Here is a 288358-nt window from a genome sequence, read left to right on the forward strand (position 1 = left end):
TGAAGATGGACTCTCCTCTCTCAAAGGGGAGAAAGCCACAACCTCCGATAACTAATTGCCTGATGACTATAAAATATGATGATGGCTTCCAGGGCTCATTCCTTACTTTCCAGTAGATAGACTTGAACGCTTTCATGTTAAATCCCAGTCTATATTCCTTATAATCATGGATATACGGAAAATGCTGTATACCTTACTTGGGTCAAGTATCTAACAACGATTTACACTTAAAATGTTTTTAGGTTTAATTCAGATTAAAGTTTGATGCAGCTATTAATGTAAAAACAGATTGCATATCTATAATGACAAAGCAGTCCTCAGCAAATGTTATTTCTGTACTCCACACTAGTTTCTTCCTACAGAACAACGGGCAAATGAGCAACATAGTTGAAGGAAGAGCGGCAGAGGAATTTTAATTTATCCATGTTCTACAGAAAAATATTCACTGACCATTAAGTTTTGTTATCAATTTATATAATTGTTTTCTCTTTACCTAAGGAAGGATATATTTATCTTAGCGGGGATGAAGTGAAGATTCACAAGATTGATTCCTTGCTAATTGGAAAGAAAAGAGTTGGAGAGTGGAATGAATATTGGAGGTTTAGCCATAATGTTATTGAGCCATGGAACATGCTTATGTTCTTGAGCTCTAACCCTAATTGTGATGACACGTTCACATATATGTTTAGGATTAAGGCAGGAAGGTTACTTCAGCTGAGCTCACCCTGATGGAAATCTGAAATGGTAGAGTGGAGCTATGTCCCTCTGGTTCTCCTTCAAAGGCACCGCATGCCTAATCAAAGGAACAGCCATTAGGAAGGAGGAGGAGAACATTGAAAGCCTCAAGCCTGCTCTTTCTTCCAACCACCCCTTCTAATAATCCCTGACCTGCCCTCAGTCACTTGTGGTGTGGGTCTGTCAGTGATTTTCAGAGTTATCAAATTAAAAAAGAACAAAACGTTACCTTTTGCAACCAATCTATGTCTCATCAATAGGATTGCGTTATTTACGACTGTGAAAATAGGGAACTGAAGGGTGAGTTTGGGATATTACCATGTCACCATTCCAGCTTTGCCGTAGGTTCATCCTGACTCAAAATGTTGGCTCTATTCTGTATCCAACGATGCTGTCAGACCTGCTGAGATTTGCCAGCATTTCCTGTTTTGGTGTCATCGTCTTTGATAACTGGAAAGTTTCAAAGTGCTGCAGACAACATACTTCCTTCAAGATGCACTGAGTCCAGAAGCAGCATCTTTTAGGAATATTTCCCAATAAAAACACTTCCCAAAAAACAGATGAAAGACAGTTTGGATGTTTTGCTGCTTGTGAATAATTGTCACGACAGCCAAACTGACTACGAAACCTAAATGATGATGTAAGCCAAGTCTACAATGCTCTGTACAGTTGAACAATGGGGATCTATGGAGATATTTATACATTGAATTGGCTAAGAGGAAGATGTACTTTCCCTCAAGAAATGTCAGTGTCAGGAGCGGAAATCTATCAGTCATCTGCAGATCATTTACTAAATTTTACATTGCTAATAGGAATTCCCCTCGTAATCACAGAATCCCTACAGTGCAGAAGGAAGCCATTCAGTCCATCGGGCCTGCATCAACAATAGTGCCCTATCCCCCTAATCCCACATAGTTACCCCATTAATCCCCAAGACACTAAGGAGAAATTTAGCACAGCCAATCCACCTAACGGTTGAAGGTGACAAAAACAGTTGATGAAGGACGAGCCATGGATGTCGTCTATATGGATTTCAGTAAGGCATTTGACAATGTCCCTCATGGCAGGTTGGTGAAAAAGGTTAAGGCTCATGGGATACAAGGACAGGTGGCTAGATGGGTAGAGAACTGGCTTGGCAACAGGAGACAGAGGGGAGCAGTGGAAGGGTCTTTTTCTAGCTGGAGGTCTGTGACCAGTGGTGTTCCGCAAGGCTCCATACTGGGACCTCTGCTATTTGTAATATATATAAATGATTTGGAAGAGGGAGTAACTGGTGTGATCAACAAGTTTGCAGATGACATGAAGATGGCTGGACTTGCTGATAGTGATGAAGTATCGGACAGTACAGCAGGATATAGATAGGCTGGAAAATTGGGCAGTGAAATGGCAGATGGAATTTAATCCAGATAAATGCGAGGTGATGCATTTTGGAAGAGCTAATGTAGGGGGGAGCTATACAATAAATGGTAGGACCATTAAGAGTATAGAAACACAGAGGGACCTAGGTGTGCAAGTCCACAAGTCCTTGAAGGTGGCAGCACAGGTGGAGAAGGTGGTGAAGAAGGCATATGGTATGCCTGCCTTTATAGGAAGGGGTATAGAGTATAAAAGCTGGCGTCTAATGTTGCAGTTGTACAGAACGTTGGTTAGACCACATTTGGAGTATTGCATCCAGTTCTGGTCGCTGCACTACCGGAAGGATGTGGAGACCTTGTAGAGAGTGCAGAGGAGGTTTACCAGGATGCTGCCTGGTATGGAAGGTCTTAGCTATGAGGAGAGATTGGGCAAATTGGAGTTGTTCTCCCTGGAAAGACGGAGAATGAGGGGAGACCTATTAGAGGTGTATAAAATTATGAAGGGTATAGATAGAGTGAAAAGTGGGAAGCTTTTTCCCAGGTACATAGAACATAGAACATAGAACATTACAGCACAGAACAGGCCCTTCGGCCCACGATGTTGCGCCGACCAGTTAAAAAACAATGACCCTCTAACCTAAACTAATCCCTTTTCATCCATAAACCTATCCACGGATCTCTTAAACGCCCCCAAACTAGGCGCATTTACAACTGCAGCAGGCAGGGCATTCCAATCCCTCACCACCCTCTGGGTAAAGAACCTACCCCTGACATCCGTCCTATAACTACCTCCCCTTAATTTAAAGCCATGCCCCCTCGTGCTAGCTTTCTCCATCCGAGGAAAAAGGCTATCACTGTCCACCCTATCTAAACCTCTAATCATCTTATATGTTTCAATAAGATCCCCTCTTAGCCGCCTTCTTTCTAGCAAAAACAACCCCAAATCCATCAGTCTCTCCTCATAGGACCTCCCCTCCATACCAGGCAACATCCTGGTAAACCTCCTCTGCACCCTCTCCAAAGCCTCCACATCCTTCCTATAATGTGGGGACCAGAACTGCACACAATACTCCAAGTGCGGCCGCACCAGAGTTGTGCACAGTTGCAACATGACGCTGCAACTCCTAAATTCAATCCCCCTACCAATAAACGCCAAGACACCGTATGCCTTCTTAACAACCTTATCTACTTGATTCCCAACTTTCAGGGATCTATGTACACATACACCTAGATCCCTCTGTTCATCCACACTATTCAGAGTCCTCCCGTTAGCCCTATACTTGACACATCTGTTATTCCTACCAAAGTGAATTACCTCACACTTCTCCGCATTAAACTCCATCCGCCACCTCTCGGCCCAGCTCTGCAACCTGTCTAAGTCTCCCTGCAAACTATGACACCCTTCCTCACAATCTACCACACCTCCGACTTTGGTGTCATCAGCAAATTTACTAATCCACCCAACTATACCCTCATCCAGATCAGTAATAAAAATTACAAACAGCAGTGGCCCCAAAACAGATCCCTGAGGCACACCACTCGTAACTGAACTCCATGACGAATATTTACCATCAACCACCACCCTCTGTCTCCTATCTGCTAGCCAATTCCTGATCCAATTTCCTAGATTACCCTCAATCCCATACATCTGCATTTTCTGCAGAAGCCTACCATGGTGAACCTTATCAAACGCCTTACTAAAATCCATATATACCACGTCAACTGCCTTTCCCCCATCCACCTCTTTGGTCACTTTCTCAAAAAACTCAATAAGGTTAGTAAGGCATGACCTACCCGCTACAAAACCATGCTGACTATCTCCAAACAATTCATTACTCTCCAAATAACTATAAATCCTATCCCTAATAATTTTTTCTAAAACCTTGCCCACAACAGAAGTAAGACTCACCGGTCTATAATTCCCGGGGAAGTCTCTGTTCCCCTTCTTAAACAATGGGACAACATTCACCATCCTCCAATCCTCCGGCACTATACCTGTGACCAACGACGGCCTGAAGATCAGAGCCAGAGGCTCTGCAATCACCTCTCTTGCCTCCCAGAGAATCCTAGGGTAAATCCCATCCGGCCCAGGGGACTTACTATTTTCAAACCCTCAAGAATATCCAGCACATCCCCCTTATCAACTGCAATACTGTCTAGTTTACACCCCTGCAACCCAGTGTTCTCCTCAGCTACATTCATGTCCCCCTGCGTGAACACCGAAGAGAAATATTGGTTCAATGCCTCTCCAATCTCTTCCGGTTCCACACACAACTTCCCTCTGCTGTCTGTAACTGGCCCTAATCTTGCCCTAACCAACCTTCTGTTCTTAACATACCTATAGAACGCCTTAGGATTCTCCTTAATCCTATCAGCCAAAGTCTTCTCATGTCCTCTTTTAGCCCTTCTTAACTCACTCTTCAACTCCCTCCTAGCCAATCTAAAGCTTTCTAGTGCACTACCTGAGCCCTCAAGTCTCATCCGAACATAAGCCTCCTTTTTCTTTTTAACCAACGAATCAACTTTTTTAGTGCACCACGGTTCCCTAGCTCTACCAATTCCTCCTTGCCTGACAGGGACATACCTATCAAGGACTCGCAGTAGCTGCTCCTTGAAAAAACTCCACATTTCGGACGTTCCCAGTCCCTGTAGTCTCCTAGTCCAACCTATGCTTCCTAATTCTCTCCTAATAGCCTCATAATTACCCCTCCCCCAGCTAAAACTACTGACCCGAGGTTCATGCCTATCCCTTTCCATCACTAAGGTGAACGTAACCGAATTGTGGTCACTATCACCAAAATGCACACCAACTTCCAAGTCCAGCACCTGGTCTGGCTCATTTCCCAGCACCAAATCCAATATAGCCTCACCTCTAGTTGGCCTATCTACATACTGAGTCAAAAAACCTTCCTGCACGCTTTGTACAAAAACTGACCCCTCTAACGAGCTAGAGCTATAGCTATTCCAATCAATATTAGTAAAGTTAAAGTAACAATTACCCTATTACTTTCACTCCTAACCAGGATCGTCTCCGCAATCCTTTCCTCAACCTCTCTAGAACTTTTAGGAGGTCTATAAAAGACTCCCAACAGGGTGACCTCTCCTCTCCTATTTCTAATCTCCGCCCATACTACCTCAACAGACAAGTCCTCATCAAACTTCCTCTCTGACACCGTGATACAATCCTTGACTAATAATGCTACCCCTCCCCCCCTTCTACCTCTTTCTCTGCTCCGACTGAAACATTTGAACCCTGGAACCTGCAACAACCATTCCTGACCCTGCTCTATCCATGTCTCTGAAATGGCCACAACATCAAAGTACCAGGTACTGATCCACGCTGCAAGTTCATCCACTTTATTGCGAATACTCCTCGCATTAAAGTATACGCGTTTCAAACCCTGCTCCGCCCCACCCCCCCGATGCTGTGCATTGCAGTCCCCATCTATGCCCCCCTCACTTTCACCCCCTCTACTCAGGATCCCACCCCTCCTCCGAATCAGTTTAAACCTCCCTGCATAGCCTTTGCAAATTTACCCCCCAGGATATTGGTTCCCCTCTGATTCAGGTGTAGACCATCACTCCTGTAGAGGTCCCACCTTCCCCAGAATGAGCCCCAATTGCTCAAGAACCTGAACCCCTCCCTCCTGCACCATCCTCTCAGCCACGAGTTCAAACTTTCCCTCTCTCTATTCCGCTCTAAACTATCCTGTGGCACAGGCAAGAGTCCCGAGATAACCACTCTTTCTGACTTGGCCTTTAGTTTCCACCCCAACTCCATAAAGTTCTGCTTAATATCCCCTTCCCTTAACCTCCCTATGTCATGCGTCCCCACATGAACTATAACTTGGGGTTGATCTCCCTCTCCCCTAAGAGTCCTGAATACCCTTTCCGATACATCCCGGACCCCAGCCCCTGGGAGGCAACACACCAGCCCTGAGTCCCTACCATTACCTCTGACTCTCCTATCCGTCCCCCTAACTGTGGAGTCCCCAATCACTAGGCCCAATCTTTTACATCCCCTAACCACCTGAGCCTTCACAGCAAGCTCACCTCCAGAGACCTGCTCCCTTCGGTTATCCCCAGTTGATTCCTCCTCAACTGTAGCCTCCAGGACAGAAAACCTATTTTGGAGGGGAACAGCCCCAGGGGATTGTCCCCCCAATTGCTTCTTTCCCCTCTTCCTGGCAGTTACCCAAGACTCATTTCTAGGAGTGACTATCTCCTTGTAACTCCTATCGATGTCCGCCTCTGCCTCCCGAATTATGCGGAGTTCCTCTAATTCCAACTCCAGCTCCTTTACACACTCCTCCAGAAGCTGCAATCGAACACACTTCCTACAAGTATAATCACCTGAAACACCACTGGAGTCCCTCACCACATACATCCCACAGGAGATGCAGCTTACTGCCTGAACTGCCATCCCTGAAACAATTTCCAGCAGAAAAAAAATAAAAGAAGAAAAAAACTTCCCACACACTTATAATTAGGTTAGAGGAGGTGGGAGGGTGGGATTCTCTACCAGTGTAGAGGATCGGGTATCCCCTCTGCTCTAATTTATAGGGTCAGGGACCCGAGAAAAAAAAACTACAACTACCGGTAAGCATCCTAGTGACGACTTCCGGTTTCTAACTAATTTAAAAAAAACCGCCGATACTCGCGACTTTAAACTAGAAATAAAAAGTTAAAAAATATAAACAGAAAATGTACCTTTCTTGCGGCCTCCTCACACGCCCAAAAATCGCTGCCTCTCGATGCTGCTCCTCAGGAACAATGAACAGGTAGGATGTGAAAATCACTAGGGGTCATGGGCTTAAGGTGAGAGGGGCGAGGCATAATTCAGGTGTTAGAGGGAGGTTTTTCACACAGAGTTGTGGGGGTCTGGAATGCACAGCCAAGTAGGGTGGTGGAGGCAGACACGCTAGAGCTGTTTAAGGCTTACCTAGATAGGCACATGAGCAGACTAGAGATGGAGGGATACAAAAGAATGTTCTAGTTAAGGATCAAGAGCCTTAGGACATTCCTGGGAATCAATAGATTCCTATGGGCCGTCCAACATATTTTATGGCTCACCTGTCTCTTACGTTGGAGCTACTGGGGATCTTCCGTGAATGTCTGTAAAGGCTGTTGTATGTTTATTAATGTCTCTTTTTACATCCACAGGCGATTCGGTCCACCTTGTTGGCCAACAAGGGGCATACACAAAGAACAAAAACAGCCCGGGAAACAGGCCCTTTGGCCCCACGAGCCCGCGCCACCATCTTAACACCACCAGTCCCCCCTCCACCCATGACCCATGTCTAATGTTTTATGGCCATCCACATTGAGGGAAACTAATTTAGGGGCAATTTATTACTGCCAATCAGCCTAACAGCACATCTTTGGGGTGTGGGAGGAAACCGGAGCACCCGGAGAAAACCCACGCAAGCACGGGGAGAATGCGCAAACTCCCACAGACACCAGCCCAAATCCATGTGTCTGCACAGCAAACAGTGATAGTCACTGAGCTGTCGTCTTGCCCAGTATCTGGTCCAGTTTAAGCAGACACTAATGACATGAAGCACTAGGCCAATCTCGAACAACCAAGAGCAGCCCAAGTACGACCCATCGCGCGTATAGCCCTTGTTGGACACAAGGCGGACTGACTTAAAACCTGTGAATGAAAAGAGAAAAAAAATTATTATTGTACCATATCCATTTGCCTTACCAGGGACGCCCCAGTGCTAATGACCCTTATTTAAAACAATCTCCTATATCCACCCATCTCCAACCCATTCATGTGCCTGTCTGAGTTACTCTGAAATGACTCTAGCGTGTTTGCCTCCACCACCTTACTTGGCAGAGCATTCCATACCCCCACTACCCTCTGTGTGAAAAACCTCCCTCTAATATCTGTGTTATACCTCTCCCCCCTCACCTTAAGCCCATGGCCCCTCGCCCTATGTGTCTCTATCATAGGAAATAGCTTACCTCTGTTTACTCTATCTATACCCTTCATAATCTTATATACACGCAGTTGTTCGTGCGAGGGCTGCTCTTGGATGTTGCTTCGAGAGTTGCCTAGTGCTTCAAGTCGTTAGTGTACACTTAAACTGGATCAAGAGAGAGGCGTGTGTTAGGTCTAAGCAACTGGGAACGGAGAGAGCACTGGAGGAATATAGAGAGAGCAGGAGGGAGCTCAAAAGGGGAGTTAGAAGGGTGAAAAGGGGGCATGAAATGGCTTTGGCTGATAGGATTAAGGAAAATCCAAAGACATTTTACTCTTATATTAGGAACAAGAGGGTGGTTAGAGGGAAAATCAATCCTCTTAGGGACAAAGGAGGGGAACTATGCATTGAGTCTGAGGGAATGGGGGAGATCCTGAATGAATACTTTGTGTCAGTATTCACGAAGGAGAGGGGCTTCGTGTCTTGTAATGTCTTCAAGGGAGCTGTAGGCCAGTTGAAGGAAATATCCATTACGAGGGAGGAAGTGTTAGGGTTTTTAGGTAGCATAAAAACTGATAACGCTCCGGGGCCTGATGGCATTTATCCCAGGCTGCTTAGGGAGGTGAGAGATGAAATTGCTGGGCCTCTGACGCAAATCTTTGTCTCTTCTTTGGACACATGTGAGGTCCCAGAGGACTGGAGGATAGCTAATGTGGTACCGCTGTTTAAAAAGGGCAGTAGGGATAACCCTGGTAATTATAGGCCGGTGAGTTTGACATTGGTGCTGGAAAATTGTTGGAAAAAATTCTTTGGGATAGGATGTATAAGCATTTGGAGCGCTGCGATCTGATTAGGGATACGCAGCATGGCTTTGTTCAGGGGAGGTCTTGCGTTACAAATCTGGTTAGAGTTTTTTTGAGGAGGTGACAAAAACGGTTGACGATGGATGAGCCGTTGATGTCGTCTATATGGATTTCAGTAAGGCGTTTGACAAAGTCCCTCAAGGTAGGCTGGTAGAAAAGGTTAAGGCACATGGGATACAGGGACAGGTATCTAGATGGATTGAAAACTGGCTAGGCAACAGGAGAAAGAGAGTAGTAGTGGAAGGGTTCTTTTCTAGTTGGAGGTCTGTCACCAGTGGTGTGCCGCAGGGCTCAGTACTGGGACCTCTTCTCTTCATAATATATATAAATGACTTGGAAGAGGGCGTACGTGGTGTGATCAGCAAGTTTGCAGATGACACCAAGATGGCAGGATTGGCGGATAGCGAGGAGGATTGTCAGGTGACGCAGCAGGATATAGATAGGCTGGTATATTGGGCAGATAGATGGCAGATGGAATTTAATCCTGACAAATGTGAGGTGATGCATTTTGGAAGGAATAATGCAGGGAGGAGTTACATGATAAAAGGTATAGAACATAGAACATAGAACACTACAGCACAAACAGGCCCTTCGGCCCACGAGTTGCGCCGATCACATCAACACCTATCTATAACCCCCAATCCCATAAAACCCCATATACTCATCCAGAAGTCTTTTAAAAGACCCCAGCGAGTTCGCCTCCACCACCACTGACAGCAGCCAATTCCATTCACTCACCACCCTCTGAGTGAAAAACTTACCCCTAACATCACTTCTGTACTTTCCTCCCCGCACCTTAAACCTGTATATCAATTAAGAGTATAGAAATGCAGAGGGACCTGGGAGTGCAAGTGCACAAGTCTCTGAAAGTGGCAACCCAGGTGGAGAAGTTTGCGAAGAAAGCTTATGGAACGCTAGCCTTTATAGGAAGAGGTACAGAGTATAAGAGTTGGCGTCTAATGCTTCAGTTGTACAGAACGTTGGTTAGACTGCATCTGGAGTACTGCGTCCAGTTCTGGTCACCTTACTACCGGAAGGACGTGGAGACCCTGGACAGAGTGCAGAGGAGGTTTACCAGGATGCTGCCTGGTATGGAAGGACTGGGTTATGAGGAAAGATTGGGTAAACTGGGGCTTTTCTCCTTAGAAAGACGGAGATTAAGGGGGGATCTGATAGAGGTGTATAAAATAATGAAGGGTATAGATAGACTCAACAGTGACAGGCTTTTTCCTAGATTGGAGACAAATATCACGAGGGGTCATGAGGTAAGGGTGAGGGGGGGGAAGTATAATTTGGATACTAGAGGAAGGTTTTTCACACAGAGGGTCGTGGGGGTATGGAATGCGCTACCAAGTAAGGCGGTGGAGGCAGGCACGCTGGACTTGTTTAAGGTTTACTTAGATAGGCACATGAGTGAAACAGGGATGGAGGGTTATAGGAGACAGTTTTAAAAAGGGTCAGAGCCTCGGGACGATACTGGAAATCTAATTCTGCATGTTAATGTTTTGTCTCTTTTAATCCACAGGTGTGTCAGTCCACCTTGTTGTCTAACAAGCGGCATGCACACGGTGGGTCGTGCGTGGGCTGCTCTTGGATGTTTCGAGAGTGGCCTAGTACTTTACGTCATTGTGTGTGTTTAAAACTGGACCAGCAGATGGGCACCACAACAGCTCAGTGACTATCACTGCTAGCTGTGCAGATACATGGATTTGGGCCAGTGTCTGTCGGAGTTTGCGCATTCTCCCTGTGGTTGCGTGGGTTTCCTCCGGTGCTCTGGTTTCCTCCCACACCCCAAAGATGTGCTCTTAGGCTGATTGGTGTAACAAATTGTCCCTAAACTATTCTCCCCTGAATCTGGTTACAGTAGGGGTAAAATACGCATACACATGTGTCAAGGTAGGTGTAGGAAAATGCTTTGTTAAGTTGGGCCGAAGGGCCTGTTTCCCGTGCTGGGTTGTTCTTTGTTCTTTAATTGATGGGCAACATGACAGCTCAGTGACTATCACTGTCTGCTGTGCAGTTACAGGGACCCGGGTCAGATCTCCGACTTGGGTCAGTGTCTGTGGGAGTTTGCACATTCTCCCCGTGCTTGCGTGGGATTTCTCCGGGTGCTCCGGTTTCCTCCCACAGCCCAAAAACGTTCTTTTAGGCTGATTGGTGTTAATAAATTGTCCCTAAATTGGATCTCCCTTAATCTGGTGCACATATAATTCTCTAAATTTGCACCCCTTTATTGTGGAGTCCATGAGATGTAGACAAAAGTTGTAGGTAGAAGGAGGATTGGAATGAGGCACTCACTGAGTGTTAAAATGGGAGGTGTGGGCTTGTAGGGCCGATGGGCCTGTTTCCTGTGCTGTGTTGTTCTTTGTCCTTTTAACATGCACATCTTTGAAGTGTGGGAGGAAACCTGAGCACCCGGAGGAAACCCATACAGACACAGGGAGAACGTGCAGATTCCGCACAGACATTCACCCAAGGCCGGAATCGAATCCAGGTCCCTGGTGCTGTGAGGCTAACCACTGTGCTGTCCACAATCCCCAACCGCACCAAAAAGAAATAAGTCCCTGTATCTTAAGTGGTTAAACAATGTACCTGACTTTTGTTCCACTTAACATGAAAAAAACTGTTTATTTTGTAAGATGGTTAATTGATCATATTAAAACATCAATAGGATGGAAATATTTCCTCAAGCTAAAAAACATTTCTTTAACTTCCTCATTCTATTCAAATTGGACTTAACTTGAAGAATATAAATGGCTGTAATAAGGAAACTCTGTTAACGGGACCAAGTCATTAGAATGGTCATTTCACTCTCAGTCTTCAAATCGTGCAATGGAATACTCTTTACTACTGGTTATCGTGATTCTCAGCCCAATCAAAGGTAAGAAATATTTTCCGTGATTATTCTACAAAATTAATTTTTGGATTACATCCGCTGCAAGGTGGATGTTTGCCGGTGTTGTCAGTGTAGTTGTGTGATCATATGTGTGGTATTATAAGTAGTTTTAACATTACACATTTAATGTATGCATTATTTTGTGAAAGCAGCAATTAACGTAAGGAACTTTAATCTTGAATAGCATTTTAGAAGTTACTGAGTTTAAACCAAGCACTTAACTGTTTTGCTGGGAACTTGCTTTGGTTTATTTATTTGCTTAAGCTTCTGTGTTTCCCCTCTGGAATAATGAGGGATATACATAACACTGTCGCAGAGGTTGATTCCATATAGTCTGAGGTTCCCCAATACCTGTAGTAAAATTGGAATATATTTAAAAAGTTACAAATTAAATACTGATATTACTTAGTGAGCCTTACACAATAATATTGCAAAATAATCACATATTTTAATTCAATCTACGCTTATATTTTACACATTATTTTAAAGATTTAAATTGTAAAGCAGGGCATGCACTAATCCCGCCCACTGTTTCTTATACATCCCCAGCCATTTTCCCTCCAGTTGAAAACAATAGAAACAAAGGATGGACAGGGTAGATCGCCAAAGTTTATTTATTCATGTCTCAGTTAGGCTTACACTAACACTGCAATGAAGTTACTGTGAAAATCTCCTAGTCACCACACTCCGAGGCCTGTTTGGGTACATTGAGGGAGAGTTTAGCGTGGTCAATGCATCTAACCAGCACATCTTTTGGACTGTGGGAGGAAACTGGAGCACCCAGAAGAAACACAGACACAGGGAGAATGTGCAGAGTCCGCACAGACAGTGACCCAAGCCAGGAATTGAACCTGAGTCCCTGGCGCTGAGAGGCAGCAGTGCTAATATATAAAGCATTTCTCATTTATGGAACATTAATCAAGCTTTGAGTTATGCTGTTACTCACATCCTTTATTATATTGAAAGTTCCCAGTTTTTCCATTTCTATTTTTATAACAATTCGGATGCACTTCAGATTTTCTTGGCTCTAGCGTAACTGAGTGTTTCAATGCTGTGTTTGATGTGCCAAAACTTGTGATAAATCTTTACCAAATGAGGCTTTGATGTTCTGCAGTTTTGGTGTCAACATTTGTAAAAGTTAATGAAGGAAGAGAGTGAAATTTTAAATTGAAGATAATCTCAGCTTCATCTATCAAATGAATTATTATTTTATTTGGTCAGGGAGGGCACAAGGCTTGATATTTAAGATTTCTCCTTACATGCATTAAAGCGGAAAATGAAATAATTAAATTGGTAAATTCAAGTTAGTATTAAAATTTGAGAATAGCAAAACCTACTTTTCAATTATCAATTTGAACAAATTAAACTAGGAGTAAAGCATGCGTTCTTTAACAGTTACGTATGTTTAAGAATCTATTTTAGCTGGGATTTGGCATGGCTTTTCATTGTATGGATCTCAGTCCAGTGTAACACAAGCAGGTGGCAAAGTGGCACAATGGTTAACACTGCCGCTTCGTAGCTCCAGGGACCTGAGTTCAATTCCCGGCTTGGGTCAATCAATGTCTGTGTGGAGTTTGCACATTCTCTCCATGTCTGAGTGGGTTTCCTCTGGGTGCTCCGGTTTCCTCCTACAACAAAGGTGCATGGGTTAGGTGCATTGGTCATACTAAATTTCCCCTTTACGTCAGGAGTATTAGCAGGGTCAATACATGGGATTGTGGGGATAGGGCCTGGGTGGGATTGTTGTCGGTGCTGATTCGGTGGATCAAATGGCCTCCTTCTGCACTAGAGGGATTCGATGATTCTATGCTAGCAATTGTAACCTCAGTTGGAGCCTGTCAGAACAAAAAAACAAGACAGGATAAAATTAGGTGCCGTCTCTGCACCCCCTGCTGAAAATTCAACAAAGGGCTTGAAATGAGCAGCATCAGTCTGCCCCTTTCAAATTCCAAACCATAAGAGAAGATAGGCAGGGATTCCAATTATCAGACTTATGCCTCAAACCTTCTCCTGGACTTCCCATACATTTGACATCAGTATTTCAGCAGGCCAGCTGCCAACATGGGCGTTTTAAGCTCTGGGTGTCCTGGATCCCCATTCTGGGCTGAACACTGTCTGGGACTCTGGGCAGTGATGTGGGTATGCCGGCGTTGGACTGGCGTAAACACAGTAAAAAGTCTGACAAACTCTCCATTCACCTGACGAAGGGGCTAACCCGAAAGCTTGCGAGTATATTATCAAATAAATAGGTTGGACTAAAACCTGGTGTTGTCAGACTTTTTACTCTGGGCAGTGTCAGGCCTAGTAAGAAAAGTAGAGAAAAGTATTAATGATGGGGAAAGCTTTGTCCAGTCTCTGGTCAAGGTGTAGTTTGAAGTTATTTTGTTCAGCTGATGTGTGCAAACATTGCATTATTTTGCATTATTAAGCAAAGGCATATACTTGTGATTAAACTAAAGCAACTTGAATACAAAAGCTATTCTGTATGTTAAGTCAGTGTGAAATAAAGCAATGTAATAATGCATGACGGACCCAGTCTCACAAGGTATTTTCTCAGTTTGCCTTCAAGGTATTTAAGAAGTGTATGTAAGAAAGTTATAAATGTCCTTTTTGAGATCACAGCGATGTATTGTTGCTACACTCTGAGGTGATGCTATCACATAGTTAGATAACTAGCAGTGCAGGCTGTGAGTGCCAGATACTTAGATTGTCTCAGTGAGATTCTCTCTAAAAGTCAAGGAGTGGGCCTATTCCCGTCTCAGAGGCCAGCAGGATAGTGCTGAGCGGGCCACTGCGCATGCAAGAGCGAAAAATCTCATGCAAGGTCCTTTTCTGTTTTTGGTGTGTTGGCAGGAATTCTAATCACAATTGACCCCAATCCCGGCCAGTGACGTTACGGGAATCCTGACGTGCCGTGTCAAGAACTCCATAATAATAAATTTGAATGTACTTATCAGGCCTCCACGCCTGATCACCCCCTCTCCCCCGCCCCACTGTTAGATTATCCATTCATGAAGGCGTACTGATGTGAAGTACGCCTGGTCTCCACTGGCAAGAACCTGGTGGGCCAACTGCCAGAGGACCTTAGCTGAACACGTTGCTCAGTGGTGAGGGTCATGCCTGGGTAGTGCCCAGTCATTGCTCAGACATTGCCCTCTATCACTGACTGCACCCTGGCACTATGCAGGTGCATGGACAGTATCGGAGGTAGCGCCGAGTTGGGGGTGGGGGAGGAATGTTCCTTTTCACTTTTGTGTACTGGGATAGCCTTTAAAAATGATGCCGTGGTCTTTAAAAACACAAAGTTGCTAGTGGGGCGGGCCACCAGCATGACAGCAAGGGACTCGCCTCATCAACTTCCTTCCACTAATGTCCGAGCAATATAATGGAGAAAGTGTGCTTCCAGGGACAGTGTGACTCTTGATTCCAGGCAGTGGTTGGATTAGCTGAACTGAAGGTCTTTGAGGAACAAGTGCTTCAGCTGACCAACGTGGAAGTGGACTGGGAAAATCTGCCATCAGGACCAACACTTACACTGCTGCTCTACTTTGCAAAAGGAGGTGACGGATATCATCTACACAGTTTTGTACATTTCAACCAGGATCAGATATGACAGGATGCAGGAGCAATGAGATTTGTGCAGATCTCTGGTTTTTCATTGGTGCACAGTGCCATTGACTGCCCTCATGTAGCACTCAGAGCTCCATGGCATCAAGCTTGTCAACCATGTGAACCACAAGGGATTCCACTCACTGAATATTTAGCTGGTCTGCGGGCACACCAAATGCATCCTGTAGGTGTGTGCTCAACTCCTAGGAAGTGTGCATGCCTCTGACATTCACAGCTGCTCTCAGATCCCTGACATCTTTCAGGGTCCATAGACGCTGCAGGAGTGGCTCCTCAGAGACAAGGGATATCCATGAGGACATGGCTGACGGTGCCTCTCCGGAGGCCATAGAGTGCAGCAGAGATGAGATACAATTAGGCTCATAGAGCCATAGAGTCCCTACACTGCAGTGCAGGGGCGGCACAATGGCACAGTGGTTAGCACTGCTGCCTCCCAACACCAGGGATCCATGTTCAATTCCAGCTTCGGGTGACTGTGAGGAGTTGGCACATTTTCCCAGCGTCTGCGTGGATTTCCTCTGGGTGCTCCAGTTTCCTCCCACAATCTGAAGATGTATAAATTAGGTGGATTGGCCATGCTTAATTACCCCTTTATGTCCCAAGGTATGTGAGTAAAGGTGTTATGGGGATAGGTGAGCCTGAGTAAAATGCTCTTTCAGAAACTTGTGAACTTGATGGGCTGAATGGCCTCCTTCATAGATCATACAATCCCAACAGTGCAGAAAGAGGCCATTCAGCCCATCAACTCTGCACTGAATCTCCAAACAGCATCCTACCCAAACATTCTGTTCTGGACGTTGAATTGCACTGGAGCTGGTAGTGATGTTTGTGGGTGTGAGATCTTTGTTTTTGCTATTGGATGCAGTATTGTGAAAGGGTTGCACATTAACAATATGTGAAGCATGGTGATTATTGTTTTGTGTGGCTCCAATCTTCCTGCAACTATTTCCATGCAGGGACAAGCCATTCAGTCCATCATATCAGTGCCTGTGTTTATGTTGCACACATACCTCTTCCTCCAATCTTCACCCAACCTTAAATTCACTAACGTTATTCATCCCAATTACTTCCTGTGGTCAGGAATTCCACATTCTAACTACTCTTCAGTAAAGTAGTTTTTCCCAAATTTGTGTTGCCATTTTATATTTTTTGGTCCCTAGCTCTGGCCTTGCTCCCAAATGATGGAACATTATTGCTTTCCAATCACATCACTTAGTACTGCACTGAAGCATGAGCCGCCATTATAGGCCCTTCAGTGAAATTTGAACTCTGATGGTTGACAGTGATATTAATTGAGCTAAGGTAAAGAAGTGTGTGGTTTGCATTCTGCACTTTCTGGTTGACTTACTCGCTGACGTTTGTTTCACTGCCACCCACCCCCCCCCCCCCCCTCCCCTCCACCATTCCCGCACATAACTTGACCTCGTTGTGTCCTGCTCATATTAAATGTGTCTATCTCTCGGGAAGGGTTGGGTGTTCCAATTCCGGTGTTCTGCGCTTGCACGCGCACACACACACACATACACACACACACACACACACACACACACACACACACACACATGTGTTTTGTGCCATATTCCACGGCGGGGTGAGCCTGCTGGCGTGAAGTCCACCATCTGATCCAGGTGCCATAGTGAAAAGATGTCCAACTTCACTGACCCACTATTGAAGAAAGAAGGTGGCCCTCCTGATAATGAAGAAGATGAAGGGATGGATAGGATAGAGGTGGAAAGACTCTTCCCGCTCAAAAAAGACAATAGGACTAGGAGGCACAGCCTCAAGATAAAAGGGGGGCGTTTTAGAACGGAGTTGAGGAGGAACTTCTTCACTCAAAGGGTGGTGAATCTCTGGAATTCTCTGCCCTTTGAAGTGGTGGAGGCTACCTCGCTAAATATTTTTAAGACGCGGGTTGATGGGTTTTTGATAGGAGAGGGGATTAAGGGTTATGGGGAGAGGGCGGGAAAGTGGAACTGAGCAGCGACAGATCAGCCATGATCTTATTGAATGGCGGGGCAGGCTCGAAGGGCTGGATGGCCTACTCCTGCTCCAATTTCCTATTTCTTATGTTCTTATGTCTAGGAGCAGCTCTGAGGGGGCGGTGTGGTGGCACAGTGGATGGCACTGCTGCTTCACAGTGCCAGGGTCCTGGGTTCAATTCCTGCCTCAGGTCACTGCCTGTGTGGAGTTTGCACATTCTCCCCATGTCTGCGTGAGTTTCCTCCGGGTGCTCCAGTTTCCTCCCACAGTCCAATAATATTCAGGTTAGGTTGATTGGCCATGCTAAATTGACCCTCATGTCAGAGGGCTTAGCAGATAAATATATGGGGTTACAGGAATAAAGCCTGGATAGAATTATGGTCAGTGCAGACTTGTTGGGCCAAATGGCCTCCTTCTGCACTGAAGGAATCCTATGATCTATGACAGAAGATGGACTTCCTGAGAAAGAGGATGAATTTCCAGGAACATTTTGAAGGTTGAAGATGGACTCCAGACGTCATGTCTGGAAGATCCACCTGCAGATGTATTGCCCTACCCACTGCTGTGATGTTGAGTCCAGGGTAACCATCGGCCTCCATCCCGAACTCCAGAGATTGTCCCAGGTATTGTTCAGGTGAGTCCCGACATTTGCACACCACCTTGTTCCAAATGTATTTACGCAATGTGTTTCCTCACTGGCACCATGGAGAATTGGACACACCTGGTTTGACTTTCATCTGCATCCCAATAGCAGGATGCAAATGAATTTCATGCCAGCCTCCAGCAAGTTTCCCGATTTGCCATGGTGGGCACCAGGAGAAGATCCCGTGGGAAACGCATGCCGGCATAAAACCATTTTTAGGCCTTCAGCGAATTCTCCACCCTGCCAGCCATTGAACATGCCAATGGAGCCTGGGAGAATTCCTCCATACAGTCTGGACGTGTGTTTGGGTAAATCCCCTAACAATAAGAAGTATAAATCCCACTGACAGTATTCGTCTCAGTATGTTCATTCCAGGAGGAGGCCCCCACCCAAGGTGATTCAATAAGAACTTTCCGGCAGCTGCAGATAGCCTGTCTTGAAGTTGAAAAAGTCACCTGGTCTTTGGCAGCCATTTTAGCTACTTCATGAGAGTCTATCTTTTAAAAAAAAGGATCGTTCCAGAAGCTTCCTTAGAAACACAGTCTGTGTTAGGAGATATGAATAGAACAATCAATTCACCGGATACAAATACGGCAGAAATTCATACTGTCTGAGCAATGTGACACCTGATGGACTGCAGAGGTTCAAGAAGTCAGCTCATCGCTGCCTTGTTAAGGAAAATGAGAGATGGACAACAAACGCTGGTCTTGCCAGTGACATCCACATTGGGGCAACACAGTGGCACTGTGGTTAGCACTGCTGCCTCACAGCACCAGGGACCTGGGTTCAATTCCCGGCTTGGGTCACTGTGCAGAGTCTTCACGCTTTCCCTGCGTCTGCATGAGTTTCCCCCGGGTGCTCCAGTTTCCTCCCACAGTCCGAAAGACGTGCTGGTTAGGTGCATTGGCCATGTTAAATTCCCCCTCAGTGTACCTGAACTGGTGCTGGAGTGTGGCGACTAGAGGATTTTCACAGTAATTTCAATGCAGTGTTAATGTAAGCCTACGAGTGACAAATAAACATAAAAACTTCTAAAAGTTTAAACATGCCATTAAAGATTTTATATTTAAAATTCTGCATCTTCATGCACTAAGCTATTGCATAGTCAAACCTTTCTTATTTAATTGAGTCATTTTTAATTCCTATGTTATTATTGCAAGCACTTTATCAGATGTTGTATGGGGCATACCAATTTAGACATCTTTAAATCTGAATTTGGATCAACACTCCAAAATACAAATTAGAACCAGTTAGTTCTCAAAGTCATGATATTGATATACTGGAGTATATTTCCACTGTGTTAGTGTGGTAACCACTATGAGTTCCATGGGAATCACTCATTGATCTCCCCTTGGGATTTGTTGAATATGAGTTCCCTTGGTAACAGGCAATGGCCTGCCCAGATGGAACTTGTTACCCAAGCCTTTTATAAGGCAGATACTGGGAAGGATCTGGAGAACTATTGGACTGCTATGTGTATGCTACAGAGTAATAGCTTTATTTTGTGCTTAATGATAAATACTGTTCCTTTCCATTGGGCTTCTTGAGTCATTACAGTTTGCCGGCAATGAAGAAAGTTAAGTGCACTGATCTGGATCTATCAACCTCAGGCAGGGTCATGTTTATAATACAATGTGGATAAAACAGTCTCAATAGGTGCTGGAGCACTGTTACGTTATTCTGTGCGTTGCCTTCTGAACTGCTGCTAGCTTCAGCTTTTCATTCTGGGGTCAACTCGGTATAACCCTCAGTCTCGCCGAAGCCAGTTCCCCTCTACCGTACTGGGAACGAGCCACTTAACTGGCAATTCCGATTCAAGCAAATATAACAACAAGCTTCTGGGAGGGGCCACCATTGCCTAGGGTGGCATCCTGTCCAACATCTAGGCTGCCCAAGAAAACCAGGCACCCCAGCAAGATTTGCACCTGAAGGAGAGTGAGGGGAGAGGTGAAATGAGAAAAACAAAATAGAAATACAAAAGAGATTTAACCCTTCGACAGCCAGCATGTTCAAGGGAATGACAATCTTGCAGTGTTAAAGTTCTTCATATTATTAAGAGGGGAATGAAGATTCATGATGCATTGATTCAATTCTTTTCATAGAATCCCTACAGTGCAGAAGGAGGCCAATCAGCCTAGACAGTTGACACCGACTCACTGACAGAATATCTTTCCCAGGCCCCCCCACACATTTAGCATGGCTAATCCATCTAACCTACACATCTTTGGACTGTGGGAGGAAACCCGAGCACGTGGTGGAACATGCAAACTCCACACAGACATTGATCCAAGGCTGGAATTGAACCTGGATCCCTGTGCCACTGTGCCGCCCTTTTGAATCTGGAAATGAAATTGCCAATGAAGGATTGATATTATGAGCCATCTAATGTACTAATAAGCAAATAATTCTCTGTCTTTCTAACAGGTTATTGTTAACTATTTTCACAAAAGTTTAACTTATAGAATTATCTATTAGATTTTTGTTTTCATTAGGTAAATGCACTCCCCTGTGATATTTGGTTTTATAATCTAATAGAATTAAGGTATAAAACCATAAATGCTGATGAAAAGATTTATAATTTAAAACAAAGCATTGTCCTGGTACTGTGTGCAAACACATTCACTCCCAATCTGAGCTGACCTCAGTCAGGCAAGCCTTAGGAGACTTGTAACCGACCTTTGGTTTATGAACTCTATAATCAGCGATGAGGGAAAAATATAAAGTGGAAAGTTCGTGCATGAAATGATAGTCGGACAATGAAAACAGTAAGTAACTAATCTGACAGGAGAGAAGAATAGAAACAGGCATTGGTATCAACGGATGCAAAAAGCATTATAAAAAGGCATAGAACTGGAGAGAACAATTAAGATTGCCTCCTTTGTCTAATTTAATTCTGAAGACCTCCCATACATCCTTGTTTGGTTAAGGGGAAGCAGTGGCGTAGTCACTGGACTAGTGATCCAGAGACCAAGGGTAATGCTGTGGGGACCCCGGTTCAAATCTCACCATGGCAGATGGTGAGATTTGAATGCAATTAAAATCTGGAATTGAGCATCTACTGATGACCATGAAACTATTGTCAATTGTCATAAAAGCCGATCTGGTTCACTGATGTCACTTTGGGAAGGGAAATCTGCCATCCTTACCCAGTCTGGCCTACACGTGACTCCAGAGCAACAGCAATGTGGTTGACTCTCAACTGCCTCAGGCAGTTTAATTTATAGAATGACCTATTAGATTTTTGTTTTCATTAGGTATATGCACTCCCCTGTGATATTTGGGTTTACAATCTAATAGAATTAAGGTATAAAACCGTAAATGCTGAAAAAAAAATTAAAAAAAAACGAGAGACTGGACCTGAAATGGAACATGAAGATTGTGATGAGAGACTTAACTGAGAAAAAGGCAGAACCTCTCCCTTAGCTACTTACTGTAGATGTTCACATTTCTAATGGGCTGATTTCAACAGAAGTCACTCATTCCATTGGTTCCAATCTCCCATTGGATCGAATGTGGAAGGAGCAACTATGTCAGGCATGTGGCTCTATAAATCAGACACTCTGCAGCATGAAATAAAAACAGAGAATGCTGGATAAACTAAATAGGCACGCCGGAATCCTACCATCCTGCCCTCCACGGGAATGGGAGCGGGCGAGGGGTGGACAATAGAAATATCCATTTACCTGGGGCAGGATTTTCCGGTCTCAGGTCAAGCGAGGTCATAAAATCCCGCCTGCAGAATCTATGGAAAGAGAAGTAGGGTTAACATTCCGAGTCCATATGTTTGATTCTAATAAGGGCATAGTGATAAAGGAACAATGAGATTAACACTCAGATCACTTCAGACAGATGATATTAATTTTTAAAATAAAATATATTTTTTACTTCACATTTACAAGTGTTTCTTTTAAATTAGGTTTGGATGCCACTGTGCCCAGGTCTGTAGAAGAGACACCACCGTATGGCAGTGTTGGTTAGTATTCATTATTATTTGGGTTGACATACTTGCGTATCTCACTGAACCTCATTGAAGGAGAAATTCGTGCCCCTTTTGTATCAGAGCTAATGATTTCTTCTCTGCTTTTAGGGAGCTGTTACACATGGGGGAGAGGAGCATTCAGAACTTTGCAGGATGATTTTTTTTATTTCAACTCCGAGTGCAACTTCATACTGAGCCGTCAATGCAAGGGCCCTGCAGAGGATTTCAATATACAGATCCAGAGAGGGTCGAATGGCAATCTGGAACACATCCACATGCTGATTGAAGGCGTCTCTGTCATTACAGAGAATCAAATAGTTAGAGTTAAAGATGTGATGTAAGCTAACCTCAGATGATCTATCGTGGGTTCAATTTTCAGGAATCACTGGAGGCAGGGGGGGTCCCAGAGGACTGGAAAGTAGCGAATATAACACCGCTGTTTAAGAAGGGAGGGAGGCAACAGACAGGAAATTATAGGCCGCTTAGCCTGACTTTGGTCATTGGCAAGATGTTAGAGTCCATTATTATAGATGAGACCGCGGAGTACTTGGAAGTGCATAATAAAATAGGACTCAATCAGCATGGCTTCATCAAGGTGAGGTCATGTCTGACACACCTGTTAGATTTCTTTGAGGATTTAACAAGGAAGTTAGATAAAGGAGAAGTGGTGGACGTGATTTATTTAGATTTCCAGAAAGCCTTTGACAAGGTGCCACATAGAAGACTGTTAAATAAGTTAAGAGCCCATGGTGTTAAGGGTAAGATCCTGGCATGGATAAGGACTGGCTGACTGGCAGAGACTGGGGATAAAGGGATCTTTTTCAGGATGGCAGCCGATGACTAGCGTTGTGTCACAGGAGTCAGTGCTGGGACCACAACTTTCCACAATAAATATTAATGATTTGGAGGAAGGAACTGAAGGCACTGCTGCTAAGTTTGCAGATGACACAAAGATATGTGGAGGGACAGGTAGTATTAAGAAAGCAGGAGGACTGCAGAAGGACATGGACAGGCTAGGAGAGTGGACAAAGAAGTGGCAGATGAAATACACTGTGGAAAAGTGTGAGGTTATGCACTTTGGAAGGAGGAATGGAGGCGTAGATTATTTTCTAAATGGGAAAATGCTTAGGAAATCAGAAAGGGACTTGGGAATCATTGTTCAAGATTCTCTTAAGGTTTATGTGCAGGTTCAGTCAGCAATTAGGAAGACAAATGCAATGTTAGCATTCATGTCGAGAGGGTTAGAATACAAGAGCAGGGATGTACTTCTGAGCTGTAGAAGACCCTGTTCAGACCCCATTTGGAGTATTGTGAGCTGTTTTGGACTCTGTACCTAAGGAAGGATGTGCTGGCCTTGGAAAGGGTCCAGAGGAGGTTCACAAGAATGAACCCTGGAATAAAGAGCTTGTCATATGAGAAACGGTTGAGGCTCTGTGTCTGCACTCGTTGGAGTTTAAAAGGATGATGGGTGAACTTATTGAAACTTACAGAATACTGCGAGGCCTGTAAAGAGTAGATGTGGAGAGGATGTTTCCGCTAGTGGGAAAAACTAGAACCAGAGAACACAACCTCAGGCTAAAGGGACAATCCTTTAAAACAGAGATGTGGAGGAATTTCTTCAGCCAGAGAGTGGTAAATCTGTGGAGCTCTTTGCCGCAGAAGGCTGTGGAGGCCAGGTCATTGAGTTTCTTTAAGACGGAGATAGATAGGTTCTTGATTAATAAGGGATCGGGGTCATGGGAAAAGGCAAGAAATTGGGGATGAGAAAAATATCAGCCATGATTGAACAGCAGAGCAGGCTCCATGGGCCAAGTGGCCTAATTCTGCTCCTGTGTCTTATGGTCTTATGGTCTAATTACAGAACTTCCCCTTCAATTTTCCTATTCTCCAATTGGCAGGGGAATCTAAAATTAGGGGATATAGGTTTAAGGTGGGAGGGAAGAGATACAAAAGGGTCCAAGGGGGAATTTTTTTCTCATAAAGAGTCTAGAATGAGCTGCCAGAGATTGTGGTAGAGGCATGTAAAGTTTTGTCTTTTAAAAAGCATTTAGACAGTTACATGGGTAATATGCTAGGGGGTTGGGAACCTATGTAAGGAGTCAGAGGAGGAGGGAGCAAAGACAAAATCAAAAAGTAGAAAAGGGAATAAGAAAAGTGATAAGCAGAGAAACCAAGGGCAAAATTCAAACAGGGATATAAAAATACTGGAATCAAGACAAACAATGTTAAAAAGACAAGCTTAAAGACTCTGTACCTTAATGCATGGATCATTTGCAGTAAAATGAATAAACTAATCACGCAGATAGATATAAACGGGTACAATGTAATTGGGGTTCAGGAGACATGGCTGCAGGGTGACCAGGGATGGGAATTGAATGTCTCAGGGTATTCAATATTTAGGAAGGGCAGGCATAAAGGAAAAAGTGGTGGAGTGACACTGCTGGTTAAAGAGGAAACTAACACATTGGTGAGAAAGGATATTGGCTCTGACATTGTGGAGTCTGTATGGGTAGAGTTGAGAAATACCAAGGGGCAAAAAATATTCGTGGGTATCATATATAGACACCCAAACTGCAGTGGTGATGTTGGGAGTGACACTAAACATGGAATTAGTGATGCATGTGATAAAGCAATATTGGTGATTTTAATCTGCATGTAGATTAGGCAAATCAAATTAGCCACAATGCTGTAGGGGAGGAATTCCTGGAGTGTATACGGGATAGTTTCCTTGACCAATATGTGGACTAGACAACAGGGTACTGTGTAATGAGAAGGGAATCATTACCAACCCAGTTGTACGAGACTCCTTGCGGATGAGCGATGATAACATGATAGAATTTTTTATCAAGATGGAGAGTGAAGTAGTTGATTCGGAGACTAGGGTGCTGAATCTTAATAAAGGAAACTATGAGGATATGAGGCATGAGTTGGTCTTGATAGATTGGGGAGACTTACTTAAAGAGATGACAGTGGATAGACAATGGCAAACATTCAAGGAATGCATGGGGGAACTGCAGCAACTGTTTATTCCTGTCTGGCGCAAAAGCAAAATGGGTAAGAGGGTCAATCCATGGCTTACAAAGGAAATTGGAGAGTATCCGATCTAAGGAAGAAGCATATAAATTGGTCAAGAAAAGATAATAGATCTGAGGATTGGGAGCAGTTTAGAATTCAACAAAGAAGGACAAAAGCATTGATTAAGAAGAGGAAAATACTTCTTTAGTACTTTCTTAAGTAAGTAAGAAAGTACTTAAAAGTAAGCTTATAGGGAACTTAAAGAGTAACACGAAGGGTTTCCATAGAGACGTGAAGAGAAAGAAGTTGGTGAAGACAAATGTAGGTCCCCTACAGACAGAAATGGGGGAATGTATAATAGGGGACAAAGAAATGGCCGAGTAACTGAATACATTCATTGGTTCTGTCCTCACAAAAGACACAAATCAGTTGCTAGAAATATTGGAGAATGGAAGATTTAGTGAGAAGGAAGAACTGAGGGAGATCAATATTAGTAGAGAAATGGTACTGGAAAAGTTGATGGAATTGAAGGTGGCTAAATCCCCAGGGCCTGATAGTCTACATCTCAGAGTACTTAAGGAAATGGCTCTAGAAATAATGGATGCATTGGTGATCATCTTCCAGGGTTCTATAGACTCTGAACAGATCGTGTGGATTGGAGGGTAGCTAATGTTACTCCAATATTCAAAAAGTGAGGTAGAGAGAAACATGAAATTATAGAACAGTAAGTTTAACATTGGTAGTGGGGAAAATCCTCAAATCCGTTATCAAAGACTTTATAGCAGGGCATTTAGAAAGCAGTGGCAGGATCAGACAGAGTCAGCATGGATTTATGAAAGGGAAATCATGCCTGACAAATCTGTTAGAATTCTTTGAAGATATAATTAGTAGAGTTGACGAGGGGGAACCAGTCAATGTGGTATATTTGGACTTTCAGAAAGCATTTGACCAAGTCCTGCACAAGAGATTATCATGCAAAATTAAAGCCCATGGAATTGGAGGAAGTGTATTGAGATGGTAGAGAGGAAACAAAGACTAGGAATTAATGGGCACTTTTCAAATTGGCAGGCAGTAACTGTTAGGGTGCACAGGGATCGGTGCTGGGACACCAACTATTCACAATATATGTTAATGATATGGATGAGGGAACAAAATGTAACATCTCAAACTTTGCAGATGATACCAAGTTAGGTGGGAGGGTGAACTGTGACGAGGATGCAAAGATCATTCAGCGTGATCTGGACAGGTTGGATGAGTGGGCAAATCAATGGCAGATGCAGTACAATGTGGATAAGTATGATGTTGTTCACTTTGGAAGCAAAAACAAGAAAGCAGATTACCTGAATGGCTGTAAACTGGTAGAGGAGAATGTGCAGCAGGACTTGGGTATCTTTGTGCACCAGTCACTGAAGGTAAGCACGCAGGTGCAGCAGGGGGTATGGAAGGCAAATGGCATATTGGCCTTCATTGTGAGAGGTTTTGCATACAGGAGTAGAGATGTGTTGCAATTATACAGGGCTTTGGTGAGGTCACACCTAGAGTATTGTGTGCAGTTTTGGTCTCCTTTTCTGAGGAAAGATGTTATTGCTCTCAAGGGGTGCAGCGAAGGTTTACCAGGCTGATTCCTGGAATGGTGGGACAGATGTATGAGGAAAGATTGACAAGGTTAGGATTGTTTTCACTGGAGTTCAGATGAATTGGGGGGATCTTACAGAGACTTATAAAGTTCTAACAGGTCTAGACAGGGTAGATGCAGAAAGGATGTTTCCAATGGTGGGGAAGTTCAGAACCAGGGGTTACAGACTGAGGATTCAGAATAGACCATTCAGAATAGAGATGAGGAGACATTTCTTCACCCAAAGAGTGGTGAGCCTGTGGAATTCATTACTACAGGAAGTAGTTGATGCCAAAACATTGAATGTATTCAAGATATAGCACTTGGGCAGAATGCGATCAAAGGTTATGGGGAAAAAGCAGGATTAGGCTATTGAGTTGGATGATCAACCATGATCTTAATGAATGGGGGAGCAGGTTCAAAGGGCCAAATGGCCTCTCCTGCTCCTATCTTCTATGTTTCCATGGGTATAGAAGGATATGGGCCAAATGCAGGCAATTGGGACTAGTTTAGTAGCAAAATCTGTGGCATGGAGAAGTTGGACTGAAGGGCCTGTTTTTATACTGTAAATCTCTATGACTCTACATCTTTATGAAGCTTGAATATCAAAGTCAGCAAAATGATTATCTCTTGCAAGTGGATAACAGTGAGACAGAATTTCTCAACTATCTGGAGAACCTTTATAACAGAAAGCTATACTCAAAGAACAAATACCAAGCACATAAAACATAAAGCACATCAAACTGGTTTCATGTGTATCCCCGTTTATAGCTGAGAATCATTTATTTTTAAATTAGGACAGATTCTAACAATTGAGTGATTCCACTGACTTGTTTTGTAGAATAAAAGTGCCGTACGATGATAAAATCATTACTATCCAGAAGTATGGAGTTTACACACGCATTTCAAACAGGAAACATACAATATCTCTAATCTGGAACCACCGTGATTCATTGTCGGTAAGATCAAGCAAAGAGGCTGATATGCATTTTCATTGTGGTGTATATTGAGACTTTGGGAGCAATTGTCCCTCTCTGCCGGGTGCTACGTCCTCCACGCATCTCCGGCTCCAGGTTTTTCAGAGTCATAAGCTCCAAGCTGGAAGTCAGCGCGGAGCTGTTTTAAGTATTTAAAGTTGAATTTCCCTATCATTAGCCAGCCCAGCACTGAAATCTCCAGGCCTGCTAGTGTCTTCACCACCACCTCCCCCTATCCCCCCACCAGCAGGGTTTACTGCTGATCCCCACTGCAGCCCAACCTCACTGGAGTGAAGAGAGACCATTGAGGCCCCCCTCAGGAGGTCAGGGGTAAGGATTGTTGCTCCTGGGCAGTGCCAGCCTGGCCCTGTGGCACTGCCTTAGGGGCAAACTGATAATGCCCAAGGGGCACTTTGGCACTGCCCACCATGCATTGGGCAATGCCAAGGTGGGGGGGGGGGAGGGTGAGACCAGAGGGCATGGGGGCTATTGGGGGCCTCCCAGTGGAGATGTTGGGTCTGGCTTGCACTCTGCACAGGGATCGGTGGCAGAGGGAAGGATCAGGGCTGCCAGGGGTGGGTTCGAGGAGGGGTACTGCCAGAGGAGTGGGTGGGGGGTGGTCAGGGTGATCTGGGCGGGCCTCTCCAGTGGGAATAGCTCCCATCCCCAGATTGCCAAAGGGAATCTCGCTAGGGCTCTCCGCAGTGCTCAGAGTGTGGGAGATATGTTCTGAAAATTCCACTTTAAAAAAAAAATCAGTGGGAGTGACTCCAGTTTTCACGTGAATTTGGCACTTAGAATTTATTAGGAAGAATCAAGTAAAAATTTCTCACATGTCCAGCTTCCTGCATCTGAAGCACTGTGTTGTTTACAATTCCATGGGGTGCTCCCTCAAGTAGCTCAACCCAACATAAACTCCCAGGTTCAGCAGGCTTCTTGAGGGGAGAGAGAGAGAGACTAAGCTGAGCCTCTCAACCAAAAGGACACGTTTGACAAAATGGCAGAAGTTGTGCTGAGATAGAAGCGAGTGCCGCTGGTGTACATGGGGAAACTGAATATGTTTTCAGAGAATTCCACTGAGGGGCAGCACATTGATGTGAAATGGAAGCAGCAATGGAATGAATCTTGGGGGGGAAACGTCAGAAAAGGGCAGGAAGGATAATTGATGACCAGAGCTTTCTCAATGAAATCTATTCTCAAAGTTTTGAGTGTCACATGCAATGGAAAACGCCCTTTGTCTCAGTATTACTGTTGGGAAAGGCTGCAATCCCTGAGATGCAGGGTAAGTCTGCTCCTGAACTTGTTTGTGCCTTGAATTAACAGGAGGTTGATGTACGGACGAGGATATGGTGGGACTCACTAGTTAATTCAATGCATTGCAATAGGTTTTAATTTATGTTTAATTAAACTTAGATCTCTTTGATAAGGTAATGTTCTTTCTAGTATTGTTGTTATTCATTACAATGTCATTTGTTTTTAATAGAACAAACAAGCAGAATACTTAAAATTAACTTCTATCTGGACAATAAAGTAAAATTGAAGATCCCCTAAGTGCTACTTGACAGGAATTCATTTTGGGCTGTGATTAAACAAACAAGAATGGAACCAAGTGACAGTGTTGCCCCCAGCTGGAGAACACTGGGGAGTTGATGGAGGTGATGATGTGGCCACTATGTCAAAGGCTGCAAACCAGTCGAGAAAGACATGAAAGGTTTAGGAGGGAAAACAGAGAAAGATGCACGTTCAGGACAATAGCAGGGTGAGGGAGCTTTAGGAGAAGTTTGGCCACTTGGCGACATGGTGGCACAATGAGGCACTGCTATCTCACAGATCCAGGGACCTGGCTTGGATTCAATTCCAATGACCCAAGCTTCGATTCTTGGCTTGGGTCACTGTCTGTGTGGAGTTTACACGTTCTCCCCCGTGTCTGCATGTGTTTCGTCCGAATGGGAGCTGAATTCAATTCTTCTGACTCAGAGGCCAATTACTACCAAAGGAACAGCAAATGCAGACCTTTACAGTTTGCATAATGGCGATGTTAATTCATCGTTAACCCGACTACTGCACAATTCTTTCAATTGAAAACCAAACCATCGATGCACAAGATGCACAAGTTACAAATAGTCATTGGTAGAAATATTTCCGAAAGAAATTCAGTTACCAAAATGTGTGCACTTCTATTAGATGTTTGGAATTTCTTATCTTTTATCCACAGATAACTCTTGATACCATATACAAAAATCAAACGTGTGGTCTCTGTGGGAGCTTTCAAGAAGGAACTGGAATCAATACTGGTAACTAAAAGGAGATATTTTAGTACTGTACTTGCAGACTTCCCATGATGTTATTTAGGGGGAATAAGATTTTCTAAAGGACAAATTTCATTGTAGAATGTATTCGCTGTGTGACTAAAATATAATTGATCAGTATTATGGAAGGCAAAGGTGATGTAAAGCTAAAACTAAGGTGAAGAACTCAATGAAAGTCGCCAGAAGTAGTGGTAGAGGCAGGTGCAATTTTGTCTTTTAAAAAGCATTTAGACAGTTACATGGGTAAGATAGGTAAAGAGGGATAAGGGCCAAACGTGGACAACTGAGACCAACTTAGTGATTTTTAAAAAAAAGGGCAGCATGGACAAGTTGGGCCGGAGGGCCTGTTTACATGCTATAAATCCCTGACTCTATGAAAGAGATAGCAAGATGACAGAATGAGCACTTTCAGAAATGGAGTGTGAGCATGGAAAAAACTTCAATGACCATCCAGTGGACAGAATGGATGGGATTCTATGGCCTCACTCATCCTGAAGCCATTAGATCCCACCAAGTTCAACAGACCTTTCCATTGTCCGCCCCTCACCTGCTCCGATTCCTGAGGCCGGCGGGGCAGTAAAATTCCACCCAATGAGTAAGTACAGACACGTTTACGTAACAAAGTCCATAATGAACGTGGATACAAAATTCATCGTAATAATAGGAAGCGAAATGATGGGAAGTGTGTGCAGATACAATATTTATATCTGCAGGGTATTATGAGTAAATAGGTCGACATGATTATTTAATGTTTCCTAAGAAATATGAAATTTGTGTTAGCTTTTCACCGATTTTAACCCCCGTCTTCTCACAGTATATCTCCCTTTGTGCAGGTTCTGAGCAAGCCATATATAACATCATGGTTGCAAATCAGCTGGACGTTCTCGGTCATGTATGTGTTACTGATGAATCTACAGGTGCGAGAGGTTCTACATGCACAGCAGCTAACGTAAGTTACAATCAGATGACATTAAACATTGTCATCTGACAATGATGCACCACGTTTTTTTAAACAGAGTATTCTGTTATTAATGGATCAATCAACATCCCAAATTTCAGAGTAATTGTACTTCTAAGGGCTGATTTACATGGCTATTTAATTAATTTGGTGCAGTGAAACACCTTGTTTTAAGTTACAATTAAAGATGAGCCCAGGACTGTTGCGAAAATCCACAAGGCTTCATTCCTGCGGCTACTTTATTATTAAATGTCGGGACCAGAGAATGAAGGGAGGTGACACAAATTTCTGATTCTCCTTTGTGCTGTGCTACTTTCAGAGCTGCATCTCCCCCATATCCATGTACTTTTCCACATGTCTTGCAAGCCCTGTCTTCATGAGTCAATACTTGAAAATGTGCCAGAGGGATGTATGTGCCTGTGGAAATAAGGAGGAGTGCACATGTGCCACCTTTGAAGAACTATCACGGCAATGTACAAATCGGCCTGTAATAAGGTAAATACATTATTAGCTGGTGATATGAATAAACAGTTAGAGTAACAATTGCCGCAAACCAGGCAACAAGGAAAGCAAAGCTGTGGTATCCATGCTGGTGGGTTAGAATGGGCATCACAATGGGTTGAATTTAATGCCCATCTGCCAGTGGGTTGAAGGTGGTGTTGGTGAGGGGAGGGGGGATGTTAAATCCAGTGGGCAGCCTGCCCAGTGCCTCCTCCCCCACCAGAATTATATCAGCAGTGGGAGAGGGGGCATTGGGCAACCTGCCCACAAGTGAGTCAATTGTTTAGTGGGAAATTAATTCCAACTTAATGGTCCTATCCTGTCGCTGGAATTTAAACAGGAAAGACTCTTATCAAGGGATCAGCCCCGAGAGGTTTCTTGGTGCAGGACAATGGCCAGCATGGTGATGGATCCTGTGACCCTGTATTGCCCCCCTGGAAACCAAAGCACCTGGAGGAAACCTACGTAGATATGGGGAGAATGTGTGCAAACTCCACACAGACTGTTACCTGACACTGGAATTGAACCCAGGTCCCTGACACCATAAGGCAGCAGTGCTAACCACTGTACCACCCACATAACCCTATATGTGCCAGACCTGCTACTACACTTCCCTCCTAGCCTTTACAGCACTAACCACTGTGCCTATTTAATCTCTCTTTAACCATTTTAATCTTAAAAAGATACAAAATTCTGAGGTCACATTCCAGCTTCTTCCCTGCTACCAAAAGACTTTTGAATGGACCTACCTTGCACTAAGCTGATCCTTCTCTACATCCTAGCTATGACTGTAACACTCTGCACTCTCTCCTTTCCTTCTCTATGAAAGGTATGCTTTGTCTGTATAGCACACAAACAATAATTTTCACTGTATACTAATACGTGGCGATAATAAATCAAATCAAATTCAAATCATGGTCGATCTGTCCCCAGTCTTAAGTTCACCTCCATACCTGTTCCCACATCCCTTTAACCCATTTTCTTTATTAGAAATATATCTATCCCCTTCTTGAAACCATTTCATGATTCAGACTCCACTAAGTTCCACAAATCCACTACCCTTTGCAAGAAGTAGTTCCTCCTCATTTCAGCTTTAAATCTACCGCCTCTCAACCTATACCTGTGACCTTGTGTTCTAGATTGCCCCATAAGAGGAAACACTTGGCCTATATTTCCTTTATCAATCCCTTTTAAAATTTTATTTCCTTTTTTCAGATCCCCCCTCATCCTTCTAAACTCCAGCCAGGATAAGCCCAGTGTTTAATAGCTCCTCATATGTCAACCCTTTCAGCCCCAGAATCAATTTGGCAAACCTCCACTGAACTGCCTCCAATGGCATCACATTCTTCCTCAAATAAAGAGACCGGACAAAGGAAGGCACACAGACAGTAACTTGAAATCTTATAGCTGGAAATGGTGTGGATCAGTCCTGGTAGCTGTGCAATTAAGATCTGTCAAAAGAAACCAGTACAGATAGGTTGCTTTTTTCTCAACCCCTGAACCAACCCCATAATATTACCATAGAAATGTCATTTATTCTTAAATACAATTCACTTTTATCATGTGACTCAGTTAACTGAAGGTCTTTACTGTTTGCAGTGATGATTATGATGATGACTTTGGAGTAAGTTGGAAAGAATGGAGATCAAAAGTTAGTTGTGGTAAGACAAGTGATTGAATTACTGCAATTTCTTGTGTTCTGTTTTTGAATGAATCTGAGAATTACAGTGTCTAACCTGTCTTCCAGCCAGCCCCAATTGCCCTGAAAATCAGTCCTACAAGGAATGTGGTGCCATGTGCCTCCCAACCTGCTCTGACCCAGAAACACAGCAACAATGTGATCAGTGTGTGAATACCTGTGAATGTCCAAAAGGTAAGAGTATTCAGAAAGGAAGTTGGACATTTCTTCGATGTAGAGTGTGAGTCAGGAGCAGTACTGGGGGATGCACTGCCTTATTAAGAAAGTTGTCCTTTGATTAAACAATGGTCCATTTGTCCATTCCAGGGGTCATTGCAATTTGGCAGAAGAATATTACCCTACAATACAGTATAAACTGGTGTTGTTGTCAATGTGTCAGCAAGTGCTTTCTTTGGCAATCACATTGTTAACTTAATTGGCCTATTACTGACAGCAATACAGCTAGAACGTTTAGTGTGGGGGAAAGATAAGGAGTTTGTTTCTCTACTATGCTGGATTTAGAATAAACTGACTGAAAGTAATAGACATGCTAGCTGAATCATTTCTCCACCACCTACTATTATTGAATTTAACAATTATTACTGCCACATATGTGCAAAATATGCACCTAATTTGATTAACTAACAGTCTGGATCCACTGCAGATTGCCGCAACAGGTCCACAACAGATGCCATCTTCCTGGCCCTATACTCAACCCTGGAACACCTAGATAACAAGGACACCTAAGTCAGACTCATGTTCATAGATTATAGCTCAACCTCTGCAACTGGATCCTAGACTTCCTAATCCACAGACTGCAGTCAGTAAGGATAGGCAACAACACTTCCTCCACCATCATCCTCAACACTAGTGCTCTACAAGGCTTTGTCCTCAGCCCTTTACTATACTCCTTATTCACCCCTGACTGTACGGCTAAATTCCTTTCCAATTCGCTTTTCAAGCTTGCTGATGACACAACTGTCGTGGGTCAGATTTCTAACAATGATGAGACACAGTACAGGAAAGAGATAGTGAACCAGATGAACTTGTGCGACGACAATAATCTCTTCCTCAACGTCAACAATACAAAGGAGATAGTCATCAACTTCAGGAAGAGCAAAGGAGAATATGCCCTTGTCTACGTCAATGGGAACAAAGTATAAATGGTCAAGAGCTTTATGTTTTTAGGTGTCCAGATAAGTAACAACCTGCCCTGGCCCTTCCATGTCAACGTTATGGTTAAGAAAATCCACTAACACCTCTACTTCCTCAGGAGACTAAGGAAATGTGTTACGTCCGCTACAACTCCCACCAACTTCTACAGATGCGCCATGTAAATATCCTTTCTAGTTGTATCACAGCTTGGAATGGCTCCTGCTCTGTCCAAGATGGCAATAAACTACAAAGGGTAGTGAACGAAGCCCAGTCCATCACTCAAACCAGCCTCCCATCCATTGACTCTGTCTACACTTCCCACTGCCTCTGAAAAGCAGCCAGCATAATCAAAGACTCCCACGTACCTGGACATACTTTTTTCCACCTTTTTCCATCAGGAAAAAGATACAAAAGTCTGAAGACACGTACCAACCGACTCAAAAACAGTTTCTTCCCTGCCGCCATCAAACTTTTGAATGGATGTACCTGGCATTAAATTGATCTTTCTCTATATCCTAGCTATGACTATAACACTACGTTCCGCACTCTCTCCTTTCCTTCTCTATGAACAGTATGCTTTGTCTGTATAGCGTGCAAGAAACAATACTTTTCACTGTATACTAATACATGTGACAATAATAAATCAAATCAAAAATACTTCAAAGTACATCTTACAGAGAGGGCTTTGGTGTCAAATGCAACTCACACATTATGCACAGTCAAAGCTGTAGCCAAGGGAACCCACGGAAATGGATACTGTAGGTATGGAACAGTTCAAATACAAGTTTATTTTTAAGTGTTACATGTAGACTTTCATTAACACTGCAATTAAGTTAATGTGAAAATCCCCTTGTCACCACAGTTCAGCGCCTGCTTCGGATACACTGAAGGAGAATTTAGCATGGCCAATGTATCTAACCAGCACATCTTTCAGGCTGTGGGAGTAAACTAGAGCACCTGGAGAAAACCCACACAGACACAGGAAGAACGTGCAGACTCCACACAGATAGTGACCCAAGCTGGGAATCGAATCCGGGTCCCTGGCACTGTGAGGTGGCAGTGCTAACCACTGTGCCACCATATCTTGTGACTTCAAACTAAACCAGTTCAATGAATGTCCAACACCAGGGTTGGGGCCCTGAAACCAGGTTTTTATTTCACACAATATAGTTGAATTTCACCGCAAGGGCAGTATTGCTAACCAACTTGTGGGAAACTGTTTATTAATGCACTCTAAATTTTAAATTCCTACTTATAGGTTTAGTAATTGTAAACTCATTCAGTAATTGAAAACTCACTCTTGTTGTAACGACAGTAGGACAACAGCGTCAGAACAAGTTATCATTTAAATGGAGAGCCGTGTTCTTTGCCTTTGACATGAGGAGATTGAATCAGTTATTTATATTATGCTTCAGGCTCCGTCCTTGATGATAGAAGAGACACAGGCAGATGTGTCGACAAAACGGCTTGTCCCTGTGAATATGGTGGAATGATTTACGATCCCGAACAAACACGAAACACTTCCTGTCAGTCATGGTAACTATCCCCATTCAAATCACACACTCTTCAACCATTCAACTGTCAGACTTCTGACAGAAATAGTTAAGTCGCCTGCCTAATGACTGCATTTTCTTGCTAGTGTTTGTCGGAGCGGAATGTGGGAATGTTTGGATATCAGCTGCCCTGGAAGATGCAAAATTGAAGAAGGAACCCACTTTACAACATTTGATAATAAATATTACACCTTGAAAGGAGATTGCACCTACTTTGCTGTTGTTGTACGTGAGGCTTCATTTCTATTTTTGCTGCGAAGAGAATAAAAATATGTTGAGAGGTAAAAATGGATTTGTTTGCAAATGTTGGGCGTGATTTTCCCTGCCCACTGCCCTGCTCGAGTAGCCAGGAAATGTCAATGGGAGGCCTAAAACGGGATTTGCAACCATTGTCCAGCCGATGGTGACTTTCCCGGGCCATTTTTTTTTAATGGCGTAATCAGCCTCACGCTGGGAAACAGCACGAGGCTGAGTACAATATTGAAATTCAAATTTGAAAATCATTAGTGAGCCTGGGACAGTATTGTCCACAATGTCTGTGAAGCACAGTGTGCCTGAAATCCATCTGACTGTGTACATCCAAAAAAACAGGCAGAAAGATCTCCCATTTTCCTGTACTTTGGACTCTTAGCTTTCTTCGGAAAATCGTCTCCATTGTATTTTGTCAATTTTGGACATGTAGAATCCCTACAGTGCAGGAGGAGGCCATTTGGCCCATTGAGTCTGCACCCACCACAATCCCACCCAGGCCCCATTCCCATAACCCCATGTATTTACCCTGACACTAAGGGGCAATTTAGCATGCCTCCACCAACCTGATCTGCACATCTTTGGAATGTGGGAGGGAACCGGAGCACGCAAAGGAAACCCATGCAGACATGGGGAGAATTTGCAAACTCTAGTCAGACAATGGCTCAAGCCGGGAATTGAACCTGGGCCCTGGCACTATGAGGCAGCGGTGCAAACCATTGTGCCACCATGCCACCCGTTTTTTTTCCTTCAGCTTGGCACATATTTTAAATGACAAAATGACGGTAACAGTGGTACTTCAGCAATTATAGTTCATATTTGCTGCACTTACCACATCCTATCCATTCATTTTATTGATCAGAAAAGCATTAGAGTTACATGATTTTATGATAGATGTATAAAATTCCTAACGTGCTGGGGACACAAACAAAAAGTGAACTTTTTAGTGTGCACTAGCCTCTTTGGGAGCAGATGAAAATTCATGGCTAAATCTAAAACTTGGTCATAAGTATAAGATAGCGATTAATAAATCCAGTAAGAAATTCAGGGGGGAAGCCTTTTTATCCAGGGAATGAATAGAATGTAGATCTTGCCGCCGCATAGAATAGTTGAGGTGAATAGTAAATGCATTTAAGATGATGGTTTCCTCTAGGTGCTCAGGTTTCCTCCCATGGTCTGAAAGACGTACTGGTTAGGCTAAATTCTCCCTCAGTGTACCCAAACTGGCACCAGAGTGTGGCGACTAGGGGATTTTTCACAGTAACAATTAATGTAAGCCTCCTTGTGATACTAAGCTAGTTAAGTTCATGAGAGACTGGACATATGCTGATGGATGCAAGGACGTGGGTTAGGAACAGGCTCATTTAGAGCACAACCACTGATGTAGGTCTGTTGAGCCCAACAGCTAGTTTCTGTGCTGTAAATTCAATTTTAATAAAGATTTTGACTAAATCTAAAATGTACAATTGTTCTTACGCTAATTATTGTTACCATGTACCATTTTATAAATCTAGAGATGAGAACAAGTGGAGATTAGGGCAGCACAGTGGTTTGTGCCACGGACCTGGGTTCAATTCCAGCCTCGGGTGCCTGTCTGTGTGGAATTTGCACATTCTCCTTATGTCTGCGTGGGTTTTCTCCAGGTGTTCCAGTTTCATCCCGCAATCCAAAGATGTACAGGTTAGGTTGATAGGCCATACTAAATTGCAGCGTAGTGTCAGGGAGACTAGCAGGGTAAATATCTGGGGTTACGGGGATAGGTCCTGGGTGGGATTGTTATTGGTGCAGGCTTTTTGGGGCCAATGGCCTCCTTCTGAGTGTATGGATTCTCTGATTATTAAGAGATAGGTTTACAACAATTTCACAGAGCTGCTGGAATTCGGGTTAGTTGACACTTGGATTTGAATTAGATGTTAATTCCTGCATGTCTATTTGACAGAGTTCAGACTTCTGAATTTTGTAACATTTTTATCCGCAGACAAATTCATGGGTTGTAAACATTGAGCTGCGGCCGTGTCAAATCGCATTTAAACAGACATGCTTACAGCGTGTGATGTTAATCAACAATCAGGTGAGAATTTTTCTAATCAGTTGCTTGGTAGTACAGAACTTGAATATTGCAGAAAAGACAGACAAGTTGCTGAAGCTTTTTGCCTTATATGCATCAGGACAAAAGCAAGAATGCCAAATTTCAAAGGATCACAATAATTTATACAACAGGAGAAATTGGTCCTCATTGGTTGGCAATCATTTGTTGTCACAGAGAAAATCCAAAACAAAATTTCTGTGCCTAGAGGTGATTCAATGATTGGGCAGCACTTGCTGACAATCCTGGGTGTGTTAATAACTTTGCTAACAGCCCATGTAAGATAACCAGTCAAGATTGTAATGTGGCTTATCTACACTGGCATGAACTGACATACATTCATACGCAGGGATCTTTTTAAATTACCCGGGATGTTGGAAGTCTAAAGTTCCTGCTGTTTTCTCCATGGTAATGTCTCGGCCAATCAGTAAACTTACTAACCAGTCAGCACCCTTCTCCACTACAGCTGTGATCATTTGAAATTTGACATTCTTGTGTTTGTCCCAATGAGTGCAAGCTTCAGCAACATGTCTCTCTTTGCAGTAGAATTTGTAATGTTACGCATTCAGGCCTGTTTCTTCCAGCGGTGTTTTTGAGCCAGAAATTAAGCAAAGAAATGTTTGCTTTTATCTCCTGTGCAGACCTGGTATACATTCACTAATGATGGCAATGTTTACTCTGAAGGGAATAAAGTTGGACTTCCATTTTCAAGAGGTAAAATAAATAATCTCATTCGATTTACTGAAATAATGAATAACAATGAAGCTGATTAGTTTTCTTCCTACAGGTGATGTAATGATATTTCGACAGTCTTCAATGTTCCTTCAAGTAGCAATGAATTCTGGAATGAAGATGCAAGTACAGATATCTCCCGTCATGCAACTTTACATATCATTGCCAGAAGAAGCTCAGGGAAGCACCAAAGGTCATGTATTTAAAACTTGCAAAATATACTTAATTAATTGCTTATCCAATGCTTTACATTAATTCCTCTAAAACAATTAGAACAAGCATTTGGCTATGATCCAGATTATTCTAATCACATTTTCCTTGCATTTATGGTTTTGCATTAATGCAGCCTGATATACAGTAAACATGGTTCTCTCACTCCCTCTCTCTTGCTTTCTCTCACTTTATTCTTAATACTGTCAGGCATTCACCAGTTCTTTCACAATTTAAATTTGGATTAACTTGCACAATGCCTAAAGTACAAGAATTTATCATACATTTATTGCAGTGCACTTTATGAATCTTTGATTTTTCACATGGCTGTTTGGATGTTACTATGGTATATGTATTTTCTGAAAATTGACTTGCATTTTATATTTGACTTGATTTATTATTGTCACGTACCTTAGGATACAGTGAAAAGTATTGTGTCTTGCACGTTATACAGACAAAACATACCATTCATAGAGTACCTAGGGGAGAAGGAAATGAGAGCATGCAGAATATAGTATTACAGACATAGCTTGGATGAAGAGAAAGATTAGCTTAATATAAGGTAGGTCCATTCAAAAGTCTGATGGCAGCAGAGAAGAAGCTATTCTTGAGTCAGTTGGTACGTGATCTGAGTTCTGTCTCTTTTTCCCATTAAAAGACAGTGTCTGGGGTACGTAGGGTCCTTGATTCTGCTGGCTGCCTTTCAGAGGCAGTGGAAAATGTACATATAGCCAGTGGATGGGGGGCTGGTTTGCATGATGGACTGGGCTACCTTCATGACCCTGTGTAGTTCCTTGCAGCCTTGGACAGAGCAGGAGCCATACCAAGCTGTGAGACAACTAGAATGAATGCTTTCTATGGTGCATCTGTAAAAGTTGTTGAGAGTTGTAGCGGACATGCCAAATTTCCTTAGCCTCCAGAGAAAGTAGAGGCATCGGTGGGTTTTCTTAGCTCTTGTGTCATGAGTTTAGGACATCAAAGTTTTTTAAAATTATAATCACAGGTGTAATCTAAGCAACATAGCAACCAATTTACACGTTGCAATGCCTCACAAACAGCAATGCAGTACTGTCGTAATCATCTTTTAGTTGCAATAATGCTGCTCATGGTATAACTATTGGTCAAGACATCAGGGCAAACTCTCCTGTTTTTCTTCAAAATATTGCCATAGAGATTTTCGTTCCCACCCGTGAGGACAGGTGGAACCTTGGTGTAACTTCTTGATATCATGGCATCTTTGACTGTGCAGAGCTCTGTCAGTGCTGCCCTGATACGACTGTCTGGTTTATGGGTTTCAGTCTGTGGAGTACAATTTGAACCCACAGACTCCTGACTAAGAAGAGGGAATGCTACCAACGGAGATGTTACTGACACTTACTGTACAAATGGAGAGTGGCATGAATCAGGTGCAATCACATTGTAGCATGGAAGTAAATATCAGATCCATGCTTTCTTTTGACGATGTATATTTTCTGTTTCACAGGACTATGTGGCACCTTCAATGACAATGCAAATGACGACTTCTTATCTGCATATAACATTGTGGAAGAGGCACCTCTTGCTTTTGTTAATTCCTGGAAAGTTGAATCTGACTGCTCTGAAACAGAGAACCCAGTTCCATGTGTTAGTTTAGAAAATGGTAAATTAAAATGGGCACTCCTCTCACCTATCACAGAAATTGTTTTACTCTGCTGTGTTGTAAAAGAAAAGTTTTGGAATGGATAAAGTGAATTTCTGGTGCTCTTTAGTCTGACCAAATAGTGATAAGACTATCCAATCAATACGTCAATTTCCTGAAAACATATCACAAAACCTCCACACAGAGTATTTTTTTTAGCTTAAATCAGCATTTGCACATCTTTTCAGTCAATTTATTTTCTGCCAAATTAAGTTGACTCAGAGGACAACCAGTATTGGGCATGGATTTGGTTCTCTATATTTTAGCCCATTATTCTGGGCAAACAGTGTAAGATGGAAATTGAGTGGTCAAATAAAATGTTTCGAGGCAATGTTACAATTAGGTGAATTATTTCATTAAAGGAATCCCAAGACACCTTTGCCTGAAAGTGTACTAAATCATTTTGTCCCAAAACATACAAATATTCCTGGCAGAATTATTTAAAATGCCTGCAAAATAGTCCAATAAAATTTGCAAATTAAGTGTCAACTAATTCAATATGACAAAAAAAATTTTACATAACATTATTACATTTAACTTAGTAAGATAGAGGTTATAGATAAGCCTAGTAGGTAGGGACATGTTCACTGCAACTTGTGGGCCAAAGGGCCTGTTTGTGCTGTAGTTTTTCTATGTTGCTATTATTTTGCATTTTACAGGGGAACGCGATGGCCTAGTGTTGTGTTGTTATCACTAGACTATTAATCCAGAAACTCAGCTAATGTTTTGGGGACCTGGATTCAAATCCTGCCAAGGCAGATGGTGGAATTTGAATTCAATAAAAAGTATCTGGAATTAAGAATCTACTAATGACCATGAAATCATTGTCAATTATTGGAAAAACACATCTGGTTCACTAATATCCTTTAGGGAAGGAAATCTGCCATCCTTACCTGGCCTGGCCTACATGTGACTTCAGAGCCACAGCAATGTGGTTGACTCTTAACTGCCCTCCAAGGGCAACGAGGGATGGGCAATAAATGATGGCCAGACAGCGACCCCCATGTCCCACTAATGAATTTTTTTAAAAATCCTTGAGAAGGCCGATTGAAGTTGACTTTAAAATAACCCTTATGACTTCCATTCCCTTGGTTTACTGGTTGCAATGAATATACAAGAAATTGGGTGAGGGCAATACACTATAAACAGTGCTCTCGGTCAATTGTTTGCATGAACAACCATGAGGAAAGAAAAGTGGCCTCTACCCAACACTTCTTCACGGCAACATAACTGGAATGCAGCAGAGTGAGAGATTTTGTTCAGTCCCATAATTCAGCAATATTGCATATGGTGTCCACAAACACTGCACAGCTTATCTTCACTAACTGCATTATGCTGTTGCCAAAAGCAGAAAAAAGAAATTCATGAGAAAATAAAGAGGCCGCAATTTTAAGGTGACGAGTTTACATGGGTAGGTTGCATTATAAATGTGAGCCTAATTGTCTGCTTACCTCAAACCGAAATTTCAGGTCCCAAGTGTTTGTCTCTTACATTGTTTAAAATGGAATAAGCAAATAAAAGAAATGAAGAAGCCCTAGGTAGGCTGAAGTTGTGCAATAATGAAATTTGTGGGATCCTGAAACAGTGAAGAAGTGTTTCCTCGTCAGGAAGCAGGTATTGTGGAGTCGAGAAGAATTGGTGGAGCCTCTGTTTAACTGAACAAACCTGGGAAGGTTTGTGTTAGGTTTGTTGGGGAAGTGTTGCTGATTTTTGTAATATTGAGGGATAGCATCAGAGCTGGGAATCATTATGGAGCAGAAAGGAAGAATGGGAGTGGGAAAGAGAAAAGATAAAGGGGGATTAGTGCAGCAGAGAAGAGGAGTGATGATATACGGGTAGAGTGTTTGTGTCACCGTTTGTACTTGCGGTGGACTCAGACACAAAATCGTCCCTGAATTGCAGCAGAAGCGTGACAAGAATGATACAGAAAGAGAGTGCTTGTAGATCTAAGATTTTTTTTGAATGTACAACAGAGAATGTACAACAGAGTATTTTATTGCATTAATAACCTTTGAATTAGTATTTAAAATCATATACTGACAAAAAAATAACATATTCAAATTTGGTTTACAGAACATTATGCTAAACAACATTGCTCCTTCTTAAAAGATCCGGTGGGTGCCTTCGCTATGTGTCACTCAACAGTGGATTACATGAAACATTATCAGGTAAGAATTCTGAGACAGAATGAAAGGCTGCAGAGCAATGTAAAATCAGAAGTTGTTCATAGATGAATTAGCAAAACAATTTATAAAATGCCTGCAACTTCTAAACTAAGTGCGACCTACTGACTTCTAAATTAGTATAATACAGCAATACAGGAATGTCTCAATATTCACAAAAAGATTAAATAAAAACAATTAAATCATATAAACAGATGTCATGAGTTTAGCCATCTGTTCCCCTTTAAAAACAGATTCAATTCACAGTGATTAAAGGTAATCACATGACAAGCAACAGCATTCTGCTGCCCCGTCCACCCACCACAGAATCGGAGAGGGCGAGGGGCGGACAATGGAAATGTCCTCAAGTGGGATTTTCCAGTCTCAAGTCAAGCGAGGCTGTAAAATCCCACCCAAGATTAAGTTTTAAGACATCACTACCACAACAATAAATAATGGTGGCACAGTGGTTAGCACTGGTGTCTCCCAGTGCCAGGGACCTGGGTTCAATTCCCGGCTTGGGTGACTGTGTGGAGTTTGTACATTCTCCCCATGTCTGCACGGATTCCCTCCGGATGCTCCAGTTTCCTTGCACATTGGGAAAGACATGCTGGTTAGGTGCATTGACCTGAACAGGCACAGGACTGTAGCAACTAGGGGAATTTCACAGTAACTTCATTGTAGGGTTAATGTCAGCCTTACTTGTGACTAATAAATAAACTTTTTAACTTTAATAAATAAAACCAAGATTGACTAAATATTATTTAGCAGGCAAATAATACTCTGAAACACAGAAATACAACTCTTAACACAACCAATAAACACACACTGCTTACATATACTTTGCAGCATGCCCTTTCACATAATTAGTCTTTATCGGGAACAACTGTCAGTTTCCAACGTATTCACATCTTGCTGTTTTGCTTCATGATAACATTCAAAAACCATTGAAGGTACTCACCCTCAGTCTCTCTGAGAGTTCTAAAACCAACTTTCAACATTAAGGCCTGCTCTGGTGATTCCTTCTTCTGGCCTCACCAGGGCACATCTCCCAGAGTCTCTAGAATGCTGTGGGATGTTCCAACCGTTCCAGTCTGGGATGCTTGGAGCCAAGGCACTTCTGGACTTCAGAATTTTCTGGACTGTAGAACTGCAAAGTACTGTTCTGTGAACTGGAAAGTACCTCAAATATAAATATTACCCGTGATAAGATTTTATAAAGGGGGAATTGTACTAATTACCTATATATTGCATCTTCCATGCTTACACTCCCAAAGTACTGTCATAAAATGATGCCGTGAGCTGCCAAGGTTTGCTCTAAACACTTCTAGACAATTTGGCCAGAATTCTTCACGTCTTGCATGCCCCGCCATGGCTGCCAGCAAGAACGTGGCCAAATCTCTGTTCTCTGTAGCAGGACTAGAGTATCTCAGCCATGGATGAGGTCGGAGAATTCTGGCTCTGGTGTTTCTGAGCAATGGACTTCTTGACAGGAGAGGTGTACGAACAAGAGAAGTGGGCGAGCAAAACTCTGCTAAAGCCGTTAAGGGTATTTGGGGCAGCAAGCTAATTATTTAGGAATCTCAGAAAACGGAAGATAAATCAGAGTTGGGTTCTGTGTCAACGGATGCAATGAACATGACTCTTATTAGCATTTATGTCTGTCACTAAGTCTCACAACACCAGGTTAAAGTCCAACAGGTTTGTCAGGAATCACAAGCTTTGAGTACTGTTTCTTTATCAGGTGAGTGGACACAAGTTCACAAACATGGCAAATACACACACACACACACACACACACACAAATATATATCACAGAATCACCTAGCAGAAACTGATAGCCAAGTTCTGCACGCATGAGGACAGCTTCAACCAGGACTTTGTGTTCATGTTACACTACGTGTAAACCCCAACAGACTGCCTGGGTTTGCAAAATCCTACAAACTGTCCTGGCTTGAGACAATTCACACCTCTTTAACCTGTGATTATCCTTTCCTCTACGCACACTGTTTGTACCTGTAAAGACTTGATTACCTATAAAGACTCACATTCCAATCATTCTTCACATTGTAATCTGTAATTATCATGTGTCTTTGTCTATACTTCTTACTGTGCCCTCCCCAGTCCAACACTGGCATCTCCACCTCGTGATCAATAAAAGGCATGTCATACTCGTAACTTTAAACATGGACTGTGTGCCCTTATGGAAGTTTCTGGAATTGCCTTTATTTATTTAAGGAAGAACACTGGTGAGCTGTCAAGATAAATACCAAGGGAATCAGGTGATTTCTGAAACTTCAATCCAGACTGTCAAGATAGAATCATAGAACCCTATAGTGCAAAAAGAGGTCATTCGGCCTATCAAGTCTGCACCAACTAGAATCCCACCCAGGCCCTACCCCCATATCCCTACATATTTTTACCCACTAATCTACACAAATCAGGACACTAAGGGGCAATTTTAGCATGGCCAATCAACCTAATCTGCACATCTTTGGACTGTAGGAAGAAACCAAAGTACCCGAAAGAAACCCACACAAACACGAGGAGAATGTTCCACACAGACAGTGACCCAAGCCGGGGTTCGAACCCAGGTCCCTGGACCCACGAAGCAGCAGTGCTAACCACTGTGGTGCCGTGCCGCCCTAAGGTTTAAGGAAGCAAAAACTTCAGTTATACTATGTGAGGATGTCCCTCTTCGATGGATATGTTGAGACAGGGCTTCTTTATGGAATTCACACCTGCCATTGTTTGAAGCTTACTCCAAAACACAGTCCATGGGTTCCCTGGATGGGATTTTCCAGCCCCGCTCGCCCCAAAAACTGGAAAGTCCCACCTGAGGTCAACAGACCTTTGCATGGTCCATCTCTCATCTGCTACGATTCCCGTGGTGTGTGGGATGGGAAGATTTCACCACCCCCCCCACCCGGTTTATTGCAATATGACAAAGGACAACCAATGAAACCAGTTATTTACAAGTTGGGCATAAAAGCCCAACTACCTTTTAGCATATAAACAATGGCTGTGGACCATGCGACTGAAGTTGGTTCTCTGATACTGAAAGTCCACCTACTATCTACCCTCTGCTGTATATCAAAGCTGCCTCACTTCATGATCGCTGAACATTCTTCTCTTTGAAATGATTCTGACAGCCAACCCCCAGCCATCCGAAGTTACCTGAATTGCAATTCAAGTGTGGAAAAAGCATTCTTCTTCATGGCACTCACAAAGGCATGACCTGTTTTTATTTACACTTTGCACTGAAGTCTCTCTCCATGTAGAAGTGATGTAGAGATGCTGGCTTTGGACTGGGGTAAACACAGTAAGAAGTCTCACAACACCAGATTAAAGTCCAACCAGTTTATTTGATAGTAATCTATCTCATCAAATAAACTGGTTGGACTGTAACCTAATGTTGTGAGACTTCTTACTCCATGTAGAAGTGCATACCTTCTTTCATTGTGTTTTTTTTGAGTATGTGATGTGTGACTGATTTACACCTTCAGGATGACTATGTCAATAAATAATCCTCTTTGTATAAGTACATGAAAAGCCTGCTGCTCGTTTCAAATGACTACACTCCTGTGGATTGTCAGAAACACGTACCTTTTCAAAATAAATCCCACTGATTACAAGCAAAAGGGAAAGGTTTAGTGTTAGAGTTAAGAGGTTCCTGTTTATCTGTCCAACTCTGTCCATAAAATGAAACTGATGAATTGAAAGAATAATATTTGTCTATCTTTCAAATAGATAACTGGATCTCAGTAGACATGTAGATAAACAGTTACTAAATTGATTAGTAATTGCAGAGCATAGACTAACAGATGGATGCCATTACTTTGAGGATATCAGAAGGGAGAATATGTTACTTTAGTGTTATTTTAGTAGTGCAGGGGTCCCAGATAATAGAAATATGCTGAATAATTTTTTAAGCAAAAATCTTGCAATATTTGTAAATCACAAACACGTCTCCTGTGACAGTGTTTGCAGTTCATCAGAAAGTCTGCCCCATTATCAATATTAGTTTTATATCTGAGACTGCAACAACTGATTGTTCTGTTTACATATTGACTGTTGAGTAACTATTGCGGCAACAGCAAGCTGCGGTGATTTGTATGTTTAATGGCCTATTTGTTCATGGAAGTCTAGATTATCTATCATTGTGGGAAACAAAAATTGTGATATACTAGCCTAACTTCCTTCCGTCTATTTTTCCAGATGTGTGTTGCTGCTACCTGTGCTTGTGAGAACATCAATGACTGTCTGTGTGCTGGGTTGGGAGCGTACGTTCACGAGTGCGCTGCCCATGGTATCATTCTCAGAAACTGGAGAGAAAACATTTGCAGTACGTAATCACAACCTTTCCATTTTCCAGGAGTCTGAAGACTTAGGCTGGAGTTTTCCTACCCTTCACATGGGTGGGATCTTCCAGTCCCACCAATGTGAATGGAGATTTCAATAGCTAGTCAGCCCCCTCAGAGGTTGAAGTGGGAGGGCAGTGGTGGTGGTGGTGGGAGGGTGGAAATTCTAACTCACCACAGCAAAACATATTGACGAAGATACAAATATTGTCATGCCTCCCGTCAGGAATCACAATAACATTTGCCATGCACAAGACAAAATAGTTAGCAGTCACAGGATGGGACTTTCCAGCCCCCACTCCACCCCCCAATCCCGCCTTCCCAATCCCAACATGAGGAACATGTTCATTGAAAATATTGTCAAAGATTTGCATAAGTGGGGAAAAAGATCACAATGTAAAAGTCCTACTGTCTCTTCAGTGGGAAACCCTCAAGTGTAGGTTTAGTCTACCTGCCATTCACGCTACGCTCCCATTGCAGCAAATTTGGAGAATTTGGTGGCCAGCCAACTCTCCGCTCTCTGCGGAGGAATGGGAAAATCCACTGGCTGAGTGGTAGTAAGATTCCATCCTTAGAGTCTTGTAAAGTCAAACTTTATAGCATGGACAAGTTGGCCAGAAGGGCTTGTTTCCATGCTGTAAACCTCTACAAATCTATGACATGCAAAAGGTATGATTTTTATTCTGAAATCTTTGGTTACATGATTGGTTATGATGTGTTTCTAGATGTGTCGTGCAGTAAATCTCAGGTCTTTGAGGATGACATGAGAACGTGTAACCGTACCTGTCTTTCACTATCGGAGAGTGATTACACTTGCAGTGTTCAGGATGTTCCAGTGTATGGCTGTGGCTGCCCTGAGGGAAAGTACATGGATGGAAACAGAGTGTGTGTGGACAGTTCAGAGTGCCCATGTTATAACGAAGGTCGGCTTATCGAGAAAGGGCAGAGTATTAATATGCACGGCATGCCCTGGTAAGCATTTCCCAATCATTTTAAAACTTGGAAAATTTGATACATGCAAAACATATTCTAATAATTATTTTACGCTCAGCATTTGCCAAGATGGAAAACTCCATTGTATCAAAGCAACAGCAGACCCAGACCCTCCAGGTAACTAATGTTACAGACTCTCCCCATGCAAACAATGCATGATTTGAGATCCATACCTAATTAATGAAAGGCCATTTTCCAAGCCCTTTCTATGTGTTGTTTTCTATAGATTGTCCGCATGGGAAAGTATTTGTTGACTGCATGAATGAAACTGCCTCTTCATCTCAACACCTGTGTGAAAGAACATGTCGAGATCTAAACACCCCATGTGTGAGTGACTTACACAATTCCATCAATTTACAAACCTCATTATTATTTCAGTTTGCAGAAATGTAAACGGGACAATTACATAAAAGGAGTTAAATGTCCATAAATTACTTAAGGCTTAGAGAGTAGTCAAGGAGAAACTTTTCATCCAGAGGGTGGTGGAAGCCTGGAACTCATTCTCTGAAAGGCTGGAAGAGAAAGAAATGCTCAGAGCAATTAAATATACTTAGATGTGTACTTGAGGTGCCGTAAGAGCTACATGCCCAGAATTGCAATGTGGGATTAGGCTGGGTCACTCTTTCACTGTTAGTATTGGCACAATGGCCTGAATGGCCTCTCTTTTCCCTCAATTTTTACATGTTAAAAAATGTGGCTGTGATGCCATTTTGGCCTATGAATTCTAAATTAATTCCTGAAGCTTGAAGTTTAAATCTATAGCCAGAATTTTTCAATCATTCATGCCGGTGGGATTTTCCCATCGTGTTGCAGTCTTCGCTGCAGGGGTAGTATGGCGTGAACATGTGGTAAGATCACACCCGATAGGGATCAAGCATGGTATGTGGAAAAGATTTAAGTAGACGTTGAAAATTCCATTGGCTGAAATTTCACTGAAAACAGTTTGAAGTCAACAGTGTTATTTGAACCTCTTCCTAAATCAGAGTCCATGTGTCCCTGGCTGTGTCTGTCACGGTGGCCTTGTGGAGGACAACGATGGCAACTGCGTTGCTCGTGAACACTGCCCCTGTGAATTTAGTGGTGAAGTTTACAGTGATGGAACAATAATCCAAAGGGATTGCAACAAATGGTAAGATTAAGCAAATGTGATCTGACATACGGTTATATGCTGCAAACCGTGTCACGTGCTGCGTGACACTAATCAACATCATTGTGCCTTCTGTTTTGAAGCACCTGCCAAAGAGGATCATGGATCTGCACCAATAGAGAATGCCCAAAAACATGTGAAGTTTATGGCGATGGGCATTACATCACCTTCGATGGGAAAAGATATGTCTATGATGGAAACTGTGAATATATTTTTGTTGAGGTGCGTATGGGTTCAAAATTATCAATATCCTACTTAGCGGCAGTCATGATTTTATATACACGAAGGGCAGCATGATGGCACAGCAGCTAGCACTGCTGCCTCATAGTGCCAGGTATCCAGGTTCAATTCCTGGCTTGGGTCGCTGTCTGTGTGGAGTCTATATATTCTCTCCGTGTCAATGTGGGTTTCCTCTGGGAGCTCCTGTTTCCTCCCACAGTCCAAAGGTGTACAGGTTAGTAGATTGGCCACGCTAATTTGCCCCTTAGTGTTGGGGGACAAGTCAGGTAAATACAGGGATATGGCCTGAGTGGGATTGTTGTCGGTGCAGGCTATACGGGCCAAATGGCCTCCTCCTAGGAATTCTATGAAAATAACTGATGTAATTTGTGGTCTCTTTTAACGACACCACATGCCACAGGACACATGTCCTCCACATGTTTATATTGTTTGGCTATTCAAAAATATCATGCAAGTGAAATGATAAAAGCAGAAATACAAATATTTGATGAATCGATATTTACAATGTAATTATTTTATATGGAAACGTATCAACAGTGTTTAAAGCAGCACAAGTGGTGAGTCACCAGGGTGTGACAAAGCGAATGTCTGAATCAAGGGTGATTTGTTAGCAATATAAAACCTCAAACTATAGGTTAATGTTCAAAAGATGATTACTTTTGAATTACATTAGTAAATAAACGTGTGTGCCTCTGCATTTTCTGACTGTTGAGATGGTTAATGGTTATCCAGTTCGGTATTTGTGATGTGTGCTCATGGTTCTTGTAATATAACTGTATTGGAGTCTTATTTAAGACCAGATCAAAAGTCCAAGGTATTTTATAAAGATAACTTAGACTCTAACTCCTACATTTGATTTCGGCATTGGGGTGAGTATAAGGTGTTTTACTCCAGGTATATTCAAGCTTCCCACTAGGAAGCTTTTATCAAAACAAACTTTATTTAAGAACAAAGTTAGAATATAACAGGAAGAATTAGCATAACTTTTAGCAATTACCATACTTATAAATGACAATGACAATGTATAATTCTTACCAGCTTTTGTTGCAATTCAGCAGCAGTCCCCATAGACACATATCTCTTCTGTAGAACCAGTTAGCACAGAAACCAAAGATGCTTACGTGATGCTAGATTTCTAGCTTTTTAACACTTCTGGACAGAGATCCAGACAGCAGTTTCCAGAGTAGGATATATCCACAAAACAACAAAACTTCAGATAAGTAAATCTCATCTCTGGCAGCTCCCAGTCTTCAGGCTTCAGAAACAAAAGAGAGAGACACTGCTCTATCTTAATTTAAAAGAAGCATTTAAGCAGCGCTCTGTATAAATCTAGCTCCACCCATCACATGACCATACCTGCTAGTAATCCCCAATCAGCCCTACTCTGCAAAATCCAAGTGGAAAACACTCAAAACAGCAGAACAGCATTAGTTCAGACAAAAACAAATGCTCTACCAATTAGAAGCAATTATGCTGCTGCAGCAACAATACAGTATGCTGGTTGCAAACAGACTAGCTCAGAATACATAGAACTGCCATAGCAGAACATGCGCAAGAACATAACTCAAATACATTTCATTAAAGACACAGTATCATCACGGGCTTAACAAATGTAAATTTAATGCACCATGTCCCAGTCTAAATTAATTGTTTTATTTTCAGGACCAATGTAATCGTCGAGAAGGCACATTCCAAATACTCACCGAGAGTGTTCCTTGTTGTGAAAGGGGAATGACTTGTTCAAGAAATATCCGGATCTTACTCGAGGTGCTCTGCTACTTCTCATTATAATTGTATCTTTTTTTCTGTTCTTGAATCAGATTTTAAGTAGCTGCTAACAATATTTGAACTTCAAACGTAAGTTACCGTACATGTGTTCTTCCAGGGTAAGGAACTCATTCTAACTGATAGCCATGTGGAGACAGTTGAGAAGCTTACGAATCAAACCTACTGCGCAGATAATTTCTATTCACGCCACACTGTTGGGCTCTATTTAATCCTTACATTTTCCAATGGGATCACTGTGATATGGGACAAAAGCACAAGGCTTTCAATTACACTAGATTCAAGATGGAAGGTAAGAATGGTGTGAAAATCCACATATTCATATTTGTCCTTATTAATCATAGTAGAAAACAAACTGAGGATATGAATGAGTCATTTAGTCAATAAAGGACTTCTTCACAAATTTATTTCACATCAATGGCTTGAATTTTCCAACTGTTCATGCCAGCAGGGTTTTCCCATCCTACTACAGTGATGGAGATTTGGCTTGTTGCCAAATTCTCTGTCTTTGCTGCAGTGGGAACCTGGCATGAACGGAAGGTAAGATTGCACCCAATTTGTTTTTTTTTGTTACTTAGAACAATAATGCAGGAAATCCTAATACAAGTCATCAAGGAACACTGAATAATGTTCTTTAGGAAAGGAAGTCAGTCATCCTTGCCTAGTCTGGCCTACATGTGATTCCAGAGCCACAGCAATGTGGTTGACTCTCATCTGCCCTCCAAGGGTAACTGGGGACGGGCAATAAATGCTGGCTAGCCAGCAACGTCCACTTCCCACAAATGAATAAAAAAAAATAAAGAAACAAAAGTCATGAAAGAATGTTTCTGTTTGCAATAGAGTTAAAGAAAGAGAAAATTCAAATAATTCCGGATATAGATGTGACTTGATGAGCTCCTTCCACCCTCAAAACTGTTGACCTCAGGAAGTTTTATTTATTTACAAATCATTACTTATTACTAATGGTCTCTTGGCTAGATAAACCTGTAAAATCTTTACGAGCACAGCTCTTTTCACTAATTATTTCCAAAGTAACAACTGTATACCAAGGCTGTTTGTAAATCCTTAAATAAGTTTGTGTGCAATAGTGTACTTATAATCAAATCAGGTGCTGAGGAAAATGTGCATCTTTTTCTTGCAAACGTGATTTTTTTGGGCTTTACCCCCCCTGTAATCTTGTACTTTTATTGCAGAACCAAGTATGCGGCCTGTGTGGAAATTTCAATGATGATGTTTCAGATGATCTAACAACAAAAGGGAACTCCTTGGTGACCAGTGCAGTGGAATTTGGAAATAGCTGGAAATCGATGACCTGCTCAGATACAGTCAATCAAACATCGCCGTGTGATAGAAACCCTTACTGTTTAGCATGGGCACATAGGAAATGTGGCATAATTAAACATGCCATCTTTCAATCATGCCATAAAAAGGTAACTCGACTGAAAGGGCACATGTTATTTTAGATAGGGACCCAACACAATGACTTCAACCCGTGGCATCTCAAGTATTCATTCAAGCACTTAAGCAAAGCCCCTTTAAGATTGATTCTTGTTTTGTAAAGAAAAAAGAAATGTCCATTTCCATCACTCTTTTCACCTCCCCTGTATATCCTACAGAGTTTCACTGTCACCCAAGTACTTTTACAGATTAGTCACTGTTGTAAGGAAATGGAAACACAGCATCCAATTTACATTCAGGTCTACAATCAGATACAAGCTAAACTAGCAAATATTCTCTTTCCTTCCAATGGTATTTGTTCAGAGAGAGTTGTGCCCGAGACACAAAGGTAACTCACCTGTTGTTCTTCAAATATTGCCATGGGATCTTTTAGGTCTACCGGAAAGGGAATACAGGCTCTTAATTTGTCTCATCGAAAAAGGCAGCAGTCCCAGCAGTGTAGCACCCACCCTGTCTCTGCACTGGTGCTGCACCACAGTGCCTGCTTAACTTGTCTACTCAAGCAGCTAGAATTTGTTTTGAGTCCTTAACTTCCTCATGTGGAGGCTTGAGTACCGTCAATGAACCCAAGACCAGCCTCCCCTGCATTATATCCCTGTTTATTATAACATCCTTATCAGTTTATCTTTAAAACAAGACAGTATTCCTTTGGATTTTACCTCTCAATTCCTCTAAATATCTTGGGTTCATGTCACAGTACTTGTAACCTCCACCATACTGCCTGGGTTTGCAAAATCCTACTAACTGTCTTGGCTTGAGACAAGTCACATCTCTTTAACCTGTGATTATCCCTGTCTCCATACACACTGTTTGTATCTGAAAAGGCTCACATTCTAACCATTCTTCACATTCTAATCTGTAATTATCTTGCAATTCTTTGCTTATATATGCCGTGTTTGTGAACTAACCTCCACTCACCTGAGGGAGCAGTGCTCTGAAGCTCGTGTTTCCAGGAAAAAAAACCCTATTGGACTTTAACTTGGTGTTGTGAGACTTCTTACTGTGCTCACCCCAGTCCAACGCCAGCACCTCCACATCACCTCTAAATAGTGCAAATGTTTCTCTGTTTGTTCCTGTTTATATATAACTGACGCTATATTTATCAGGTTGATCCTACACCATTCTATGAGGCCTGTACCCAAGAAGCTTGTGCCTGTGATTTGGAAGGGAAATATCTGGGTTTCTGCACGGCTGTCGCCGTGTATGCAGAAGCTTGTAACAAAGCTGGCGTTTGTGTTGACTGGAGAACCCCAGAACAATGCCGTAAGTCTAAACTATCTCACATGTAATGACGGGGGTCTGTCACATCTCTTATTCAATAGCATTATGGGCAATGCTTTGCATTAAATGTGTTTTTTCAAAGGGGAGAATGTCTGAGCGAAAGTTCAGCAATAAATTTATAATTCAGTAATAATTTCCAAATACGATGTGAGAAAAACTTTTCCACACAGCAAGTGGTCGGATCTGGAATGTACTGCCTGGAAGTGTGGTGGAGGCAAATTCAATTGAGACATTCAGGAGGGTGCTAGATGGTTATTTGAATGGAAACAATATGCAGAGTAGGGGAAAAGGCAAGGGAATGGCACTGAGTCACAATGTACGTTTGGAGAGATGCTACAGAAATGATGGGCCAAATGGTCTCCTTCTGGAGCGTAACAATTCTGTGATTAAATGATGATTGGTTATCAATAGAAACTCTGCAGTGCAGAAGGAGGCCATTCAGCCCATCAAGTCTGCACTGATTCTCTAAAAGAGTATCTTGTGCAGGCCCACCTCCCTGTCCTATCCCTATAATCCAGTGCATTTACCATAACTAAGACAATTTTAGGTACCAAGAGGCAATTTAGCATGGCCATGGTCAATCCATCCAACCTACACCTCCTTGGAGTGTGGGAGGAAACTGGATCATCCGGAGGAAACCCATGCAGGCATGGGGAGAACGTGCAGTCTTTCAAAGCTGGAATCAAATCCGGATCCCTGGCACTGTGAGGCAGCAGTACTAAACACAGTGCTATCCCCTGCTTATGGTCTGTTTCAATGTAAAATTGTGATTGATGACTTTGTTGCGTGACTTGATCAGATGTTATGATTAGATGTATTACAATTATATATGAGACTGAACCAATATTTCTGATTGCATATTAACTATTTCCATTTGAAATTGCAGCTGTGTATTGTGATTATTATAACACACCTGGTGAATGGAGTTGGCATTATCAACCATGTGGAACATTAACAACAAAAACGTGCTCAGACCATTACATAGGAAAGAAGTATTCTGCAATTCTTGAAGGTTGTATTTGAAACCATTGTGTTTTTTTTATTGTTCAATGTCTGTATTAAGACATTCCCTGTGATATTTTCCTAAGATGGTATAAAACTGAGGTTAGGAACCCTTATTATTCATTAGCAATACACAATATAATTAAAAAGCCCAGAAAACCAATGGAGCCACAATCCCTGTGGTTAGGATTATAGAAACCCTACAGCGCAGGAACAGCCCTGTTACTTCTACACCTTGCCAAAATCTGCCTACATATCTGTTCCTCTATTTCCCGCTGGCTGTAGGTGGCCTATTGTAAATCCCAACATTGTGACTCCACCCTTTCTGTTGCTGAGTTCTATCCATATTCCCTCGCTCTGTGAGTCCTTCGAGGTGTCCTCCCACAGTACAGCTGTGATATTCTCCTTAACCAGTAGTGCAACTCCCCCATCCCTTTTGCATCCCCCTCTATCCTGCCTGAAACATTTGTATCCTGGAACATTAAGCTGCCAATCCTGTCCTTCCCTTAATCAAGTCTCTGTAATAGCAACAATATCGTAGTTCCAAGTACTGATCCAAGCTCTAAGTTCGTCTGCCTTACCTGTTACACTTCTCACATTGAAAGAAATGCACTTCAGTCCACCAGGCCATCTTTGATTAGCAACCACACCCTGTCTGCTCTTTCTGAGTTTTACTGGCCCTACTCTCTAATCCCCTTCAGTTAATTCACCTTTGCTTTGGTTCCTACCCCCCCCCCGCCAACCTAGTTTAAATCTTCCCATGTGACACTAGCAAGCCTCCCAGCCAGAATATATATGTCCTTCCTGCTTAGATGCAATCTGTCCATTTTGTGAACTGTGAAGAATTCTACTCACTTTTTAATCATTCATAATGACTGTCAGTAGCACATATTTCCAGCAGCCCAGTTTTCCCCCAAATAATGCAGGTTTACAAAAAGATAAATGGTCAAAAGAGCATTTTTGAAAGACTGAAATCTTTAGAATAGCTTAAGCAACTATCAGTGATCACAGGTATAATGCAAAACTGAAAGCAGAAGACGGTGAAAATGCGTGCAATGGTCTAGAGTTTGTTTCCTGATGAGATCTTGTTATCAGTTTTGTTTCTAATTTCCAACATTTGGGGTTTTTGTTTAACTTGCTGGTGCTATGGAGTGTTGTTACCTCACTCTGATCCTGTCACTTCCTATTAAACATAGGTTGTTATCCAAAGTGCCCAGAGAATGCTCCATACCTGGACGAAAACAGAATGAAATGCGTCAACTTATCCGAATGTACTTGCTATTACAATGGGGAAATATTGGCAGGTGGCGAACAAAGCAGCGACTGCAGAAATTGGTATGGTATCTCTACAGAAATTGAATAAATACAATAAATTGAATTTTCTTGTGGACCTTAATACAGTATTGGAACTTCAGCCAAGCTGATTGGCAGACAGATCATGGAATGATTCCATTTTAAATGATGCCAGGACATTATAAAATGAAAACTATTTTAAAACTTGCTTTCTAACACAATAATTAGAACCTAAATTAGTCTCAATTCATCCAAATGAGGTTACAAGAGACACCGTTAAACATAGGTGACCACACAGAGAAGTTAGGAATCTTAAATATTGTCACATCTTCACACAGAATTTCTGTCTGTGGGTACTTATCTATTAACACATTTTATTACTATGTATTTATCAAAAATGATACGGAGCAGCAGGATATTTTCATTATTTTCATTTCTTTAATGAGTTTATTTTCTTCTCAAATTAAAAAGTCAATGATGAGCTGTTATGAGCAGCATGGTGGTTAGCATTGCTGCCTCACAGTGCCAGGGACCCGGGTTCAATTCCGGCCTTGGGTCATTGTCTGTGAGGAGTTTTGCATGTTTTCCCCATGTCTGCGTGGGTTTCATCCAGGTGCACTAGATTCCCCCCACAGTCCCAAGATGTGAAGGTTAGATGGATTGGCCATGCTAAACTGCCCCTTAATGTCCCAAGGTGTGTAGATTAGAGGGATTAGTGGGGTACGTATGTGGGATTACAGGGGTAGGGCCTGGGTTGGATGCTCTGTTGGAGAGTCGGTACAGACTCGATGGACTGAATGGCCTCCTTCTGCACTGTAGAGATACAATGACTCTAAAGGCTTTGTGGTCAAGCAAACAAACAACGATTTAAAGAAATGCTGTAGCTAATTCTAAAACTATGATACTGTTTTTTGTTACAGTGCCTGCATTGATGGAAATGTGAACTGCAAAGGTAATTATATCTTTTGATAAGTCTGCAGCATAATAATATATAATGAATATATAATGAATAGCTACAGAATGGTATTATTACTGGCATTAGTACAACTCTTTAATGTATTACAGCCCATGAAAGGAACAGCAGTTACAACACTGTTGACATTAAACATGTTTCTTTCTTAGCAATACGGCAGGGTGTATTTGCTGCTGGTTCAGCAGGTTTAAATAATAAGTCACTGTGCCAGACAGATAGGAAAGCAGCCAGGACCCAAGCTGAATTAACTGAATGTAGTCCACATGGTGCACATATTGACTGTTATACTATAGGTTAGACAGGGAAAGGGTTCCTGGTCACTATCCTCCTCACATGTATTGCTGGGTATGCACATGTGCTGACATAAAGCAAGGACACTCAGTGAGCAGCTTCGGAGATCACAGTCACTGTGAGTGTTGTATGGAACTGCTTTCCAACAGAGAGACAAAGCCTCCAGCAGAGAACTGAGGGGATTTGGAGCAAAGGAGCAATTCTACTTTCTCTAAAGTTTAAAAACCTCCAAACGAGTGTCATAGACATGAACACATAAATGAACACAGCAACCTGACGCTCTATGTATAATGTGCCATGAACCTCTAAAACATTTATTTTCAAGTGGTATAGTGCCACAATAGTCACTTCCTCTGTCTTGTAATTGGCCAATTTCTTCCCTTCCTATCCCAGGACCCTGAGTGTGCCAAGTACCCAATGCTGTTAAAATAATCTTCAGGATTGGTAAATAAACATTAGGTTAATGTTCTTATTTAAAGTGATGCATGTGAGCAATCAAAACATTTCCATATAACAAGCAGCTTTTACATTGGCATATAATACTAGGGATGGGCAATAAATGCTGGGCAGCCAGCAACGCCCTTGTCCCATGAATTAATAAAAAAAAAATCTGATTTGTAAAATCCCGTGGTAAGTTGGCCTATTTAATACTTTCAAAGCAAAATAAAATCAAAAGGAAATTAGACTATTTCTAGCCTTCAGTGTCGTCTTTTTTTCTGTACTTGAATGAAAAGTGGGCATCACTGGCAAGGCCAGAATCTGTTGCCCATCTCTAATTGTCCTTGAATTGAGTGGCTTGCACACCAACAGCGTCACATGTGGGACAGACCAGCTAATGGCAACAGCTGTCCTTTCTTAAAGGAAAATGAAACCAGATGGATTTTTATGATAATCAGCAATGGTTTCATTACAGTTCTGTTTTTGATTACTTTATATGGTTCCATTGTCTTGTGTGCTTTAGCTTTAATCATTTTCTGGCCATCTCTTGTCTACTACCTATTTACAATATCAAAGCGTTGTATTTGTCAAACTGACTTCAATGGGATGTTAATTGTCACATCTCCTGGATATTTGATTAAGTTTTCAGAGGCACAATGGTTCCTCTGGACCTTTTGGGGCCTTGATAATTGATACCAATTCTCATATGGTTGTTGTGACCTTCGAGCGATTCCATCTGGGGTGTGATTGTTGTAGTGTCATCTGAGATGTAGTTATTTGTCTTTTGTCCTGCCTGCCTGCAGTGAGTGTGCTTGCTACAGTGTTGTCTGTTTAACCCTTTCCGTACATACCTCTCCTGCTGCAGCCCACTCTTTCTGGGTTTTGCCCTACTGCACTGGGATAGGCATTTTTTCAATTTCAAGTTGTTAGCGCGAGTGGGCGAAACGACCACTACGGACTCAGGGTGAAGTTCAATAACGGCACAGCTTTATTTTCTTTACGTCGACGGAGAAGCACAGTCAGGACGTACAATCGGACTGTCCCGAAAGCGCTCTAAAGACTGTCCCACAACGGGCTACAGTTATACCTGAACTTCGCATTTCAAATGCTAATCCTTTATTTACAGTATTTGACTTCAGCCATCCTGTTTTGATGTTTTTGGGTTTTGGAGCAATTGTTTTAAGTGTGTGTTAATCGTTCTTGTCTGATTGGTTATCAATGGTCTGGAGTCTCTGGGGTTTGAACCATAGGTGTGTTATTGATCTCAAAGAGGCTTGAGGGGCCAGGGACGCTTCCTTAACTATGTTAATTTTAGGTGTCTCCATGGGTTGTTTGACTGGTTTAGAAGTGCTGATGGGGTGAGGATGTGTTCTTTAATTTAGTTCCTGTAGGTGCCATCCTGTTCCCTTATTTCCCTTATGTGCTAGCTCTCATTTGCATTCTAAAAGCATGCTCTTGCCTATTGATTGGTGTCTGTTACTTTGTGATTTTAGTGGAGGGCTTTTAGTTTGCTTCCATTTTGTGTGCCCAATTTCATAAAATTTGTTGTCCAATAACAAAATCATTAATCAAGTTTAAATTCTTGCAGCTACTATGACAGGATTTGAACTCAAGTCCCTAGATCATTAGCTTGCCCCTGGAATTAATAATCTAGTGATACCACGATACCCCCACATAGCTTAATCAAATGTATTACTCATTAATCTATCAATTATGGATAGAATAATGGCCTACTTAACTGTGCTTAATAGTAGAAACAAGTCAGTCAATTTCAGCCCATCACTAATGAATTACAGAGGGTGAGATTCTCCAGTCTCCCCCCAGTGGGATGTGGAGTGTGCCATTCACTGTTAGCTGGGTCCTCTGGTCCTGCCACTGTCGATGGGAAATCTGATTGAGGCCACCACACGCCACCAGGAAACCCATCGCAGGAGATGAGCTGGCAGCGGGACCAGAGAATCCTGCCGACATAAATGGCCAGAGAATTCCAGCCGGGGAATTAGGAAGCATTGTTTGAGCGTCGAAAGGAGCAAAGATAAGTATTCTTTTTCTAAATGTACCATTGTGGAGCAAGGCAACGCTGCAATTAAATATGGTGAAGGACAAAAAGAAGCAGGTTATCAAAATGTTGAAAGATTGCAAAGCTGTGAAGTGCTGATTGTAGATCAGAACCAGTTGAATGAATTATAAATCTCAGAAGGCTTGTGTACAGATACTGAAAGTTATTAGGAAAGCTAATAGAATGTTATCATTGAGGGAGATATCTTAAAAAAGAGAAGTTATGCTACAGTCCTACAGGGCACTAGTTTCTCCATTTTTTGGAGAATTGTGAATAGTTTGGTCTCTTTATTTAAGGAAAGATGTAAATGTGTTAAAAGCTGTTCAGGGAAGGTTTACCAGACTAATACCTGAATGGGTGCGTTGTCTAATGAGGAACAGGCAAGGCTTATTTCCACTGGAATTTAGAACAGTAAGAGGCAATTTGATTGAAACATATAAGATCCTGACAGGTGTGAAGAGGTCATCAGTATTGGGACATCAGGACCCTCCTGATGTGCCCTCTGGTGGACCTTTGACATATCCCCTTCCTCCAACCCCATTACAACCCCCTCTGACGCCCATTCCTGCATAACCCACCCTGCCCTTGCAGAGCTTTTCACCCTGCATAATCCCCCACCATCATCGTGCATATCCCCCGTCATTGCCCGAACCCAACTCAGGTCCCACCCCCTCGGCACTGCCCCCCGCACACTTATGGTGCCCAGCTGCACACTACCAGGGTGCCAACCAGGCACTGCCAAGCTGGCACAGCCTGATGGGCCCTGTCCAGCCATGCCCTCGATCACCTGAGAGCTTCACTGGCCTCCGATACCCCCAACATGGCCATGGCGCCTGGTCATTTTCGCCAGTGTGACATTTCGTTGGCGAGTGGGACAGCGCCCAGGAGAGTGGAAGCAGCTGTTGCAGACAAGCTATGCCATTTAAATGAAGACACTCCTATGCCAATGGGCTTTTCCTCCTTTCTGGGCACCAAGCCATTCTTGCTGGCAAAACAGGACCGGGAAGATACAAAACCAATTCATGCCCAGTGCAAGTTGGATTTTTACCCTCATATACGATCTTCTCAGCTCGCCAGACTGACTGACCAGGGCACTGAGCTGGTAAGAGCAAGCCCATATGTTAATGCATCAACTACTTCAATAAAAGCAAATAACTGCGAGAGCTAAAATCTGAAACCAAAACAAAATGCTGGAAAATCTCGGCAGGTCTGACAGTATCTGTGGAGACAGAACAAGAGCTAACATTTTGAGAATGGATGACCCTTCATCAGAACTCTTTTTGTCTTAGGTTACATCCTGCATAGATGCTAAGTTTAAGCAATGCATCATTCTAGCTAAGTAAAAAATAATTGTTAATGCTCCTGAACTTAATTCTTACAATTATCAAAAGTTCAAATGGTGCATTTGTTCATAAAGATTTTGTTTTTCTCCTTTACAAGTATCTTCAACAACCAAGACACCAACAGTCACAAGTTCCTCGACTACTGGTAAATAGCTGAATTTTGTAATTAGATTCTTAACATAAAGATTCCTAATGTATATTCACAAAAACAGGGATACATCCTCTAACTTTTTATAGTAAGAAGTCTCACAACACCAGGTTAAAGTCCAACAGGTTTAATTGGTAGCATGAGCTTTTGGAGCATTGCCCCTTCATCAGATGACTCACCTGATGAAGGAGCAGTGCTCCAAAAGCTCATACCACCAATTAAACCTGTTGGACTTTAACCTGGTGTTGTGAGACTTCTTACTATAAAAAGTTGGAGGATGCATTTGTTGCATCAACAATGGAGGATGCAAAGTAGGTGCATTTGTTCATAAAGATTTTGTTTTGCTCCTTTAGAAGTATCTTCAACAACCAAGACACCAACAGTCACAAGTTCCTCGACTACTGGTAAATAGCTGAATTTTGTAATTAGATTCTTAACATAAAGATTCCTAATGTATATCCACAGAAACAGGGATACATCCTCTAACTTTTTATAGTAAGAAGTCTCACAACACCAGGTTAAAGTCCAACAGGTTTAATTGGTGGTATGAGCTTTTGGAGCACTGCTCCTTCATCAGGTGAGTCATCTGATGAAGGGGCAATGCTCCAAAAGCTCATGCTACCAATTAAACCTGTTGGACTTTAACCTGGTGTTGTGAGACTTCTTACTGTGCCCATTCCAGTCCAACACCGGGAGCTCCACATCACAACCTTTTATACATAGCTTTTTAACCCTATATCCAGGTACAGAGTATGACATTAAACTGCTTCCCTAAGGCCTATGGTATCTCATGTTTATCTTGACAAAAAGTTCCTGCATTCCAATTGGGATCCAGGTAATGTTATACTTAGGGATATTTCAACATAATTAACTGTTATATAAATGTCAATGTTATGAACAAATTCACAAAATGTCACGGTTGTAACCAAATCATGTCATCAAAATCAAATGCAATACGTTGCAGCAGAGGTTGATGAGAAAGAATCCTGCATTTATGTTGTTCCAGAGTATTTCTCAGCCATTGAATACTCTTAAAGTACTTGTCGCTGTTGAGTTTTAGCAACAACTTGCTATTTGCATACAACAAGGTCACATAGACAGCAGTGAGATACGTGGCCAGTTCAGAGGATTCTCTGATGTTGATTAAGGGATAAATATTGGTTTTAACTCCAGGAAGAATTGATTTTCTTCATGCAGTGGCATGGAATCACTCATCCATCTGAGGTGCCAGGCACTTAATTCACCAAACGGCATCTTTAACAGTGCAGCACTCCTGTTGTATTAGTCAAACATTAAGCCATGTACTTGTGTCTGATGGCGATTGCATACATAACCTTCTGATTTACCATCAAATGTGTTATCATAAGAGATGTAGAAGCATTGCAAGGCATCCAGATCCAACTGAACCTCTAAATGCAAAGATCTGAAGGGTGGAGATGGGATGACGAGAATGTAGATAAAGCTAATACAGTAGTGGCAATAATGTTGGAATATCATTCAAGTTGTCACAATAAGATAAATGCAAAAACCTACAAGAATGCAAGACCCTGCACTGTTACATGCTTTTGCATTTACCTAACTGAAGAAAGCTAAAGCAACTCGATATCTGTGAGACAGACTGAGGGGGAGGTGTAGCAGAAGGGTCTACTACAAGATTAATGTAGGATCGATAACGGTGCTACCCATACAATGATGTAGGTAGGCACATGACCTAGACCTAGGGTCAGTGTGGTGTTGGCGAGAGGTGGGTTAAGACTTAAGATGCAGATAGATCCTTGCCTGCACACTTTACTGTGTATTTGCATATAACTACAAGTGGCTACTAAAGACTTGCTGTTAACATACAGAAGCCTCTGAAGACTTTTTTTAATGGAAATATTCTGTAACCCACACCAACCCAACAGAATCCAGACCCCAGTTTATTCACAGCCCTGGGTAGAGCCACAGCTGAAATAATAAAGGTTGGTAGATATCTTATAATGGTGCTTTCATATTTATGAACCACAAGAACCACCAGGCAGGATTTACTTGGATATCTGCACTTGCAGGAACTCCACTCCCTTCAGTTAGCACAGCTTTACAGATTTGTGATTATAATACTGTCCTGTAACCACTTATAAATCTTTTTGATTATAAGTAACAGATTAAGAGTTCAATGTTAGTATTGAAATTGATGTATAATAATTGGCATTGTCTGACATTTACATTTACACATTCTGCAATCATTGTTACTTTTCTGGTTATGCTGTTTTCCTTTGTCATCCATATCTTACAGAATCGTATTGTGATGGTGAATGGTCCCCATGGTTTAATGAAAACACACCTACCCTTCAGAACAGAGCAGACACGGAATTGTTAAACCAAATGCACAGCCCACTCTGTCCATTCTCTCCTTATCAAATTACAGCCATCAACTGTGAGGCTCTCAAATATCCCAGGATTCCAATAAGTGAGATGAAAGATAATGTGACATGCGATAAAGAAATGGGACTTGTTTGTACTTTTAATCTGCAGAATTCTGAAGGTGATCTAATGTGTTTGGACTACAGAATAAAAGTTTGCTGTCAGCGTCTCGTCACAAGCATAAGTCCGACCACACAGACAACAGTTTTGACAACAAGTACCACAATGCAGACAACGCCCACAACTACAGTCACCACAGAACAGACAACGCCCACAACTACAGTCACCACAGAACAGACAACGCCCACAACTACAGTCACCACAGAACAGACAACGCCCACAACTACAGTCACCACAGAACAGACAACGCCCACAACTACAGTCACCACAGAACAGACAACGCCCACAACTACAGTCACCACAGAACAGACAACGCCCACAACTACAGTCACCACAGAACAGACAACGCCCACAACTACAGTCACCACAGAACAGACAACGCCCACAACTACAGTCACCACAGAACAGACAACGCCCACAACTACAGTCACCACAGAACAGACAACGCCCACAACTACAGTCACCACAGAACAGACAACGCCCACAACTACAGTCACCACAGAACAGACAACGCCCACAACTACAGTCACCACAGAACAGACAACGCCCACAACTACAGTCACCACAGAACAGACAACGCCCACAACTACAGTCACCACAGAACAGACAACGCCCACAACTACAGTCACCACAGAACAGACAACGCCCACAACTATACTTACCACAGAACAGACAACACCTACAACTACAGTTACCACAAAACATACAACACCTATAACTATACTTACCACAGGACAGACAACACCCACAACTACAGTTACCACAGAACAGACAACACCCACAACTACAGTTACCACAAAACATACAACACCTACAACTAAAATTACCACAGAACAGACAACACCCACAACTACAGTTACCACAGAACAGACAACACCCACAACTACAGTTACCACAAAACATACAACACCCACAACTACAGTTACCACAAAACATACAACACCCACAACTACAGTTACCACAAAACATACAACACCCATAACTACAGTTACCACAGAACAGACAACAGCTACAACTGAACTTACCACAAAGCAGACAACACCTACAACTGAACTTACCACAGAACAGACAACACCTACAACTACAGTTACCACAAAACATACACCTATAACTATACTTACCACAGGACAGACAACACCTACAACTACAGTTACCACAGAACAGACAACACCTACAACTGAGCTTACCACAGAACAGACAACACCTACAACTACAGTTACCACAGAACAGACAACACCTACAACTACAGTTACCACAGAACAGACAACACCTACAACTACAGTTATCACAGAACAGACAACACCTACAACTACAGTTATCACAGAACAGACAACACCTACAACTACAGTTATCACAGAACAGACAACACCTACAACTATAGTTACCACAGAACAGACAACACCTACAACTACAGTTACCACAGAACAGACAACACCTACAACTATAGTTACCACAGAACAGACAACACCTACAACTACAGTTATCACAGAACAGACAACACCTACAACTACAGTTACCACAGAACAGACAACACCTACAACTACAGTTACCACAGAACAGACAACACCTACAACTACAGTTACCACAGGACAGACAATATCTACAACTACAAGTGTCACAAAGACAACTGCTTGTTTACCAGATCCTACGCCCATGTGTCTGAAACCTTACAAGATTATAGATGAAAATGGTTGTGAGAAATGGGATTGTTACTGTAAGTATTATTAATCTTTAGAATTGATTATTCTTAGATGAAATACTTGTTGAATCATTAAGAGTCCACTTTTACTCTTGCAGGCCAATGCCAAGTATGGGGCGACCCACACTATCTCACGTTCGGTGGTACACAGTACGATTTCTTTGATAACTGCACATACACACTTGTGGAAGAGCGAGTCCCAAAGTACAATTTCTCAGTTCTAGTTGATAACTATTATTGTTTTTTGGATCTGCCCATGTCTTGTGCAAGAGGAATAACCATGTTTTACAATGAAAGTGTTGTAACTATTACAACCGGGTATCAGCAATCTGTAAGTATAACACAACTAAGTAACAAGCAACACCTATTGATTATTTGGACCTGATTTGAACTTGGTTTGAGTGGACAGGTTAAAATCAAGCCTCTTAATGTAAAACATAGTTCAAGGCATATAACAAATATGCTTTCAAGAAAAGATTTCAAACCAAGAATAGAACGATAGTATCCTAGGAAGAGGCCATTCTGCTCACCATGTCCTTGCTAGCTCCCTGAAATGGCAACACAATACATCCCACCATCTTGCTCGCTCCTTGTACAAACTTGTCCCTTCAAAATTATTAATTATACAATCCCCTTTTAAAAACCACCATTGAATCTGCTTCCACCAGACTCTTGGACTGTGCATTCCAGATCCAAACTAATTGCTGCATAAGAGAGTTTCTCCACCTATCGCATTGATTCTTCCGCCAATCATCTTAAATTGGTGTCGTTTTGTTCTGAACCCTTCCGCCAATGGGAAGAGTTTCTCCCTATCAATTGTGCCTTGACCCTTCATAATTACAGACATCTCTAAGCGATCTCATCTCACCTTGAGCACAGATACCGCAAATCTGACATTAAAACAGAAAATACTGGAAGTATTTGTGCACAGAGAAACAAAGTGAATGGGTGAGATTCTCCAGTCTCCCAGCCGTCTGTTTCCTGCTGACAGGAGGTGGCACATTGTTTGCCAGAGCCAGGATTCTCTGGTCAGAAATCATAGAGACCCTGCAGTGCAGAAAGAGGCCATTTGGCCCATCGAGTCTGCACCGACCACAATCCCACCCAGGCCCTACCCCCATATCCCTACATATTTACCCGCTAATCCCTCTAACCTACGCATCTCAGGACACTAAGGGACAATTTTAGCATGGCCAATCAACCTAACCTGCACATCTTTGGACTGTGGGAGGAAACCGGAGCACCCGGAGGAAACCTGCACAGACACAAGGAGAATGTGCAAACTCCACACAGACACTGACCCATGTCGGGAATTGAACCCAGGTCCCTGGAGCTGTGAAGCAGCAGTGCTAACCACTGTGCTACCGTGCCACCTGGCTGCTGTCAATGGGAACTCCCACTAATGGGGAAACCCACGGGTGGTGGTGCACTGCCGGTGGGAACGGCGAATCACACCAGCATGAACGGCTGGAGAATTCCAGCCAACATTTCAGGTCATTCACTGACAGAAGTAAAAAGGTTGCAGGAACAGAGATCAGTGGATGTAAGTGCACCCACATTGCAGGCTGGGAATGTGTTTAAACGGGACTATGGAATCCTGGGCTTTAGAAATAGGGACATGAAAGACAAGAAGAGCAAGGTAGTTCAGAAGGTCATCCCTGGAGACATTCTCCTAAAGCCTTCACATCCTTCCTAAAATGTGGTGCAGAACGTCGGGCACAATTATCAAGTTGAAACAAAACCTGTTTTTTTTCAAAGAGATTGCTAAAAACTGAGCTTAGAGAGAGGAGGAGGCTTTTAAAGCTGGGGATTGAGGTGAGGGAATTGGAGAGGCTTAGCGAGTAGGAGCTGGCCAGTGGAAGTCTATACTACTAATGGTGGGCAGCAACAGAAGGAGATGATGCACAAAAGGACATGGACAGAGGAACGGGCGTTGAGGAGTGATTGGGAGTTGTGCGGGGGGGGTGCGGTGAGTAGGGGGTTGGGAAATACAGAGATAGGATGGGTGGTGATGAATCAACCAATGTAAGTGAGCAAAGACAAGATGATGCAGGAGCAGAACATAATGAAATATGCAATAGTTGCAGCAATACACGTTTCAATTACCAAAGTAGCATGCAATGTGCACTGAAATATTATAGCTATTTAAAGATTTTAAAATATTGTTCGCTTTGCAGATAACTGTTGATGGAGATGTTGTGACTGTACCCTACAGTCTGAATGGAATTGACATACATTCCCAGCATCAAAAGATATATATTTCTGTTCCTGACATCCAAGCAAGAATCACTGCTTTTAGCGACACATTTCAAATTAAATTATCAGAAAAATACTTTCTGAACAATACCCAAGGACAGTGCGGTACGTGCCATTTAAAGCTTCACTCCTACTTACATCGTGAAAGATGAAATAAGAATCGTGCGGTTTAATTATTCATTTTGTTGGTAAGGATGTTGATTTCTCTCAGAAGTACCACAGATATATCTAACTGACAAAAGATTTTTTTCCCAAAGGTTCTTGCAGTAGCAGCATTAGTAATGATTGTGCGAAAAGGAATGGAGAAATTGTGCCACCAGACTGCTGCCAGATTGCTGCAAATGACTGGAAGGTTTTTGACCCAAAGAAGCCATACTGTCAATTAACTCCCACAAACCAGCCTTGCATTCTGAATCCAACTACTCCTGTCGGTCCAACATGCCAACCTGGAGACACATTGTGTGAACTACTTTTGGGAAAGTATGTGGCTGTCCTCTTTCATACTTTAATTCTCTCCAAATAAATGCAGAAAGTAAATTGTAAAGATGAACTATTAAAATGCAACTTAGAGATGAACCCCCGTTAATGCAGTTGCAGCAACAATGAGAAAGTCTAAATATTCATGAATGGATAAGTTACTGCATTGCAGCAAAGAAATAGTTCCAAATGCAATCATGAATCTATATGTTATATATATTTTGTGTATAATAGATATGGGATGAGACAAGTTGCTTTGTGCTCAGTTACCTTGGACTTCATAAGCTGCTGTCTCTCTTTTCCCTCAAGATTCACAACTGATAAAGAGTTAGACTCATATACTTGAAGAATTGGAATATTAACTAAAGGACTTATTGCTTCAGATTAAATCATATTTCAGCTGATCTGGTGCTGACATTTCTGAAATACCACCTCCAAGGACAGCGGCCATAGCCAACAGCACTCTGAACTGTACTTCCTCGTATAGGGTATAAATCCAGAGTGCCAGTAACCCTGACGTTCCACATTATAGTCATGATATGGTGTTAGACTGGGGTAAACACAGTAAGAAGTCTTACAGCACCAGGTTAAAGTCCAACAGGTTTATTTGGTAACAAATGCCATGAGCTTTCAGGGCACTGCTCCTTCTAAACTCCCCACTCACCCGATGAAGGAGCAGTGCTCCAAAAGCTAGTGGCGTTTGCTACCAAATAAACCTGTTGGATTTTAACCTGGTGTTGTGAGACTTCTTATTGTGTTTACTCCACATTATATACGTGGGCAGGACTCCCTGAATGGATAAGCCATTACTGCCTTAATCAGGGAGCTCATATTCTAAGAGGTCTATCTCGTGGGCCTTGTTAAGATCATTACAGTTTTAGTTTTATGTCAAAATCTCCTTTGGTGCTTCTAACTGCTGTAAAGGAGCTGAGCTGACTGCATATTGTACGCACATATATTTGTGCATATAAACGAACACAAGCGCTGCAGTCTTGCTGCTGTTCACATCAGTTGGTTCCCCAGTGGGAAGGGGTGCATTTATCTGGAAACCCTGTAAGATCGAAGCAAATGGCGCACCACCTCCTGCTGCCATGAAACATATCTGGAGAGGGAGAAAAATCTCCCCAACGGAGCTATCCATACTCGCCACAAAGACTATTTGTTTCCAAGGCACCATATTCACAATCCTTTTTCCCAAGAGCAGTCCCGCAATGGAACAAGCGGCCAAAAGAAATACTTAAAACCCTATCACTTGAAACTTTCATGACTCTTCCTTGGATTATTTCCATTTATGATTTTTCATTATAAGTTTTCATAGACCATCACAGCAGCTCGTCTTGTTGAGTTAGTGTTAACATATTAATGTTGGCGGAACATGGGTATTAGTTCGTGATGCTGGCACGACTGTAGTAGAAGCAGAAATTTACTGTTTAAGTTACAGTTCAGGTTCCGAATGTTTAATATGTCTGAATTCCAGATCATGTTAAGTTTCATCAGTTTGTTCACACAGGTTCCTTAATTTCAATTTCCTGCCCACTGTCAGGGTCAGGGTTAATTAAGAGTTTAAGATACTGGATAATGTTTTATTTTTGCTAACCAATTAGTACTCTCTTCTCATACGGCACATTTAATGATTCCCTGCCAATGTATTCCTACGAATGTCCTGATCAGTACCAGCTGAAAAACATTGACCCAAAAATGTCTCTTTTCTCAGCAATGTGTTATCAAATGACTGTTTAAATGGGTAGCTATTATAGTTGCAAATTATTATTTTGATGAAATCTGAATCCAATATAGATAGGAATTTTTTTTTTACTATGTTATAATTTTCATAAATGTTAGACAACCTATGTGGTATTTCCTGTGATGGCCAATTTCTCGATCCTATTTCCATCAGATGGCATTAATTATCAGTGGCTAAAATATCTGACAGCTGATAATAGTATTGTCCCTTTCTGCTGAAGGGACAGAAGACAGTTATTAGTCAAATTATTTTTTTATTTTGTAATGTCAGCATTGATTCAAATACTAAAATATCGGGAGTGGGTGGTATAGCGGCTTTGTCACTAGACTAGTAATCCAGGCTAGAACCTGGGTTCAAATTCCACCATGTCAAATGGTGAAATTTGAATTCAATTTTTTAAAAATCTGGAATTAAAAGACCATGAAACCATTGCCGTAAAAACCCATCTGGTTCACTAATGTCCTTTAGGGAAGGAAATCTGTCAAATTTACCTGGTCTGGCCTACCATGTGACTCCAGATCCAAGTAATGCCCTCTGAAATGGTCTAGCAAGCCATGAAGTTCAGGGACAATTATGGATGGGCAATAAATGCTAGTCTAGCCAGCAATACCTACATTCCTTCGCTGAATTAACTGCTAAAGTTACCAAGCCATATAAATCAGAAAGTCTTCAATTTACAATCTATGCTAATAGTTAGAATATAAGATCATAAGAACTAGGAGCAGGAGTAGGCCATCTGGCCCATCGAGCCTGCTCTACCATCCAGTAAGATCATGGCTGATCTTTTTATGGATTCAACTCCATTTACCTGCTCCCATAACCCTTAATTCCTTTACTGTTCAAAAATCTATCTATTTTTGCCTTAAAAACATCCAATGCAGTAGCATCAACTGCTTCACTGGGCAGGGAATCCCACAGATTCACAACCCTTTGCGTGAAGAAGTTCCTCCTCAATTCAGTCTTAAATTTGTTCCCCCGTATTTTGAGGCCATGACACCTAGTTCTAATTCCACCTGCCAGGGGAAACAACTTCCCTGCTTCTATCTTATCTAATCACTTCATAGTATTGTATGTTTCTATAAGATCTCCCCTCATTCTTCTGAATTTCAACAAACATAGTCTCAGTCTCTCCTCGTAAGCCAACGCTCTCAATTCCGGAATCAACTGAGTGAATCTCCTCTGCACTCCCTCCAGAGCTAGTATATCCTTTCTCAAGTAAGGAGAGCAAACCTGTACACAGTACTCCAGGTGTGGCCTCACCCATTGGACTGCAGGTGGACTGTTCGTTGGGGTCCTGTATTTGGACTCAAATTTCCTAGACAGGGCAAGGTCAACTCAGGCCTTTGCTTCCACTCAGATCCAGAGGTGACCCCCAACAAGTCAGTTTGTACATTAACATCACAGGAAGAGAGAACTGCATTTGGTTGTGAGTCTTCCAAGGTAAAATCTCCCTCACTGGCTAGGTTCCCATCGGAGCTTTCCAATTTGAATGCAGTGCTTGCCATGTGATTCGCAGCCAATAAATCATCCTTTAGCATCAACATCAGCACCAACAATGAACAACATGTTTTGGATTTTTAAGACCATAAGGTATAGAAGCAGAAGTAGGTCATTCAGCCCATCAAGCTCGCTCCGCCATTTCATGTGATGATCTGTTATGATAATCCACAACTCCACTTTCCTGCCTTATCCCCATAACCCTTGATTCCTTTACTATTAAAAATCTGTCTTTCTAAGCTTTGAACACACGTTATATTGCAGCCTCTACAACCTTACACAGTAAAGAACTCCACAACCAAGTGAATCTCCTCTGCGCCCCCTCCAGAACTAGAATATCCCTTCTCAAGTAAGGACACCAAAACTATACAGTGCTCCAGGGTACTGGAGATTCACTACCCTCAAAAAAGAAGTCCATCCTCATTTCTATCTCAAATTACACATTATCTTGTTGGGAGCAGATAACATCTTTGATTATTTTAAGCTGGGGAGGTTACCAGCAACCTTACAGCACCCAACAATTTGTAGCTATATTCACCAATGATCAACAGCCAAATTTAAGGTACAATGTTATGTAGTTTAGAGTTTATTAATGCTGTAACCAAATAAGTGTCCCTGTACTTTAATTGTCGCTTTAAATATTTTTTTCTGCCATGTAGTGTATTTGAAGATTGCAGGAAACAAAATCAAGAAGACATTGATCGCTTTTACAAATCTTGTATCTTTGATCATTGTCACACAAACTCGACAAAATTTGATTGTTCCAGCCTACAAGCTTCTGCCACTGCTTGTAACGATAAAGGCATATGTGTAGACTGGAGAAATTTCACCAATGGCCACTGCAGTAAGTATTATTAATCAATGTTATTAATCAAAAGGATTTTCCTGTTCAACCTGCCACAGGAATCATCATGGGCGGGACAGACAATTTGACAGACCATTGAAAAAGTCCATTGACAACAGGCGGGAATTTCTTGTCTTGGGGAAAACAGGAAAATCCCACCCTATGTTCTAGATGTGAGAGATTATATCTTGCTGGAAAGATTGAGAAAACTGACTCTTTCTTGGGAAAAATAACTGAAAGATGACCATGGGTGAGATCATAAATGAATAGTTGTCATCAGTATTTACTGTTAGGTGTTAGGGAACTTGGGGAAATGAACAGTGATGTCTTTAGGAGTGTACATATTACAGAGGAGGTGGTGCTGGAAGTCTTAAAGCACATCAAGGTAGATCAATCCCTAGGACCTCATGGAGTGTATCCCAGGACATTGTGGGAGGCTAGGGAGGAAATGTCAGGGCCCCAGACAGAAATACTTGAATCATCAACAGCCACAGGTGAGACACCTGAAGATTGGAGAGTTACAAATGTGCCTTTGTTTAAGAAGGGCTGCAAGGAAAAGCCTGGGAAATACAGACCAGTGAACCTTACATCTGTGATGGGTTAGTTGTTAGAAAGTATTCTGAGAGACAGGATCTACAGGCATTTAGCGAGGCAAGGTAGAGATAGTCAGCATGGCTTTGCGAGTGGAAAATCATTTCTCATGAATTTGATTGAGTTTTCTGAAAGGGTAACCAAGAAGGTAAATAAGGGCAGTGCAATCGATGTTGTCTAATGGACTTTAGCAAGGCCTTTGACAAGGTACCACATGGTAGATTGTTGCATAAGGTTAAATCTCACAAGATCCAGGTGAGGTAGCCAATTGGATATAAAATTGGCTTGATGATAGAAGACAGAGGGTGATTGTGGAGGGTTGTTTTTCAAACCGGAGGCCTGAGACCAGCGGATCGGTGCTGGATCCATTGTTATTTATTATTTATAATAATGATTTAGATGAGAATTTAGATTAGTTTAGTAAGTTTGCAGATGACACCAAGATTGGCATAGTGGTCAGTGAAGAAGCTTATCTAGGATTTCAATGGGATCCTGATCAATTGGGCCAGTGGGCTGACGAATGGCAGATGGAGTTTAATTTAGATAAATGGGAGGTGATGCATTTTGGTAGATCAAATCAGGGCAGAACCTACTCAGTTAATGATAGGGCTTTGGGGAGAGTTATAAATCAAACAGAAGCAGGAATATAGGTTCATAGCTCCTTGCAAGTGGAGTCATAAGTGGACAGGATAGCGAAGAAGGCATTGGGAATGCTTTATTTCATTGGTCGGAACATTGACTATAGCAGTTGGGATGTCTTGTTGAAATTGTAAAAGACATTAGTAAGGTCACACTTGGAATACTGAGTACATTTCTGGTCACCCTATTATAGAAAGGATATTATTAAACTAGGAAGAGTCCATTATGAAAAGAAGTTAGACTTTACACCAGGAAAGGAGATGACAGCAAAATGGCTGAAAGTGTGCTCAAAGCGGTAGGATTTAAAGAGCATCGTGAAAGGAGAATAGAGAGGTAAAGAAGTGGAGAGCTTTAGAAAGTGGGCTTCCTGAGAAAGTCAAGAAGCTGTTGTACTCTAGAGGAAGTTGCCCAGGAAGTCACGTAATCAAATATTTCATTATAAAATACTACATTCATGTAGTTGGCCATATTAGATTCACCCTAAATGTTAGGGAGATTAGCAGAGTAAATGTGTGGGGTTACGCGAATAAGGCCTGGGTGGGATTATGGTCAGTACAGACTCAATGGGTCGAATGGCCTCCTTCCATATTGTAGGGATTCTATGATAACACTGTAAATTCTTTGACGATTACCATTCACAAATTGCAGTTACAGTTTAGAAATACCTCTATGATATGACAGAATTTAATCATGATCGTTCGTTAATGACTGTAATTTGTTATTTTCTAGTGGATATTTATAGGGCTACTTAATAAGATCCATTCCTCCCACACACATTTTTTGTTTGTTTTTCAAGATTATACCTGCCCTGAAGGATTTGTTTATAAGCCTTGTGAATCTCAGGACAATGATCGTTGTGAGAATAAGTAAGTATGTTCACCTGACAGGGATATACTGAGGGGAGTGTCTGATGAGAGATCAACCGTTGATGATTTAATTTAAAGTAACTACTTTCCGTGATCGGACATTGTAATGGTTTTAATTTAAAACACGTGGATTGGAGAGTGTCTTCAAATGTGTTTTGAAGAATGCACATATATGACCGCAGTTTTGGAAACGCAGGAATTATTCATCCAAATTATTTCTCAGATAAGCATTTTATAAAGAAATTGGTGTCTTTTTCATTTAACTTGGAGAAGGAAATGCTCCAGGTTTGGTTACACTCTAAGCCACCATTCATGTTTAGCAAGCAAACGTATCAATGATGTATGCGACTTGCAAATGTGACTTTTACTGAAATATTTTAAGACAGTAAAATTAAGTAGGCTACAGATTGAATATACTGGGTGAAGAATTTTGCTTTGTATCGTAGAATTATAGAAAATAGAAGCAGGAGGAGGCCATTCAGCCCTTCATACCTGCTCCATCATTCATTATGACCATCTAACTCAAGAGCCTAATCCTGCTTTCCCCACGTACCTATGGATCACCTTCGCCTCAAGTGCAAAATCTAATTGCTTCTAGAAAACATTCAAGGTTTTGGTCTCTGTGGTAACAAAATCCACAGGCTGACCACTCTCTGGGTGAAGAAATTTCTCCTCATTTCTGTCCTAAATGCTCTACATTGTATCCTCAGATTGTGACCCCTGGCAGGTGAGTGGGATGCATATATTCCGACATCAGGCAAGAAAATCATTCTTTATATGTGGGTCCCGCCCGCCCCCCTCCCGCATGTTTCCCAATGGGTAAGGCAGCCTGTCATTGGTTGGTATTGGAATCTTCTAGACCTGTCAACGTCTACTGGGTTTTGTGCAACCCGCACTCTCCGCCGTTTGGGAATGTGCTTCAGGAGGTTGCTCTTAATGGGGCTGGAAGATTCTGCTGGAAAACTTCAACTCAATGACAAAAACCTGCGGAACCGTCTGAGCCTGTCACCACTCTTCCCCCTGCGATTCTTTCAGTGAGGCCGTGAGCCTGCCTCGAATATAATGCAGCATAGAATCATAGAATCCCTACAGTACAGAAGGGGACCATTCGGCCCATCAAGTGTACCGACCACAATCCAATCCAGGCCCTTTTCCTGTAGCCCCTCGCATTTACCCTGCTAATCCCCCAACACCAGGCTGGATTTAGGATGGCCGATCCACCTAACCTACACATCTTTAGAGTGTGGGAGGAAACCCACACAGACACGGGGAGAAAGTACAAACTCCAAACAGACAGTGACACCAGGCTGGAATCGAACCCAGGTCCCTGGCACTGTGAGGCGGCAGTGCTGACCAATGTGCTACCCTGCCGCATCAGAACACAAGTCCCCCACCACATGAACAACACTATCGAAGACCGGTTAACAGGATGTTGAGATGTTGCTTTCACTTTTAAAAAAATAAATTTCATTTTCAGCATTCTGATCTCAGGCCAGAAACTGTACCCTTTGTCAGAAGGTTGCTTTTGTCCAGAAGGAATGATGCTATCTGAAAACAAGACCACTTGTGTTAACACATGTAAGTTTCTTTATCTTAAATTAAATACCACTTGATAAATAGGAAGCCTTTAATCAAAGCAATAAAAAATTGATTAAAAATTAATTTAATTTGTTACTTGTGGACATATAATGTACGTGGAGTAAGCTGACATCCCTCATTTTTGCAGGTTGCAGAGACAGTTCAGGAACTCCTAAAAATGTAAGTGTTGATTAACTTATACATATACAACACTTTTATATCGTTAGACTGATGATACCAGAAGCTGAATTGTTTTTAGAATACTGCACAAAAATTTTGCACCTATTTTCTTGCATTGAAGCTACAATCTGCAGTCGTTTTGCCAAATGCAATGATGAGGATGTTATTCAGAGAATGTGTTGCATCCAAATGGCCCATCAGCTTAATGACTGAGAATGAATGTGTTATAATTTTTACATAAACCTGTCTTCTGTCAGCCTTGTAATCCATCAAGACCCACAACAGCACCTTGAACATTCGTTTATTCAGTTTATCACCCCCTTTTTTTTCTAATATAATTGCAGCCAACATCAATGCTCCAACTCCACCATCCTTTGGACACTGATATATAGAAAGCGGTCACCAAAACTCTTATACAAACTCTATATACAAAGATATAAATAGATAAACTCCATCAGACATAACAAGTTCAATCTGTATCCAAAGGATGCATGAAGGCACTTTAGTGGGCTTTTCTATGCATGTACATTTACTTAAAATACCAGGTCAGATCCACAATAACAGAAAAGACAATTTTAACTCAGCCTTAAAAAAATCCTAATCCTCATGAACCCTCAGCTCATGTTACCTTGCCATGCATGCTCCTCATACAATTCCTACAGTGCAGAAAGAGGCCATTTGGCCCATCGAGTCTACTCCAACTCTCTGACAAAATATCTTTACCCAGGCCCAACACCCCCACCCCCACACCCTAGCCTTGTAATCCCACACATTTACGTTACCAACTCTCCTGATTTACACACCTTGGAACATTAAGGGTTCACTTAGTACAGCCAATCCATCTAACCTGTACATCTTTGGACTGTGGGGGGAAACCACGCAGACACAGGGAGAACGTGCAAATTCCACACAGACTGTGACCCAAGACTAGAACAAAACACCGGTCCCAGGCCAGCGAGGCAGAAGTGCTAACCGCTGTGCCATCATACTATCCATATTCATCATAGATCTCAGTGATAGTGGAATCAATAAAACCTGGATGTCCCTCTATCATCAGTCACAGCATTCATACTTCCTTTTCCGGAAGCATTCTCCAAGCTGGGGATTTTCACAACATTTGGCACTCGGTTTTGTCTGAGGAAATGTAGTTCCTTATGTAGGAAAGCAAAAATGACATTGCATTTCTAAGGTAACGATACACATTTCCAAGGTGGTTTCTAATTTCACCGTGTGAAAGGTGGACAGTGTCTCAACAACAATGTCAGAGTTGAGATGTTAGGGTAAGCAAAATACTGGGGATGCCAGAACTCTGAACAGAAAGCAAAAATTGCTGGAAATATTCAGCAGGCCTGGCAGTATCTGGGAAAAGCAAAGTGGCATTAACATTTCGAGTGAAATATGACCCCTCTACAGGAAAAAATTGTATATCATATGTGGATCAGTGGTGAATATTTCAAAGCGGAAAAACTGTTTTGACAAAGGGTCATTCCGATTCAAAATGTCAGCTCTTTTCACTCCTTACGGATGCTGCCAGACCTGCTGAGATTTTCCAGTGTTTTCTCTTTTGGTGAATATTTCATGTGTTTCCCCCAGTTGAGCACAACAGAGTGGACCTGCTTTTATAATAGTTTAAAAAAGTTTTAAAGTTTATTTATTAGTGTCACAAGTAGGCTTACTTTAACACCGCGGTGTAAAAATCCCCTAGTCGCCACACTCCGGCGCCTGTTCGGATACACTGAGGGAGAAGTTAGCACAGCCAATGCACCGAATCAGCCCGTCTTTCAGACTGTGGGAGGAAACTGGAGGGCCCGGAGGAAATGTACACAGACGTGGGGAGAACATGCAGACTCCAGACGGACAGTGACCCAAACTGGGAATCAAGTCTGGATCCCTGGCATTGTGAAGCAGCAATAGTGCCACCATGCCACCCCTGAAAGCAGATAGGCTGCAGCAGATACTATGCACAAATACTTCTAAACCATTGAATAGGATCAGATAGCATACCTGTTTGAAAATTGTTCAGTAAATTGAACTCGAACAAAGTTGCTGTCATTACAACAAATTTAACTTTTTGCAAAATACCTCACAGTTCACCTTCAAAGTAACATTCTTCAACCAAATGGTCAAACATAAACCCAAACCTTTCAAGAATGTCACCTAAAGCTTCAAATTCTTCACAGGAGTCACAGGGTGATTCTTTTTGGCAGCTGAGGGGAGGTGATGGCCGAGCTACACAGTGGTTAGCACTGCTGCCTCACAGTGCTAGGGACCTGGGTTCGATTCCCAGTTTGGGTCACTGTCTATGTAGATTCTGTCTATTTTCCCTGTGTCTGTGTAGGCTCCCTCTGGGTGCTCGTTTCCTCCATACAATCTGAAATAGGTGCTGGTTACGTGTATTGGCCATGTTAAATGCTCCCTCGTGCACTCGAACAGGCACTGAAGTGTGAAGACTGGGGATTTTCACAGTAACTTCATTGCAGTGTTAATGTAAGCTGACTTGAGACACTGATCAATAAACTCTGAATCCAGAAACTCAGCTATTGTTCTGGGGACCCAGGTTCAAATCCTACCACAACAGATGGTGAAATTTGAATTCAATAATAAATAGATCTGCAATTAAGAATCAACTGATGACCATGAAACCATTGTCAATTGTTGGAAAAACCTATCTGGTTCACTAATGCCCTTTAGAAAAGAAAATCTACCGTCCTTACCTGGTCTGGCCTACATGTGACTCCAGAACCACAGCAATGTGGTTGACTGTCAACTGTCCTCTGAAAAGAGCAACTAGATATGGACAATAAATGTTGACAGTCAGCGACGTCCATGTCCCATAAATAAATATAAAAAGTTATTGTTATGAAAAAGGATTTTTGCCTTGGTTAAACCTGCTCACTTATTGAGCTTTTGGCTGAGAAAAACCAAGTACAAAATCTTTCCACATACACTAAAACTAATTGGAGTTGCTGCTGTTAAATTATTGGTCTTTGGAGAGTGCCCTTCAAGGTCTACAAGTGGTGACATTTGTCCAGCGTGCAAACAGCTTATTATTTTTCAGAATCTTTACTGAAATTAATGATTGTGTCAACTCACCAGAAGAATTTATCCTGGGGAGATTTTCCAGGAACTGCACCTGGCTCCTCCAGGATATTCTGAATATTGGACAACTGGGGGGATAAGCCTGGCCACCTGCTTAAGCCTTTCTCCACACTTGTGATCCCCAAGGATAGGCTGGGGAAATCTCCTTCTGATACAATGTAGAAATGTATGTTGTCATTTATTCCTTTGTATATTCTTTTTCTTAGGAGGGAGAAACATGGTTTCATCCCAACAACTCATGCATTTCCTACACATGCCATAATTCACAAGTGGACACTTCAGAATCTCTATGTTGTTCGGTTGGTATATTTTGTTTATATTCATCAGGGATGTTGACAGTCTGAGAGCAATTACTCAATATAAATATTAAAAATGAAATTATTGTGGGCATGATAGCCTGATGGATAACCTGATAGCTGGAAACATATAAAATGCATAAGGATCTGAAGTAAGGAAGATCTTCTAACTTACATGAACTAATTTTATTTTTCATGCTATTAAAAAAACTTTTGATTAGAATATACTTAATGTAAAGGTCGTCTGTAGGCTTGACCAAGGACCTGATTGAAGGGATGGGTTGAAAACATTTTAAAAGATGGAAAACAAAAGAGAGAGAGCTTAGAGAGAACCTCTGCTTAGGGCGACACAATGGCACAGTGGTTAGCACTGCTGCCTCACAGTGCCAGAGACCAGGTTCAATTCCAGCCTCGAGTCACTGTCTATGTAGAGTTTGCACATTCTACCCCCGTCTGCACGGGTTTTTGCCGGGTGCTCCAATTTCCTCCCACAGTTCAGAGATGTGAGGGTTAGGTGGATTGGCCATGCTAAATTGCCTCTTAGTGACCCAAGATGTATTGATTAGGGGAGGCTAGCGGGGTAAATACATGAGGTTTCAGGGATAAGGCGGGGGATGAGCCTGGGTGCAGACTCGATGGGCCAAATGGCCTCCTCCTGCGCTGTGGAGATTTTCTGATCTGGCAGGCTGAAGGTTGCAGAGTTGAGACGCCGGTGAAACAATAAGGATGAAGATCTCAAACTTAATTGCTGGTTGAGGAGCTGATACAGGTCAGGAAAGGGATGATGGTGCTTAGGGCAGAATGTGGGTGGCAACATCACACAACTTGGAGTTTGTGAAATGTGCCTAAGGAAGAATCTGAATGGGATGAAGCACACAATGGGTTCAGTGCTGAAAAGGAGTCTGTTTTGAATAAACAAAAAAAAATTTATCTGATGCCATTTCAATTTTGGCCCATGATTTGGTTGCTGCAAAATCTAATTGGATGTAATCTATTGAACACTAAACAGGAGCTATTTAAAGGATGTTTGCTAACTAGGCAAAATTGCCTGTATAAGTAAAAGTATGAACTAAGCAAAATCACCTGTATAGCATGGTTATTATTGTAGGGTTCAAAATAGAAATGTTTTTCCCAGTCAGGTTATAACAATACAGGAAAAATACTTATAATAAATTCTCCAGAAAATAGAGGCAAAACAGACCCACAATTTTCAGATTTTTTTTCCTGTTTCAGCATAAAAATCAAATAACTGCAAGGCATTTATGAATATTCCTGGGATTTTGTGAGTTTATTAAAATAACCATTGTGCTTTATCCTGGAGGTGAGGTGGAGATAGGTTCAATTAAACTATTCAAAAGGGTATTAAATGGTTATTTCAATAGAAATAATGTGTAGGGGTGCAAGGAAAAGGCTGGGGGAGTATCAATATGTCATAATGCTCACTTGGAGAGCTGGTACGAACATGGTGGGCTGAATGACCTGCTTCTGCACTATAAACAATCTTGTGATTCTGTGATATAACATTAATTTTGTTTGTCTAGATTATAAATCATGTGAAAATGGAACAGTGCAATCAATGGTGTCGTAAACATTCTGGTAATCATCCCAGTTTTTTATCAATAATTCTTTCCTCACATTGTGTTTAAATTGAAGTTTAATTAGCGACATTCAAAAAGATGTTGGGAGATGGAGTGTTGAATTTGCTCGGTGGCTAAGCGTATTATCCAGTAAGGCACAAATACAGGGTGGGATTTAATACCTCCCAGTGCCAGTTTGGGGGACATTTAATCAGATGGGCAAAATGCAAGGCGGATACATCCTGCCTCTGGCCGAACAAATCCAAGTTGGAAAGGCCTTCCCGCATGGATTCTAATTGAGATCCTTAAGCAAGAGGTTGTCACAGGGGAGCAATCAAGAAGCAAACTTGGAGGCTCTTAGAGGGTGGGCCCTCATTCAAAGGTACCCAGTGTACGCTTGAGGGGCTCATTATCAAGCAGGTGGGGTGGAGGGGGGGCGGGGGGGAGAGTTTGTTTCTTAAAGCAAACACCCTATCCTTCCTTCTGACCCCCCTGTCTGCCATCCATCCCCCTCCCCCACCCCAGCAGCTGTCACCCAGCAACCCCATCTCACCTACATACCTTTGGACTGGGAACCCTCACTGATTCTGGGTGGCTGCACCCACAACAGCTGCTAACGTTCCTGGAGGTGCTCATTTCTAATGATTGGGCAGCAGTTCTCAGGGGAGTAGGGGGAGAGGGAAAAGGGGTGGGATTTCCACCCTTCTCCCAGAGTCTTTCATACCAGTGAAGGCCTGGCCTCGTAGTGACTGAAGTGCCTGGTATCGGGTCTTCCCCCAACAGAGTCATCATAAGGCTCTCACCAGCGCTCCAGTCAGTGGGCAGGACAATCAACATCTGGATTAAAATTCACCCACAGAGTGGAGAAAATCTCACGTGCGACAGTTGAACTCTGCTCACAGGATGGTAGCGGAGTGTCATCAAGAGCCCTGTCATAACAGTGAGAACAATTAGCCAATTAAAAGTATACTCAGCACAGCAATGTTAGTTGTCAACGTTGAGGCTAATTGACTAAAATTCTGTCTCTAATTCCCTCTATCTTTAATACTTTCTGTAGTGTAAACTGTCTGGCCTTTAAGATCCTCATCCAAACCAACATAGCTAAGCAGTGAAATTTCTTCATGCTTATTAATATTATGATACCCCTAACCAGCTTGATAGTAAATCACAACTCATTTGAACCAAATGGGGATGGGTACATCATTCCCATCCCAAGCTGGCAGCCAGTGTGTTAGAATGGCACAGTTTCAAGTGTTGGTATAGCCAGCCCAAACTCTCTGAAGTTGAAGTACCCTCACATTCTGAAATTCCATTCTTCACTTTGTTACCGTCTTGTCACTTAGAGGCCTTCAACTGTGTTTGCAACAATTTCTGATGTTTCGGTCAGTTGTTCCTCAACAATCGCTCGTGGTCAAATCTACATGACTCTCTCCCTCTCACCCCAGACCGAAGGCATGAAGGTGGGATGGGGGGTCACTGAGTGACAGCTGCTGGGGATGGGGAAAGGGGGTGGTTGGCAGGCAGGGGGTATCAGAGGAAAGAATAGGGTGTTAGCTTTAAGGAACCAACTCTTTCCTCCTCCCCCAACCCTGCCCCCCACCTGGTTGGGGGGGCGGGGGGAAATGTCACATCGAGCTCAGCTACAACCAAATATTTTCTCATCGCATTGAGAGTCATATCAGACTCAAAACAACTTTGTTTTGCTCTCCCCAGATGCTGCCAGACCTGCTGAGTTTTTCCAACACTTTACGGTTTTATTCCAGATCTCCAGCACTCGCAATAGCTTGCTCGTCGTGATCCGTATGAGAATATTTTGTTGGAATTGCTGAATTCATAAAAAGCTTTTGAGATCTTTGTTTTTTTAAGCAGGATGCATTTGACCATGGGACATGCCTGACAGGGTTTACACCGTGTTCAATTCAATTCAATCAGGAGAGGTGAATGAGCCTGGGACATGATGCCCGAATCATTCGCCTCCTTATCAAAGCCAATTCAGAAAGATATTTTCAATGTTCAAACTAGTAGCTGCCTATTGCAAATAGAAGTATTTCACTCTGAGTGTTCATTGAAGTGCTATCATTCATTCTTTTCATAGGCCATTGTGAGATGTTGTCGATTTATAAGAATATCTCAACAGAAAACTCAAGCTGTTCAGCAGAAGTTGAGATGACAAAATGTGCAGGGAATTGTCCTGGGTCATCGGAGTAAGTACTCTCCTGTAATATTTTCACTGTAATTGAGAACCGTTAAACATTACCTGTGTCTAATAAGTAATATAGACCAATGAGCTAAATTTATTAGTGGCACAAGTAGGCTGACATTACATTGCAGTGAAGTTATTGTAAGAATCTCCTAGTCACCACAGTCTGGCACCTGTTCAGCTACACTGAGGGAGAATTTACCTTGGCCAATGCACCTAACCAGCAAGTCTTTCTCACTGTGGGAGAAAACCAGAGCACCCGGAGGAAACCCACGCAGACATGGGGAGTACATGTAAACTCTACACAGACAGTGACCCAAGCCGGGAATTGAACCCAGGTCTCTGGTGCTGTGAGGCAGCAGTGTTAACCATTGTGCCACTGTCAAGATTAAAATTGACTGAAACTCACAAAGTGAAGATTTTTATGAGCAGAGACGATCACTCCAGTCAACCTCGTCCTTCCAGCTTCACTGTTTTTTCAGTGTGGGTTGAACTGGTTATCCTCTGCCTTGAATGATATTCTGCAAAATGAACAATTATAGAGAACGAAAGAAAATTGGGATGAATATCATGTTATGATTCTAATGTCTGATCAATTTTTCTGCCGTCTGACTAAGGTTTTCAGCTGAATTGCTGAAATGGAGTCTGCACGCTTTTCTCGTGTCTGTGTGAGTTTCCTCCGGGTGCTCCGGTTTCCTCCCAGAGTCCAAAAGACTTGGCTGGCTGGTGCGTTGGCCATGCTGAATTCTCCCTCCGTGTACCCAAACAGGTGTGGCGACTAGGGGATTTTCACAGTAACTTCATTACAGTGTTAATGTAAGCTTACTTGTGACACTAATAAATAACTTAAATTTAGTTCATTGGCCTATATTATTAGACTTCCACAAAACAAGGTTCCGAAGTGCACCCTTTCCTTTCCTTCTCCCGTGTACTCTATGAATGGTATGCTTTGAGCAGCATGCAAGAAACAATACTTTTCACTGTACACCAATACAAGTGACAATAATAAATCAAATACCTAGTCTATAGCACACAACTTGGCAACAATTTTGATTTGCAGCTCTAAGTATGTCATCGTTCCCTTGATCATTTGCCCTTTTGATTGGTCATCTCAGTATGTCTAGAAGCACTGTTCCACGTTTACCCCTCTCAATCCAATAAAGTATCCTAATTTCTCTTCAAGTCTGCTCAAGGGTATTTAAAAACTTTAAAAAGGTTTTTTTTGTCCCTTACAGCAAGGATTTCCCTCGTGCTCTTTCCTAGCTGCACGGCCTCAATTATATTTTAACAACTAGAAATGGACACAGTATTGTTTTCAATGGCTGGGGCACTGTAAATTTTCAATGGCCTCCTGGTTTTTGAACTCAACTAATGCAGCAACTTAACCCTGTCTACTGTGTATTTTGTTCACTGCACCACATCAATGTTACGTCTGACGTTAAACTGAACTTTGTATTTCATAACCTCGCTATCATCAAAATCACTTGCTTTCACCTCTGTAGCAATGTCTGTCTCCTTCCCATTCCACACACCACCACACTGAAAATCTTATCTACTCCTTTGTTACTTGAAGGCACAATTACTCCAACATTACAAACATATGAACTTACAAATTAGGAGTAGGTCATCTGGCCCCTCGAGCCTGCTCTGCCATTCAATAAGATTACAGCTGATCTGATTGTACCTCAGCCTCACATTCCTGCCTACCCTTGATAACCTTCCATCTGCTTGTTAATCAAGAATCTATCTAACTCTACATTAAAAATATTCGAAAAGTCTTTTTCCACTGTCTTTTGAGGAAGGGAGTTCCAGAGGTTCATGACCCTCTGAAAAATTTCCCTCAATTGTGACTTAAATGAGCGACCCCGTATTTTTAAACAGTGACCCCCTAGTCCAAGATTCTCCATCAACAAGAAACATCCTCTGCGCATCCAGCCTGTCAATGCCCCTCAGTATTTTAAAGGTTTTGATCAAGTAGTCTCTTGCTCTTCAAAACTAGCAGATACCAACCTAACTGGTTCAACCTTTCCTCTTAAGACAACTGACCCATTTGTGGTATTTGTCTAATAAACCTTTTCTGAACTGCTAATGGATTTACATGTTTCCTTAAATATGGATTCCAGTACTGTGTACAGTACTCCAGATCTAGGGCCTGATTTTACCATTGCATTGCACCTCCTTTTGGGCGCGAAAACTTGGTGAAGTCAGCGCGAGGCGAATAGCGTGATCCGTACCTGTGTCCACCCCAATTCCCCCTTTACCAAGGCCCAGAAATGGACATGATAGGGACCACTCCCGAAACAGGTGCATGCATTCAAACTGAATTCATGGGCTGGACACCCAAACTTTCTTGCCTTTCCCCCTTTACCTAACATTGCGTTCCCCCGTCCAGATTCTTCACAAAACAGATCTGTTTCACAGGACACTCCAGTTTCTGGAGAGGTAAGTTCAGAGTTTCCAGTGGCTCTCTGACTCAGATCGGTGATGGGGGGGGTGGGGAGGCAGGTCAGATCGTTCTCTGGTCGGGGGGTGGTGTGCAGAGAAGGGAGGCCAGATTGTTCTCTGGCTGGGGGGGGAGGGAGGAGGGAGGAGGGAGGAGGAGGGAGGCCGATTGTATTTCTGGCCGTGGGGGATTGGGGGAGGGAGGGGGGTCAGCTCGTTCTCTGGTTGGGAGGCGGAGAAGGAAGGATGCCAGATCGATCTCTGGTTGGGGGAGGGGAGGAGGAAGGAGGCCAAATATATCTCTGGTGGAGGGAGGAGGAGAAAGGCCAGCTTGCCTGAGGTTAGATTCCTGCCACCTTCTATACAGAAAGTATAGAAAGGTACTCTAACCTCAGGCAAAGCAAAAAAGGTGACAAGTATGAGAAGGAAGGTGGTCAATGCAGGAGTGAGGGTGTTGTACTGAAATGTGTTCAGTATACGGAACAAGATAAACAAACTTCTAACGTATATTGAAATTGGCCGGTACAATGTTGTGGGTATCACAGAGATGTGGCTGCAAGGAGACCAGGGCTGGGATCTAAATATCTAAGCATGTGTGTCCTATCGAAAAGACAAATGGGACACTCAAGATAAGTAATACAGCTATATGTGGTCCCTAAAATAAAAGCGGTTGTTGCGAATCAGCGATAAAAGCAGAAAATGCTGGAAAAAGCTCATGTGCCTTCCAGACCTGAAACCTTAATTCAATTTCTCTCTCCACAGAGGCTGCCAGACCCGCTGAGGTTTTTTTATAGCGTTTTTCATTATATTATGTTATCATAGAGCCCCTACAGTGTAGAAAGAGGCCAATCGGACCATCTAACCTGCACCGACAACAATCCCATCCAGGCCCTATCTCAACCCCATATATTTACCCTGCTAATCCCCGACACTGAAGCCAGTCAGCCTAACCTACACATCTTTGGACTGTGGGAGGAAACTGGTGCACTGGAAGAAACCCGCACAGACACGGGGAGAATGTACAACTTCCACACAGTCACCCAAGGCTGGAATTCAACCCTGGCACTGTACGACAGCAGTGCTAACCACTGTGCCACCATGCACTCTCTGTTAATTTGAAGAATTTGGACTGATTTCACTGCTGATCTCTCATTTTCCAGATTCGACACTGTTACGAACACCATGATAAATGAATGCAGTTGCTGCCAACCTACTGATACTGAAAACAGGACGGTGAGCCTTGATTGCGGAAATGGAGTCAGCATGTCATACACCTATACTCACATTAAATCATGTGATTGCATTGCTAACACCTGTAACAACCAATACTACTACTAATTCTCTCTCCCGTGCGTAGTCTATTCATCGAGATCTATTGATCCTGCAACCAAAAAGTAAATCAAATTTCTAGTTATCTTTGCAATGATTGTCCATGTGTCATGTGTGGCTCAAAGCAAAATCTCAGTGGGAATAAATTATAAGACTGTGTTTTTATTAAGGAATAGTGGGATTTTACAATGCTTTTAATCACAAAGCTTGAGAGAAACTAAAATAAATGCATGCCATTAATTCTCCTGTGAAGTCATTTATTTTGAAAGGAGTTATCTTTAAAAAAAGGAGTATCAGCTAGCTCATTGGTTAATTTTAATTGTTAACCCTCTACTGCACACTGCTTACCCTCTCCATTGCCAAGAAACACAACATTGAAAACAAATAAAAAATATAACTTGGAGCTTTTTTTAAAAGAAGGAGGCAGAGGTGTAACACTCTTAGGAAAAGGGTGCAAGGCGGCTGAAATCTTTCCATTCACAGTGGACTATACAGCAGCCCGGAACTTGGACTGTGGCAACTGAGAATGGATCAGGAGGAAGCCCCTGGATGTAGAGTCAAGGAAAACAATAAAGGATGTTGGACAAGGATAAGGATTTAAAACTTGGAGGCAGGGTGTCAATGTGGGTCTGAGGCTGAGAATGATGGACAAGCAGAGGCAGTCTGGATCTCGGGTGAATATTGGTGTTGCAACTTAACTCCGTTGAACAATATATCAACACTGTACGTAGTTTTGATGAACCCAAGTGAGAGGACAAGAGAGGTCGCGTTTAAACGAACAAACTGTTTAGCTATTTGCTAGTGAATAGGTCTGTCTGGAACTATGACCTTGGAGAGGAAGCCAACTTTGAAGAACTACGTTTGGCCTCAGATGAATAAAAATGCTTTCCACAAAAGAAAGCAGAGGAATTAACATCTAATCTCAGTTTACAGAAATGAATTGTTGAAAATCATTAAGCTAGCTGGTCTGTACTAGCAAATGACAGGCTAAAGTAGATCATACAAGTTTATATGGTAGATAGTTAAAATTACAGAACCTTGTTAATCTGTCCAGACATTATCAATAATACTTGGACAAGTTAAATACTCACTAGGGATACAGCACTTCTGTTATTTAAATGATGAAACTTTGTAGTTTGCTTATCACTAATGTCACTTAGCCAAACAAGATTAACTATTGGCCAGAGAAGTTAAAAAGTTATAATGTATACAGTGCTCCAGTACATGTTATATTACTTATAAAGTTGAGGGTTAGCAACACAAGTGAAAAGCTGTCCCAGGACACATTTTGAATTATCAACATGTTGTTGCAGTAACAGCTGGCATAGAACCAGAGTCTGCTGTAGAAAGTCTAGATTTCACAATGTGCGCTTTGCTTCCTAAACAAATATTATCCATCAGAATCACTAAAATGGGATTAAAAATGTGTTAAACAATGAGCTCAATTTGTTGTCAGCAGCAGGGTGAAATAAAAGTGCACTTGTGACACATGAAGCAGGGTGGTGGCAATACTTCCTGGATATCTAATTGTAACATCATTGAAAAAGATAAATATTTGGTCGATACTGTAATTTATTTTATTTCATTTCCTATGATTAATTTCAAACAAAATGGGGTTCATTATCCACTATTTTTTAGGAGGGATTTCCAGGTGTTTGAAAATAGGTTTGGTTAAAGCAGCATCTTTCCTACAGAGAAACCAATCTACACGCTGTTTCATGTCCATGAAATTATTCTCTTATTAATTCTTCATGCAAGTTACCCATGACACACAACTGTACATTGGCTTGTTGTCACTATATCAATACAGCTTGTGATTGAGGTGAGTCTCTCTTGTGACACTGAAGCCATAAATAGGTAATCTCTATCATAGCCAGAGCTTTAAATTGAGGGGTGATAGATGTCAGAGGTAGGTTCTTTACTCAGAGTGGTAAGAGCCTGCCCTGCCTGCAACAGTAATGGACACGCCAACATCAAGCGCATTTAAATGGTCACTGAATAAACATATGGATGATTTTGGAATAGTGTAGGTTAGATAGGCTTTAGATTGGTTTCACAGGTTGACACAACATCGAGTGCTGAAGGGCCTGTACTGCACTGTAATGTTCTACATTCTATCACCTTGCTCAGACTTTGTTTTTATTCATTGGTGGAACTGGTCTGGTCTGGCCAGCATTTATTGACAGCCCTATATGCCCTTGGAGGGCAGTTGAAAGTCAACCACGTTGCTGAGTCACATGTAGGCCAGACCAGATAAGGGACATCAGTGAACCAGATGGGTTTTTCTGACAATTGACAATGGTTTCATGGTCATCGGTACATTCTTAATTCCAGATATTTTTTATTGAATTCAAATTCCACTATCTGCTGTGGGGGGATTCAAATCTGGGTCCCCAAACATTAGCTGAGTTTATAATCTAGCGATAATACTATTAGGCCACCACCTCCCCCGATGAGATGTTCCAACACAGATTGTGTGTCGATTAGCAGTATCTATTGTATGCATTATATAACGTATTTTAATAAAAAATTAATTAAATGGTGTTTAAACCCAGACCAGTAGATTTCCTGTGGCCCTCTGTACAGGCAATTCTCTACTTGGGTTACCACATTATTAATGCATTGTATGAAAATTTATCATTTTACAACACTGGATTAAGACACAAGCAATCTTTGCCTGCTCCAAATCTTTCAGCTTTCAAATTATAAGTTACACATTCACTCTTTCCATCCCAGGATTTATTTAAGCCACAACTCCTCAAAACACTTTTTCTCTATTATTTCAATGACAGGAAAAATATTTCTTCCCCTCACACTGCCAGCTTCTAATTTCCCACTGAAGATTTTCACTGGGATTTTCTCAAGTCTTTACTAACGTGCACTCTGTAGAAGTGGTCATTTCCTTTGATCTGGGCCCAATTCCAGTGACAAGGGCTGTGCTCAGCAAAGTGACCTTCCAACTGCAATGCACACATCTCAACCCATTGTAATATCATCTGCATAGAATGTAGATTATGAAGCAGAGGTTGATCCCCTCTCCGAGAGCTAACACCTAACCACTCAAAGAGGAATACCTTGCTTTATAATGTGTTAAAAGTGTGAGAGAAATAGTACGATGTGCTCTCAGGAGTTCTTAGTGGCAAAATCAAAATAACTACCTGAGACACTCTCTGTAAAATCAAAAAGGCAGCAGTATATTTATCTAACTAAATTATTTTAAAAAATGAATAAAACATGATTCTAATGGAATGCTGTTTAGGTAAATACAATTTCCACTTATTAACAAAAAGATGAATCTTTTTAGTCACTCTCAAAATACAACCAGATTTTATCTTCCAGAATCTTCTGTCTTCATAGAATCCCTCTAGTGCAGAAGGAGGTCATTCAGTCCATCAATTCTCACCAACAGTTCCACCCAGATCATATCCCCGTAACTCCACACATTTCCCCACTAATCCCTCTAACCCATGCATTCTGGGACAATAAACATCAATTTAGCATGGCCACTCCATCTAACCTGTACATCTTTAGACTGTGAGAAGAAACCAGAGTACCCGGAAAAACCCGTGCAAACACAGGGAGAATTTGGCAAACTCCACATACTGACCCAAGCCACAAATCAAACCCAGGTCCCTGCAGCTGAAGCAGCAGTGCTTCTTTCTCCAGTCTGGAATCTCAGTTTTTAGCTCAAAGCCTCATCTGGATAAAAAAGGTACCAAAACAAAACAATTAACTGTGGCAGAGAGAGCAGTTGCTGTGTGTGTCTTTCTCTCTAAAGCTGTGATCTGTGGCAAAGAGCAATTGCTGGCTGTCTCTCTGAAGTGAGAGCGGACTCTTATACCCTTGATGACATACCAACATCTGCACAATACGATTGGTCTTTCAGGTTACCAAAACATCAAATTTAAATCTAATAGGCTGCTGTTAGCTAAGTGCCGAGTTTAAACCGATTGGGCAAAATTCAAGAACAGCCTGTTGTCTTGGAATACTACTGCCTGGCTTCTCGATACAAATGTTTCACTCTGTGTACTGCATGCACCTGCACTTCTTTTAAATACACAAAAAAAACTTTTAAAGATACGATGCAATTTTGCAACTCTTAGCATTTTACAATTTTTTTGTTTTAATTTTACAAAACCAACTTCACAACATGTCTAACTCTCATTGTAGTGCAAAGTTCTAATTCATAATTTCTTTTAGTAAGGTGATTGAATATTGTAGCTTCATAGTGGTACACTTGTTTTATTCTTAATTATCTACTGCCTGTTGCACTGTTAAGTTTATTTATTAGTGTCACACATAGGCTTACATTAACACTGCAATGTAGTTACTGTGACAGATTGAGAAAACAATAATCATGGAACAGTGAAATACCTCCTTGCAATGCTATTAGGCATTCCTCTAATATTTTGAACATGACAGCTCATCACATTACACTATATTCATAACATGGCAGCAAGAATAAATGGAAAAATAAATAACGCTGACCAGCAGATATAAATTCAATATTCTGTCAATGTTTACAAACCTTTTTTATACTAATTAACGTACTAATTAATGTCCACAAGTTGCCTTTTTGGCATGTTCAGTTGAATTCTGACATTGTAATTTAACGCCACTTGATTAGTTCTTTGTGGTGTAGCATTATTTTGACATCTTTTAAATTACAAAGGAACACAATAAGCCAAGTCCTAAAACACAGCCCAAGGAGGAAAAATGGCTTAAGTTACAATCTGATTATTGTACTTTGGACATTTGGAGAGAAAACTGCCCAGATGGGGGCTGCACGGTAACAGAGTGGTTAGCACTGCTGCTTCACAGCTCCAGGACCTTCCCGGCTCAGGTCACTGTCTGTGTGGAGTTTGCACATTCTCCTCATGTCTGCATGGGTTTCCCCCGGGTGCTCCGGTTTCCTCCTACTCCAAAGATGTGCGGGTTAGGTTGGTTGCCATGCTAAAATTGCCCCTTAGTGTCCTGAGATGTGTAGGTTAGAGGGATGAGCAGGTAAAATATGTAAGGATTTGGGGATAGGGCCTGGGTGGCTTTGTCGTCGGTGCAGACTCGATGGGCCAAATGGCCACTTTCTGCATTGTAAAGATTCTATGATGATGCAAAATAACTGTTCACAAAGAAAGAATGTGCATTTACATAAAGTCCCAAAGTCACTGCACAACCATTTAATTATTATTTGAAATGTAGTCTCTGTTACAGAGCTAGAAAGACAGAAGCAAGGCTCCACAAACATCAATGAAATAAACAACCAGATAATCTATTTTAGTAATGTTGGAGGAAAAACAAACGCTGTCCAGGACACTGGGAGACATTCGGCTGCAACCAGTTTTTAATCTTTTTGTCCCATAGCGACTATTAATTTCATAGTTTCCCAGGCAAGATTTAACTTTTTCCATAGGCTATCTTTTAGTCCAGATATGCATATATTTCTAGTGACCTGCAACACAACTCACATTATGTCAATATCTTCATAAGTAACATTCATGCCACACAAGTGCCAGACAATGACCAGTTCAAATAGAATTCAAGGGGTGTATGGACAGGCTGGTGGAATGGGCAAGCACATGGCAGATGAAATTTAATTTGGAGAAGTATGATGTGGTGTATTTGCACCTTCCTGTTCTTCCTACTCAGTGTAAAATAGAGGACTGCAGAAACCAAGAGACATGGGCTATATGTACTGTACACAAATTGTTAAAGTTGATGTGGCAGCTTCAGAACATGGTTAAAAATCGTCTGATCCTAGAAGTTATGAAGCATCTTTATAAAACACTGGTCCAGCCTCAACTGGAGTAATATGTTCAACTTTGCGCACTTTAGGAAGAACATGAAGGCTTTGGAGAGGGTATAAGAATGGTTCCAGGGACGAGGGATTAGGGTTACATGGTTAGTTAGAAGTTTTAACTATCATGACAGGAAGATCCAAGTGTTCAGAATTCTGAAGCGTGATGACAGAGTAGAGCATAATAGTTCCCATTGAGAGGCATCATCGTCAGTGATGAAAGTACCAGTGACAATACGAGGATAATACTGATTGGTTAGGAATATATTGTCTGAGATTGTGCAGACAGATACAGGTGAGATTTTCAAAAGCAACTGAAACAGAGAAAACCAGAAAAACAGAATTCTTCAACGAGAAGCTCGTGGTTAACTAATAAATTAATACATGCAAAATGCGGCAACCTTTTGTGTGAATATGTTTAAAGATATTGAAAAGCTCAGTCACCTCCAGCAATAAACGGATTAAAGAAAAGGTTGTTATTTAGGTGTGTTTATTTTTGGATATACACTGCACCATGACCTTTAGTGCTTGCAGTTTTCAGATCTACACCTATGGCCATCATCAACACTGAAATCATGTACATGTGCGGCAAAGTCATGAACATTCAAAGCAATTTACAGCTTTATCTATCATGAATCTTAATCACCATACTATGAACTAAGTTTACAGAAATTGTTGAACCAGTCAGAAATTGTCTTGCAAATCAGATCAAGTCTCGCAACTTTTTTTCTAAAAAATAGTTTTATAATTTAGTACAAAGCAAATGTTCTGTTTCAGTATTTAGAATAATCAGTGAGTGGTTCAAAAGGGTAGATAACAATCTTGTCTGACTGGTTCCTGTACCTTATTAGTCTCTCTAGATTGGATCATCACTACAAATTTGTTGTATTTTAAAAATTCCAAGCATCAAACAGCTATTCATATTCTAATGCAGGAAATGAAATAGTCCATACATCGAGGACACAATTACTCGCACTTTTAGATTTCTTACTGAAATTCAGTCCCATTAGGAGGCGTGCAATCTGTGTGGTTTGTTCTTTTCAGTCAAAAGATAGCTTTGTGTGGATCTTGATGGTCTGACAAATATACTGTCTACTGTTTCCAAGTCACCGTCTTTATCTACAGGTTGCAGTGTCGAATGCACCATCTCTATTACCGCCAGGAAGACTGAAAGAAGTGCCAAAATTGCTCCAAACAAATATAATTTGACCATTTTTGAATTTGGTCTCTGTCCTGCAATAATTGCTTTAAGCAAAGCCACCAAGATACTACTGGCACTGTCCATCATGTCTGTGTGTAATTCAAAGTTGATTCAGTTCTTCAGATGATTTTAGAAACGTCTACAAAAAAATACATTGGTTAATTAACCAATCTAGTGTTGAAATTTCGAGGCCAAACAATGATTCTGAACAGATGCTGTGAACATTGCTCTGTTAAATGCAATCATTGAAACTTGCTGCAGAAGGATATACAAACACCTAGCCTTAATCCTTAGCTATCAAATCTTAATAGTGCACCCTTGACTGGTTCACCTTGCTCCAATGCTAACTCTGCTAGACTGTCTTCGTAACGTTTCTCAGCTTGAGTTTAAATATAGTTGGATAAATCACCAAGTAAAAGTTTCTAGGGAGCAGCGAAGTTGGTTTCCAGGATTCAGCAGAAAATTATAAACTCCAGAAAGAATCTATCAATGTGAATTAAGGATTGAAGTTAGTTCTCCATGTTAAAAGCAGAGTGTCCTGCCTTTGTAAAGTGGGATGTGGAGCCCTGCAACAGCGCGCTGAATAATTGATAGCTCACATTACCCCCTTTGTCTTAATATTCTATCCACTTTTTAAAAAATCCCCACCGGAGATACAAGTCTCTCAAATACTCACCCAGAGTAGGAGGGATGTAAATGCAGTCAGCTTCAATTAAAGCCCCCAAGCGCATCCTTCTATTGGGTGAAGCAACTCAGTTTGGAAAGAGAAGCCCTTGGTTTTATGCTCTGTGATTGGTACTCGCTGGAATAACCAAGCCCAGCTTCCCTACTGCATCAAATGCTGTTGCTGGGGAATCCAATGGCCAGGGATCCTATGGCTCAGATCCAGGGATCCAGGCTCTGGGGGTTTTGAGGCTTAGAACCGGGGGTCCAGACGCTGAGATCCGGCCTTTGGCGGTCCAAGGACTGAGATCCGGGCGTCCAGGCCCCGAGGGTCCTGGGGCTCAGATCCGGGGGTCCTTGGACTGAGATCTGGGGCTCCAGGGGCTGAGATGCACTGGTCTGGGCTCCGGGGGTCCTGGGGCTGAGATCCAGGGATCCAGGCTCCGGTGGTCCAGCAAATGAAATTCGGGATCCTGGCTTCAGGGGTCCTGGGACTGATATCCAGGGGTTCAGGCTCTGGGGATCCTGGGGCTGAGATCTGGGGGCCCAGGCTCTGTGGGTCCTGGGGCTCAGATTCGGGGGTCCAGGCTCCAGGAATGCTGGGGCTGAGGTGCTGGGGTCCAGCCTCCGGGGATCCTGGGGCTGAGATCCGGGGGTCCTGCCTCTGGGTGTTCTGGGGCTCAGATCTGGGGGTCCAGGCTCCGGGGGTCCAGGCTCCGAAGGCTGAGGTGTCGGGGTCCAGACTCCGGATGTCCTGGGGCTGAGCTGCTGGGGCTGGGCTGCCGGGCTGCTGGGGCTGGGCTGCCGGGGTCCTGGGTCTGAGCTGCCGGGCTGCTGGGTCTAAGCTGCCGGGGTCCTGGGTCTGAGCTGCCGGGCTGCTGGGTCTAAGCTGCCGGGGTCCTGGGTCTGAGCTGCCGGGCTGCTGGGTCTAAGCTGCCGGGGTCCTGGGTCTGAGCTGCCGGGCTGCTGGGTCTAAGCTGCCGGGGTCCTGGGTCTGAGCTGCCGGGCTGCTGGGTCTAAGCTGCCGGGGTCCTGGGTCTGAGCTGCCGGGCTGCTGGGTCTAAGCTGCCGGGGTCCTGGGTCTGAGCTGCCGGGCTGCTGGGTCTAAGCTGCCGGGGTCCTGGGTCTGAGCTGCCGGGCTGCTTGGGTCTAAGCTGCCGGGCTGCTTGGGTCTAAGCTGCCGAGCTGAGCTGCCGGGCTCCAGGCTCCGGAGCGGCTCTAGTTGCTACTTTTCTCCAGTGCACTCACTCTGACTCGCGCTGTCCACCCGGGACCAATCACAAGCCAGTACCCATCCGTCCTACGTCATCCTTTGTGACCAAGGCTGACCATTGACCAATCACCTTGCCCACTGCATTGTGATGTCAGATAACCCCCTCCCACAGACTTGTAGCGATTTTCAGTCCGTGCATTCCATTCATTTCCAACGGGCAAATCCCATTCACTTGTCCGTGTCAGTGAAACACAGAGCACTGCTGGGTCAGGAAGACCTAGTAGTCATGATGTGGAGATGCCGGCGTTGGACTGGGGTAAACACAGTAAGAAGTCTGACAACACCAGGTTTAAGTCCAACCGATTTATTTGATAGTAAACTCGCAAGCTTTCGGGGTTTGCCCCATTCGTCAGGTGAATGGAGAGTTCTGGCCTTCTTACTCAGGAAGACCTATACAGCCACTTCAATATGTAGGTAGAAAATGCTGGAAAATCTCAGCAGCTCTGACAGTATCTGTGGAGAGAGAACAAACTGTAACCTGGTGTTGTGAGACCTCTTACTGAGAGAACAGAGCCAATGTTTCCAGTCTGGATGGCCCCAAAGTATGTTATGGACCTCAACAACATCCCAGCTGTGCTCCTGATTTGTGCTCCAGAACTAAGCATGCCCCAAGCAACGCTGTTCCAATTGCTTCTCTGCCTTTTGGATAAGATCTAGTATCGACATGCTGCAATTGTTTGAAATCATGAGATTACACTGAGGCTTCATTTGAAGCAATTTTTTAAAGCGGCATCTCCGCCTTTTGGCTAAGATGCAAAGGCAAACGAGCCTTGAAGAAGGTGCAATGCCTGCTCCAGTCAGCTTGGATCATGTAGATCAAGCCCAAGACAGGAAGTGAAAGGCCTATCTTGTCAGCTTGGAGCTGGAATGCCTTGCTGAGACTTTGAATTGGACTTTGATTAGATTGAATTGGGTATATAAACAAAAAAAATACAGATACCACGCAGGCATCTATTCAACAATATGGATCAGTGCTCAGTACGTCCTGTCCACAGAAAGCAGGACAAATCCAATCCAATCCATCAGTCTATTCTCAGTCATAAAGAAAATGATGGTAGGTGTCATTGACAGTGCGATCAATGCAGCACTTAATCAACCTGCTCACCAGTGATCAGTTTGGATGCTGGTAAGGCCACTCGCACCCCCCCCCCCCAGATCTCATTACAACCTTTGACCAAATATGAACTAAAGAGTTGAGTTCAAGAGGGGAAATGAGAATAACTACTCTTAACATCAAGGCAGCACTGAACTGGGCACGGCATCAGGATGTGACACAATTAAAGACAATTGGAATCAGGGGAAAACATCATCCAGTATGGAGCCATACACAGCAACACAACATCACCTTCAAAATCCTCCCCGAATCAGAAGTTGGGAATTTTGTGGAGAATAACTCACCTCCTGACTCCCCAAAGCCTGGCCACCATCTACAAGGCACAAGTTAGGAGTGTGACGAAATGCTCATCACTTGCCCTTTCAGCAACATTACCGCTGTTTGTGCTGACATGGGCCCAAATTTGTGCCACAGCTGAGAGCCTTAGTGACATGGTAAAAATGGCAGGACTCTTTGGAAAGCCAAAGTCCCAGGCCAAACATGGCATTTCCCATTTTCGCGGGGATGGGATCAGAGGAAAGATGAGTGTTGTGCATGCACAGTTCACAGAGGCAGTTGGCCATTTAAATCTTCAGTTGCCTTCAATGAAATCAGATTTTGGCAGTCTGTCTGGAAGGTGAAAGGCGCAGAGCAGACCAGGACTGAGAAGATGAGTTCTTGGTGCACTTTCCAGTGGAAAGTGTAGGTACTCCCTTCGAAATCTGGAGGTACCCCCTTCGAAGTCCGGAGGTACCCCTGTAGAGTTATCTATAATGTGTTTATCGGCCCAGAGATGTCAAGGATTTAACCCCCATTGCCTTCTCCTAACCCAAGGGTTTGGGAAAGTGGGGCTGTGAGTCCGCCAGGGCAATTTTGCATTGCCCCCCCCCCCACCCCTCAACTGACTATTGTACCCAGGGAAAAGGAAAAAAAATTATGCTTTAGAATTACACACTGCGTTTCATCTGAGGGATCATAGAAGATGAGTATGGGAGTGTCTCACATAGAGGCCATAGAAGACAGTCAAAATTAATATAACCAGAGTCCAAAGGGAGGGTGAAGATCAGGAGGAATGGGCTACAGCACGAGCAGCAGGATGGAGAAGGAGAGGGAGGACAATCAGCTTCTAACCTATTGGCAGGCTGTAAAGCTGCACACCATCATCACAGACAGTCACATACTGGTAATCTCCATAGCCATCTACTGAGCTTGAGTGAGTAGACTGAACAACCCTAGTCCAGGTTGTCATTTCATTCTTCACCCTTTTACTCTATAATGACAACATGAATTTATGATACCTTCATTTATAAAGCATGCAGAGGTAATGCTCTTCAATCTGTCTGTGTATCATAATGAATGTTCACATGTGTTTATCACAGCACTCACTCATATCAGTTTATCATACTGCTGTTCACATCTGTGTATCACAGTGCCCGGTCACATCTAATTATCACAGTGCCCGTTCACATCTGTCTATCACAGTGCCCGTTCACATCTGTCTATCACAGTGCCCGTTCACATCTGTGTATTGCAGTGCCCGTTCACATCTGTCTATCACAGTGCCCGTTCACATCTGTGTATCACAGAAACTGTTCACATCTATCACAGTGCCTGTTCACATCTATGTATTACAGAGACTGTTCACATCTGTGTATCACAGTGCCTGTTCACATCTGTGTATCGCAGTGCCTGTTCACATCTGTGTATCGCAGTGCCTGTTCACATCTGTGTATCGCAGAGACTGTTCACATCTGTGTATCGCAGAGACTGTTCACATCTGTGTATCACAGTGCCTGTTCACATCTATCGCAGTGCCTGTTCACATCTGTGTATCACAGTGCCTGTTCACATCTGTGTATTGCAGAGACTGTTGACATCTGTGTATCACAGTGCCTGTTCACATCTGTCTATCACAGTGCCTGTTCACATCTGTGTATCACAAAGACTGTTGACATCTGTGTATCACAGTGCCTGTTCACATCTGTGTATCACAGTGCCTGTTCACATCTGTGTATCGCAGTGCCTGTTCACATCTGTGTATCACAGTGCCTGTTCACATCTGTCTATCACAGTGCCTGTTCATATCTGTGTATCACAGAGACTGTTCACATCTGTGTATCACAGTGCCTGTTCACATCTGTGTATCGCAGAGACTGTTCACATCTGTGTATCACAGTGCCTGTTCACATCTGTGTATCGCAGAGACTGTTCACATCTGTGTATCATAGTGCCTGTTCACATCTGTGTATCGCAGAGACTGTTCACATCTGTGTATCACAGTGCCTGTTCACATCTGTGTATCACAGTGCCTGTTCACATCTGTGTATCGCAGAGACTGTTCACATCTGTGTATCACAGTGCCTGTTCACATCTGTCTATCACAGTGCCTGTTCACATCTGTGTATCACAGTGCCTGTTCACATCTGTCTATCACAGTGCCTGTTCACATCTGTGTATCACAAAGACTGTTCACATCTGTGTATCGCAGTGCCTGTTCACATCTGTGTATCGCAGTGCCTGTTCACATCTGTGTATCGCAGTGCCTGTTCACATCTGTGTATCGCAGTGCCTGTTCACATCTGTGTATCGCAGTGCCTGTTCACATCTGTGTATCGCAGAGACTGTTCACATCTGTGTATCATAGTGCCTGTTCACATCTGTGTATTGCAGAGACTGTTCACATCTGTGTATCACAGTGCCTGTTCACATCTGTGCATCACAGTGTCTCTTCACATCTGTGCATCACAGTGCCTGTTCACATCTGTGTATCACAGTGCCTATCCGCAGCTGTTTCTGATGCAGTCAAATGGGTTGCTTACACAGATGAACCTCAAAGTTGAACCAGAGGAATGTGCCATATCTTGCACCTTATCTGCAGCATGCAGATGTGAACCTTCCCATGGATCTCTGTATTTATGAGCCAAGCTACTCTCCTTGCTGGATTGCAGCAGGTTCACGAAACCTTTCCTAACACTGTCACACTCTGTGATAGACCCCTGTGGCCTCACCACTGTTGCAATCTCAGTCCATGCCTTCCTGGTAGCAGCAGCAGGCGGTTTTTGATGACCAGCTGGGTACATGATTTATCTTCTCCTTTGAACTTCCTCTGCTAAAGTTTGTAGGTCTTGATCTGAGAATTGTGAGGCAGCCAGGCCCTTTCCCTTTCTTGCAGCTCCCTTATCATCATCCTATTAATGAGAATGCGAGGTGAAAAGGGACATGAGCAAATCAGAATACAGCGCTCCAAATAATGTTTGTGTACATACATGCTCTAACTATTTACATCAATTCTTCTGTAAATACAGCTCACAGTGTGATTGAAAGGCGCCGATCATATGCTTGGGGCCATAAACGGGGCAGGATTCTACATCCTCACTCGTCCCAAAACCATGAAATCCTGTCCTTGCTCCTTGCCTGCTCCGGGGTAATAAAATTCCGGCCAGGTTGTGGTTTTCACTCCAAGGTGACACATTGTGTTCAAGGGCAACAGCCTTGATGGCTACTCTGTCTTATTCAGACTGTGCTTGATCAGACTTCAGATTGTTAGAATCAATCATTAAAGAGGTTATAGCTGGGCATTTAGTAAACCACAAGGTAATTGGGAAGAGTTCTTTGAAGATATAACGTGTGTTGTGGATAAAGGAGAACCTGTAGATGGACTGGACTTGTATTTCCAGCAAGCATTTGATAAGATGCCAAATCAAAGGTCATTGCAAAAAAATAAAAACCTACATTGCAGAGGATAACATTGAAGATTGGCTGGCAGAAACCAGAGAGTATGGATCAACGGCTGATACACAGCATGTGTCCAGTGGAGTTTTGCAGGTGTCTGTGTTGGGGTCTCAACCTTTTACAATTTACATTGATGACCTAGATGCAGGGAATGACGGCATTGCAGCTAAAGTTTCAGATAACACAAAGATATTTAGGAAAGTAGGTTGTGAGGAAGACATACGGAGCAGATTTCACTGATGCCAGCGAGAATGGGGAATTTGGCATTCAGCCAAAACTCCATTCACTGCAGTGAAACCACAGAATCCGACATGAGTTCAAAGAATTCCACCCACAGAGTTTTCAGATAGATATAAATAGGTTTAGTGAGTGGGCAAAAATCTGGTAGATGGAGTATAATGTTGGAAAATGTGAAACCATTCATTTTGGCAGGAAAAGTAAAAAAAGCAGAGTATTGCTTAAATGGAGACTGGCTACAGAATGTTGAGGTGCAGAAGGATATCAGTGTTCCCACCAATGAGTCACAAAAGGTTAGTACGCAGAAGTCAGTGGCAGACTCTTTGTAAGAATGGGAAATTTGGCCTTCTAACCCAAACTCCATTCACTTTCTGTAAAACTGGGAAATCCCAGCCAGAAATGAGGCCGTAAGATTTTGGCCACAGTTTGCAGTTTTAGTCTCCTTATTTAAGGGAGGATGTAAATGCATTGGAGGCAGTTCAGAGGAGGTTTACTAGATTGATACCTGGAATGAGCAGGGTGCCTTGTGAGGATAGGTTGGAAAGGCTGGGCTTGTTCCCACTAGAATTAGAAGAGTGAGGGGTGACTTGATTTAAGTAAATAATATCCTGAATGGTATCGACAAGGTGGATGTTGAAAAGACGTCTCATGTTTAGGGTGAGCCCAGAGCTGGGGGGCATTGTTTTAAAATTAATGGTTGTCCTCATAGGACAGAAATGAGAAAAAACATTTTCTCTCAGAAAGGTTGTGTGACGTTGGAAATCTTTGCATCAGAAGCAAGATCACTGAACATTTTTAAGGCCGAGGGAGATAAATTCTTGCTGGGTAAGGGAATCAAAGATTATTGGGGGTAGGTGGGAATGTGGAATTTAACACAAACTGATCAGCCATGATCCTATTAAATGGGGGAGCAGGTTCAATGGGCCGAATGGCCTACTTCCATCCTATTTTGCATGTTCATAAATGGGAGAGACCTGGTCAAGGATCCACAGCGTGGGTGCATTCAGAGGTAAGTGTCAATAGGACAAGTGGATGGGATAATGAGCATGGCAATATTTCATCCACTGTGTCTAGCCAGCTTACTAAATTACCGCGTATATCAGCACTAAGTAATAGTGGCAAGATAATGCCACTTGAGGACTACGTTTTGCAAATCCACTCAATCATTTAATTCAGTGAAATTCTGATAAGACAGCTAAAAGGACAATTCTCCCATATGGAAATCCCAGGTTGGGCCATCCATTCTAGAATAATCTAACATTTGGACAATATTTGCAGCTTTGACACTCACCCGACAACCCAATAACATCTCTAAAGGTTGGGATGTACAGTATTGAGGACTTACTCCTCAGCCAGACAATTCAGAAGGGACACTTTTTATATTCCACCGAGTTGCCTAACCTTCACCAGGCCTGTCTCTAACCTCTTCCCACTACCTCTGGGCTCACCCACCCAGACTTCAAATCCAGCCCCACCCCCTCCCACTCTGTTGTGTTTATGATATTCTTATGATTGCCTGCCTGACCAGACAATTTCCCATCCTCTCCTCAAGGCATTCGCTTGCTACTGCGCTACACTTTAACACGCCGTGCTTGCTCTCTGGTGCTTCATACACGTTCAGTTCAAGGAGGCAGTGGTTCAAGAAAGCAGCGCACTACCATTTTCCCACAGACAATGGGCAATAAATCCTGGGACACCCACATCTCAAACAAATTTATTAAAAAGTGGCTATTGTTAATATATGGCTTTTGGCACTGAATGGTGATATGCCATGGATTTTCAAATCAGTTAAGCGAATGCCAACTTTTTTCACCAAACCTTCGCATCCCTCAAAACCTGGGAAATGAAGAGCAGGAATGGCACTCTTAGCCCCTCTGTCTCAGGGAGGGACAATTCAGCTAAGACTTGATACTGAACTAAGCACTTGATACCACAGTGGAAAATTTGTGTTTCTTTGTAAATTGCAAAACAGGTAAATTAAAAATTGTTCTCTATATAATTATTTGCACTTCGTATATGCTACATACTAGAAATCTGAAATATTTTTTCTATGAGTACTTAGAGTCATAGAGGTTTACAGCATGGAAACAGGGCCTTTGGTCCAACTTGTCCATGCTGCCCTTTTTCTAAACCCCTAAGCTAATCCCAATTGCCTACTTTTGGCCCATATCCCTCTCTACCCATCATACCCATGTAACTACCTAAGTGCTTTTTAAAAGACAAAATTGTATCTGCCTCTACTACTACCTCTGGCAGCTTGTTCCAAACACTCACCACACTCTGAAAAAATTGCTCCCCTGGACACTTTTGTATTTCTCCTCTCTCACCTTAAACCTATGCCCTCTAGTTTTAGACTCCCTGACCTTTGGGAAAAATATTGATTATCTAGCTGATCTGTGCCCCTCATTTTTTTATAGAGCTCTATAAGATCACCCCTCAGCCTCCTACGCTCCAGAGAAAAAAGTCCCAGTCTATCCAGCCTCTTCTTGTAACTCAATACAACAAGACCCAGTAGCATCTTTTCTGCACTCTTTCTAATTTAATAATATCCTTTCTATAAGAGGGTGACCAGACCTATACACAATATTCCAAGTGTGGCCTTACCAAGGTCTTGTACAATTTCAATAAGATATTCCAACTCCTGTATTCAATGTTCTGACCAATAAAACCAAGCATGCCTTCTTCACCACTGTCTACCACTTTCAAGGAGCTATGAACACATACCCCTAGATCTCTTTGTTCTGTAACTCTCCCCAACGCCCTACCATTAACTGAGTAAGTCCAGCCCTGGTTCAATCTACCAAAATGCATCACTTTGCACGCTTGAAAGGAAGAATTCAGTGCTCTTCAGATTTGTTTATTGATTATCATTTCTGATCATACAGGAAGTGCCCAATTGATACAGTGCAGGAGCTGTCAATATTCCACCACCTCACAGCACAAAACCACAGCCTTCACCAGAAACTAAATTTTCAGATATTGGAAGAAATTACTTTTAATTAAAGGTCACATTATGAAAAGATATCAATTGGTAAACATAGCATGAGAATTTTTCTCCAAAAGTGATTTTCATTTTAAATTGCCAGAATCACGATGTTGAGTTTAGTAGATGTACTTGTGTTATCAGCTGTTATTTTTTATTTTCACAATCTTGGCATGTGCAAGACTTGATGGTGACATATTCGACTGTCTTTCTTTTTCCATTTTTACAAAGTAGATTCACTGGCATTTTTTCAGTCTTTGATTCACGGCAGCACTGGCAATATTGGTTCATGCGGTGTTTTTTGAAGTCATATCTGGAAAAATAATCAGTAAATAAGATGCTGGACAAATTTAATAACCAACCCATGCAATTTTTAGTCATCAAGGCTCCTAAGCAGCCCCTCCCAAATGTGTGATTTCTCCACCTAGAAGGGCAAAGGAAATAGATACATGGGAACACCACCACCTACAAGTGCCCCTCCCAAGTTACACATCATCATGACTTGGAACTATATTGCCATTCCTTCATTGTCACTGGATCAAAATCCTGGAACTCCCTCTCTAACAGCACCTACACCAGATGGCTCACAATGTTTCAAGAAGGCATCCCAGCAACACCATATCAAGGGCAATTAGGAATGGGCAACAAATGCTGGCTTATCCAGCAACACACCCCTTAAAACATATAACTATGTTGAAAAAGAATAAAGTAAACCTGTCTCTTGTGCAATTGTTAAAAAAGAATATGACTGTCAGAATCCCAACCCTCAACAAGTCCTGCTCACCCATCATCCATGTACTCGCTGACTCATATTAACTCCAGATCTGCCAACATCTAATTTTAAAATTCTCGTCACTGTGAGCAGTTCTTTCCATGGCCTCATCCCTTCCCATCTCCATACCTCTGCCAGTCCTATTACCTCTAAGATTTCTGTTCTCTACCAGTTCTGACTTCTTGTGTATCCCTGATTTCCATCACTCCATTACTCAGCTGAGGAAGACCTAAACTCTGGAATTCCACCTTCTGCCATTTCACTTCTCTCTCCTTCAAGTCACTTTTTTAAAAAAATTATCCATGGGATTGGGTGTTGATGGCAGGGCCAACATTTATTGCCCATCCCTGAGGGCATTTAAAAATCAACCACATTGCTGTGATCTTCAGTCACAGCCAAACCAGATAAGGACAGTAGATTTTTTTCCCTAAAGGGCATTAATGAATGAGGTGGGTTTTTATGACAATTGACAATGGTTTTACGGTCAACATTAGACTTTTATTTCCAGACTTCCTTCAAATTTCAGATTTCACCATCTGCTATGGTGGGATTTGATCCCAGGACCCCAGGGTCTCTGGATTACTAGTCCAGCAACAATACCACTACACCACTGCCTCCTGCTTTTGGTCCCCTGTCCTAATATCTCTTCATGCGACTTGGGTGTCAAACCAAGCTTACTGATAAAGACAGAAGTTAAAAAGGTGGAAATTTTAACTTCTAGTTGAGAAACGTGAACAGATTGTCATTGACTTCAATTAGAGTAGTGGAGGAAATGCCCCTGTCTACATCGTAAAAAGTCTGACAACACCAGGTTTTAGTCCAACCGATTTATTTGATAATACTCACAAGCTTTCGAGGGGACTGCCTCGTCCCCTCGAAAGCTTGTGAGTATTATCAAATAAATCGGTTGGACTAAAACCTGGTGTTGTCGGACTTTTTACTGTGTTTACGCCAGTCCAACGCTGGCATTCCCACATCCTGTCTACATCAACAGGGATAATGTAGAAACAGTCGAAGGCTTCAAGTTTTTAGATGTCCAGATCGTCAACAACCTGTCCTGGTCTCCCATGCCGACACTATAGTTAAGAAAGCCCACCAAAGCCTCTACTTTCTCAGAAGACTAAGGAAATCTGGCATGTCAGCTACAACTCTCATCAACTTCTATAGGAAGCATTCTTTCTGGTTGTATCTCAGCTTGGTATGGCTCCTGCTCGGCGCAAAACTGCAAGGAACTACAAAAGGCCGTAATGTAGCCCAATCCATCACGCAAACCAGCCTGCCATCCATTGATTCTGTCTACGCTTCCTGCTGCCTTGTAAGGACCTCACACTCCCTGGGTATATTCTCTTTCATCTTCTTCCATTGGGAAAGAGACATAAAAGTCTGAGGTCACACACCAACCGTCTCAAGAACTGCTTCTTCCCTGCTGCCATCAGACTTTTAAATGCACCTACCTCACATTAAGTTGATCTTTCTCTTCACCTTAGCTATGATTGTAGCACTACATTCTGTACTCTCTCATTTCCTTCTCTATGAGTGGTATGCTTTGTCTGTATAGCACGCAAAAAACAATACTTTTCACTGTATACTAATACACGTCATAATGATAAATCAAAGCACAATTTGAGTGGGCTAACAGGAGGCTTGAACAATTTTAACAGCCAGGCTTCATCAATGAACCAACATCTGATTTTAACCCAGTGCAGGAAGGAGGCCAGTGGAAAAAGGTGAACAACAAGTCCTCTGCCAGATCCAAGGAAAATCCAGGGATAGATAACCTAGATAGCACTGAAGAGTGGCTACTAAGGGTGCAAGGTGTCTACTTCATCTTAATGGCTTTCATTGAGGAGAATCTTATCCCCCACCAGCCGGCAAAGCATTCATTCGTTACTTATTAAGTCAAATGACTATGAAAGCAAGGAAAGAAAAACTATATTTTGCCATAGTCAGATATAACAACAGATATATTGGCTTTTCCTGATAGAAAAGTAGATTGTCACAGAGGGAATGTACATCATGAGGTGAAATAATTTCAATGAGGTGAAATAGTTTAATTCTATGGGTCCAAGTTGGATATGAGCTCAGAATTCAGATGTAAAATATGGACTTTTAATGCACTACCATATTTTCATTCACAGTTTAAGATATCAAAACTCTACTTACCGAGTTGCTGATGCACAAAACCCTTGACATTGAGTTGCTTCAAAACTTGCTTCACAATATCCTCTTCTGATTGTTTCATTGAATTTATGAACTTTGCAAACAGCTAAAGTGGGGGGAAAATAAATTACAGCACAAGTTAGAACAAAGAAAGATTATGTAATCTGCTGCATCAAATTTGTCTTCTTTTATTTCTTGTTGAATTAATAAACCATTTCTTTTTCACATCTCAGCATTATGCTAGGAAGATCTGAGTTAATACAATATACTGATGGGTCATAGCGAAGGGCAATTGGTAAGGTTGCAGGTTTGTCACAGGATTCCTGGATCCTTTGATTTTGTTGTATTTTCACTACTTTTGTTTTACAGAGCAGGATTGCACATTCTCCCTATGTCTGCGTGGGTTTCCTCCAGGTGCTCTGGTTTCATCTCACAGTCCAAAGATGTGTGGGTTAGGTGGATTGGCCATGCTAAATTGCCCCTTGTCAGGGGATTAGCAGGGGTTATGGGGATAGGGCAAGGGTGGGATTGTTGCCTTGGGCCAAATGGCTTCCTTCTGCTCTGTCAGGAATTCTATGATTAGAGCAGAAATCCCACTGGAATGGTGCAAACTTGGGGGGTAGCAGTTAATTGGGTGTTACAGCAAATTATGCTACAGCTTGTCTAATACTTTGCTGACTTTGCAAAAGACAAACATGCACTTAATCAGAGGGAAAGGAGACTGCAATGAGTGGAGGAACAGCAAGCACCATTGATAAGGCATGAAGGCAAAACTCCTGGGCAAACATTAATCTGAGGAAAGATCCCAATAATCACAGGGAGTACGACTATGCACTGCCGAAGAACGGACAACTGTGCCATTAATTAATGGAAGCCCATGTGGTACAGGATGCAGGATTAATGTTCCGAGTTGTATGGATCTATAGACCACAATAAGCTTGCTTTATGAAAGGCATTGGAATACAGGATCTGAAGATTCATTGCTTTAACCTAACCTAGATCACTGAACATCGAGATAACAATGTCCTCCAAAACTGGACATCATGGAAGAGAACAGAAGCAGCCTATTGGCAGGTGTGATAACAGTCTATGCCATTACATGAACCTATCCAATTTCAGCACCACCTGTGAATGTATTGAGCTCACAATACCTGCAGCAAAAAGGGACGTTGATGCCAATGAAGGTACATTTTGGTTAATTAAAAGCAGAGGTACCATACCTTCTGTATCCCCTAAAATCACTAACTAATTAATGGTGGTACATCAACTGGACCAATTTGACATGCTCAAATTGCTAATATGGCATCAAGAAACACATTGAACAAGTACACCACTAATATTGTTAACATATCCAAGTGTCTCGTGACTTTTCATTGTTGAAAACAGAAACTGGCTGATGTACAAAATGATGTAGCAAAATTGATGACTTCTGTTACATCCCTTGGGTGTCTAGAAGACACCTGAAAATGCATCTAGCAACATATTGAAATACATTACGTAGACACACAATTTGAAATATGGTCAATTTGATAAAATACTAGCAGAGGAGAAGTGATGATGAGCCCAAGCCCCAGAGAGGAGATGACGGGTGGGATTTTCCAGCCATGCAAGTCCCACAACCAAAATTCCTGCCGGAGGTCAATGGACATTTAAACGGTCCGCCAAATATTCTGTCCCGCCTGCTACGATTCCCGTAGCGAGGGGAGGAAACTGGAAAATTTAGCCCAATTTCTCAGCGGTGAAAGGGAGTTGTAAAACCTGAGAGTCTTGTTTGAACAAAATGTTGAGAATAGGGATTAATTTGTACCAGATGGAAAGAAATGTAACCTTTCTGTAATAGCCGCAAGGTGCAACAAGAACTCGGCAGAGGAAAACTAAATGAAGTAACTTATTGTGAAACAAACTTTATAGAGAACAGAATGATGAATGTGATTTCACTCTCCAACTCCCAGGCTGAGGGACATCCCACTCCTGGGCCCAAACTCTCCACTGCAATAGGCTCAGGTTCACATGCTCCTCTGCAATAGGCCCACTGAGCTACGTGGCCCGTGATCGCTCACCCATTAAAGGAGCCACACTACCATATTTCACTTTAAAAAATTAGAAGCACATTTATCCTGGATTCTCCTGATTGGGGTGGCACAGTGGTTAGCACTGCTGCCTCACAGCACCAGGGATCCGGGGGTTCAATTCCGCCCTTGGGTCACTGTCTGTGGGGACTCTGCATGTTCTCCCTGTGTCTGTGTGGGTTTTCTCCAGGCGCTCTGGTTTCCTCCCACAGTCCAAAGATGTGTGGGTTAGGCTAACTGACCATGCTAAATTGACTCTCGTGTCAGGAGATTAGCAGGGTCAATATCTATAGGGCTACAGGGATAGGGCCTGGATGGGACTGTGGTCAGTGCAGTCTTGATGGGCTGAATGGCCTCCTTCTGCACTGTAGGGAAGCTATGGGATACTACAATGCCATAATCTGAGCAGAAGATTGGAAGAAAGTTTTTGCCAAAGTGACAGCGGCTGATCAGAGGGAAATTCTTGGCAGCAATTTCTATAAACTGAGGTTTGTCCCTTGTTTAAATCATCTTTGTTTGTGCGGAACTGCTCCATTTTTACATATCAGTAACTTTCAATAAATACTAAAGCAAAGAACAATCAATCTTCATGTAAACACATTAAATGGATACCTTCAAATTTTTCGCATGTAAAACAGCAACGATCGATATAAACTCTCTCGTGCTAAAAATAATCAATAAAATATTGAATCATTAATATAGAATATGTTGTTCCTTAAATAGAAACAGCTTATGATGAAAACAAGTTCCTTTTTAAAGCACTGTCATGTGTAAACTTGCAACCATAACATTTACAATATTAGATAACCTTCTTTAAACTGAATAAATTAAATCCACAAAATATATTTTTATGCTGTAAAATATCAATAGGCATAAAGTGCATTTTATGATACATCTGATATAATCTCTGGAATTAATATTTTATTCACTCTTATATCAAGTACCGTAACTGAAAAGTTTTAATGGGTTCATAATGAGTTTTAAATAACTTATTCATATTATAATGACAGTGATTGAAGTGTACATTTGATTTGATCGAGGATAGGAAACTTTATTGAAGGAAAGCAAGAACAATAATAGTCAATTTAATCAAAATGCTGAACCTAATTATAATCTACTGTATGACCACAAGTTAATTTGTTTAATAGAGGTGAATCTGGTCTAAGCTAATGAAACAGGCAAGGCTTGGGCAGCACAGTGATTAGCACCGCTGCCTCACAGCACTAGGGACTCGAGTTCAATTTCCAGCTTGGGTCACTGCCTGTCTGTGTAAAGTCTGCACGTTCTCCCCATAGTCTGCGTGGGTTTCCTCCGGGTGCTCCAGTTTCCTCCCACAGTCTGAAGGACATGCTGGTTAGGTGCACTGGTCATGTTAAATTCTTCCTCAGTGTACCTGAACAGGTGCTGGAGTGTGGTGATTAGGGGATTTTCACAGTAACTTCATTGCAGTGTTAATGGAAGCCTACTTGTGGCAATAATAAATAAACTTTGCGATGAATCCTCAGCTGATTTTTCAAGCCACCAATTTTTATTCCCCTTTGACCTGGAGACAGTGAGACTGGGAAACAAAGATTCTGAACTATTATCCTGTGAATTTTAATGGACAGTTTGGACACTAACATAAAGACTGTTTATTTGTTGCATGCCTGTCTCCTGTTGTTACACAGACCAGTTTAAAATATTTTTCCTGTCTGTAGGTGGTGAGGAGATTCTGAGAGTGTGAAACGAAAGTAGCTACTGCCACTAACTGGTGAATTTGCTAATAGAAGAATTAAATTCTGAATATAAAAATGCTCTGGCTGTCTCAAGACAGTAAGAAGTCTCACAACACCAGGTTCAAGTCCAACAGGTTTATTTGGTAGCAAACACCACTAGCTTTTGGAGCACTGCTCCTTTGTCAGATAAGTGGGAGTTCTGTTCACAAACAGGGCATATAAAGACACAAACTTAATTTACAGAATACTGATTGAAAGGCGAATCTTTACAGCTAATAAAATCGTAAAGATACACACAATGTGAGTGGAGAGAGCATTAAGCACAGGTTAAAGAGATGTATATTATCTCCAGACAGGACAGTTAGTGAGACTTTGCAAGTCCAGGCAAATCATGGGGGTTACAAATTGTGAGACATGAACCCAAGATCCCGGTTGAGGCTGTCCTCATGCGTGCGGAACTTGGCTATCAGTCTCTGCTCAGCGCTGTCGTGTGTCGTGAAGGCCACCTTGGAGAACGCTTGCCCGAAGATCAGAAGCTTTGTAACCCCCACGACTTGCCTGAACTTGCAAAATCTCACTAACTGTCCTGTCTGGAGATAATATACATCTCTTCAACCTGTGCTTAATGCTCTCTCCACTCACATTGTCTGTATCTTTAAGATTTTATTAGCTGTAAAGATTCACATTCCAATCAGTATTCTGTAAATTGAGTTTGTGTCTTTATACGCCCTGTTTGTGAACAGAACTCCTGCTTACCAGACGCAGGAGCAGCACTCCGAAAGCTAGTGGCGTTTGCTACTGAATAAACCTGTTGGACTTTAACCTGGTGTTGTGAGACTTCTTACTGTGTTTACACCAGTCCAATGCCAACATGTCCACATCATGTCTCAAGACACCGAGTCCTTTGCCATATTACATTAAATGAACATGGTTCAGGGTTCTGGAAAGTACATATAAATGAAGGAGCATAATTTAATATTGAAGTGAACTCAATAGTAAAGTGATCAACACATACTTCAGGGCAGCTTTCATCCCGATTGCAGGTTTTATTTCTGATGACAACTCCGTACAAAGTACATGCATACGAGAGGCAGGGATCATTGGCATCTTCCCATATTTCGCCCTTCTGCAAACAAAAATCACACAAAGAACATAATGAGATACGAGAGATTTCATTCCTAAGCCTCATTCCGTCAATCAACATGAACCTGTTTTGTGTTAGCCGTGGTGCAAAATGTTTATTTTTAACCATGTACCTGCTGTAATCTAAATACAACACTTCACCTATTCTGTTTTACAACAGCATATTTACAGTACAAATTGATTAAGGTAAAAACAACCCGACCCTGATATTATTGGCCATGTCTTGCCTATAGACATTCATTGCTCCAGGCTGCCACATGGCCAACTTTCGGTGTTTAGCCATCAGCATGACTTGGCACACAACAAACGCAGGTCAGTCCTTCCATGTTGTTGCTCCAGGAATTAATGATAGATTGAGGTTTGTGGCTGGAGGCTGACCTCCCATTGCTGCAAAGCTGCTGGTTGCCAGGCCCCCAAGATTTAAGTCTGCATTGGAGTCCCTGAACGGGAAAGTTTCACTGGAGGGTCCTGGTCATTTCTTAAAAATCATTCATGTGACATGGGCATCACTGCTGGGCCAGCATTTGTTGCCCATCCCTAGCTGCCCTTGCACGGCAGTTTAGAGTCAACCACATTGCTGTGGCTCTGGAGTCACATGTAGGCCAGACCAGGTAAGAATGGCAGATTTCCTTCCTTGAAGAACATTGGTGAACCAGATGGGTTTTTCCAACAATCAACAAAAGTTTCATGGTCATTAGTAGATTCTTAATTCCGGATTTTTTTTTGCTGAATTCAAATTCCACAATCTGCTGTGGCAGGATTCGAATGCGGGTCCCCAGAACATTAGCTGAGTTTCTGGATTAATTGTCTAGTTAATATTAATAATTCCACTAGACCACAGCCTCCCCCATTGGATCCAGGCCTGAACACAATACCCTGAACCAGTTTCCTAATGTTTCCTGAACTCATTTCCTGGGAATGAGTGCTCCTTAGTCATTTTCAAATAAAAATGGGGTGGAAGGGTTGAGAACAACCCAGACTGGATGAATTGGCTAAAATTTACTCCAATCATTTCAGATTGTGTTTTGTTTCGCCTAAAAATAGTTAAAGTATGCAAATATTATCACACTTCCCATCGTTGTGACCTTAAACAGCAGAAATATCTGGGGGAGCACAGTTTTTCAAGGGTATTTCCCCTTTTAATAGGAAAAAATAACCATTACTTTCCTCAATCTTTTCATAGATCCCTACAGTTCAGAAGTGAACCATTCGGCCCATTGAGTCTGCACCAACAACAATCCCACCCTAGCTACATAAGCCCATGTATTTACCCTGCTAATCTCCCTGACACTAAGGGGCAATTTAGCATGGCCAATCAACTTAACCTGCACGTCTTTGGACTGTGGGAGGAAACTGGAGCACCCGGAGGAAACCCACGCAGGCACAGGGAGAACGTGCAAACTCCACACAGATAGTGACCTGAGACCAGAATTGAACCCAGGTCGCTGGGGCTGTGAGGCAACAGTGCTAACCACTGTGCCGCCCCTATTTAAAGAAATATATTATTGGCTGAGGTTTCCCTCCTCATTATTCTGCTCGGATGCCATCAATACATGAAACATCATTGTGGACATGTAAGTCAAAGCTGTGTGAACATTTGTTGTCACAAATAGAAACCTAATCGATTGTTACTCTCCCCAGGAACTATAGCATTAGGTGCCAGCCTGTTCACATGGTTTTCTAAAATTGAACACTTCCCAAGTGGCCTGGCATATAGAGAAACCCTGCTTAATGGCATAAATAGCAGCAATGAAATGGATCTTTCTAAAAAATAAGGAAGCCAAAGGAATTCAAAGTAAATCTATTATTGTCTTCAATTAAAAGTATGAGGGAATATTTTCAACATACATTTTAAGAGAGCACCTACACTTTCTATGAATGAGTTGAAATTGTACTATGGCAAAATTAATAACGATTCAGTCCTTTTCCTTAATCATTTATGAAAGTTTTGAACCATTTAAATAAAAATTAAACACAAATTGTGAAGAGACTTCATTTGTTTCTTTGTTGCCAATATTAAACAGCATAATTTCATCCCAAACAGATCACAATTGATTCAAATCTGTTGTTTGCAGCACTGATAAACTCAGCAGGTTTCCTGTACTTTTGTAAGATGGAGCTTTAAGCATTTCTCAAAATCATTATTTGAATCCTATTTGCCGCAATTCATTGCAGAAATTAAAAAGGTGCTCAAGTTTTAATAGAATTATTTGTATAAAAAAAGCAATCATAGAAAAATATAGTGCAGGAGGCAGCCATTTAGCCCATTGTGCCTGCGCTAGCTTTCAGTAGATCTATGCAATTGATCCTTGTTGTTTTCCCACAGTATTGTTTTCCCTTTGAGTATTTATCAAATTATCTTTTGAATGTTATTATTAAGCCTGTTTCCACCAAATAAATCATAGAATCCTACAGTGCAGAAGGAGGCAATTCAACCTATCGAGTCTGCACTGACCACAACCCCAGCCAGGCCCTAGCCCCATAAGTCCATGTAATTACCCCAGCAGGTCCTCCTGACACTAAGGGGCAATTTAGCATGGCCAATCCACCTAACCCGCACATCTTTGGACTGTGGAAGGAAACCAGAGCAGCAGGAGGAAACCCACGCAGACACAGGGAGAACGCAACACAGACCATGACCCAAAGCCAGAAATTGAACCCGGGTCCTTGGCGCTGTGAGGCAGCAGTGCTAACCATTGTGCCACCATGCCGCCTCTATAAGGAATAGAAAAAATGTATTGCTCTAGATTAAACACCCTAGCTTGCAATTATTTTCTGTATACTCTTCACCTGAAGTAGGTCTGATCTTCATTCCTGTAATTCAGCAATTCCTCTTTTAACCCCTTGCACCTTTTGGTCGGACCCTCCTATGTGCTTGTCGCCTCTTGATTACATTCCCCAGATAATTTTTGATTAAATCCAATTCATTTTCAAACACAACTGCTCCCAATCCCTTTCCTCATTTTCAGTCAGACTCCCATCAGGAAAGGGATGGTTAAGCTTATGGCTCTTAGCCTAATCAGGTATTCTGGCGTATTAATCTCAAAAGGCAATTCATTGGGTGGATGGTAGCACAGTGGTTAGCACTATTGCTTCACAGCTCCAGGGACCTGGGTTCGATTCCCGACTCGGGTCACTGTCTGTGTGGAGTTTGCACGTTCTCCTCGTGTTTGTGTGGGTTTCCTCCGGGTACTCCAGTTTCCTCCCACAGTCCAAAGGTGTGTGGGTTAGGTTGATTGGCCATGCTAAAATTGCCCCTTACTGTCCTAAGATGCTTAGGTTAGAGGAATTAATGGGTAATAATGTGTAGGGATATGGGGGTACGGCCTAGGTGGGATTGTGGTCGGTGCAGACTCGATGGGCCAAAGGGCCTCTTTCTGCACTGTAGGATTCTATGATTCTATGAATATCTGATCTAATGTACAGATCTCTTCGGAGAGCGGATGTCAGAGCTTTCGACGACTCACCTTCCTTTGATGTCCTAGTTGGTCACGACAAACTAGAAAAGCAGAAGAGTTAATTACCAAATAATTCTTTATGTTACGCACACAACAAATATGATTTATCATTAAACTAGTGACCCTCCTATAGTCTTGCTCAATTAATGAGAAAAAATGCTCATCTATTTTAATAGCAATAGTTCAAAAAAGGCTGAGGGAGCTTATGTTGCCAACACTGGAGCAAGTAAGAATATCAGTGTTTTACAATGTAATCCACCAACATGTGCACTGTGACATTACTGTCACCAATTCAAGGATCTTCATATATTAAATTTTTGACAGGCTTACGTAAATAATTAGCTATTAGCTGCAAACCCAACTCACAAACATAATGTGCTGCCTGTGGGTTTAACAAGAGCCAAGTGGGACTTCCCACTGGGGAGGAAGTCCACCATCAGGAGCTGTTGGCCAATCTGATTGGCGGCTCCAGGCCAGCAGCACCAACAGTGGATTAGTGGTCGCTGGCAGTACTGCAAGAGGAAGTGGGAGAAGGTCTTTGGATCCCCAAAGCCGACAAGTCCAGGGCCTTGGGCAGAAAGGGTTTAGACAGGTGAGGTAGAGGGGTGGGCAATGAGAGGGTGGGGAGGTTGGATCTAAGGCTGCAGGGGGATAGGAAGATTTGGGAGGGTTGCAGGGGGTGGGGGAGGAGCGATCTGCAAAGGTCAGCCCCCAAATATCAAACTGCACCTCCCTCTCCTTTCCATTCTATGAATGAGTTTTTTTTAAAATTGGGCAGCCCACTCCTGTCCAGCTGCTCAAGCCAAATGGTTGATGGCATGGGCAGTGTATTAGGTTTAGCTCAGTTGGTTGGACAGCTGATTCACAATGCAGAGCAGAGCCAGTGAGTTCAATTCCCGTACCAGCCAAGGTTACTCATACCCCAGGGCCTGTCTTTTCAACCCTGCCCCTTGTCTGAGGTGTGGTGATCCTCAGGTTAAAATCACCACCAGTCAGTTCTCCCCCCCTCATAGGGGAGAGCAACTATGGTCAACTGGGACTGTATCTTTTTATTATCAGGGTCCAATTTGGACTTGTTAACAGTGGCCTTTTTGCAAATGAAAACAGATTAATGTCTACATGAAAAACAAAATAAAATACCCTACCTTGACAAGTAGAAAGACATTTGGATTTGTCTTCAGATAGGATCAGTCCATCTGGACAAAAGCAGCCTTCCTCAGGGGGAGAGAATGACGCGCCAACAATCATCGTGCTGCAGAAACAAAAGCTTTGATTTATTTTCCAAAATCAGAATTGCAGATTTAACTTAAAATTATTTTGATCAAAGTTATGTTTGAAACCTCGTGGGTCCCTTAATCATATCATTAAGGGACTATTAAAAACGCTGAGAGATGAGCTATCTGCTGAATGCTCCCCCCTTGCCACCAATCTCACCACCGTGAAAATAGCCTGGATGGTGGAATGCCACTGGCACACATACTGGCAGTGTAAAATTCTGCACCCGCCCACCTTTGTTCCCAGCCTGGCAGGGACTAAAAATCCTGCCCAAGGTATCTATGAGGAAATAATTGCCTGTAACTATAGTGCAGTCTCTGGCAGAGTGGTCTCCCTTTTGCTACAAGGTCTCTTTTTTTCTCTCCATCTTCTCTCAAAAATGCTGAGAGACAAACTCTGTGTTCAAATATGCGGACAACATACTCACTCATTTGTGCATTGATCGTCTTTCTTGCTTTGACATGGCTTGTACGTCAAACCTGGATCGCAGCTATAATCTTTAGAATGAAATAAAGTATTAGATACAAACACGGGTAAAATATCCAACTACAAAAGCAGTGACTTTGAACATAGTATCATCAAACAAAGCACTGTGAACGTTGGCTATAGCTTAGCTGGTCTGACAGAATCTAGTTTCTAATGTGAATGGTTTTAACACTAATGTAGGACAACAAGCTCTGAAATAAATTGTAGGTTTAGCCTAAGCAAAATTACAAAATAGGTTTCCCAGCAATGCAGAATGAACAGCAGCAGATAGTTTGGGTTGAATTTTCAGACACAATTCAGAAGGCCGCTCTGTGGTTCAAATGGGGGTCAGAATCTCAGATTGTGTGGACAACAATCACTCCTCCCTTGACAAGTTGACTAATTAGTGGGTAGACGACACAGGCTCACTGTCCAATTAAGATGTGGACTCTGAGAAATGGAGAACCAATAAGACTTTGGCTTTCCAACGTTGAAGCAGCGGCAAATCCCAAAATGGACTTTTCCAACATTTTGAAAATTATAAAATGGTCGTTGTGGCAAGATCACAACAGTGGGGTTGGGGTCTGCGGGGAATGGGGAGAGGATAACCCCTCCACGTGTCAGCTCGGACCTTGCTGCTGCTGCTGCTGCTGAATCTAGGCAGGCGCTCCGTGGAGTGCTTCACCGTTCCCCCCCTCCAGTCTACCGTCACCAAGCTGCCCCTGGCCTGTGCAGCAACTTGGAACATGGCTCCCTCTCAATTAGGTCTGTAATTCATTCAAGAGCCTATCTGCTGAATGCCCTCCACCCAGCCACTAATCCGGCCTCCACGAAAATAGCCTGGATGGTGGAATGCCACTGAGGTATGTGAAACTCTGCACCTGCCCACGTCCGTTCCCAGCACCAGCATGGGCTAAAAATCCTGCCCAAGATGTCTATGAGGAAATAATTGCCTGCACCTTTAGTCAGGCAGGTTGGTCTTCCTTTTGCCACAATGCCTCTTTTTTCTCTCTATCCATTTTCTCTCAAAGGATTAATTACGTGTGGACACTTTGTACAGACACAAACTAGGGGCACTTTGGCATTGGGAATTGTGAAATGTTGAGCTGGTTTTCTGTTCTGTTGAGGACAGAATCAATGTCAGAAACAAAAGTTCAACTACGCAGATGTTTATCACTGCATTTTTTTTTAACTCATTCACTGCTGAAGATGTAATTTGACCAGATGTTAATTCTATCTACCAGTCCAGAGAAGTTAGCGAGGATCATTAGCAGTTGTGCATGTTGTAGCTATAGAAATGCTGCATAATAGCACTTTGCATTAATTAATTCACAACAGAATCATAAGCATATAGTGCAAGTTGGGTCAAATTTCTATATGACACTTGAGTGTTAGTTTACAAGGAACCATTCTCAGATTCCTTGTACATTTCAATGATTATATAACAGGGATATAATAGCCTCAAGATTGATTTGCCAAGGCTATGTTGAATGTGGACCATTAAGCAACAGGGTTTACCTGGGATGGAATGAAGGTCAACAATCCTGATTGCAGGCCTGTTCGGGAATGAAGCTGTCATTCAGCCTGTTTCAGCTTCATTCTATGTTCAAGCGATACAGGAAATGAAAATCAAATGGGTAACTCAACAGTTCGATCATGTATGTTGCCCTGCTATGGAGCTGCAATACTGAACAAGGCAGCAATACATGGACTGTTATTAGTGTCACTTCCTCATGAGTAGCCCAGAACTCAATGGCTTGAATTTTACCGTTCCACCCGTCACGGGAATTGGAGTGGGCAAGGGACGGACAATGGAAAGGTCCGTTGACCTCGGGCCGGGATGTTACGTTTCTGGATGAGCGAGGCCCTAAAATCCCTCCTGATGTGTTTCTAATTTCCTCCTAAATACAGGGCTACAATAATGTCTTCAGAAAAGCTATTTGACATCAGGCATTAAATTGGGATACCAAAAGATGTTTAGTTTCCAAGCATGGAAATGTTTTACACCTGGTCACCTATGGAGGGAGCGTTGATCGACAAGGGGGTTGAGGGTTATGGGTGATATAGGCAGGAAGGTGGACGTGGGACCACAATCGGATTAACAGTGATCTTATCAAATGGTAGAACAGGCCTGTTGGGCCGAATGGCTTTCTTCTCCTATTTTTTATGAACTTATGTAGTACAGGAAATACTCTAATTATCCATGCAGTTGATCCCATGAACTGGCTTTGATTGTGTATGGAAATCTAATGCAAGAGAAATCCTGACCCTGTATTTACGCAATCGCACTGTCTCTATTTCAGTTAGAAGCAATTGTGTGTTTTTTCTATATTTAGTTAATTAGCTCCTGTGCATGCGAAGTAAACCTGATCACCACCCAGATTTATAACACTTACTGCACGCTCCATTGGTGAAAGGCCTCCAGTCAACACATACTCCAACACTTGCACAAGCCAAAGCCGCAGCTTCCAAGCTACTGCAGTCTACGCTGGCATTTAGCGCACAATGGTCAAAGACACAAGTCTTGATGTATTTGTCAAGGTTAATCTTCTTTCTACATTCTTCAAATGGCCTAATTAACGCAAAAAGAGATTGCTTAAAATGAAGTGAAAGTGATTTATCATCGCATCATTTCATACTTCAAACCATCTTAATATATAGAAATGTAAGCATCCCCTTAATTTCTAGAGTGATTTAATTCTTGTGAAAATATTTATCCCTTCTTCTTGGTTGTTAATCCCGAGTTTGTGCCAACCAAATCTTTCCAGAAATTCTATTTCCTGTTATCCAAAGAGAAAACTTTTTGATGGCTACAAGGCAAAAGAAGGGAGGAGGACCAGCTGTATTGCACATGATGGGCTGAATGGCCTCCTTCTGTAACAATTCTCAAATTTAGGTGAGATTTAAATTGCTTTTGGAAAGCTATTTATAAGTCACATCAACATTTTTTGCTACTGTCCCCAGACCATTAATTAGTTTCGCACCCGCGTTACAACTGTCTTTCCAGATGCTTTCTGAAAACTTTAGCAAAAATTGGACCCCGCTGGAGATGAGGTGGTGTGGGTGTTTTATTTGTTCGTGGGATGTAGGCACCACTGGCTGGGCCAATCTTTGTTCCCATCCCTAATTACCCTTGAACTAAGTGTCTCGCTTGGCCATTTCAGAAGGGCAGTTAAGAGCTAACCATATTGCTGTGGATCTGGAATCACATTTAGACCACACCGGATAAGGACGACAGATTTCCTTCCCTAAAAGACATTAGTGAACCAAAATGACAATTTTAATGACAATTGATTCATGGTCATCATTAGACTGCTAATTCCAGATTTTTATTCAGCTCATATTTCAACATCTACCTTGGCAGATATCTTGGCCAAGGTCTCTGGATTACTAGCCCAGTGACAATATCACTATGCCATTGCTCCCCCAGCTGCTTAAAAACACCCAAAGAGGCCAAAGACAGGACTAGAGGAAAACTGACCCATCAATCTCACTTTTCCATTGCCAGTGATTTACAGATAGCAACATAATCCGAGGGGCAGCTTGCTGATCATGGGGACGGGTGTAGGGGCTGTGGAGGGGCTGGCATGGGTCAAGATCAACATCAGCAGATAAGCCCGGGAGGAGGGCCAAGTTATGCCAGGAGATGGTCAAGTGAAGAGAAGTGGTGGCCGCACGTTCTGCTCAGCTAAAATCTTTGTACTTACATTTTTGAGTGACAGCCTCCATATTTTACTTTAGAGGACCATCGGTTGTGCTGCAATGGTTTTGTGCAAACTGACTGCTGTATTCATTTGCTATGCTAGGGTTCAGTCAGGAACCGACTTGGCATGGGGGCCTGGAGTATGGGTGATTTTCATCGGCAACACCCTAAGGCTGGAATTTTCCAGTCCTGCCTGCCATGGCAGGAAAGGACCATGCAAAGGTCTCTTAATCTCGGGCAGGATTTTCTGGTCTTGGAGCAAGCTTGGCCAGAAAATCCCGCCCGACATTCAATGTGAAGAAGGAACTGACTTACTTTCTTTGAATAACATCACAGATGGTTCCCTCGGATTTGCATGTTGGAGAAGGGGGCTCTGGAATGCAAGGCACATTAGTAGGAGCTGATTGACACTGAGGTTTACTGGGATCATCAACTCTCCAGTCATATGCAGTTTTGTGACAACAGTCAGATGGTTCAACTTTCCCATTCTTTCGCATGCATTGGGGTGGAGAGTGTGAGCAGGATCCTAAAGATCAGAAAAAAATTATTCAGTGCATCATGTATTCAAACAAAATTTAACTTGCAAAACCATCAATATCATGTCTAATTTGATACAACTTTATACAGTAACAGAGCACATACCACATTGGCCTTGGGTGTTGTTAAGGAAATATTCTTCTGGCACTCTGATCTTAAAGGCATTACGGAAAGCAGTGATACTTGCTCGAATATCAGGGATAAAAATATATGTGCTGATGCCCAGTTTAGTAATCTCAAATCCATTTGCACTGTAGGGAAGACTCACATCCGATCCATTGACAGTTAACTGAAAGAAAAAACGGAATGTTTTAAAAGCTATTCCAAGTTACAAAGAATTCAGTATGTTGCAATGAATGGCCTGATCACCGGTGGATTGCTGTTCCATTCTCAGCATTCTGCACCACAATCAAGTTCCACATTTCTGGCCAGTCTTCCGATTCTGGCTTCTTCGGAAATGCGGAGCATTCCTTCAACGGAACTGCTTCCTTGTAATGCTGGATCATCAGGTCAAGACAATCCATGTCCCCTTTTTTTATGACACTAGCTGCTTTACTTTACCTCAAGTGTCTAAATGTCCCAAAACATCTCAGTGTGTTAATAGTGTATGAGTGAATGTATGAATGAGTGGGTGAATGTGGAGGTGCGCGAGGTAAGTTGGCAGGATAGGGCAGCAGGTGGGGCAGGTGGCAAGCGGGCAGGGGAGAAGCAGGGTTGGGGGGGGGTTGTGGGGAGTATCAGATTAGATTCAGTAAGAAGGAGTCATCGGGGGGGGGGGGAAGGTGGAGAGTTGGGGCAAAGATCAAGGATAGAGCTGTTGGGGGAAGGGTCAGTTGTACAAAAATGTTTAATGTAATGATAAAGGAATCAGCCATATTTTGGAAGATTAGATTTTCAGAGGCCATGCTGTAGGCAAGATGATCACCACAAAGAGACAGGCCTGGTAAAACACATAACTTGGATCATGGGTTAGGACAGACATTTTGCAAGGATTAATTGTTTTAGAGTAGCACAGTGGTTAGCAGTGCTACCTCACAGCACACAAGGATCTGGGTTCGATTCCTGGCTTGGGTCACTGTTTGTGTGTTCTCCTCATGTCTGCGTGGGTTTCCTCCCGCTGTTCCAGTTTCCTCTCTCAGTCCAAAAGACGTGCTGGGTAGGTACACTGGCCATGCTAAATTCTCCCTCAGTGTACTCTAACAGGTGCCGGAGTGTGGCGACTAGGGGATTTTCACAGTACACATTGCAGTATTAATGTAAGCCTACTTCTGACGCTAATAAATACTTTAAAATTATCAGCATCTGTGAATTTTATCAAAAATAATGGGTAATAGCTGATGGATGAAATGTCCCATAGGAACTTGGTGGACTTTGTAGAAGAGATGGAATGGACATGGCATTTGGAGCAGCATGGTGGCACAGTGATTAGCACTGTTGCCTCACAGCCAAACTGCCTGGGTTCAATTTCAGCCTCGGGTCATTATCTGTATGGAGTTTGCACGTTCTTCCAGTGTCTGCATGGGTTTCCTCCAGGTGCTCCAGTTCCCTCCCACAGTCTAAAGATTGTGGGTTAGATGGATTGACCAATGTAAATTGCCCCCTAGTGTCCCAAGATGTGTAGGTTAGAGGGAGTGACAGTGTAAATACATGGGGTTACAGGGATAATGTCTGGAAGGGATACTCAATCAGAGAATCAGTGCAGACTCGAGGGGCTGAATGGCTTGATTTTGTACTGTAGGATTCTAGGATTCTATGGTTACATTCAGATGTGTCTCCATATAACCAATGGGCAATGAGTAAATTAATGAGCAACCTTGGATGTGTCATTTATATATACTGGTGGATGACATTGTTTATTATTAATGATAACAAACTGTCAATCAGGTTTTTCAATATAAACAACATGTATAAAAGTACTTACCACATATGAACCACCAGTTGAAATACGCACAACATTTCCATTGTAGGAAATAATCAGGCCTTTTGGACAAGACTTCTTTATGAAGGAGATGCAGAAATAATTATCTACCACAACCGAGAAATGGTACTTTGGAACACGTTCTTCCACCAGGGTGTAGGTGCAGTCCTCGAAGAAGTCATACCACAGACCATCAAATGTGCGATAGTGTGGGTCTCCCCATACTTCACATTCACCTAAAGTCAAATCAAAACTAGACTTCAGAGAACTATCGGTACTTTGGGATAGCATTACTGCCTATGATCTACCCTCTCCATTTTTCATGTCTGCTGATTTCAGTAGATATCACCATCAATGGGGTTTCCCATTCTATGCACCCTCCACCACCGGGAACCGTTGGTAGGACTGGAAGATGCCGCCAATGAGAACAGCCGGAAAGTTCTGGCTAATCAATCCAATTTCACAGCCCAGACAAAATGAAAAATTTTCCTTGTCATTTCAAACAATAGCAATGTGACATTTGAACAGAGCAATGATACTAACAGTCACACTCCCATTTCTCACAACATCCGTTTGCAGTGCGAACTTTCGCAGGCTCAATGTTGTTGAGGCATTTTGGTTTAATTGATGGTGCACAGGGAACGGGATCCATTTTAAAGATGTCTCCTCTGATACAAGTGATGTCTGTGCAGTTTTCCCTCCATGTCTCCAGACACTAGAAGGAAAGTCAAAAATAAATCAATTATTTAGCTTTTGACCTGAGTAAACCAGGCAACTTCCTGAACGTAGAAATAATTAATATTTAAATGTTGGCAACTTTTAAAAACTGATTATTTCTGGGGAATTGAAGAACTGGTTTCTCTAAATCTGTAAACGGATGTCATTTATGTTTCCAAGAATTTGTATATACCCACATTTAACTTATTTATTTTTCCTATATCAATCAACATTGGTTTGCTCTGTTTTGGTACAAGAGTTAGTTGGTGATTTTATGCCACATCGTGGCATAAATTGGTAGTGTGGAAAGAGACTTTAAGAGGAGAAAATGTTGGAGCATAATTAGGCCATTCAGCACAGCGTGTCTGCTCCACCATTCAATCTTGGTTGATATGAGGAGTTTGCAATGCACATTCTACAAGTTAGTATGAAAGCGAGACTTATAGGGTGGGATTTTACAGCACGGCTCAGACGAGACTGGAAATTCCCATCCGAGGTCAGAGATTCCCATTGTCAGATCCTCTCCCGCTCCGATTCCATGGCAGTCGGGGTGGAAGATTTTCGGCTATAAAGTCACAAGTATTTTCAAGGGAATGTTGCGGGATAAAAGTTTGTATCTGCTGCTCTCTCATAAAGCATGCTTATGGCCTAAGTGAACAAAACTCATTGAATTGGCTTGTATTGAATCCAGTGTGTGTTTCATGGATACAGTAATATTGACATTCTGGGCATCATTATACAGGTGCCATTAATGAGGGTCCTTGGCAACCTGGAATATATATCAGCCATTCCAACATTTCTGGTTTAATTTTGCGCAATTGTCTACAATGACTTTTTTAAACTTGCGCTTCCAACAGGTGGACCTCCCCATTAGAAACGTATGAGAATTTTCTGGATTGATTCAGAATATTGAGCTGTTACACTTATGTTTTTGGAATGAAAACCTAAGTATAAATTAAGGGCTAGACACAAGTTACTTTTCTTCTTTAACCATAAGCAGTATATTGTTATAGAACTGGCAACATCTCTCTCAGGCCATCCTTATCCAGCCTACCCCGTCACATCGACAAGAGTCTAAGACCAAGAGATGGGCATTCTCTGCCTTCTATCAAAATGGCTAAAACATTCTATAACTGGGTGAATTCAACAACACAAACATTTTTATCCTGCCTCATCTCATCACATATTTCAGTTATTGTGACTATTTTCTACAGGGAAATTCTATCGTGATTAGATAATTTCCCAATTAAAAAACCATAATCACATCAAAATATTCTACAGCCGGCCAGAATGATGAAAGCTGCTGAGCTGTGTGAATGACTTGTATTCAATCAATACGTTATTAATGCGACAAGAATTGAGTTGGATTTATTTACCTTCCTTGGTGGATTCGTATTGCACTGACATGACTTTACAATTTTCTCTGTGTGCTGGATTATAGGGGGCTCATTTGTCACAGGATTAATGGTTGTTGATGTAATTAATGTCGTTAGTTTTGGCTCACAGCACACTCTGATCCTATAGTCCAAACACATGAGGTGGCTCTCAGGCATCAGTTCATTGTACTCGCAAATCAGTCCTCGGTTTATATCACAAGTAACATTATCCTTTGTTTCACTTATTGGTCGTTGTGGGAACTTGACGGCTTCACAATTGATGCTACTTATTTGATATGGGGAGTAAGGACACAGTTCATTGCGAATTGGCTCCAATAGTTCAGAATCGCCTTTGTTCTGAATGGATGGTGTATTTTTATTAAACCAGGGTGACCATACACCATTGCAATATAGATCTGTAAAAGAGAAGTTGATTAACTTTTGTCATGAACAAGTAAACATTTTGATCAAGAGGTGTAGGGTAACACAATGAGATAGAATGTGGGCCTTTCGTGTCTCGAGTTGGAGTTTTAATCTGGCCACACTGAGTCAGAAAAGTTCTCAGTCCCCCGTGGCAGTAAGGACTTTGTGTTGACAAATATGGATATAATCAATCTAAATGGCTATCAGTTCACAGTTAAAAAAACTCTTCAATACAAACTGCTAATACAATCATATTCAGACATGCCATGAAAATTAATGATGCAGGAAGTAGAAACTTCAAACTGGCAATGGCGGTAGTACTCCTCTTAGACTGAAACAATGGCACTTTACTGGAGTAGAGTGGACTGGACCTTACTCTGCTTATACTCTCCTATCATTAACCTGGGAATATATTCTCTCAAAAAAACATCAAGGGTGGCATTTTCTGGCCCTTCCCACCAACAGGAGCTTCTATTTTCACTGAAGAAAATCCCCCCTCAATGCCGTGGGTTCCCTGGCAGCAGGATGGGTGGACAGCAAAAACTGCAGTAGACATCCGCCTGGAGACCATGAAGAGCTAACTCTGCCCACGGCAACAGGGGAGGTTGAAAAATCCCAGCCTCTCTGAATCTAATTCAAACTGGATTTTGAACAAATGGGTGGCACGATGACTTTGTAAACTCGTTCACAGTTGCAGAATGAGGCCCCTAATGTTAACTCCCAAGTTTCATTGATATGATGATGATTCACTTGCTGCCTGAAATGAGGAGAAACTAACCCTTCTTTCAAAATGGGACAATCTATTTGCCCATTCCACCTTTGGTCAGTTCAGTTCAGTTTCATCATTATTCATAATACTTCAATTCCGGCCTTTGTCACTTTGTGGAGTTTCCAACATTCTCGCCGTGTCTGCGTGGGTTTCTTCCAGGTGCTCTGGTTTCCTCCCACACTCCAAAGAAGTGCGGGTTAATTTGATTGACCATGGTAAATTGCCCCTTAGTGTCAGGCGGATCAGCAGTGTACCTAAGTGGGGCTACGGGGATAGGATGGGATTGTCGTCTATAGAGGCTCAACAGGCCGAATGGCCTCCTTCTGCACTGTAGGGATTTTATGATTCAATATAAACAAAACTGTGTGAAACCTTGTATGGAGTGTAATCACAACTTGGGAAGGGCAGTGACTAATCAGAAAACGACAGTCAATGAAATTTAAAAGGATACCATCACAATTTGAAATAGATGATGCATACAAAATGACAGCGTCATGATGTTTGTGGCCAACTGCACACAAATTCAAAGGAAAGAGTTTTATAAAATATCTGAAAATTAAAGGAAGCTAATAAAAGCAATAATTTATTAGCTAAAACAAGTGTAGCAAACAGAGGCATTCTACAAGTTTTCTCAAATACCATTACAACTTTACTGAAACTAGCCATATTTAATTGGCTAATGACTCAAATTTTGATGAAAAGTCTGGTCACACATCACATATTAACTGATACCTGTGGTACTCTTGATTGGCTGACTTGTTGTTGTCACTGTTGTATATCTGCCTAAATAAAACACAGAAGAATTAAATGAGCCAATGCTGTGGGAAACAAAGGAAAATCAAGCATTTAAAAATGTGTCGCTATAGCTTAATTCACATTATAGAATTTATTAGGACACATAGCTATCAAAAAATTAATTGAAATGCCTTAAGAGTTGAACAAATAAACAGATCTTATTACTTGTGCATTTGGACCATTGAAAGCTTCAGATATTGCATGCCTTTGTTTTGGTACATTCTCCAAACTGCTGGCTGCTGTAAATAGATCTTTTCACTTCCACACTTCCCACTTGTTATGGCACAGTAGATGTTAAGTGCTAGGCTGTCCAAACACCCAAGGGAAACTTGAAACAAGTTGCCAAAATGGTACATTATGAGCAGTTACCTGAAGTTTATTTACTAATCACAAGTAGGCTTACATTAGCACTGTGATGAAGTTATTGTAAAAATCCCCTAGTTGCCACACTCTGGTGCCTGTTCAGGTACACTGAGGGATAACTTAACACAGCCAATCCTGAAGTCAAGATAGATAAATTACAGACTACTTGTGATGATTTTAAATTTGAAAATTTAAGAAAATGACATTTAAAAAACACAATAACACATTCACACAATTAACAGTATTTTACAATCTTTTCCTAAAATACATTGGATTAGATAAACTCAGAGCTAATTCCCAGTTTTGATGGCAACAGTTCTTACAGATGTTCAGATCTATAAACATTGTGTGGTAATGTTCTGCTACTCTAGTGGAAACCTCATACAAACTCTCCTCTGGAACGGGGGACAAAACTGATGTTTACAGGTCTGGCTTCAACGCACATCCAAGATCTCATATCCACACATAACAAACTTCAGTCCTACTTTAAATATATGTTTTTTTTCCCCTTTAAATCTTCCACTCTATCGTTTCCATGGTTCTGGCTATTGTATTTATAAAGCAAACTTCCTATTTTGCCTCACACATGTATGATCTCCCAATTGTGTAAGTTTCCTTTGAAATCCAACAGTTAACTTTAAAATCATTCCAATCCGCCTCACATAAAATCCTGGTCAAGCTGCTCCTTTGCCCCCTGTTCACTTGTATTTCAACCACTTGTCTTCTATACCTCTTTTACCGGTGTTTTGACCTTTGCAGTCTAATTGTCTCTGATTTAAATAAACCTGATGTGGGTATGCCGGCATTGGACTGGCGTAAACACAGTAAAAAGTCTGACAACACCAGGTTTTAGTCCAACCGATTTATTTGATAATAGACTCACAAGCTTTCGAGGTTTCCCTCTTCGTCAGGTGAATGGAGAGTTCTGGCCTCAGACAGAGCATATAAAGCACAGACAGTTTAGAGATTACTGATTAGAATGCGAATCCTTACACCTAACCTGCTGTTCAAGACCTGAAGTGGCTGACAATGTGAGTGGAAGGAGCACTGATCACAGGTTACAGAGATGTGTATTGTCTCCAGACAGTACAGTAAGTGAGGTTTTGCAAACCCAGGCAAGTCACGGGGGTTACAGATAGTGCGACATGAACCCAAGATCCCTGTTGAGACCGTCCTCATGTGTGCGGAACTTGGCTATCAGTCTCTGTTCAGCGACTCTGCGCTGTCGTGTGTCGTGAAGGCCGCCTTGGAGAATGCTTACCCAAAGGTCAGAGGCTGAATGCCCGTGACCAGTGGTCACGACACACGACAGCGCAGAGTCACTGAACAGAGACTGATAGCCAAGTTCCGCACACATGAGGATGGTCTCAACAGGGATCTTGGGTTCATGTCGCACTATCTGTAACCCCCGTGACTTGCCTGGGTTTGCAAAACCTCACTTACTGTACTGTCTGGAGACAATACACATCTCTGTAACCTGTGATCAGTGCTCCTTCCACTCACATTGTCAGCCACTTCAGGTCTTGAACAGCAGGTTAGGTGTAAGGATTCGCATTCTAATCAGTAATCTCTAAACTGTCTGTGCTTTATATGCTCTGTCTGAGGCCAGAACTCTCCATTCACCTGACGAAGAGGGAAACCTCGAAAGCTTGTGAGTCTATTATCAAATAAATCGGTTGGACTAAAACCTGGTGTTGTCAGACTTTTTACTGTATTAAATAAACCTATCAGTCACACCCATAGTCACACACACAAGCTTGTTTCCTGGTAAGAGACCATATCACAATGACTTTGCAAAAAATAACAAGAACTCTCACTTTCCTCACACCTTGAAATTGAGTCTGCTATTACAGATTCTTCAAATTCAGCCTAATTGGCATCTCGACATCAGGGCAGTTAAACTTCTCTGGAATGCTAAGAAAGGTTCATGGAATGAAAACTTTTCACCAACTCTCAAGATACCAATTTGAAATAGATGATGCATACAAAATCACAGCATCATGATGTTTGTGGCCAACTGCACACAAATTCAAAGGAAAGAGTTTTATAAAATATCTGAAAATTAAAGGAAGCTAATAAAAGCAATAATTTATTAGCTAAAACAAGTGTAGCAAATAGCTTACAAAAGCATTAATACTTTCTTGGAATTTCTTTACCCATTTTTGCTCAGAATATCCCACGTGTGAGGTTGGATTCCTATACTGAAAGAGTGTTTCACTTCCTCAGACATCTAGGTGAAGTGACAACATGTTGAAGAAGGGAAAAGAAAATCTCTTTAGCTTAGAGCCAATGTTTTGAGTCTAGATGACCCTTCATCATGCAAGGTCATACAGACTCAAAGCGTTGGCTCTACTCTCTCCACAGGTGCTGTCAGACTTGCTGAGTTTTTCCAGCATTTTCTGCTTTTGCTTCAGATTCCAGCATCGGCAGTATTTTGCCGTTATCTCTTTAGCCTAGTTCAGCTACTGGTGCCGTCACAAATCCTCCAGTCGTCTGAAGACAGAAGAATGACCTGATGCTACAACTTGGCACTAACTAAGCTGCCAAACAAATTTATTAAAGAGGAAGATAATGACAGTAGCAATTTTTGCAGTAGTTGTTGGCTTAGCTAACTTATTGCACTGCTGTAAGTAATACTTTGCCACGATCAGTGTTAAACTACAATATAAAATAAGAGTGGTTTTTTGCCTTTCTTAGCATCCATATCCAGCCAGTACCTTCATCAAGACAGAACCCAACATCTGAAAGATAAACCGAGAACTGGCTTCACAGATAATGACTATGTGGGTGGCATGGTGGCACAGTGGTTAGCACTGCTGCCTCTCAGTGCCAGGGACCCAGGTTCAATTCCCAGCTTGGGTCACTATCTGTGTGGAGTTTGCATGTACTCCCTTTGTCTGCGTGGGTTTCCTCCGGGTGCTCCAGTTTCCTCCCACAGTCCGAAAGATGTGCTGGTTAGGTGCATTGTCCATGATAAATTCTTCCTTAGTGTACCCAAACAGGAACTGGAGTGTGGTGACTAGGAGATTTTCACATTAACTTCATTGCAGTGTTAATGTAAGCCTACTTGTGACACTAATAAATAAACTTAAACTAGTTCCTCAACACTGCAATTTCTTTTCTATTATCCCTCACGCTCACTAAGTTGATCTCTTCCCTGTCAATTTATTTCCTCTTCCCTTGATTCCATTCTCACTCCACGCTTGGCCACTCATTGATTATCCCTGGCCTTTGCGACCTCTGATGTTGTAAATGGCTTCCTCTGCTCAGGCAGAGTCCCTCTAATTCTACACCGCCATCCTTCTGCTCCTCAAATAGATTGCTTCAAATTCAACACTGGGCAAAATCAAAGTCATTGGGCAGAATTTTGAAGTCCTCCCCCAAGGTGAATTTCCTGGGGAATCTGGGACATAGTTAATTGGGCTGGAGAAAGATGGCAGGAGACACCATTGCCTTGCCATCTCAGCCCTGATTGTGTGCTGTTTTAAAGTTGCCAAAACATGCAAACACTTAAACAATGACCAATGCAATGTATCTTGTAACACAGCCAAGGGAATGTTCCGAATTGAATTGAATAGTTTGCTCCCTCTTTAGGGTAGATGTCTTGAACTAATTGACCAATTGTTCCAACAACATAGAGTATAATTTCTTTTCTTACTCACTACATATCGTAGAAGTAGTAAAGAAATCAATATCTCGTGAAATTTCAAACAAAAGTGTTTCATATTTGTCACAGTCACTTGTTCTGCAGATAACTATAAGAAAAAAGGGCCATTGTTTACCAGGTGTGGTGAAAGGTGTAGTTGTGGGCGTCGTCACTGTTTTTGTGGTGGATTCTGTAAAAGAGGGAAACACTGAAATTAAAATAACAGATAATCTAGAAGGAAACCATGAATTTATTTCCCTGATTGGCAAAGCCTACGTTCAAGGAAATTCTAAAAGAAAATATGAAGCTTATTTGGGTGGTGAAGGAACAGAGCTCATCATTGATCAGGTTAATAGCTGTTTGTGGGAATATGGGCAGCAACTTGAGGCCGTATTTAATGCAGACAACAGAGGTCTTGTCTACCAGCCCAAGAGCCAGTGAAAGCCCTGTGTCACCTTTTGGGGGAAGGCCAATAAGGCACTTAAAAACTCAAGACCACCTTACTGGATGTCCTCAGAAGTTATTGGAACTCTTGCCCCGTCATCATGTCAGAGAGAACTACGATGGTCTGATAAGATAAATGCTAATGTCTAAGACATTAAGGGCACTTGGAAACTATAGGTAGTTGAGCCTCTGCCTGTAGACTCATCATGTGGGGTTTTCTGCATCTTCACATTTGGGGAAGATTGGCTCCATCAGCCCCATTCTACAGCCCCATCAACTTCCTTAGACATCTACTTGCCTGGCTGCTGATACCCTCCCTTCCCTCCTTCTCCTGAGTGCCTCCTCACTGGAGAATCCATCTCCAAAGTGAATAATTCTCATGGCTCAAGGTTGTTGCTAGGAACCTTACCTTTCAAGGCTCAGCTTTGTCTGATGGTTACCCAAGGGGATCTTAGCTTCAAAACACCCATTTTTGTAATGTTAGTTCAATGGAAATGACAATGCTCCACAATGCAAGACACGTGCTGTACTACTAACTGTTGTCTCCAACCTCTCTCACATTAGGACACACTTTGAAGCTTTGTAAACCCAATGCCTGTCCAACTCATCTGGACAGATTTACACCTGTCCATTCTGCCTGTGCTTGGGACCATAAATTGTTGACAGCCTTGTAAACTTTCAGGTGAATTGGACCTTTAATTAGTTCAACAAGTCAATTAAACAACTTCTGCAAATCACAGGTGGGTTTTGTGGTCCACTGGCCCCTTCCCCCCAGCAGTAAAGTGGAAGCGGCTGACTGGTTTTCTGATGTAGGGACTCCAATCCCACTTCATGGTGCTGAATTTAACAGGTCATGGTAGGCGGCACAGTGGCACACTGGTTAACATTGCTGCCTCATAGCTCCAGGGATCCAGGTTCAAGCTCAGCCTTCAGTCACTGTCTGCACAGAGTCTACACATTCTCATTGTGTCCACGAGGGTTTCCTCCAGTGCTCTGGTTTTCTCCTACAGTCCAAAGGTGTGCAGGTTAGGTTGATTCATCATGCTAAATTGCCCCTTAGTGTCAGGTGGGTTAGCAAAGTAAATATGGGGATAGGATCTGGTTAGGATTTTTGTCGGTGTAGATTCAATAGGCCAAATGGCCTCCTTCTGCATTGTAGGGATTCTATGATCCTAGGTCAGCAATAGTGGAAGACACCCATCCAACTGTAACACCATCTTATAATCCAGCTCCTTATTAATGTAAATTCAGGTCACTGAAGTTCAATCTCGGCTTTTCACTGTTCGACAACCAGATGCAGCAATTCAGTTGAAAAACAGTAAGAACCGCACTTGAGCTCAGAACAGTGAGAAATAGTCAGATAGGAACTTGCAATGCTTAAAAACTTACCAGGTATGGGACTTGTGGCAAATGGGGTAGTTGTCCGTGTTGGTGGTAAAGTTTCTATAAAGCAGGAAAATATTTCAAACTGTTAGACAACTTGTCTGCGTCAGGTGTAAAAACATACCTGCCCATTGTCTATGGCCAAGCACAAAAATTGTAAAAATGTATTCACTCCTGCATCTACTCAAAATTATTTTAGCAGAGGGAGAAATTGGCTACTTAATGATCCTTACATGCAGCGAACCAATTCCATAATTAAGAGTTGCTAGAACTGTCATGCAAGATTTGAGGTAATTTAAATATTTGTGTTCAATAGACAGTGGAGCATCTTACAGCAAACTAATCTCTATTAACCCCATCTGTCAAGATAAACAGTGGCTCAGAAAATATATACCATAACAGCATTACACCCAATGTAACCCAAACTTTTTTAAAATAGAATGTGCAGGCTATACAGGAACACACAGGTTGCAAGTGAGTGCAATTGCCATATTAAATTCTCCCTTAGCGTACCCGAACAGGTGCTGGAGTGTGGAGATTTTCACAGTAACTTCATTGCAGTGTTAATGTGACACTACTCAACAAACCTTAAATTAGACTTAGCACAAGAAATAAAATCGCTGCCAATTACCGGGTATGGTGCTGGTGGTGGGTAAGGTTGAAGTTGTTGTCACAATCGGGGTTGTAGTTTCTGCAAAGGGGAAAAATATTTTAACTGTGCACGGATCAATTCCATAATTACGAGCTGCTAGAATTACCATGTAAGCTTGATCATGGGGTAATTTAAATATTTGTGTTCAATGGACAGTGGAGCATCTTATAGCAAACTAATCTCTATTGACACTATCTGTCAAGATAAACAATGGCTCAGAAAATATATACCATACCAGCATCACACCCAACCTAAAACAAAATTTTATTCTGGAGTGTGCCAGTCATGCAGGAACACTCAGGATTGCTGTGTGGCAGCTTGGATACACAGATAAATGGGAATTATGGTCACAGCTACCAAAGCCCACCAGCATTGATCAAACCAAGGTATGCCAAGTGCATGGAGAGTCATGTTGTCCAAATACTTATAGCTGGAACTTGTAACACCATTTCTTTTCATTCATTCATGGGATGTGGTGTCGCTGGCCAGACTAGCATTTAATGCCCATCCCTAATTGTCCTCAAGAAGGTAGTGCTGAGCTACTTTCGTGAACAGTTGCAGTCCATGTATCCATTCAGTCTCACAGTGCAGTTAGGAAGAGTGGTTTTAGGATGTTGACCCCATGACAGTGAAGGAATGGTGATATAGTTCCAAATTAGGGTGTGCTGTAGACATTCACTGGGAATAGTGCTTCAGATAACTTATTACATTCCAGCTCCACCATTTAATCGCAATGACACAAAGACGATCAATCCCAGTACAACTCCGTTCCTCTGAGCACCAGGGTGCTTTCCATGTTAATATTCCTATTTCAGAAATCAATGGGTTAATTTTCATTTATGTGCTAGAGTGAAAGAGTGGGGAAATGAAATTCCAGGGAAGAATTTGAAAGTCTATTGAGAGAACTTTTCTCCTGGTTTGAAACATGAAACTGCCCCAATATTTGATAACTGCAAAATTGCTATTTAATAGGAACATATAATACAATGCCCCCACGTTGCTTGGGCTGCAAATAAGATTGGTACTCTGTCCTGCTAAACATTACATTAGGAGCGTAATTTCCTAAAATTTAACCAAAAATTTACAAAATAAGGAACAGCTTTGCAAACATTGTCAAAGCAAACTAATCTGATGTAGAAAATTCAAAGCCGCATTTATAAAATAGTAATAGCGACAGACCACAAAGTTAGGATCAAATCCATTCTGAAATAGACTTAGCACAAGATATAAAATTGCTGCCAATTACCGGGTGTGGTGCTGGTGGTGGGCAAGGTTGAAGTTGTTGTCACAATCGGGGTTGTAGTTTCTGCAGAGGAGAAAAATATTTTAACAGTGCACACTGAGGTTTATAAACTTACCTTTCTGTTGCATGTAGCTAAGTGCAAGATTTCTAAAAATTACACCTATTCAATTGTATACTTAGTACACTCAATAAACTTAGTGTGGAGAGAATAGAACTACTTAATAACCCACATTCGGTGAAGAATTACTGGAATTGTCACATTAATTTACTTCATAGAATCCCTACAGGTGCAGAAAGAGGCCATTCAGCCCATCGAGTCTGTGCTGACCACAATCCCACCAGATCCTATTCCTATAACCTTACACATTTACCCTGCTAATCCCCTGGCACTAAGGGGCAATTGAGCGTGGCCAATGCATCTAACCCACACATCTTTGGGCTGTGGGAAGAAATTGGTGCACCCACAGAGACATGGGGAGAATGTGCAGACGCGACACAGATAGTGACCTGAGGCCAGAATCAAACCTGTGTCCCTGGTGCTGTGAGGCAGCAGCGCTAACCACTGTGCCACCATGATAGTGTTGCTAATAGACTTTTTGGAAATATTAGTTTTCAATAGCCCATGGAAATTTCTTAAAACAGATACATCCATATTGGCTTCGACAGTCCAAAGAAACAATGACTGGGAAAATACATGGGCAGCTAGCCTGGTAATTATGCCAGGCTCACACCACCAAGAGCTTAAATCTGACATGACCAAAATGCATGTGTGAAAAATGGGAGGTCATGTTATTCAAATATTAATACTGGGAACCTGAACTACTTTACTCTGACACGTGTCTTATTGCTTTTCCTATTCAGTATGAATGGAGATTTAACTGATTGCCATCTCAACTGGTACACCAGTCACATTCTTCAAGTGTGTGTGGGGGCAGCTTACTGGCTTTGCCAGCCTAAATGGAGGTAACACCTGTCTGTATGGACTGTGCACATTTTCACCGTATGTGTTGGGTTTCCCTGGGATGCCCAGGTTTCCTTCCACACTCTAAAGATGTGCAGATTAGGTGGATTGGCCATGCTAAATTGCCCCAAAATGTCCAAAGGTAAGATGGATTATCCATCGTTAATGCATGGGGTTATGGGGATAGGATGGGGGGAGGTCCTGGGTTAAGTTGGGTGGCATTTCATAAAATCCCCACAGCGTAGAAGAGGCCATTCAGCCCATCAAGTCTGCACCGACTCTCTGACAGAGTCTCTAACCCAGGATCTCCCCCGCCCCCCATCCTATCCCCATAACCCCACGCATTGTAATGCAATGTAATATGCAGAATGTAATGTTATCGTCATTACTAGGCTGTAGAAAAAGATCAGCTTAATGCAAGATAGGTCCATTCAAAAGTCTGAAGGCAGCAGGGAAGAAACATACAAAAATAAATAACTTGTGGAGGCAGATTTGGTGCAATTTAATTTAAAAAATGCTGTCACTTACCAGGCATGTGGAGGTAGTTTTAATCATTGTCCAGGTTAGTGGTACAGTTTCTATATCGCAAGAAAAATATTGCTACACCACTCAGTGAGGCTTGCCTGTACTGGGTTTGAAAACATACTTTCCTGCTGCCCTCAGCCAAGCACACAAATTTCAAACTTCTAGACATTTGGTTGGGATTCTCTGGTCTCATTCACTCTCCCATCGCTGTCAGCGAGAACAGACAATTTCTGTCATATGGGAACGGCTGAGGACTCTGGACTGTAGTCGTTGGAGTTTAAAAGGATGAGGGAGGGAATTCATAATATCATAACACGATGGATGTTATAATAAATACATCCCTCTCACTTGGGAGCTATACATGCAATGGAGAAATATGAGGAAGAAAGGCTACGACAGTTGGTCATGTTAGAAATGATCTATTATTATCTATCATTCCATGAACTGTTATGTCAGGAGTACAAATCCCAACAAGCTGCATTCAAATTTACAACGACCAGAGAAACAAATGTTTTCAAAGCAAACAATTGAAAGGATAATTTGAAGTAGAAAATCGAAGTTACATTTGTTAATGAGTCAGTGGCAGACTACACAGAGACAGACAGATGTACAACCATTGCTGCTTACCAAGTACGTATGCAGTGGTAGATGTTGTTGTTGTCACTATCTCAGGTTTTGGTGTTGTTTCTATAAAGCAGAAAACATTTCAACCTGTGAAACTGCTCTGAATCTAAGATTCTGCTGCATGTAGCTATGTACAGACACTGAAAAAATCAAATCCATTCACTTCTCTGTTAGTTGACTGAATTAAATTATTTTGGTTAATTAAGAGGGGATACAACTATTTAATAACTCTTACAGCCAGGAAATTAATTATACATTATAGATTTACTGGAATTGTTACATAGAATGGAGTTCTGATAAATATTGGTTCACAATGCTCAGTGGAAACCTCTTACAATCGGCAAAAACACATTGATTTGAATTCTCCAGGGAGGCAGTGGCTCTGAGTATTCTCAGGTCATTTCCCAGCACCCTCCAGCTCTAACTAGACATGAGAATGCAGTGTCGGTCGAAGATTCTAATTCTCAAATATTTATTAACACTGATCACACTATAATCTGTTCATTGCCATCAATTTTCTCAGTGCAAGAGGTATTCTATGGCCTTCCAAGTAGGAAGTCTGACAACACCAGGTTTCAGTCCAACCGATTTATTTGATAGTAAACTCACTAGCTTTTGGGTTAGCCCTTTCGTCAGGTTAATCCCTTTGAGTGAAGAAGTAAGGGAACCAAAAACAGGGCTCCCTGGATGAGAAGGGAAATAGAGATTGTGATGAAGCGAAAAATGGAGGGGACATAATGCATGTCAGATGAATCCTTCATGTCAGTTGAGATGGGAGATGAAGATGAAAATATGGGAGGCAAAGAAAGAATATGGAAATAGAATGGCGGTCAACATAAAAACAAACCCAAAACTGTTCTACCAGAATGTAATGACTAAGTGGCTAGTCAGAAATGTAGTTTGTCTTGTGTCTTGGGGACCAGTTAGCTCAGTTGTCTGGACGGGTAGTTTGTGATGCAGAACAATGCCAAGGGTGCAGCTCAGGTTATTCATGAAGGCCTGCTGTCTCAGCCTTACCCCTCACCTGAGGTGTGGAGATCCTCAGGTTAAAATCAGCACCAGTCAGTTCTCTCCCAAGGGGAGAGCAGCCTATCATCATCTGGGATTACAGTGACTTTATCTCTAATGAGGATCAAAGAGAATGATATATACACATTGAGGTGCCGGTCAAAGCCAGAATGCTCGATCAGTTATTTGTATTATTCTTTCTAATAAAGAAAGAGGATCCTGATAAAATATTGGCAGAAACTGAGACAACGGAGACAATAGTTAGTGTAAGAATTGAGAGGCGGAAGGTTAAGGAAGGCTGCTTTGGCAAAGGATGGTGGTTTGGATGACTTGGATCCCAGGTTGCCAAAGGAAGTGGGGATGGAGAGAGTTGAAAGGCTTGACTTAATTTTAAACCTTCCCTGGATGGAGCTGGTTTAGGATTTGGAATCCAGAATCAAGGAAACATTCACAAACATTTGGATAGTTTTATGTTAGTTAAAGAAAGCCAGCATTGAATTGTAAAAGGACAATCTTGCCGGGCAAACTCACTGATACTTATTGCAAATGTAGCAGAGGAATTTGATGAAAAGAATATTGTGGATGTTGTTGATATTTCTGTTAAATGTTTTGCAAATTTTCAGATAAAAAACTGATTAGAAAATTGAAGCATATGGAATAGAAAAATCAGTATCCAAACAGATAAAAAATTGGCTTAAAAACAGAAAGCAGCAAGTGATGGTAGATGGTTATATTTTGGACTGGACAACAGTAGACAGTGGTGTCCCCCAGTGTCAGTTCTGGGATCACTGCTTGCTTAACAATGAAGGAAAAATGAGAAGTTATATTTGCACTGACTCAGTGACAAACCTCTCTGAGTGAGGAAACAGTCACATTTGGAGAGAGACTGGGAGCAAGGTATAAAACTGTTGCTGCTTACCAGGTATGAATTTGGTGGTGGATGTAGTTGTCACTATCTCAGGTTCTGGTGTTGTTTCTATAAAGCAGAAAACATTTCAACCTGTGAAACTGCTGAGTCTCAGATTCTGCTGCTTGTAGCTATGCACAGAAGTTGCAAAAAATGAATCCATTCATTTTTCTCTTAATTTTTTAGCAAATAGACAATATAACTAATTAATAGCTCTTCAGCCAGAACACCAATTTTTCAAGGTAAGATGTACTGGAGTTCGTCACATAGAATGGAGGTCCTGTCAACATTAGTTTTCAATGGACAGTGCATGCTGCTTACAATAAACTGATGCATATCGAATTCTCCAGATTAACAGCGGCTCTGACTGTTTCACTTCCCAGAGTCCTCCAGCTCTAAGCTGACCTGAGAATGCAGTGTCAGTGGAAAGTCCTAACGTTGAAATATTGTCCTGGAAACCTGCACCATCATATCCAGATTCATGGCATAATGCCGTTTCTATTCAGCACAAATAGAACATAAATTGCAGCCCCTGTCTTTCTTGCTAGACAATGACCATCTCCCCCAAGAGAGAATCTATCCATAGTTCCCTGACAATCAATGGCTTTACCATTGCTGAATTTCCCACTATCAACATCCTGGGCGTTACCACTGACCAGAAACTGAAGTGGACTCCTCATATAAATACTGTAGCTATCAGAGCAGGTCAGAGACTAGGAATCCTGTGGTGAGTAAGCCACCTCCTGACACCCCAAAGCCTGTTGACCATCTATAAAGTAGAATAGAATGGTAATCAACATAAAAATAAACCCAAATCTGTTCCAGCAGGATAGAAACAGTAAGTGGCTAGTGAGAAATGTAGTTTCTCTTATGTCTCGGGGGATCAGTTATCTCAATTAGCTGGATAGCTGGTGCGTGATACAAAGTGACACCAATTCCTGCACCATCTAAGAATATTTATGAAGGGCCCACCTTCTGAACCTTACTCCTTTGCCTGAGGTGTGGAGACCCCTCAAGGAGAGAGCAGCCAATGTTCATCAGGAACTATGGCGACTTTTTGTCCAATAAGGATCAAAGAGAATGATATATACATTGAGGTGCAGGTCAAAGCCAGAATGCTCAGATATTTGCATTGGTGCTAATAAAGAAAGAGAATCCTGACAAAATATTGGCTGAAACTGAGGCAGTGGAGGCAGTGGTTAGTGTAAGAACTGAGAGAGAGAAGGTTCAGGAAGGTTGCCATGGCTAAGGATGATTAGTCCCCTGGTCTGGATCCTAGGATGCTAAAGGAAGTGGGAATGGTGATAGTTGAAGGGTTTGCCTTATCTTCCAGCCTTCCCTAGTTAGCGATGAGGCTCCAGTGGATTGCAGACTGGAAAATGTGACACCTCTATTCATAAATGGCTGCAGGACAGTTCCAGCAACCACAAGTTGCTTCGTCTAATATCAGTGGTGGTTTAGAGTTTGGAATCCATAATCAGTGAAACATCCATAAACATTTGGAGAGGTTTAGGTTAATTAAAGAAAGCTAGTGCGGAATTGTAAAAGGAAGATCGTGCCCAGACAAACTATTGATACTTTTTGAAAAGTGGTGGAGGAGTTTAATGGAGGAAATATTGTGGAGCAAGGTATAAAACTGTTGCTGCTTACCAGGTATGAATTTGGTGGTGGATGTAGTTGTCACTATCTCAGGTTCTGGTGTTGTTTCTATAAAACAGAAAACATTTCAACCTGTGAAACTGTTCTGAGTGTCAGATTCTGCTGCATGTAGCTATGTACAGAAGTTGCAAAAAATGAATCTATTCATTATTCTCTTTACTTAATTAAATTTATTTTAGCAAATAGACAATGGAACTAATTAATAGTTCTTCAGTCAGGACATCAGTTTTTCAAGGTAAGATTTGCTGGAGTTTGTCACATAGAATGGAGTTCCTGTCAATATTAGTTTTCAATGGACAGTGCAAGCCGCTTACAATAAACTGATGCACATCAAATTCTCCAGATTAACAGCGGCTCTGACTGTTTCACATCCCAGAGACCTCCAGCTCTAAGCTGACCTGAGAATGCAGCGTCAGTGGAAGGTCCTAACATTGAAATATTGTCCTGGCAACCTGCACCATCATATCCAGATTCATGACAATAATGCCGTTTCTATTCAGCACAAATAGAGCATGAACCTCAGTCTCTGTTTCCCTCGCTAGACGATGACCATCTCTCCCAAGAAAGAATCTATGCATAGTATCCTGATAATCAATGGCTTTACCATTGCTGAATTTCCCACTATCAACATCCTGGGTGTTACCATTGACCAGAAACTGAAGTGGACTCCCCATATAAATACTGTAGCTATCAGAGCAGGTCAGAGACTAGGAATCCTGTGGTGAGAAGTTCACCTCCTGACTCCCCAAAGCCTGTTGACCATCTACAAAGTAGAATAGGATGGCAGTCAACATAAAAAGAAACCCAAAACTGTTCCAACAGGATAGAAACAGTAAGTGGCTAGTAAGAAATGTAGTTTGTCTTATGTCTTGGGGGATCAGTTAGCTGGATAGCTGGTTCCTGATACAAAACAACACCAATTCCAGCATCATCTAAGATTATTTATGAAGCTCCCACCTTCTCACCCTTACGCCTTGCCTGAGGTCCCTCAAGGGGAGAGCAGCCTATGTTCATTTGAAACTATGGTTAAATTTGTTCAATAAGGATCAAAGAGAATGATATATACATTGAGGTGCAGGTCAAAGCCAGAATGCTCAGATATTTGCATTGGTGCTAATAAAGAAAGAGAATCCTGACAAAATATTGGCTGAAACTGAGACAGCGGAGGCTGTGGTTAGTGTAAGAACTGAGAGAGAGAAGGTTCAGGAAGGCTGCCATGGCTAAGGATAATTAGTCACCTGTTCTGGATGACTTGGGTCCTAGGATGCTAAAGGAAGTGGGAATGGTGATAGTTGAAGAGTTTGCCTTATCTTCCAGCCTTCCCTAGTTAGCGATGAGGCTCCAGTGGATTGTAGACTGGCAAATACGGCACCTCTATTCATAAATGGCTGTAAGGATAGTTCTAGCAACCGCAAGTTGCTTAGTCTAATATCAGTGGTGGTTTAGGGTTTGGAATCCATAAGCAGAGAAACATCCACAAACATTTGGAAAGGTTTGGGTGAACTAAACAAAACCAGTGTGGAATTGTAAAAAGAAGATCGTGCCAGACAAATCCATTGATATTTTTTGAAAAGTGGTGGAGGAGTTTAATGGAGGAAATATTGTGGAGCAAGGTATAAAACTGTTGCTGCTTACCAGGTATGAATTTGGTGGTCGATGTAGTTGTCACTATCTCAGGTTCTGGTGTTGTGTCTATAAAACAGAAAACATTTCAACCTGTGAAACTGCTCTGAGTCTCAGATTCTGCTGCATGTAGCTGCTCAGAAGTTCCAAAAAATGAATCCATTCACTTGTCTCTTTACTTAATGATTTTAGCAAATACACAATATAACTAATTAATAGTACTTCAGCCACAACACCGATTTTTCAAGATTTACTGGAGTTTGTCACATAGAATGGAGTTCCTCTCAATATTAGTTTTCAATGGACAGTGCAAGACGCTTACAATAAACTGATGCACATCAAATTCTCCAGATTAACAGCGGCTCTGACTGTTTCACATCCCAGAGACCTCCAGCTCTAAGCTGACCTGAGAATGCAGTGTCAGTGGAAGGTCCTAACATTGAAATATTGTCCTGGCAACCTGCACCATCATATCCAGATTCATGACAATAATGCCGTTTCTATTCAGCACAAATAGAGCATGAACTTCAGCCTCTGTTTCCCTTGCTAGACGATGACCATCTCCCCCAAGAGAGGGAATTTATCCATAGGCCCCTGACAATCAATGGCTTTACCATTGCTGAATTTCCCACTATCAACATCCTCGGTGTTACCACTGACCAGAAACTGAAGTGGACTCCCCATATAAATACTGTAGCTATCAGAGCTGGTCAGGGACTAGGAATCCTGTGGTGAGTAATTCACCTCCTGACTCCCCAAAGCCTGTTGACCATCTACAAAGTAGAATAGGATGGCAGTCAACATAAAAAGAAACCCAAAACTGTTCCAACAGGATAGAAACAGTAAGTGGCTAGTAAGAAATGTAGTTTGTCTTATGTCTTGGGGGATCAGTTAGCTTGACAGCTGGTTCGTGATACAAAACAACATCAATTCCTGCATCATCTAAGATTATTTATGAAGTGCCCACCTTCTCATCCTTACTTCTTGCCTGAGGTCCCTCAAGGGGAGAGCAGCCTATGTTCTTCTGGAACTATGGTGACCTTTTGTCCAATAAGGATCAAAGAGAACGATACATACATTGAGGTGCAGGTCAAAGCCAGAATGCTCAGATATTTGCATTGGTGCTAATAAAGAAAGAGGATCCTGACAAAATATTGGCTGAAACTGAGACAGCGGAGGCAGTGGCTAGGATAAGAATTGAGACGGAGAAGGTTCAGGAAGGCTGCCATGGCTAAGCGTAATTAGTCAGCTGGTCTGGATGACTTGGGTCCTAGGATGCTAAAGGAAGTGGGAATGGTGATAATTGAAGGGCTTGCCTTATCTTCCAGTCATCCCTAGTTAGCGATGAGGCTCTAGTGGATTGTAGACTGGCAAATATGGCACCTCTATTCATAAATGGCTGTAAGGAAAGTTCTAGCAACCGCAAGTTGCTTAGTCTAATATCAGTGGTGGTTTAGGGTTTGGAATACATAATCAGGGAAACATCCACAAACATTTGGAGAGGTTTGGGTTAATTAAAGAAAGCCAGTGTGGAATTGTAAAAGGAAGATCGTGCCAGACAAATTCATTGATATTTTTTGAAAATAGAGAAGGAGTTTGATGCAAGGAATATTGTGGAGCAAGGTATAAAACTGTTGCTGCTTACCAGGTATGTATTTGGTGGTCGATGTAGTTGTCACTATCTCAGGTTCTGGTGTTGTTTCTATAAAACAGAAAACATTTCAACCTGTGAAACTGCTGAGTCTCAGATTCTGCTACATGTAGCTGTTCAGAAGTTGCAAAAAATGAATCCATTCACTTTTCTCCTTACTTAATTATTTTAGCAAATACACAATATCACTAAATCATGGCTCTTCAGCCACAACACCAATTTTTCAAGATTTACTGGAGTTTGTCACATTGAATGGAGTTCCTGTCAATATTAGTTTTCAATGGACAGTGCAAGCTGCTTACAATAAACTGATGAACATCGAATTCTCCAGGTTAACAGCAACTCTGACTGTTTTACTTCCCAGAGTCCTCCAGCTCTAAGCTGACCTGAGAATGCAGTGTCAGTGGAAGGTCCTAATGTTGAAATATTGTCCTGGCAACCTGTACCATCATTCCCAGATTCATGCCATAATGCAGTTTCTATTCAGCACAAATAGAACATAAATTGCAGCCCCTGTCTTTCTTGCTAGACAATGATCATCTCCCCCAAGAGAGAATCTATCCATAGTCCCCTGACAATCAATGGCTTTACCATTGCTGAATTTCCCACTATCAACATCCTGAGTGTTACCACTGACCAGAAATTGAACTGGACTCCCCATTTAAATACTGCAGCTATCAGAGCAGGTCAGAGACTAGGAATCCTGTGGTGAGTAAGCCACCTCCTGACTCCCCAAAGCCTGTTGATCATTTACAAAGTAGAATAGAATGGTAATCAACATAAAAATAGACCCAAATCTGTTCCAGCAGGATAGAAACAGTAAGTGGCTAGTGAGAAATATAGTTTCTCTTATGTCTCGGGGGATCAGTTATCTCAATTAGCTGGATAGCTGGTTCGTGATACAAAGTGACACCAATTCCTGCACCATCTAAGAACGTTTATGAAGGGCCCACCTTCTGAATCTTACTCCTTGCCTGAGGTGTGGAGACCCCTCAAGGAGAGAGCAGCCAATGTTCATCAGGAACTATGGCGACTTTTTGTCCAATAAGGATCAAAGAGAATGATATATACATTGAGGTGCAGGTCAAAGCCAGAATGCTCAGATATTTGCATTGGTGCTAATAAAGAAAGAGAATCCTGACAAAATATTGGCTGAAACTGAGACAGCGGAGGCAGTGGTTAGTGTAAGAACTGAGAGAGAGAAGGTTCAGGAAGGTTGCCATGGCTAACGATGATTAGTCCCCTGGTCTGGATCCTAGGATGCTAAAGGAAGTGGGAATGGTGATAGTTGAAGGGTTTGCCTTATCTTCCAGCCTTCCCTAGTTAGCGATGAGGCTCCAGTGGATTGCAGACTGGAAAATGTGACACCTCTATTCATAAATGACTGCAGGACGGTTCCAGCAACCACAAGCTGCTTCGTCTAATATCAGTGGTGGCTTAGAGTTTGGAATCTATAATCAGTGAAACATCCATAAACATTTGGAGAGGTTTAGGTTAATTAAAGAAAGCTAGTGCGGAATTGTAAAAGGAAGATCGTGCCCAGACAAACTATTGATACTTTTTGAAAAGTGGTGGAGGAGTTTAATGGAGGAAATATTGTGGAGCAAGGTATAAAACTGTTGCTGCTTACCAGGTATGAATTTGGTGGTGGATGTAGTGGTCACTATCTCAGGTTCTGGTGTTGTTTCTATAAAACAGAAAACATTTCAACCTGTGAAACTGTTCTGAGTCTCAGATTCTGCTGCATGTAGCTATGTACAGAAGTTGCAAAAGATGAATATATTCATTATTCTTTTTACTTAATTAAATTTATTTTAGCAAATAGACAATATAACTAATTAATACTTCTTCAGTCAGGACATCAGTTTTTCAAGATTTACTGGAGTTTGTCACATAGAATGGAGTTCCTCTCAATATTAGTTTTCAATGGACAGTGCAAGACGCTTACAATAAACTGATGCACATCAAATTCTCCAGATTAACAGCGGCTCTCTCTGTTTCACTTCCCAGAGACCTCCAGCTCTAAGCTGACCTGAGAATGCAGTGTCAGTGGAAGGTCCTAACATTGAAATATTGTCCTGGCAACCTGCACCATCATATCCAGATTCATGACAATAATGCTGTTTCTATTCAGCACAAATAGAGCATGAACCTCAGCCTCTGTTTCCCTTGCTAGACGATGGCCATCTCCCCCAAGAGAGAGAATCTATCCATAGTCTCCTGACAATCAATGGCTTTACCATTGCTGTATTTCCCAATAACAATATCCTGGGTGTTACCACTACCAGAAACGGAAGTGGACTCCCCATATAAATACTGTAGCTATCAGAGCAGGTCAGAGACTAGGAATCCTGTGGTGAGTAATTCACCTCCTGACTCCCCAAAGCCTGTTGACCATCTACAAAGTAGAATAGGATGGCAGTCAACATAAAAAGAAACCCAAAACTGTTCCAACAGGATAGAAACAGTAAGTGGCTAGTAAGAAATGTAGTTTGTCTTATGTCTTGGGGGATCAGTTAGCTAGACAGCTGGTTCATGATACAAAACAACATCAATTCCTGCATCTTCTAAGATTATTTATGAAGTGCCCACCTTCTCACCATTACTCCTTGCCTGAGGTCCCTCAAGGGGAGAGCAGCCTATGTTCATTTGGAACTATGGTGACTTTTTGTCCAGTAAGGATCAAAGAGAATGATATATACATTGAGGTGCAGGTCAAAGCCAGAATGCTCAGATATTTGCATTGGTGCTAATAAAGAAAGAGGATCCTGACAAAATATTGGCTGAAACTGAGACAGCGGAGGCAGTGGTTAGGATAAGAACTGAGAGGGAGAAGGTTCAGGAAGGCTGCCATGGCTAAGCGTAATTAGTCAGCTGGTCTGGATGACTTGGGTTCTAGGATGCCAAAGGAAGTAGGAATGATGATAGTTGAAGGCTTTGCCTTATCTTCTAGCCTTCCCTAGTTAGCAATGAGGCTCCAGTGGATTATAGATTGGCAAATATGGCACCTCTACTCATAAATGGCTGTAAGGAAAGTTCTAGCAACCTCAAGTTGCTTAGTCTAATATCAGTGGTGGTTTAGGGTTTGGGATCCATAATCAGGGAAACATCCACAAACATTTGAAGAAGTTTGGGTTAATTAAAGAAAGCCAGTGTGGAATTGTAAAAGGAAGATTGTGCCAGACAAATTCATTGATATTTTTTGAAAAGTGGTGGAGGAGTTTGATGCAAGGAATATTGTGGAGCAAGGTATAAAACTGTTGCTGCTTACCAGGTATGTATTTGGTGGTCGATGTAGTTGTCACTATCTCAGGTTCTGGTGTTGTTTCTATAAAACAGAAAACATTTCAACCTGTGAAACTGCTGAGTCTCAGATTCTGCTGCATGTAGCTGCTCAGAAGTTGCAAAAAATGAATCCATTCACTTTTCTCTTTACTTAATTATTTTAGTAAATACACAATATCACTAATTAATAGTTCTTCAGCCATAACACCGATTTTTCAAGATTTACTGGAGTTTGTCACATAGAATGGAGTTCCTCTCAATATTAGTTTTCAATGGAAAGTGCAAGACGCTTACAATAAACTGATGCACATCAAATTCTCCAGATTAACAGCGGCTCTGACTGTTTCACTTCCCAGAGACCTCCAGCTCTAAGCTGACCTGAGAATGCAGTGTCAGTGGAAGGTCCTAACGTTGAAATATTGTCCTGGCAACCTGCACCATCATACCCAGATTCATGGCATAATGCCGTTTCTATTCAGCACAAATAGAACATAAATTGCAGCCCCTGTCTTTCTTGCTAGACAATGACCATCTCCCCCAAGAGAGAATCTATCCATAGTTCCCTGACAATCAATGGCTTTACCATTGCTGAATTTCCCACTATCAACATCCTGGGCGTTACCACTGACCAGAAATTGAACTGGACTCCTCATATAAATACTGTAGCTATCAGAGCAGGTCAGAGACTAGGAATCCTGTGGTGAGTAAGCCACCTCCTGACTCCCCAAAGCCTGTTGACCATCTATAAAGTAGAATAGAATGGTAATCAACATAAAAATAAACCCAAATCTGTTCCAGCAGGATAGAAACAGTAAGTGGCTAGTGAGAAATGTAGTTTCTCTTATGTCTCGGGGGATCAGTTATCTCAATTAGCTGGATAGCTGGTGCGTCATACAAAGTGACACCAATTCCTGCACCATCTAAGAATGTTTATGAAGGGCCCACCTTCTGAACCTTACTCCTTGCCTGAGGTGTGGAGACCCCTCAAGGAGAGAGCAGCCAATGTTCATCAGGAACTATGGCGACTTTTTGTCCAATAAGGATCAAAGAGAACGATATATACATTGAGGTGCAGGTCAAAGCCAGAATGCTCAGATATTTGCATTGGTGCTAATAAAGAAAGAGAATTCTGACAAAATATTGGCTGAAACTGAGGCAGTGGAGACAGTGGTTAGTGTAAGAACTGAGAGAGAGAAGGTTCAGGAAGGTTGCCATGGCTAACGATGATTAGTATCCTGGTCTGGATCCTAGGATGCTAAAGGAAGTGGGAATGGTGATAGTTGAAGGGTTTGCCTTATCTTCCAGCCTTCCCTAGTTAGCGATGAGGCTCCAGTGGATTGCAGACTGGAAAATGTGACACCTCTATTCATAAATGGCTGCAGGACGGTTCCAGCAATCACAAGCTGCTTCGTCTAATATCAGTGGTGGTTTAGAGTTTGGAATCCATAATCAGTGAAACATCTATAAACATTTGGAGAGATTTAGGTTAATTAAAGAAAGCTAGTGCGGAATTGTAAAAGGAAGATCATGACCAGACAATACTATTGATACTTTTTGAAAAGTGGTGGAGGAGTTTAATGGAGGAAATATTGTGGAGCAAGGTATAAAACTGTTGCTGCTTACCAGGTATGAATTTGGTGGTGGATGTAGTTGTCACTATCTCAGGTTCTGGTGTTGTTTCTATAAAACAGAAAACATTTCAACCTGTCAAACTGCTCTGAGTCTCTGATTCCGCTGCATGTAGCTATGTACAGAAGTTGCAAAAGATGAATCTATTCACTTATCTCTTTACTTAATTAAATTTATTTTAGCAAATAGACAATATAACTAATTAATACTTCTTCAGTCAGGACATCAATTTTTCAAGATTTACTGGAGTTTGTCACATAGAATGGAGTTCCTCTCAATATTAGTTTTCAATGGACAGTGCAAGCCGCTTTCAACAAACTGATGCACATCAAATTCTCCAGATTAACAGCGGCTCTCTCTGTTTCACATCCCAGAGACCTCCAGCTCTAAGCTGACCTGAGAATGCAGCGTCAGTGGAAGGTCCTAACATTGAAATATTGTCCTGGCAACCTGCACCATCATATCCAGATTCATGACAATAATGCCGTTTCTATTCAGCACAAATAGAGCATGAACCTCAGTCTCTGTTTCCCTTGCTAGACGATGGCCATCTCCCCCAAGAAAGAATCTATGCATAGTATCCTGATAATCAATGGTTTACCATTGCTGAATTTCCCACTATCAACATCCTGGGTGTTACCATTAACCAGAAACTGAAGTGGACTCCCCATATAAATACTGTAGCTATCAGAGCAGGTCAGAGACTAGGAATCCTGTGGTGAGTAATTCACCTCCTGACTCCCCAAAGCCTGTTGACCATCTACAAAGTAGAATAGAGTGGCAGTCAACATAAAAAGAAACCCAAAACTGTTCCAACAGGATAGAAACAGTAAGTGGCTAGTAAGAAACATAGTTTGTCTTATGTCTTGGGGGATCAGTTAGCTCAGTTAGCTAGACAGCTGGTTCGTGATACAAAACAACACCAATTACTGCATCATCTAAGATTATTTATGAAGCGCCCGCCTTTTCACCCTTACTCCTTCCCTGTGGTCCCTCAAGGAGAGAGCAGCCTATGTTCATTTGGAACTATGGCAACTTTTTGTCCAACAAGGACCAAAGAGAATGATATATACATTGAGGTGCAGGTCAAAGCCAGAATGCTCAGATATTTGCATTGGTGCTAATAAAGAAAGAGAATCCTGACAAAATATTGGCTGAAACTGAGACAGCGGAGGCTGTGGTTAGTGTAAGAACTGAGAGAGAGAAGGTTCAGGAAGGCTGCCATGGCTAAGGATAATTAGTCACCTGGTCTGGATGACTTGGGTCCTAGGATGCTAAAGGAAGTGGGAATGGTGATAGTTGAAGAGTTTGCCTTATCTTCCAGCCTTCCCTAGTTAGCGATGAGGCTCCAGTGGCACCTCTATTCATAAATGGCTGTAAGGATAGTTCTAGCAACCGCAAGTTGCTTAGCCTAATATCAGTGGTGGTTTAGGGTTTGGAATCCATAAGCAGAGAAACATCCACAAACATTTGGAAAGGTTTGGGTGAACTACACAAAGCCAGTGTGGAATTATAAAAAGAAGATCGTGCCAGACAAATTCATTAATATCTTTTGAAAAGTAGAGGAGGAGTTTGATGCCAGAAATATTGTGGAGCAAGGTATAAAACTGTTGCTGCTTACCAGGTATGAATTTGGTGGTGGATGTAGTTGTCACTATCTCAGGTTCTGGTGTTGTTTCTATAAAACAGAAAACATTTCAACCTGTGAAACTGTTCTGAGTCTCAGATTCTGCTGCATGTAGCTACGCACAGAAGTTGCAAAAAATGAATCCATTCACTTTTCTCTTTACTTAATAAAATTACTTTAGCAAATAGACAATATAACTAATTAATGGCTCTTCAGCGAGGACATCAATTTTTCAAGTTAAGATTTGCTGGAGTTTGTCACATAGAATGGAGTTCCTGTCAATACTAGTTTTCAATGGACAGTGCAAACCTCTTGCAATAAACTGATGCACATCGAATTCTCCAGGTTAACAGCGGCTCTGTCTGTTTCACTTCCCAGAGTCCTCCAGCTCTAAGCTGACCTGGGAATGCAGTGTCAGTGGAAGGTCCTAACACTGAAGTATTGTCCTGGCAACCTGCACCATCATATCCCAATTCATGACATAATACCGTTTCTATTCAGCACAAATAGAACATGAACTGCAGCCCCTGTCTCTCTTGCTAGACGATGACCACCTCCCCCAAGAGAGAGAATCTATCCATAGTCCCCTGACAATCAATGGCTTTACCACTGCTGAATTTCCCACTATCAACATCCTGGAGGTCACCATTGGCCAGAAACTGAACTGGACTGGCCATATAAATACTGTGGCTAGCAGAGCAGTCATGATGTGGGTATGCCGGCGTTGGACTGGCGTAAACACAGTAAAAAGTCTGACAACACCAGGTTTTAGTCCAACCTATTTATTTGATAATATACTCACAAGCTTTCGGGGTTAGCCCCTTCATCAGGTGAATGGAGAGTTCTAGCCTCAGACAGAGCATATAAAGCACAGACAGTTTAGAGATTACTGATTAGAGCATTCTAATCAGTAATCTCTAAACTGTCTGTGCTTTATATGCTCTGTCTGAGGCTAGAACTCTCCATTCACCTGACGAAGGGGCTAACCCCGAAAGCTTGTGAGTATATTATCAAATAAATAGGTTGGACTAAACCCTGGTGTTGTCAGACTTTCTACTGTGCTAGCAGAGCAGATCAGAGCCTAGGATTCCTTTTGTAAGTAATCACCTCCTGCCTCCCCAAAGCATGTCTACCATCTGCAACATTCAAGTCTGGAGCATAATGAAATACTCTCCACTTGCCTGGATGAGTGCACCTCCAAAATACTCAAGAAGCCTGGCACCATCCAGAACAAAGTTGTCCATTCAACTGCTACCCCTTCAATAAACATTCAATCCCTCTACTGCCAGTGAACAGTGCCGACAGTGTGTACCATCTCCAAGATGCACTGCATGAACCCGAAGGTTCCTTTGGCAGCACTTTTCAAACCCATGTCTTCGGCCATCTAGAAGGACACAGGGAACACCATCACCTGGAGGTTCTCCTCTAAGTTACTCACCATCCTGACTTGCAAATGTATTGTCGTTCCTTCATTATTGTTGGGTCAAAATACTGGAATTCTTTCTCTAACTGCACTGTAGGAGTACCAACACCTCAGGAACTACAGCAGTTCAAGAAGGCAGCTCGTCACCACATTCTCAAGGGCAAGTAAGGATGGGCAATTAATGCTGGCCAGCCAGTAACACCGATGCCCCACAAATCAATTTTTAAAAAAAAATCTTCATCCTCCTCATTTGAAATGGATTTAAGATAGCTGTTCTATGTTTGATTTCACTTCCAAATAGGCTTGCAAGACAGCTTATCATAGTTTAGTTACACAACATCGCCACAGTGGTCCATATAACATTAACCCAGCATGTAATTTGACTGTTTGACTCATTTAGCATCAGGTTGTTACATCAGACTGGTAATTCGCTCATCATCTCAAAGATCAAAGGAGGTGAAGGGGGTGATATTCTGCTGTCTGCAAGAGGAGGGGTCACACTGCAGGGGAACTACATTCCACCTTCTGAGCACATACCACCTGACTCAATTTTCTAGTGGGCAACAACAAAAAACCTGATAACATGGGCTGTATGGTGGCACAGTGATTAGCACTGCTGCCTCACAGCTCCAGGGACCCAGATTCGATTCCTGGCTTGGGTCACTGTCTATGTGGAGTCCGCAAGTTCTCCCCGTGTCTGGGTGGTTTTCCTCCGGGTGCTTCGGTTTCCTTCCACACTCCAAAGATGTGCAGGTTAGGTTAACTGACCGTGCTAAGTTGCTCCTTAAGTGTCAGGGGGACTATTAGGTTAAATACTTGGTGTTTTTGGGACAGGGCCTGGTGGGATTGTTGTCAGTGCAGGCTTGATGGACCGAATGACCTCCTTCTGCACTGTCGAGATTCTATGATTCTTCTATGAAATTCTGTAACTGAGCTCAGAACAGTGTGAAATCGTCAGAGAGGTGGAATGAGATGCATTGGCTGTGTGACCTGCAATCCATTATATTGCTTTACAACATCAGTATTGACAAAACCCACTCTTTGCTTGATCATCCTCTTGCTCTTAATACACTTCCAAAATGCTTTGGGGTCTTAAACTTATCTGCCAATGATATTTCATGGCCCCTCTTTACCCTCCTAATTTCTTATTGCCCTTCACTCTCAGAGGAACACGTTGAGGCTGAACTCTCACAGTTTCACTTTAAAAAGACTCTCACTTTCCAAATGTAGATTTACCTGCAAGTAGCAGTCCCTAAGCTATGTTTGCCAGATCCTGTCTCATGATATTGAAATTGACCTTCCCCCAATTCAGACTCATGGGACGTAATTCTCCTGCCAGCCTGCCACGTGAATTGTAGTGGGCAGGACACAGACCATGCAAAGGTCCATTGACCTCGGGTGGGATTTTCCCGGTCTTGGGGCAAGCGCAGCTGGAAGATCCCACCCTTGATTTCTGGAATATTCTTATCCCTTTCCGTAATGATTTTGAAACTTACAGAGATAATGATAACTACCTTCAAAATGCTCAAGGTGACACTTCTACCAATTGCCTGACTTCATTCCCTCGGATTAGGTCTGGCACTGCCCCATGCCTATCTATGTACTGGCACAAAAAGCTCTCCCGGATGCACTTTAAAAATTCCATCCTATCTAATCCCTTCACACTAAAGCAACTCCAGTTAATATTGGCAAAATTGAAATCCCCTACTACTGTCACCCTCTTCCTCTGACATTTCTCTGTGATTTACCTATATATCTGCTCCTCTATCTCCCTCTAACTGTTGGGAGACTTGTAGTATAATCCCAGCGAAGTGATCACCCTTTTCTTATCTCTAAGCTCCATCCATATGGCCTCATTTGAAAAGCTTTCTAAGACATCCCCCTACATTATGGCAGTTATAATCTTGTTTATCATAATGCAATGCACCCTCCTCTCTTACATCAGCCCCCACTTTCACACCTGAAACTTCTATACCCTGGAATGCTGAGTTGCCAGTCCTCCTCTTCTTTCAACCACATCTTAGTGATTCCAACAATATCACACATCCATGAGCTGATCAACGCTCTAAGTTTGTCTGTCTTACCAGACAGGCTCCTTGCATTAAAATAGATGCAATTTATCCTCCCAATCCTCTCATGTGCTTTATCATGCCTATATCTTCTCTGCCTACTGAACTGATCTGGTTTTCCTTCAATATTTGATTGAATCTTGTTCCCAATTGTATATTTACACTGTGTCCCACCCTCCTGCCAAATTAATTTAAAATATCCTTAACAGCATCAGCAAACCTCCCAGTGAGGATATTGGATCCATTCCGGCTCAGGTACAACTTGTACAAATCCCACCTACCCCAGAAACTGTCCTAATAATCCATAAATCTCAAGCTCTCCCTCCTACACCATCCCTTTAGCCACACCTTCATCATACTATCTTCCTACTCCTAAACTCAGAAATGCGTGGTATCAGAAGCAATCCAGGCATTACAGCCTTAGAAGTCCTGCTTTTTTAATCTACTATGTAACTCCCTAAATTCCTGTTGCAGGACCTCATTTGTTTTTCTACCTATGCTGTTGGTGCCAACATTTACCATAACCACTATCTGTTCATCCTCCTCCTTCAGAATGCCCTGCAGCTGCTCTAAGACATCCTTGACCTCAGGGAGGCAACATACCATTTGAGAGACTGGTTTACAGCCACAGAAACGATTATTGGCTCCTTTTATAATTGAGTTCCCTATCACTAAAGCTCTTCCTGTATTTTTCCCTCCCTTGCTGCTGCAGCAGAGCAACCACGGTGCCATAAACCTGGCTGTTGTTGCTTCTTTCCCCTGAGAGACCTTCTCCCTCCTACGGTATCCAACATGATGTATCTAATTGAGAGGGGGATGGCCCGAGCGGGTCCTGTACTACCTGCCTACACCTACTAATCTTATGTGGAACGCACTATCTTACTCACACAATGGTGCAAGGAGTATTGAATCACATGAACTATCATCACGTTGCCTTATTGTGTGTGCATCCCAACATCTGGAAGATCAAAGTGGGGATTTTCATCTGCCGGGGATGGAGAAATGAAATTCTAATAAAGAACCTTCTACACAGAGAACGTAGACTTGATAGTCTAGTGGATATCAAAACAAAAACTGGAGGTTTATACTTTGGGCTTGCAAAAGGTAAGAAATAACCCGACAGCTTTTACAGCACAACCTGATCAGCTGCAGCATTTTTTAACCCTTTAGCAGGGTTTGAAATCATCTTCTTCCCCCAGTGGGTTGAGCGGGAGGGGCACAAAATGCAATTAGAGAAAAATGCAGTGCAACGTATAATCCTTATCAGTTGTGTAGCCAGTGGTAGATTCAGTTGTAGTTTCCATTACTACTGGTGGTATAGTTTCGATACAGCAAGAATAACATTTTAACCTGTTACATTGTATGCTGATGCTCTTCCAGTCTACATCAGGGTTATGGACTTATTTTTCTGCTACATGTTGCCAGAGTGTTTGCAAACTGCAATTTATTCATTTCTATTTTTGGCACTTCTGTAATATTTCAGTCTAGAGACAATAAAACAATGTGGTGCAGTGGCCCTTGAGTTCAAAATATCAATTCCTCAAACGGTAGGATTGTTGGAATCGGCCCATGGATTCATTTTCCCTGTGAAGTTTTCTCAGCAAACTTTTGCAATGGGTGAATCCAGATTAATCTGAATTACCAGGTAACTAGTGGCATTTGAAAATATCCAGCAGTAATCCTGGACAATATACTGGGGAAACACTTTGCACCACTGGGCAAACCTGAGCACGCGAGTCAGTAGGATTTCAAGATGTTTATTGTAGGAACGTGCACCATCATTTTCAGACATATGCAATGCTACTATTTCTATTTAATGGTAACAGAGCTTCAATTGCTGACAAATATATCCATCACATTTCTGATGTGTGTTTCCCAATTGACAATTGAACCTTCTGCCTGGTAACTCTCAAACTAAGTTAACTCGAAGGCATTAAAACCAAATCTGGTGAGCCCTGTAAAAATCCTCGTCATGCTATTGAGTATTAGGACAAAGGGGATTTTCAGCTGGATGTGTAAGAAAGATCAGTTAAATGACTTTCACGGTCTTTTTACTGTTGGCAGTGTGACAATTAATTTAGATTTTTTGGTGTATTCATTCATGAGATGTGGACATCGGTGGCTGGGCCAGCATTTATTTACCATCCCTAATCGCCTCTGGATAGAGTGCCTTGCTCGGCCATTTCAGAGTGCATCTAAGAGTCAACCACGTTGCGCAGTGTCTGGAGTCACTTGTAGACCAGACCAGGTAAGGACAGCAGATTTCCTTCTCTAAAGGATATTAGTGTACCAGGTGGGGTTCTACGACAATTTTTACAATAAATACAGCCTATCATAATGTCATAAAGGGTCATCTAGACTCGAAACATTGGCTTTAATCTCTCCCTGCAGATGCTGTCAGACCTGCTGAGATTTTGCAGCATTTTATATTTTTGTTTCAGATTCCAGCGTCCGCAGTATTTTGCTTTTATCTGTCACAATGCTCGATTAATTGCTGCCAAGTTCCTGCTATGTGTACATGTTCCTGCTCTGCCACACGTACCAAGCATAAAATTCCCTAAAAGCTGGACTAAATCACAACATAATAGGCCAACAATAAAGCAATTTTGGACCAGTTTTAAAGCAACTGGAAAGGAAAATTTGTGTTGCAAAATTGAAAGCTGTCTTTTCTTATTTACATATTTTAACTTTATGTTTTATGTCAATAACCTTTTAGAGAAAGACTAGGTGCGAGGTATAAAACCTTTGGCTCTTACCAGGTATGTAGCTGGTGGTAGATGCAGTTGTAGTTTGTATCACTGGTGGTGGTGTGGTTTCTATAGAGCAGGAGAAAGATTTCAACTTATTACAGTGCACACTGAGGTTCCTTCAGTCTGAATCAGGATTAAGGACTTACACCTCTGCCCTATTTAACAAATGAAAACATTTGCAAAACTGCAACCCCTTTGTTTCTATCTTGGTTTACCCTACAGTGTCCCAGCAGAGAGTGAATAAAACAGTTTAAGGAGCCCTTGTATTCCAAACTTCAGTACCTCAAATAGATGCTTGCTTGGAACTGTCATGGAGATTGGATTCTACTGTTGTCAGAATTGCTGCAAACATTAGTTTTTGATTTCCAGTGGAACAATTTGATAACAGATTACCTGAGTTGTCCAGATAATTCTGGAAATTATTGTGCAGCAAATTACACCAGAGCCTCTTTTAAGGCAAGGATAGATAAATTTTTGAACAGTAAAGGAATTGAGGGTTATGGTGAGTGGGTGGATAAGTGGAGCTGAGTCCACAAAAAGATCAGCCATGATCTTATTGAATGGAGGAGCAGGCTCGCGGGACCAGATGGTCTATTCCTGCTCCTAGTCCTTACGTTCTTATGTTGCCTCCATCCCTGAGGTGAACAATCTAATTGGCATCAGCTGGAAGTTCAATCATGCAAACATTAATTGCAGGAATTCAAACCATCATATGCAGAGACATGCAAAGCTGCTGCTACTATTCACCAGAAATTGAGTGCAGGATTCTCCCATCTCACCCACCATGGGAATTGTAATGGGTGAGACATGGAGCTTGCAAAGGTCTATTGACCTTGGGCGGGTTTTTCCAGTTTCAGGGTGAACACAGCTGGAAAATCCCACCCTGAGGCCATCATGCCGACATGTGAACCAGTCATTTTCTGGAGATGTGGCGTGGAAGCAGATTGGGTTGTCATGACGAAGACCCCAATGGTAGATCAGAAGGGAATGATGATGGAACAGCTATTCTGAGTTTCGTGGCAGTTTTGCCTCGACTTTGGGAAATACCTCGTCACATTCCAGTTACACAATTTCACCACAATGGTACGGGGAATCTCAATGCAGCACACAGTTTGACTGAACAAGTTATTTACCATCAGGGTGTTTTTAATCACACTAACATTTCACTCCAACTCAAAGATTCAAAGATTTCGAAAAAGGGAAATGGTCTTCAGTTAGAGGGGGGTGTGTCAGAGGAAAATAAGATTCTACAAAAGGGTCTATTCCCAAGACATCATAGCCTCGATTTATTAGTGAGCATCAAGACAAAAAAATGGTGAGCTCTATACTGGGTTCAGAATGGTGAGGAATTATCCAAAAGGATTTCCCAAATGAAATGAGTGAGATGGACTGATAACAGGCTCTCTCTCATTGTTTGATATTGTTTTACACCCTCAGTGGTGACAAGGTGTGACAATAATTTCTGATAACTGAAATCATCAATTTTATGAGGCTTTGTATAATCTACACCCTCTTGATTGCTGATTTGCAGGCCCAGGTCAAATAGGAAGAACATGGTTACGGAAGATTATACAAGGCACAACATAGTCCACCAATTATCATTAACTAGGGTGGCACAGTGGCATTGTGGTTAGCACTGCTGCCTCACAGCGCCAGGGACCCAGGTTCAATTCCTGGCTGCGGGTCACTGTCTGTGTTGAGTTTGCACGTTGTCCCCGTGTCTGTGTGGGTTTCCTCCAGGTGCCCGGTTTCCTGCCACAGTCCAAAAGATGTGCAGGTTAGGTTGATTGATCATGTTAAATTGTCCCTTAGTCTCAGGAGATTGGTAGGGTAAATAAGTAGGGTTACTGGGATTGGGCTGGATAGGATTGTGGTCGGTGCAGACTCAATGGGCCAAATAGCCTCCTTCTGCACTGAAGGGAATACACACTTTTGATATGCATTCCAGTTCCACAAAATGCTGTGTCAGGAGAACAATTTCCAAAAAGCTGCCCTATAAATCACAGCATGAAGACCAAATCTACAAACCTTGCAGGACTAAAACATCCGTGTGCATAATCAAAGCTGTATCCTGTTAGCTACTCAATGGTGGATCACATGGTATGACTGAACAATCTAGATATGCAGATAGATTTGGTGTAAGGTATATAACAGGCGTAACTTACCAGGTACGTAGTTGGTGGTAGATGTTGTTGATTCCTCTATCGGTGGTAGAGTTTCTACTGAGAATGAAAACATTTCAATCTGTTACACTGCACACTGTGGCTCTTGTGAGACGGAATCAAATTTAGAAACTTGCTGTGTTGCTGAGCACGAAGCTTGCAAGAATTGAAATCTAAACACTTGTCTTAATCTGCTCAATAAAGTCGTTCTAACAGAGACAAACTGTACCTTTTAATGGTTCTTATGTTTAGGATATCATTTCCACATGTACAACAGTTGCTGAAATTGTCATGTGGATTAATCGTGCTGTAAATGGAGCTCCTACAAATGTTAATTTTCAATTTATACTGGGAACCCCTTGCAGCAGACTTCACGACGTTGACCACACTTACCCAGATAACCCAAAGGATCGGAAAATATTTCAGCACCAATATTCGATATAATAACTCGCAAGGGCTTTCAATGCTGAGCCTCCAGGCGTACTCAAATTAAGTGATTGGACATCTCAGTTCAATATTTGTTGGGTCCAGACACCAACATTTCAGATACTTGCCTCATTTAGTTTATAATTCAGTGGTAGTAAAAAACAAGTAGAAAAATAGCCATGCTGAGCTGTGCATCAGTCACTTCCTTGATCCATGTAGACAACACATTGGCTTCTTATGCAGAAGATCACTATGTTAGCCAGGAAGGCATGAAGGTTGAGGGTAAGATTTAAATAATGGATTAAACTTTGCTGGGCAAATAATTCAAAATACATTAATCATTTTCAAAACAACTGAGACATTTGAAACCAATTTGAGACAATTCAAGCTAAGCAGCATGCCTTAATGACTATCAGCTAATGGTTCTGACATCCATCATTATGAAGTGCTTCAAAAGATTAGTCATAGCACGAATCAATTCCAGCCTCTCGGACTACCCATTACAGTTTGTCTATCTCTGCCACAGGTCCACAGCAGACACCATTTCCCTGGCCCTACACTCAACTCTGGGAAACTTAAATAGCAAGGACATCTATATCAGACTCCTATTTATTGACTACAATTCAGCCTTCAACACCATTATTCCCACAAAACTCATCTCCAAACTGTGGCCTGGGCCTCGGCTCCTGCCTCTGCAACTGGATCCTGAATTTCCGAGCTCACAGACAACAATCAGTAAGGATAGGCAACAACGCTTCCTCCATGATCATCCTCAACACTGGTGCCTCACAAGGCTGTACTATACTCCTTATACACCTATCACTGTGTGGCCAAATTCCCCTCCAATTCAATTTTCAAGTTTGTTGATGACACCACCGTAGTGAGTCAAATCTCAAACAATAACGAGACAGGGTACAGGAATGATATAGAGAATCTGGTCAATTGGTGCAGCAACAATAATCTCTCCCTCAACGTCAACAAAATGGAAGAGATTGTCACCGACTTCAGGAAGGGTAAAGGAGAATATGCTCCTGTCTACATCAATGGGGACTAAGTAGAAAGGGTCAAGAGCTTCAAGTTTTTAGGTATCCAGATCACCAACAACCTGCCCTGGTACCCCCCCATGCCGACACAATAATTAAGAAAACCTACCAATGCCTCTACTTTCTCAGAAGACTAAGGAAATTTGGCATGTCTACTACGACTCTCACCAACTTTTACAGATGCACCATAGAAAGCATCTTTCTGGTTGTATCACTGTTTGGTATAACTCCTGCTCTGCTCTAGACCATAAGGAACTACAAAAGATCATGAATATAGCCCAATCCATCAGGCAAACCAGTATCCCATCCATCGACTCTGTCTACACTTCCCGCTGCCTCGGCAAAGCAGCCAGCATAATTAAGGATCCCACGCACCCCGGACATTCTCTCTTGCATCTTCTTCCTTCGGGAAAAAGATACAAAAGGTACCAACCGACTCATGAACAGCTTCTTCCCTGCTGCTGTCAGACTTTTGAATGGACTTGCTTTGCATTAAATTGATCTTTCTCTACACCCTAGCTATGACTGTAATATGACATTCTGCACTCTCTCGTTTCCTTCTTTATGAACGGTATGTTTTGTCTGTATAGAGCGCAAGAAACAATATTTCTCACTGTATGTTATTGTCATGTGATAATAATAAATCAAATGAAAAACATTAGCCCTTTTACATTACATGGATTACTGACTTGATTAAAATGGCAGACAGAAAAATTTATAATGATTGGTTATTATCTCAGCCATTTCCAAACTCAGTACTAATTATTGCTTAAGTCGCTTTATGCACTGATCCTGTTAAATGTAGAATTTTCACTTCAATCGGACCAATTATTTCAAAGCATACTCAAAGACACATTTTTTACATGTAAATATCATATTTACCAGGAATGGTGGTTGTAGAGGTGGTTTCAGGCAGGAGGGTTGTTGTCCATGGTGTTGTTTTTTGTGGTTTACAGCAAACACGGATTTGATAGTCATAACAAAACTTCCTGTCCAGCGAAGCGCTTTCGCTGTATACGCAGACAAGTCCTGTGTCTTTGTCACAGGTCACATTATCCGTCGATTCACTGATTGGCCTCTCTGGGTAATCAGCAAACTGACATTGGATTTTATTAATTGCATCAGAAGAGGAAGGACACAATTCATCGCGTATGGGATCCAATAACTCAGAATCGCCCGGGCTGTCCTCAGAAGGTGTCTGATCATTAAACCAAGGAGACCATTCACCATCACATTCCTCCTCTGCAAAATATGACATTTAGGCTTAATGAATCAGCCTTTACTCGATTAATAAGGAAGACAAAGTGTCAACTGGCAGAGCAATGTTTCTCACTTTGATCCTATTTCCTTTAGACAGGTGAGAAGCTTCATCAAATATCTCACTAAACAATTTCACAACAGAACTAACAAAAATCAAGCAGACTTTGCACATATCACGCATGTGAAATCAGTGGGCCCAGAAGCATTATTCGCTCCCACCTGCAATCGCAACCAGGACACGATTTCACACAGGCTGTCAGTTAAGAACTGGCCTGTGTAAAACGCACCCAGAGATTGGTTCAGTGCTGCCAAAGGGGTCATGACGATGGCAGGCATGGGGTCCAGTGGTCACGGGAGAGGGTTTTAAAAATCTCTGAAGGATGCCAGGAGTTGGTGAGGAGCCTCAGAGAGAGATGTCCATGACAGTGTATAAGATTTTCCCTCTGGCTGAAGTTACGGCCTCAGCCCCACTGGGCATGTCAAGTCCAGGGGCAATACCAGTATACACTCTGCTGCCTAGTTCTCTAACATGTGCCTATGCAATCTCGTGGAGGCAGTGAGTCCCAGCGTGACATCCTCATGTCACTGAATCCACTCATTTTAAAGATCAAGGGAGTGATTTTCAGCTGTTAATGAGTAAGGTTCGAGAAAGGAAGTTCTAAATAAGAAACCTTAGAAAATCAGTCAGCCTCTGAGTCAGACGACTTGTGCACCGAGGCTTGGGAAAAAAAGGAACGATTAAACAGGGTGTTGCAGCTAAACCTGTATGATTGAGAGAGATGGATTGGCTGCCTCACTTTCACTCATTCTTTAATAAGGTTCGTGACCTCACTGTTTATAATGGGTGAGAAATATATTTGATACAGAAAATCTGTTATTTAATAAGAATATATATATAATTTTACATGCCTTAGCGAAGTTGGCTGGACAGCTGGTCGGTGATGCAGAACGGTGCAAACAGCACAGGTTCAATTCCTTACCAGCTTAGAGGTTATTCATGAAGGTCCTGCATTCTCAATCTTATCCCTTGCCTGAGGTACAGTGATTCTCATGTTAAATCACCACCTGTCAGCTCTTCCTTTTCAAAGGGGAGAGCAATCTATGGTCACCTGGGACTATGGTGAGTTTACCTTTATACCATACTACACCATTCTCACTTAAAGCTCAGCATGCTGGGTCACATTAGGAAGGGCAATAAAATGCTGGCCAGCCAGCAATTCCCATGCCCCATGAATGAATAAAACAAAAGTTATTGCTAATTTTCATTCTAGACATGTTAACTATATTCAGATTTAAACTTTGTTTGATAAAAGCTCCCTAATGGATCATTTGAATCATACCTGAAGTGAGACAGATCATGATTACCCAAGCCAAATTCAAAGTGCAAAACTTATGATCCAGACAGACTTCATAGAACACTTTGGAGTTTCTAACCTGAATTATAACAATGTCAACTTTCAATATACTTTCCTGTTCTGCTAAATGATTCGCTAAGCAAACACCACAACTTTGGAAGTTCCCATCTTGACTTAGAAGTATATTGCTGTTTCTTCACTATTACTGGATCAAGATCCTGGAACTTCCTCCCTCATAGCACTACCTACATTCTACCTACACCAGAGGGACGACAGGGATTCAAAATGATAGCTCACATTCACTTTCTCAGGGGCAGTTAGGGATGGGCAATAAACGCTGATAGCATCCTGCGAATGAATAAATCTAAAAAGGAGCAGAGTTTCCCAAGCATTACCCTAAAGGTTGCAAGTTAATGAACAAAGAAACAATCAATTAGAAAGAAAAGTCTTCGTATAAAAATAAATGCCATATCTGGTGACCTACTCATTGGTAAATCATATGGAGTTAGATAGTAATGTCCTTATAGAGAACGACCTGGTGTGAGGTATAAAAGTGCTGTCTCTTACCAGGTACGTAGCTGGTGGTCGATGCAGTTGTAGTCTGTATCACTGGTGGTGGGGTTGATCCTATAGGGAAAAAAACAGATTTTAATCTGTTACACTGCACTCAGTTACTGCATAATCAGATCTAAAACCTCCTCTCATTTTGTATGCCCTTCAGTATAAAATATACGAAAGTAAAATGATTCTCTTCAATTTCAGTCAATACAATGATTTTAGTGAAGAGGCATGTTGATTTAGTAGCACTTACCTTGAGTATAACATTGCTACAATAGAGAGTTGCTGGAATTATCACGAGGGTTTAATGGAGTATCTGTGGATATTAGTTTTTCAGCAGCCAGTGGCAACTTTTCACAACAGACAGGTGCATACTGAACTGAATTATCTGGATAAGTAATGCTTCTGAACATACTATGGCAATCGGTGATTATGCAAAAGGAACATCACCAGGTGCCCTACAGCACAGACCAGAGAATGCAGGATTAGTGGGAGATCCTGGCCTTTCAGTCTATTCAGTCACTTGCAATGCAGCTGTTGCCATTGACTGGTAACAGAGATTAAATCACTGGATGGGTTGACCCGTGCAGTTATTTTCTTCAAATGTGCGCGTACAGCAGATTAGTTTATAAAGCAGAAAACTCCATGCAAGTCGGGAAATGGGTGAATATAGAGCGGGCGTCCAGGTTTGGTGAAACGAGAAGTATATTATCTCAATGGTGAGAGATTGCAGAGCCCTGAGGTACAGAGCGATCTGGGTGTCCTAGTGCATGTATCACAAATGGCTAGCATGCAGATACAGCAAACAATTAGGAAAGCTAATAGAATATCATTTATTGTGAGGGGAATTGAATACAAAAGTGGAAAAGTTATGCTTCTGTGATACAGAGCATTGGTACGACCACATTTAGAGTACTGTGCACAGTATTGGTCGTCTTATTTAAGGAAAGATGTAAATGCGTTGGAAGCTTGTCAGAGAAGGTTACTAGACCAATACCTGGAATGGGTGGGTTGTTTAATGAGGAAAAGTAGAGCAAGCTAGGCTTGTATTCACTGGTGTTTAGAAGATTAAGAGGTGACTTGATTAAAACAAGTACGATTTGGAGGAGTTTTGACAGGTTAGATATGGTGAAGGCGTTTCCTCTTGTGGGAAAATCTAGAACTAGGGGTCACTGTTTAAAAATAAAGGGGTTGCCCATTTAAAATGGAGATGAGGCAAAATAGTCTCTCTCCAAGGGCTGTGAATCTCTGGAACTCCTTTCCTGAAACTCCATTCCTGGACTCCCTTCCTGAAATCTGCTGTTTCACAGAGCCACGAACGCAAGTTCGATTCCCGTTTTGGGTCACTGCCTGTGTGCAGTTTGCACGTTCTCTCCACATCATCGTGGGTTTCTTCCGGGTGCTCCGATTTCCTCCCACAGTCAGAAAGACGTGCTGGTTAGATGCATTGACCCAAACAGGGGCCGGACTGTGGCGACTAGGGGAATTTCAGAGTAACTGCACTGCAGTGTTAATATAAGCCTTACTTGTGACTAATAAATAAACTTTAAAAGAAACTTTAAAACTGAAATAGTGGTAGGCAGGATGTAGGTTTGAGGTCACTGTCAGAGCGGTCATGATCTTATTAAAAAGTGGAGGAGCTGAATAGCCTTCTCCTGCCCCTTGCTTGTATGTATGTTCACATGACACCGATGTTGTCATAGTGTTTATACTATGCTTGATAGCTGAAATTATATATACGATAGATACATATCTTCATTGAAACCAGGAGAAAGTATCAGGGAAGCAGATGTGAAACTTAATACTCATCACAAAATAAACTTAATAGCCTGATATACATTCTGTTAAATACAGTGTCTGGAGTACAATTTCCTAAAAACTGCCCCAGTAATCACAATAAAATGACTGAAGATGCAAACATTCATAAAGCAAACAATTTGGGAGGAAAATATGAAGTCCAATGAAAGCCAGTCTGTGTTACCTACTCAGTTAGTAGATCACTTGGGTTTGAAACGAATCTACTTGTCAAGATACACAGTGTAAGATAGAAAGCCACTGTCACTTACCAGGTACGTAATTGGTCATGGACGTGGTTGAAGTTTCTATCTGGATTGGTGGGGTGGTTTCTATAGAGGGGGATAATACGACAAGTTGTTAAAGGGCACATTGAGGCTCTTTGAATCAAAGTTAAAAATGTAATTTTCTGCTGAACATAACCAAGCACAGAGGTTGTAGAACTCAAATGTGGTCACTTCTACTTTAGTCTATTCCATAAAATAAAATTACTTCAGCGGGTAACTAATATTACTGTTGATGACCTCTCCATTCAGAACATCATCGTTTCTGCAAGTTGGAGATTTGCTGGACTCGTCACCCAGATTTGACCATGATGTTAATGGAGTTCCAGTAAATGTTTGTCTTCAATGGAAACCTTTTACACCGGACAGACCCATTTGAACTCACCAATCCAAATAAACAGTGGCTCTAAAGATACTTGGACAGCAATCCTGGCAATTATACAGGACACACTGGGAGGTGGCCTATAGGGAAGTGGTGGTGTGGTGATTGTGTCGCTCGATTAGTAATCCAGGGACACAGGATAGTATGCTTCGGAGGTGGATTCAAATTCCACCATAGCAGTTGATGGAATGTAAATTTAATTATAAAACCTGGAATTGAAAGCTTCGCTCAATAATGGTGACCATGACAGTGATCTTTGTGAAAACCCATGGGGTTCACTAAAGACCTTTCCAGAAGGAAATCTGCCATCCTCACCCGGGTCTGGCCTATCTCATGTTTGAAATGGCCCACCAAGCCACTCAGTTCAAAGGCGATTAGGGATTGGCATCAAATGCTGGCCTAGACACTGATGCCTAAATCCCATCAAAGAATAAATAAAAACGCTATTCCCCAGATCCTCCAGTGCTGACCTGCTCAGAGTATTTAAGGTCAGTGGGAGATCCTGTTGGTTTAAATATGTACGCCAGGAAACTGTACCACCACTTTCAGACAAGTGTCATATTGCTGTTTCTATTCAGTGGTAAAAGCTAAGATTGTTGGTCATGCGACCCTATTCATCAATTACTTCCTAGACATGTTAGTGGACAACAGGGTGGCTTATAATACACAAGATAACAGTGCTAGTCCAGAATGAGCCAAAGACATGGACATTGAGATTAAGATTTAAATAATAAGTGAAATTACGTTCAGCAAATAATTCAAAATTATATTCATTTTCTCACTATCTTCCTCAGCAATTGGGACATTAGCCAATTTATTTTACATGGATTCATAGAACATTACAGCGCAGTACAGGCCCTTCGGCCCTCGATGTTGCGCCGACCTGTGGAACCAATCTAATGACCCTCTAACCTAATTCCAATGTTATCCATATGCCTATCCAATGACCAATTGAACGCCCTTAAAGTTGGCGATTCCACAACTGCTGCAGGCAGGGCATTCCATGCCCTTACTACCCTCTGAGTAAAGAATTGTTTTATTTGTTCAAAATAGTAGACAGAAGATTATATTAGCAATCTGTGTGCCTTTTGGGTCATTATCTCAAATAGTCTTTTCTGAGCTTAGTATGAATAATTACTTTATTTGTTTGATGGATTTATCCATTTGGAATGGCACAGATTTGATCAAAGTGCATTTGTTTTCAAAGACATCTCCTTTACATGTAAATATCATATTTACCAGGAGTGGTCGTTGTAGAGATGGTTTCAGGCAGGTAGGTTGTTGTTTTTTGTGGTTTACAGCAAACCCGAATTCTGTAGTCGTAACAAAACTTCCTGTCCAGCGAAGCACTTTCGCTGTATACACAGACAAGTCCTGTGTCTTTGTCACAGGTCACATTGTCTGTAGATTCACTGATTGGCTTCTCCGGGTAATCAGCAAACTGACATTGGATTTTATTAATTGCATCAGAAGAGGAAGGACACAGTTCATCGCGTATGGGATCCAATAACTCAGAATCACCCGGGCTGTCCTCAGAGGGCGTCTGATCATTAAACCAAGGAGACCATTCACCATCGCACTCCTCCTCTGCAAAAAATGATGTTTAGGGCTTAATGAATCTGCCTTTACTCGATTAATAAGGAAGGCAAAGTGTAAATTGGCAGAACAACTCTTCTCATTTTGATCCTACTTCCTTTCAATAGGCGAGATGCCTCTTCACTATTTCACTCAATGATCTCACTATAATGGAACGAACAAAAGTTAATTCGACACAAGATTCGACTGCCTGACTGTCTCGTGCCAGATTGCTTTGCCACACTTGTGATTTCACTCATTTTAAAGATCAAGGGAAGATTTTCAGCTGCTAATGAGCACGGCTGTTGAAGTGAAATTCTAAAAATAAATTTCAACCCGGAGACCAACTGATTTTCTGGTGACTTGAGTATCTGGGTTTGGAAGTAGAGGAGGAGTTCTACAGGGCGTTGCTGCTAAACCTGTATGACTGAGAGAGATGGAACGGTTGCCTGACTTTCACTCATTGCTTGATATGGTCTTGCAGCCTAAGTGTTGACAATGGGTGACAAATATATTTGATAGCTGGAAATCAGTTATCAAATAGGATCACAGATTTACAATTTACCCTGCTCAGTTGGACATTAGGCTGTTGGGTTAATATCTGGAGAATATAGGTGAAGAGGTTAATGCTCACTGCAAGATATTCCATTCATTCACATCAACTGTCAATGTACATCTATATTCCACTAACACTTTGCTGGAAGCACAATTTCCTCAAAGTCATAATGGTAACCTAATGAACGTCAGTCACTTTCTTGATCCATGTAGACAACACATTGGCTTATTATGCAGAAGGTCACTACGTTAGCCAGGAAGGGCTAAAGGTTGAGGGTAAGATTTAAATAATGGATTAAACTTTGCTGGGCAAATAATTCAAAATACATTAATCATTTTCACAACAACTGAGACATTTGAAACCAATTTGAGACAATTCAAGCTAAGCAGCATGCCTTAATGACTACCGGCTAATGGTTCTGACATCCATCATTATGAAGTGCTTCGAAAGATTAGTCATAGCACAGATCAATTCCAGCCTCTCAGACTACCCATTACAGTTTGTCTACCTCTGCCACAGGTCCACAGCAGACACCATTTCCCTGGCCCTACACTCAACCCTGGGAAACTTAAATAGCAAGGACATCTATATCAGACTCCTATTTATTGACAACAATTCAGCCTTCAACACCATTATTCCCACAAAACTCATCTCCAAACTGTGGCCTGGGCCTCGGCTCCTGCCTCTGCAACTGGATCCCGAATTTCCGAGCTCACAGACAACAATCAGTAAGGATAGGCAACAACGCTTCCTCCATGATCATCCTCAACACTGGTGCCTCACAAGGCTGTGTTCTCAGCCCCCTACTATACTCCTTATACACCTATCACTGTGTGGCCAAATTCCCCTCCAATTCAATTTTCAAGTTTACTGATCACACCGCTGTAGTGAGTCAAATCTCAAACAATAACGAGATAGGGTACAGGAATGATATAGAGAATCTGGTCAATTGGTGCAGCAACAATAATCTCTCCCTCAATGTCAACAAAATGAAAGAGATTGTCACCGACTTCAGGAAGGGTAAAGGAGAATATGCTCCTGTCTACATCAATGGGGACTAAGTAGAAAGGGTCAAGAGCTTCAAGTTTTTAGGTATCCAAATCACCAACAACTTGCCCTGGTAACCCCCCATGCCAACACAATAATTAAGAAAACCTACCAATGCCTCTACTTTCTCAGAAGACTAAGGCAATTTGGCATGTCTACCTCGACTCTCACCAACTTTTACAGATGCACCATAGAAAGCATTCTTTCTGGTTGTATCACTGTTTGGTATAACTCCTGCTCTGCCCTAGACCATAATGAACTACAAAAGATCATGAATATAGCCCAATCCATCAGGCAAACCAGTATCCCATCCATCAACTCTGTCTACACTTCCCGCTGCCTCGGCAAAGCAGCCAGCATAATTAAGGATCCCACGCACCCCGGACATTCTCTCTTGCATCTTCTTCCTTCGGGAAAAAGATACAAAAGGTACCAACCGACTCATGAACAGCTTCTTCCCTGCTGCTGTCAGATTTTTGAATGGACTTGCTTTGCATTAAATTGATCTTTCTCTACACCCTAGCTATGACTGTAATATGACATTCTGCACTCTCTCGTTTCCTTCTCTATGAACGGTATGTTTTGTCTGTATAGAGCGCAAGAAACAATACTTCTCACTGTATGTTATTGTCATGTGATAATAATAAATCAAATCAAAAACATTAGCCCTTTTACATTACATGGATTACTGACTTGATTAAAATGGCAGACAGAAAAATTTATAATGATTGGTCATTATCTCAGCCATTTCCAAACTCAGTACTAATTATTGCTTAAGTCGCTTTATGCACTGATCCTGTTAAATGTAGAATTTTCACTTCAATCGGACCAATTATTTCAATGCATATTCAAAGACACATCTTTTACATGTAAATATCATATTTACCAGGAATGGTGGTTGTAGAAGTGGTTTCAGGCAGGCGGGTTGTTGTCCATGGTGTTGTTTTTTGTGGTTTACAGCAAACCCGAATTCTGTAGTCATAACAAAACTTCCTGTCCAGCGAAGCACTTTCGCTGTATACGCAGACAAGTCCTGTGTCTTTGTCACAGGTCACATTATCCGTCGATTCACTGATTGGCCTCTCTGGGTAATCAGCAAATTGACATTGGATTTTATTAATTGCGTCAGAAGAGGAAGGACACAATTCATCGCGTATGGGATCCAATAACTCAGAATCACCCGGGCTGTCCTCAGAAGGTGTCTGATCATTAAACCAAGGAGACCATTCACCATCGCACTCCTCCTCTGCAAAAAATGACATTTAGGCTTAATGAATCTGCCTTTACTCGATTAATAAGGAAGACAAAGTGTCAACTGGCAGAGCAATGTTTCTCACTTTGATCCTATTTCCTTTAGGCAGGTGAGAAGCTTCATCAAATATCTCACTAAACAATTTCACAACAGAACTAACAAAAATCAAGCAGACTTTGCACATATCACGCATGTGAAATCAGTGGGCCCAGAAGCATTATTCACTCCCACCTGCAATCGCAACCAGGACACGATTTCACACAGGCTGTCAGTTAAGAACTGGCCTGTGTAAAACGCACCCAGAGATTGGCTCAGTGCTGCCAAAGGGGTCATGACGATGGCAGGCATGGGGTCCAGTGGTCACGGGAGAGGGTTTTAAAAATCTCTGAAGGATGCCAGGAGTTGGTGAGGAGCCTCAGAGAGAGATGTCCATGACAGTGTGTAAGATTTTCCCTCTGGCTGAAGTTACGGCCTCAGCCCCACTGGGCATGTCAAGTCCAGGGGCAATACCAGTATACACTCTGCTGCCTAGTTGTCTAACATGTGCCTATGCAATCTCATGGAGGCAGTGAGTCCCAGCGTGACATCCTCATGTCACTGAATCCACTCATTTTAAAGATCAAGGGAGTGATTTTCAGCTGTTAATGAGTAAGGTTCGAGAAAGGAAGTTCTAAATAAGAAACCTTAGAAAATCAGTCAGCCTCTGAGTCAGACGACTTGTGCACCGAGGCTTGGGAAAAAAAGGAACGATTAAACAGGGTGTTGCAGCTAAACCTGTATGATTGAGAGAGATGGATTGGCTGCCTCACTTTCACTCATTCTTTAATATGGTTTGTGACCTCACTGTTTATAATGGGTGACAAATATATTTGATACAGAAAATCTGTTATTTAATAAGAATATATATATAATTTTAGATGCCTTAGCTAAGTTGGCTGGACAGCTGGTCGGTGATGCAGAACGGTGCGAACAGCACAGGTTCAATTCCTTACCAGCTTAGAGGTTATTCATGAAGGCCCTGCATTCTCAATCTTATCCCTTGCCTGAGGTACAGTGATTCTCATGTTAAATCACCACCTGTCAGCTCTTCCCTCTCAAAGGGGAGAGCAATCTATGGTCACCTGGGACTATGGTGACTTTATCTTTACACCATACTACACCATTCTCACTTAAAGCTCAGCATGCTGGGTCACATTAGGAAGGGCAATAAAATGCTGGCCAGCCAGCAATTCCCATGCCCCATGAATGAATAAAACAAAAGTTATTGCTAATTTTCATTCTAGACACATTAACTATATTCGGAAGTAAACTTTGTTTGATAAAAGCTCCCTAATGGATCATTTGAATCATACCTGAAGTGAGACAGATCATGATTACCCAAGCCAAATTCAAAGTGCAAAACTTATGATCCAGACAGACTTCATAGAACACTTTGGAGTTTCTAACCTGAATTATAACAATGTCAACTTTCAATATACTTTCCTGTTCTGCTAAATGATTCGCTAAGCAAACACTACAACTTTGGAAGTTCCCATCTTGACTTAGAAGTATATTGCTGTGTCTTCACTATTACTGGATCAAGATCCTGGAACTTCCTCCCTCACAGCACTACCTACATTCTACCTACACCAGAGGGACGACAGGGATTCAAAAAGATAGCTCACATTCACTTTCTCAGGGGCAGTCAGGGATGGGCAATAAACGCTGATAACATCCTGCGAATGAATAAATCTAAAAAGGAGCAGAGTTTCCCAAGCATTGCCCTAAAGGTTGCAAGTTAATGAACAAAGAAACAATCAATTAGAAAGAAAAGTCTTCGTATAAAAATAAATGTCATATCTGGTGACCTACTCATTGGTAAATCATATGGAGTTAGATAGTAATGTCCTTATAGAGAACGACCTGGTGTGAGGTATAAAAGTGCTGTCTCTTACCAGGTACGTAGCTGGTGGTCGATGCAGTTGTAGTCTGTATCACTGGTGGTGGGGTTGTTCCTATAGAGAAAAAAACAGATTTTAATCTGTTACACTGCACTCAGTTACTGCATAATCAGATCTAAAAACCTCCTCTCATTTTGTATGCCCTTCAGTATAAAATATACAAAAGTACCAATACCTGGAATGGGTGGGTTGTTTAATGAGGAAAAGTAGAGCAAGCTAGGTTTGTATTCGCTGGTGTTTAGAAGATTAAGAGGTGACTTGATTAAAACAAGTAAGATTTGGAGGAGTTTTGACAGGTTAGATATGGTGAAGGCGTTTCCTCTTGTGGGAAAATCTAGAACTAGGGGTCACTGTTTAAAAATAAAGGGGTTGCCCATTTAAAATGGAGATGAGGCAAAATAGTCTCTCTCCAAGGGCTGTGAATCTCTGGAACTCCTTTCCTGAAACTCCATTCCTGGACTCCCTTCCTGAAATCTGCTGTTTCACAGAGCCACGAACGCAAGTTCGATTCCCGTTTTGGGTCACTGCCTGTGTGCAGTTTGCACATTCTCTCCACATCATCATGGGTTTCTTCCGGGTGCTCCGATTTCCTCCCACAGTCAGAAAGACGTGCTGGTTAGGTGCATTGACCCAAACAGGGGCCGGACTGTGGCGACTAGGAGAATTCCAGAGTAACTGCACTGCAGTGTTAATATAAGCCTTACTTGTGACTAATAAATAAACATTAAAAGAAACTTTAAAACTGAAATAGTAGTAGGCAGGATGCAGATTTGAGGTCACTGTCAGAGCAGTCATGATCTTATTAAAAAGTGGAGGAGCTGAATAGCCTTCTCCTGCTCCTTGCTTGTATGTATGTTCACACGACACCGATGCTGTCATAGTGTTTATATTATGCTTGATAGCTGAAATTATATATACGATAGATACATATCTTCATTGAAACCAGGAGAAAGAATCAGGGAAGCAGATGTGAAATTTAATACTCATCACAAAATAAACTTAATAGCCTGATATACATTCTGTTAAATACAGTGTCTGGAGTACAATTTCCTAAAAACTGCCCCAGTAATCACAATAAAATGACTGAAGATGCAAACATTCATAAAGCAAACAATTTGGGAGGAAAATATGAAGTCCAATGAAAGCCAGTCTGTGTTACCTACTCAGTTAGTAGATCACTTGGGTTTGAAACGAATCTACTTGTCAAGATACACAGTGTAAGATAGAAAGCCACTGTCACTTACCAGGTACGTAATTGGTCATGGACGTGGTTGAAGTTTCTATCTGGATTGGTGGGGTGGTTTCTATAGAGGGGGATAATACGACAAGTTGTTAAAGGGCACATTGAGGCTCTTTGAATCAAAGTTAAAAATGTAATTTTCTGCTGAACATAACCAAGCACAGAGGTTGTAGAACTCAAATGTGGTCACTTCTACTTTAGTCTATTCCATAAAATAAAATTACTTCAGCGGGTAACTAATATTACTGTTGATGACCTCTCCATTCAGAACATCATCATTTCTGCATGTTGGAGATTTGCTGGACTCGTCACCCAGATTTGACCATGATGTTAATGGAGTTCCAGTAAATGTTTGTCTTCAATGGAAACCTTTTACACCGGACAGACCCATTTGAACTCACCAGTCCAAATAAACAGTGGCTCTAAAGATACTTGGACAGCAATCCTGGCAATTATACAGGACACACTGGGAGGTGGCCTATGGGGAAGTGGTGGTGTGGTGATTGTGTCGCTCGATTAGTAATCCAGGGACACAGGATAATGTGCTTCGGAGGTGGATTCAAATTCCACCATAGCAGTTGATGGAATGTAAATTTAATTATAAAACCTGGAATTGAAAGCTTCGCTCAATAATGGTGACCATGACAGTGATCTTTGTGAAAACCCATGGGGTTCACTAAAGACCTTTCCAGAAGGAAATCTGCCATCCTCACCCGGGTCTGGCCTATCTCATGTTTGAAATGGCCCACCAAGCCACTCAGTTCAAAGGCTATTAGGGATTGGCATCAAATGCTGGCCTAGACACTGATGCCTAAATCCCATCAAAGAATAAATAAAAACGCTATTCCCCAGATCCTCCAGTGCTGACCTGCTCAGAGTATTTAAGGTCAGTGGGAGATCCTGTTGGTTTAAATATGTACGCCAGGAAACTGTACCATCACTTTCAGACAAGTGTCATATTGCTGTTTCTATTCAGTGGTAAAAGCTAAGATTGTTGGTCATGCGACCCTATTCATCAATTACTTCCTAGACATGTTAGTGGACAACAGGATGGCTTATAATACACAAGATAACAGTGCTAGTCCAGAATGAGCCAAAGACATGGACATTGAGATTAAGATTTAAATAATAAGTGAAATTACGTTCAGCAAATAATTCAAAATTAATTCATTTTCTCACTATCTTCCTCAGCAACTGGGACATTAGCCAATTTATTTTACATGGATTCATGATTTGTTTAAAACAGTAGACAGAAGATTATATTAGCAATCTGTGTGACTTTTGGGTCATTATCTCTAATAATTCTAAGCTTAGTATGAATAATTACTCTATTTGTTTGATGGATTTATCCTTTTGGAATGGCACAGATTTGATCAAAGTGCATTTGTTTTCAAAGACATCTCCTTTACATGTAAATATCATATTTACCAGGAGTGGTCGTTGTAGAGGTGGTTTCAGGCAGGTAGGTTGTTGTTTTTTGTGGTTTACAGCAAACCCGAATTCTGTAGTCGTAACAAAACTTCCTGTCCAGCGAAGCACTTTCGCTGTATACACAGACAAGTCCTGTGTCTTTGTCACAGGTCACATTGTCTGTCGATTCACTGATTGGCCTCTCCGGGTAATCAGCAAACTGACATTGGATTTTATTAATTGCATCAGAAGAGGAAGGACACAGTTCATCGCGTATGGGATCCAATAACTCAGAATCACCCGGGCTGTCCTCAGAGGGCGTCTGATCATTAAACCAAGGAGACCATTCACCATCGCACTCCTCCTCTGCAAAAAATGATGTTTAGGGCTTAATGAATCTGCCTTTACTCGATTAATAAGGCAAAGTGTAAATTGGCAGAGCAACTTTTCTCATTTTGATCCTATTTCCTTTCAATAGGCGAGATGCCTCTTCACTATTTCACTCAATGATCTCACTATAATGGAACGAACAAAAGTTAATTCGACACAAGATTCGACTGCCTGACTGTCTCGTGCCAGATTGCTTTGCCACACTTGTGATTTCACTCATTTTAAAGATCAAGGGAAGATTTTCAGCTGCTAATGAGCACGGCTGTTGAAGTGAAATTCTAAAAATAAATTTCAACCCGGAGACCGACTGATTTTCTGGTGACTTGAGTATCTGGGCTTGGAAGTAGAGGAGGAGTTCTACAGGGCGTTGCTGCTAAACCTGTATGACTGAGAGAGATGGAACGGTTGCCTGACTTTCACTCATTGCTTGGTATGGTCTTGCAGCCTAAGTGTTGACAATGGGTGACAAATATATTTGATAACTGGAAATCAGTTATCAAATAAGGTCATATATTTATAATTTACCCTGCTCAGTTGGACATTAGGCTGTTGGGTTAATATCTGGAGAATATAGGTGAAGAGGTTAATGCTCATTGCAAAATATTCCATTCATTCACATCAACTGTCAATGTACATTTATATTCCACTAACACTTTGCTAGGAGCACAATTTCCTCAAAGTCATAATGTTTAAAAAATGGAAAGGAAAATGTGCGTGTAAAAATAAAAGCCATATCTTGTGATCTACTCAATGATATACCACATGGAGATAGATAGTGATGTCCTTATAGAGACAGGTGTGAGGTATAGAAATCTCTTACCAGGTATGTAGCTGGTGGTAGATGCAGTTGTGGTCCGTATCACTGGTGGTGGAGTTGTTTCTATAGAGAAGAGAAAAGACTTCAACCTGATATACTGCAACTGAGCTATGGCACTGTTGAGCCTGTGCATGGGTTATTCATTGATGCAAAGACTTCATTTTAAGATATTTCTGCCTCTGTAACTAACTATGCTAATCTATAAAGCTAACTCAGACACATTTTGAAACTCAGCTGGGATGAGCTTAGAAATTGACTGCATTATTTGAAAGCACAATGCAAGGGCAGAGCTCTCCTGTCCCGCCTGTCACTGGAATCATAGCAGGCAGGACAGGACCAGACAAAGTTCTGTTGACCTCAGGCAAGATTTTCCGATCTTGAGGCTAGTGTGGCCAGAAAATCCCACACAGAGAGTCATCCCCATCCTTCCTGTCAATAACCTTCCCAACACTTTTCCCAAAATATAATCCACCTCCCATGTATGACCTGGTTCCTACACAATCCTGGGCCTTGGGTGGGCACCTTGCCGGTAGCAGTGACCGCCACTCTGGAGGAGTTGCCAAGCAACGATGGGCTGCCAGCATTGTCACAAAATAAATCAATTGGTGTTAGTCCCTTGATGTATGTTCCTATTCTGCTAATTGCTATGTTTCTCTTTACGCTGTCATGGGATAGAGACAGCACTGGAAAGACCAACATTTATTGCCCATCTCTAAATGGGTGGCTTGCTGAGTCATTTTGGAGGGCAATAAGAGTCAGCCACATTGTTGTGGCTCTGGAGTGACATGTAGGGCAGACATAAAAAACATTAGTGAGCCAGATGTCTTTTTACCACAATCAGTGATATCTTCATGGTCACCATTACTGAGACGTGCTTTCAATTCCAGTTTTATTTATTGAATTTTAATTCTATCAGCTGACAATGGGATTTGAACCTATGTTCCCAGCCTGGTCCTCTGGATTGCTGGTCCACTGACATTAGACCATGCCACCGTAACCAACTCGTGAGCATGGTTTTCCACAAACTATCTTATAAGACCAAAATGCAAAATCAGCTGGGAAAGTAAGCAGTGAGAAGGACGTAAATGGGCTGAAGAGGAATTTATGCAGGTTGGATGAATGAACTAGAATGTATGACCAATAGAATTCAATGTGGAGTCGTGTGAAGGTATCCACTTTGGTAGGACAAAGAAAGAATATCTTTTGAATGGGGAGATACAGGGGAACGTTTGCATTCGGAGAGACTTTGGTATCCTTGTACCTAAATCACAGAGAGCGAACTTGCAAATACAGTAAGCGATTAGGATGGCATGTAGTTATGTTAGCTTTTGTTTTACAACTGGTTGGAGCATAAAAGTAAAGAACTCTTCCTACAATTGTGTAGGCCAAGGCATTGGTAAGACCCCATATCTGAAGTGTTGAGTGCAGTTTTAGACTTTTTACCTTAAAAAGAGCATAGTTGTTTTAGAGGGAGTGCAACATAGGGTTAATTTGATTGATTCCGGGGATGAAGGGATTGTCCTTTGATGAAGGATTAGTTTATATTCCCTGGAGTTTACAAGAATAGGGAATTAGCTAATTGAAACACTTTAGTTCTTAAGGGACTTGACATGGTAGATGCAAAGAAAATATTCCCTTTCAGCATGAAATCTAAAACAAGGGCAGAATTTTCCCATCCTGCCTGCCAAGGGTATCAAAGTGGGCGGGACACGAACATGCATAGGGCTGGTGACCTTGGGCAGGAGCTTCTGGCATTGGGGCGAGCGCGGCTGAAATATCCCACTCTAAGTCTCAGAATAAGAGGTTGACCATTTCGGACTAATTTGAGAAGGAATTTCTTCAGTCACAGGGTAGTGAATCATTGGAATTCTCTGCTCCAAAGGTTGATGAATTTTTCAGTGCTAAGGGGAGCAAGGGGTAGTGAAGGAAGATGGCATTGTGATCAGAGGTCAGCTATGATCTTGTTGCCAAATGGCCTTCTCTAGCTCCCATTTATTACGTTCAGCTATATTTGAAAACTGATAACATAATACTTAGGCAGAATATTTCTCATAATCCATCTTTCCCTCTTGGAGTTTCACATGCCAGAGGCAAATATAAAGGAATAGGGCCATATAAATTAATGCAGGTTGCAAAACAATCCACCAACTGGTATTAAGTTCCTGATTTGCGTCCTGTTCCAATAAATGTTACATTAGGAAAACAATTCCCTAACATCTACCCTAAGTTACAAGGTAATGTCCAAAGCCACAAACATTTTTAAAGCAATCAGTTTGAAAAATTGGAGATAAAAGTGTGGAAACCGTATGTTGTTATCTGACCGGCCACAAGTTCAAAAATGATCCACTTGTGGAGACAGATGTAATTGAAGGTATAAAACTTACCAGGTATGTAGCCAGTGGTAGAAGTGGTTGTAATTGGTATCACTGGTGGTTGTGTTGTTTCTAGAGCAGGAGGAAAACATTCTATCAGAAACGTCATCTACCTGAAACAGTAGCTGTGATTTTCCTTCACTTTATGTTCTGCTGAGATTTGCCAGTTCCCTGTTTTAGTGAGGACTGACTTTCTCTGTGCATGCAACCAACCAAAAGCATAAATAGCAAATCTGTAATCTATTCACTCTTATCTTAGCCAACTCACTAAAATCATTAAAATTATTTCAGTGGAGAAATAATTCAACTGTTCATTGGCTCTTAGATTCATTTCCTCAAATATAAGGTCCTGAGAATGTCATCGGGAGTTGGTTGTCAGTTATTACTGATATTAGTGCTCAATGTCTAGTGGAAACAATCAACAGTTTCCAGATTGACCCATTTTTCCAAGTAAACTGTAGTTCTGAAATATTGCTCAGGCAACAGCACTTATCTCACATCTTATCCTACATCGGGATGAATTGCAATAATCATACAAGGCCAGTGTGCATCAGTCTTTGAGCCTCCAAATACGCCCCAGTCCATCTGTGAGACTAAATCTCAGTGAATTAAGTCTGTATGCATCCAATCTGATCCACTCCACATTATTGATCTTGTAAGTGGCAAGCAAAAATTTCCCTAGTTAGCAAAGGCGCTCCCAGCTCAAGCCACATCCCATATAAGAGTATTAGTGATCCCTGCCTGATTGGCCCAAATGCATCTGCAAAGTGCCTGCTCCATTAAGGACCTTGTGGCTGACTAGGCAGCATTGTATCTCTGCTGCACTCTGTGGATGAAGAGCAGGCATCATGAGCCATGTCTTTAGGGAGTACCCTTTATCACTGAGGAGCCAGCCTTCTATGTGCTGAGGGTGGGTGGCTCAAAAGAATAGGGAGCTCCCTGAGTGTCTAACACAAACATGCAAGATCAGTTTTCTGTGATCACAGGTAAACTGAACACTGAATGAAAACCTTTCTTCTTAATGAATCTCAGAATGTTGCCAGATCACTCTGAAGGCCATGTGTGTGTAGTTGATGACAAACTGCATTGGCCTCAGGCCTAGGACTTTCTCTGACTCCTCTCTGAACAGTTTTATAATTCTTGCCCCATCACAATCTTTCACTACTGTGCTCTGTTCCTTGAGCCAACCCTCACACATCAGCATAGTTTGCTGCACCCTGCACAACCTAACACTGAAAAGGAGAGATAAGACGCCAGGAGGAGGCATGGAATATCTAGTCATCACCTCAGATGAGGAGGATGCTGAAGATGGTGAATTTGCAGAGGACAGGGGTTCACGCAAGTCAAATCATTGCCCACAAATGATGCAGAAGATGTGCCCGTGACAACCTCATAACCACAGGACTCCAGAAGGAACAAGGTAAAGACAAGTTGATTCGAGTGCAGTTTTCACTGATTCAGCAGAGACAATAAAAATTTCATTGTCATCACTAACATCTCACAAAAGGTCATCAATCTGAAAATGATCACAGAGAAAGCAATAATCAGCTTGAACATAATTGGTGGGAGGGAGAAGGGGGCATCCTTGCAAGGTGTAGTAGCCTAGCCCAACGTATGATAGGATAAGCACTCCATTAGCGCACATCATGAAGTAGCTACACATTGTGCAGTCTTTTCGACTATGGAGCTCAAATGTCAGTGACCATGACAGCTTTCAGGAGGCAGAAACACAATTGCACCATTGATGCACTCAATCAAGTGTGACAGGAACTTAGCATGTAAGCTCTAAGAAGAAAAAGATGCATCACTACTTATCACTTGAAGACAGAGCTGCATTCGAATTGCACCATCTCACCAAACTCCAGCTCTCATGTATGATTAATACAAAGGCCATATCTTGCTACCTGAGCCCCAAGATACCATTGGACACCAGGATGCAGTGATCTATAAGGGAAGAGCATGGGCCCAAAACTGTGAGTTATGTTACTCAAACCGAGGGGTTCAAGGGGACCATCATATAATTATTGTCAATCACGCAAGACCCTGTACTCATCGGAAGCCCATCAAGCTTACATCCTGCATTGCCTTGGCGTCTGGGAGAGATGTGACCCAGTTAGTTTTAGCATAGCTGTCAATAAGTGATTCCCTTTGTAGGCACTGCTCAGTATTCAGGAGAGGTGCTGGAGCACCACTTTCATTCCATTACAGTCCTCAATATTGTCCATCTTACAAAGATCAATCCTTGCTACGAACCCTAAGACATTGAATAGGCCTGTGATAAAATCCCATATCGATGGGTGTTCTATTTTCTCAAAGAGGGATTCCATCATGCAGGGCTGGGCAGCCATTGCGGAGAAAAGTAACATCTTCACAGGTCACTGAATGGCTTCATCAGGATGATACAAGCCTCTGACAGTGCACACTCAGGTCCAACTAGCAGACTTGTCACTGAATGGAAGCAACTCGCATGATTTGCATTACAGGCATAGAGTTTACAAAAAGGAAGGTTAAGTAAATGGGCAAAACGCTGGCAAATAGGGTATAATGTGGGAAAATGTAAAGTTGTTCATTTTGGAAGGGAGAGCAAAAGAGCGGAGCATTATTTAAATGGGGAAAAACTGCAGAACGCTACAACACAAAGGGACTTGGTGGTATTTATACAAAAACACAGAAAGCTAGCACACCAGTGCAGCGGGTAATCAGGAAAGCTAATGAATGTTAGCCCTTATTTCAAGAGGGTTAGAGTACAAGATTAGGGAGGGTCTTGCTGTAAATATACAAGGTACTGGTGAGACCACATCTGGAGTACTGAGAGCAGTTTTGGTCCACTTGTTTAAGAAAAGATATTATTTCATTGGAGGCAGTTCAAGAAAGGTTCACTCGGATGATCCCCAGCATGGAGGGGTTGTCCTATGAGGAAAGGTTAAACAGATTGGGACTCTACTCATTGGAACCGAGAAGAATGATCTCATTGAAACATATAGGGTTCTGAAGGGGTTTGACAGGGTAAATGCTGAGAGGATGTTTCTCCTCATAGGGGAGACGAGGACCCGAGGGCAGAGTAGAAAGAATCATAGAAATCCTACAGTACAGAAAGAGGCAATTCAGCCCATCAAGTCTGTACTGACCACAAACCCACCCAGGCCCTACCCCTATATCCCTACATATATTTTACGCACTAATCCCTCTAACATATGCATCTCAGAACATTAAAGGGCAATTTTAGGGTGGCTAATCAACCTAAGCCGCTCATCTTTGGACTGTGGGAGGAAACCGGAGTACCCAGAGGAAACCCATGCAGACACGAGGAGAATGTGCAAATTCCACACAGAGTGTGACCCAAGCCGGGAATCAAACCCAGGTCCCTGGGGCTGTGAAGCAGCAGTGCTAACCACTGTGCTACTGTGCCGTCTCAGAATAAAAGGGTGCCAATTTAAAACTGAGATGAAAAGGAATTTCATCTCTCAGAGGGTTGAGAGTCTTTGAAACTCCTTTTGGATATTTAAGGCTGAGATATGTAGATTTTTGATCAGTAACAGAATCCAGGGTTAAGGGGGAAAGGCAGAAAAGTGAACTTGAGGAATGTTGGACCAAATAGTGAAAACAGAATATCCTTTGCCTTGTCAAAATTGTTCATAATTTGGAAAACTTCAATGAGGTCACTTCTTGATCTTTGCTCCAAGGAGAATAAGCCCAATTTTTCTAATATTTCCTTGTACCTTAAATTTCTTATTCCTAGTATCATTCTAGTAAATCCCCTTTGCACTCTTTGTACAGCTTTAACATCCTTCCTTAAATAAGGTGTCCAGAACTGAACACAATGCCCCAAATGTGGTCTGACCAAAGATTTGTAGAGGTGTAGCATCACTTCATTGCTTTTATACTCTATGCCTCCATTTATAAACTCAAGAATCCTATAAGCCTTCTTAACATCCGTTTCAACTTGCCTGGCCACCTTCACAGAATATGCACTTGAACCCCGAGGTCCCTCTGTTCTTGTACTCCCCTTAAAGTTGTATAATTGAGCCTGTATTGTTGTCCCATGTTATTTCTACCAAAATGCATTATCTCACATTTTGCTGTGTTGAAATTCATCTGCCAAGTGTCTGCCCATTTGACCAATTTATCAATTGTCCCTTTGAACCTTGCTCAGTGTCATCCTCACAAGTCACTATTCTCCCTAGCTTAATGTCATCTGCAAATTTAGAGATTTTGCCCTCAACATCTTTCTCTAAATTGTTTTTATAAATCAGAGAAAGCAAGGGTCCCAACACTGATCCCTGGAGAACACCACTTTCAACTCATCTCCAATTTGAGAAATTCCCATCAATACCTACCCTTTGTTTCCTATCCCTTACCAGACTTATAATCCATGCTGCCAAGGATTCATCAATCCCAAAGATTTCTAACATTGCTAACCAATCTGCCATGTGGTACCCTATCAAACCCTTTCTGAAAGTCCAAATATACAACATTCACAGCACTCCCTTCATCCACTGCCTCTGTCACCTCGTCAAATAACTCAAACATGTCAGACATGACCTGCCCTTGACAAAGACATGATGACTGTCTAGTATAAACTTACTTTTTTTTTAAGTGTGTCTTATCCTATATTATGGCTTCCAGCAATTTTCAACTATTGATATCAAGCTGGCAGGTGAAGTTCCAGCATTATACTTTTACCAAAACCTCACAGTCATAAAATAAAAGCCATTGCTGAGTGCACTTTGATGAAAAGATTCCAACATGGGTCACAATAAATGCTTATAACATCCATAAAGAATACTCTATAGTGTGGCAGAAGCAAGACAGAGTTTTGGCACTCTTGAAGAAATACTGGACATTAAGTTACCTATATGAGCCTTTGAATACCTAAGGGTTGGAGAAGGATACGAGCAAAATATATTTATAAAAGCAAAAAGTACAAACTGTGATTAAACAACTGTAGCACCATTGTGCATCCACAACTTCATAATTTTCCCAAATCTACAGCAGGGGCTCGGTGAACCCCCTATATCTGCGGCAGTTGTTTCAGGCAGCCTGCTCATTACTATGCCCTGTTGCCAAAGATGACTTTGGCCTATGTCTTCTGGTGGACTGAGGCTGCGCCTCCCTCAGCCTGACCTGCAGGAGTTGAGATGGTCACAGGTGGAGGGGATTTGGAATGGGAGGACATACTTGAAGATAACTGGATGGATGGCCTCCGAGTTCCGGCTGATGATCCTCCTCTCTTTGGATTCCTGAGAATCTCTCTCAGTCCTTGAGGAGAAGAGGCACCTGGAGAGAGGTTGAGGCTCCCCTTCTCCTTGTAACCTAGCAACTGCTGAACTCACCTATGCCTAGAACAATGGATGCAGGTCCAAGTACAAGTCCGGCAAAAGCTATTGGACCTGGATTTCCAATATGACAACCACCCTTCCAAAGGGAACATTGATGCAGTCACATACCAGAGCCAGGACATCAGCACAGAACAGGGACGGACTCCTCCATTCTTCCTTACAGTCTGTTGATGACTCTGAAACACTGCTTGATATTCCCTGCATCTTCAGTATTTCCCTCAAGGATGATTCCAGAGGTTTGTCGTCAGAGTCAGTAGGACCTGGTCTCCATTGGTCTTCCGAGTTTCAGAACCCTCGGCCATCGCTGCCTCTGCCTGCTGGGGACTGTATCACCACGAGGTGATCGCTAGACTGTGAACGCGAGCTACTAGGACCACCCGAGTTGTGTGAGTGTATCTGAAAATATCTGTGTGGGGGAGGGTGCAGGTAGGTGCAATGAAGGCTCTCCTTCAGAACCTTCAACTGAGGTGGCCTGGTGGCAGGGGCTGAGGTCTATGCTGGAAATCTCCTGCTGTGTTTTCTTGCTGGAGGCTGGAATAGAGAAAGAAGATCATTAGTGATTGACTAGACAGGCTCCTACATTACAGAATACTCAGCCATTCTTCACATGTTGTTGCCTTTCGGATGGACCCTCACTGGCTCAGTGGGGAAGAGCAAGCTCACCTTACACATAAGGAACAATCCCTATAACCCTCCAGCCAGCAAGGCTGTTCCTTGTAAATGGAGAGGGCTCTCAACTCTGACATCCTCCTCTCTGACACTGATCTCTCCTCTTCAGTTGTGGGAAATCTTCTCCTGCATAAGTCAAATGGATTTACTGTGAGTACGGTGGATGAAAGAGCAGTCCAGCCTATTGTGTGCGTTCAGCCTTTCCCAATAAGGAATAAGATGCAGGATCTTACATGGGATGGTGGTCTGAAGGTGGCTGGCAGGCATTCAGTGCTGATGTCCCATCTGCTGGCAGTGTGTGACAGCCCTGTGGACTCGAGCCCTCACGCTGTGAGATGCCCTTATGGGTGTGATCTTACCAGCTGTCTACGCCACGCTCCCACTGCAGCTAAGTCTCAGAATTGGGCGGTCAGCCAAATCTCTACTTACTGCGGCAGGATGGGAAAATCCCACTGGCATGAACGGTGGTAAAATTCCAGCCTGTGAGTTTGGAGTGAGGAGAATGCTCACTTACCTTGACAGAGTGGATCAGATCATTCATCCTTTCACCTGCACTGCAGGGCAGTCCCTCTGTGAATGATACTGACACTGACCTCCCTACTGACCTTCTCCAAGGCCAGTATGGTCAGGTCCATCCAGATGTGAAAGGACCTTTCCTTTGCACCCAGAGGAGAATCCCCAAGGAGACTCGGTGTATGTTGGAATCGAGGGCTTTATTCTTTTGGTCACCGTTGAGAAACAGAAGTTTACAACACTCCTGGGCTGTCCTGAATAAAGCATCAGAATTCTACCGCCCCACCCGCTGATTCCGGCGCAGACAATGGAAATGTCTGTTGACCTCGAGCAGGATTTTCTGGCCTTGGGTCAAGCGGGGCTGTAAAATCCTGCTCAATGTGTGTTTTTGGGTGCCGTTTAAATTTGGCACCAAGACCTTCAATGTCATGAAGTAACACAGGCCGGATGAATCCCGACCCAGCCCGCCATGACATTTGATGAGCTCCTCACTGGCACACCAACATTGAGCTGAAAAGCAGAAGATCTAACACGAGAGTCCACTTCATCGCCCAGAGAGATCACTCTGACTTTCCCTGCAGGCCACTGCACTTTGTCACCAGAGTGGAAAGTTCTGCTGGATGGGCTGGATTTCTGGAAGTGGGAGGAGCTGAAATGACCCCAACCTCCTGCCAGTTCCTCAGCTCCATCCCACCTCCAGGCCATCATTCAGAGGCTGGATTGGGAGCAGCAGGCCCACCCAGTATACGTGACGCAGCTTCAGAGTGAAACTTATTTTATTCTCTGATGGGAAGAGGGTGTCACTGGCACGTCTGGCATTTGTTACCCATCAAATAAAGGAGACTAATCAAATTCCTGCTTGTGACAGACCAGGTAAAGTGCCTGAAGGGGGAGGCAGCTAGTGGCTAGCTGGGGATAGGGGCACAGTACTCCATTCAGGCCTAAAGGTGTTCCACATGTCTGTGTGGCTTTAGGATCAGACACTATTTGCCCTGTAAAGGGGTTTCTCCTACCCTTCACAGTGGTGGCCTGGATGCTCAACTTTTAGAGATTTTAAAATTTGAGAGAGGGCTGTTGAAGTACCTTTTCTTACCTTCCATTCCATCCTGCTACTTCTCTCAGGTTGGATCAGGCCTACAATTAGCCTTCCAGGTTCAAGAGCTACACCTACCATTATTAATTGGACATCGAACCTTCCTGGTGGCTGTTAATTGGCCGCCATGGGGGGGAAATCAGAGGTGAGGAACTGTTTCTTCCCGGAGACAAGTTGGGGGCCCCAGAAACAGAGCTGACCCCCTACTTCCCGCCCCAGAGAGAAAACCCAGCCTGACGGGCTGAATGGCCTGCTCCGTGCTGTATCATTCTGTGGAGGAAGACATTACTTACCAGTTGTGGTTGTTTGCTGTATTGTTGTAGTAGTTGTTTCTTCTGTAAAAAAAAATTCAGAACGATTACAGTCCAACTTGAAATGCTACACAGAGTTACTCTGATAGGTACAAATGATGAAGAACATACTCATTTCTGCTGGTAATTAGATTTACTTATTTATTTTTGTAACTAATATAAGCTGTAAACACTCAATAGTTAACATTGCAGAACATTGTCAGATATTCTAATAAAATTATTTCTGAAAGTTAACATTTTTTTCTTTCTACCAATGTTGCTTGATATATTGAATATTTGCCACATTTTCTGATTTTGTTTCAGATTTCCAGTCTCCCCTGTTTTAATTTTCTCTCTAAAAAACATTTCCTCACGGGTAGATTTTTCAACTGGTTGAGTCACTGCTCTCTGCAAGGAATGATAGATAAATCATTGCTCAACTCAGTCTTCAGCCTATGAGGGCCGAGGAGAGTTCCAGTCAGATGCTGCTCTGATACTTCAGCAATAATGTGGAGATGCCGGCGTTGGACTGGGGTAAAACAGAAAGAAATCCTACAACACCAGTTTAAAGTCCAAACAGGTTTATTTGTAGCAAAAGCCGCAAGCTTTCGGGACAGCCTGTCCCTTCATCAGGTGGCTGGGAGTTCAAGGAAATGCAAATGCCCCACAGATAGTCATCCAAGCTGGAATTGAACCTGGATCCCTGGTGCTGTGAGGCAGCAGTGCTAACCACAGTGCCGCCATGCTATCCCTGGCTGGAGGTATCTCTGTTGTGCCATTATGGGCATGGATCACTCTCCTGATTATTCAAATAATTCCATCCCCGGTCCTGTCAAGACTTAAGTGGCAGAAAGAAGCTTCACTTCATTGCCCCTCTGTGCTATGAAGCGTCTGGAGAATACATGGGTCAGAACATCCAAAGTGGGTTATATTCATAGTAGCAGACCTTTAAATTAATGGATTGTATCTACAACTTTGAAATCAACAGTGTTAATGCAAAGGCATAAATTCCATCAATTGGGTTGAAATATTAACTATCCAAAAGAAAATGTTTAATGTTTGATACGTAGCAAACGTACAAAAGTACAAACTTCTGCTTACTGGTATTGTGGGGAATAACTTCAAGGTAAATACATTTGAATTGTTTTAAATGAAAAACTTAGTCACAATTTACCAATTTTGTAGGTTGTAGTGGATGTGGGTGTTGTCTTCACTGTTGTTGTGGATGGTGCTACACAGCAATAAAAAAAACAAATGTTTAAAACATTGGCTACATTTTTGCAACAAGTGCATACACCTTTGAATAGATTAACAGACCGTAGTAATGTTCCCTGGATGTGGCCTGGGATCGCAAAATATTGAGAACCCTTTCTGCCATGGAAGCAGCACAAGTCCAGTACTAGGCAGGGTCACTAAGAGGGAAGTACACCTCAGTTTCTCCACGTATTGAAACTCATACAGTTGAATCTCCCAAGGAAGAGAATAGCCATCAGATTGCCATTCCGCCCTTACTTATTTGTACTAAGGTGGAGCGGTGCATCTCTGGCACAAACTTCCAAAGTGCTTTGCTTCAGAAATGCAGAGCATACCTCTTCTCCCAGACCTCATAGTGCGAGATTAATGCGGGAAAGCCAGGACACATTCTCCTTTTTTTAAGACTAGTTGCTGTTTTTTGGCGAGTCTTCATTCACTAAAAAGCTGAAAATCTTTGACATCAAAACCGCATTTCAGTGTATTAGTGCATGAGGGAATGTCAGGTGGGAGGAGCACAGGATGGCAAGGTGGTGAGGTCAGTTTGGGGGGTGGAATTAGAGGGACAGGGAGCACAGAAGGTCAGAAGCGTCAGGGGATCATACAGAGTCAAAGGGTCAGGGGTATTTGTCAGAGGCTATCAGTGGGGAGTTCAGTTGAATAGTTATGCAAGAGTTACATACTTTTTTTTGCTAGGTAATATTTCACAGAATCACAGAGTTGTTGTGGTGCACAACCAGGCCATTTGGCCCATCATGTTTGCACTGGTCTTCAAATGAGCTTGTGACTTAGTACCATTCCCCTGCCTTTCCCATTTACTCTGAACTTGGATGATTATTTGATCAGAAACAATGTCTTCTTGAGGATTTCAATTGAACTTACCACCAACACAATTTCGTTCCTCACATCACATTTGCTTCTTTTGCAAATCACTTTAATTCTGTGCCCTCTTGTTCATGATCCTTTTATCAGCAGGAATAGTTTCTCCTGTCTACTTTGTCCAGCCCCCTCATGATCTTGAACATTTCCTCTTATCCTTCTTCCTTCCAAGGAGAACAGTCCCAACTTGTCCAATCTATCTTCATTAGTGACGTTTCTCAACCCTGGAAGCATTCTTGTAAACCTCTTCTGCACTCTCTCCAATGTGTTCACAGACTTCCGATAGTGTAGTGCCCAGAACTGTACACAATATTCCAGCTGAGGTCTAACTAGTGTCTTGTCTAAGTTCGGCACAAACTGTTTGCTTTTGTACTCTATCCTCTTATTAATAAAGCCCAGAATTATGTATACTTTATTAACCTGTCCTGTCACCTTCAATTATGTATGCACATATACACCCAGGTCCCTATGTTTCTGTGTCCTTTAAGAAAAGTACCTCTGATTTCATATTGTCTCTCCATTTTCTTCTTACAAAATGCATCACCTCACACTTCTCCACACTGAACTTCATCTGCCACCTATTTGTTCGCTCCAACAACTTGTCTTTGTCCTTTTGAAGTTCCGCAATGCCCACCCCTCAGTTTTCAACACTTCCAAGTTCTGTGTCATCTGCAAACTTTGAAATTGTCCTCTGCGCACGAAGATTTAGATCATTAATATATATCAAAAAAAGCAAGGGTCCCAATACTGACACCTGGAGAACACCACTACAAACCTTTTCCAGCCTGAAAAATAACATTGACCATTACCATCTGTTTCCTATTATTCAGCCAATTTTGATTCCACATTGCTACAGTTTCTTTTATTCCACGAGCTACAACCTTCCTCAGAAGTCTGTTCTGTGGTCCTGTATTGAATGCCCTTTGCAAGTCCGGGTACACTATATCAACAGAATTACCTTCATCAACCCTTTCACTTCCTCTTCAAAAAACTCCAACAAATCAGTTGAACATGATTTCCCCTTTAGAAATCCATGTTGGCTCTTCGTGATCAACTCACGTTGCTCCATGTCACTACTAATTCTATCCCAAATAATTGTTTCTAGAAGTTTATCCATCACTAAAGTTAAACTGACTGCTCTGTAATTGCTGGGCATATTCTCACAACCTTTTTTTAAGCAAGGGCAAAATGCCTGGGTAATAATCCAGGTAAGTAAAGTTGGAACTGTCCAAAGTGATTGTAACTCAGAGTTTCAACAGTGCAATCTTACCTGCCATTCACACCATGCTGCCACTGCAATGAGGTCGAAAAATCTGGCGGCCAGCCAAATCTCCATTCACTGTGGTGAGATGGGAAAATCCCACCAATGTGAATGGTGGTGAGATTCCAGCCGATAACATTTTCAGAGGGTCCCAGAGTGCAAAGAAATTGCCCATTAGACGGTGAAACTTCCTGAGCAATTCCCGTAAAGTCTTTGTGTTAACACTTTGCGAGGGAGCCTGGAGACTGGAAGGTCTGGGGCTACTTTTCTAATGAACCTCATTCAAGACAGCATGCTTCACTAGCGAGCTACCGTAGGCTATTTGTTTGCAGATGTCTTCATTTGTGAGCCTAATCCTACTCTCATCCAATGTCCACTCACATGCATAAACAGGGGTCTTCACACGGTGATCAGGAGCAGGAGCATTGATCAATTCTCTTCCTAAACCCACTGAATCTGAAATAAGTTGTTGCATCCCCTTCATTTGCCTGGCTGAGAATAGCTAACTCAATGTTTCATTTTTTCAAGTAGGAAAAACAGCAGTTTAAAGATCTAGATTTAACTAATAATACATGTTTGAAAGAATATGGGGCCGAATATCCCATCCCACTGCACTAGAAAATTAGCGCAACAGACTTGGAGATTCCAACAGCGCTCGATGCACAGGATCTGTGCTGGGCACCCCAGTTCACTAGTGTCTTCACACGCCAGATTCCTGACAACATCACATCTGTGCCGGAAATCAGCAAAAAAAGCGCATAAATTATGGTAATAATAATGACCATATATTTTAAATGTGATTAGCGGGTCCCGGACTTCTTGCATCTCTTCCCCCTGCCCCATTGTTTCACTGCAGTGGAGATGACAGTAGCTCCCCACTAACATGGAGCTAACGGCCTGACTCCACTTCAATAAAGGAGGGGACAATCAAGGTCCCTCTGAGGGTTGGCGACCGGGAAGGTATGCCGCCTGGGCATTGGCATCTTGGCAATGCCCAGCAGGCATGGGGCAAAGGGGTAGGGCCTATGGGGGCGGGTGGTGCTGCTGCCACTCCGCAGTTGGGATCGGTGAGGGAGGGAGGCCAGAGATCTTAGCTGGCAATTTGCAACCTGCTGTGGGGGGATGGGGGCTGGGAAGTAGGCGGTGGAGGCTGAGCCGGGCATGGTCGGGGGCACTGGCAATCAGGCCAGGGGTGTGGGGGACAGTCAGAGAGGCAGTGATGCTGGAGTTGTGGGGCCGGCCAGCGATCGGGAGGTCGACAAACAGAGGGCACTGCACATACACTGATCTCGGCGCTGACAGATCAGCACATGAACCGTGTTGCGGGCCTCTTGGGTGGAACTAGGCCACATCCACTGATTTTTCATGCCATTTATGGTAAGTGCACTCTGCAATGCTTAGAGTGTGGAAGATTCTTCTCTGAACTTCCACTGAAAAAGACAGTGTGATTGACCCCAGTTCTCATGCAAATTCGACACTTGGAATTGTTTTGGGAGAATTCCAGCCAACGTTGTTCCCTTTCACTCACAGCAATGAAACAGATTCATTTCACAGATCATTCCATCTGTTGCAATCTCATCCTGTCATTTTATGCAGTTAATTTTACAATGGCAGAAGATATTTGCTTGTATCCGAATAGCATTAGCACTATATATTCAATGTAAGAATCAATGATTCAGCCAAACGTTAAAGACGATAAATATCTTCCTAACATGAATCCTATTTTGTTGTTCAGATAATACAAGGGTTGAAAGAATTTACTTTGCATTTCCCTGCAGTGTACCTCAATGTACCTCTTCAACAGATACATGTTACTGATAATGGATGTCACTGCCCTATACTTTATCACCATTCAAAATAAAATTAAAAGAAATCACGTATCGTACAATAAAACAAAAGAACGGTTAACATAATGCTCTAGAATTTTTTAAATTGCGTAAGAAGAAACCTTTAATGGTTGTTGTGGAAGTTGTTTCGATTGGAGTGGAGCTTGTAGTTGTAGTTGTTGCTCCTATTGCAAAAGATATAATAAATTATATAAGTTACAACCCTCAGTGTAGAGATTCATTTTGGGCAATGGCACAAAACAATTGTACGCAGCCCTGATACTCAGCTCCATTGTCAATAATGGAGTAAAATATCTGATAACCAATGATCTGATACCATGCATCTTACACCACAGGAGGGACACATTTCTGCTTCACCTTTTGAAAATTGGAAGCTAAGCTGGATTTCTGTACTTGGCAATTATAAAGTCGGCTCTGAAAAATCTTAAACATAGAATCTCCACCATGCAGAAGGAGGCCATTCAGCCCTGCACCTACAACAATCCCACTCTATCCCTGTAACCCCAAGTATTTACCCCACTAATCCCCCTGACACAAAGGGGCAATTTAGCATGGCCAAACAACCTAACCCACACATCCTTGGGGAGTGGGAGGAAACCGGAGCACCGGGAAGAAACCAACACAGGCACAAAGAGAACAAGCAAACTCCACACAGACAGTGAACCCAAGGCTGGAATTGGACCCGGATCCCTGGCACTGTGAGGCAGCAGTGCAAACCATGCACCACTGTGGGTTGTTATTGGTCCAAAACAATGTGGATGGAGTTGGGTTGAGCACTCCTGTTCCCTCCCATTCCCATAGATAGATCAATTTAAATTACTAATACACTTTCTGTTGTTGGAAACCTTGAGCGACCCCTTTTTAAGTATCACCGGTTAGGCTGCATGATAATTCAAATGGACAGGGTGCCCCATAAGGATGGTACAGAAAATGGCCACTACAATTTCCCCTCCCTCTGTCCCCGACATGCAGAGTATTAACCTGACTCTGAAACCCTTTAATAAGCCGAGCATCAGAGGTCCTGCATTAGCCTGCAGGTCTTCCAGGCCAATAATCCTAGAAATACTACCAAACACCATTAATGGCACCATTGTGTGGGAATGTAACAAATACAAATAACATCTATTCATTTCATTATACATTAAATATTTCATGATTTACTGACCTATACATGTGACGATCCCATTCATGCATTTACTAGAAAAAAATCAGAAAGCAGATTAAGAACATTTGAGACAAGTGGATTAATTAAGTTCTTGCTTTTGCACCTCTTGATTACCACTAGGAATATTTCTTCAGCAGATATTTTCTTACATTTTTGTCCATGGTTGTTACCTTAAAAACAGACTTTGAATCTGCTACATCAAATGGACAAGTCAAAACACGAATGTGTCAAACCTTCAAAAGAAAAATGTATACCCAAGCCATGCTGGTATTTCAAACCCCAAGTGACCTTCCTCCACGTCCTGACACTGGCAGCTTTTCACAGAGAAATGAGACTCCCGTTCTACACAGTAAGGTGCCTCACCCCCAATTGCAATGATCTCCTAAAGAGTCAGTCACCTCTTCTAAGAGTTGAATTGATCTCCAGTACAGGGTAATTATTTACAGTAACATTGTCTAATTGTACTTAGAAATAAACATTCCCTTCAAACATTTTAGATGATTGTTTTAATAGAATAAATAAATTCATGAGATCAAAGGTTTTCATTCATTGCTAATAACAACTAAAAATTGAATGTATTTCCATAGATACCATTCTTCACAGTCATTCCTTGTTGTTGCGCCTGGTTGCAGGATTTTCCCATTATAATAACAAGTACATTCAGATATGTTCACACATTTCAATTTGTTTTCATCCAGGTATGGAGCATTCTCTGGACATTTTGCATAACAACCTACATTTAATAGAAAGTGATAACATGAGTGCATCAGAACTTGTTAGAATATTTCATGATGACGTTTTATCTTATTTGGTCTTAAATCTTTCTATGTCTAGATATTAAAAATGACAACCCCTTAAATACCTCAACTCCCATGAGCCATTAAGCTCTTTTTTTAAAGACGCAATTCTGTCATATAAATCATCAAATATTCCAGATTTATAAAACTGTTGCAGACTGTGGCATGATCATCATTTACAAGTCAATTTTGGTGTGCACAAAACTATCAGAAAAGAAAACAAAATCAAAATTAAACCTTCAAGTATCGCAGAGTACTTCTTTCCAACGTAATGGTCCGAACATGTTTTTGTTGTGAATGTACCACATGGCCGATAATGCCAACTGCATTCCCCAGGGGAGTTATAATAATCACAATATACAGCTGCAACGCAAAATGAAAAATAGTTACCCATAACCATCATTGATTTATTTCAGCCTTATCAATCCATGCCATTTATTGTACAGAATTTGTGTATTCCTTTTCGTGTTGTGAATGCCAAGTTGAAGGCAGAAGTGGCCTGAATTTTGCAATAAGGACAATGGGGAGGCTATCAGGCATTACTATTGTATTGGTTAGCAGCTTCCAGCATACACACAGAGGCAACAGAAGTGGAAATTAGGAGTTGCCCTACTGCTTCAGAAACTTTGCTCTGACAGCATGTTGCTGAGTGGCAAGTACACAAAGGACAAGAAGTTGTGACATTCACCCATTAGTTATCCGCTAAACACAGCGGAAAAATAGGGATTAGCCATTTCAATGCAAACAAGTTTTTTAATACTGCCAAAGAAATCTCTCCAATGTTGAAAAGGTGGAGTCTCATTCTATCCAAAATCAATTATTGTTGGTGATTTATTTTTAAACGTTTTAACTTTTTCTTTCCGTAACTTTTATCTCTCTTTCTGTTTTGCCTACTGTGTATGATTTGACTTTGGATTAAATATCGTAACTTGCAGTTTCTGGTTCAGATTCTGCATGTCTCGGCGAGGCTTCTTCATTCTAATTGATTAACATCTCATACAGTTGTGTATTTAAAGGCCCCTTATACACTGTAGAGAGCGCTGCACTAAAATGCTTCTCCAATGGTCGCAATCATAAGTCAACCCACAGCATGCAGATTGCAGCATTTTAAGAAGGCAGTTCACCCGCCTTCTCAAGGATAACTAGGGATGGGCACTAAATACTGGCCAGTCAACGACATCCATGTTCTACGAATGAACATAGAAACAAAATTGCAGTCTCTAAACTGATGAAAAATCTGTGGATTCTAAAATAATTTAATATTGCAAGAACATTTTAGAAAACAACTAGCTCCATTCATTTTCCACTGAGCACAAAATTCAGGCCAATGTTTATGTTATCTGGTATACATTATACTCTCAGTTACTGAGAATAACTTAACATGTGTTTTGTTTGGCAGTTAGCAGTATGTTGCTGTTTGAATTAGTCGTTATATTTACATTTTCATTAAGTTGCCTTAATTATTAAATGGTTCTACATTACTTTATTTCTTGTCTTTTAAAATAAAAATGAAGGTCTACAGGATGATGGTAAAGAAAGACAGGTTATTGATGTGTACATTTATGGGAGAACGAAAGTTGAGGTTTGGGACGAAAGGGATGTGTGTGGGTTTCATGGGAAGGAAGGTTCCAGGGTTTGAGTGGTGTGTTGCTAATTTGGAAATGGTGATGGGCAGTCTTAGGGTAGGGGCACTGGGATACTAACAGTGGAACTTAGGTATATTGGAGAGATATGTAGGCTTATGGGGATAGGACAGGACCTGGGTGGGATTGTTGTTAGTGCAGACTCGATGGGCCAAGTGGCCTCTTCCTGCACTGTAGATTCTATGATTCTATGAGAGACATCACTGGATGGGAAAATATTGGATGACAGAATCATAGGGAATGGGAACAGTGGGATAGAAGTGATAGGATCGTGTTGAGAAGGATTTAATGGTCTGGCTTCATTATGTTAGTTAAAAAAACTCTTTAAAGAAAATAGAGCCATTGCTCATGTCAATGTTGACAACTCAAAGAGTTCTTATCCAGGGGAGTTTATCAATGAAGAATGAGGAAAGGCATGGTGGCTTAGTGTTTAGTACTGCTGCCTCACAGCACCAGGAACCCAGGTTCAACTCCAGCTTTGGGTCACTCTCTGTGGGGAGATTGTACATTCTCCCCGTATCTGCATGGGTTTCCTTCATGTGCTCTGATTTCCTCCCACACTGTAAAGATGTGCAGGTTGGGTTGATTGATCATGCCAAATTCCTCTTTAGTGTCAGGAGGAACTAGCGGAGTAAATGCCTGGAGTTATGGAGATGGGGCCTGGGGATCAATGGGCCAAATAGCCTCCTTCTGTACTGTGGGAATTCTATGATTCACTGGGGTATCGGGAGGGGTGGTGGTGGGGAGGCAATCTGAGCATCAAGCAATGACAGGAAGCTGGAGGAGGAGAGAAAGGAAAGTTGACACCATCTCATGGCATCATCTCAGCACAATGTGTGTCATTCCACTTTTCAAAGACTACAGCATCTAATAATTTAACAAGGAGGTTTCAGTGTTACAATGCTGGGTAACATGACTGCATCTATAGATATTGAACAGTGAAGATAAATTACAGATCCAGAACTTGAGAGAATATCCAGAGCAGATCTAGTATTTGAAGCATGCTCTCCTTAAGCAGGATGGAGTGTGTGACAGATTAATGTCAAATGAAATACAGCAGAAAACAAAATTCCTTCATGACTCTACATATTATTATAAATCTTCAGGAATATTCTGGAACATAATACGTAATGGGCATTGCATAACTACAATTACCTGTTCATTTACTTAGACTGATTCGTAATTAGTTATCAGTTATTAAAGTTATTCTTAATACTTACGACATAACTCTGGGGTTCTCCAGTCAACACAAACGCCAGCTTTGTTGCAAGCTTCTGCATACACTGCAACAGCCGTGCAGAAACCCAGATATTTCCCTTCCAAGTCACAGGCACAAGCTTCTTGGATACAGGCCTCATAGAATGGCGTAGGATCAACCTAGTAAAAATATCACCACAAGGTTAGAATTTGGACATTATGAGCAGAATGATTTACGTTGATAACTAAAGGCTATCTCACCTTTTTATGGCATTTTAGAAATGCCTTGTCCTTGATGATGCCACACTTTCTTTGTGCCCACGATAAACAGTATGGGTTTCTGTCACAAGGGAACGTTTGATTCAGTGTATCAGAACAAGACGGCGATGATTTCCAGCTGCTTCCAAACTTTACAGGGTTAGTCACCAAAGAGTTCCCCTTTGTTGTTAGATCATCCGCAACATCATCATTAAAATTTCCACACAGGCCACATACCTTTCTCTACAATACAAAATGTAGAGCCAGGGATTATTAAACAATCTTGGGTTTGAAATTACACGCGGAAATTCTACTCATTTGACTGTAACCGTCAGGAGATTATTCTGATAAACCCACAACCCCCACCATCGAGAACGATGGAGATTGGATTCCCTTCTGTAACTCTAAATCCAATATGACATTCTCAGAGGAAGAGACCTGCAGAATCTCTGGAGAATTTCAGCATCGCGGGCTCAGTTTTCCAGTCCTGCTGCACTGTTCAATTACCACAGCGGGCTGGGAAATGTAAGCAGGAGAGCTGAAATGGACTTTTCCAGGCTGTTTTTTATGATGTAATCTGCCTCACACCAGGCAACAACATGAGGCCGATTACAACATTGAAATATAAATTCGAATCTCATTAGTGAGTCCAGGATGATATCACCAGACTTGCTAAATGTTTCTGAACCTGCCGGGGAGGCTCCCACCAGCGGGGATTAAAGCTGGTCCCCATCAACGGGGACCATGCATTATGGCCTGACTGGTGGGTGCAGAGGCCATTGAGCCCCCCCTACCCCCCTGAGATCAGGGGCAGAGGGGTGCTTCTTGGTAGTGCCATTCTGATACCCTGGCACTGCCCAATAGGCAGCCTGCCACTACCAGCCTGGCACATCGGCAGTGCCCAATAGGCAGTAGACAATGCCAAAGGAGTGGGGCCTTGGGGAACGACATCATTGCATACTCTTACAGTAATTGGTGGGGGAGGGATGGGGACAATAGGGAGGCCAGCAGTGGGGCACTAGTTCTTGCTTGTAGCCACAGTATTTATGTGGCTAGTCCAATTAAGTTTTTAGTCAATGGTAACCCCCAGGATGTTGGCAACTTCTAGCAGCTATTTTCAATATATTACACAATGCAGCAATATAAAATGAAAGTAAGTTGTTTCATTTTACCCGCACTTACACGTCGCAAATTTTCACCTTTATGTTAAGAATGGAAGCTTAACAGCTTTCTAATGAAACACTTATTTCTATCACTTTAGCAAAGGTATTAACCTCTTTACTATTCTACATAATAATGTGGAATACGACATATGCTTATTTCTCCATTAATAAATATGTTTATTTATTAAATATGGTTAGTTCATTCTTACTATTGTTACCTACATCAGTGAGTTAACACCAACATCAATATCTGTTCTTCACATCACACTTACCTTCCACTTTGGATCCAGTGTGATTGAAACTCGTGTGCGTTTGTCCCATATCACAGTGATCCCATTGGAAAATGTGAGGATTAGATAGAGTCCAACAGTGTGAAGTGAATAGGAATTATCTGCGCACTGAACTTGACCAGATTTATCAGTTCGAACCACTTTGCCATCCTTTAGAATGAATTCCTTACCCTAAAATTAAAAGATTGCATGCATTCTAATCATGCTTGTAGCGTGTTTTCAGCTGGGCATTGCAAACAGGCATTTAAAACATATAATACTAATGAATCTGCTATGATTATGTTTATTGATACAGATATAAAAACTGTCCTTCCCTGCAAGATTTATTTCTCTCCATCTCAGTGTCTAATTCATTCTGTCATCTCTCTGTGTATTTTCAACTATTTCCCTACCATTTCTTCTTTTGTTGGCTTCATTGTTGTTTTTCATCTCTACACCGTTATTTTTAAAAATGTGTTGAGATTAAATTAATTAGATTTCAGGAAAGTACAGCTTTTACCAATTTTCAAAGTTTAGAGCATGCAAGAAGTTGACAATAGATAAACATAGATGGCCAGGCAGGGAGAACTGTCCTTATACCCCTGCAAGCACAATTACTGGGGATCTAAATAGCAGAGTGGATATGGGAGAGCCAGTGGATGTGATGTATTTGGATTTTCAGAAGGATTTTGATAAGATCCTACACAAAAGGTTGATAAACACAGTTAGATCAAATGGAATTGTTGGGGAGGGGTGGTAATATAGTGACATGGATTGAGAAGTGGTTAACGGACAAAAAACCAGGAATAGAAATCGACAGGTCATTCTCAGGTTGGCAAGCTCCAACTAGTGGGGATGTACAAGGATCAGTACTTAGGCCCCAGCTATTCTTTATCAATGATTTGGAATTGGGCACCTGATGTAATATTTCCAGGTTTGCCGATGACTAATTGGAAATGTGAACTGTGAGGATGATGCAAAGGTGCTTCAAGGGAATTTAGACATGGGGAAGTGGGTAGGAAAGAACATGGTAGGTGCAATTTAATGTGAAAAGTCATGAAATTATCCACTTTGGTCGGACAAACAGAAATGCAAAGTATTTTTTAAATGTTGAAGAGATTTTGAAATATTGATGTCTAGAGGGGCTGGGTATAATTGTTCGTCAGTCACTGAAAATTAGTGTGCAGGTGCATCAAGCAATTAAGAAGGTAAATGGATTGTTGGCCTTTATTGCAAGTGGATTCAAGTGCAGAGGTAAAGGTGTCTTCCAATTGTACAGGGCCTTGGTGAGACCGTACCAGGAGTGTTGCACACAGTTTTGGTTTCCATACTTAAGCAAGGATATAAGAACATAAGAACATAAGAAATAGGAGCAGGAGTAGGCCATCCAGCCCTTCGAGCCTGCCCCGCCATTCAATAAGATCATGGCTGATCTGTCGTGTCTCAGTTCCACATTCCCGCCCTCTCCCGATAACCCTTAATCCCCTCGCTTATCAAAAACCCATCAACCCACGTCTTAAACATATTTAGCGAGGCAGCCTCCACCACCTCAATGGGCAGAGAATTCCAGAGATTCACCACCCTTTGAGTGAAGAAGTTCCTCCTCAACTCCGTTCTAAACCGTCCCCCACTTTATCTTGAGGCTGTGCCCCCTAGTCCTACTGTCCTTTCTGAGCAGGAAGAGTCTCTCCACCTCTATCCTATCCATCCCATTCATCATCTTACACGTCTCAATGAGATCTCCCCTCATTCTTCTAAACTCAAACGAGTACAAGCCTAGTTTATTCAGCCTCTCCTCATAGCTCAACCCCCTCAACTCCAGTATCAGCCTAGTAAACCTCCTCTGCACTCCCTCCAAGGCCAAAATATCCTTGCGTAAGTACGGCGACCAAAACTGCACACAGTACTCCAGCTGCGGCCTCACCAATGCCCTATACAGCTGCAGCAAGACCTCCCTACTTTTATATTCAATCCCCCTCGCTATGAAGGCCAGCATCCCATTCGCCTTCCTGACCACCTGCTGCACCTGCAGGCTGGGTTTTTGCGACTCATGCACAAGGACCCCGAGGTCCCTCTGCACCGTCGCCTGCTGCAGTTTTTCGCCCCGTAAGTAATAATCCTTCCTACCATTATTCCTGCCAAAGTGGCAGGAATATACTGGCCATTGTGGGAGTACAGAGAAGACGGACTACTGGGATAGTCCAATGAGGAGAAATTGAGGACAACGAGCCTACATTCTATAGAATTTAGAAGAATGAATGGCAATCTCAGTGAAACATAAAATTCTGACAAGGCTTGACAGGGTGGATGCAAGAAGGGTGGTGGTGGGCAGTGAGCCTGGGGGCAGTGTCAAGAATATCTCCTCTTTGTGTGCTTTGAAGATAAATGGAATTGTTCCTAATTTTCAATGATGAAGATATTTTGCAGCAATAATATTGAGTCAATGTGGACCATGTGCTCACTGTTCTTCAGTTTCTCTACAAATCAACTAGAAAGCTTTATACTCTATGCACCTAAAAGTATGTCCTGTACCCACACCGTACATGTGGGCGGGTGAAGTAGAGGAAAGTATGACAATGGTTCAAAATCAATAATTTTAAAAATACAGACCGCAAGTAAAATTTTGATATTTCTGGAGCATGTCACGCCATTTTCACAACATGGAACACTTTCTGTTAATATTTGGAATGTCCCCTTTTCTTCACTGCAATAATCCTAAAGAGAAAAATGAAAAGTTAAAACGTAAGAAATTATACAGCAATAAAATGTTTTTATACCTCGATCAAGCACCATGGAAGCAAACCTTCAGCTTTAAATGTTAACAATCACTTTTTTCAATTGTGTGTCAGCTTAGAATCATAGAGCAATACAGCATGGAAACAGGCCCTTCGGCCCAACTGATCCCTGCTGACCATGGTGCACTCCCAGCTAGTCCCAACTGCCTGCATTTGGCCCATATCCCTCAATCCATGTACTTATCCAAATGCATTTTCAATGTTCCTGTTGCACCGGCCTCAACCGATTCTCATTTCATATACACACTGCCTTCTGTGTGAAGAAATTGCCCCTCAGGTTCCTTTTAAATCTGACCTTAAACCTCTAGTCCTCTAGTTTTCAATTCCCCTTCCCTGGGAAAGGGACTATGGCCAGAATTTTGCCACCCCGCCCATCACAGGAATCAGAGCAGGCGAGGGGTGGACCATGGTAAGGTCCGTTGCAGATTCGATGGGCTGAATGGCCTCCTTCTGCGCTGTTGGGTTTCTATGATTTCTATGAGCTTGGGCAGGAGTTTATAGTTTTGGGGTGAGTGAGGCTGTACAATTCTGCCCTATGTGCATTCATCCTAAATAAGCCCCTCATTTTATACATCTCATTCTCTTACGTTCCACGGAATAAAGTCCTAGCCAACCTCTCCCTGTAACTCAGGCCCACTATTCTGACAACATCCTCGTGAATCTATGTTGCACTCTTCCCAGTTTATTAATGTATTTCCAATAACAGGGTGACCAAAATTTGTTGATGTTTCACACACTGGGGGCTGTTGAAACTGATCACATCATTGGAATGGGAGCGGAAGACTGATAAAGGTACTTTTTCCTGACACTGTTACTTGACACAGCTTGAGACAGATAAGTTTTGAGATGAGGTGATGGTTTCCCAGGATTATATTTATTGAAGAGGAGGAGGAGGAGTGGCCTTATTGACGTCTGTAGTGTGTATGTGTTCCTCCTCCTCTTTGTGATGCAACCAGCCCTAACGGCCTGGATTCCCAGCTCTTATGGAAATGGAAATTCTTATCCACCATCGAAACAGATAGCAAGTCACTGGAATTAGAGAAAGAAGAGGAATGAGACCCGCTGCCGATATAGAATTGGTCAGGGTAAAACAAGTAAGAAGGAATGTGTGGCAAGGTAAGGGAAGAAGACTGGAGGGAGCGGGGGGTAAGGATGCAATGTGAGATGAGCAGATCACCTGCCGAAGGGGATAGGAAGAGGAAGTGAATGGGGAGGAGAGGATGGACTGGATGGAAAGAGTGAGCAGTGGACTACAATGAGAGGAAAGTAAACAGTAGAAAATGAAGAGGAGACGTAAAGGAAAATCAATGGCAAAATGAGAGTAATTAAATGAATGACAATAGTAGGAAGGTGAAATGGATGATAATGAAGGAAAAGGGAAGGGCAGAAGATGGGATTAATGTTTTGGGGAGAAAATATAGAGGAGCTAAACACACATCAAGAGCCCTTTTATCACAATCCAAATTCAATCCAATCCAAAGCACATTACCGGTATTTATTATTAATTGTTCTGGCAAAGAGCTGGCACAAACAAATGCAATATCTTGTACACTTTCTTTTTGGTTCCATATTATACACATATTTGTGTCTTCTCCTATGCCCCAAACGCAAAAAGGGGAAGAGGGAAAATGTTCTGCAATACTGAAGGGTGGGAAAAAAGTAATAAATCTGTCGCCACTAGGATTTGAAACATACGAGTATCTGTGTGCGCCTACAATATCTTACTGTTTGCAAGATATGGGAGTCTGCAAATCCTGTATGAAACCTACATCAATATAGTTTAAAATATGTAAATACACCCTGAACGGATACAGTTAACTACAAGGTCAGCAACTTTGATCATCATTTATTCTTGTTCTGTTACCTCAGCTAAAACATATTCACAGTTGCCATCAAACATGTATCTCTTCCCATCGAAGGTTACATATTGACCATCTCCATGAACCTGGCAAGTCTTTGGACATCGCTTACTCGTACAATGCCATCTTCCTGCTTTGCAAATGCTGCAATATACCAAAAAAAATGCTGTTTCCATAATGCCATTCAGATGTGGATACAGAGGGCACATTTTGTCAGATAACTTGACCATGAAGCATTTCACGATGTTAATGATGCTGTGTAAGTACAAGTGGTTGTTACAAAGTGAGGGGAAGGCCATGATACTTGTGAGCAACACCATTTTAGACTTTGCTTGAAAATTAAATTTTCATATTCAATAGCTCCCTGATAAAAGATGCTGCTCAGACTGCAACTGTGACATAAAATAGGATGCAAGAAAAATACTTTAAGAGTACTGCTGTTTTGGTCTTGGCTATTGAAGGAGTGAACCCATCCATTAGTTGATGATAGCTCCCTCTCAAAGTTCCAGATTTCTTCCATTGCTTTGAAAATCCTATTATTTGGAATCATGTGATCCAGTGTATACACAATGTATAATTTTTTTAAGCTTTTCTTCTTTTTTCCAGGACTGCATTGGTCAAATGGTGACAGAAATGACAAAACAAAGAGGAAGTTTGATTCTTTTTCAGTTTATGGCTAAATGGCTAAGGACTTGATTGTCAAAGCGAATTACTCTATGCAATATTAATATCAGAAACAGGAACAAATTTGCATGTAAATCCTTAGGCTGCTGTTTTAAGAAAGGAATTAATTTATGTATTGAAAGCTGTAAAGCCACATGGATCCCAAAATAGAACAAAAGCATTCCTGAGCAACGTTGCACAATGTTTAAGTCTCGTAGGGCATGGTTAGGAACAAAGATAGAAACTATGGACAATGGCACCATTGTGGGAACAAGAGGTCATGTAACAGCATGCGACACCAACACAGACTAAACTAGGACCAATACATTACAACTTAATGTAGCTTTCTACCAATAATGGGACAGTAACTCCCATGCATTGTATAAGATGGTACAGGGAACTGATACGTCCACAGCTAAAGAGAATGATGCAAAGTCTGAAAGTAAACACTCAGCAGCACGGTGGCACAGTGGCTGGCATTGCTGCCTCAGTGACCCAGGTTCGATTCCCAGCTTGGGTCACTGTCTGTGTGGAGCTTGCAAATTCTCCCAGTATCTATGTGGGTTTCCTCGGGGTGCTCCAGTTTCCACGATAAATTCTCCTTCAGTGTACCCGAGCAGTCGCCGGAGTGTGGCGACTAGAGGATTTTCACAATAACTTCATTGCAATGTGAAGTTAAATTTTAACAGCAATTGATATCCTACATTGTCTTATTTTCTCCATGTCCAAGATCATTTTCTGTAGTTACATTTCAGCTTCCCTTGTCTTTTCAAGTTGTATTAACCAGTCATTGATATCAGAGATGTCATTAGACTGGCAATCCACAATCAAGTCTATTTAAATTGTTGACATTCGCATTTCAGCAGACTGAACTTAATATAGGAATGTGGGTATTCCTCAAGATAACAGATTGTTATTATTTCATGTGTCATTGGCTGGGCCAGCATTTACTCCCTATCCCTAATTACCCTTCAACTGAATGGCATCCCAAGCCATTTCAAAGGGATCTGGAGTGACATGTAGGCAGGTAAGAGCACCAGATTTTCCTTCCCTAAAGGGCATTTGTGAACCCAATGGGTTTTTACAACAGTAGTTTCATGGTCATTGTTAGACTTTTAATTTCAGATTATTGTTTCAATGAATTAAATTTCACCATTTGCAATGGCGGGATTTGAACCTGGGTCCCCTGAGAATCTCTCTGGGTCTCTGGATTACCAATCCAATGACAATACCACCACCTCCCCTCTACAACATTCCAATATTCTAGAAGAGTGGTATAAATGTTCTTTTAAATTATTTAATCTCACCATTTATTGCAGTCCTTTTGGATTGTTTTTCCTGCAGCATGACTCTCTCCTCCATACAAACAAGGGCATTGCTCAGGAGGAATACATCTTCCACTGTCATCTTCCACAAGATTACCAGCACAGACACAACCAGGGACACAGCGGCTATCCAACTTCTAGCAAAGAAAACACAAATCACTTGTTTTTCCCAATTCAGTGTGTTAAATCCATTGAGAAACAAACAATACGGATTTGCATTGCATTGTAATTATTTATTTTACACAATTCCTCCTAAATCAAATATTATACAACACTCAACAAGATGAAAATGACATCATCTATGTTCTGCATTGAAATTAATTCTGTTTGACTGTGCCTGTTTAAATTTAGAGGTAAAGGCAAAAATTAAGAATGGTTAGTGAATCTGTGGAATTCATTGCCACAGAAGGCTGTGGAGACCAAGTCACTGTGTGTATTTAAGACAGAGATATATAGGTTCTTGATTGGTAAAGGGATCAAAGGTTACAGAGAAAAGACAGGAGAATGGGTTTGACAAACATATCAGCCATGATTGAATGGCGGAGCAGATTTGATGGGCTGAGTAGTCTAATTCTGCTCCTATGTCTTATTGTCTTATGGGATTTGTACACTTATGATGTACTGTAGGGCACATTGCATGACCCTGGATGAATCTGTATCTGGGGTCACCATTGCAGACGTCTGAGCAGCTTTCTCAAAGGTCAACCCATGGAAAGCAAATAGCCCAGATGGGGTATCTGGAAGAGCACTCAGATCCTGCATGGATCAGCTGGCAGCGGGTATTCACAGACATATTCAACCTTTCTTTACAACAATCTGAGGTCCCTATCTGCTTTAAGAAGACGACCATCATCCTGGTATCTAAGAAAAACCAAGCAGCATGCCTTAATGACTATTGGCCGGTGGCCCTGACATCCATCATTATGAAGTGCTTCCAAAAGCTAGTCATGGCACAAATCAATTCCAGCTTCCCAGGCTACGTGGATCCACTACAGTTTGCCTGTCACCGTAACAGGTCCACTGCAGACGCCATCTCCCTGCCCCTGCACTCAACCCTGGAACACCTTGATAACCTTTGTTAGACTCCTATTTATTGACTACAGCTCAGCCTTCAACACCATTATTTCCATGAAACTCATCTTCAAACTCCGTGGCCTGGGCCTCGGCACCTCCCTCTGTGACTGGATCCTGAACTTCCTAACCAACAGACCACAATCAGTAAGGATAGGCAACAACACCTCCTCCATGATCATCCTCAACACTGGTGCCCCAGAAGGTTGTGTTCTCAGCCCCCTACTATACTCCTGACACACCTATGACTGTGTGACCAAATTCCCCTCCAATTAGATTTTCAAGTTTGCTGATGACACCACCGTAATGGATCAGATCTTAAACAATGACGAGACAGAGTACAGGAATGAGATAGAGAACCTGGTGAACTGGTGCGGCAACAATAATCTCTCTTCAATGTCAACAAAATGAAGGAGATTGTCATCGACTTCAGGAAGTGTAAAGGAGAACATGCCCTGTCTACATTAGTGGGGATGAAGTAGGAAGGGTCAAAAGCTTCAAGTTTTTAGGTGTCCAGACCACCAATAACCTGTCCTGGCTCCCCCATGCTGACATTACAGTTAAGAAAGCCCACTAACACCTCTACTTTCTCAGAAGATCACGGAAATTTGGCATGTCAGCTACAATTCTCACCAACATTTACAGATGCACCATAGAAAACATTTTTTCCGGTTGTATCGCAGCTTGGCATGGCTCCTGCTCTGCCCAAGACCGCAAGGAACTATAAAAGGTCATGTATGTAGCCAACCTATCACGTAAACCAGTCTCCAGTCCAGTGACTCTGTCTACACTTCCCGCTGCCTCAGAAAAGCAGCCAGCAAAATTAAGGATCCCACACACCCCAGACATTCTCCCTTCTACCTTTCTCCATTGGGAAAACGATACAAAAGCCTGAACACTTACCAACCGACTCAAGAACAGCTTCTTCCCTGCTGCTATCAGACTACTGAATGGACTTACCTTGCATTAAGTTGACCTTTCCCCATACCCTAGCTAGGATTGCAATGCTACATTCGGCACTCTCTCGTTTCCTTCTCTATGAACAATATGCTTTGTCTGTATAGCGCGCAAGAAACAATACCTTTCACTGTATGTTAATGCATTGTAAAAAGTCTGACAACACCAGGTTTAAGTCCAACCGATTTATTTGATAGTACACTCACTAGCCTTCGGGGTTAGTCCCTTCGTCAGGTGAATGGAGAGTTCTGGCCTCAGACAGAGCATATAAAGCACAGACAGTTTACAGATTACTGATTAGAATGCAAATCTTTATACCTAACCTGCTGTTCAAGTCTTAAAGTGGCCGACAATGTGAGTGGAAGGAGCACTGATCACAGGTTAAAGAGATGAACATTTCAGTGGTCACGGGCATTCAGCCTCTGACCTTCGGGTAAGCATTCTCCAAGGCGGCCTTCACGACACACGACAGCACAGAGTCGCTTAGCAGAGACTGATAGCCAAGTTCCGCACACATGAGGACGGTCTCAACAAGGACCTTGGGTTCATGTCGCACTATCTGTAATCCCCATGATTTGCCTGGGTTTGCAAAACCTCACTTACTGTACTGTCTGGAGACAATACACATCTCTTTAACCTGTGATCAGTGCTCCTTCCACTTACATCGTCGGCCACTTTAAGACTTGAACAGCAGGTTAGGTGTAAAGATTCACATTCTAATCAGTAATCTGTAAACTGTCTGTGCTTTATATGCTCTGTCTGAGGCCAGAACTCTCCATTCACCTGACGAAGGGACTAACCCCGAAAGCTAGTGAGTTTACTATCAAATAAATCAGTTGGACTTAAACCTGGTTTTGTCAGACTTTTTACTGTGTTTACCCCAGTCCAACATCATGTTAATACATTGACAATAATATCCACATCATGTTAATACATTGACAATAATAAATCAAGTCAAATCAGAGACCAGTCGCACTTTGTCCAGACACAGGAAAATTGTGCCGTCTGACCTTTAGGAGAGCATTGATATGACAGCCAGCTCCCCACAGATATTACATATCAAGTTTAAGATGCCTCCATGGCAGTACAGTGAACCTTCTACGATTAGTTTCACACCAGCTGAAATGCAACGTGAGACTATTTCCTGAGGTGTCCTCAGATACTAGGCTTCAGTCAGCTAGGTTCTTAGTTGCATCAACATTTTTATATCGATGTCCATCCAAAATCCCTTCTTAAACAAACCATTCAGTCATTATTCACTTCCCTTCGGTGTAAATTAAAACCCGCAAAATGACAAATCAATGAATGGGAAAGTATCACTTACGTTTGACAAATTTTGACTTCTGCATGTCTTTGCAATGTTCTTTTTATTTAAGATCAGATTGGTACAATCATTATAAACTTTCCCATTTGTACATCCTAAGAAAGAAAATCCCAATGTTTGTTAAAAACAAATTTTGATTAAACACCCATGTCAATTCTCAACTACTGAAATAGATGCAACAGCTCACCTGGACGGGTGGTGGTAGGAATTACGGGACAGGAAAGTTGCCCATTTTCACAAGTGCTGAATGAGGAAAAACAGAGGTATAATTTGAACACGTATTTAGTTAATTATTTACTCAATGTTGGCAGAATATGATCAAATATGCTTACCAGATCCTACCGTTCTGACTAATGCTCTGCCCTTTTTTGATAACCAGTTCACCAAAGTAACAGGAGCAATCTGATTTATCAATACAAAGTCCAGCGTTGTCCATGTACTTCCCCTCAGGGCATCCACAGCCAAAAACTGGGATATCCTTAACTCTGCAGGTGTAATCATATTTGGATAGCGATTGACAGGTGCGGTTACAGACCCTCATGTCATTCTCAAAGACCTGAGTGTTGGCGCATGGTTTATCTGGATAGAAATATTAGGCTTCCATTAGTACAAAGAAGGAAATTAGTGACAGTAAACTGGGGTCACTTAAAGCCAGATACTATAATGAGGAATAAGGGAATGGTAGAAACATTAAACAACATTTCTTTGTCCGCCTTCACAGCGGAGGGATGTAAAGAGCATACTTTGTTGAGAATCAAGGGTCAAAACGAGAGTTTGAGGAAGTTAATTTAATTTTTAAGTAAGAGAAAGTACTAGTAAAAGTAATGCCTGACAACTTTCTGGATCACATCCTAGAGTTTTAATAGAGGTGGTTACAGAAATAGTGGATGGATTGGGATCTTCCAGAATTCCCTAGATTCTAGAATGTAGTATGTAAATTGAAAAGTAAGAAATGTAACCTGATTTTTCATGATGGGAGGGAGGGAGAAAATAGGGCATTATGGGTGGAATTTTACGGGTGCTTTATGCCCGTTAGGCAGTGGGAAATGTCATAAAATTAGACGTAAAGCAACTAGCGCCGGTTTTCATGCCTGTCGCGATTATACGATACCTGGGTTTCCAGCACAGTCAGCTTCTCACAGGAAATGGGCAAGAGGCTGATTAATTTATTTAAATTTGTGCGTTTGTTCATTTCTATGTGTTTAGTGAGCCCGATGTTCAATTGTCTGTGCTCGTTTGCCTTTATGGCGTCGCCAGGAGAGGTTCCTTCCAGCGAGGAAAACACCTGCTCCCCACAAACAGGGAGCAGCCGTGTTGTCCTCGCCGGTGGAACCAGAGGCCGTTAAAGCCACCCCAGGAAGGTCAAGTGGAAGGCAGGGCTGCCCCTTGGGCAGTGTCAGACAGATAGTGCCATCCTGGCACCTTGGCAATGCCCACCTGGCAGTGCTGGGAACCGGGGCCAACGGGGGCAGGGTCTGCTGCCACTCTGCAAGTGGCCGCTGGGAAAGGACAGCTGGGCTGGAATTGGTCTGGGTGTCAGGGCCACGATCAGTGGGAGAGGGAGGAGGTACGTGATCGGTCTGGACAACAGTGCATGCACCTTGGACCGCAGGCTCCCATAATTGCAGGGTGTTGTTCTTCGAGGCTGCCTGCAGTAGTAGGGGCCTGACAGCTCTCTCTCTGTCTGTAAGACCCCTGCTACTGTTAATGCAAATGTGCAGTATCAGAGGTCTGCATATGTGCAATACTTCCTCTACAGGCTATTTGATGAGTTACACCCTGCCCACAGCCTCGCTGGCTAGAAACTGACTAGCCCATCGTTTTAGAGACAGAGTGCGTAAGATTGGGCATGAAAACTCACCCAAAAAACGGATCTAAAACTCTCCCATTTTCAAACTAGCTGGACACTTAGAAAAAATCTCATATAATTTCACCCTCTAAGTCAGTTAGTCTGACATTAGTAGTAGCGAAAGTGCCTGAATCTAATTTTAAGGATGTGGTAATGGGGCACTTCAAAATCACAATATAATGAGGCAGAATTGACATGACTTTATGAAAAGGGAATCATGTTTGAAAAATCTATTTTTGAGTGCGTAAGTAGCAAGGTTGAACAGGGAAGGCAGTGAATGTAATATATTTGGATGTTCAGAAGGCATTCAATAAGATGTCACACAGAAGCTTGTTACATAAGTTTAGGGTTCATGGGTTGAGTTAATAAATTAATGTTGATTGAGGATTGGCACAAACCTGTCATTTCCATTCTGGCGGGGCATAACTAGCGTACTGTGCAAGGATCAATGTCTAAGAATTGGCTATTTACAACGTACATTAAAAATCACATTAAATTTATGCACACATGAGTTTAGTGCATCCAAATTTACAACGCGAGGTCAGAAAGCAGGCTGTGAGGAGGATACAAATAGTGAAATGATTGGGCAATAACGTGACAGATGGGTTACATTGTGGGGAAGTGTGAAACTATCCACTTTGCCACTGGACTAGTGGAAATTTTTTTGGAAAATGAGAGAGTAAAAATGTTGATATTCAGAAGAATTTGAGAGTCCTTGTGCATGAGTCACAAAAAGTTAGAATGTAGGTACAGCCAACAATTAAAATCCTTTGCCATATGTGGAGAGGTTGATTAATATGCATCTAAATTCTCTGGAATTTGGAAGAGAAAGATAATTTAATTGAAAGCTATGAAACTTTTAGGTGGCTGGATAATCAGTCTCACATCAATTGTTCATTATAAGCTCCAGATGAGATTTAGTTCTGTTGGTTACAAGTGTATTATATAATGAACAACAAAAGCAATTCCACCTGCTCCGAATTCCCATCATGCCCAAATTCACCCCACTATGCTGATTTTATCATTTTATTTCACTAAAAACATAAACAAAATCATTATTTACTGCAAATGTTTCCTCTCCAGTTTGGCACAATGACACCATGGGCAGCACACTCGTGAACATACGCTCCCAATCCAGCGCACAGGCAGTCATTGATGTTCTCACAGGAGCAGGTAGCAGCAATACACATCTAAATAAGTAAATTAATATTTGAAAAATCATAGCCATAATTCAAAAGATAGTGTATCATACAATTCTATCATTAATTTATGTCCACAATGCATGTTTCTTTAAGCTAGATTTCAGAGTACAATACAGTAAATAATACAGATTTGTAAGTTTTAGATGAATTATTTTGTTGTACACATCTTTTTCTTTTATCAATCCGCAACAGAAAAATCTTCATGCATCCTGCACGATAGATTAAGAAGCTTCTTTCCCTTTATATGGAAGGTTTCATGTCTCGAAAGACCAGCACTTATTACTGATCTCTTATTGCCCTTGAACTCAGTGGTTTGCTAGTTTGCTAGGCCATTTTCTTAAAAAATTCATTCAGAGGATGTGGGTGTTGCTGGCTGGGCCAGCATTTATTGCCCATCCCTAACCCACCTCGAAGGAATGTATTTCAGAGGTGACCATATTGCTGTGGATCTGGAGTCACATGTAGGCCTGACTGGGTGAGAACAGCAGATTTCTATCCCCAAAGGGCATCAGTGAACCAGCTGGATTTTTATGACAATAGACAATTGTTTCATGGTCATTGTTAGACTTCTAATTCCAAATTTCTATTGAATTAAAATTTCACCATCTGCCATGGTGGGATTTGAACCCAGAGCATTGTCCTGAGCCTCTGGATTACTAATCCAATGTGGCATTACAACTGTTGCCCCCATATCCAAGTGATCAATTTTCTATTAATTATCATAACTGTGCAGATTTTGTGCATCATTTTAAATTATAAAGAAAGAATTGAAAAACTTTTAAAGCACCTTTTACAACCTTGGGATGTCAAAAGCATGTTACAGCAAGTGGTTTTGAAGTGTAGTCACTATCGTAATGGATTAAAACTGCTCCTTTCCACGTAGCAGTCTCATGCCATCTGTTTTAGTGATGTTGGTAACTGCTGTTGGCCAGGATCAGTAGGAACTCCATGGCTGGAATTCTCTGGCTGATCACACTAGCGAGATTCTCCGGTCCCGCCAGCAGCGCACCCCCGCCCACAGGTTTCGTGACAACGTGGAGTGATATAGAGTCGTAGAGGTTACAGCATGGAACAGACCCTAAGGCCAAACTTGTCTATGCTGCTCCTTTATTAAACTACTAAGCTAACCCCAATATGGGCATTTGGCCCATATCCCTCTATTGCCATCTTACCCTTGTAATTGTCTGAATGCTTTTTAAAAGACAAAATTTTATCCACTTTCACGACCACCTCTGGCAGCTCGTTCCAGACACTCACCACCCTGTGTGAAAATATTTCTTGTCTGGGCCCTTTTATATCTCTTTCCCCTCTCACCTTAAACCTACGCCTTCTAGTTTTAGACTCCCCTACCTTTGGGAAAAGATGTTGACTATCTACCTTATCTATGCCCCTCATTATTTTATAGACCTCTATAAAATTACCCCTAAACCTCCTACACTCCAGAGAAAAAAGGCTGTCCTTATAACTCAAACCATCAAGTCCTGGTAGCATCCGAGTAAATCTTTTCTGTACTCTTTCTAGCTTAATAATATCCTTTCTAATAGAGTGACCAGAACCATACACAATATTTCAAGTGTGGCCATACCAATGTCTTGCACAACTTCAACAAGTCCCAACTATATCAATATCAATGGGAAATCCTCAGATGCCAGGGAATCTTGCTACATATTCTCCTTTAAATTGACTCCCTGAGTGGGCCATTGAGGCCTTTGTTTAAGGTCTCATATGATGTATAGCACCTCTGACAATGTAACACTCCCTCAGTGCTGAAGTAGCAGCCTGAATTATATAGCCCAGTCTCTTGAGCAGGACTTGAACCCACAGACTATGACTGTTACCATTTAGCCATAACAATTAACCATTTTTTTCAAACAAAATAACATGGACTTCTTACTCGATAGTATTTCATGTAATCCACTGTTGAATGGCAAACAGAGAAAGCACCTCTAGGATCCTTTAAACTGGAGCAGTGTTGTTTGGCATAATTTTCTGTAATAAAATTTCCATGATTTTTTTAATGGTTGAATCCAAACATGAAAACACAAACAAAATCTTTTAACTTATTCATATATTTAAAGCAATCTGGATCTTTTGTTCATAGAAAGAGCAGTCTCACAGAAGAACATGTCATTTTAGATTTTTAGCTACAGAGGAGAAAAGGGACGCAGATTGTCACGTGACAGTAACGCAGGATTAATTGTACAATTACTCACTATGTTGAGCTAAGGAATACATGTTTTAAATGAGCATGTGGAATTGATCATTAGGTAGCTAAGCGGAGCAGGGGGGAGCTACATTTTTCACTCCTGCCCACCACGGGAATCGTCGCAGATGGGATGGAAAATTTGACGGACCATTTAAAGGTCTGTGGACCTCAGGCAAGTTTTTCCGGTCTTGGGGCCAGCGTGACTGAACAAGCCTGCCTGTGGTCTTTCAAATACCCCAAATGCAGAAACAAGGGCCTAGGTGTTTATAAATTCCATAGCTGAGATGAGATTTGATGCCTGCAATATTGAAACACATACACTTAAAAATATTGCCTCACATGTTGAAGGCCAATGGAAACATTTCCATTTTTCAAATCAATCATCCCTTACAGTGCTGATCACTAATAAAGATTTGTCAGCAGTTTGAAGCTGTGAATTTGCTTCTTGGAGATATTGCAGATGTAAAGTTAAAATGTTCATTTATTAGTCACAAGTGAGGCTTACATTAACACTGCAATGAAGTTACTGTGAAAATCCCTAGTCGCCACACTCTGGTGCCTGCTTGGGTACGCCGAGGGAGAATTTAGCACAGCCAATCCACCTAACCAGCACATCTTTGGACGGTGGGAGGAAACTGGAGCACGTGGAGGAAATCCAAACAGACATGGGGAGAACGTGCAAACTCCATACAGACAGTGACCCAAGCCTGGAATCAAACCTGGGTCCCTGGCGCTGTGAGGCAGCAGTGCTAACCATTGTGCCACTGTGCTGCATTTCAGTGACACAAAATTCAAAGCACCTTGTCCTCAGCAAAGAGAAAACATTTCAATGCCCTTAGGTTGAACCAGGTTGGAGATCCAATGACGGAGTTAAAAGCGCAGTTTTCTGAACCATCTCATCACCAGCATTGTAATGAGAAGCTTGAATCTCAGGCTTAGTAAAACAAAAATTACAACATAAATCTATCACTCTTGTAGTCAGAATGCATGTTAGGATGGACCCTTACCGTTTTCTGAACTGACACAAGGAGAAGGTATTTTTGAATCGGGACAACTGTCATCAGTCTTCCAAGAATTAGTAAAAGTAATGGGTGTGCTCTCCACGATACCCTGTGCAGATAGGAAGTCATCATCTGCATCATCATTGAAGGTGCCACATAAACCTGGGAAAACAAAGAGATGTCATCACAAGAGAATAGTTACTTCACATCCGCTCTTACTGCATTGAAAGTTATACAATATTAAGAATGCCACCTCATGGAGAAATATTAACTTCCAGACTCCCAGCTTTAGATTTGGGGTATCCCTATTGGAATTTCCTGAGTAGGCATTCACACAATAGCTGCACAAAAGTGCTAACTTCCTCTGGCATCCAACAATGTGATTTAAATTGCTAACTTCAAATGGTTCCAGCTGTGTTCATCAATCGTAACTCTGACATAATTAGAAGATTAAATCACCGTCATAATTATTGTAAAAACCGAGACTGACCCCTCTGCTCTCCGATACACCCCCCCGCACCCAGAATCCCTCTCCCCACCACACACACTGACACCCCAGAGGGCCCTTCATGGGATCCTCTGACCTCTCCCCACTAGCAAGCTCGACTCTTATCCCCATCTGTGTTAGATCGAGGGCTGGACTGCCCTGACCCAACCCGCACCTTCCCAACCTGATACTAACCCTCAACCCGACTCTCATCTCCTTGACCTCAACCCTCCCATCCTGCCTCACCCACACACAATGTCTGAACCTCTCGTCAACCCCTTGTTGTCCAACGCTTCCCACCCTCCCTCAATGTCTCACCACCTCGCCCCCACCAATTTACCTTTGATTTGAAAGGTCATTTAGAGTTATGATATCATATGTAGCTGTCCCTTTGTAACTCCTAACCCCCTTCATATAAGTCTGGTGGAAAGCCAGAACAGAGAGTGGAAGCAATGGGAACGGGCACAAAATAGACTATATGAGAGGCAACCAACAGAGGCAGTGTAACAGGATGGGGACTGGGCTATGACCATTGGAAACTGAGCAGGATCACCAGTCAGAGCTGGACGGGAGCAAAAGTTGGACAGTAAACTGCAACCTTACCAAGTTGCTGCAAGCACAGGGGGAAAGAGAAAAGGCACAGCAAGTTCCTGAGTGGGAGTATTTTGACTTCCAGCATTGAGTAATGAGTTGGGAGGAAATATCTTACATATGCATCCACCGCTTGTCTAAGAAACCTTATTCCCGGCCAGTGATTTGATTTTTTATTAATGGTGAAATTTCTAGATTCTGATGGTTTACTGCTGTTTGGAGGAGTTGGAACCCTTCTTTCTCTCAGCATAGGTTGTGAAGTTGAAACATGAGAGAGGAAGAATGTGCTCTCAACCCATTATTTATGAGAAGCAGAAGAGTGTTGCCTTCATTCAAAGCTTTGATTAAGGGGTTTTATGCAAATACCATTATAATCAAAGAATCATAGAATCCCTACAGTGCAGAAGGACACCATTCAGTCTACTGAGCCTGCACTGACTACTATCCCACCCAAGCCTTATCCCCAGAACACCATGCATTTACATAGTCCTCCTGACGCTAAGGGGCAACTTAGCACGGTCAGTCCACCGAACCGCACATCTTTGGATTGTGGGAGGAAACCGGAGCATCCCGAGGAAACCCATGCAGACACAGGGAGGACGTGCACACTCCACACAGACAGTGACCCGAGCTGGGAATCGAACCTGGGTACCTGGAGCTGTGAGGCAGCAGAGTTAACCACTGTGCCACCCTGCTGCACTATGGTGACCAAGTGGAACTACAATAAACTGTCTTTGAATACAGTGTTGGATACTGTGTCAGTTGTGCCTCAGCGTACCTCTTTCTTAGCCATACCTTTTGTACTTCCTTTCACATCTTTCGACAGCGAGATGTAAAGCTGCATAATGGGCTGTATCTGCACTTGCATTTTCAGTCCAAAAGTTGTCGCCACTTGAATGAACATGGAGGACTGCTGAAATATTATTATTTCACCTGCCCAAAGAGAAAAAGTACAGGTTCAACTCAATTCAACCCTTTGTTTTGTTATCTGCCAAAAATGTAGCAAAACATACCTGCTATCAGAGGAATTGCAACTTTATTTTCACCAAAGTATACATTGCCTTCAGTGCTGAACACAATGTTGAGCTATTAAAATAAAAGGATGGGTGCATGTGTCATTTTAGTGAACATAATGATACAAGTCTGAAAATAAATGACTATACAATTCTCACCTGGTCCTTAGTTAAGATAACACGTTGCAGACAGGGCTGTTTAAATGCTGCTTGACACTGATGAATTTCTACCTTGATGTTCCAGTCTTCCGTCTGGTTTAGTTGTGTGGAAGGGATGCAGGGGAGAAATGGAAGAGAGGTTAAATAAAGTAGAATTTTTAAAAGCTAAATTCCGAAACCTTGTGCTCATCGATTTACAGTTATAGACTTAATTTGAAACTGCAAGTGTTCCTCACGTACAAGAACAGCGTAATATGAACAATCTCCGATCATACTGTAGAAGGTGTTGTCGAACGTGGTGAAATAAGTTGCTTCTTCAATTGTACATCTCCCAGGGCAGCTGCGATAAGAACATGACCATTTTCCTTTTTTGCAAATGCTGTGAAGAAAAGAAAAATCGGCAATAAGACAACAGTGTTTGCTCAGGGGAAAAAGAGAGAATTCCTTGACGGTAGAAAGTGAATGATCTGCAAACTCTACCATGATTGGCACGAAGTGTTTCTCATCTCTCCAGGCTGATAAATCGTTCCACTGTACTCACAAGGACACGCAGTTTCGAAGATGCATCTGTTAGTGCCTCCGATATTATCGAGAACTTTGCCTTAAAATATTGAAATGAATGCACAAGTTCATTAACTCACAAGGGAAAACACATACCTTTGTTTAAAGAGCTTGAACATTCCTATTCTATTTCAATTACAGCACTCTTTTGTTTATGAGAGAGAGAATAAATATTTCTTTTTTTAAAAAAATTGCTGTTTGCAGTTTTCATTTAGGAAAAAAAAGACATCCAATGTTTTGTTTGCCCCAGTTGTCCATGGGAAGGTAGTGATGAGTTGCTGTATTGAACCACTGCAGTCCACGTTGTGTAGCTACACTCTATTAAGTAGTGAGCTCCAGGACTCTGATCCCACAATGATGAAGGAATATGTCGGGTGCAATTTCTGAGCCATTCGCACCTTGTTGTTAATGAATTCAGTGCTCAGCGAACGGCTGAGAAACTCCATCATGATTGTAATCAAAATGATGTGTGATTTAAAAGGAGTATCTGTGGTGCTCCCAGCTCCATTTTCCTCATGTAGTAGTTGAGGCCAAAACATTGTCTGATTTCAAGAAGAAATTAGATATAGCTCTTGGGGCTAAAGGGAGGAAGGGAGGGAATCAGGATATTGAATTCGATGATCAGCCATGATCAAAACGGATGGCAGAACAGGCTCGAAAGGCCGAATGCCTACTCCTGCTTCTAGTTTCTATGTTTCTACATTCCCCATTTCGATTCATCACAAATTAACTATTAACAGTAGCAGTGGTCTCTGCTATGCCAAATTTGCTGATCTTCAGAACTTTCAGGTAGGTGTCCCCTGCTGGATGAGCAGTGATAACCCACCAAGGTTTTGCACTGGGAGGCTGTCTCTCTCAGAAGCATAGAAAATACGTGCAGGAGTAGGTCATTCAGCCCTACCAACCTGCACCATCATTCAATATGATCATGGCTGATCACGCACTTTCAATATCCCACTCCCGCTTTCACTCCATATCCCTTGATCCCTTTAGCCACAAGGGCCATGTCCAGCTCCCTCTTGAATATATCCAGCAAACTGGCCCCAACAGTTTTCTGTGGCAGAGAATTCCACAGGTTCACATTTCTTCGAGTGAAGACGTTCTTCCTCATCTCAGTCCTGAATGGCTTACCTCTTACTCTTGGACCGTGACCCCTAGTTTTGCATCTCCTCGACATCGGGAACATTCTTCCCACTTCCAGCCTGTCCAGTCCCATCAGGATTTTATACGCTTACCCGCCCCTCTCATTCCTCTAAATTCTAGTGAGTACAAGCCCAATCAATCCAGTCTCTCTTCATATGTCAGTCCTGCTATTCCAGGAATCAGTTTGGTGAACTTTCCCTGGAATCTTCAATAGCAAGAATGTCCTTCCTCAGACTAGGAGCCCAAAATTGCACTCAATACTCAAGGTGTGGCCTCAGCAAAGCCTTGTACAATCACAGCAAGACATCTTTACTCCTTCTGGCTCTAAATCCCTTAGGGCCAGAAATCTGAAGCAGCATCAAAGAGACTTGTTCTGTCTTACCAGAAAGTGGCCACTGGGTCTCACCTCCTATCTCATGCAAAACCTAACAAGGATCTGCTTGGAATTTTTTTTTTATGGGGATGCACTGTGACACAGTGATTAGAACTGTTGTCTCATAGCACCAGGGACCTTGGTTCAATTCCTGCCTTGAATGACTGTGTGGCGTTTGCACTTTCTCTCTGTGTCTTGGTTTCCTCCCATACTTCAAGGATGTGTGGGTGAGATAATCATGCTAAATTGCTCCTTACAGCCCCAAGATGTCTAGGATGTGGATTACCAGAGTAAATGCATGGGGTTACGGGGTCAGGGCAGGGGTTGGGCCTGGGCATGATGCTCTTTCAGAGAGTTGATGCAGACTCGATAAGTCAAATGGCCTCCTTCTTCACTGTAGGGAGTCTATTATTCTATCTCAAATAACCAAGTTATCTGGAAGAAATCAGTGGTATGCAAATAGTCAATAAAGGGGAATTGTAAAATAACACACAGTTCAACCAAGATATGAACAATCCAACTATCATTTCTTTAGTGCAATCACTGACCTGCCAGGCAGACTGGCAAGAAGCATAGAGGGACACCTCCAATATGACACAGGACATTATGTAGAGTGACCACATTGTTAAATCTGAGTCCTTCATGAGCTGCAGGAATGGGGAATGGTCTCTGTGCATGTGTGGATATAGTTTTCTGTGGAGTGTCCACTCCATTCATAACATATGGATGATATTGGAATAGTATAGGTTAGATGGGCTTTATATTGGTTTCGCAGGTTGACACAACATCGAGGGCCGAAGGGCCTGCACTGCGCTGTAATGTTCTATGTTCCATGTTCCATTCCCCCTTCTCAACCTCTGCTCCATTTCACTTTGATGTTGCAGACCGCAGAAGCACTTCAAGAACACACCCTTATCTTTTACAGAGTAACCCAATCCCTTACCCTCGGAGAAGGGAAGCACCAGCTCAGCAACACACCTCCCTAATCAAGCCACCGTACTTCCACAGCAGAGCTAATTCAAAAGCACTTCTCCTGAAAATTGGTGCTTCATTCAAAAAAAATACAAAAGCCCTAGTGGAAGTTGCCCTGTGCAATTGAACATACTGTGAGGGATTGCCACAGATACTCAGTGGACAAGCATTAGGAGCAGAATTGGACCATTCAGCCCATCATGTCTGCTCTGCCATTCAATCATGGCTGATACATTTCTCTACCCCATTCTCTCGTCTTTTCTCTGTAACCTTTGACCCTCTTACCAATCAACAGCCAAGTCAAACCTTTGTGTCAGATTAACTGGAATGACTGATAAGTGTTAGTACCAGATGTCCACTGGTGTCTTTGGCATGTGGAAAGCATGAGTACCCATTTCCCAGCATGGAGGTGGTGTGTGGGTCGTGCCAGAAGTAGCCAGCCTTGCAGCCCACGTTATTCCACCTCTGATGCCACAGAGCTCAATTTTATAACCTTTAAGTCTCATTTGCATTTATCATCATATATTTGCATTGCAACATTCCTGGTTTTGAAAAAACCTCTTTCTTATATCTCCTTCATCATCTGCCTCCATTTCTGTTTGAACCCTTTCCAAAATTCCTTCCATCAGAATGAATTGAGATGCCATGAATTAAGTTCACAATATCACAAGTATTTGGCAAAATTAAACAATGAATAATCAAGCAAAACAACAGGACTTCCAGCATCTTTAAAGCACGAAGAATAAAGAATAGGCTCTTTGGCCCTCCAAGCCCATGTCAATCATGATCCCTAACTAAAAAAAACCTTCTGCCCTTACTCAGTCCGTATCCCTCTATTTCCTCCCTATTCATGTATCCATCGAGATGCCTCTTAAATGTTGTTAATGTGCCTGCTTCCTGCACTCCTCTGGCAGTGTGTTCCAGGCACCCACCACTCTGCGTGAAAAACCTCCCCTGGACACCTCTCTTAAACTTTTCCCCCCTCTCACCTTGAACCTGTGCTCTCTCGTAGTTGACACTTCTGCCCTGGGAAAAAGCCTCTGTCTTTCTACCCTGTCTCTGCCTCTCATAATTTTGTAGAGCTCTATCAGGTCTCCCTTTAAGATTTCCTTACCTTCTGGACATACACAGGTATTCACACAGTGATCACTCTGTTGAGGATTTGGATCAGTGCAGGTCGGTATACTGGCTGGGCCACATTCCTTGTAAATCTGATTCTCAGGACAGGTGGGCTGAGCTGAGGATGAAATGTTGCCGATTGTTATCATTGTGACCATTCAAAATGTCACAGTTACTAAGTATAAACATGGGAATTCAAGTTTGATTTGAAGAATAGTCCTTTGCCATCGTCGGAAAAAAATCTACTTACCACACTTTGTCTCTGCCCTCCAACTTTTCCACACACTATATGTGTCTTTATTACAATGCCGTGCAACCTCTGCGAAACCAGCACATTTACAGCTTGGTCCTTTACAGCTGCAAACATCTGCCTGGCACATCTGCCAGTATTGTCCAATTAGCTTGCTGTTCAGGCACGACATGAAATGACGTGAAATTGCTTTACATTGCTGAGAATAAAAAATCAGAACGAGAGAGATTAGAGTCCCGTTTATCTAGAAACCCAGAAAATGCATACCGCACCCCACCCCCACACCATCTCTTTGAAATATGAAGAACGGAATTTATTTTCACCAATATTACACAATCAGCAGTTCCATACAGGAATTAGGACAGAATTACTTACTGGGTGTACAGGTATGGGTTTGGGAAAAGGATGTACAAGGGTGAGTTGTATGTTGGAGAGCTTCCCCTTTATTTCACCCAGATTTTAGGTGTTAATGAAGGAAATGGAGAGTAATATTTCACTCAAGATTTTCCAATGCTTGCTCACACCCCAGAATTACACTCACGGCCAAACTAGAAGATATCAACTTCTAAGAAGGGTATGAAACCCACCTAAAACAAATGTTATGCATCCTGCAATATAAAACCTAACCAAATTACAACCGTATTTTGGAAGTACCCCATGGAGATTTCACCAGTCCCCACTGCATCTACAGCAGGAGACCAGCAGAAACCTCAGGTAAATAGTGGCTGCTCGGTAACTCAGGTCTCTGCCTTGACTAAGAGATTGCCCTTTAAGAATTGGACCTTTCATCTATCTCTTAGAAGGTACCAAATAGGATAGAACTTTGCTCCTTCTCACTGGCAACCAAACATTAAAGAGCTACTGTTACCTCAAAACAGCTGAGGTGTTCCACCCTCCGCAAATAGACCTACTAGTCAGCTCTACAGTGGGAAAATAGTGTTGTTTCCAACGCCTTCGGGGGCCAAAAAGAGCATTTATAGGATGGAGGGAAGATTTGGGCAACTTCCAGAATGCCAAAGATGTGTCCCAGTTTCTATTTGCATCTGCTACATTGCTGGTATTGTGCTGTCCTCCCAGTAACTCTGCTCATTGAAGAGTGTTTAGAGGACACTATTGGCCCTCATCGCAGGGGAATTGCTGAGCATGCAATTTTGAGTCTTTACATTTTACTGAATCTTTGAATATTTTGGTGATTTTAGCTTACAAATGCATGCATTTGACAGAGCTGCTAACACAAACATGTGGCTACAGGCTACCAGTCACCTTATTTCATCTAACCCTTTCTGCATATCTTTCCATTCCATTCTCCCTCATTATCAAGCTTCTTCTTAAAGGCATCCATGCTACTCGCTTCAGCCAACAGGGTTGTAATAAAGTCTGGACAGACAGGTTAGCAATTAGCCAGAGTCCACAAAGGACCATAGGCATCTCTATCCTTTAGAGAGCTAATTAGCTACCTAGCTTGAGGGGCAACATTCTGTATCACGCACTGGGCAAGGAAAGGAGACAGGCCTCCATGAATTATCACAGCTGGCACAAGAATTGAAATGGTGCTGGTGGCATCAATCTGTACCATGCCATAGAGGCATAAATGCTCCCACATCAACCAGGAAGCTTCATTCTCTGGTTGGAATCAAACCTGGGCCACGGTGGTGAGTGCGATGAATCCCAACCTTTAGACTACCAAGGAATCGAGAGGTCCTAAAACGACACGGGGCAGCACAGTGGCACATCGGTTAGCACTGCTGTCTCACAGCACCAAGGACCTGGGTTCAATTCTGGCTTCGGGTCACTGTGTGGAGTTGGCACATTCTCCCTGTGTCTGCGTGGGTTTCCTCCAGCTGCTCCGGTTTCCCTTCACACTCCAAAGACGTGCAGGTTAGATTGATTGGCCATGCTAAATTGCCCCTTAGTGTCAGGGGAATGAGTAGGTATGTGGGGTTACAGGGCCTGGGTGCAAGTGTTGACATTGCAGGCTTGGTAGGCTGAATTACCACCTTTTGCACTGTAGGGGTTCTATGATTCTGCGGGCAGATTAGGTTGATTGGCCATGCTAAATTGCCCCTTGGTGCCCCAAGGTTGGAGGAATGAGAGGGGTTACGAGCGAGATAAAAAATGTGAGTCGGTGCAAAATCAATGGGTCGAATGGCCTCCCCCTGCACTGCAGGGATTCTATGACCACAAACTGCATTGAAGAGCAAGCTATTGCTGAGTAAACCCCTTGGTAGCACTGTCACCAACACCTTCCATCACTTTGATGATTGGGTAATTGGCCAGATTAGTTGTCCTGTTTCTTCTGCACAGGGCAATCTTCCACGTTATTGGGTAGATGCCAGTGTTATAGCTGTGCTGTAACAGCTTGGCTGAGGGCACAGCTGGTTCTGGAATACAGTACCACAGTCGAGAAGATTAACTTGTGGAGGAGCCACGACTGTTGGCAAAGAATCCTAAAGATATGACGATGTGACCAATGCATCCAAGGTTCATGAGGAATGCCGTCTAGAATTGCTGTTGGACTTGTTATGGATTAAGATAACAATAAGCTAAATAAACCTATTATTCATAATTTCAGGCTTGAAAGACTGATACAAATTTACACAACTAACTCTGTAAAAAACAAATCCAGCATTATCTGTTTGGGAACCTGGAGATAGTTCTGAAAATACTTTCTGGTAGTAACTCAAAATAATTTGAGTTCTCAGATATTAAAGCAGAGGTGGGGCCCAAAGGACATCTTTATATTTTACATATTCTTTACTTTTTTTCCCCTAAATGATTTGGTGCATTAAATTAATTAATTCACAATCACAGGCAAGTTGTATCCTTTTTAAATATTGATGATTCTAAATGTTAAAATGTTACTTCATGTATGTTATAGATTTGACATTTTTAAAAATCATTTACAGGATGTGGGGTGTCACTGGCTAGGCCAGCAATTACTGCCCAGCCCTAGTTGCCCTCCATAAAGTGGTGGTGAGCTGACATTTTGAACCGTTGCAGACCCTGAAGTGTAGGTACATCCACAATGCTGTAAGGAAGCAAATTCTAATATTTTCATCCTGGGACAGTGAAGGAATGGTGATATCGTTCCATGTCAGGATGGTGAGTGACTTGGAGGGGAACCGCCATGTAGTGGTGTTCCAGGTATCTGCTGCCCTTGTCCTCCTAAATGGTAGTGGTCACGGATTTGGAAGGTGCAGCCTAAGAAGCCCTGGTGAGTTCCTACAGTGCATCTTGTCGATGGTACTCACTGCTGTCACTGAGCATCGGAGGTGAAACAATTGAATGTTTGTGGAATAGTTAGATTGCGTTAGCAGACTCATTTACAGCCACGTGACCACAGCACCCACCCCCACAATGTACCAATTGCTCATCTTTAAGTCTTAAAGTCTTATTGGGACACAAAATAATAAGTGGGGTGGTGAGGAGGAGGGTGAGGGGGGGATAAGTTTCAAGCAGGCTTCCCTGCTCCACATCCCCCTTTTCCATCTTCCCTTACATGACCCACCCACACTTCCTGTTAGTAATGAGCTGAATAGTCACTTGTTGTATATTAGTGAGACGCTGAACAGTCAATGCTAGGAGCCCACCAATCCTACTTAAGGTTGCATTCAGTGTGTGTAAGCCATTAGTGAGGACCTGCATGCATGTTGGACTGCCTCATGATGGCCACTCTTTCAATGGATGAAGATGTCATCATAAAGGCATGTGACATTTTGCTATTTATACTTGACATTGACTCCTATAATCTGTTTGCAAGCAGCCACATTGTGCCTGGAATGCCTGCTGGTACCGTACACGTACTTGCTCCTGCTCCAGAAGTATCTCTGCTTCAACTTCCCAGAGTTTCAGTATGTGTCCAGTTGGAATATTTTGCAGTCTCCAACATAATCTCTCCACTGCTGTCCCTGATTCCACCATCTGCTTTTGCTTACTTTATAATGAGCAGCAGATCACCATCCAAATAATGACCAACTGGTCCTGAAATAACTCCTCAGAGGCTCGTGTCCCTTCACCAGATTCCCTTTATTTACAAACTCAATTCCACTCCCTGGGGTACTTCAGGGACACAGTCAGAATCCAGAGTGTCAGTATCCCTGACACACCTCAGAAATATATATATATAGGTGAGGCTCCCTGATTGGGCAAGCAATCATTATCTCAATCAAGGAGCTCATACTCTAAGAGGCTAACCTCATGGATCTCACTGAGGTCATTCCAAGACCCACCAAAGGAGCCCTTAAACTATGGAGCCCTCAAGAGTATAGAAACATCTCTGAGGAGTCCTCATGCTTCTCCTGGACCACATCATGTGGGGTACTTCACGTCCTGTGGTAGATTGAACACACAAATGAGACCCATCATAACGTTTACTTGAAAACATTCTTGTTATGTATGTGATCATATTTCTGCTCAGATTAACCATGCTGCCGTCCCCCACACAGCCCCCTTTCCATGACCTAAATCTCGTGAAAACCATCTTGCCATCACTTACCTGAGGCCTGGGTTGTCCCACGATCCTGGATTCCAGTGGGCGTCATTCCAGCAGCAGCCACTCCCTCCCCATGGCGCTGCTGAGTAAAGAAGAGCTGCCAGCCTCTGATTGGTGGCATGCGGGATTTCTAGCCCCCAAGGCCTTGATGGAGGGCTGGCCAGCAGTATGTTAATTGCCTGATTGGCTCATAATTTGGCCAAAGTTCCCCGGAGGAGGTAATGTGGATCTCTCGCCAGCTCTCCAGTTGGTGGTCCACACCCTGTCGCCTCCATGAAATTTATCCTCGGAGTTGTGGGGTGGAGAATAGGATTAATGTCTGGCAGAAACAATGTATATTTTCCAAATTGACTTACTTAAGCAAACTGAGATATATGTAATCGGAATGTGGACAAGAGAGAAAGGAGAAACTTATGTCCTCAGTGTTTGTCTGCTGTTATCAGCAGCTGTGTAATTTCATAGAATCATAGAACCCTACAGTGCAGAAACAGGCCCTTCGGCTTATCGAGTCTACACCGACCACAAGCCCACCCAGGCCCCATCCCCATATCCCTACACATCTACCTGCTAATCCCCCTAACCTACACATCCCAAGACACTAAAGGGCAATTTTAGCATGGCCAATCAACCTAACCCGTAAATCTTTGGACTGTGGGAGGAAACCGGAGCAAACCCATGCAGACACGAAGAGAATGTGAAAATTCCACACAGACAGGAGTCAGGAATCGAACCAGGTCCCTGAAGCTGTGAAGCAGCAGTGCTAACCACTGTGCTACGGTGCCGCCCGTAAATTTCTACATCAGATCAAAATTCCTGTGTTGTCATTTTGTAGTTACTTCTCTGGCTAGAAACTTACATCACTTGCTTGACACGATTTGCTCGAATGGTGTTTGCTAGAACAAGCGTGACCCAAAACATCCAGTTTGTTTTCATTTATAAAAGTTGAATCTGCAAAAAGACAATCGAGTCAAGACATAGGAGCCAATTGAATGTCATCAAGCACAACAATAGTGCATGTGTCTGCAATTACCCCGAGACTATTAGAGAGCAGAACAGGCAGATCACTAGAAACTGAACTCAGTTTCACAAGATCTCTGATGTTGGATGTGGTTCTATGATAGAACAGCACTTGCTGAACGATCCTGAGCTACAAATAATTATGCCAATTTATGATTATCGGTCAGACTCACAATGGCTCACTTACACTTGCTAGAAGCTACCTATATTCAAAAACAGTTACTCAGTAGACAAGAAGGAACATTGCCTGGCATTGTGTGTTTCATGAGTGCAGATGCAAAGCTATGACAACATATCTTTTTTCTTCAGCGATATTCACTTTTATTTTATTCTTTTTACCATAAGTTCTGCTGCTGTTTTTGTCAAATGTTCCACAAAGGCCACACAATTGTCCTTTATATTTATCATCAAGAATTACCTAGAAAGAAAAAAATAAATGCAACACTTTAGGCATATGAGAAGGAGCATCAATCAATCAGCAGTTCTAAAATCATACACTGAGTATGCAGGACACAGTTGGTTTTTATCTCAACCAAAATTACTTCTTCAAGCTGATGATTGCAAGGCATAGCAGTGTAATGGTAAGGTTACTGAAATATGAATCCAGAGCCCAGGACTAATGCTCTGGAGACTTTGGCCAGGATTTTGCACCTGCATTTGCAGGGAGCACAAATGCTGACATGGGTACAAACTAACACAAGACTGTACCCACAGACCCTGAGATGGTCTGCAGCACTAGCCCCTGGCATCTTGGCATGCACTCTGGTCCCCTGGCACTGCTCCTGTCACTACCACTTTAGCATTGTCCAGCACCCTGGCACTGTCCCCTGGCATCCTAGCATGGCACCAGCACCCTGCCACTGTCAGAAGGAAGTGCCAAGAGGATCTTATAGGGGGATGTATGGGAGGTTCTCCTTGTGCATGGAAGAGGGTCTCCAGTGTCCATGGGGTGGGGAAGGGTCTCAGTTTGTGCGTGGGAGTCATCCTGTTTCTTTTTCTGTTGGAGATCTCAAGATTCCTGGCTGCCACCTTTCTCCCGCCCCTTCCCGTCAGTGTGGCAGCGTGGGAAACACCTCCAGATCTCTTCTGCACAGAATGTTTGATTATCTGGGAAGAAAACCCGGCCATGCAGCTGCAAGCCGCCACTCAGTAGAAAATGGTAAATTCTGCCCATGAGTTCAAACCTCACCAGGGCAGCTGAAATTCATTAATCTAGAATAAACTGCCAGGTTGATAAATAATAATCATGAAACAACTAGAATCTCATTAAATCATATCTAGCTCACTGCTGACCTTCAGGAGGGGAAATCTTAATAGAGCTGGCCTACAAATGACTCCGAACATAAACAACGTAATCTGTGCTTAACTGCTCTCTGACATGGCAATATTCTGTTCAAGGGCAATTAAGAATAAGCACTAATTGATATCTTAATGAGATATATAAATGAGAATGTTATAACTTGACTGATTTTGCAAAGGGAAAACTTCTGATGCTATATCAGGCTTCTCAAGTTCAGATGAGGCTGGAGGAAAATTTGATCTACATCCTTTTCCAAACTAAGAACACTTGGGGCCAATCCTCGATCCACACAGTGAAACACGTTTCTATTTCCCAGGTCTAAGGAAGAGCTCAAGTTATAGAATGTTTTCACAAAAAGCTCGAAAGGTATCTTTGGCTCAGCTGTAATTGTGGCAGTTTTGACACGTGGCTTCAGCCCGTCCCAGATGTAATACTAAATACTAAATAGTACACGCCTTTTATAAGGCAGCAGAGCCTATAGCTACCAAGTTTGGATGAGAGGGACATAGAGTTGAACCTTTGCTCTTGTAACCTGGGGGCATTATCCAACTCTTATTGACACAAATGTATTAATACATTTGAATATAAATGACAGAGACCATTCAATCCATCTAACTATTCCTTCCTTGGCAACCTAGAGTTTCTTAGTGAAAGGTGTGGATGCTGCCAGAGATTTTGCCTCTGTCTGATATTTATCTAGATAATTATGCAACATAACCATTATTTCAGGTCAAAACGGTAGACCAATAGCAAATCAATTGCTGAGATTTATATTTGTACCAAAAGAACACACATTGTTCTCCATTAAAGACAATCATAATACAATGTGCTATTTGGCATATGTTACTCCATTGGAGTAACATAAAACTAACTTAAAAATGAATACGAAGCTATTGAATAAAACAACATACCCATAATGCGTCTGCTCTGTTCCAGATCATGGATATAGTATGTTTCCTGTTTGAAATTTTTGTGTAAATTCCACTTTTATAGACACCAATTACTTTGTCATGATGTGGTAGACTTATTCTGTAAAATAAAGATAATGTTGAATGAAACGGTTACTCTGAAAGAAGAAACAATTATAATATCATCTTACAGAAGTTATTTTTACAGCACAAGATTCAGCTTTGGTCAAGTAAAGATTTTTTTTTATCAAATTGGTTTGTATATTTGGAATTTGGAACAGGAGAATGACAAACATTATCCCCCTAAAGAACTATTAATTCTTCACATAATTCACTGCGACATCTCACCAGTCAATACACATCATTAGCAAAGTGATGGAAAAGGTCATTGACAGTGCTTTCAAAAAGCTTTACACATCAATAACGCGCTCACTCATGCTGAGTTTGGGTTCCTCCAGGACCACTCAAATCCTGACCTCATTACAGCCTTGTTCCAAATATAGACAAAAGAGTTGACTTCAAGTAGAGAAATTAGAACGACTGCCTGTGACATCAAGACAACATTTCCCCTTAGTGTCAAGGCAGCCCTAGCAAAATTGAAGTCAACAAAAATTGAGGGAAGCAAGCCTCTTGATTGAAGTCATGTCTGACACAAAGGAAGATGGTTGTGGTTGTTGGAAACCAATCATCCCAGTCCCAGATCATTGCTCAGAGTTCCTCAGGGTAGGGTCCTAAGCCTAACTATCTTCATCAATGATCTTCCTTCCATCACAGGATCAGAGTGGAGAAGTACATTGATGATTGTGCAATATTCAGTGCCATTCGTGACTCTTCAGACACCGCAGCAGTATATCCAAATGCAACAAATTGTGGGCAACATTCAGGCTTGGGCTGATAAATGACAAGTATTATTTGCAACACACAAGTACCAGGCTACGACCATCTCCAACAAGAAGGAGTCTAAGCATTTCTAAATAGCATTCAAAGGCATTACTATTGCTGGCTTCCCCATCATCAACATCCTGGAGGTTATTGATCAGAAACTGAACTGGACAAGCCATATAAATGTTGTGGTTACTAGAGCATATCAACGGTTGGAAATTCTGTTTCAAACAACTCAATTACTGGCTCCCAATATCCCGACCACCATTTACAAGGCACAAGTCAGCACCGTCTTGGAATATTCTTCACTTGCCTGGATGAGTGCAGCTCCAACAACGTTCAAATAGGTCAACACCATCCAAGATAAAACAGCCCACTTCATGAGTACTCCATCACCATTTTAAATATTCACTCTTTCCACCACTGACAAACAGTGATGTTCAATATACAAGTTAGTAATAAGGCAGTATGGTTGGTGACCAGAGGACACTGATTCAATGCAATTACCAAAAGAACCCCAGGCAATATGAGGAAACAATTTTTTACGTTTTTTATGATCTGGAATGCTTATGGAAAGGGTGGTGGGAGAGTGGAGGAGGAGAAGGCAGTGGGGAAGTAGATTGAGGGGTAGCACTGGAACAAGAATTGGATAAATACTTGAAGGGAAGTGTTTGTAAGGCTGTAAGGAAGAGGATTGGGATTGATTGAGAGCTGTATCAAAGATGCAGCACATGCATGGTGGGACAAATGGCCTCCTCCTGAGCTCCACGCTGCTGGAATTTCCTATTAAAGTCATCTTGGCAGTAGCTACCAATGTTAATTGTATCAAAGTGCCCAATGATGTGTTGGTAGGCAGAAATAAATGTACAGCAAGCAACAAAAAAGTCTGCAATTAAAAAGTACACGCAGAGAAAACTTACTTCACATCTTGAACTGAAATGGTCCCATTCACCAGCAGAATTTTGATGCCTTCTATCTTGATGTAAATATGTTCGAGATTGCCATTTGGCCCTCTGCGGATTTGGATGTTGAAATCCTCTCCACCCTTTATGCAATGGCGACTCAGAACGTAGTTGCAGGTTGACGTGAAATGGTAAAACTTGTCATCAAACGTCCTGAATGCTCCATTTCCCCAAGTGCTGCAGAGCCCTGTAACACAGTTGAAGTAACGTCAGATGGTGAAGGGTGAAAGTCCTCATGAACTCTGCATAAGTTATGCACACTGCACACAGATCCAGATTTTTTTTAAATCTATTTATGGGATATGGGAAATGCTGGTCAGGCCAATATTTATTGCCCACCCCTGAGTGCATTTAAGAATCAACCGCATTGCTATGGATCTGGAGTCACATATAGGCCAGACCGGGTAAGGGAGGCAGGTTTCCTTCCCTAAAGGACATTGTAAAAATCCATCTGGTCCACCAATCAGCAATAGTTTCATGGTCATCACTAGGCTTTTAATTCCAGATTTTTTTATTGAATTAAAATTTCACCATCTGCAATAGCAGGATCTGAACCTGGGTCCCCAGAGCATTACCCTGACTTTCTGGATTACTAGTCCAGTGACAATACCACTACACCTCTGCCTTCCACTAAATATTGTCTTTGACTGTCACTTCCTTATTGAAGAATCAATCCAATATCCCAAATTTAATGGGAGGCATGAGTTTGCAGGCAGAACATGCTATTAAATGACTTTATTAACAGTTGCACCACAGAGTACGAGATATCTCCAGCAAAGCATCCCCTAACTGCTATGGTTCAATAGCACAAAATATGTAAAATATGCAAATAGACAGATAACAGTTGTGAACAAATGTTGAGAAAATATGGATGAACAGAGGAATCTAAGATTTAAATTATAATCAATGATCAGACTGATGTATTTAAAACAATACAAGAATTCAGTAGGATAACATCAAAGATAAATATTTCTTCTGGTGAGCGATGAATAAGGGCGCACAGTCTTAAAAATGGGAGATTTCGTGGCATAATCACTGGACTAATAATCCAGAGACCTGGGGTAAGGCCCTAGGGACCTATAAGAACATCAGAATTAGGAGCAGGAGTAGGCTATCTGGCCCCTCGAGTCTACTCCACCACTCAATACGATCATGGCTGATTTTTTGATGGATTCAACTCCTCTTACCTGCTCGTTCACCATAATCCTCAATTCCTTTACTGTTCAAAAATGTATCTATCCTTCCCGCAAAAACATTCAATGAGGTAGCCTCAACTACCTCAATTCACTGGGCAGGGAATTCCACAGATTCACAACCCTTTGGGTGAAGAAGTTCCTCCTCAACTCAGTCTTAAATCTGCTTCCCCTTATTTTGAGGCCATGCTCGCTAGTTCTAGTTCAAACTCAAGGGTTTGAAACCCACCACAGCAGATGGCGAAATTTGAATTCAATAAAAGTCTAACAATGACCATGAAACCAGTGTTGATTGTTGTAAAAATGCATCTGGTTCACTGTCATTCTTTAGGGAATGAAATCTGCCATCCTTACCTAGTCTGTGAGTCCTACCCGACAGCAATGTGGTTGTTTCTTTAAAAAAATGCCTTCCAAAATGGCTTAGCAAGCCTCTCAACTCAAGAGCAATTAGAGATGGGCAATAAATGCTGGCCCGGACTGCTATGCCCACATCCCATGAATTTTTTTTTAATAATGAGAACTATAGGCAATTCAGGACTGAAATCAGGCATGTGAACAAGCTTGAGGCTTGTCAGTCTGACTCATTTTCCAATTTTCTTTCAAACTCACTGGAAGTGACTAGCAGATTTTCACAGTAACTTCATTGCAGTGTCAATGTAAGCCTTACTTGTGACGAATAAATAACTAAACTTTATGTCAGCGTACAGGTAGTTTAAGCTCGTAAATAATGCCTTTAAGGTTATTAGACACTAAATGGTCTCCTTTGTATCCTTCTAAATATAGCCTGTGGGGAAAATTAAATGTCGACAGTCAGGGCTTTTTTTTGGAATTGCAAGAATTTGGCCTTAACTGACTGTGCGAAACTGACATGGATTCCCAGAGTGGAGAACACTTTATTTCTTAACCCTGACATCTCTCCAATTGACATTTTTTTAAAATTACAGTTTTAAAAGTTCATGCACCTCTATAAGAAAGTAAATAAACACTCACCACTGCCGCTATCCAATGTTGTTTCCTCCAAGGATCTGGGGGTAAATCTCTCCAAGAGGCTTTGCGAACCTAGTTCAGAAGAAGATATTTGCATCAAATTAGGCTCAGACATACAAGTGATGTGGGTACTTCGCCTTGTGTTTCATTTGAACTTCAGTTATTAGCGTCACAGGTAGGGTTACATTAACACTGCAATGAAGTTATTGCGAAAATCCCCTTGTCACCATGCTCTGGCGCCTGTTCAGCTACACTGAGGGAGAATTTAACAAGGCCAGTGCACCTAACCAGCACATCTTCCAGATTTGTTGGAGGAAATGAAACCCATGCAGACATGGGGGAACGTGCAGACTCCACACAGTCACCCAAGCCAGGAATTGAACCTGGGTCTCTGGTGCTGACAGGTGGCAGTGCTAACCACCGTGCCACCCTTGACATGGAAACCCAAAAGGAGTACCATAAATATTTAATCACTCCCTGCACATTCCCGACAGCATATCTGTTGTGTGGACCTGGCAAGGTTGACTTCTTCCATGGCCTTGCAGTGAATAGTCACCATTTTCCCCTGCTTGGGCACAGGTCGCAAGTGTCAGCTTTTGATTGTGATCAGGTGAACATAGATGAAACTGCACAGAGGCTGGGCATAGGAGGCAGCTCAACTGGGGATGGGTGGGTGGGTGTGTGTGTGTGTGTGTGTGTGTGTGTGTGTGTGTGTGTGTGTGTGTGTGGGTGGTGCGGTGTGGGTGGATATGTGTGCGGTGTGGTGTGGGTGGACATGTGTGTGTGTGGGTGGACGTGTGTGCGTGTGTGTGTGGGTGGACATGTGTGCATGTGCATGTGTGTGCGTGGGGGGGGTAGACGTGTGTGTGTGTGTGTGGGGGGGGGGGGTGTTGGCGTGTATCAGGGTGGATGTGTGTCGGGGAATAGAGGCTGGACAGGTGAGGTAAGACCAATGGGTATGCGTGGTGGGAGTGGGAGGGCTGTCTTAGAAAGAAAGACAAACTACTCCGGGTTCGTTTGGAAGCTGATCTAGGAACGAAGCCTCCTCGCACGATGTAAATGTCTGTGAATCTAGCGGTGAGCAAATGGTCATCTGGTTGTCCTTTAAATATAATCCCCTGACCTTGGATCCCGGGATGTAATGGCAGGAAAGGAGAAGCACTCAATGGTTGATTTTTTAAAAATCCACTGTTGCCAAAGTTTAACTTTAAAAGGACTCCACTTCTGGAGGTGAGGGAATGATGGCCAGGTTTGGGGAAGCTCGCTGTCACTGCATCTAGACAGGCAGGGAGGCTCTCTAGGTCTGTCTGGGACATTAGCCCCCCAGGCTATCGTTTACACAGACTGGGATTTACAAAGGCAGTAGTTATATGTGAACTTCACCAGGTAAATTTGCAGCATTGTCCCTATCAACAGGTGACAAAAGTTCTCAGAACCTATCATTAGCTTACTACGTTCATTAACCTTATCAATGTCAAAGATTAATAAATGCTTTCATGGTGTGATGAACAAAGCAAGAAAGTAGTGGGGTTGAGGAACATGTAGATATTTTGCAACTTGTTTGAATAATTCATACAGAACTATCCCTTACCAAAGTAAGTAATGGCATCCCATGCTGGGGGAATTGCACAATATTGATGGGCTGAGTGCCCATTTTTTTGTTACATGCATTCAGGTACAGTTAACAAGTATTAAATGATTATTCATGCTAATTTACATGGTGCAAAAAAATGGCTTATTATCATTGATCAGTTTGGCTGCCTTAGAAATTTTTTAGAAAAATTATGGACTGGCTAATAGCCGCTTCCTGCACTGATGAAAAGGAACTTGTTTTTGAATGAAAGGTGTAGAGAAGACATCAACATCCTATTTTTGAATCTTCCTCTAACATGACAACCTTCTCAGAATCCTGTGGCCTCTAATTTGAGCCTCTTGCTCATTCCTGATTCCCAATGGTCCACTTTAAGTTGCCTTCAACTACCCAGATCCTCGATTTTGGAATCTCCGCCTGGCACCTTCCCAAGTCTTTCTGCTTCAGACTGGCTGAACCTAATATCTTGTTACTTGACTCAGTGTCAAATTCTGTTTGGTAATGATCTTGTGAACTGTTTTGGGAATGCTTCACTACATTAGAGATGCTATATAAATGCAAGTTGCTATAAATGTCAGGAAGAGAAAAACACTTTTTGCAAAGCTCTTTGGGCAATCCAAATATTGAACGTTTTGGGAGAAGATAAAAAAATTGAAAGCAAATGTGTTAAAGAAATTGCTATTTTTACCATTCTATACAGTCATGTTGATAATGATCATATACTTAGCTGTGTCCACAAGATTGGCATATCTTTATTGTGTCTGCAATCAGTACACAAATCAATTCTGTGAGTGGGAACAGAGACAATAGGAGCAAGTGCCTCGGGTGTTTGTCTTCAAGGTGACTGACCATAAATTGAAATAAGTTATCAATCTGGCTCAACAACATGTTCCAGCCATACTAAACCTTAACATTGCATAGTTATGGAATTTGGAGATATCGTCATTTTGATAGCTTCACCATAAATAACGTGGATCACATTTCACTACACATTGGTGTTAAAAGAAATTACGAACAAAATTTGTTTAGTCAAAATTGCATTCAAATTAAGTTGTTTGGAAAAAATGACATTCCCCCTGGACTTTCCTCAATGTGCCAGATGAACTATTGAATTGGAGGTGCAACTTTATCAGAGGAAGCCAACACTGAGATAAATGCATTTTTATCTCCCAATGGGGCAGCATGGTGGCACAGTGGTTAGCACAACTGCCTCACAGTGCCCAAGGACCCGGGTTCGATTCCCGGCTTGGGTCACTATGTGGAGTTTACACATTCTCCCCATGTCAGTGTGGGTTTCCTCCCACAGTTCAAAGCTGTGCAAGTTAGGTGAATTGGCCAAGCTACATTCTCCCTCAGTGTACCCGAACAGGCGCTGGAATGTGGTGACTAGGGAATTAGACAGTAACTAGGACTAGACAGTAACTTCATTGCAATGTGAATGTAAGCCTACTTGTGACTAATAAATAAACTTTAAATTGCAACACCAATGCATGGACCTCTCAGATTCAGCTAATAAGCTGATTGATACAATCCAAAATAGCTTTGTTCTCACATGAATATATGTAATTAGAATTGGACAGGGTGCTAACAAATGGAGGGCTATTTTTATTTAGTCTGAGGTATCAAGGAGAAAACTTGACCATAATGCTTCCTGTCAACCTCTTTTAGGAAAACTAAGATCCTTGAATAATTTCATCACACATAGTTAACACGCAAGTTTAAAGTTTGCAAGCTTTTCTTTCCGATATGGTAGTTAGACTATAAAAGAATGGAGGGCGAGATTAAGTAAAATGTTAGTATTCTTGGATCTGGAGTGAGTTATCACAGGGAGTGGTTGAAGCAGATGACATGCAATACTTTACAAAAACTATAAAAAACTGGTTAAGTATTTGAAACAGAAATTATTGGGAGAACAGCAGGATTCACCTTGGGTGCCTTTATCAAAGCATAGGCAGCCACAATAGGTTGAATAGCCTCCAACTCAGTCAATGCTAAAGGTCTACAGTACTGATTTAGTGAGGTGTGAGCTTAACTCTCAAATTTATCTGAGGTGAAAAGTACATTACACTGAAGGAAAGTTTATCCTAGGGAGATAGTAAATACAATATATCTGTTCTTAAAAAGTCACTGGTATTGAATTAATTACCCTGATGTAGGAATCATTTATAACAGCTACAACCAATAGTTTCTCTTACGCAATCAAAAAGAAAGACTGTCATCTTTTTTTATCTGGTCATACTGCTCTTGGTTTTATTCCTCTTTATCTGCAGTAAAAGCTATTGGTATACTGCACTTTTTCAATTAGGGCCGCACGTTAAAGGATCACTCACATTAAATATCACAGAATTCCTAAAGTTCATTGTGCATTACAAGGACTCGCTTTGAAGAGAACAAGTTATTTTGTACTGCTTTAGATTCTAATGGTCTGACTTTGTAAATTAGGTCACTCCCACCTCCAGTGGTGCTGAGACCCAACTGCGGATGTGGGCCCAAAAGTGCATAAACTTTCCAATCGGGAATGTGTGAAAACTTCCAGTGGCAGGAATTTGCGTAGGTTTAAGCTCAGAAAGGACAGTAGGACTAGAGGGCACATCCTCAAGATAAGGGCGGCAGATTAGAATGGAGTTGAGGAGGAACTTCTTCACACAAAGGGTGGTGAATCTCTGGAATTCTCTGCCTGTTGAAGTGGTGGAGGCTGCCTCGCTAAATATATTTAAGTCACAGGTAGATAGGTTTTTGGTAGGCAAGGGAATTAAGGGTTATGAGGAGAAAGCAGGAAAGTGAAACTGATCCACTTCAGATCAGCCATGATCTTATTGAATGGCGGGGCAGGCTCGAAGGGCTAGATGGCCTACTCCTGTTCCTACTTCTTATGTTCTTAAACTGGTAGTATTTCCTGTGAGGGTCAGGATTGCTGGTCATTGGGTCTGATGCTTGCAAATTTGATGTCACAAAAGGAGCTGGGAATGTGAGGGGGATGGGAGTCACCCCACCATGCCCCCACCCCCGCCCCCCACCACCACGGCACCCCCACCCCTCCAACCAAGCCAGCCCCCAACCCCTCCACCGAAACTCCCACTTTTCGTGTTTCTAATGCCCCATATTTTTCATCCAAGCCCATTGTCAAACTTATTGAAGAATTACACCTTCATGACAATATCTTATTTCACATCACAATTATTTACATAAATATAAAAATGCATATAAGCTTTACTACTGCAAAATCATCAGTCATAGTGTGTGAGACGCACTTACCTTTGCTCAGGGGCAGAGCCCAGAGGACAACTAATACAAGCTTTTCCATTGCATTAGTTTGGGACATCAGTAGGCACAATGGTCATGCTGGTGTACAGTCTACTACTTAAGTCCATTTATATGGTGCTGCTCAACTCATTTGAATAGAATAAGGAAGTTGAAAGCAGCTATTTGTGAAGTATTTTCCCTTTGATGGTGAATTTAACCCTTTGGATTCTGAAACATTCTTATAGGCACTGAATTCAGCACAGCTCTTTTTTATAACAAAAAGCAAGCACAATCAAATGCTTTGCCAAGTTTTGTTTGAAACCATGGTATCAATGTTACATAATTCCAATTTGTTTCCCACACATGGGCACGGGACTATTTCCTATTCACCGTGTAACCTGTAATTACTCGTAAGAGATTTTGGAATTTGTTTCCTCCAGCTGTATCCAAGGTCCAAATTTTAGTCACAGTCATACCGACATTAAAGGCCAAATTTCTGAGGTGAAACGGGGGTGGGATTAGAGGTACGTGGACACAGAATTTCTGGCCATCAGCCACTGTAGTGGCTTCCTCGTACAGTTCAGAGATGGAACCATTTTGAGAAAAGCCAGATCGGGGACAAGATGGCTACCCATCGGAAAGTTGGGGGGAACAAATTAGGCCAGTACAGGGACCAATAAGGCCTCCTTCCCATGCCGGATTTTCCAGTTAGCAAGCAAATTCTACCCAGCACCCAATTAAATGAGGTGGCCTCCTGGAGTGTGTTCCGAAGTGATGTAGTCAAGCTCATGCTTCATTCTGAGCAGGACACCCCCTACACTCATCGTAGCCATCCAGACCTGGTGGGCTAAATGGCCTACATCTGCTCCTGTGTCTCATCAGTAGAGCCCCTCCACCGTCACAGCCAAGCCTTTTGTTAGTGGCCTTTCTGTAACTGTTACTACCTGGTCCGCCTCCATCTTGAAGTGTCCTCCCTCTCCACTTTACAATGGCAGCTCCAGAGCTGCAGATGTGTCATTGTTAGAGAGCCTCCAGCCTTAGGAGCCCACCCATCATGTTTAAGTGGACAGTGAGATTGCCCCTTGGCCATGAAGTGGTCAATCCTGCAAAAGTCATTAACAGATGATTACTCCCAACACAGTGCAGGGTCCGGCCCTGCAATTAATCACAATATTGATATCCTGATCCCAACAGAAAATCCAGCCTTAAATGCAGGTGGCTGGGACAGGGGGAGATTATGACAAAGATAAACTATTACCCCTCATGCTTCCTGACCAATTTACAGCTTATGGCAGAGATGACCACAACATCATCTTTTACTGCCTTGCCCAACTGGTTAGAACTGTGTTCCTTGCTTCTATTCTTACTTGTAACCAAAGAATCATCTGCAATGCTTCTCTTCCTGCTCCTGCACTGTTCCCTCTGGTCTCCTCCATAGTTCTCAAGTGTTCAATTGTTTGGTGTATGATTAGGAGTATCGGTTGACTGTTCTCTGTTTTCTTGGTCGAGTCCATATGCAGTTACAGAGAAAGAGGAGTGAAAAGTGAGCTGGGAGCTTGACTCTGCAGACATTATAAAAAATTGGAACTGAAGCTCTTGCATCTGGGACTAAGTCCCGTCGCAGGGTTGGGAACGTGGACTGTTTCCCATCGTGGACGCTAGAGAGCAACTGTCTGGCATAACCTCATTAATTATGCACCCATGACTTTAGTGTCACATTCCGTGGCAGGGTGAGCATGATGGCCTGAGTCCCATTCTCATACCCAGGTGCCACATTGAAAAGGCAGCCAACATCACTGGCCCACCATTGAAGAAAGAAGATGGATTTCCTAGAACTCTAAGGCAGGAGGATGGACCTGCTCGAGGACACTGAGACTGGAAGACCTATATGTATGTTCCTCCCCACCCACCGCTGTGATGTTCAGGGATACAGGGTTGCCGGCAGCCTCCATTCCAAACTCCAGACATTGGCTGCCCATTAACCTTCCCATCCTTGCTTACAATTCCCTCTCGCCTCTCCCCTCCCTATCTCAGTAATCCGCTGCAGCCTCTCAGCCCTCTGGGATATCAAGTAACCTCAACTTTCATCATCATTGATATCCTTGGCTTCAGCTGCCAGGTCTTAAGCTCTGAAATTCCAACCCCAGGCCTCACTGCATCTCCTACCTCTCCTCCTAGCTTAAACCTGCTCCTTAAAACCAATGCCTCTGCCCTAATATGTCTTTATGTGGTTTGGTTTCAAACCTTGATCTATAATGCAACAAAAACAGAAAATGCTGGAAAATCTCAGCAGGTTTGACAGCATCTGTGGAGAGAAACATTGGCTCTATTCTCTTTGCACAGATACTGTCAGACCTGCTGAGATTTTCCAGCATTTTCTGGTTTTGTTTCAGATTCCAGCATCCGCAGTAATTTGTTTTTATCTTGATTTATAATGCTCCTGTAAAGCACTGTAGGATATATGTTGGGGTAAATGCCCAATAAATGTGGCTACTGTAAAGTTAAAAAATTACCACTTCTCATTTTGGATACAAAAGGAAAGGTTTATGGCATGATCACTCCCTAGAACTGTACAAGACCAGAAGGATTATGGGCTGTAAAAAAAACCAGACAGACAGAAATCAACTATATTTTATCCCCATTGATTTACTGTTGTTGAGCCAACTTCCTGGAAACACTAATCTAAACAGGGTAGAAACATTAAAATTGTTCAATGACAAATGTTTCACCAGATTGGTAGTCATTCCTTAATGTATCAGCCGGCAGGGTTGAATGCAAATAAACTATTGCTTTAAAACAATACATCGGGATATTTTGGGGTTTTTTTTGTTATTTATCTGTGTCACAAGTAGGCTTACATTAACACTGCAATGAAGTTACTGTGAAAATCCCCTAGTCGCCACACTCCGGTGCCTGTTCGGGCACACTGAGGGAGAATTTAGCATGCACGTAACCAGCACACCTTTTAGATTGCAGGAAGAAACTGGAGCACGTGGAGGAAACCCACGCAGACACGGGGAGAATGTACACACTTTGCACAGACAGTGACCCAGGCCAGGAATCGAACCTGCGTCTCTGGCACTGTGAGGCAGCAGTGCTAACCACTGTGCTATCGTATAGAAACATAGAAAAACTACAGCACAAACAGGCCTTCGGCCCACAAGTTGCGCCGAACATGTCCCTACCTACTAGGCTTACCTATAACCCTCTATCTTACTAAGTTCCATGTGCTTATCCAAAAGTCTCTTAAAAGACCCTATCGAATCCGCCTCCACCACTACTGCTGGCAGCCGATTCCACACACCCACCACCCTCTGAGTGAAAAACTTACCCTGACATCTGCTCTGTACCTACTGCCCAGCACCTAAACCTGTGTCCTTTAGTGGCAGCCATTTCAGCCCTGGGAAAAAAACCTCTGAGAATTCACTCGATCAATACCTCTCATCATCTTATACACCTCTACTAGGTCACCCCTCATTCTTCGTCTCTCCAAGGAGAAAAGACCAAGCTCTCTCAACCTATCCTCATAAGGCATGCCACCTAATCCAGGCGACATCCTTGTAAATCTCCTCTGCACGCCTTCTATGGCTTCTACATCCTTTCTGTAATGAGGCGACCAAAACTGAGCACAGTACTCCTAGTGGGGTCTGACCAGGGTCTTATACAGCTGCAGCATTATCTCCTGACTCCTAAACTCAATTCCTCGATTGATGAAGGCCAGTACACCACACACCTCCTTAACCACATTCTCTACCTGCTTTGAGCGTCCCATGAACCCGGACCCCAAGATCCTTCTGATCTTCCACACTGCCAAGAGTCTTACCCTTAATATTATAATCTGTCATCCTATTTGACTTGCCAAAATGAATCACCACGTATTTATCTGGGTTGAAGTCCATCTACCACTTCTCCGCCCAGTCTTGCATCCTATCTATGTTTCATTGCAACTTCTGACATCCCCCCACACCATCCACAACACCTCCAACCTTTGTGTCATCAGCAAACTTACCAACCCATCCCTCCACTCCCTCATCCAGGTCATTTATAAAAATCATAAAGAGTAAAAATCACAAAGAGATTTTGTGTCCATTTGGTTGATAATAAAATGCATTTCCTTATCAACCAAATGGCAAATTTTGTGGAAGTTTCCTGGGAAAAATTCCAATATTTGGATGTTTCCAGGAAACAGGTGGGAGAAGAGAGAGAGAGAGAAATGTGAGGCAGATGAAGGCAGTGTCTGCTTGCAATCATGCACTCCCCTGACACACGCACGCAGAAATGCAATTACTTAAACCTGTGACAGCATCTATTCATTAGTAGACATGAATTCGCACACAGAGAGAGAGTTTTCCTGCAAAAATTACCCCACCTTCAGCACAACACAACCAATCGCTGTGAAGGTCTCTTAAGCTGTCCGCCACAGACATTTCAGGTATGGTACATAGCTAACCACTGGGAGTGGTGGAATACCCTGAAGCGCAAAGAAAGGGTTCATGCACCTACCTCATGCATCGTGTTGATGAGTTTGTCAATTATATATTGAGGAGGTGCCTGCCTAAGTGAAGGGCCAAGTTTTCACCAGGGAATGTCTCAGTTTTGGGAAAAGGGGCTCTGTTTAAAACTCAGGCTGTTGGTCGCAAGACCAGAAAGGACAAAATTTTCAAATGCTAAACCAAAACTAACTCCATCCATCAGAGACTTTGATCATCTAATCACCAGCTCCAAATTGGCAAGAGAGACAATGACATCGGTGTCACAATGGATGGCATACATTCACAGTGCCAGGGATCGAGGTTCAATTCCAGCCTTGGGTCACTGTCTGTGTGGAGTTTGCACATTCTCCCTGTCTTCATCTGGATTTCCTCTGTGGCTTCCTCCCACAGTCCAAAGATGTGTGGGTTAAGTTGATTGTCCATGCTAAATTGCCACTTAGTGCCCCTGAATGCGTAGGTTAAATGGATTAGTGGGGTAAATATGTGGGTTAAGGGGATAGGCCTGTGGGATTGATGTCAGTGCAGACACAATGAGCTGAACGGCCTCCTTCTGCACTGTAGGGATTCTATGAAAAGCGTAAGTTGGGTGGATTAGCAGGGTAAATGTGCAGAGTTATGGGGATATGGCGGAGGGAGAAGTTGGGTGGAATGCTCTTGGCGCAGGCCTGATGGGCCAGGTTCTACAGAGAGAGCCCATCAAAAGGTAGTTCACACATCGTATGATATTCAAGCTTCGGAGTTTGCATTGTTCCACAATACCAACCTGAGGAGGGAAAAATAATACACATTCCAACAAAGCTTTCTGTCTAGTGGAACCAATCGATATAATTTTGGATTTGTTTTCACTGTCAGAGTAGATCAGGCAGAAAATGGTATCTGAAAGGAAGGGGTCAAAACGTGAGGTGAAATGAAAAGGGAGGAACACGAGACATGACAAGATCAGGATATCAGAGCAGTGTCTGGCTCTCTCTCTCTCTGTCTCTCTATAATCAGGACTGAAGGAAATCACACAACACAAGGAACGGTTATGGCCCCGAGGACCTTGACCAGAGAGGACATGATGGGGTGAATATTTCATCCGCAGCCTGTGGAGGGTCACCTCACATCTCCCGACCAAACTTTCAGGGATTTTGGGGGTTTAACAACCACGAAGAAGGGAGTCTGGAGAGGCTTAGATCAGCAAAGTCCAAGGGAAGTGATCTGTTTTATCAGCCACATAGAACATTTAGCGTCGGGTGTGTCAGAATAAGACTCACTGTAATAAAGATATGCTTATTATTCAAAACTCACAATCTGTGGATTGCTTTGTTCATCATCCTTCAGCTATGTTCAGAAACGTAAGCCAAACTTTTGGCCATAAATAAATGAGCTCGATTATAGAATCTCATACTGCAAAAGACAGCCATTCGGCCCATCGAGTCTGCACCGACCACAATCCCACCCAGGCCTTACCCCCACAACCTCATGCATTTACCCTAGCTAATCCCCCCGATACCAAGGGGCAATTTAACATGGCCACTCCACCTAACCCTCACATCTATGGACTGTGGGAGGAAACCAAAGCACCTGGGGGAAACCCATGCAGACATGGGGAGAAGGTGCAAACTCCACACCAACTCATGACCAGTAATGCTGTACAACCCTCACACAATCAGAAATATCCTACATAAGCACATACAACTGAAGAGAAAACAAGCTTCTGAAGAGAAAACGAGTTTCTATCCATTCAGAATCGCTTTAATTTAAACTCAACTCATCCCTCCCCAACAATTCTAGCCCATGACAAGAATATAAGAGTACAGGCAACAAGAAAAGATCAATTGGCCCATCACTTTATCTCCGCTTCATCCCCTTCTCAAAACTTAAGACAAAATTTTCCACAACAGGAGAAATTGACAAGTGTGTTGGACATAAAAAGATAAGAGCATGAGTAGGCCATTCAGCCCCTCAGACATGTACCATTTACTGCCAGTCTAAAGGGTTAAACTGATTGCAGCCTTAATTCCACTTTCCTGTTCACCCCCTATAACCTTCGACTCATTTGTCAATGGAAAATTGGTCTAATTCAGTCTTAAATATCTTCCTAGAATCCTTAAAGTACAGAAGGCGGCCATTCAGCCCATCAAGTCTGTACCAACTCTCTGACATAGCATTTTACCCAGGCCCATCCCTGTAACCCCATGTATTTACCCTGCTAATCCTCCCTAACCTGCACATCGTGGGATACTGAGGGGAAATTGAGCATGGCCAATCAACTCACCTGCACACCTTCGGACTGTGGGAGGAAACCAGAGGAGAGAGGAAACACACGCAGAGAGCATGCAAACACCACACAGTCACCAAAGGCCGGAATCAAAGGCCAGAATCGAAGCCCAGTCCTTGGAGCTGTGAGATGTCAGTGCTAACCACTGTGCCACTATGTCACCCTTCAATGACCTTGCCTCCACTGCTTCCTGGGGGAGAGAATTCCTAAACCTGGTGACTCTCTGAGAAGAAGAATTCCTCCTCAACTCCATCAAAAAATAAATGATGTCCTATCTAAACTATGCCCCCTAGTTCTGGATTCCCCGATGAGGTGAACCATCCTCTCAGCATCTACCCTGTCAAGTCTCCTCAGAATCTCAGATGTTTCAATATGATCACCACTTGTTCCTCTAAACTCCAGTCAACATACTTAAACTTTCCACATAAAACAACTCCTTCATCCCAGGAATAAAGGCCTGTGAACTTCTGAACTGTCACCCGATGGAAGGTGACAAAACCAGCATACAGTTCTCTGGGTGCAAGCTCACCAGTGCCCTGCATAATTTTAACAAGACTTTCCTACATTCTACTCCACCCTCCTTGTAAGAAGTGCAAACATTCCTTCATTATTTGCTTTAATTCTTCATTATTTGCTTTACTTGTACGCCAGCTTTTTATGATTCATGTACAAGAGCACCCAGATTCATCTAGATTGTATTCTGCAGGCTCTCTCCATTGTTTTTCTATGCTTCCTGCCCACACTGACAGCTTCACATTTTCCCTCACATTATATTCCATCTGATAATTTTTTTGCCCGCTCACTTAGTCTATCTATACCCCTTTGGAGAGTCTTTGTATTCTCCTCACAACTTGCTTTCCTACTTACCTTCAGCAGATCAGACTTAATATGAATCATAAATGGTTGAGATCCCAGCATTGATCCCTACCACACTTTGTTGGTTACAGCTTGCCAACACAAACCTGGCCTGAAAATGTAAGATGGCGGGGCATAACCTAACAAGCATTGATCAGCACTCCGTCCCTCAGTCAGGAGGAAGTCCTGCTTTGGAGAGCTCCCAGACAATCAGTCCCTCCAGCAACAGCGCTACAGTGGCCAGAAGAGGCATTGCACAGAGCTTCCAGGGAACCGGGTAAATGCCAAAGTGGGGAGTGTCAGGAAGGCCTGATGAGACACAAGGGGTGTTGTCGGCAATAAGCCGGGGAGGGGGGGGTGGAGGAAGGTTTTAGAGATCAACATGCCTTAAGTACCTGAGACAGAAGGGGGCATGTGATTGAGGCCACCGTCTCGCCCTTTGCCAGCTAAAGAACAAGGTGCCAGGAGCAGATGGAATCCCTGCTGAAACATTGTAACAAGGTGGGGAAGCACTATTGACACAAATACATAGCCTCATTTCCCTATCTGGAAGGACAAGAACATGCCAGGGGATCTCAGGAATGCTGTAATCATGACCATCCTCAAGGAAGGTGACAAGCCAAATTGCAGTAGCTCCAGAGGAATTTCCCTCTTCTCTGTCACAGGGAAGGTTGTTCCAAGAGTCCTCCTTAATTACCTATGCCTTGTGGCTGAAGAACTCCCAGATTCCCAATGTGGATTTCACCCACTAAAGGGCACAAAGGACCTGATTTTCACCACGTGGTAACTACAAGAGGGGTGGCATGGTGTCACAGTGTTTAGCACTGGTGCCTCACAACACTGGGGACCTGGGTTCGATTCCCAGCTTGGGTCACTCTCTCTGCAGAGTTTGCATGTTCTCCCTGTGTCTGCGTGGATTTCCTTCGGATGCTCTGGTTTGCTCCCACACTCCGAAAGACATGCTGGTTAGGTACATTGGCCATGCTAAATTCTCCCTCAGTGTACCTGAACAGGTGCCAGAGTGTGGCAATTGGGGATTTTCACAGTAACTTCATTGCAGTGTTAATGTAAGCCTAACAGTGACACTAATAAATAAACGAATAATGGCCTGCTCTGCCATTTAATTGGACCTTAGCTGACCTGTCACTCAATATTGTTTATATACCATTCATTCATAAGCTCAAACCCCTAAACAATAAAAATCTATCGATCTTTGTCCTTTTAAAATTGTTCAGTGGAAACAAATTTCTTGACGTTCCACCTCAGCTCTTAGTATTGTGATATTAGAATCTCAAAAAAATTCAATAAGTCTCCTGCCAAATTTTATTTTCCAAAAAAAGACCAAAATCAACTTACTCTATGACTCAAACTTTTCATGCTTTGTTGCCTGACAATGACATTCTGTGCATGCCCAGTCAACCAGAACGGAATTCTGTCATCTAGGAGTGATCAAACCACGCAATTGTGAGAGGTTTCTCCTTAACTGTACTGGGTGCAGAAATTACAGAAAAGTACCACAGATTTCCTCCCACAGTCCAAAAAATGCTGGTTAGGTGCACTGGTCATGGTAAATTCTCCCTGGGTGTACCTGAACAGATGTCACAGTGTGGCGACTCAGGGATTTTCACAGTAACTTCAGTGCAGTGTTAATGTAAGCCTACCTGTGACACTAATAAATAAACTAATAAACTAAAGTAAAACTGAAGAGAAATGCAGGGAACAGCACCAACCTTTGTATATGGACTTCCTTGACTTCACAAAGGCCTTCCACACTCTGAACTGTGAGGGACTATGGAGTATTCTTCTCTATTTCAGCTGCCCCCAGAAGTTAGTCCCCATCCTCCGCCTGCTCCACCATGACATACAAGCCTTTTTCTTTGCAAAAATATACTTTATTCGTAAGAAATCTGCAAGAACATTACAATCATTTCAAAATGGCCATCACATAAAGTATTCAGGTTTTTACGTGCATCCAGTAACACTCTGAGACACTTCAATAAAATCAACGAAACATTATCGACATTTTACAATGGCCACAATGAGGTCATGTTAAGATGAACGTACAAATCATATAAATGAGGAGGTGGCACAAAGTTTATGAGCTGCCAGTGTCACTGGGAATGGGTATGGGCAGACTTTGAATCACGAACCCCAGCCCTGAAAAATAGTTCAAACCCATTTTTAGCCCAAGATTCTGAGCGAAATTCTCCAGCTTCCCACCCACGTGTTTGTCGCCAGCAGGAGGTGGTGTGTTGTTTGCTAGCAGCAGGATTCTCTGGTCCCGTCGCTGTCAATGGCAATCTCAGTGACATCACCCCACGCCAGCGGGAAACCAGCTGGAACAGCGAATCTCACCTAAGTGAACGGTCAGAGAATTCCAGCCTCTCTTTAGCCATCTAACATATTATAAATAATAGCACTACCCAACATGCCATTGATTAAGCTATGGAATAATGTACAATATAAGTCCTTTTCTGCTCCACTCATTTTTCAAGACAAATTAGTTCAGTGGGTGTCCCACCTATGATTCCATTGATCTTAGGCTTCAAATGCACATCCCCGTTCAAATTCAAGGTTCGCTCCATAGCTTTCATACATTCTTCACTATGATATGAAACCAGGGCTGTGGCAATAGGGAGAGCGCTGGAATATGGCGTTAAGATAGAGAGGCAAAGCTGATTCGAAGGGCTGGATGACTTACTCCAGCTCCTATTTTTCTGTCTCCATGTCTGTGTGTGTGAAAGAATGTTCTGGATTTCACTCATAAGGAATACATGAGATTTTATCTCACATTGCAGAACATCGTAATGCTTAGGAACATGGGAACAAGTGCAGACCAGTCAGCACCCCACCCCCCTCAAAGCCTACTCTGCCATTTAATTGGACTACAGCAGACCTGTAGCTCAATACTGTTTACATACCATTCATTCATAAACTCAAAACAATAAACCCCTAAACAATAAAGATCTATCAATCTTTGTCCTTTTAAAGATTTTCAAAGGAAACAAATTTCTTTGACATTCCACCTCAGTTTTCTTAGTATTGTTGGTCCTGTCAGAATCTCAAAAATATTTAATAAATCTCCTGCTAAAGTTTATTTTCCAAAATAACAAAGCCAACTTCCTCCATAACTCAAACTTTTCATGCTTTGGGATTAGCCTCTATACCCTCCTGACAATGACATTCTGTGTATGCCCAGTTAACCAGAATGGAATTCTGTGATTTAGGGGCCACCAAACCATGCAACAATTGTGAGACGTTTCTCCTGAACTGTACTGGGTGCAGAAATTACAGAAAAAATGCCACAGGTCAGGCCATATTTTTAAATTTGTTTCTATGATGTGGCCATCTTGGCCGGCATTTATTGCCCACCCCTATTTACCTTGGAGAAGATGATGACAAATGGTCTTCTTGGACATCTGCAGTTCTTAAGGTGTTCTTACACCCACAATGAATGTTAAGGGGGGATTTCCAGGATTTTGACCCAGCGACAGCGAAGGAACGGGCTATATATTTCCAAGTCAGGATGGTGAGTGACTTGGAGGGGATCTTCCAGGTGATGAGTTCCCAGCATCTGTTGCCTTTGTCCTTCTGGACGGTAGTGGTCATTGGTTTGGAAGGTACAACCTAAGGAGCCTTGGTGAGTTTCTGCAGTGCATCATGGAGATGGCACACATTGCTGCTATTTGTTGGTGGTGAAGGGAATTAATGTTTGCAGGTGGGATACCAATTAAGTGGGATGTTTTATCCTGACTGGTGTCAAGCTTCTCGAGTGTTCCATAGAAATATTGGGCTCAATTTTACCATCAAGTTGTGCCCGTTTTCGGGTGCGAAAACTTGGTAAAGCCAGGCATGAGGTGAGTCACGTGATCTGTGACTGCCTCCGTGCCCATTCCCCCTTTATCAAGTACCTAAAATGTCTGCAATCAGGACCGTGCCTACAATGGGTGCAACGGCAATTTAAATGGATTTGAATGCATTTAAATTGAGTTAATGGGCTGGACTCCCAACTTTACCAGCACTTCCCCCTTTATCACTGCATTCGTCAATCGGGAATCAGCGCGAAACAGACATACTCAATAAAAGTCCGATTCGGACACTCCAGCAGTGAAGGTTAGCGAAGAAGTAAGTGCCCAGTGTCCAGTGGCTCTCTGCTACTCGCGGGTGTCCTGTTGTTGCAAACATTTTCTGTCTTGGGTCGGTGGTGGCTCTGTGAGTATGTGGAGGGTGGGGGAGCTGTTGCTCAGCGGGGTCTCCAACATCGAACTTACAGCACGGACTCAGGTCTCAGAACTGACCTCGGGTCTTGTGGTGCTGCTGGGTCCTAGCGCATTCAGCTCACCTCCAGCTGAACGATGTGCATAAAGCCCTTACAAATTGCACTGCTGCAGCCTCTCAGTTTTGCAAGGAGCTGTGATTGTGGGGAGCATGTGTTCTGGGGGAATTGGGGGGGCTGTGATTGTGTGGAGTATGTGGCTGGGGGAATTGGGGGGCTGTGATTGTGGGGAGTATGTGGCTGGGGGAATTGGGGGGGCAGTGATTGTGGGGAGTATGTGGCTGGGGGAATTGGGGGGCAGTGATTGTGTGGAGTATGTGGCTGGGGGAATTGGGGAGCTGTGATTGTGGGGAGCGTGTGTTCTGGGGGAATTGGGGGGGCTGTGATTGTGTGGAGTATGTGGCTGGGGGAATTGGGGGGCTGTGATTGTGGGGAGTATGTGGCTGGGGGAATTGGGGGGCAGTGATTGTGGGGAGTATGTGGCTGGGGGAATTGGGGGGGCTGTGATTGTGGGGAGTGTGTGGCTGGGGGAATTGGGGGGGCAGTGATTGTGGGGAGTATGTGGCTGGGGGAATTGGGGGGGCAGTGATTGTGGGGAGTATGTGGCTGGGGGAATTGGGGGGCAGTGATTGTGTGGAGTATGTGGCTGGGGGAATTGGGGGCAGTGATTGTGGGGAACATGTGGCTGGGGGAATTGGGGGGGCTGTGATTGTGGGGAGCATGTGGCTAGGGGAATTGGGGGGGGGCTGTGATTGTGGGGAACGTGTGTTCTGGGGGAATTGGGGGGCAGTGATTGTGGGGAGTATGTGGCTGGGGGAATTGGGGGGCTGTGATTGTGGGGAACATGTGGCTGGGGGAATTGGGGGGGCTGTGATTGTGGGGAGTATGTGGCTGGGGGAATTGGGGGGGCTGTGACTGTGGGGAGCGTGTGGCTGGGGGAATGGGGGGCAGTGATTGTGGGGAGTATGTGGCTGGGGAAATGGGGGGCAGTGATTGTGGGGAGCATGTGGCTGGGGGAATTGGGGGGGCTGTGACTGTGGGGAGCGTGTGGCTGGGGGAATTGGGGGGGCTGTGATTGTGGGGAGAATGTGGCTGGGGGAATGGGGGGGGCTGTGATTGTGGGGAGCATGGGGCTGGGGGAATTGGGGGGGGCTGTGATTGTGGGGAGCATGGGGCTGGGGGAATTGGGGGGGCTGTGATTGTGGGGAGCATGGGGCTGGGGGAATTGGGGGGGCTGTGATTGTGGGGAGCATGTGGCTGGGGGAATTGGGGGGGCTGTGATTGTGGGGAGCATGTGGCTGGGGGAATTGGGGGGCTGTGATTGTGGGGAGCATGGGGCTGGGGGAATTGGGGGGGCTGTGATTGTGGGGAGTATGTGGCTGGGGGAATGGGGGGCAGTGATTGTGGGGAGTATGTGGCTGGGGGAATTGGGGGGGCTGTGATTGTGGGGAGTATGTGGCTGGGGGAATGGGGGGCTGTGATTGTGGGGAGTGTGTGGCTGGGGGAATTGGGGGGGCTGTGATTGTGGGGAGTATGTGGCTGGGGGAATTGGGGGGGCTGTGATTGTGGGGAGTATGTGGCTGGAGGAATTGGGGGGGCTGTGATTGTGGGGAGTATGTGGCTGGAGGAATTGGGGGGACTGTGATTGTGGGGAGTATGTGGCTGGGGGATTGGGGGGCAGTGATTGTGGGGAGTATGTGGCTGGGGGAATGGGGGGGCTGTGATTGTGGGGAGTATGTGGCTGGGGAATTGGGGGGGCTGTGATTGTGGGGAGTATGTGTTTTGGGGGAATTGGGGGGGCTGTGATTGTGGGGAGTGTGTGGCTGGGGGAATTGGGGGGGCTGTGATTGTGGGGAGTATGTGGCTGGGGGAATTGGGGGGGCTGTGATTGTGGGGAGTATGTGGCTGGGGGAATGGGGGGCAGTGATTGTGGGGAGTATGTGTTTTGGGGGAATTGGGGGGGCTGTGATTGTGGGGAGTATGTGGCTGGGGGAATGGGGGGCAGTGATTGTGGGGAGTATGTGGCTGGGGGAATGGGGGAGGGCTGTGATTGTGGGGAGCATGTGGCTGGGGGAATTGGGGGGGCTGTGATTGTGGGGAGTGTGTGGCTGGGGGATTGGGGGGGCTGTGATTGTGGGGAGTATGTGGCTGGGGGAATGGGGGGGCTGTGATTGTGGGGAGCATGTGGCTGGGGGAATGGGGGGCAGTGATTGTGGGGAGTATGTGGCTGGGGGAATTGGGGGGGCTGTGATTGTGGGGAGTATGTGGCTGGGGGAATTGGGGGGCTGTGATTGTGGGGAGTATGTGGCTGGGGGAATTGGGGGGGCAGTGATTGTGGGGAGCATGTGGCTGGGGGAATTGGGGGGGCAGTGATTGTGGGGAGTGTGTGGCTGGGGGAATTGGGGGGGCTGTGATTGTGGGGAGTATGTGGCTGGGGGAATTGGGGGGGCAGTGATTGTGGGGAGTATGTGGCTGGGGGAATTGGGGGGGCTGTGATTGTGGGGAGTATGTGGCTGGGGGAATTGGGGGGGCAGTGATTGTGGGGAGTATGTGGCTGGGGGAATGGGGGGGCTGTGATTGTGGGGAGTATGTGGCTGGGGGAATTGGGGGGGCAGTGATTGTGGGGAGTATGTGGCTGGGGGAATGGGGGGGCTGTGATTGTGGGGAGTATGTGGCTGGGGGAATGGGGGGCTGTGATTGTGGGGAGTATGTGGCTGGGGGAATTGGGGGGGCAGTGATTGTGGGGAGTATGTGGCTGGGGGAATGGGGGGCTGTGATTGTGGGGAGTATGTGGCTGGGGGATTGGGGGGGCTGTGATTGTGGGGAGCGTGTGTTTTGGGGGAATTGGGGGATGTGCTGTGATTGTGGGGAGTGTGTGGCTGGGGGATTGGGGCGTATGGACAGTGATTGTTGATGTGCTAAGGGCAAGTAGTGTTCCATAACTACATGTGTTCCTCTCCATCATCCCTCCACCCCAACCCCCGCAACCCCTACCCCCCACCCCCCCTCCCCTCCCAAGCAACCCCCTTCAGAGTGACAACATGGCTTTTTCTATGCAACCAATAGATCTAGCTGTCCTTTTGTTGCTGCATGGAACAGAGGAACAGGAGGAAGAATTGAGGGCACAGGAGGCCTGGGCCTTACCACTTCCAAGGCTAGGGAGACAACCACCTGAGGCAGGAGGTGGCCACCACTCACCAAGAGTGGGGATGTAGGAGAAGGAGGGAGCCGAGACCCCAGCAGTTCTGTGCACTAGTGTCCTCGAGCAGATGTCAGACACCGTGTGCCGCCGACATTCCTGACTCCGAAAGGAGACCGTGTGCCACCTGTGCAACCTGGTGCAGGACCTGGCACCTCGAGGTGGGGGGGGAGAGATGTGCGGGGAGACATCCACTCTCAGCAAATTGACAGCTGCTCTAAACTTCTATGCTACTGGCTCTTTCCAGACCCCGAGTGGAAATGTCCGTGGCATCTCCATTCACCTGACGAAGAGGGTAACCTCGAAAGCTAGTGAATTTACTATCAAATAAATCGGTTGGACTTAAACCTGGTGTTGTCAGACTTTTTACTGTATCTCCCAATTGCCGTGCACACTGTGTGAGGCAGGTCACTGAAGCCCTGTATGCCTGGGCTGGGCAGCTCATTAACTTCAGCCTGAACCAGGCACAGCAGGAAACCTGGACTGCAGGCATTGCGGGATGCCTAACGTGCAGGGGACGATTGACTGTATACACATCGCCCTCAAGGCCCCCCTTACAGGATCCACCATGATTTGTAAATAGGAAGGGGTTCTACTCCCTGGATGTTCAGTTAGTGTGCGACCATAATATGAACATCATACAAGTCTGCGCAAGACACCCAGGTAGCGTGCATGACAGCTTCATCATCAGGAGCTCGGACGTCCCAGGGCAGGAGCCCAGGCTGTGAGGGTGGCTCCTGGGTGATATGGGTTACCCACTTCAGACATGGCTGATGACGCCTGTGTAGAGACCTGTGTCTGAGTACAATGAGCCACCATGTAGCCACCTGCACAATGATGGAGGGGTGCATTAGGGTCCTCAAGATGTGATTCCGGGGCCTGGACCGATCTGGTGGGGCTCTACAATACAATCCAGTGATGTGGTCCTACATAGTGGTCATGTGCTGTGCCTTGCACAATCTGGCTTTACAGTAAGGTGGCCTCTTGGAGGAGGATGTGGAGGCCGACCAGCTGGGCATCGCTGGGCAGGATGACCAGCAGGAGGAGGAGGAAGTGGAGGAGGCAGAAGAAGAGGAAGAGCACACTGAGGAACACCAACCAGGCTCTCGAGGTCTGGCAGCCCAAATGAAGCAAGTAAGGGCAGCAAGGGAGGCCCTGATCACCAGGTGGCTCACTCGCGAGGGGCTTGTGTCTGTGGGTTCAATCCCTCACCCCCCAAATTCCTTCTAAACCCTGCACATTGTCACACCAGAGTGGGGGGCCTGGGTATTCTGCTTTAGTGAGTTTTTAGGCAGGCAGGAGGGTGATGATGACTCACTAGGCGCCATTATTATGATGCCCTGTTGCAAACGAGTCTGACTCCTACCTGAGCTCTGCATGCATGCTGACACCTGGGCCCACGCCTGTGTAATGGGTAAGGAATCTGAAACCCCCATACAGGGCCCTGGGGCAGATGGGTTGGAGGAGGGGAGGGAATCGCTCGTGGGGTCAGGGAAACCAATGGCTCCCTGTCCTCAGTGACACAGCATTGAGTGGCCTCCCCAACTGACATCAATATGAAGCATCCCTCCGACAATCATCAATGGAAGAGGATTCATAATCAAGACAAATTATTCACAGGTGGATGGTGAAAAAACATTTAACTATAATAAAGGTGTTTAAATAAGACATTCTAACATAAAAACTTGTGAACAGGTAACATTAAATTGCTTAAATATCTTTCTAACTAGTGCAGCCTTTCACCCATGCCACCTCAGTGCAACTATAACTTCCTAACCTTATGTGGCCTACTACATCTCAGTGACTCCCCAGAATGTAGATCGGAGGTGGAGGGGGCCAGCTGGCAGCCTCGCCCCTTTGCCTGTGATGCGCCTGGTGGGCATCCTCTGGAGGCCCTGGACCCTGAGTGCTCTGGCCAGCTTCCTGGTGTCTGGGATGTTCCCACGACACCCTCTTCATCCCACTCCCCCTGAGATGCCCCGGTGTCAGGAAGCGGGGAATCAGAAGGTGTTGCCATAACCACAGTCTCCTGGCTGGAAGGCCCCGGCATGGACTCAAGCTCTTCCACCTCCCTTGGGGATTCTGTGTGCCCCGGGTCACTCCAGGAGACGGCGGTGCCTCTGCAGTGAGTTTCAGAAGCTGCGGCATCACCTGGCACTGCCAGTCCTGGAAGACCACCTGCATCATACCCAAGGTGGTCGAGCCCTCTACGTTGGCTACTTTAGTCGGGGGCCATCTGTCAATGGCTGCAGCAAGTGACCTCTGAGACTGGGCCACGTTCTCAATGGCTGCTGCCACAGCCTGCTGTGTCTCGGCGCTGTCCCACTGGGTCTCCTGAAAGCTCTTGAGCCTCTCGGCCATGGGCCGCAGAATCTTAAGAAGACTGTTCATCTGTGGCCTGCTGTGACTTGGCCGCAGCCCTCTGGGACTCCGCTGTGGCCAGCTGTGACTCGGCCATCACTTGGAGCCTGCTACTCATGATGAGGATCCCTGCCCCTGGATTTCCACTGCAAACGCCACCCTTGCAGCGTTGGCCTGGGAACCACTCAAGACAGGCAATAGCTGGTCCACCTGAAAGCTGAGGGACTCATCCCAACAGTCTCACGGTCAGTCCAGTGTGGCCGTCAGCCTCTCCTGCATTCACTGGCTCTTTGCTGCATCTCCAGCAGCTGAGGGAAAAGTGATCTCAGAGACCCAGCATGTAGCCTGGGGCCAGCTGAGTCCTCGTCTCAGGAAGGTCCCTGCATCCCCTCAGATATTCCCCCTTCCATCCAATGTACATTATCAGATGTGTTGTGCTCATCAGAGAATGATCCAGAAGCCTTACCACTATCTGGATCCACTGACATGTCAGTATTTGGGATGGTGAGTTGTGAGGTGGCAGCTGACGCCAAACGGTGCCACCCTCGGAGGTCCCTTTTTTTCCCATGGCCTCCAAGGACTCCTCTGAGCTGTCTGGACCAGGAGGAACAGGAGCTGTAGCTGGGGCTTTAGTCCAGGAACCCCCAGATCTGTACCTGCAACACAGGACAAAAGATTAAGTGCAAGAAAGGGAGAGGAATCCAGGATGCCAAACACAAGATTCACATTTCTCCACTGGACATAGAACAAAGCACAAAGAAAATTACATCACAGAAACAGGCCCTTTGGCCCTCCAAGCCTATAGCGATCACACTGCCCATCTGATTTGTGACCCCCTATCCTTCCAGGGACCATATGTCTCTATTCCCATCCCATTCACATAGCTGTTGAGATGCACCTTAAAGGTCGCTATGGTATCTGCATCCACAACCTCCCCCGGCAGTGAGTTCCAGGTACTCACCACCCTCTCTGTGCAAATAAACATACCTTGTACATCTCCTTTAAACTTTGCACCCAAGACTCGTGCCCCCGAAAAGTAGCCTCAAAGTGATTGAAGGAATGACAGGTGCTCACGTCTTGATGGCAGCCCACATCTCCCCTTCTGTGGACAGCTCCAGTGCCCACTTCTCAAAGGCGGTGAGAACCCGGAGGTCTGGCTCACCACCCTCTGTCTTCACCCTCTCACATGTGTTATGGTCAGTCTTCTCCAATAGAGACAGAAGGAGCCATGGAAGAAATGAGGGCGGGACTCCTGCAGAGAATCAGGTGGTGGTCCTTCGAGGGCAAGCACAGTGGGGCTTTTGGGGGGAAAGGAAGGAGGTGTTTGGGGGTCAGGAGCTGGAAGCATGCAGGGTGCTGGGGATGGGAGGATCTGGGGGGAATTTGGGCGAAAATGCAAGATGGGGTTCAGCACTCAACCTTGCTGCACAAATGAAGTCATTGACTTTTTTCCAGCACTGTTTCTTGGTTCTGAGGGCCAGTGCCCTGGCACTGACCGAGGCGGCAACTTCCTGCCAGGCTGCATTTCCATCAGCCCCCTGGGTCTGCATCCTCCTGGGGGGAAAACCGTGTCCCGCCTCACCTCTGCTGCATCCAGCAGCCTCCCCAGGTTGCCCTCAGAGAATCGGGGCGGGGGGTGGTGGGTGGTGGTGGTGGTGTTTGGACTGGTCATGCACACTTTTTGTGTAAGAATGCCTGCGTGTCCATTCTTGAATTTTTAGTGGAGCTGCCCCTCGGTACGGCAGATCAGCTGCAGACAGTTTTGCAGAGAATTCCAGCAAGTTCCATGCAGTTTGCTTGTTAGCATTGAGGGGAAGGCAAGTGACCACTTGCAGGTGTGCTGGTGCAGAGGGGGCCAGGGGGTGGATCAGTGCCTCAATAATGGGGGTCGGGGAGAGAGAGGGAGGTGTCACACAACCATTGGAGTCCGGAGGAGATGGGGGGGGGGGGGGGGGCGCGGGCGTTGTGCGGGAGGGTCCAGGGTCGGGGTGAGGGGAATCATCCTGCCTGATATCTGTAGGGTGGATCACTTTGCCTGAGATGAGTGAGGGGGGAAGATGGGTCTGCTGCCACTCTGCCTGAGATCGGTGGGATGAAGGGGGGGAGGGGCTGCAATCGGTCTGGGTGGTGGGCGGGTGGGGGGGGGGGGCTAAAGGGGTCAGTAATGTTGTGGGGCTGGGGTAATGTCTGTGGGGACCAGGGGGAGGCGTTATCTGGCCCAGGCATCATGTGGTAGGGGAGCAACATTCTATCATTTTTTTTCTGCACATGCGCAGTTAGGGGCGGCAATCGGAGCTATAGGATTTTGGGTGCGATAAGCCCCTCCCACAAGATTGTGCAGCACAATTCGGAATCGCTGATGTTTTTTTTTCAGGCAGAGTGCATATGGGAGGGCTGGAGAAGGGATCTAAAAGTCAGATCTGAAATACTCCCAGATTCAAATCTGCCCAGCACTTAGAATCAAAATGGTAAAATTGGGTCCATAGAAATATATATGATAGGAGCAGGAGGAGGCCATTTGGCCCTTCGAGCCTGCTCTGCCATTCATCATGATCATGGCTTATTGTCCTACTCAATAGCCTAATCCTGCTTTCTCCCCATAACCTTTGATCCCATTCACCCCAAGTGCTATACCTAACTGCCTCTTGAATACATTCAGTGTTTTGGCATCAACTACTTCCTGTGGCAATGAATTCCACAGGCTCACCACTTTTTATGATGTCGCCTCATCTCCATCTTAAATGACCTATCCTGTATCCTTAGACTGTGACCTCTGGTTCTGGACACCCCCACCATGGGGAACATCCTTCCTGTTGTTGAAACTTATCCAGCCAAGTAGAGAATATTCCATTACACTCTATTGTGTTGGGTAGATGGCAGACAGGTGTTGGGAAGTCAGGAGATGAGCTACTCACCACAGAGTTCCTAGCTACTGACCTCGTAGCCGTAGCATTTACATGGCATTTCCAGTTGCCAGTGAGGGATGGAAATGCCATTGAATGTCAAGGGTCGATGGTCAGACTCTCTCTTGTTGGTGATGGACATTGCCTGGCACTTATGTGGCGCAAATGTTACTTACCACTTGTCAGCCCAAGCCTGCATATTGTTGAATTTGGGCATGGACTGCTTCAGTATCTGAGGAATCATGAATGGTGCTATACATTGTGCAATCATCATCAAACATTTGGCTTGATGATGGAGAGAGGGATGAAGCAGTTGAAGGTGATTGGGCCTAGGGCACTACCCTGAGGAGCTCCTGCAGTAATGTCCTGGAACAAAGATGGTTGACCTCCAACCACCTAAACCACACTGGTGCGGCGAGAGAGGATGGCAAGTGTGGCGGGAAGATTCAAGGACAATCAAAGAAACATTTAAACATTCATGTATAGAAACCAGTAGAAGTTTCCAGATTTAGTGGCAAAGCCATTAAAGGCGTGGTTATTTGCTCAACTCTGCAAAGGCATGGAATCAAAACATCAATGCCTAATTCTGCACTCGGAGGTTCACTGGATGTCCCGCGGAAAAGTTTTAAATCGGCTGATGGAACGGAAGAATGAATTAAGAGAATTTTTGCAACAAGATGGGAACCCATTGTACCACCAACTGGATGACAATGACTGGTGTGCAAAGCTGGCATATTTGGCCGATATCTTTTCTTGGTTGAATGTGCTCAATGCCAGTATGCAAGGCCGCGATGACAATATCCTCACAACTACAGACAAACTAACTGCATTCAGAAAAAAGCTTCAGCTCTGGCTTGGAAGAGCTATGCAACATAACCTCGAAATGTTCCCACTGGTAAAAAGTTTTAAGATGAGCAGTGAATTGTACGGCCTCATACAGGAACATCTTGCAACTCTGGTCGAAATGATTGATCATTGCTTCCCATAGTTGTCCACAGAAAAATTTGACAGGGTTAGAGACCCCTTTGCGAATTCCAGCTGTTCAGGTCTGACATTGGATGAGGAGGAGGAAATGGCCTGCATTTCAAGCGATCGCACCTTGAAAATGAAACAATGGAGTAAGCCACTGGACTCTTTTTGTGTCCACGCATCTTTTCAAGAGCATTAGCTACTCTTCTCCAGTTCTCCACGACATATTGTTGTGAACAGGGATTTTCAGCTCTGACAAATATCAAAGACCAGAAAAGAGAAAGGCTTCTTTGTGTTGATGAGGAGATGAGAGTTTGTTTGTCTCAAATTAGACCTAATATAAACAAGATTACCCAACAAAAACAAGCTCACACCTCTCGTTGAGTTTGCACACTTACTTAAGGTTACAGATGTAAGAGGCTCGTCTATAAGTATATTTTGGGAATGAATCATATTTTTTATGTAGCTGCATTGTTTTATACTTTTTGGATGTCCCATGATCATCTTATAAAGTAGTTGTGTTCTATGTTATGAATCAAGCACTGCTTGAATGTATTTCTTATCCATAAAAAATTCAGTCTGGTGCAAGCAAATTTTTATTCCGAAAGTGCGGTCCAGTGAAAAAAGTTTGGGAACCACTGATTTAAACCATTTTGCTTTGTGCAAGGTATCTCGCTGATTTGTGACAGTTTTCTCTGATTCCCAATGATTCTCGTTTTACTGGGGCTCTTTGCTACCACACTCAGTCAAATGCTGCCTTGCTGCCTGTGAAGTCACAGAGCCAACAAATGATTAGAACGTTTATTGAGAAGGTTCTCTGGCATGCACTCCATCCCACCCAATTTCCCAATATTTGTTGCACCGAGAAAATCCCAGTGTACTTGGCTGCAAGCCCAAGAAAATTTATCTTAAGTGCATTGCCTCATTTACAGTCCTTCCTTTTGGCAACACAAGCCAGCACATTATTCATCATTTTTACAGCAGCTAAGTGCAGTGTTGATGGTTTCATTGATCATTCTATATTGTGTGCACAGTTCTCATTGTCACTGCTCACTGGGCCCTGTGTAGGGAGTTACAGACGGAAGTCAACAATTTCAGATTCTCAAAATGTGATCTGATTTGGAGGCAGATTGATTTGGGGGAACATTTCTGAGTTCTGTGCTTCTTGTCAACACACTTCAACCATTAAACTGCACCTGCAAAGAACACTGTGGTCACCAGCTATCAGCCCTGCTGTATTTGAACAATTTGTTCCCAAAGGATGTCTTATTTCTGGAGATCCAAGATTTATGTTTATAATCATGTGTCAAAACCATGGATGGTGCAGTGGTTAGCACTGCTGCCTCACAGCACCAGGGACCCAAATTCAATTCCAGCCTCCGGTCACTGTATGGAGTTTGTATGTTCTTCCCATGTCTGCGCGGGTTTCCTCCAGGTGCTTCGGTTTCCTCTCGTGCAGGTTAAGGCAGATTCGACACCTAGTGTCCCAAGATTTGTAGTTTGGTGTTGGGGGTGGGGGTGTTACTGAGGTAAATGCATGGATAGGGTGGGGGACCTGGGTAAGATGCTCTGTCAAAGAGCCGATGCAGACTCAATGGGCCAAATGGCCTCCTGCACTGTAGGGATTCAATGATTTAATGGCTTTGCATGACCGACAGGATGTTTAAACACTTCTTCGGGATGGGTGGGAGGGGAGAGGAAGGGACATGATACCATAGTACCTGAAAGAACATTCAAGTAGATTCTATCAACTAATCTCAGAAGCACGCTATATCATTACCTCTCTTTCTCTCTCTCTGGTCGGCCCCTGAAGGACATTTGCCATTATGTACAGTGTGTGGCATGACACTGCGCATAGGGTGTTGTTTAACAAGAAAAGGTTGTTGGCACTGCAACTACCACACGAGAGCCCCTATTCTTATCAACTGTCATAGACCTAGTGAAGAGATTTTGCAGGTTGACAACCAACCATTTATTGGCTAATTATGAACGCACCATCCATGGCCAGCAAGTCCAGGTGCAAGAATCAAACTACATCATTCTATAATGGAAGCAAAGCATAAAAGTTTGGATTTTTGATCCCAAGTCAGGTTTCTTCAAACCAGGTTTTTGGTTGGGGGAGCAGAAGTGGGGAGTGCTGAGTGCTGAGTAGAGTCGGGTCCATTGGAAACAGTGCGAAGGCAACTACACTAGCTGCCAAACGCAGAGGTGGCCTGTTAAAAAGATCATTGCCACAAAGCCAGATGATCAACCAATGAAAGGTGCAAGAGGACATGCCTAGAACAACACCAGAGTATCTAAAAATGAGCTGCAAGTCTGGTCAAGCTGTAACACAAGACTACTTGCATGCCAAACAGCATGTGATGGAACTACATGATTCCATAACCAAAGGATCAGATCTAAGCTCTGCAGTCCTGCATATCAGGTCATGAATGGTGGTGGACAATTAAAAAACTAACAGGAGGAGAAGGCTTGGCACATGTCCTCAATGATGGGAACACCCAGCACATTAGCACAAAAGACAAGACTAAAGTGCTTGCAACAATCTTCATCCAGAAATGCCAACTGAATGATTCATCTCAGCCTCCTTCTGAGGTCCCCAACATCACAGATGTCAGTCTTCAGACGATTTGATTCACTCCATGTGATATTAGAAGTGACTGAAGGTACGGGTACTGCAAAGGCGATGGGTTCTGACAATATTTTGGCAATAGTACTTAAGACATGTGCTCCAGGATGAACTGCGCCTGAGGCATGCTGTTCCAGTACAGCTACAACACTTGCATTTACTCGGCAATATCTGCCCAGGAATGTCCTGAACACAAAAAGCAGGACAAATCCAAATCCTATCAGTTTCAATCATCAGAAAAGTAATGGAAAGCAACAGTGCTATCACGCACAATAACCTGCTCACTGACGCTCAGTGTGGGATCTGCAAGGGTCTTGACAGCCTTGACATCAAGACAGCATTTGGTTAAGTGTACCACCCCGGAGCACTAGCAAAACTGGAGTCAGTGGGAATCGGGGAAAAGCTCTGCACTACCTGAGGTCATAGCAAGCAGGAAGGAAGATACGGACTTTAGTTGTGATTGTTGGATGTCAGTCATTTTGGTTCTAGGACATCATTGCAGGAGTTCCTCAGTCTTACACCCAGCTAACTTCAGCTGCTTCATCAATGACCTTCCTTCCATTAGAAGGTCAGAAGTGGAGATGTTCACTGATAATCACATAATGTTCAGCAACATTCATGATTCTTCAGATACTGAAGCAGTCTGTGCTCCATATGCAACAAGACCTGGACAACATTCAGACTTGGGGTGATAAGGATCAAGTAACATGCGCACCACACAAGTGCCATTTTCAACAAGACAGATTCCAACCATCTTCCCTTGATATTCAATGTCATTATCATCACTGATTCTCCTCATTATCGATAGCCTGGAGGGGTTACCATTGACCAGAAACTGAACTGGACCAGCCATATAAATACTGTGGCTACAAGAGCACAATCAAAGGCTAGGAATTATGCAGAGAGTAATTCACCACCTTACTCCTCAAAACCTGCACACCATCTACAAGGCACAAATCAGGTGTGTTATAGGACATTCTCTACTTGTCTCGATGAGCACACCTCGAACAGCACTCAAGTAGCTCAATACCATCTAGGACAAAGCAGCCTGCTTGACTGGCAACTCCTGTCTACCACTTTCAACACCTTTTTCTCTGCCAACAAGATGTACTGCAGCAACTCACCAAAGCTCATTCGACAGCATCTTCTTAACCCGTGACCTCTGCCAGCTAGAACAACCAAGGGCAGCACATGCATGGAACACCACCAGCTGCAAGTATCCCTCTGAGCCATACACCACACTAACTTGGAAATATATCGCTGTTCCTCCACTGTTGCTGGGTCAAAATCCTGGAACTCCCTCCCTAACAGCACTCTGAATGTACCTACACCACATAGGCTGCAGCAATTCGAGAAAACAGCTCACTTTCTCAAATGCAATTAGAGATGTGCAATAACTGCTGATTTGCCAATGACACCTACATCAATAAATCCAGTGAATTTTTTAAAAAACTTACAGACCACTCCCACACCTCCCTGCTATGATAACAGTGTATGGGAACAGTTATCCAAAATGATACTATAATATTAACCCTCAGAATTGTGTTAACAAGCATTTATTGAAGTTGCAAGCACCAATTTTTTTTCAACTGCAGGCTGCATTTTTGTTTGAAGTTTTAAAGAGCAGGGGATTTAGAGATTTGGCACATTGACATTTACACAGACACTGTCCACATTCATGTCGACTCATAAGAATCCCGTAGGGGTACCTGATATCTCCAAGAGGGTATATTACCTCTCCAAATAGCTCAGGTACATTTACACATTTCAATCAAATTTGTAAAGCCCACAAGTCGTGTATCTTAAGCCTGGGTGACAAAGTTATTCCCTTTGGATCTTCAATCTCCCTTTAAGAAAGCAGGTGGGTTTGAGAAAGGGTTTCCAGTACAGCACTCCCTCAGTAGAGCACTAAAATGTGAGTTTAGGTTTTTAATGCTCACATTTATGGCCTGGGCCCGTTTTACTCACCTGCCCTATTTTCAATCTTTTTTTTCATGTTAATGCTTTGTGGGAAACCTGGTTACATCGGTGAATCACTTTGGGTAGGGCTATGCTTTCTTTGCTCATTGTTTTTCAAACCATATTGTTTTCATGCGGTTGGTATGCATCTGTCTGGTTCTTCCAGCACTCTATAATTGTTGACATTTAAACTCTGTATAGCAAACAGTCTGTTGTCAAGTTTCACCCATTCATGAGGTGGTAACATAGCCCATGAAAGGTGTGGTGGAACTATACTTTGTATTGATAAAGCATCTTTCAATTTTGGCTGACACACAAGTATTTTTGGGCACAGCTACTTGCATAGGAATTTTTCTTTATCTTCGTTACACATCATGTTTGGTCAAAATCATGGAACTCCCTCCCCTCCTTGCAGCACTGTTCGTGTACCTACACCACGTGGACTGCAGTGGTTCAAGAAGGTGGCTCACCACCACTTCTCAAGAGTACATACAGATAGGCAATAAATGCTGGCCAAGCCAGCAAAGCCCACTTCCCATGAATGAATATTAAAATAAATTCATAGCTTTTCATAGCACCGGGGACCTGGGTTCAATTCCTGGCTTGGATCACTGTCTGTGCAATGTTTGCACGTTCTCCCTGTGTCTGCGTGGATTCCCTCCGGGTGCTCTGTTTTCCTCCCACTGTCCAAAGATGTGCTGGTTAGGTGCACTGGCCATGCTAAATTCTCCTTCAGTGTACCCGAACAAGCGACAAGGGGATTTTCAGAGTAACTTCATTACAGTGTGAATGTAAGCCTACTTGTGATTAATAAATAAACTTTAACTTTTTTACTTTATAAAACTTTACACTTGCAGAAATTCAAAGCCCCTGTTATAGAATCCTTAAAGCGCAGATGGAGGCCAGTCAGCCTATCCGGTCTGAACTATTACCGAAGTTTACCCCGTAACCCAGTTAATCTAAGGAGCAAACTACCATAGCCAATCCACCTAACCTGCACATCCTTGTACTGTGGAAGGAAACCGGAGCACTCAGAGGAAATCCACATACACACGGGGAGAACGTGCGAACTCAGACAGTCACCAAGGCTGGAATCGAACACTGGTCCCTGGAGCTGTGAGGCAGAAGTGCTAACCACTGTGACACCGTACCAGTCCATAAGTTGAACCTAACCATAATTGTAGCCATACTCAGAGGTTAGCAAATCCTGCCCAGCTAATGTGCTGTCATTTTTCTGTGATTGTCACTGGACCAGAGCTCTGAAGCAATTGGGGCCACCAGTTCTTTACTAGAAAATGGGAGAAATTGAGACCGCAGAAAGTTGCCCCATGGTGCCCAATATTTATGGCACCACGGATGCCTTTTGCCTCCAAATTGGAAGATACGGCACATCAGGAGCATTTCTGGTGTGAGACAAATCAGAGCAAAACTGGTGCAAGTTTTAGCACACGTGCAGGGGTGTCCATCAGCAATGTACAGAGGCAGCAGATCAGGCTATAAAAATTTGATGCCACACTTTATTCCAGTAACACCACCTCTTTAGCTGGCAGCACTGAATACACATTCATCAACAGGGAGGAAACGGTCCACCAGGGCTCTTTCAGTGCATCATCTCAGGTCCATTTCAGGTTAATCAATGATTGATTTCTAATGGCTCATCCTACAATTATAGAAGTGTTTGGTAGTTTCAACAGCCCTTAAAAAAATGTTAATTCATTTATGGGATATGGGTGTCACTGATTAGACCAGCATTTATTGCCCATCCCCAATTGCCATTCATAAAGTGGTGCTGAAGTACCTACTTGAACCGCTACAATCCCTGTGGTGTGGATGCAACCATAGTGCTGTTAGGGAGGGAGTTATTGGATTTTGACCCAGCGACAATGAAGGAGCGGTGATATTTTTCCAAGTCACGATGGTGACTCGGAGGGGAACATCCAAGTGGCAATGTTCCCAGGTATCTGCTGTTCTTGTCCTTCTAGACTTATCACACCTGTAAAAGTTCACTTACACTTGAAAGGACAAGGCCCAATTTCCTCCAGTAAATCTGGGGGGTAATTAACACCAGTACATGTTATTCAATGTCAGTGAATAATGAGAACCAGCATAATGCAGCTTCTAAAGGAGCAGGATACCTTTTACATAAGAAAGTAAGAACATACGAAATAGGAGCAGGAGTAGGCCATCTAGCCCCTCGAACCTGCCCCGCCATTCAATAAGATTATGGCTGATCTGATAGTGGTTCAGTTCCACTTACCCATTTGCTCCCCATAACCCTTAATTCCCTTATTGGTCAGAAATCTATCTACCTGTTACTTAAACACATTTAATGACGTAGCCTCCACTGCTTCAATGGGCAGAGAATTCCAAAGATTCACTACCCTCTGGGAGAAGAAGTTCCTCCTCAACCGTTCTAAATTGACTCCCCCTTATTTTGAGGCTGTGCCCTCTAGTTCTTGTTTCCTTTCTAAGTGGAAATAATCTCTCCACTTCTACCCTGTCTAGCCCCTTCATTATCTTATATGTCTCTATAAGATCTCCCCTCAGCCTTCTAAACTCCAACAAGTACAGGCCCAATCTACTCAATCTATCCTCATAAGCTAATCCCCTCATCTCCGGAATAAACCTGGTGAACCTTCTCTGTACTCCCTCCAAAGCCTATATATCCTTTCTCAAATAAGGGGACCAAAATTACACGAAGTACTCTAGCTGCAGCCTCACCAGTGCCTTGTACAATTGCAGCAAGACCTCCCTGCTTTTATACTCCATCCTCCTCGCAATAAAGGCCAACATTCCATTCGCCTTCTTGATCACCTGCTGCACCTGAAAACTGAGTTTTTGTGATTCATGCACAAAGGCCCCCAGGTCCCTCTGCACAGTAGCATGCTATAATTTTTCACCATTTAAATAATAGTCCATTTTACTATTATTCCTTCCAAAGTGGATAATCTCACACGTGCTAATGTTATACTCCATTTGCCAGATCCTCGCCCACTTACTTAGCTTATCCAAATCTCTCTGTAGACTTTCCGCGCACTCCACTCAATTTGCTTTCCCACTCATCTTTGTGTCATCCACAAACTTTGTTACCCTACACTTGGTCCCCTCCTCCAGATCTTCTATGTATATGGTAAACAGTTGAGGCCCCAGCACCGATCCCTGTGGCATGCCACTAGTCACCAACTGCCAACCTGAAAAGCACCCATTTATTCCTCCTGTTAGATAGCCAACCCTCAATCCACGCCAACACTTTATCCCTAATTCCGTGTACCTTAACCTTATACAGCAACCTTTTGTGAGGCACCTTATCGAACGCCTTCTGGAAATCTAAAAACACCACATCCACCGGTTCCCCTCTGTCAACTGCACTCGTTACACCTTCATAAAAATCCAGTAAATTCATCAAACGTGACTTTCCCTTCACAAATCCATGCTGCATCTGCTTGATAGAACCATTCTTTTCCAGGTGTCCTGCTATTTCTTCTCTAATGATGGATTCCAGCATTTTTCCAACTATGGACTTTAAGCTAACCGGCCTGTAGCTACCCGCCTTTTGCTTACCTCACTTTTTAAACAGTGACATCACATTAGCTGTTTTCCAATCAGTTGGCACCTCCCCAGAGTCCAGCAAATTTTGATAGATTACAACTAGCGCATCTGCTATTACTTCTGCCATTTCTTTTAGTACCTTGGGATGTATTCCATCCAGACCGGGGACTTCTCTACCTTTAGTCCCATTAGCCTACCAAGCACTACCTCTTTAGTAATCATAATCGTTTTAAGGTCCTCACCCCCTACAGTCCCATGACCGTCAATTATCAGTAAGCTATTTGTGTCCTCTACCGTGAAGACCGACACAAAAAACTTGTTTAAGGCCTCAGCCATTTCCTCGTTTCCCATTACTAAATCCCCTTTCCCGCCTTTTATAGCAGCTCTCACATTTAACTGCTCAGGAACAATGAGGACTGTAAAATCCAGACTAAAATAGCTTAGAAAAGAATAATAGATCAATACTAAAAGGTTAATCATTTTGTTCAATGTTGGATAACTCAAGTAAAGAATAGACGCTGGGTTTGCCTACATTAAAAATAGAGCATTTCACAAATAATGCAAAATGTCCAAATGTCCATGTTAGTTGAAACCAAAAGAGAAAATGCTGGAAAATCAAAGCTTCGACAAAGAGTCTTCTGGATTCGAAATGCCAGCTCTTTTTTCTCCTCAGAGATGCTGCCAGACCTGCTGAGATTTTCCAACATTTTCTCTTTTGCTTTCAGAACCCAGCATCTGCAATAATTTGCTTTCATGCAGAATAGGTTGAGTGGCCATGAATAATTGCCCCTTAGTGTCCCAAGATATGTAGGTAAGGGGGATTAGCGGGGTAAATACATTGGGTTATGGGATAAGCCTGGGTAAGGATTGGCGGAGACTCAATGGGCTGAATGGCCTCCTTCTGCACTGTAGGGATTCTATGATTCTATAATTAAGCATTTTCAAATGTGTTGTGATCATTGGACACTACATAAATGCAAGTCCTTATTTCGCTGTACTCCTTATATATGTCCCAAAGTTGTTAACAGCCAGCTTTTCAGAACAGACACATATTTTTCAAGCTGATGACTTTGTAAATTGAACTATTTTGATGGAAGGTGCCTGACTGGTCTTTCCAGCTCCTTAAGATTCCTTTCCATTTCACTCAAAGGTGCTTAAAAAAGTTAGCAATTTAAACATTGAAAAGCTTAGTGTAAACATAGATTTCTGTTTCAAAAGGTATGGTAAAGAGAAATATTTTGGCACTCCTATATACTGGTACGTACTCCCACTTCAGAGTTTCAATTCAGATGAAAGCACACATCTCTTTCAAATGATTTCAAATCTTCATTGCACACCAACCATTTTGATTTTATTTTCTAATTTACATATCTTTATTTCTTTTTTGGTTTGATTTGATTTGATTTATTATTGTCACATGTATTAACATACAGTGAAAAGTGTTGTTTCTGGCTCGCTATATAGTCAAAACATACCGTTCGTAGAGAAGGAAACAAGAGAGTGCAGAATGTAGTATCATAGTCATAGCTAGGGTGTAGAGAAAGATCAACTTAATGCAAGGGACGTCTGTTCAAAAGTCTGATGGCAGTAGGGAAGAAGCTGTTCTTGAGTCAGCTGGTACATGTCCTCAGACCTTTGTATCTTTTTCCCAAAGGAAGAAAGTGGAAGAGAGAATGTCCGGGGTGCGTGGGTTTCTTAATTATGCTGGCTTCTTTGTTGAGGCAGTGGGAAGTGTAGACAGAGTCAATGGGTGGGAGGCTGGTTTGCATACGGATTGGGTTACATTCACGACCTTTTGTAGTTCCTTGCGGTATTGGACAAAGCAGGAGCCATACCAAGCTCTGATACAACCAGAAAGAATGCTTTCTATAGTGCATCTGTAAAAGTTGGTGGAAGTCATAGCTGACATGCCAAATTTCCTTAGTCTTCTGAGAAAGCAGAGGCGATGGTGGACTTTCTTAACTACAGTGTCAGCATGGGGGGAAATCAGGACAAGTTGTTGGTGATCTGGACACCTAAAAACTTGAAGCTCTCCCCCATTTCTACTTCATTCCCAGCCTGAAATCACAAGTTCATCCTAACCCAAAATCAAATCTGATTTGACTTCCTGTTTCAAAATCATTCACTGCTGCAAAGGGTGGGGGGAACATCCAAATTCCAAGTCGACACTGAGCAAATTTCTGATCTGGTATGGTTTTTCCATTGTCTGTTCTCATACTGCTGTTAAAAACTCCATCACAAATTCAGTCATGTTCAATCAGACATCATTCTGTTTTTCATGGCTATGTGAATAGTAAATGCAGGTGCACAGTGATCTAACCCTGAGAAAAATATCTTTTTTCTTTTGTACGCAATGTCGTTAAATGTCTCCATCATGATTAAATCTAAATTTTAGATTTTTTTTAGATGATTATCTTTCTATTTTTAAAGTTTGTTCATGATGTTTCAGTTACTACTTCCGCCGCTCGTGAAATGGTCCAATCTTTGTTTTGCTCTCTAAAAAATTTTTGAAAATTGAATTGAGTTTAGTGATATTCATTTCCTGGTAGGCTGTCTGTAAGAATTACTGAACTTGATTGCCTGCTTGGTCAGCTTGATAACATCACTGCAGTTCAACACTAGGAATTCCCATTAAACCACACTACAATCAAATGCACATTGAGAGAGGTAAAGTCCTTGCCACAGAGATTACTCATTCTTCCAGTGCAGCTTTCCTTAAAATCAAGGTGAGTGCCATTGCTTTGCTACTGACTGCAAAATCCAGCCACTGGCATTTATTTTGAATAGACGATAAAGGAAGTTCTTAAATACGGATTCAAGAAGCTGAACAGCAAGAGCCTCACACACTTTGCTGCACGGTGGCACTGCTACCTCACAGCATCAGGGACCCGGCTTCAGTTCTGGCCTCAGGTCACTGTTTGTGTGGAGTCTGCAAATTCTCTCCATGTCTGCATGGGTTTCCTCCCACACTCCACTGCCGGATAGGTTGATTGGCCATGCTAAATTGTTTCTTAATGTCAGGGATTAAGAGGGTAAATACGTAGAGTTACGGGGACAGTACCTGCATGGGATTGTTATCAGTGTAGGCTCGATAGGCCAAATGGCTGCCTCTTACACGGCAGGGAATTTAGGAAGAAGACAGCAAAGAGGTCTGCCAAGGCTTTCACTACTACACCAAGGATATCCCTATTGCCAAGTGCATGCCTTTGAGACAGAAGATTGAGGTTTCAAGTTCCACTCTCTAAACTTGAGCAGATAATCTACCCTTCAGTACGGTACTGAGGGATTGCTGTATGGTAAGAGGTATCATCCTTTTGGAGGAGACTTTAAATGGAGGCCGTGGCTGACCTTTCATAACAGATGCAAGTGATTTCACAGCACCATTCCAAGAAGGGCAGAGGATTCTCTTGGTCTCCTGGATAATGTTTCTCCCTTGACTATTGTCATTAAAGGCAGATTATCTGGTCATTACCAAGTTGCTGTTTCCTCTGGAAATTGGCTGCATTCTAACACTTCCAATTATTAAGCTTTTCAGTGACTTTAATGCACTTTGGAATGCCCTGAGGTTGCAAAAACCTCCATAAAAATGAAAGTTTTTTTTATTTAATGGAGTCCACTCCCAGTTTGTGCAGTGTCATCTCATATGTCACCTCGTTGTCAAACGAGGGGCATGCACAAGGTGGGTCGTGCGTGGGCTACTCTTGGAGGTTCCAGGAGTGGCCTAGTACTTCGTGTCGGTGTGTGTGCTTGATCCTGGACCGGTAGAAGGGCGCCGCAACAGCTCGGTGACTAGCACTGCTAGCTGTGCAGATACATGGATTTGGGCCTGTGTCTGTGGGAGTTTGTGCATTCTCCCTGCGGATGCGTGGGTTTCCTCCGGGCGCTCCGGTTTCCTCCCACACCCCAAAGATGTGCTCTTAGGCTGATTGGTTTTACCAAATTGACACTATTCTCCCCTGAATCTGGCTAAGTCAGGGGTTCTATTCGTAGACACGCAGGGTAGAATAGGTGTAGGGTGATGCGGCGGCGCGGGCTTGTTGGGCCGAAGGGCCTGTTTCCCGTGCTGGGTTGTTCTTTGTTCTTTTTGTTGTATGCCACCAGTACTCTTCAGCCAACTCTGAAATATCCCAGTACCTCGAGGGAGGCAGCAGTCAGCCCCATCAACCGTTGTCTATGTCAGTATTGGTAAGCTCAGGCAATCAGGAAAGATTGGCGACCTTCCTCACAGCAGAATTCTTCATTTTTGGGCACGATGTGGGCATTGCTGGCAAGGCTAGTATGTGTTGCCTATTTCTAATTGACTATGAACTGAGTGACTTCCTTTCAGGGCACATAAGAGTAAATAACATTGCTAGAGTGGGCAGGTGGGAGGATAGTGGGGGCAAATACAGATCAGACCAGGTAAGCTTGGCAAATTTCCTTCCCTGCAGGGCATTAGTCAGTAAGAAGTCTCATGACATCTGGTTAAAGTCCAACAGGTTTATTTGGTAGCAAATGCCACTAGCTTTCAGGACTTTGTCCCTTGGTCAGGTGAGTGGGGAGTTCTGTTCACAAACAGGGCACGTAAAGACACACACTCAGTTTACAGAATACTGATTAGAATGCGAGTCTTTACAGCTAATCAAGTCTTAAAGGTGCAGACAATGTGAGTGGAGATAGCATTAAGCATAGGTTAAAGAGATGTGTATTGTCTCCAGACAGGATAGTAGGTGAGATGTTGCAAGCGCAGTCAAGTCATAGGGGTTACAAATAGTGTGACATGAACCCAAGATCCCGGTTGGAGCCGTCCTCATGTGCGCGGAACTTGGCTATCAGTCTCTGCTCAGCGACTCTGTGCTGTCATATGTCGTGAAGGCCACCTTGGAGAACGTTTACCCGAAGATCAGAAGCCGAATGCCCATGACCGCTGAAGTGTTCGCCAACAGGAAGAGAATAGTGTTGCCTAGTGATTGTCAAACGGTGTTCATTCATCCGTTCTCGTAGCGTCTGTATGGTCTCCCCAATATACCATGCCTCAGGGCATCCTTTCCTGCAATGTATCAGGTAGAAAGCAGTGGCCGAGTTGCAGGAGTATGTACCGTGTACCTGGTGGATGGTGTTCTCACCTGAGATGATGGCATCCGTGTCGATGATCCGGCACGTCTTGCAGAGGTTGCTGTGACAGGGTTGTGTGGTGTCGTGGTCACTGTTCTCCTGAAAGCTGGGTAGTTTGATGTGGACAATGGTCTGTTTGAGGTTGTGCGATTGTTTGAAGGCAAGAAGTGGGGGTGTGGGGATGGCCTTGGCGAGATGTTCGTCTTCATCAATGACATGTTGAAGACTCCAGGGAAGATGTTGTAGGGGCAAAGCCCTGAAAGCTAGTAGCATTTGCTAACCTGGTGTTGTGAGACTTCTTACTGTGTTTACCCCAGTCCAATGCCAGCATCAGGGCATTAGTGAGCCAGATGGGTTTTTAACAGCAATCAGCTTTGAGCTCACCATTATTGACACTAACTTTCAATTCCATATTTTTCTTCAATTCAGTTTGAATCTCTGCATTGAAAGAAAACAGAAAATGCTGAAAAATCTCAGCAGGTCAGACAGCTCCTGCGGAGAGAGAATAAAGCCAACATTCTGAATCAGGATGGATGACGAGTTCCACAAGTCAAGACCCTCAGCACTACTCTGACAAAGGGGCATCCTAACTCGAAACGTTGGCTCTGTTCTCTCTCCACAGATGTTGTCAGACCTGCTGAATTTCTCCAGCATCCGCATTCTTTTCCCTCGCACTACTATTGTGCGCTGAACCAGACTTCTTATTATTTCAACAGGGGACACCTACTCATTTTTCATGAAATATGCTACCTAACAGTTTTATTGGGCAGATGTGGAAAATCATGGTATCCATTGTGTATGCGGGTCTCCACTCTCCATATCACCTCGTGGCAATACAGATATTCATTTGTTTCCTGCCCAGGCAGCTTACATCTCAGATACTTTGTTCCGTTCACTTATAGAGAAGACCTCAAATTAAATGAAATTATTTGGAGCATGCTACAATTAGACCGTTTCACAATGCCTGAATGATGTTCTTTAGCTCTGCATGAATGCATCTTTTGCATGCAATATCTGAAATGGAAACAGCTATATCAAGCAACTAAAAAATAGAAATAAACATCCTCGTTGCTGGTGAATGTGTCACTTAATCCCTTTTATGAAGCAAAATTATTTTGAACACACCCATTAAGTCAAAATTTCCTTCAGTTTGTCTTTCAGTGAATCAAATTAAAATGGGCTGAGCACCAAATTGTCTGGCTTCAGCAGCAGGGGATGAATGACTGGAGACTTCTGGCCTATGTCTGCCTAGCATACAGATACGGTAAGGGTGTCAGGGCGGTGGTTAATTCAAAGGCCTAAAACATTGAATGTAGTCAGTAGCTTATACAAAATCTAGTGTCCATGCAAAACATGAATTATTTGAATTCTCACGCCAGTAGTTTAATCTGAAGAAAGCACTGGTCCCAGTGTTATAAAACAGATCAGTAAAAAACATAAACACAAGGGGCAGAATTTTACTGGTACATCTGCCCGAGGTTCATACAATCCCGCCCAAGGCCAATGGAAAATGCCTCCAAGTCTCACCTGCCCACAGAATCAGGGCAGACGTGCCGGTAAAATCCCGGCCAAGGTTTCAATTATTTTTTGCCTTATACTTGTACCAGCAGGAATTCTGGGAGTGCGGCCCAGTTGATAACATATATCGTAAGAGCCCTGAAGTGTGATTCCTAATGTAAACAGGGCAGACTCTGAGGACGGAATTCTCTGATCCTGCCCACCACTGGAATTTTGTCAATATGAAAAAGTCGTATGGGAATTTCCGGCTTTTAGACCAACGTGGCCGGAGAATTCCACCATGAGAACTATAAGAGTCAAATCATCTCTCAGAGGTACTTCGGGTGGGATTTTCTGGCCTTGCTCACCCTGAAACCAGAAAATCCCAACTGAGATCAGTGGACCTTTGTGTGGTCCGCCCGCCAAAATTCCCATGCCGGGCAGGAGAGGAAAATTCCACTCTTCATGTTCTAGTGTTTATGGACTATCAACGATGGAGCTTTCTAATTTGAGCTGCAGCTATTAGAATAAAGATGGCAAGGGGGATGGAGTTCCTTCCTGAGTCTCTACTTCATTCATTGCTTAGGCTGTAGCACAATGTTGCTTCAGCTCACTCTCTGCAGAATCCTCCAAAAGAGATGGAAAGGAATGAGTTCTGACACCATTTCAGCAACGCAACTGTGATATTTTTGTTGTTTTTAAGGGATTAGGGTTAAAGTTCAGGTTGCAATGGTGGATCAGGTTCCCACATGTTAAACTCAGCCGTAAAAATAAGAGTGAAAAATTTCACCTCTTTACGTCAAATTCAAATTAAATTTCAAAACAAAACTTGAGTTTATTCACTCTCTGTATTTGTGAAAGCTGCAGTTTAGCAGCCCAATATTAAGTCTGATCTGAAATGCACCTTTGGAGAACCTTTAAGGAGAAAACAGCACGTAATTTTGACTAAAAGTATTTGAAAGTATTTACGTTTTTTTAATGGCACAGGGGCAAAAGGAATACTGTATGGATATATATGTGTGCTCGTTTGTGTGCGTGTATGTGTGCATGTATATATATATATAGTGTGTGTGTGTGATTCTATGAAAGGATTTCTCTATGAACAGTATGCTTTGTAGAGCCCGCAAGAAATAATACTTTTCAGTGTACACTAGTATATGTAACAATATTAAATCAAATCAAATCACAGTTATTCAACAATGTGTCACTTGATAGTCAGAAGCTTTTTCCCAGGATGGAAGAGTCAATTAATAGGGGCATGGATGTAAGGTGTGACAGCAAGGTTTAAAGGAGATGTATGAGGCAAGTTTCTTACACAGAGGATGGTGGGGCCTGGAGCTCGCCGCCGGGGAGGGTAGTGGAAGCAGGTACGACAGTGACTTTTAAGCGGCATCTTGACAAATACATGAATAGGATGGGAATAGAGGGATAGGGTAGGGTATTTTAGTTCAGTCAGGCAACATGGTCAGTGCAGGCTTGGAGGGTCGGAGGGTCTGATCTTATGTTGTAATTTTCTTTGCTTTTTGCTCTTTGCTCTTTGACTCATAAAACTGTTCTACATTGTCTGAAGTGTTATAACTGAGACTTTAGTGATTATAGTACAGATGTGATTTTGCTCCATGGATTCTCGTTTGACCATCACAGCATGGAAATATGTGGCTAAAACACAGACACCCGCTGAGCACCCTGCCTGCAAACCACAGCTTTCCCTTGACCAGCGTTTCCCAAACTGGGTGCTGTGGAACACCTGGGATCACCAAGACTCATCCAGGGGGTCCACGGTAAATCCAGCTGCTTAAAATTTGGAAAAAGCTGTCTGTTCCACTTGTCAAATTGAAGGCATTGGCTACTGACAGGTGCACTAGTCAGCCTATCAACAGCCAATGCACTGAGAAGTTGGTTTTTTGATTTGATTTATTATTGTCACAAGTATTGGGATACAGTGAAAAGTATTATTTCTTGCGCGCTATACAAAGAATGCTGTTCATAGAGTACATAGGGGAGAAGGAAAGGTGAGGATGCAAAATATAGCCTTATAGTCATAGCTAGCATACAGAGAAAGATCATTATTAAACAGTTTAAGAGACTCTAGAGATAAGTTTTAAAAGCATAGAATGAGAGTAAAAGGTAGAATTAGAGAGTATGCTAGGAACCACTCACAAGAAGTTGCCTCACTCCAGCTCCATCTTGAATGATCTTTACCTGATTAAATGAGTTGGTAATAGTGGCAATGTCAGTATTGAAAATCACAGATAAGGCTGAGGGTGAAAGCAAGTGGGTAGTGGATGAGGTAGGCTACATCCACAGGGTGAAAGGGGAAATGGACTCGGAGGCCAGGTGGAAGCCGAGGCCAGGCAGGAATGGAGGCTGGTCAAGTGGGGACACAGACCCAGAAGTTGGGCAGGAGGGCAGGCAGGACCTGGAGTCTGGGCTGAGGGGTATCAGTCTCAGAAAAAGAGAGAGAGAAGTGTTAGTGTATCTGAAAGAGAGGGAGGGGTGAAAGTCTAAATATGGGTGAGAGGGAGAGGAACAACGAGAGACAAAAAAGAGAGAAGATTGAGAGTGTGTTTGTATCTATGTCTTTATATGTGTGTGTGTATATGTTGTGTATACATGTGAATGTGTGTCTATATGTGTGTATATATATATGTGTGTGCATATATATGTTATATATCTGTGTGTATACATGTGTTTGTGTGTACGTGAGTATGTGCACATGTGTGTATGTGTGAGTGTATGTGTGTTTGATATAAAAATCCAGCTTTCCAGCAGCACTCCTAATAATTGTGAGCAGAAGCATCATTGCTCCTCCCACTAAAAATGACAGTAAGTATTGAAGTATTTGTTGAATAAGAGATATTTTAATTGTAATAAATGTATACATGTAAGAACTAGAGGCCATGTGTAAATTTGTTTTTGTATATTTGTACCCACTGTGCACAAACTATCGATGTGATGTGCTTTAACTCTTCAACATTATATTTCTCGGCACGATCAGCAATGCTCTTGGGAAGTCAGAAGGGCTCCATGGTTGGGAAAGTTTGGGAAACCCTGCTCCAGACAGATTTATGAATTGTATCACATCAATCACGCAAAGATAAAACTCCTTAAAATATCATAGGGAAAGAATTCAAAGTTTTACAACTTAAGGTAAGTCGGCATTTTTTTCTAATTTTAGCACATCTGCCTATTGCAGTATGATTAGCAATGAGGACCAAACCTGTTACACATCACATTCAGCTGCCTTAAACTTAAAGCATCACAAACTGTGAATGAGCACAATTCCACTCTTTACACAGGAATGTGCACATCAACAGCTGGTCAAGGGTCAACGAAGAGAAGGATTTGAAAATGTGCTGCTATGGCAGGCTCTCAAACCTTCATCAAAGCATAATTAGTTACCTCAAACCTAATCAGATTGCCCTCAAAACAAAGGGATGTTTCTATGATGGTGTGAAACTTTGTACGGTGTGTTGCCACTCTTGATAAGTACATCCGTCATATATAGATATAACAGTATAAGTTGCTGGATAACAGTATACTGTATACAATATAAGTTACTGAGAAAAAGATTAATGTGCCATCGGAGAACCAAGCACTGTTCCTTCCTTCCTCGTTCGACATGCCTCCTCCCAGGCAGGAAGGAAAGGGTGGCGGGGTAACTTTGCTGGTACAGGACGGAAAAAGTGCAGCAGCAAGAAATGATCTTGGATCGGAAGATGCAGAATCCATTTGGGTGGAGAAGGTAAAGAAGACACTGGTGGGGATATTCTATAGACACCCTAACAGTCGCTACATTATAGGATGAAGAATAAATCAGGAGCTAATAAGGGCATGGAAAAAAAGACAGTGGGTGACTTTACATGGGTGACTACATGGGTGACTTTAATTTTCATGTAGATTGGGAAAATCAGATTGGCAGAAGTCACCATGAGGAAGAATTTATAGAGTGTATTCAGGACAGTTTCCTTGAACAATGTGTTGTGGATCCAATCAGGGATTAGGTTATTTTGGATGTGGTAATGTGTAAAGAGGCAGGTTTAATTAACAATCTTAGGGTAAAAGATCTCCTGGGAAGCAGTGACCATAACATGATAGAACTTAGCATTCAGTTTGAGAGTGGGAAAATTGGGTCAGAAACAAATGTGCTAAACCTAAATAAGGGTAGTTATAAAGGAATGAGGACAGAGCTGACTGGAGTGAACTGGGAAAGGAATTTCGCAAGAAAGACAGTTGATCAGCCATAACAGACTTTTCTGAAAGTTGTTTGTGGCTCACAACACAGATATATCCCAGAGAGCAAGAAGGACTTTAGGAAAGGGATAAATCAACCATGTTTAACCAAGGAAATTAAGGATGGTATTAAATGGAAAGAAAAACATATCATTTAGTCAGGCAGCATGGTCGGTGCAGGCTTGGAGGGCCGAAGGGTTAGTTTCTGTGCTGTAATTTTCTTTGTTCTTTGTTCTATCCTTTGGCAAAGATTACTGGTAAGCCAGAAAATTGGGAAAGTTTTAAAAACCATCAAAAGGTGATGAAAAAAAATAAAGAGGAGGAGATAAACTTAAGGGAAAACTGGCAAGTAATCTAAAAGCAGACAGCAAGAGCTTCTTTACATGTATAAAAAGGAAGTGAGAGATAAAAGTGAACACCTACCCCTAGAAATTGAGACTGGACAAATAATAATGGGGAACCAGGAAATGGTAAAGGAATTAAACATATACTTCACATTAGTCTTTGCGGCAGAAGGTACTAATAATCTAATAATCAAGGGGCAGAAGGGGGAGTGAGGATATAAATACAATAACTTATCATTATAGAAAAAGTACTAGGGAAACAAATGGGGCGAAAGGCTGATAGTCCCCTGGACTTGATGGTTTGCATTGTAGGACATTAAAGGAGGTAGCCACAGTGATAGTGGATGCACTAGTAGCAACCTTCCAAGAATCATTAAATTCTAGAAAAGTCCCAGAGGATTGGAAATCTGTCAATGTAACACCTTTATTCAAAAAGGGAAGGAGACAAAAAACAAGCAACGATAGGCCAGTTAACTTCATATCTGTCGACAGGAAAATGTTAGAGTCCAGTATAAAGGATGTAATAGCAGAACATTTAGAAATACATACTAGAATCAAGCAGAGTCAGCACAGCTTCATGAAGGGGAAATCATAGCTGACTACTTCTTAGAACTCTTTGAGGTGGTAATGAGCAGGGTAGGTAAAGGGAATCAATAGCTGCAATATACTTTGATTTCCAAGAAGTATTTGATAAAGTACCGCATAAAAGACAACTTAATAAGATAAGAGCCCTTGGTGATGGGAGTAGTATATTAGCATGGATAGAGGATTGGCGAACTGGTAAAAGACAGAGAGTTGGGAAATAATCCTCAAATCCAATATGGGAATTTTCAGGATGGCAATCTATAATTATTGGAGTACCAAAGGATCCATCCTGGGACCACAATATATATTAATGACTTGGACAAGGGATGTGAATGTCAAGTTTGCAGTTAACACAAAAGTAGCTGAAATGGCAAGTGGTGAGGATAACACAAACAGAGGAACTTTCCCATATTGCCTGTCATGGGTATTGTAGTAGACGGGGGGGACGGACCATGAAAAGGTCTGCTGACCTCGGGGAGAATTTTCCAGTTTTGGGGCAAGCGCGACTGGAAAATCCCACTGGAAGAGGCTACAGAGGGGTACAGAAAGGCTAGGTGATTGGGTAAAAACTTGGCAGATGGAATATAATGTAAGAAAATGTGAAGAATAAAGGAGTTGAATACTATTTAGAGCTGAATATTATTTAGATGGGGAAAGACTACAGAAAACTGCAGCCCAGAAGAGTTTGGGGGTCCTCGTATACTTAGAACCATAGAACCATATTACAGCTCAGAAACAGGCCTTTTGGCCCTTCTTGTCTGTGCCAAACCATTTTTTGCCTAGTTCCACTGACCTGCACTTGGACCATATCCCTCCATATCCCTCTCATCCATGAACCCGTCCAAGTTTTTCTTAAATGTTAAAAGTGACCCCGCATTTACCACTTTATCTGGCAGCTCATTCCACACTAGCAAGTGAGCTTCATAAAACACCAGCATGCAAGTTCAGCAGGAATATGCAATGTTAGCCTTTAATTCAAAGGGAAGAAGTATAAAAAGAGGGAAGTCTTGCTGGAACTATACAAGGCACTAGTTAGATCACACCTGGAATATTATGAAAAGTTTTGGTCCCTTTATCTAAGGAAAGATCTATCCACAGAAGTTTCACAAGAATGATCCCAGGTATGGAGAGATTTTCTTATGAGAAGAGATTGACTAGGTTGGGCTTGCACACCTTAGAAATTAGCAGAATGAGAGGTGACTTTATTGAGACATTTAGGATTCTCAGGGGCTTGACAGGGTAGATGCTAAAAGGATGTTTCCTGTTGTGAAAGAATCTCGGACAGGAGGCATAATCTCAGAGTAAAGGGCTGCCTGTTTAAAACAGAGATGAGGAGGAATTTCTTCTCTCAGAGGGTAGTGAATCTGTGGAATTCTTTACTGCAGAGAGCTGCAGAGGCTGGATTATTAAGCATGTTCAAGGCTGAGATAGACAGATTTTTAGTAAGGGAATCAAGAGTTCCGGGGGTAAGGTGATAAAGTGGAGTTGAGGATTATATCAGATTAGTCATGATTTCATTGAATGAAGGAGCAGACTCAATGGGTCAAATGGCCCATTGGTTCCCACTAGCACCAACCATGTTGGCCACCACCAAGTCTACTGGGGCACAATTTAGCAAGAACCATCCTTTCAAAAGCTGCAGTTTAATACACATGCACTCAATACATTATGTCCACTTTATATAGGAATTATACCAATCTCTACACCAATTGATACATTTTTAAACATGCAATCATCTGATTTAGGAGGATGAAAAGAACATTTGGCCCCTTGAGCCTGCTCTACCATTCAAAAAAATTGTGGCTGTGTCTAATTAATTGTATTGTTAAGGCGCAATGACAATTACTTTGCTAAATGGCAATTACATTGCAAAGGTTTAATGGTAATAACATTGTTAAAGCGGTTTCATAGTTAAACAGCTTATGGTATTGGCCCACCAACAAATGGGGACAGCTTGGGGGTAGGGGGAACTGGAAGAGCCTGTGAGTTTGCTTTGCTGTCTTGAAAATAAACCTGTTTAATGTACCATGTGGCTTTGTATTTATTGTTCTTCAACATATAATTATTGGAATTAACAAAGCAGAGAATGAACATTATTAAGCTTTGCTGAGTGGTTGCTGAATAAAGAGTTTTTGTTTCTGTCCTCTGACTGGAAAGGAATAAACTGCAGCTGACAATTCCAGTTATATAATGGCAGAAGGATGTTGCAAAATCTAAAGCTTTGACTATTCACCAATCTGGATCATATCAGCGATGGAAAAATAAAGTGGAAGTGTGGACACGGGTTACCTCCTTACCCCAGCTTTTGTCATTATCAGAAAAAATTACAATTAACAGTATTCTCAGAAATGGACATGAATGCGTTGGACACTGAAGAGAGACTTCTACCGCAATTTTTTGAATATCAATTGATGGAAGTTTATGAAGGACAGTCAGCTTTTGATAGATTTAAGAAGATAAATGATGAGTCCATGTAAGAGAGTATTGTGGACTTTAATAGTGCTTTAAGAGAGTGAAAAAGTTTAGGGCGGTGGATAGAGGAGAGCTGGTGGGTGTGGTCTTTCTTGATTTTCAGAAGGTGTTTGACAAGGTACCTCACAAGAGGTTATTGCAGAAGGTCAGGGGACATGGAGTTGGGGGTAGGGTGTTAGCGTGGATAGAGGATTGGTTGTCAAATAGGAGGCAGAGAGTGGGGGTCAATGGGTGCTATTCGGATTGGCGGTTGGTGACTAGTGGTCACTAGTGACCCCAGGGGTCGGTGCTGGGGCCTCAGCTATTTACCATTTATATAGATGATCTGGAGGAGGGAACCGAGTGTATGGTGTCGAAATTTGCTGATGACACCAAGATTGGTGGAACGGCAAATTGCGCGGAGGGTGTGGAGAGTCTGCAGAGGGATCTAGATAGGCTGGGCAAATGGGCCAGGAAATGGCAAATGGAATTTAATGTTGGCAAGTGCGAGGTGGTCCACTTTGGTAGGAATAATGGTAGGAAGGACTATTACTTACGTGGAGAAAAACTGCAGCAGGCGACGGTGCAGAGGGACCTCGGGGTCCTTGTGCATGAGTCGCAAAAACCCAGCTTGCAGGTGCAGCAGGTGGTCAGGAAGGCGAATGGGATGCTGGCCTTCATAGCGAGGGGGATTGAATATAAAAGTAGGGAGGTCTTGCTGCGGCTGTATGGGGCATTGGTGAGGCCGCAGCTGGAGTACTGTGTGCAGTTTTGGGCACCGTACTTACGCAAGGATATTTTGGCCTTGGAGGGAGTGCAGAGGAGGTTTACTAGGCTGATGCCGGAGTTGAGGGGGTTGAGCTATGAGGAGAGGCTGAATAAACTAGACTTGTACTTGTTAGAGTTTAGAAGAATGAGGGGGGATCTCATTGAGACGTATAAGATGATGAATGGGATGGATAGGATAGAGGTGGAGAGACTCTTCCCGCTCAGAAAGGACAGTAGGACTAGGGGGCACAGCCTCAAGATAAAGGGGGGGCGGTTTAGAACGGAGTTGAGGAAGAACTTCTTTAAAGGGTGGTGAATCTCTGGAATTCTCTGCCCGTTGAAGTGGTGGAGGCTGCCTCGCTAAATATTTTTAAGACGCGGGTTGATGGGTTTTTGATAAGAGAGGGGATTAATGGTTATGGGGAGAGGGCGGGAACGTGGAACTGAGCCACGACAGATCAGCCATGATCTTATTGAATGGCGGGGCAGGCTCGAAGGGCCAGATGGCCTACTCCTGCTCCTATTTCTTATGTTCTTATGTTCTTGCAATCACAGTCTGTATTGACTTTCGAATTACTGGACAGTGTGTGTATTTCTCATGTCAATAGAGGGAATCATAGGGAAAGACCTCTGCTGGATGGAGTCATACCTGGCACAAAGAATGATGGTTGCTGGAGTCAGTCATCTCAGTTTCCAGTACATCATTGCAAGAGATCCTTTGGGTAATGTCCCAGGTCCAACTATTTTCAGCTGCACCATAAATTGCCTTCCTTTGATCATAAGGGTAGAAGGGGGGACATTCACTGATGCTTGCACAATGTTCAGCACCATCCATGGCTCCTCAAGATACTAAAGCAGTCCATGACCAAACGCAGAAAGTCTTGGATAATATTCAGCCTTGGACAGACAACTGGTAAGTATCATTCACATGACACAAGTGCCAGTCAACACCCATCGCCAACAAGAGAGAATCTAGCCATCACCCCTTGACATCCAATGGCATTACCTTCATTGAGTCACCTAATATCAATATCTTGGGGATTACCTTTGACTTGAAACTGAACTGGATCAGTTATATAGCAGTCATGGGCAATACAGTGGTTACCACTGCTTCCTCACAGCATCAAGGACCTGAGTTTGATTCTGACCTTGGGAGACTGTGTGAAGCTTGCACATTCTCCCCGTGTCTATGTGGGTTTCCTCCAGGTGCTCCAGTTTCCTTCCTGAGTCATAAGCATATTCAAAAGCACATTCAGAACGTATCATTCTCATACCAATCAGCTGAAAAGTTTCCTAATGGGTTGTTGCTACTGCTATCTATCAAACCAGCCACTCCATTGTGTACTTAATTTACTGGAAACTTCAATTACACATACCAGTTAAAGGTGAGGTCCCGATTCGATCAGGTCCAATTACAAAGCAACTGTGTCATTGAGACATTCTTTGTTGGGAGATTTGACTGCTTCCGAGCAGCAACATTTATTCATTTACTGGCAAGTCATAGTTTCTTCTCATGCTCCTTTATCACACTGTGAAAACTTATTTCCAAACCTACCTTGTGGTATTAAATGTGTCAGAGAATAAAAGAGTTTAAAGTTTATTTATTAATGTCACAAGTAGGCTTACATTATCACTGCAATGAAGTTACTGTGAACATCCCCTAGTTGCCACATCCTGGCACCTGTTCGAGTACACTGGGGGAGAATTTTAGCATGGCCAATGCATCTAACCAGTCCTCTCCATCTCTGTTGTCCTTGGTGTTGACGTATTGGGTTGCAAAAACTGGCAACCAACTACTAACAATAATAAATGTTCATTGAGAACATTGAGCAGCTCTTTATATGCTGTGTGTCTGCCCATGCTTAAGAGAGAACTCCCGCACTGTAGACACGTGACCCCCAATGATGCACCTGCGTCATCCCAGCATTCACGTGAGCACCTGTTTGACACTTGGGTTAAATTTATCTCGCTGTCTCTCCTCTTCTGCTTGTTTCTCTACACGATTGTCTTCTCTCTCCCTACCACCACGGCATCCCTGCTGTGACATAGCTAGATATATCCCGTCTCTGCACTGGTGAACCCTCCTTGTTGGCAGGAACACCAATAGGGGCCACCATGTCCAGATGATGAGCTTCAACCCAGGAAATTGGAATGGGGTTATGGTGATTAGGGTCATTACACAAGAAGACTGCCAAGGAAGCAAACAGTTCCATGGTTTAATACATGTGGGATATTAACTAATATATTTACCAGATATACATAAAACCATACCAAACCATACCAACATCATATCAAAAACATATAAACACTCTGTAAAAGCTTCTTTAATAGGTTTGTAAGAAAAAAACAATCAGTGATGACGTTTAGCTAACATTGTTGGCGGCACAATGGCACCGTGGTTAGCATTGCTGCCTCACAGCACTAGGACTCAGGTTCAATTCCGGCCATGGTGACTGTGTGGAGTTTGCACGTTCTCTCTGTGTTTGTGTGGGTTTCTTCAGGTGCTCCAGTTTCCTCCCATAGTGCAAAGATCTGCAGGCTAGGTGGACTGGCCAAGGTAAGTTCCCAAAATATATAGGTTAGCGGGGTAAATACGTGGGGTTACAGGTAAGCCTGGATAAGAGTCGGTGCAGACTCGATGGGCCAAATGGCCTCCTTTTGCACTGTAGGGATTCTATGATTTGATGATCCTAAGACAAATGTGGGTTCCATTACAGGCAGTGTCAGGAGAAGTTATAATGAGGAATAGAGAAATGATAGCAAAGCTCAATGAATACTTTGTGTCTGTTAAGGAAGATACAAGAAATCTCACAGAATTAGAGATCCAAGAGAGTTGGGAGCAAGAGGAACAGAAGGAAATTAATATTAATCAGAAGGTTGCATTGGAGAAATGAATGGGGCTGAAGGTTCTTAAGTTCTCGGGAGCTGATGATCAATATTCCAGAGTGTTGAAAGAGGTAGCTATGGGGACAATGGATGCACTGGTTAACATCTTCCAAAATTCCATAGTTTCTGGAATAGTTCCCACTGATTGGAAAGTGGCAAAAGTCACTCCACTTTTTAAGGAGAGAGAAAATTGGGATCTACAGACTTGTTGGCCTTACATCAGTAATAGGGAAAATGCTGGAATTTGTTATAAAGGATGTAATAAATTGACACTTAAATTAATAATGATCTTATTGGGCATAGTCAACATGAATTTATGAATGAGAAATCATGTTTGACGAACCAGCTGAGGTTTTTTAAGGGTATTACTCTCTGTGCTTGCGTGGGTTCGAATCCCACTTGATTTAGCACTTGGGGTGAATGGGATCAAAGGTTATGGGGAGAAAGCAGGATTAGGCTATTGAGTGGGTGATCAGCCATGATCGTAATGAATGGCAGAGCAGACTCCTCCTGCTCTTTCTATCTTCTATGTTCCTATGAATAGTAAAGCAGCAATTGGCCAAATCTACTTTGACAACACCTCCCAAACCCACAACCTCTACCACCAGAAAGTTACACGCCATCCTGACTTGAAATATATTGTTGTTCCTTCATAGCTTGGGGTCAACCACCTCCAATTCCCTCCTTTACACGCTGTGTGAACATTGTTGTTAGATAGACCAGAAGTTTAAGATGGAGACACATATTTTTCACTGAGCAATTAGGGATGGGCAACAAATTCTGGCAATGTCACTGATGTGACAAGCCATGAGTAACTAAAAAGTCTCCCCTTATCAAACATCTTGTTAGTCATCACCCTGAACCCCACCCGGGAAAATTCCAATCCATCAGAAACTCCACTATCTACATTCTCCGCCGTAGCAAACACCAATTATTAATCATCCAGATCCTCATCTCCATCAGCCAGTGCATTCAATTTCAAACATTTACAAATGCACCCCCATAATCTTACTCCACCTGAAAATCCTCACATTGTTTGTCTCAATTAGAGTATTTGTTCTTCTGAATCGTAAGTTTTGTGTGGTTTCAACCTGTTATAAAGAAAAAAGAAAATTACAGCACAGGAACAGGCCCTTCAGCCCTCCAAGCCTGCACCGACCATGCCACCCGACTTAACTAAAACCCCCTACCCTTCCGGGTACCATATCCCTCTACTCTCATCCTATTCATGTACTTGTCAAGACGCCCCTTTAGACTTACTACCATATCTGCTTCCACTACCTCCTCCGGCAATCAGTTCCAGGCACCCACGACTCTCTGTGTAAAAAATCTGCCTCGTACATCTCCTTTAAAACTAGCCCCTCACACCTTAAACCTATGCCCCCTAGTAATTGACTCTTCCATCCCAGGAAAAAGTTTCTGACTATTCACTTTGTCCATGCCTCTCATAATCTTGTAGACTTCTATCTGGTCTCCCCTCAACCTCCGTTGCTCCAGTGAGAACAAACCAAGTTTCTCAAACCTCTCCTCATAGCTAATGCCCTCCATACTAGTAATATCCTGGTAAGTCTTTTCCGTATCCTCTCCAAAGTTTTCACGTCCTTCTGATAACGTGGCGACCAGAGTTGAACACTATATTACAAGTGCAGCCTAACTAAGGTTCTATAAAGCGGCAACATGACTTGCCAATTTTTAAACTCAATAGCCCAGCTGATGAAGGTAAGCATGCCATATGCCTTCTTGACTACCTTCTCCATCTGCATTGCCACTTCCAGTGACCTGTGTACCTGTACACACAGATCCCTTTGCCTATCAATATCCTAGGGTTTCCGCCATTTACTGTACATTTCCTATCTGTATTAGATATTCCAAAATGCGTTATCTCACATTTGTCTGGATTAAAGTCCATCTGCCATCTCTCCGTCCAAGCCTCCAACTGATCTGTATCCTGCTGTATCCTCTGATGGTCATCATCGCTATCCGCAAATCCACCAACCTTTGTATCGTCCGCAAACTTACTAATCAATCCAGTTACATTTTCCTCCAAATCATTTATATACATTACAAACAGCAAAGGTCTCAGCGCTGATCTCTGAAGAACTCCACTTGTCACAGCCCTCCATTCAGAAACACACCCTTCCACGGCTACCCTCTGTCTTCTTTGACCAAGCCAGTTTTGTATCCACCTTGCCAGCTCATCTCTGATCCCATGCGACTTCACCTTCTGCGCCAGTCTGCCATGAGGGACCTTGTCAAAGGTCTTACTGAAGTCCATGTAGACAACATCCACTGCCCTACCCTCATCAATCATCTTCATCACTTCCTCGAAAAATTCGATCAAGTTCATGAGACTCCCCTTCACAAAACCATGTTGCCTCTCACTAATACGTCCACTCACATCCAAGTGGGAATAAAGCCTGTCTCGAAGAATTCTCTCCAATAATTTCCCTACCACTGATGTAAGGCTCAGAGGCCTGTAATTACCTGGATTATTCTTAAACAACGGAACAACATTGGCTATTCTCCAATCCTCTGGGACCTCCCCTGTAGCCAGTGAGGATACAAACATGTTATGCAGCCAAAATATAATTGCTACTCCGTAATGGCAAGCATTGCTACCTCACAGTGCCAGGGACGCGGGTTCAATTCCAGAATCGGGAGACTGTCTGTGTGGAGTTTGTACATTCTCCCCATGTCTCTGTGTTTCCTCCGGATGCTTGTAAGGGAGCCTTGTAAAGAATGCTATTAATATGCTATACTGTATGCAACCTGAGAAG

The 288358-nt window shown here is 42.7% G+C and overlaps 5 protein-coding genes and 5 long non-coding RNA genes across 10 annotated transcripts; 7 read left to right on the top strand and 3 right to left on the bottom strand.

Annotated features, from left to right (window-relative positions):
• Positions 1-19429: 19429 nt before the first annotated feature.
• Positions 19430-33345, top strand: LOC145355598 (mucin-6-like). The gene is made up of 9 exons (XM_080207849.1): positions 19430-19514; positions 21943-21999; positions 22114-22342; positions 27477-27594; positions 29828-29906; positions 30755-30870; positions 31199-31374; positions 32980-33041; positions 33128-33345. The coding sequence occupies exons 1-9, from the start codon at positions 19430-19432 to the stop codon at positions 33301-33303; spliced, it is 1098 nt and encodes a 365-aa protein (XP_080063975.1). The 3' UTR covers positions 33304-33345.
• Positions 33346-35589: 2244 nt separating this feature from the next.
• On the top strand, positions 35590-48558 carry LOC145355328 (mucin-2-like). Its single transcript, XM_080207292.1, has 10 exons — positions 35590-35749; positions 35853-35991; positions 37994-38086; positions 38743-38815; positions 38889-39026; positions 40527-40682; positions 42795-42889; positions 47102-47228; positions 47970-48216; positions 48296-48558. Exons 1-10 carry the CDS (start codon positions 35703-35705, stop codon positions 48360-48362), a joined length of 1182 nt encoding a protein of 393 aa, XP_080063418.1. The 5' UTR covers positions 35590-35702; the 3' UTR covers positions 48363-48558.
• A 668-nt stretch (positions 48559-49226) lies between these two features.
• On the top strand, positions 49227-51392 carry LOC145355336 (uncharacterized). The gene is made up of 3 exons (XR_013888960.1): positions 49227-49366; positions 49468-49606; positions 51287-51392. It is a non-coding gene; the product is annotated as an uncharacterized LOC145355336 (long non-coding RNA).
• A 93-nt stretch (positions 51393-51485) lies between these two features.
• LOC145355599 (mucin-2-like) lies at positions 51486-54156 on the top strand (the record flags this gene model as incomplete). The annotated part of the gene is made up of 3 exons (XM_080207850.1): positions 51486-51701; positions 52603-52839; positions 53974-54156. Coding segments are annotated over 3 exons (636 nt in total), but the record flags the coding sequence as incomplete, so codon positions are not given.
• A 2819-nt stretch (positions 54157-56975) lies between these two features.
• LOC145355337 (uncharacterized) lies at positions 56976-64372 on the top strand. The gene is made up of 3 exons (XR_013888961.1): positions 56976-57395; positions 62049-62099; positions 63971-64372. It is a non-coding gene; the product is annotated as an uncharacterized LOC145355337 (long non-coding RNA).
• A 1475-nt stretch (positions 64373-65847) lies between these two features.
• Positions 65848-80038, top strand: LOC145355327 (intestinal mucin-like protein). The gene is made up of 9 exons (XM_080207291.1): positions 65848-65932; positions 66016-66248; positions 68095-68278; positions 68431-68653; positions 72551-72735; positions 74762-74831; positions 76309-76409; positions 76558-76589; positions 79895-80038. Exons 1-9 carry the CDS (start codon positions 65872-65874, stop codon positions 80030-80032), a joined length of 1227 nt encoding a protein of 408 aa, XP_080063417.1. The 5' UTR covers positions 65848-65871; the 3' UTR covers positions 80033-80038.
• Positions 80039-83254: 3216 nt separating this feature from the next.
• Positions 83255-87772, top strand: LOC145355333 (uncharacterized). Its single transcript, XR_013888957.1, has 2 exons — positions 83255-83765; positions 87364-87772. It is a non-coding gene; the product is annotated as an uncharacterized LOC145355333 (long non-coding RNA).
• Positions 87773-93799: 6027 nt separating this feature from the next.
• LOC145355339 (uncharacterized) lies at positions 93800-95942 on the bottom strand. Its single transcript, XR_013888963.1, has 2 exons — positions 95204-95942; positions 93800-94666 (listed from the first exon to the last, which is right to left on the bottom strand). It is a non-coding gene; the product is annotated as an uncharacterized LOC145355339 (long non-coding RNA).
• Positions 95943-110089: 14147 nt separating this feature from the next.
• LOC145355602 (mucin-5AC-like) lies at positions 110090-221591 on the bottom strand. Its single transcript, XM_080207851.1, has 46 exons — positions 221438-221591; positions 217755-217875; positions 217511-217653; positions 216898-217035; positions 215031-215186; positions 209099-209345; positions 208954-209009; positions 208767-208861; positions 205397-205551; positions 203432-203570; positions 201383-201487; positions 198776-198964; positions 197344-197583; positions 197106-197262; positions 194480-194605; positions 194037-194178; positions 193446-193477; positions 187046-187087; positions 176770-176829; positions 175578-175925; positions 172904-172963; positions 170604-170963; positions 167779-168126; positions 166146-166205; positions 164089-164148; positions 161789-162148; positions 157282-157341; positions 151028-151084; positions 149401-149457; positions 147764-147820; positions 144487-144543; positions 135538-135597; positions 134271-134330; positions 133646-133699; positions 131949-132002; positions 127741-127791; positions 125817-126232; positions 124267-124438; positions 123727-123959; positions 121911-122094; positions 121584-121794; positions 119962-120137; positions 117528-117597; positions 113371-113401; positions 112240-112350; positions 110090-110173 (listed from the first exon to the last, which is right to left on the bottom strand). Exons 1-46 carry the CDS (start codon positions 221589-221591, stop codon positions 110090-110092), a joined length of 6348 nt encoding a protein of 2115 aa, XP_080063977.1.
• Positions 137648-142911, bottom strand: LOC145355585 (uncharacterized). Its single transcript, XR_013889011.1, has 4 exons — positions 142854-142911; positions 141210-141266; positions 139572-139628; positions 137648-137707 (listed from the first exon to the last, which is right to left on the bottom strand). It is a non-coding gene; the product is annotated as an uncharacterized LOC145355585 (long non-coding RNA).
• Positions 221592-288358: the final 66767 nt, after the last annotated feature.

The sequence above is a fragment of the Carcharhinus amblyrhynchos genome, chromosome 19 (genome assembly GCF_965287045.1).
Source record: "Carcharhinus amblyrhynchos chromosome 19, sCarAmb.v2.hapA, whole genome shotgun sequence".
Lineage (NCBI taxonomy): Eukaryota > Metazoa > Chordata > Chondrichthyes > Carcharhiniformes > Carcharhinidae > Carcharhinus > Carcharhinus amblyrhynchos.

Coding starts and splice junctions, on each gene's coding strand:
- LOC145355598 (XM_080207849.1), top strand. CDS start 19,430: ATGGAACTTGTTACCCAAGCCTTTTATAAGGCAGATACTGGGAAGGAT. Junction 22,000..22,113: donor ACCACCGTATGGCAGTGTTG/GTTAGTATTCAT, acceptor CTCTGCTTTTAG/GGAGCTGTTACACATGGGGG. Junction 27,595..29,827: donor ACCACCGTGATTCATTGTCG/GTAAGATCAAGC, acceptor TTTTATCCACAG/ATAACTCTTGATACCATATA.
- LOC145355328 (XM_080207292.1), top strand. CDS start 35,703: ATGATTTACGATCCCGAACAAACACGAAACACTTCCTGTCAGTCATG. Junction 35,750..35,852: donor AACACTTCCTGTCAGTCATG/GTAACTATCCCC, acceptor TTTTCTTGCTAG/TGTTTGTCGGAGCGGAATGT. Junction 40,683..42,794: donor ATGTGTTAGTTTAGAAAATG/GTAAATTAAAAT, acceptor TTTGGTTTACAG/AACATTATGCTAAACAACAT.
- LOC145355327 (XM_080207291.1), top strand. CDS start 65,872: ATGTGTCTGAAACCTTACAAGATTATAGATGAAAATGGTTGTGAGAAA. Junction 68,654..72,550: donor TGTGAACTACTTTTGGGAAA/GTATGTGGCTGT, acceptor TCTGCCATGTAG/TGTATTTGAAGATTGCAGGA. Junction 72,736..74,761: donor TTTCACCAATGGCCACTGCA/GTAAGTATTATT, acceptor TTGTTTTTCAAG/ATTATACCTGCCCTGAAGGA.
- LOC145355602 (XM_080207851.1), bottom strand. CDS start 221,591: ATGATAACAATCGGCAACATTTCATCCTCAGCTCAGCCCACCTGTCCT. Junction 194,606..197,105: donor GAGAACCCCAGAGTTATGTC/GTAAGTATTAAG, acceptor TTTGCGTTGCAG/CTGTATATTGTGATTATTAT. Junction 127,792..131,948: donor TACACCTTTCACCACACCTG/GTAAACAATGGC, acceptor TGTTTTATTTAG/GCAGATATACAACAGTGACA.